General features: G+C 34.9%; 2 protein-coding genes and 1 long non-coding RNA gene across 4 annotated transcripts in view; 2 read left to right on the forward strand and 1 right to left on the reverse strand.

Moving 5' to 3' along the window:
* The first annotated feature begins 122,158 nt into the window (after positions 1 to 122,158).
* Positions 122,159 to 203,724, forward strand: LOC102695281 (A disintegrin and metalloproteinase with thrombospondin motifs 16). Its single transcript, XM_006635930.3, has 23 exons — positions 122,159 to 122,792; positions 122,903 to 123,014; positions 128,271 to 128,596; positions 146,263 to 146,536; positions 148,046 to 148,248; positions 149,591 to 149,674; positions 150,908 to 151,067; positions 155,702 to 155,807; positions 156,997 to 157,134; positions 161,489 to 161,642; positions 170,393 to 170,488; positions 171,809 to 171,957; positions 173,297 to 173,469; positions 173,771 to 173,901; positions 174,605 to 174,728; positions 175,201 to 175,445; positions 178,414 to 178,552; positions 179,814 to 179,940; positions 196,533 to 196,737; positions 198,307 to 198,501; positions 200,758 to 200,982; positions 201,410 to 201,557; positions 201,777 to 203,724. The coding sequence occupies exons 1-23, from the start codon at positions 122,703 to 122,705 to the stop codon at positions 201,890 to 201,892; spliced, it is 3,720 nt and encodes a 1,239-aa protein (XP_006635993.2). The 5' UTR covers positions 122,159 to 122,702; the 3' UTR covers positions 201,893 to 203,724.
* A 9,819-nt stretch (positions 203,725 to 213,543) lies between these two features.
* Positions 213,544 to 236,291, forward strand: ice1 (KIAA0947-like (H. sapiens)). Of its 2 annotated transcripts, none has more exons than XM_015357711.2 (22): positions 213,544 to 213,784; positions 217,016 to 217,074; positions 217,984 to 218,018; positions 218,326 to 218,344; positions 218,651 to 218,762; positions 219,022 to 219,098; positions 219,181 to 219,218; positions 220,606 to 220,688; positions 220,779 to 220,855; positions 220,941 to 220,978; positions 221,561 to 221,643; positions 222,236 to 222,275; positions 222,356 to 222,418; positions 225,185 to 225,280; positions 225,500 to 225,963; positions 226,257 to 229,832; positions 230,839 to 231,007; positions 232,619 to 232,779; positions 233,171 to 233,361; positions 234,112 to 234,209; positions 234,704 to 234,802; positions 235,617 to 236,291. In XM_015357711.2, exons 1-22 carry the CDS (start codon positions 213,695 to 213,697, stop codon positions 235,793 to 235,795), a joined length of 5,847 nt encoding a protein of 1,948 aa, XP_015213197.2. In that variant the 5' UTR covers positions 213,544 to 213,694; the 3' UTR covers positions 235,796 to 236,291. The 2 variants fall into 2 exon arrangements, with proteins under 2 accessions (XP_015213197.2, XP_015213198.2); XM_015357712.2 differs by having other exon boundaries at positions 234,115 to 234,209.
* A 51,955-nt stretch (positions 236,292 to 288,246) lies between these two features.
* Positions 288,247 to 288,358, reverse strand: part of LOC138241434 (uncharacterized) — a 942-nt gene continuing 830 nt past the window's right edge. The window contains exon 2 of the long non-coding RNA XR_011190657.1: positions 288,247 to 288,358. This exon is cut by the window's right edge and continues 34 nt beyond it. This is a non-coding gene — a long non-coding RNA (uncharacterized lncRNA).

Raw genomic sequence — 288,358 nt, forward strand, 5'->3', positions numbered from 1 at the left:
TGTATTACTTATATAAAATGTGCTTTTCAGAATACATCTATGAAAAAAAAATGATTTTGCGTCTTGAGAAAGTATGAAAGACCTTTAAAAACTGGATGACCTTGAAATCCATGACTACTCTTGTGTTCGTGGTTGATGAGGTTTCTCAAAAATTAAACAGGATTATGTACAGTCAGAAATGTTTGAAATATCTTACAACAACCAAGCCCTTTTATACATGTTAAAAGAACATGACGATACAAGTTTGAATTTGATGAGTGCACTACTACAAGTTCATGATGGTGACCTACGGGGCATTTGATCCCTTGACATCAAGTTTATTTTTCTAAAGCCACAGCTTGATATTCCAGCACTTAATTTAAGAGTGCAGTTAAATCACAGAAGCCATAATATGTCAAGTGATCCCACTTGTGGGGAGGGGGTGGGGGGGGGAACAGTAAGTAATGAAAAAGCTATGATTGCTTTTCTGTCCCTCCAAATGACAGTTATCACCTCAATGACCTGCTCCGGGCAGACCCATCTAGAAATGACACGCTAAGGGATAACGTCATCTAACAGGGTAGTTACAAAAATCAATACAAAACCCATTTCAAAGATACTCAGTGTGTAAGAGGGCCTGGTGTAACGTTCATTTATTGAATAGGCCTGAGGAGAAAAAACTACTTTTCTGATATACACATTACCTCTCAAGCAAAGGAATTTGTAGGTAAGCAATAATTGTATTTTCAATCTATTACTTTGGCTCTCCACAGCTCACTTCAGAATCTAATATCTGGATTTCTGCCATAACTTAATTATTAACCCTCACTGAGTCCAGATGCTCTTAAGTAAACTGAGTATTGCATACAAAAGCTTGATTTCTGATAATTGTGTGGCACTACTTCCTGTCAAGTTCTCTTCTGAAGAAGATCAATACATGGTTTGGTGTCATCCAAAATGAACACATGTATACAAGAATATACTAGTGAGGCATACTGTAGGTCTATCTAGTCTTGTAAGGCTCACAAAAACATCCTAGTTGTACTCCCTTTGATTTGTTGTCAATGCCCACAGTACAGCAAGTCAGATGTAGAAAGCACAAAGACACCGAAGAGAGTGATACAAAATTATCTGGAGAGACATTTATTTACGAGGGAATGTCACCTTTCCCACTGAAACATATGTGGATGAAATATATGGATTGAAGCATTTGAAACAACATTTTGGTTTCATCAATGTCCACGTTAGTCTAATCTCTATTGTTTACATTTTAATCAATTATTAAAGAAAATATCACTGTAATTGTCACACATATGTCCCGCAAACACATGCGGTATATAGTTTAATATACACCAAGAAGCATTCTGTCAGTGTAAAGGTTTTGTCATATTGTCAGAATTCAGATTGCTCAGTGTAAGGTCTTAGGTCAGGTTTGTGATCTGCAAATTATGATGATGATGATGTTGATGACAACAGCAACAATAGAAAATTAATTGATAACCAACTTACATATTTTTAACGCTGGTAAAGACTTTTTACTACATATTCTTCTTTTTAAATTACTACTCCCTGATTATGAGACTTTGATGTGGGGGAATTCTGAAGGGCCAATAGTTATAGTAAACCCATGGATGGGAAGTACATGGAAACACCAACATTTTGCCCACAACTAATCCCTAGACTAGAAAGGAATCATTATTCTAGACTTAAATCTTCTGCAAGTGTGTGTAAAGGACATACAAGATGAAAGAGTTTGTTAGGATCCTAATACTGTGCTTCATCTGTAGTGTTGCATTTTTCTTGAAGCACTCTGTTTCGAGATCCAACTGTAATTCAAAGTAATCAAGGGAGTGCGTTACAAAAGAAATTTTGAGGCAACATGCCGTTCAAACAGAATACCAATCAGTGGATTTAATGCATTTTTGATGTACATTTAAGGCTTTGACATTGGGCCACAGATGTACATGTGTTGTGTTTTTATATTGCAAAAGATATGGCTTGAGATAACCTATTACAGCATATCATTGGCCTCAACTTCCTAACCTCAGATAGGAAAAATTCCATCACACGTTGACTCCGAAGATGTAATATAGAAACAAATTATGGCTGGAATTGAAAAGTCACAGGCTTATTCCGTCTTAATAAATCCCTGCCAAAAGGCTAAGTGTGGAAGTAGAGATACTCCCCAAATGCTGTTACTGTATTATCATCTTTGACATCTACAGAGGTTTTGGGTGGATCAGTTTTATTCTTTTCTTAAGCTGTTTTTATATATATATAAAAAACGCAGATTACAGTCATACTTTGATGGCATGAAAACTGGAGTTGGGAGACCACCAAATAATAGTAATATAAAAAGAAATTGCAAATGTACTGTATGTTCACTGCAAGATTTACAGTGATCCTAGGCAGGTTTCAGGGGATGTGATTCAAATAATATTAAAGGATGAGGTTTATTCACCTGTGGTCTTTGTTTGTGGTGAATATACTGCATCATTCTTTCCTTACAACAATTCCTTACAACAGAAATGTACCATACTTCAGTTGTACTATTGTAACCGGTAGTGATATTTTAGACAGTCCTTAAAAAATGTCATTTTTACCTACACCTTTTTAAACTGATGCCTTGTAAACAGTCTAAGTGCTTCTTGCATTTACAATTCACAGCAATTTATTTTTATTTTATGACTGAGCACTGATACAAAAGCAGGACCTTCACGATATACAAAGATGGACTTCAAGGTTAACTGTAGTTTTTGTGCTTCATAAAACATTTTCTTTCACCTAAAGCTTTCTTGAAGTAATAGATTGTTCACAGACAACATCTTCTTCATCTACAATAGTGTGGTCAGAAAACGGATAAAATCATCAAAAAGGAGAAATATAGTGCACATTACAGTTAGAATAGCAAAAGTAATTGTAGTATGACCTAGGTTACAACCACAGGCCACAGCATTACACCACTTATTGATCTCATCACTGGGAAAGTAGGCAAACAGCCATTTTTCTGTACTGCATAACTTCATTTTTGTCCAGCTTCAAACTAAAAGTATTTGTGCACAGACAGGTAATACATCTTATAAGAAATAAATATAATTGCTAGTTTCTACAAAGAAGAAATATTTTCTACAGTGCATATTTGTACCATACATCACAAAGTACAAAAACATGTTCACATGCTTTCCTATGCTTACAAATTCTCTGTATCTGTTCCTGTTTTGTGGCCCTTAGTATTAATAAGGCACATTGCAAGATATTTATAAAATAAACTGAAATAAAATGAGAACATTACTCCGCTCTGTGAAAGAAATGCTCACCTAATTTTCAATGCTAGAAAGACAGAAGTTGAGTTCAGATACAGTATTAATGTGTGCCGTTGAATGGGCTAGTCTACAGTCAGTTTGGACCAATTAAAATGTATTCAATTCCTGGCTGAAAAATGTATAACAATTTAATTTTTTGGATCATACTATTATTTTGTCTTATTTGTTATATATTCTTTGAGATGGGTTTGATATTAATTCTTAGACTGTCATTCCCAAGGCTAGGTTTCCAGCACAATTAGTCTATAGAAATCCTTTACAATGGAGGTGAGTGAGACAGAAAAGTATTGTAAAGTAAAGGCAACAAAGAAAACACTCCTCTCTTCTCTTCTTCCTTGGAGGGTCTTTTTTTAATATTTAGTCTGTATGAAATCTAAGCAGAAAATAAAAGGTAATACCAATAGTTACAGTCAAAGCATCTGCATATTGAATGCTATGCTTCGTGTTGTGACTGTATCATTTCATGACTGTGCCTAAGATTCCCCAAGCAGGAGTGTGCACAACTGGTTAATGTGGCTAGAGGGGGACAGGCTTGAATTACCCAAAGTATCCTCGGTTCCCACACAGTAGCAACTCCCATCATATTGATGAGAGCTGGAACTGTACAACTGTTTCTTTCATTGTCACCATGTGCTCATTGTGTGAATATCAGCAGATGGCCTGAGAAATGCATACCTCGTGTTTACAGTCTTCATCTCAAGCAGTGTAAGAAAACCAAAATCAACATGAATTAAAACATCTACTCTCCTGACACCATTGGCATCATGGATAATTTAAGATCCTAATTAATTAAATGTGATATTAATGATTGATTGGAGCAATCCTTATGTTTTCACAATGTTGTATCTTCTGTATTACCGGTGGAATTTCCTAGTCCTGTTTTCATCAGCTGGAGTACTGGACAAGTATAAAGGTTTTTGAAGTTACCTGAAGGTACTTTTTTTTTATTTTCATTTGGACACACTAGTTTGGCTTGCTTAGTAAAAGATTAATATTATTTTATCAAATTACTCTTAATTCAAATATCATAATTATTCAGACATTTATATGTTTAATCCCATTTATTACATTCATTTTTCTTTATATTTATAAATCCATTAAATAGTCAACTAAACTTTCTAGGGAAGAATATGCAGTAATCCCTCATGGTATGAACATACTGTAATTTATTCCTCAATGAAATTGAAATGAAATGAAATGAAATTCCAATTACTCTTGTGTTATAATCTCCAATTTGTTCCAGAACTCAAAAATGCTCCTCCAAACACCCCAAATTCTCCTTAATACAGAACAGAATGATACAAAAGTATGAAAAAAAAACTTTTCTGATTAGTTAATAACATATCTAAAGTTAAATTTCTCATCCAAGAAAAATACTAGCTTTACAGGAGAGCTTAGCTAGTAAGAGTGTAAATCTGTTCTTTAAATGAAAAAAAAACAGATATGAATTACATCTTGTTTATCAAAAACACATATAGCAGTTGCTAGTATAGCGAGGGATTACTGTATTGACGTTTTTTGTGCATTGCCTTATGATATATCACAACTTGAGGGAATAAAAAAAGTATTGTAGTGAAATTCCTGGCTCAATAAAAAATGCAATTTTCTTTTCAACAGCACTTTAAAAAAAACAACAAATGTAAGTATTTCAAGTATAAGTTGATATTATAGTATTTTTGGTGCGGAGACTAGGCAGTTTAGATTGTAGCTAATGTGCTGTTAAAGTAGCTCTGGATAACTATATTGGATGTGACACTCTTCACAGTTATTTTAAAACCCTTATTCCCTGGTGGAAAACAGCAACTAGATGACAGGTACTGTAGCTACTGTTTTTTTTTACTCTAGGCTCCGAAGAGTATATTTTAAAAATGTATCAATGGTACACATACAGTAATGATTAGAAGAAAATGAAATTAAATATAATGTAAGGTCATAAACAAACACACATACAGTATGTGCAAATGGAAGCTTCAGGCCTTCGCTTGAATAAACAGTGTTTTAACTAGGTTCCTGTCTTGCTAACACTTCCCAAGACCTGCCATTGCTATGTGGACTAAGTGGTTCACTGTAGGTCAAGACTATCACTCACGGAAAGGCCTGAGGGCAGTCATATACTGCCTTCTTTATGGGGAAATAAAGAAAGTGAAGTGCTGAACCGTGCCTGATTAGGTCTGCTAATATGCTACTTGTGACTAATTTCTGAGCTGCTAAGTTGCAGGTGATGGCCTCTTCCAATAAATCAAAGCCTCCCCCTTCTATTCAATCCTGTGGACCTGCTGTGCATATGCAGGAGCTATTTAGGTGACAAGCAGGAAATAAAAGTAATTTATAGAGTATGAAGCCATGCAGGCAGGCCTGGCAAGTGAACCTGTTCATATTTGTGGAGCATGCACTGGTTTGTTTTCCTTTGCTTTAATAGTTATTGTAACCCAGGCTAGAAATATTGATAGTGACGTTTTACAGCCACAAAATGTGTTCTTGTTATTTTAGTTGAAAAAATCCTCTTCTCCGATAGTGATAGAACTTTAAGTAATTACTGAATGTTCCACAGTATGTAACATACATTATCTAAAGTTTTAAATAGTGGCTGATCTTTTACTTTTTTTCCTCTTGCCCAGGAAGCCTCACATTGACTTCAGGTGAAACAGGTCACTGATAAGCAGTACATTTTTGCTGGTTATGGAGCAAAATTATAATTGCAATCTAATATCTATAAGGCCACAGCAGAACTTTCTGACAAGACTGTTTTTGATCTTTTTATAATTTGTGATTTATGACAATTATAATTGGCTAATTTCAATGCTGTTTCCATAATCAAAGTTAACATAATATAAATATAGAATTTTCAAGATTTCTATGTTGTCTAAAGCATGAATGGTACATGTACAGTACTTGCCACTGGAGCTGAAATGTAGCCCCACTGACCTTCACATTAATTTGCATTTTGAATCGTTTAATCTGACTAAAAAAATATATCTTGCAACTTTTGAAAAGTCTGTGCCTTGTACCTTTTGATTGGCAGCTGATGTTAATTTTTCATGAGGACCTTCCTTTCTGTATTTACCATCCACCTTATCTCTGTATGTATGGAATTATAATGATCACCTCTGTATACTGAATGATTAATGAAGAGTTCAGTCTTGTTTAAGAGGTTTAGACAATGGGAAAATAGAAAACTATCATATGATTCTTCATAGAAAACCCAACTGAAATGGCATCTTGTAAAAATCCTAAATTAATTTTCATAATTTACTGTGATACACATCTGCATTGCATTAGGTTTTACTGTAGTTATGATATCTGCTTGTAAGCTAATATTTTCCAATCAAAAGTAAGTTTAATTTAGTTAAAATATACATTTTTTAAGTTCCATGTAAATAAAATATTTCTTAAGAATGCATAAGAAAATAAAACTCCATTTGTTCAACTGAGGTAGAGTCTGAAAGACAACGACTGTGGTCATTTTTATTCTTGTTCAAATGTGTCAAGGGTTCCCTGTTTCAACTACTATCCTATTATCCCCTCGAATGCTGTTTTCTTGACCCCCAGTTGAGTTTTGACAGGCGGACACCACAAGGTTGCCTGGTTAATTCAGACAATGTGCAGGCTTACAGAGGGGGGACTCATCTGGGAATGAAGCATGGGAGTTAACACCAGGGGCTGGAGGAGAGTGCTGTCAGGCTGTAGGACACACAGTTATTTCAGAGGTCACATTCACAGACAAAGCATGTCACCAAGGCCTGGGTTTTTTAAAGGAGAGCTGATAATACTGTTTCATTTACAAAAAGTGGAAAAAAGGTTGCAAGGAAGCATTTTCAAGATGAAAATGGTGAAGCATAGTAGCTTCCTCTTCAGCAGTGGAAAATAAAGGTTAATTATTTGATAAAGAAGTAATGGCCAGATATATACTGTACAGTACACACCTAAATGATGTCAACAAGTTCCTTAGGAAGCAGGACTTAATAATAAAGGAAATAGATATTTCATGGTGTATTTAGTGACATTAATTCAATTTTTCAGATTACTCTAAAGGGTCATGAATCCTAGATGACAGGCCTGGGAAAATTAGAACACATGGCTCATAAACTAGCTGGTTTCACACAATTAAACACTAGAGGTTAAAGAATAGTCAAAATAATAGTATGCAGGCTCCCTTTTTAGTAAATGAGTGTAAGTGCTTTTCCCCGAAGCTGAATTCTTTGTCCTTTGTAGGTCTTTTCAAATCATAGACAGTCCTTTCCCATATGGTAATGAAATGCAAAGTGGTGTTCAACTGCTGTGTCCTGCCTTCCTCCTTAGTAGAGACTTAAAAAATGCAGGTTGTATCACGTACAAAAAACAGATTTGGTTGAAACCAAATTAAAACAATTAAAACCCACGAACTGAGAGTTTGCTAATTATTACACCTAGTTGTAAGCAAGGACTACCAGAGCAACAGGCAACTGGTATTCAATGTCACTTCTTGGTGACAAATATATAAAGGTTAAAGTCCCTTCTCAATGGGAATACAGACTTAGCAGTAAATGATGTGCATCTGTGAGAAATCTATGTCCAGTCTTCTTGGTGCTTAGACTATACTGCCACCTGCTGCTTTGGAGATAGATAGATAACAGATGATACTGTACATTCAGTGTAACATAATGAAATACATCATTGTTTAATGGTAAATACAGTTTATTCATTAATGTTCCAGATTGTCACTATTTTTATCAAATATAAATCATGTTGTTTGCAAAATTAATCCATGATAATACACCGCTGGTAACACTGTAGTAAAGTAACAAGCTTACTTCACAGTGGAAGAAAATTTAAGGGTATTTTACTTGCCAGTATCCAATTTAGTCTAATGGCAGGGGAATTACAAAAATACCTAGCTGTACAATGCTTAACAGTTTTTAAGTATACCATTTACCTATGAAAGACCACAACTTAAAAGTATTTATTGAAAATTTAGGGCATTTAGAAAATGCTTCCCAAGGTTTTTTGTTATACACAGTACTTACTGTACGTTTCAATGAAAAGATGTACTATATCAATATTACTTTGTGCTTGAATGTCAAATATGTGAAAGTATTAATGCTTAGAATGGTCAGATAAATACAAAATCAGGTAGTATGATAAAATAAATTTATTTTGGACTACATATTGTTTAAATATATTGTTTAAGTGAGGATTTAAATAAATGCTTTTAACTGAATGCTTTTGGGGTTTGAAATAACCAGATTTAGTTGGCCTACATTTCTTAATCTCTCATGCCTGAAACTAAAAATAACTGGTTAGGTTTGTGGTTGTGTACAGTATGTTTGGGTGGAAGCATTGATGGAGAACATGCATCAACCGAGAAAACGTATTCCTGGTAAAGAATATGGTAACCCTGAGACTATCCCAGAATCATCTGGTACAAAGGTGGACGTAGTGCTGACATATTGATGCATGCTTTATTTCATCAGGATTACACTACTGTATTGACTTACTGTAGTACTACAAGGTCCTCAGTACCTCCAGAAGCAGCTCATGTGCTAACTAAAAACAGTCTGCATCAGCACATAATTCCCTTCCTCTGTAAATTGTACTGAGTAAATTGTAGATTTAAAGTGAACTTTAATGTTCTCCTGATCATGTACTGTATAACGCACAGAATGGTCTCTAGCTCCAGGTTATCTTAAGTTGTTATTGTATGAGTGTAGTACAATCCTTAATCTGTGATTTGCTGATTCAGGCCTTCTTATTTTGCTGAATAGGCACAATGGGCAATAGAGCCTTCTTGTGTGCAGCACCACATCTGTGGAACTCATTGCCCAAATTCATTAGAGATTTTGCAATTGTCAATAATGTTAGAATCTTTTCAATACAGCTTTCGGTGTGTGATTGAGTTCCCTTGAGTTTATTTTTGTTATCTGTGTCCTATTGTACACTATAGTGAGTACATTCTGGGAATCACATCCCAATTAAGGTTCCAATAAAAGCAGAACCTCTTAAATGGGTTGTCTTTTCAAGTACCTGCATAGAATTAATGGTGAAGGAAAAGGTGACACTATGGCATGCTGTAAGTATGCTTACTTCTAATTAACGTTTCTATAAAACTACATTACATAATTACATTACATATTAAGAATGTAATTTTCATACAAAAATAACCAGACTGTGCATAATGTAGAGATTGGCTTTTTGATCACTGTGGGTTCTATTTTGCATGCATATTTTAATGGTATGCTCTAAATGGAAGGATTTAGTGTAGAGAAGGGCCTACTGTCTTGCAACAGGAGCAGGACAGTTTTGAGTAGAGTGTAGAAGGTTACAAACGTCGTAATAACCAGTAATCTGTGTTGAGAGTAGTGTTTTCCTGTATATTGTGTGCTAACATAGTAGTGTAAATATCCTCCCACTTTGTTTCTGCACATTTTAGTTATTTTTTCTGAGAGAAAGAATCAATAAACACATTGCACTCAAATGTTGCTATCGGCACCCTGCACTGTAGTGTGACATAGATAATGTCAGTTTTGAAAGACTTAAGGTAGGAATTCACTGTAAAGATATGCCTACATTCACCAATTGGGTGACATGGTAAATACTGTAATTCAAACCAAGGATCAGGAAAGTCCAAACTGAAAAAGTTGTCTTTCAAAGGAAAACAATATTTTTGAAGGGTCTAAAGAGTATTTGCAACTCATTTGAAACATCTGGTATTTTCTAACAACACAATTATGTTACCACTAAACTATGGTTTGCTGTGAGATTGAATACAAAATGATGCAAGTGTCTTCACAAGAGTAATGATTGTTTATGCAGATGCCTCTGGTGTGTTATTGAAAGATACTGCATACTATGGTTAGTGTAAAGTACAGTATCAATCTGGAGGCTGAAGGATTTACATAGAGTATTGGCTGTGGTTCTGGTATCTTAACTGGAAGGTAGTCAGTTCAAGTCCCAACTGTAGATATACAGTAGCTGCTCTAGCTTTGAAAAACATTATAGCCCAACTGCTCTAATCCACCCAGCTGTATAAGTGGGTTTTAGTATTGCTGGCAATACCCTGTGATGGAATAGCATCCCATCAATGGTTACTCATAATGTGTTTAACATTACAGTAGGCATGATAAGCTACTGCCTGATGACTCCATACTGTTGCATATATACACTTTTGTACAAAGGTTTACAGGCAGTGGCCGGAGGATAAAAAGAAACACCAATAGGAAATACAGTTTATACCTAAAGCAGCTATTATGCCACAGGAATAGGTAACCAAAAGGATACCTCTGTCTACTTCACACTATGAAGGTCAAGAAATTAAAATTCAAAGTAAAGTACTGGGGGAAGCCAATGAAATATGCTCTATTTTCTCTTTGATTTTGTTAATGTGTTGCCAGTGAATACCATTTTTTAATTATATTAAATAAAATAGACAGATATGGCTTCCAAATAATGGCTTTAGTAAAAATCAGAATGTAAGAAATCCATAAATGATAGTACAAACTCAACACATAATATATGTTTTTAACAATAAAATGTCAAATGTTTTTAAAAAATGAGGTGCACAAAATTACCTTAATGAGCCACGATATTTGTTGAATGGCCTTTGTCTGTATGCACAAGTAGTTGTTCACATGATTTCACCATAGATGTACCTGTCTTTCTAGGGTTAGTCAGCCAGGTATTACAAGTATGGATTTAACCATGAAGAGCAGTGAGGTTTCAAAACAACTTCAACATAAACAGATGAAATGAAGTTATAGAAAAGCACTGTTCAGGAGGAAGGTATTAACAATTAAAAACAATTCTTGGATCGCTGTGAAATTGATCATTAAAAAGTGGATTTGTTTCATATCGCTTCCAACACTGTCTAGAACTAAGCTGCTGGGCAAGGAAGAAATTGTTAAGAAATGCAACTATGAGGCCAACATTGACTTTGAAAAACCTACTGAGTTCAATGCCTGAGATGGGAGAAAATCTGCATGGGTCACTAATATGGCAGAATGGAATTCCCATTTCAAACCCGCATGGAGTTTGAAACAAAGTATTTAGGTGATACTACAAATGTGGCAAAACAAATTGTGGTCAGATGGCACAAAATGGGATTGTTTCTGGCATGGTTTGCATGTTTCGAAATGCAACATACTACCTACAGTACATAGTGCATGACTAAGCCAACACTATCCTTATTATGAAGAATGGTGATGGCTGCATCGTGTTATGTTCCTGATTCTCATTGGCAGGGACTGGGAACTTGGCAAGATTGATGGGTTCACATCTAGAGCAAAATACTGACAAATCAGAGAGTAAAAACTGGTTTCAGACTTAAATCTAGGACAAAAATGTACATTTCAGCTGGAAAGTGACCCAAAGAAAGACCAAAGCTACATTGGAGTGGCTTACGAACACTAATGTGAATATCCTCGCTTGGTACAGTCAAAGTCCTGACTTGATTCTTATTGAGAATCTGTGGTAAGATTGAAAACTTGAGAAATCTTGTGTCACCCTTAGAGGTCTTTAGTTTGAGCATTCACATTCTGAATAAAATATCATGTTTAAAACATTTGTATGCATCAATTTGTAATTCCACAAAGTGGCACATCATGGGAAGATTTGTGGGACACTGCATAGCAATGGCATTTTTTTGTTGCTGCCCTCATCTAATACAGAAAACAGAAATCAGTAAACATCTAGCAGAGTTAATAATATGATCTGAGCTGTATCTGTGCTGTGTTAATAGAGGGGCATCTCTCTCTTAGGTATATTTTCTTATGAAGTGTACTGTACGTATATTTAATATTCCATGCATATAGATGGTTATACAAAACATTGTGTAATTGATGTGGAGCTTTCTAATTTGTTTTTACTCAACAGAATACAAGCAAAACTACTGTTCCACATTATTTTAGTCAGAGTTGTACTGTACCTGTAGTACAGTAGATGGCAAGATGTGGATAAACAGGATTCTAGCCCAGGTACAGTAGAGATGTTTAGTGTGATACATAACTGAAAAATAATGCAACTGTGCACAAGTTTTACTGCTGTAAATATTCTACTGTATACTGGGTCTGAGAGCAGAGGAAACAACTAGAGATGGGTGATATAATAATATTTACTGTAAGCTGAGATATTTCTCTTGGTTTTGCTCTGATGTATACTAGTCACTTTGTATGCTGCCTTCTTCATTAGGCTACTCCAATAAAAACATGAGAATGTTTATAAACAAGGGGAAGGCCATTTTGACCCATTTAGCCCATTTGGCACTACTGGCATGTTGTCCAGGTTGTATCCCATCTTGCACCCATTGCTTGTTGGGATAGTCTTCAGCTCCCCAGCGACCAGGATAAAGGGGTTAGAAAATAGGTGGACGGTACAGAATATTGTTATCTGTTTGTCGTGGCCAAGCAAGTGCAGGAGTTTGGTCCCGCATACACACATGGGACAGCACACCTCCAGGCGCTATTAGAACATGCTTTGGCAGACTTTCACAGCGGGCGGCTTATTAATCTATTATTTAATTATTCGTTCCATTTTTCTTTAAATACTTCCCTCGCCATACTCAGGGCTCTCTCATTAGCTGAGCTACTATGAGATTGTTACTTCGTAGCTTCCTTACGCCAGTGTTCTTTTTTCCCCTATACAGTACATCTCTTTGTTCTTTGCAACTACCACTCTGCAGCCCTTTGTGTTAGATTATTTTTGTGTCTTTCTTTTTCTTTTTGGCTCCCCTTTTCCCCCTTTTGTTGTGATGTTCCCCACAACCTGTTTGTGGCTTTTTCACCTGGCCGAGTCATTACAGTATTATTATACAGTACAATACTGTATATGAGGCCCTACTAGTGGAATATAATGTAATATAATATAATGTTATATAATGTTTCAAAACATTGATTTGTGCCTGTACAAGTTGACCATTTTATTGCTATTCTATATTGTCTAAAAATATGAAGGTGTGTTCATGTGAACGCCTAAGTCATTTTGATAAGTAGCATCTCCTGGCTCTGTTTCCCATTTTGTATTTATAGTTTTGTTTTTACTACCTGCCAAACCTTGCACTTGTCTAGGTTTGGCAGGTAGTCAAGGGCGGTGCAGTGACTCTGTGGCTAAGGGTCTGCGCCTGTGGCTGGAAGGTTGCTGGTTCAAATCCCATGGCTAGCAGAGGAATCCCAACTGCTCAAGGGGTGCCATATAAAGGGCTGACCCTGTGCTCTGACCCCAGACTTCTCTCTCCCTGCCTGTGTGTCTCATAGAGAGCAAGCTGGGGTATGTGAAAAGACAAATTCCTAATGCAAGAAATTGTATATGGCTAATAAAATTATCTTCACCATGCTCAAAGTCTTCTGGTCTTATAGCCAATAGTCCCCCTGATTGTAGCCAGTGTTATTCCTCTCCAAGATGAAAAAACAGCTTATTATGTCATATTAAGTTAAATGTCTTTATCACGTTTTTTACATTTGTTTAGCGTTAAATTCCCAAAGTAGGTGCTTAGACTTAAGGTCAAAAGCTCTGGTCCTTCTCTACACCACACACCCAGCTACAAACATATTACATTTGCTTGCTTTAAGTCTGCATTTGCATAAAGTAAAACATAAACTGCAAATTGGTGAACAGTTCTTTTATATACATTGGACAAGTACATGCCAAGTAAAGGAGAAACCCATGAATCAATTGAAGCTAATTCTGTCAACATGTCCCATTATTCTATTTCACAATATGCTGTTCTGTTTAAAGATCATATCCTCCAATACCCTATCATTATCATTACCTCTGTTTGGGCGTTAAAACGACAGTGATTTGGTGAAAGCAGCCTCTAATATTGTGCATGGCGGAGGTGTGGAAAGATATTTGTTAGTTTTTTTTTGACAGGCCAAATGAAGGGGTTGTCTCTTAGTGTTTGATTAAATCTATGAAAGAACAAAAACCCCAGGTATTGTAACCACAAACTATATTCTTCTTCTGGTATATAATTGTTATAATTGTGTAAGGAAAATGACAGAGAATCTCAACCTGCTTTAAAAGAGTGTAGAAAAGAATTTGATATGGTATGTGTGTGGTCCATATAAATAGACACAAGAAACACTAAAAAGGCAAGTTAAAGCAGTTCTTTTAGATGACAAAAATGGATATTAGACACAGCATCAAATTTAATAAGCCCAACCCTTTCAATCTAATTGAAAACTCGGTTTCACTAAGGTAAGCAAGCTACTGTCTTTAAGTCAGTATGTGTGATAACTGAAGATAGTTTTAATTAGTTATTATAAGATATTGTTAAAGTTGATATTGGAGTCATTGTGAAACGTGTTTTAAAGACATTTGAAGCAGAATTTAAATAATTTCAGTTTAAGACTTATGAGTTTAACTTACTGTAGAAAACATTATTGTAAGATAAGATACAAAATGTTTTGTCACCTTTAGATAAGAGATGTACAGTATATTGTCATTGTCAATCAGCGCCTGTAAAATGCCATTTTAAATGTACAGTATGTAAAACGAAATTGCAAAAAGCCCATCATTTGAACAGATTTTTGATGGACTAGGGAAACACTGAACTGGATACCAAAATGACCAAACTGAAGACTCACTGCAAGATGGTACCATGAAATCAGTATGGTATCAGGAAGTAGTTGCCTGAGAATAGCTGAAGACATTTAAGACGAAAAGGATGAAGTACAGTATATACAGTACAGGCAGGGTATTTTCTATCACTGGACTCCAGCAATTTTATGTATTACACGGAATCAACAAAGACTAGGTGAACCACGTATAATGAGCTAGGAAGAACCACCTAAGGGATTACAGTACGTTCGTGAAACAAAGGCTACAAGGATTAAAGTCCACCTACTGCTATTTTCTGGTGTACAGGCCCCTGCCTTCACTGATATTAAAAGTTACTTTAACATTGTGTTGGGAGCATTTGGAAATCTCATTTGGAACAGTTTATAAAATTAATCATTTGAGTATAGTATATTACAAGTCATATCAAATAAAGAATAAGTATTAAAAACAACAAACAATGTAATGTAAAAGGTGTTTGATTCTGTTTTTTGATCCATAATGGACTTCAAAAGGTTTAAAAAGTTTTCTAATATTTTTTTAGAAGTAACATCCTTTGTTTCAATATTGTCACTTATCACAGAAATTAACAGAGACTTAGAGGAGAAAATTGTAATACATATTCAGTGCTGGGTGTTGTTCAGTTATCTAGCTTGGAGGATTAAGCAATCAACTGGATACATTAAAAAGACTTTCTAATGAAGTGAAACTCTTTACAGGGATTAGCTCACCACCTGTGAGGTACCACCTGCTCAACAACTGTAATTGGCACAAACTATCAGATAAGAGAAACCAAAGGACAGAGGGACTGGACTGTCGAATTGTAGAATTATTGCAAAGGAGGAGACAATTTGTGTTTCTGTCCAGAAACCCTCTAATGATATAAAGTATCTATGCTCACTGTTGCCAGTCTTACACACCAAGACCTTGACACTCCTCCACATTCTATTCTCCAGCTGTTCGAATCTGCCTGTCTGCTAATGAATATGGTTATTATGAATTTGGGTCATAACAGGATTTTTTTAAGTCTTTTTAATCTGAAATCTGGATAAACATTTTATCCTTTTTTCCACAAAAATGACTCCAGATTCATTAAAAATACAAACATACAGTACTACATTTTTTTTTATTTTATCTAGTATATACAGTATATCTATACTTGGATTACAAAAACTAAAACCTATTAATCGTGAAGTAAGTTAAACATACATTTTTCTAACTTGGGGTTTTGGAAAATCAACCAAAGGTTTCATTGAAGTTTTCACGAAGAGGGAGTTTTACTACTGTAAATAACCCTGTAAGACCTATTTTTGTACATGAAGCTTTATCCACAAGTTTCCCATGGTCACATGGAAACTTCTTTAAGAAGCTTAACTATCATAAATATTTAAACATAATATTTTTTATTGTACTTTAAAGCTATTGAAGTATCTCAATATCTAAAGACAATGACCAGCATCCAGCTGTTTTCAGGGTGTGCAGTTTGCAGTTCTCAGGGTTTCAAAGTAAAAACAATGTACAGTATATACAGTACTGTGTAAGTGCTGAGTTGTAGGCAGTCTGATTGACTAAAAGGAAACAACTGGTTTAGTTTAGTTACAGTAATTACAGTAAGTTTTTGGCAAATCATTAAGAGTCATCAACAGTCCAGGAATGCATGATAAAAAGATAGGTGGAGGACAGAGAAAGACAGCAGAGAAACATGGACAGAGACAAAAGCAGAAAAAAAGGGAACTACAGACAGAGATAGAAGGAGAGGGGAACTACAAGGAGAGAGGAGAAAGTGCTTGCCAGGAAAGATACTGTATCCTTGTTCAGATCAACCTTTAAGGCCAGAATGTGGTTAAGTATTTGAACCTTGTTAAAAAATCTTCCCATTCTGTTTTAGGATACTCTGGTTTTCTTTGTAAAGAATCCCTAGGTTAAAAAAGCTCTCTTCTGATTAATTTATGCTGATTAATTTTCAGAATAGGGAGATACTTCTGAGCATCTTGATTTATGGGAAAAGAGATCTAACTGCAGGTCAAATTCTGTTTTATTTAGAAGGCGGATTTACATTCTGGGGTTTTTCTGGTTGACCGGGATTTAGGCCCTTGAGTAACGTTGTTTATAAATAGAGTAAGTTGTATGTTGTATTTGGTGTTGTGTGTTTAATTTGTTTAACCCAGTTTTCCTTGGATTTATTACTCCTGTGCTAAAACTGTACCAGAGAACAAAGATCTCAAACGCATCTGAATATATCAACCACCTGGGTATATGCTTGGCCAATATTTTACAATTTGAGGATTATAATTATTTATTTTACTTATTGATTATTCCACTCTATAGTTTTTGTAATTTTCTATTTTCTTAACCCACCATATTTGTAACAGTAATTTATATGATTATGAAGCTCAGCTGTGGATGACGTATACATGTGCAAATGAGCATCTATATACTGTATGAGCAGCATAGTTTTGCAGCATGGTTCATATTACATCAGATGCTGGTAAATGTATACTGGCGTTTCCTTCTTGACATTTGGTAGTTTCCACCCATAGTAGACCTGACAGGCACAAAACGTATCAGGTGACAAGCTTCACACACCCTTTTTTGACAGATGGGATTCTTAGACAAGTTATGAATAACAAAAAGAGTTGACAGCAAGGTTCAGACAAGTAATAACATTGTTTTTTTTTAACTTAGGATCAGGCATATGGGAGCACTTATTTTGACATTTCTAACACATAAGTGCAATTCTCTATTGTGCTCCTTAAGTCATTCATTCCTCATTTTAAGATAACAGAACCTCAAAAGAGATATGAAGATCTGGCAGAATTTGCAGGTTAAATTCCATAAATGAACTTTCTGAATGCAGCAGCAAAGTTTCATTATCCAAAGATTGCTTCAGTTTACCTTTAGGAAATGCTATACATTCTATAAAAGCCCTGACTGTGTTTAAAGACAAATGGAAGACATTCCTGAAAGGCTTAGACTCATTAACACCTTAGTAAAAATGAACAGCCGTGCCTGTAATGCTACCTTTTAAACATTTAGGGAAGCTAGAATCAAACCTAATCCTAGACCTAATCCTTTCTGATGAAATACAGTATATGAGCAGATTTATAGAAAAGTGTAAATCTGGTAAATCAGCAGGGAGCTCTTATGCACAAAGATAAAATATCTTTGATGACTCTTCTGATGCAGAGAGAGACTGTTTAATTTCTCACCTTTATGAACAATTTAGCTTGAAAGACCAATCTGCGTTCACCTAGCATATGTACTGAAATCATAGTGTGAAGTTTTGCACTTTGATTAGCTACAAGTATACATTTTATAAAAGACATTTCAAAATAATACTTCATGTTTCAATGTAAATCAGCCATAAAAGGCATCTGTATTGATTGCAGATGCTGTGTTTTTGTTTGAGAGTTACTGTAAGTGAATGTAAGTGAATGGTTAAATGGAAAGTTAGTTAGTTGATTTACACCAGTGCTGGAAGAGCATTTAATCTGTACAATCTCATGAAAAGGATATATTTGTTCAAATAACTGTTTCACAGCCTCCCTTCAGTGAACATTCTCTGTACACTCTGCCTGAGCTAACCTCATAACCAGAATATAAATTATGTTCTGTTACTGCCCAGAGGTGACAAAGATGAGATGGAACTGAGCAAAAGTTACACGTCTGGCCAAGGCCTCTCAACTTTATCCAGAGATCATACACTATTCATCTTCTTTGGAGTACAATGAATTACTGTAGTTGACCAGTAGGTAATGTACTTCACTGGTCTACAGGAAATCCCCACTGTCCTTTAATTTAGAGGTCACAAATTATGAATGACTTTCAGACCCTCCAGCTGGAGAAGCTGCACAAACAAATGTGTTGTAAGCAGAACAACCTGTGTCTAAATTAATATGATAAAATCCCTTGTTGCCATTTTTAAGCAAGTGCTACTTGTTTCTTATATACTCACACAACAATGTTAAAAATACAATAAACAGGATTCATACAAGAAAGGTATGCTGTTATGAAAGGCTTAGTGTGACTTTCAAATACCCAAACTGCTGCGGATCAACTTTGGAGTTGATAGGCTCACTGTCTCTACAGGTTGTTTTTTTTTGCTTGTTTGTACCTTGTATATATTATTGAACTATCTAGTAATAAATATGAAGAATTTCTGAATTTTTCAGCAAATTTAATATTACTAAACAAACACGTAACAATGTTTGGTTAAATTATTATACAGCAGGGCATTTTCTTTTCAGATCTAATGAGTGAGCCAAGAAACATACAGTATCCTTGAGAAAGAAATATATCCTATGGAAGAAAAAATGTCACAACATTTAAGCTATTATTAAGGAGTCTGAAACAAGCATTAGAAAACACATTTTTTTAGACAAAGGATTCAAATTGAAATTCTCAGTTAAATAGTGAAGGTGAACAATCAACTTTGAATGCATTTTATCTAGAGACAACAATATGGTAATAAATACAGTACATCTGAATTGCTCACTCAGTAGTTGAAATTTGTAGAATAACCAAAAAATGCCTAACTGTGTGGAAATTTTAAAATTAACATTTTAAAACAAGAATCTTGGAGCGTCAGTTCTTTTCAGTGCAGGCTTCAATGTATCACAAAGGTCTACAAAGGCTTCTGTCAGAGAGACTTCTATGGCTACCTATAGGGTATTTGTTTTGATCTACGATTATAACCCCTGTGTTCTTTGGTAAGGTAAACCTTCTGTCTACCTCTTTGGCAAATCCCACAGTATGAAGAACTGCTCCAGGGTCTATTCACCATTATAACCCCATAGCCCCAAATGGAAGACAAAGACTGCTGCTGTTATGAAAGCCCATAGGATCTCATCATGCAAAATCCTAGACTCCTGAGAGGACAACAAGTGAGTTAGACAGAGAAAAAAAAATGAAAAAAAGGAAGAAATTCAGTATTAATTAGGCCAAAATAAAACTGTAATCTTGAAACATGTATTCTACTTCTTTTTTGTTCCCACCCATAATTAATGTTAACAGGCTGAGGCTGCCACAGGGCATTCCTCCACTTCAGTACTACCTGCCTTAACAGTGCTTTCTGTGCCTGGTGCCAGACATACCTGGGAAATTATCTACTAATTATCTACTAAAGATGTTTGTTCATGTCTAAAGAACAGCTTACTTAATTGCAAGTGCTATTTCCATTTTTTCTCCAAGGGGGAGCTTAGCTGTGGGCTTATCTCAAAGAGCTCATTATATTAATGCCAGTAATTATGTGTTTTGCTTACTTTTGATGTGCCTGTGTTCAAATGGGGACTTAATAAGAGGATGACTGCAAATATGTCAGAGGACCTTTATGCCTTTTTTATGTTGGAAATCCAGAAAGCACCAGTGCTCACAAGAATGGTATTACACTGAGGTTATGAGAGCTTAGGATCAAGTCTTCACTTCTTTTCTTGTATTATTCATTTGTGCTCCCTACAGTGCCAGTCCCCCAGGCCTTCAGATCAGAAAAGGGTGGAGCTTTAAGAGATGGGAAGCTTCTTTTCTACATTCCACAGTGAGACTGTTCATGCCAAAAAAGACCTCAGCTTCTGCTTCCCCGAGGATAATATTGGAACAGTAAAAGTACTGCGCTACATAAATATACAGGAAAAATAGGAAATCTATTAGGAAACGGCTATCCCAAGAAAAAAGAAACAGGTTCAATTTTTTTTTAAACTGCAACTTAGGATGGTTTTTGATAGGTTCAAATTTAGAATCACAAATAGTTTTTTTTTATTATAAAACCACCCCATTTGGATTTGTCAATTGTAGCTTTACAAACATATCTTCTCAAATTGACAGCCCCAATATGGAGAGAATGGGGAAATGCAGCAGAATCTTAGAACTTGCCCACCTGCCAAGCCACTCATCATTTGACTACAAATTAAACTACAAGCTTTGTGTACAGATGATTCTGCAGCAATTGGAGGAGAGACATGTTCCTCACTAACATTGCCACAAACCTGCAGATGCCTGAGAAATTACAGGGTTTCTTGTTTTTTTGTGGGAGACAAGAGAGCTGTACAGTACAACTACTGTAATACCAACTCTGACTCCCATGGTTCAGCCAGTTGTATACAGTACAATCGCTTGGGCAGCTAATGACATGACCCAAGTTTAATTGTAAGTATTGCTATTTAAACACTGGATTAGACTTTGATGTAACCACAAAATTTAACTCCATATTAACAAGTCTTTATTATTGGAATGGAGACTTTTTCCATATTAAGTACACCCTTACATCCTTTTGATAAGGGCTTTAAGTATTCATTTGTAACATCAAACAGATACGAAGAAATACGAGATTGAAAAAAGATAAGGATGTAGATTATAATCTGAAGTAGTTATAATTCTGATTGTAAAAAAATAATAATGACAATAAGATCAGTGCAATGGACTGGTGTCCTATCCAGGCTGTATTACGCCTTGCACCAGTAGCTTGTTGGGATACCCTATTTTCTGCTACCCTGCTACCTAATTCCCACCAACTTGAACTGGAAGATGTGGTTAAAAAATGGATGGATCGACAATAAGATTACATCGATAGTGAAACAGTCTGTTACTTATTCATTAGATATCCATAAATAAACTTGTTGCTGTCTCCCTAAACAAGTAACATAACAGTGCCACATGTGCTCACAAATCTGGACAAGATATTGTCCACAGATGAAAGTGAAACACAATTACCCAAGTTCTCAATACTTTTTCAGATTGACACATTGCATATCAAAATAAAAAGAGTAAAAGGAAACCTGGGCATAAGCACTAATCTTTTATCTATACTGTAGATATATAGATAAATCCTGAGACCTAAGCAATCAAGACCCCCTGGCACTGTGTGTTTGGCAAAGGGTAACTTGTGTTTTATGGTCCTTACAGTATATCTATAGTCTTTAGTTAATGCCTGAAAACCACACACCCTGTGTTCCACAATATGTAATTGTTAACATAATATATTATCTTTATACATTATGTTATTCACTGCATCTAGCAGTACAGTAGTTATATGCAACATGAAAGAGAAATGTCTGTTATAGTTTATGTGCAAACAGAATAGATTTCCACAACAATTAAAGTTGTTAATTTTTACATTAGGAAAAACTAGTATCATTGATTTTTTTCAACTATTGTGATTTACCTGATTACCACTGATTTTGCAATTTTATAAGCTTTGAGTAGAAAGCTGTATTTCCTTATTTGCTATATTTAAAACCATGTACAAAATAAAGCATGACAGCAAATTGTACATTATAAATATTTACATTTTTTTGTGCAGTGAATAATAACAAACTCACTTGCCAGTGTTTTTGAAAATACTTTAAAATACATATTTTTTTGTTAATATCTACCTAAAGCATTTGTGTTCTATTTGATGCTGTATGGTATTTTCATATCAGTTACTGTTTTTCCAACCTTCGCATATTTTGTTTTTCTAATTCCTATTGAATGGTAGTGCAACACATTCTGGTATATTAGCATTAATCATTAATTTATTATATTTTTTTTATTGTTACAGTTTCACATTTAGATTACTAACCATCTTCTCTACATTTGTTTTTTTTTTATTTTAAACATTCCTGAATTCAAATATATTCTATACTTACTACTTTAAAATAATGTAGTTTACCTGTATTGTCAGTGCATCTCCATTATATCTTTGGTTGAATTCAAGCTTTACACCTTTACTTGACAGAATATGGCATTTAAAGCTTATACTTGCCAAGAATAAACAAAAAAGATAAGTCTAATTATCTGTTTCAGAAACATTGAGCTTAAAAACTTGATGACAACTTCAAAAGGACTTCTTTGTCATGAGGGACAGCTATCCATTATCCCTGCATGTTACATATAGCCATTCATCCAAGTATAATGAATATGGTACAGTTTCTGCTTTTCACTTTCACAAGTGCAAAATAAACAATGTTAACACTTCAATATCCCATTTTCTGTAAAACTATTGAATTTTTTTAGAATTGTGTTTTTTCTGAGTTTTAAAGATGTGACACTTAAGTGACCTGTCCTGATTTGATGATTTTTAGCATTTAAATCCTGGAATCCTACTTCACACATGAAAAAGTTTAGATGGGCTGGAAAATGTTTGCACAGCTCATTTTTACTGTAATTTGAGACTTTCTAGTCTTGAGAAGTATTTGTTTTAATCCTGTGTCTTATCCTACAGTGTTATTCCTATGGCCCCCTGGCACTGTTTGATTGGCAAAGGGTAACGTGTGTTTTAAGGTCCTTCATTTTAGTGTCTTAGCCTTTGAGATGACAGAGGTGTCAGAGGATTCAGGTCAGAGCATAGTGAGGTTCTGCATTCCACAGTAGTTGTGACAACGTATTTCTCAGGAACCTGTGATGTGGTTTCAAGCTTTCTTGTTTTCCACTTCTTATGAAAGAGCTCTCTTTAGTGAAAAGACATACAATGCTCCTTGAGAGGATTATAGATAGAATAAACATAATCTCAAGTGTCAGACGTTGATAGTCAAAGGGAAAAGTCAAAGCAAGTGCGTCTCAAAAGGTTCTGCCCAAGATTCAAAAAATATTTTTCACAAAGTACATACTTGTAACTAAGCTTGAACAGTTACAGCTAAAGAAGAAGGAGATGCTCAAAAGTAATTCCCCAAATCATTGTTTTATACAGATAATTATCATTTCAGAACCAACTAAATTTCAGATGTAAAAGAATGATAACAAAATCAGATTATATCGTTTGTTAGTATTTTCGGGGTTTAAAATAGAAATCAACATAAAATGTCAAGAATCAAATCTGTTACTTATAAATCAATATATTTTGATTTATTGTATTTTTTGTTTGTTTTTTCTACTGCTGTTTACCTACAACAGAATGACTACAATAGACGCAAAAATGTGTTTTTGTATGTAGTTTGTGTGACAAAGTTGAAATTTTCTTTTTAAAACACTATGGAAATGAACTTTTTGAATATATTGTATTATACCTGTTTTTTAATAAGTACATCCTCTCTCTAAATTCTCTGCTCTTTATAGTATTTTTGCATGAAAGAAGTCATTTTAAAAATAGACAGTATTTTGAACAGCATGATATAGATCATACACATAACACCTATGTAGCGTAATTCCAGTTATGTAGCGTTATGTTATCTACTGTATTTTGACATTAAAAAAGCCTATGAGGATATTGGATTGTGTGGAGAAAACTTCAAAAATGTGAAAAATAAACAATTTCAAAGCCTTTAATACATCACAAAAGCTATGAAATAAATTCTATTTCCATAAGGTGTTGAAGAAAAAGTGGAAATTAAAAATATTTTAATCGAAAAATACTCCTTGTCAACATATCATAAAATGTGGTCCAAACACAAAATAAGTAAAGCAATTTAAATGTTTCCTCCCTCATTTCTGTATTGTTCTCTGTGCTTCAGAAACATGGAGAATAAAACAGTGTTATGACTTTTCATTGTATGATAAATTACAATGGTCAAAAAATATTATTTAATAATTTGTTGGTTCTAAAGAAGAACCCAATGAAATCAAATTAACATCTATAGTTATGTTTATTTCAAAAGAAAACTGGGTCTGATGTTTTACCAAAAATTTCTATCACAGTACCACAATTTCACAAAAATGTCAAACATACAATAAATCCTAACGAAAATACTGCAGCTTTGATCTAAAACTTGATTTTTTTGTTTTAATCCACATAAGAAATTACTGTAAAGTTTGAGAGTTGTGCACTTTTAAGTGAAAGAAAGTTCATATTCATTAGAAAAGATTCTTTAAATAATGTGCACTTACTGTAGGATTTTATATCTAGTAACATCATATCTCTGAATAGATTTATTCATACTGTATGTATCATGCATGTAAGGTAATCCAAATGATAGAAGGAGATGGAAACAAAAATTCATGCATTTTACTGTCTGTCCTCAGTTTTTTGTCCTCTGTTTTTGGTATTATATCTTCTCACTTAAATCACAGAAGAAGATGAAGACCTCTAACTAGTCATTATTTTATTTTCTCAGCTTTTTAAATCTGCTGTGTATAATTGGTACTCCCTAGTAATATTTAAGGAAATGACAAATGCTAAGCAATTTGCTTTGTCTTGCAAGTTATGTTACAGGAGGCTAATTACTAATTACTTAACCATGTTAAGCAAGCCTCTTGAGGTTCTTTATTATATGTGTCATATGAAAACCACATAATAGAGCAACATTTCCACTTATTTGATTATCAATGATTATATACATTAGAGTGAACAGCTGAATAAGTGTGCAAACTGCAAACTGATAAGAAGAGGTTAATCTGGCACTGAAAACTAAAAAGACAGACAAAAACAGAACATTGTAGCTATAGAGCCTTCTTTATAAAAATATAGTTTATCTAGTGAACATCATGCAGAGCAAAAATCTCATTGAATTGTATAGATACAATAATGTATGTACTGTAGCATGCCTTTAAATGTAATATAAACATGTGGAAAGGATGTGCTTCTCAATAGTTTTTCCCATTATTAATCACTGTGATTTTAATTGCCAAGTATGAAAACAGATAGACAATAAAAAAATAATTATAAATCAAATTCCTGATGTTTTTACTTAAAAGTCTCCCAATTTAGAATCAACATGACAAATTTACCAGCACTGTGGTAACGAGAGCTGTGAATGCTCTCCTCTGACATGTCCATTGTACAGACACTCACCATATGACACACTACAAGCTTCAAAGGGCCTCATGGTAGAGTTTGTACCAACTGGAGACGTGACACATCTCTCACTTAAAAGTTCACACGTACCTGGCAAACCAATATACACTGGCTTACTCAATCAATGCATGCGATATAGTTGGCTTTAAATAGTGTACAGTATATTCTGGGATCGTGATGTAACATGAAGTCTAAACCTTATCTCCTGTCTAAATTGAATGAGGCATTTAGGAGATGCTCATAATGTATGTATTTTAATATCTACATTTTTCTTTTTGAATTAGAATTAGAATTATGAGAACAGGATTTTGTGCAACATGGTGGTGTAGTGGATAGCATGGGCCCTGGGATCATTTCCAGACCTAAGGTGCTATCTGTGTAGAGTTCATACAGTTCTCCCTGTGTTTATGTGGGTTTCTTCCTAGTGCTACAGTCAAAAGACATACTAACATAGTTAGTTTTATTGGTTTCTGGGAAATTGGTTCTAGTGTGAGGGTGTCCGTGTTTGTGTCTGTGTGTGCCTGTGATGCACTGATGCACACCCATCCAGGGTGTATCCTGCTTTGTGCCCATTGCTTGCTGGGATGGACTCTGGTTCCCCCATGACCCTATATTGAATAAAGTGAAGAAAAATTGATAGATGGATGGAAGAACAGAATTTAGAAATACAGTAACAGTACATGTACTATATAATTATACAATCTAGAATGGAAATATGCTATCCGAGACTATTGAAATTGAATTAAAAGAAAGTAACAAAACTGATGTTAAAAGATTGCAAATGAAGGCAAAATCTAATTGTGTTGTCTGCTGCTTCCTTTAACATATATACTTTCGTTCTCCTTCACTTCTTCAAGTGACTGACTATTGGGAGCTGACTGGATGGTAATTTTCATCTTAAGACTTGGTAGACAGTGAAAACTCAGGTGCCAGCTCAAGAGGTCTTCAAAATCCTATCCTTAGGACACAGTCAAGCATATACAGTATTACCTACCTATACAGGATACTCAGTAGGTCAATCAAACCGTAATTAAGGCGGAGAAGAGGTGTGATTTGAATTGTTAGCTTTATTAGGGTAACTTGCCTGGCTAGGAAGAACAACAGCCCATCTGCAAGGAGGGAGCTGTCAGAACCTCCCCCATTTAACGAGGGATGAACTAGCAAGGTGCTGTAAGGGTGAAGATGAGGTGGATGGGATGCAAAAACAAAATGCACAAATGAGTAAGGAAGAATTGTCATATCTATTTATTTAGGTAGGCAGAAGTGACCTTGTAGGAATCATTATGACTTAGAAGCATTGCTTTATAATGTGACAGATGGTAAGTTCACACTACTGGCTCCTATTCCAAGCACAAATACTGTACTAAATGTTTGGTCCTGGTTTCAAAATTAGCAGGATTACTATTGCAAAAACAGCACTCATCACCACATCATCAGTAGGTGAATTAGTAGGTACAGCATCCATCACTTGGTGGCTTCACAATGATAGAAAGTGCTGTTATTAGGTTTTGATCCCCTCAAACCATTTTAAAGCTCCATTTATAAATATATTACATTTTTTTAAAAGATATATTACAAAAAATATTTAGTAAGATACAACCCTAGATATTACTGGGCATGGTTTAAAAAAGATCTTAAAATAATCTCCTTTAGGTCACCTTGTTTAAAACAAATTAATCATTCTATATGATTTGTACAAACTTGTTTTATAAGAGTGAACATCACCAATCAATACGTGCATTACAACTTAATACCATTTCCTTCAACCTGTGCCTAATTTTTAAATATTCAAATTTCACAAAAGGTTTAGTACAAGCTAAGAAGAATTAAAAAAAAAAACACTTGAAAACCTGAGTGGAGTACCGAGTAGGAGAAAAACTAATCATAATGGTATAAGTTTTGTTCCAAAGAAGGGTAGTGCGATTTTTTTGCTTCTTCCTTCTGATTGTGAAAAGAGACATGCAAGGAGGTCAGGGGTCAAGCCAAGAGGAGACAGCATTGTGTAGAAACTGTCACGCATCGCCACCTATTTTGACATGCACAGGGCCGTTTGTTGTCTGTCGAACATGCAAATTATGGGCCTGCTGTCATAAGCCAGCAGATAGCTGTGAGTGGAAAATGAGACCACCTGTAACCACTGAATAGTGTGATGGACAAGCATTCAGCGCTCGTCATTTCCAAACCGCCATTCATACCACCTTCCGTTTCACATATGACATGTAAAAATCTATTCTTAATATTCACAAGCAGGAAGTATAGGGAATTATGGAAAAACCTCAAACTGATGCATCTAATGGGTTCCTCCAAGGAGACAGCTGTGAGTCGGCTTCATAATTAGGTGCCCCCAAAAAATAATACACACATGCACATATATAGAGAAAAAGAAGGCAATAATTGAATACTTTTATAGCACATATGTTAAACAAAAAATATTGAGACCACTGAGATGATTCCATCATTAACTTTTTTGTAGCTTTATTCATAATCAAGTAGTCAAGACATTTAGTAATAGTAGAACACTTTTGCGTTGATTGGAGCTCAATTGAGCACATTTCTTTAATATATATATAAATAAGCATTGATACATAATATTGGAAACTAGAGTATTTTAAAATTATAGTATTATAAAGAAAATGCATACAGTAAAAACCTTTTCCTGGCAGTTAACTCTATCACAAAAAAACATCTATCAACAGTTTCTTTCAAAGAAAGAAAAATCACAAAGGCAAACTCGATCTTGAAACTATACTAATTATTTTGGTTAAATGTATTCTAAATCTGATGAGTTTCACATTGTATGTGATTATTGATAAAACTGAATTCTGTCTGAGGAAATCATTATCTAAAAATACATTTAAAACTATGTATATTCAACTAGGGTTTGCTCTCTGCTTATAAAGTTTCTATAGTGAATGAAAGTAAATTACATTGATCTGTTAAGGTACAGTATATGATTTTTAGATCAGTCTTACTGGAACAAATTACAAGCCTTTCCGCCAATTTATCTAATTTCTTAAGTAAAAGATAATTGATAATTAACCAGCCATATTTATTGTATTTTACAGAATTTTAGACTCAAATTAAATTATTCAGTTATCTAAACCAGCAAACCTGGAATCCTTTGAGCTTGGTATCCAAATGAATATGAATACTGTGTCTATTCTAGTAGAAAATGCTAGCTTAACAAACTTGTTTAAATGTTTCAAGATTAAAAGACATATTGCAAAAACTATAATCATGTATATACACATAAAATTATTCTTTCAAGATGTGAGAGAACTGACAAGAAATTAAGAAGTCAGGAACTTAAGATATCAAAGGAGAGCATAAGTTTAATTTAATTTTAAAATGGCAGTTCAAAGTAGCTCAAATTTTAAATGAAAAGAGTAGTTATACGGAGTTGAAAGCACTAAAGGCAGGTCATATTGGTTAAGAAAATAAAATCGAGCAGTGCATAGTTTCCTAAAAAGAACTTTGATTCATGTGAAATAGTAAATTGGTTTGATTCTCCAACTGATAACCCAAATGGTATATTATTAAGAGAGTTTTATAGAGGGCTACTCTTTCAGTGTGCAGTGGCATGTTATTTGTGGTTAAAATATATTTATGTGCTCAAAAAGGAAAACAAAAGAACAGACTTTAATTTATACACAAACCCAATGTATGAGCATAAACAGTACTGTATACAGTATATGCAAATTCAAACCCAGATGATACAAATATTAAAATAAAAGGCAAAAATAGAAAAACAACAATAATGTACTTCCAAGGCATTTACTGTATGTTACATTGAGTTTTTACTGGTGTTATTTTCCATTTGTGAATACCAGGAAAGACTGGGTTCTTTTTTGTGTGTGTGTTTTGCAATTTGTTGTTTGTCTCCAAGTTATGTGCTGTATCCTTTACCTACACCTGGCATTTGGTTAGCTTGGACCACACTTGTTTGATCCTTATAGAGTTGCAATCTGCTGGCTCAGTTCACTGTTAGGTTCACTGATTTTGTGCAGCATGCTGCCACTGGTCCTGGGTTGACTGTTACCACCATTATTGGATCCTCGTCCTACTTCTACAAGCCTCTTTGCTAGAGTAATTTACCCTGAAAAGAGACTGCTGCTTCTGCAGTCTGTGTTGCTACTCTTGACAGCTTTCGTGGCCTTTTGTAGACCTCATTATCCCAGAGGTCCTCCCTGCAGTCTCTGGATGACTTAGACAGGTATTGCATTAGCTCTGGACTGGTTGCGCATATTGCAATCACCATTTGGTAGTTTTTACTAGTGTATTTTAAATACTATAATCTGTTTTAATTATCATGATCTCTCTTGTCTAGTCTCAAACTCCCATTTCCTCTGTTCCTGTGATGTTTGCAGCTCTACTCTTGCCATGTTTTAATCATACAGAGATACAGAGAGTTTTAAGTATACAGTGCACCACTCAATAGACACCAGAAGACTCTACTACACCAAAACGACTGGGTCTTCTGCTGCAGGAGAGTTCTATATTATTTAGTTTTAAAGAGGGTATGTAAACCTTCCGACAAACAGGCTTTTGCATACCAAACTGCTACATTCCAAAACTGGTTAAGTTGTATGATCACTGCTGTAGTTAGGAGATTCTGCACAAATGTCTGTAAAAAAAGCTGTGGTTGCAGTTTCATCATACAAAAATACCTTTAACTGAAACATTAGTGCTATCTAGATCATTCCACATTTAGCATTCCCTAAAGAGTCGTGGAATTGATCATGAATGAAATTTCAACCTGTGCTTTCTATTAAATATAAGATCTTTTGTAGGGATTTCTACTATATCTGTAGTAGAATGACTCTCTTCAATACTTAGTTGTTAAAAAACAAGGAACTCTTGTAGATATTTCTATCTAATTAAAACATGCCACCTACTGAATGACCGTATCCTATTTAATGACTATGCTTGAAGATTATTTACAATGAGACTCTAACACAAGATATTGATCTGCAAAATCTCTTCTAGATTGTGTTGTACAATTTTACCCTGGTACACAAATGTTCCCAGGGTTTTGTGGGAAATCGATCACGATGTCTGATCTGGTCGCTTTACACGTGTCACTTTTCTGACCCACTCCTGCAAACGAGATGTCGTCTTCAGTGCTTCAAACAAATGAGTTTGTTTTTTTGTTTAGAGGAAGACTAGGCTCATCCACAGTCCTATGAACAATATTGTCTGTCCTACTGTACAGAGATACAGAGATAGTCATATACAGCCAGATTCTGTATATTTTATGATGGAAATATTTTTCATCAAAATAAACTACTGTCAAGTTTTACTAACTGGAATGTCTGCTAAAGAATGAAACATCTTTCTACATGTCCAGACTTTTGAGGCTCACCTTGTAATTAACACTACTCAGCATCAGCATGTACTGTATCTATTGTCCTATATACAGTAAATTGCACAGACTTTGAATGAAATTTAAAGTGGACTTTAATGAATGCAGAACATTGGTCCTAATACAAATCACTGGAGTCCTCTTCTAATTCACACCAATTGGATCTCGAAGAGATGTTGTAGATTTTCTTTAGATCATCACCCTTTCTATTCTATTTTGAATGTTTTTTAATTTCTCTATAAGGCCATTGCCTGCAGGTGATTGGTGCTTATTTTATTCACACATAATCCATTGTGTCTGTATAGATATGGCAATTTGTCCCAATGTAAGCAAGAACAATTACAACCTTCACCTGTCTTTACATCCAGACCTCTTTTTGGATGATGTTAGATACCTCAGTTTTAGGGAAACAGCACATTGTCATTGGGTTTTCTGATGCATATTTTATTTGCAATGTTTCTTACTAAGACTCTAGTAACCACCACTTCTGTTTTTTGTTGTGGTTCTAGTATCACTTGCACATATTGTAGATATCCTGACAGATGTCGGAACTTCAGTGTCTGTGATCAGGCTGTCCAGGGAGCTGCTGCCTTGATCTCACAAGTGTTGTCTGTCTGTTTCCAAGTCCAGGAGTGGAACAAGCTTGTTAGGCAATGTGATGGTGGTTGTAAAAATAGGCTGCTTTAATTTTCTTATTTGGACAACCAAGGACAATATACTGTATGTTTATTTTGAATCCAAATACTTCTGTGGTAAGACTACTATTTTTTAAATTTTGTCTAGTACCGATATGTTTTTGAACTAAAACCTTTTTTTACTTACATTCTCATTCTGGTCCTAAGTAAGCTGAAGACAGTATAAGATTACAGTATAAGGTTTCTTGGAGTGAAACCTAAAATAAGTAATCAAGAGAATAGAGTTTAAGTCAGAGAACATTATAATAACATTATAAAAATACACTTCTTTAAATCATTTTGAATATTGATTACAATTCATAAAAAGATATGGCTGCCCCGGAAAGAACTGAAAGAGCAGCAGCTAGGCTAATTCCCTGTGTGGAGGTTTTGTCACACTCCTTGAGGTTAAGAGATTTTTGTGTCTTCAGTCTCAAACAGAGAAAACAGTTAGAAGAAGTATTGCAAGTATTTAACATGCAAGGATTCTGTCATTACAGTATGACTGAGATTAGGAAGCACTTGTTTTTATAAAGGGCAGCCCATTTCTAGAACAAAAACTGTGTGAGATTCATGGATATATAAGCAACTAATAAAGAAGAAAAATGCAAAAATCTTTTTTATCTTTCTTATGTTCTAATGTAGGACAAAATATGTGTTTTTTGAATAGGCTTCTCAATCAATTAAAAACAATAAATCAGATGTGATATTAAGGGAATACTGTAGGTTAAAACGCTGAAGAATTAGTTGGAAGAAAATAATGTGTGGAATATTAGAAGAAGAATGAAAAGGCCTTAAAATAGTATATATGTACTGTTTTTTTAAAATAAACCCAAAAAATAACTGAAAATAATGTTTTCCAAATCCATTCTAAACAATTGGAAAAAAAGGACTTTACATGAATATATTGACATAGACATGTATTCCTTGACACAGAAAAAGAAAAGCTCACAAAACATAAGTAAAGTCTGAACATGTGGTTTTGACCAACCTAGACCTTTTCAGAGGAATGAGATGGCATTGCTACTTTAAGAATAGATGTAAGAATGTGTTTAGTGTGTATAAATTAATTTAACTGAAATGAAGGTCAACAGCAGAATTAAATGTATATAAATGCTAAATATTCTGTTGTGAGAAAGATCTAAGTACAGTATGTGCATTAAGTTGACAGCCCACCATTTTCAGGAGCATTAATTTGAATCTGTAAAAAGAATAGAAAAAAATCATAAAAAAGCCTGAACCACTAGATAAGTGCTGCAAAGTTCTGACAACTAAATAATATTATAATAGTGTTATCTGTCATTTTAAAAAGGAACCTTTGCCTTCCACCTCTGCCAGTTGACTGGTTCAGTAGCTAATTAATTATAAACTTAAGAAAATGCCCCTAAGATCTATAATTGCTTGTGACATGGGGTGATATATAATTCATGGAAGTTTATAACAAAAAAGTCAAAGAAATATTTTATCATTCTAGACACCTCTGAACTGAAATATCATTCAAAGTTCCAGAACAAAGGAAAAAAAGCAGCATGTAAACCTTCCATTCCAACTCTATTAAAGCTGTACATCCATGTCGACACTAGCTCAATAGTGTCTTACGTTGTCAGTTCATGAGGCATCAATTTTACAGAATGATACGTATATTAAAATTATGGATTAGGCTTACTGTTATAATGATAGTGGTAGAAGTCAACCTCATTTTATAATTCCATAATTAGTTCTATAAGAATATGTATTTATGTGGTGGCTTTATTGCCTGAAAGTACTTAACATAAATTAAATAAATCTACATGATATTCAGTATTTCAGAATTAAGCATTTCATAGCTTTAATGTCTTTGATGTGCTGTAGTCTATATTTGTAAAACTGATTTTCATGTTGCATAAATCATTTTTGCATTATGATTATGAAAGTATTGATGAAGGAAAAAACAATAAAATAGGCATAACTATATTTAAATTAATTGAGTGCCAATTAACACTTATATAACAAGCTAGTTTTCATTAGTAGTTTCTTGATGGTTTGTAGAAACAGAGTATTAGCATACATTGACTTTCAACTGTACCTTATACAAACATACTTAATTTCAGAAGAGGTTTGAGATAATAGTTTCATATGTCATTTATGAATGAGAATTTCTACTATGCACATACAGTATCTAAGCAGCCGTAAGATGTCTTTGTATTTAAAACTCTTTTATATTTTGTAAGATGTCTTTATATTCAAGACACCTTGTCTCTTGGTTTCTTTGACTAAGCGAGGGCTAACGCATTGTTAAAAATAAAAAAAATCAGCAATTCCTGCTGTATTATGAAAAGTATAAGGGAGGCACATTGAAAACAATGCAATTATTCTCATGACCATCACATGAAACAAAAAGTCTGACAATATCACTTTCACTGTCACTAGTTAATTAAACACTATTCATTTTTATAATCTATTAAATTATATGAGTAGCAATAAGAAACAACCTAGATATTACTAAAACAAGTCTTTAATAGTCAGGCATTAGACACCCATCCTCAGCATTGCAGTCTAGTCTTATTGACAATCTATGTGTCAGCACACAGATAAACACACATGTACAGTAAGTTAACTTCCATCGGAATCTAGAAACATAGTAGCATCACAATAACCTGAAAATTCAAAACAATGACACACAAGCCTACTGTAATATACATACTGTATATTCAACATCAAAGAAATGTATCACTTGTTGAACTGTTGCAATTAGGAAACTGACAAACTTTTTTATTGTAAGTGTGCTGAATTTGTACATGCTGATTTTGTCAACAACATGGTTGGTCAACAGAGGATGTAGTGAGAAAATGAAAGGAGAGTTCCATGTGTTGCAGATACAGTTTTAGGGGTTTTAGTCACAGTCTTCTAGTAGAATCTGGATATGCATGTGTGTGCTGACATGTAGCCCTTGATGTTACATGTCATCGCAGCTCATCTCACAAATGTCACAGTTGTGTGGCGAAATCTAGGGCGTCCACTGCATGACAGTCATACAGTATCTCATAAGATATGCAGTATAACTAATCTTTCTAAAAAGGTACAAGTTTTTAAAGCTCAGTATATACAGGTATTTTACATTTTGCCATAAATTACAATTTGTATTATTATAGAAGTTGTTTAAAATTATGTGCTGTTGCTGCTTAGTTGAACCTTTTTTGCATTATGCAAATATTTCATTGTTAACTGGCATGTTCATCTCTTTTGATAAGTAGCTTTGTTTCACAAGTCCTAGGTTTTCACATTTTAGCCAATTAGAAAGAGTCATCATGATGTTTTTGAGGAGCTATTCTTTAGTATTCTATATGTATAGAATAGAATTATGGCTGTTCTTTGATATTTTGATGGAGAAAACTGATGTGAAATTTAAAGTAATATGATATTTATATTACCTTACAAAGAAATCTTCAAACAGCTTAAATACATTTGCTGCTTACAATTATGTTGACTGTCATTCAAGAGTAACCAGACAGCTACCAAAAACAATCTTTGGCCACTATCAAAACTTTTAAAGAGTGTTATTATTAAAATAATAAAATAATAATAAAAATGCAAAGAAAGTTTCACCTTGAGGAACAAGTAAATTAACATCTTAACAGATACACAGTGGTCTGATGCATCAGCCCCATTTAGTTTTTCATGGCCAAAAGTATATATGAAGTACTGCATACAGTAGATCCATATTAGAAAAAACATTATAGTGCCACAGAATGAATTACTGTATATACCGATAGAAATCATACAAGAACAAAGCAAACAAACTCATCACAAAAATTTTAAACACAGTTTAATGGACAAGCATCAGGACATCTGTTATTTCTGAAGCGGTAGGTGGAAAAATATATATTTTTATAAGACATTTAAAGCTTATGTTCATGTGCATTTCATTATTGTTTTTATGATTATTACTCCAGTCCCACAAAGGAAACCACAGATATGTTGTTAATTATGCCTATAAATCAAACACTTGACCAGAATAAACACAACCTTGGACACAGAGAGGGGGTCAACAGCTCCCTCCACTCTCACAAACCAAAATACCAGTGAATGGTTCCAATGAAAAGAATAACAGTTGACATTAAAATTTGTTCTCAAGGTGTCAGAGGTCACTCACCCAAGCTTTAAATGAATTACTCTGAACAGCTGAGAGTTCTTCTATACATCATATAAACTGAGGGTTGTCACTCACATTTACTGCTTGTTTTGATGGTTTTGGCTTGAGGGAGTCACTATAAAAGAAGAAAACCTCTTTTACAGCGTCATTACTGTGGAGTTTATACAGAACTGGGCTATTTGTCATGCATGATTACTGGTGAGGTTGGAAAAAGAAACTATTAAATGGTACAATTGTAGTGTGTTCTCATACAAAGCTGACATTTGACTTTTAAGGATTACATGATACTGCTTTTGCTATTGAAAGTCATGGTCTCAAATATGTAAAAAAACTAAATTTATTACATACTTACACATTTCATTACTTATTACATGCAAAGAATTTCTCTCTGGTGCAGTTCTAATCAAATAAATGAGCAAGAATTTGTAGTATACTGTTTGTGCCAATCTGGTATATTTTTCCACTTGTTAAACTGACACTTTGGGAGGTAAACAATATTGTGCAGAATATGAAAAGAGCTAAAAGTTATAGAATATCTATCAGCAGAATGCACAGTATTATTCAGCCATGCACACATCAACAAAGTTGTTTTATTTTACTGGTGGCTTCTATAAGTACATTTATGATTAATTTGTGAAACATACATAAAACCTCATCTATAAAATGTCCCTGTTCTTCTGTAATTACAAGAGAACCTAAAACTATGCTTTCTTGAAACCTAACCTAAGCAAGAAAGGTCTGGGTAGGGAACCTGCATGGAAAATGCAGTTTCTTCTAGACATTTTGTTGTTAGGTATAAGGTAGGTGTAACACTTTGCTGTAGTATTTGACATCCTACCTATGGAACAGACATCAAGTTGAGCTCTTCGTTTCTTGTTAAACATGGCGTGTAACTCTTTGTGGGAATAAGGGTATTGTCACCACTGTCCAGGGTTATTTTCAGTTGAATCTTGTTCAATCTATAGTTCTAAAATTTACCAAAATTTACCCATCAGTTCAATTGATTAGGATATTTCTTGCCTCTACACCTTATCTGTATTGAGTTAATGGCATAGAATGCCTTCTGAGCATTTCGAGGGAGGTGCCATACTTCAGAGTAAGTCTGCAGAAATACAGAAATTAGGATGAAATAAGGACTAAAAACACAAGACTAACTGACATGAAGCTATATTTTTATACTACAGTTCAATATAATTTGAAAGCATTGTTCTTTTAAAAGAAAGCTGTGATTTAACATATATCATATCCTTTCTTCAAACAAATTTCAAAAACATAACATTCATTATGGTTGTTAATTAGATAGCACAGGACTTGAGCTCCCTTTCAGAGATTAAAAGGAATGTGATAATTTTGACCTCATGAAAAACAAATGTGCTTGAGTTGCTTACTTCATGATTGCTGTTAGACTTTTTATTTCACGAAAGCAAATAGAGAATGTAAATTAAAGACAATCAAAATGAACCTAAGCAAACACAATTCAGTTCATCACAATGGGATATGTCCATATAAAAAATGGAGTTACCACCTTTATGCGAATTCATTTAACCTATGAACTGCAAGGTTATTTTAGTAGCTCTGCCTTGTCTAATGGTACAGAAGATGATTTATGTCGGAGAATCTGGCTTCATCATCTTGGCACCCACCTTTGTCTCCATCAGCGTTAATTAAAGGAAGGTCAGTGTCACCTTATGCACTTCCCCTCTTTTACATAATAAATCATGAGCTTATGTGAAGAAAGCCTTTTGTAGTAAACAGAACCTAACGAACAAACACTAAAGCATAATCCATCCTTTTCACAGTTGTACACAGAAAACATTCCTTGAAATACAAGTTATTAAAAACTGAAGGCATACTTTGTTGAAGGGTGATATGATTAATGCTGCAAGTTATATAATGTAATGAGTATGGTCTATATGGAGCATATAGACGTATCAATTATGATTCTTAATGTTTTTCTTTTAACTTATATCGGGGGTGGGTGGCAATAGCTGGAGTGTAGCACTGGCATGGGACTACAAACTGAAAAAAATATACTGAAGTGGTTTTATTAATTTTGTCAATGATTATTTTCAGAAGGAAATGGCTGCTATTTTTGAAAATTTGGAACTTTGAATAAGCTCATTAAATGATATTATGTAAACTTGACTCATTCTTCGATCACAGTAACTTAATGTACACTTATTCTTAAAGTCATACATATGACCTATTTAGGCATTTCCAATCTTTTGAACTAAAGAAATATTTTTTTAACAAAAAGCTTTTAAACTCAGCCTTATAGTAAGCTACCTGGCTAAAAACAATATACTGTGTGCATTTAATTTTGTTTTTGACTTGATTACTTTGTACTGTTTTCTTTAGTTTTGAGAAAATATTGGGTAATTAATTTTAAAAATGAAAGTAAAATATATACTGTAAATAATGTGAAATTACTTGGTTTGGTTTATCATTGATAAATGCAGAGAAAACAGTCTACACTAGTAGTGACTTAACAAATGTCACGAAAACCTTCATAAGTCTAAAGCTTTGACCAACAAAGCTTCAAACATATAAGAGAGGTGTCTGATGACACCTGTAGTTGAGGAGGATGCAGTTGGACATGAAGATCTCAGCCTACAAGTTGGTTCATTTGGATTAATGTGGAGTGATGAAGAAGTAAATCATTGTGTGAGAAAGTAATTCCTATATACTGTAAATTTAGCTATAAGGTGGCAGCAATCTCTCGTTGCAAAACGAGAAATTCGCATCCACCAGGGTACACTGATTAGCATTCACCAGGGTACACTAACAGTGGCAGGGGAACTGATTGCAAAACATTGTCCACATAATATTGGGCAGTGCGAATAACCTGAATGACAAGTTCTGATTAAAAATAAGAATTAATTGTATTGTATGCCATCACTTCTCCACCAAATTCATACTGCTCAATACAGTTCTATGTTTTGTAGACACACATGGAGTCAATTAATCAAGAAAAATCCATAACATACTGTAATATGACACTGTCCCATTTTCTTGGACCTACAGTATTTGCATTGCTGTGCAAATTTGTTGATGATGTTGACTACACATATTTGACCATTAAACGTCTTACAGTACCATCTTCAGTTCTGTCACTTATTTATCATTGGAGTAGAAGTGACAGCATATTCTGTACCTTTACCCAGTTGAAACCATTTGCAAAGTAGTTGACTTGACTGCTGCTCTAGTCCTGTCTTGCTGTAGTAACCTGTAGAGTACCAGGATGATGCTGATCACTAACATTACCAATCAATCTAACATACTGTAGTCTAAGATTAAACATATTTACTATTTGGTTGATAAAACAACATAAAACCAACTGTTGCTAAATTCCAGCATTCACTATCCCAAGTGCCTCATTCCTCTCTGCAGGCATCAGCTGTAACCCTGTATATTGCACATGAACAGTAGAATTTACAAAAGAATCACAAATATTTATACAACTTGGAAGTGCTTAATGAATTTCAAAGTTAGTTTATTGTATGGATTGACGTTTTTCTAAATTCATGAACATTTGCATTTGTTGTGTACCTGACACTAATTCATAAAAATAGCAATACTGTTCTTTTCCACCCACCAGTAATTTACATGTTTTAATTCAGATTTGTGATTAACATTACCTGATGATTTATCATGTGCTTCTTATCTTTCTATCATTGATTTTCCACTGTTAATTCCTAATCAGCTCCATCCATCCATTTTCTTACTGCTTTATCCTATACAGGGTCACAGAGGAGCCAGAGCCTATCCCAGCAAGCAACAGGCACAAGGCAGTCTTGACAGGATACCAGTCCATTGTGGTGCACACACAGACATAAACATGCACACACTCACACCAGGGTGATTTTTCCCAGAAGCCAGTTTATGTATTAGTATGTCTTTGGATTATGGAAGGAAACCAGAGCGCCTGGAGGAAAACCATCCAAAGATGGGGAGAACATACAAATTTCACACAGGCAACATCCCAGGAATCAAACTCAGGGCCCTGGCACTGCAAGGCAGCAATGCTACCACTGCTACACTTGTTCCAGCCTAATCATCTCTCAAAGGTATTGCATGCTATGGCACGGTAACTAAACCACCTTGCTATAAGTCAAGCGACGGTCATAGAAGATTATGGTGCACTTACTGTACAACCTGATCTAAACTGACTGCTACACCACAAGTGCAAAGTTAAGTACCTTAAGCTCCTGGCTCATAAAGTTGATTCAGCATCTGAATTCTGACCCAAACTCAAAAAATACAAGAACAAAATACAATACTCAATTAGTGAGAAAGTAATATATATAAATAGATTATGTGTACACAATAGGTGTGTATGGCAGAGCGGTGATCAGAGGATCTGCGCCTGTGGCTGGAAGGTTGCCGGTTCAAATGTTGGGCCCCTGAGCAAGACCCTTAACCCCAACTGCTCCAGGGGTGCCATATAAAGGGCTGACCCTGTGCTCTGACCCCAGGCTTCTCTCTCCCTGCCTGTGTGTCTCATGGAGAGCAACCTGGAGTATGTAAAAAGACAAATTCCTAATGCAAGAAATTGTATATGGATAATAAAGTCTTATCTTATGTATAGGTGAGATATACCTCATAGGAGGTCATGCAACAAAGGCATTAAACAGCCTTCTTTTTCACTGTCCTATTAACAGTCCTTTCAATGACGTCAGCACATGAATTTCAAAGCTTTTTTTCTCTTGTGAGTGGTTTTGGTTTGCTTTAGCTGTGTGTTTCAGGGTTATAACCATTCTTTAAAACAGATTCTTCAAAAACCCGATATAACCTAAACCAAACTGTTAGCAATTTCATTTTATACAATTATAATACAGTACATGTCTGTGCTATGGGACCGAACTTTAAAACAATGCTTTAGATCAGGCTTACGTCTTTGATGGATTTAGAAGGTTGACATAATGTGGTCATACATTTACAGTGCTAAGATTTAAATGGATGGGAAGTTTCCATCTCCTCCACAAGACCTAGAAGCAATCAAGCTTGCAACTGTAAATGATGGGTTTATGCATACAGTACAGTACATGTGCCAATTTTCCAGGTGTAGGTTTTTTCACTTGTTGCAACGAAGTTAATGAGAGCAGATCTGTGACCAAAATAAACTTCTTACAGCACAGAAAAGGTAAATTACATTTACACAAGAATTTTATGGGAAAAATATGGAATCATTACCCACTTCTTCATGAAAACACCAGTTGAACATGAAAGTATTTCTGACCATTTTCATAAATCATATGATTATAAAAGTTGCAAGAGGAACATTTGAGTTACAAAATTTTGATCCTAAACTGCCCTCTTTCTTTATTTAATGCATTGGAATTAAATAATTAGGTATATAACGTTGATTCTTCTGTGCCCAAACAACTCCAGTACTCTATGAGATGCATTCAAACACTTCAGGAAAGATAATTATACTTTATGTCCCACGCAATGTTATGCCGTCCTAGGAAAGGGATGTTTCCTGTTCACATATACTGTAGTGTTCTCGCTGGATGTCTCTAATCTGGCTGTTCACAGTAACATAATTTGATGGCTGATCTAATTGCACCTAAAATTTTGTTCACTCTGGATTGAAAGCCTCCTTTGTACTGTACTTCTTTATACTTTAGATAAGATAAAATCACTTTATTGGCCATATACAATTTCTTGTATTAGGAATTTGTCTTTTCACATACCCCAGCTTGCTCTCCATGAAGGGATTTAGGGATCCTTAAAAAAAAAAAGTAAGGAAATTTGTTTTTTTTTGTATTGTGTTTTGTTTGTAGGAACATTTCTTTGCAAAACAAAGATTGATTATATTTGAATTATCACAATATTAACTTTGAATGTTTTTCTTCTGAATGCATATGTATTTTCATTTGATTAGTCCATCCATCCATTTGCTAACCCCTTTATCCAATACTGGGTCATGGGAGAACCAGAGCCTATTCCAACAAGCAATGGGTGCAAGGCAGGATACACCCTGGATGGGACACCAGTACATCGTAGGGTTAACATAGACACAAACACAGACACACACTCACACCAGGCTCATTTTTCCCAAGTGCCAGTTAAACTACCAGTATGTTTTTGGACTGTGGAAGGAAACTGGAGCACCCTGTGGAAGGAAACTGGAGAAACTTCAAGTGAACACAGAGAGAACATACAAACTGCAGATAGCACCCCAGGCCCAGAATTTACCAGGGCTCCAGCACTGCAAAGCAGCAATATTTACCACTGCACTACTATAATAATAATTTAAAATTAATCAGGAAATAAAAAGCTTAGGAAATTTAGAGACAGGTCTGGCACTAGTAGGTGGAAAGTGGTCAGTACAAAACATCACTTAGAGGTAGGCAAGCTCACTTACAGTACGTGATTTCAAGCCTCTGTGGAGGGGGCTCATTCTCAATGAATTTGTACAGGTACCAGAAGAGGAAGGATGAGCTGTACAGCCACCCTGTGTTTTACAATATACTGTAGCTCATGGGGGAAGAGTGTGGCAGGGCAGACACCTGACCCATCTTTGAGGGATCAATGATATCAACTGTGCAGAGCAAATTAATTTATTTGGTCATTTAACTGTTATGTCATACTTGAACAATGAGCAAATAATACAAAAGGCAAACAGAATGTTAGAATATAGGGTTAAAAGTATAAAATGCAAATCCAGCTGTTACATTGCACAATAGACATTTTCATTTACATCATGAACATTTTTTTTCAGAGTTATCAGATACAGATTTAGAAGGACATGCTAAAAAGATGGATATTTTTAGTCTTGAACAGAGTGTGAGGGGAACAGATTCAAGTATTCACATTTCTCAAAGACATTATCAAAGTCAAGTCAATGCACTACTTCAGAATCAATAGAGAAACACGAACCAGAGGACACAAATGGAAATCAGGACACTTTTTCAAACAAAGTGGTGTGCAAATCTGCAACTAGCTACAAACCAGCTTATTGACCTTATTCAAGAAATGATTGGATCACTTAGCCACTAACAACCAAAGAAGGTACTGTAGGCCAAAAGGTTCTGTGGTAAATTTCTTTTTTTTTTAAACATAGTTTCCCTCTTAAAAATACACAATTTTAATTACATAGCTGTGAACAAAAACTATTTTTAAAGTACCTGAATTTAAATATTTGATCTGAAGGAGCTGTTGAAGGCATATTGAAAATGAATGCTTTAATAAACTGTATGCTCCTGAAGAGCTCAGTTTTTGCAACTAATTTAAACAATACTCAATTGATTTGTACCGCAATCAGTGCTGCATATATATATATTGAGTTGATTGTATTTAATTTAAAAATGTAATAAGCATACCTGCACTCAAAACATTCAATCACGAGTTATATTTTTGACATTTTAAGAATTCAAAGGGTCAGGTGGTCAAAGCCTCTTAAAAGAGGCAATTACTTTAATTTTACACTGCAGACTCAAGCATACCTAATTTTTAGCGTCCAACAGCATAGACTTAAGGATTGCTGTTACAATACAAGCTTATCGCGGGGTAGCATGCATACTCCCTTAGGAGCCACCAGAGTCATTGGGCCATTGATATAATTGAACTGGGCCTAAGCTGTCAGACATTGCAATGGCATGGCTCAATAGCATATGCACTGAGCACTCAGGACAATGAAACTTTAGAAGACTGTTGCATTGTCGATAGATTTCAATTCCACTAATTGCCCAGAATTCATTAGCTGTACTAGAAAAATTCAGGCCCAACAGACCAAAAATAAACAATAATCACATAGGGAAGGCTATTTTTTCTTTACATGGCTTAAACAAGATTTTACAAGCACAACCAATTTAAAAGAGTCTGTTTTACATTTCTTTGTTTCTGTCCCTAAACAAAATATAAAATAAATCAATTTCATTACTTGTCCTTTGGGGACACTTCTTTGTGAATGCATTTTGTATTATGTGGGAGGGTAATATGTTCAGTGAAGTAATGAAATTTCTTCTAAAATGATATGCTATATGCTAATGTATTTGGAAACAATTGCCATAATAAAATAAATGTCCATCTCTAACTCTTTGCATTCATTGCATTCAGATTATTTAAGAAAAAACATATTTTATATTTTATATATGTATTAAATTACTTCTTAGAGGTTTAAAATGTTCTTGAATACAGTGTGTTCAAGCATATCAGTCTGTCAAAAGCATATCTGAAGTTTTCATGTTAAAATGATTAAACAATATTTAAGTGGTCCTACTGTATTTGTTAAATGTTTTTTTGTTGTTGTTTCTTAGTAGTACAGAAGAGCTGGCTTATAAACTTCTGATTTATAGAATATTAAAGCATGATATGATTTAAACAGAAAAGGGAGATCCTCATAATTCCCAAACTGAACAGGCCTTTCTTTGTTCTGATAAGTGTCTAAATTGTACTGAAAACAATATCTTTAAAAATTGATTAAAAGGAATTGAGCCTCATTTGTAATTAACAAGTCTTCAGCAAGACCTTTCAAGTTATCATAATTTTCATTTTACTTTCTGGCACAACAAGCTTCTTGAATAATTTATTAATCAAGTATGGCATGTCATAAAACAGAGAGCTATATGAGATTCCTGTGCTGGAATAAAACTTTATACCTAGTATTTGAATAACTTTGGTTACTCTTTTCAAAAGACAAAACTAGAAAAGCACTGAAACTGGGAGAATTATTTTAGTACTTATAACATCACTGGTAAAAGGCTAAAAGGTCTATATTACATACTGTAAAATGAACTATTGATATTCACTAGGAAATTTATAAAGCCTTCTTAGAAAGTATTTGTATCTATCACCTGTTTCACACATTTTTATGTTTGTATAATACAGATGTTAATGACATAATAGTTTTGCAAAACATGGATTAACTTGAAAAAAAACATCAGTTCTCTAAAAGGTATGTTTGGCTAATGTTGTCACAATGATTTGCTGTAATTGGAAATATTTTGTGTGCAGGTTATACAAAACAAAAGAGGTGATTCTTCTATTTCTCGAACATATTAAAGCCTTGCTACATTTGGGTGTAGATAAACACCTCCAGTCATAGATGAATTTCAGAGGTTTTTCTGGAGCATCTGTTAGCAATGAGCATCCAAACAGATGGTACAAGATGGGATGTTTTAGAAGAGAACAGTAAATAACTATCTGGATGTCTTTTTATCCAAGGACAAAAATATTTTATAATAACAGACTTACTTGGTGATTTCTGGACACAGGTAAATGTGTATTTCACTCAGTATAAAGACCAAATGTTAACATTTTAATATTTACCTGTAGATTTTCAGTAAAATGCTTTTTCCACTGAAGTGTGAGTTCATCACATATAAAACATTGGGATGGTTATCCTTTATGTCACAGATAGGATACAAGATAGGCATTACCAGGAAATTCACATTCAGTAGTTTCGATAAGGGCTTTAAGTTAGATAAAAATTCCAAACTATAAAATATATTTAAACACATATTATATTGGGTTGGATTCACCAATTTATCTGAATATAGATAAAGAGTATGTCTGGTGCACAGAATAAATCAATTAGCATAGAACTGTCACTCTTTAAAATAGGATATCAATTTCCTAAAAAGCCAGTACCTGTTATTTTTGACAAGTATCTGATATTTGAACAATAATGAAAATAATCAAAACCCTTCATTGTTTAAATTGAATGGAACTGGTTTTACAATCAGTTTATTTAATTTTTACCTTTGAAATAGAGGGTTATTCCAGTGTTTTTTTTCCCTACAGAAAATCTCTTTTGTAGAAGAACAACACTGTACTGCCCTCATCTGTCCAATATAAATAATTGCAACAGTCTGCTTTCCTTAGGGACACATCTGTAATTAAGAACCAGTCAGACAGATACACTCAATTCATTTCCCCCTTTGCAATGATAACTGTGAAATTTACCCAGCTCACAAAAGAAGAAAAATAATTTCAGTAATAGCCTTAATGGGTTTAAGTGTCTTTGGAAAGCAGCCAAGAGAGACTTAGACATGGCTGTGTGGGCAGAGTGAATAAGCAATACCTACTGCAAGCCTTTGTTGTCAGATAAGATTTTTAAAGAAAAAAAAAACATTTTAATTGAACTTCTCTGCAATGATATTGAAGCTGATAGCTCTTATTTGACACAATAAGAATCTAAATAGTAATTAATTTAATTGATAAAAAAACAACTGCATGGTGTGCTAGCAGAAAGATTACATTTTTGCAATTATTACCATACAGTGACTTTAACAAAAAGAGAAAATGCTGCCAGATATATTTATAAACTGCTTATTCAGAGCCCCACTGACTTCCATATTCATTGTGATTTTAGAATATTCTTCACACTTATGGTGGTCTAATGCATTCAAATGGATTAAGAAGATATCTCCCGTTTTCTTCTTAAAATGTACAGTTCAACCTTGGCATCAGAGTTCGTATATTGCAATAAAAAACAAATGACAAATGTTAACACCTTTGTTATCATAAACTACAGTTGTAAAAATATAGGACTATATTTCCATTTGATACACTGAGAAATGTATACTAATACTAAAACAGGAACTGAAATGCAATTAAATACAGTACTTGTAGTTTAATCAATGCATATAGATTTTATAAAGAAACACAGAGAAGTGTGAGTATTTTAAACAATAACAGATACAGGTTAAATGACATTACATTGTTTTTCTGTTATTCCTAGCATTGCTGTACTTTTGTTCTTCTTAAGATGTGATTATTAATGATTATGCAAATTCTATATCATACTGCTACTGCAGAAAGCATTTTCTTTTTAGCAATTCATTTATTCTTACAGTTTATTGGCCTTGACATTCAGGATAGATAATTAAAACATTTCCTTTGTATCAAAAATATCTAGGCCAATCAAATGAAACACTGGAGATCATTAATTGTTATAGAGCTACCTGATAGAAGTATTGTAACTCTCACAGGAGTGCTCTTTTGATAGAACATTTGTCAGCAAGGGCAAGAATAAACCAGCTTATTGGCACAAGATATCACATCTTACAACACTTATTCACACAACAGGAATGATGGTTTAGGCACAAGTTTAAAAAAACAACATATTTCACAGTTTAAAAGAATCCTATGTAATTTTGTCTAACCCCTTAGTCTATTAAATTATAAAAGTCAAGTGAAAATATAAATTCTCAACAGCAAATCACATAAATTGTTGTGAAATAAATGACAGTAGAAATATATAACCATGTGGTTGAAACCTCTGACAACTGCTAGAAAAAAACATCAATCACAGGTCCTTCCACAACATCAGAATTTGGAAAAAGTTATTTCTCTACCAGCCTCAAGTTTACATCAAATAGACTGCTGCCTCAAGGGCACACCCTTTTCTGAACCTGAAAACATTGTTATATACAGTAGAATCTATTTTTTAGAACCTTGCTAATAATGTTTTTTGATTCAGAATATTGCATAAAAATGTTTACGTAGATAAATTAATAACAGACAACAAATAATAGAATTTAGGTTTGTTATTTATTCAGTCAAGTAATTTTCACCGTTACTGTATATTCATGGGTCCTTGAAATGGTCTTGTGTCTGTGGGTTTAAAGTCTGCTGCTATCACACTCAGGTCAAAAAACCTTGCCAGGACCCCGAAGTACTTAACAGCCACTGCTCTATTTCCAATTTCCCTTTTTTTTTGCAAGAATTCTGGAACAGGTGGTGGCAGCTCAATTACAATCTCATCTTGCATCTAATGAGCTCTTCGAACCTTTTCACTCAGGGTTTAGACAGAAACCCAGCATTGAATCAGCTCTTGTTAAGGTAGTTAACGGTTTGCTGATGGCTTCTTACTCTGGGTCACTTAATAACCTTTTACTTCAGGATTTAAGTATAGCTTTTGATACTGTCAATCACAACACCCTACCGGACTACATGAAAACTTACCCTGGGATAAAATTACCTAAGAACATCGCTTTGTTGGTTTGGCTCCTAATTGCCAGAAGCCAGTCACTAAATCTTTTTCAAATCTGATGTTTCAATTTCCGAGGGTGTTCTGCAGGGTTCTGTGCTGGGACTTTTACTTTTTTATGTATTTTCATATTCTATTTTGTCCTGATTTTTCACCATCATTGGGTTTCACTGTTATGTTGTTGACATATGTATTTGCAGACCAAACCTGATTCATCTGTTGCAGTTTCTGCACTTTCCTTTTTTTTCTCTGATGATATGAAGGTTATGCTAATAGGCATTGAAAATCAGCTTCAGTTACTGACTTCAGTGTTATTTTGACTGTGACAACAATAAAAACCTTTAGCGGAAGTTATACATTTTTAACACTTTGCTATCAACTGAAGTGCATGTTAGATAAATTTCTTCCATGGATGTAACATTGCTTGTTAAAGAACTTTGCTTCATTTGTCTGATGTTGAAATATTGATGCATGCATTAATTTCACATTTAGACTACTGTAACACCATACTTACTGGGATATTTTCTGTGGTACTAAATATCTTTAATATGTCTAGAGTTCAGAGGGACACACCACTAAACGTTCTCTGGATCAGCACATAATTCCAGTCTACTGTAAATGGCACCTTGTTAAATTTAAAGTGGACTTTAAGGTCCTCTAGGTCATAAGGCACTTAAAAGGTTTAGCTCTGGTTTATTTTAAGGACTTACTGCTTGTCCTACAAATGGCTAGATGAGATCATTGGATCAGTTAACTTCTAACTACCGAACAAGCTATATGAGTCAAGTGGCCTCTCTTTTGTAACAGGCCTTATGTTTTTTTATTTTCTAGCTCATAACCTTAGATTTGCTAACTTTGACCTTCTTATTCTGCCTTATACCAGGCTCAATGGCATAATGGATGATAGAACTTTGTCATGTGCAGAATCTCATTTGTGCATTTTGCCCACATTCATTATGGAGTCTACAACTGTCTGCTTTATTTAAAAATCAATTTAAGGCTTGTCTTTTTACTAAATATTTAATGTGTAATTTGGTTTTACTCTTGGATTCTATGAGTTAAGTTTTGTAATAGTTTTTTTCACTTTCTTTTTGCATTTGTTATGTTGTGTTGCTATTGTAAAGTGCTTTGACATTCTTGAAAAGTGCTTAGAAATAAAATTGTGTCATTATGTCATACTCATTATAATTATAAAAAAGAATAACTGGAACCTGTTAAGAGCAGCTCCATTAGAAACAGAAATATGAATGTGATACCACCCCCTGGCATTTTTGACTTTAGTATTGAATGTATAAACACTTAAGCGTTTTTGCCAAGTCTTATGGTGGATTCTCATAAGGTTATCTTTGGAGGTCTCATGAGGTTTTCATCATGCAACACAGAAACCTCACGGGAGTCTCTGTATGAGGACTGCATGATACGATACCTCATGAAAACCTAATGAAGTTTCAGAAAATTCCATAAAAATCTCATGAGGTCTCTTGATACCTCAAGAAATTAAACTCATAAGCCCTCCAGAGATATGTGTAAAAGGCATAAAGTATATCCAAGCTGCACAATCACTATATATACAGTATATATCTCAATATCCATGTATTTACTGTAGGCTTAACGTGACATACTGTACTTGCAAACAATTACTAATAATAACTAGTATTATTTTTTATTAAGACATTCAAGCACTTAATATGATGCACTCTCTTAAAATAAAGGAAAAAAATATTATTACTAATAGGTAACCCAGGTAAAAAGCACATTATTCAGCTTTGGTGAACATATTTAGTACTTCACTATTTTTAAATACCAAAAAGTACAATTGTATTTCACCACGACAAAACTGTCAAAGCCATTTACAGTTCAAACTAATTAAAACATTCCACCATCTTGTTGACAGAAATCTGTATTCTTTAACAGTGAACTTCAGCCATTGTACAGTACAATATTGGATTAGGAAAGGGTTTTTAAAGATGTATATAAAATATTAATAGACTAAAGAGAACTTTACAGTAATCAAACATATCCTTATAAATTATAGCTTGGGTTTTCATATTTTAGATAACTCATGCTATTCTGCATGTTCCAGGAGAATTCCCCATTTAAGAATTAATTTTTTAACTCAGATGAAGCCTGCAGATTTAATCGTATAGCACCTTAGTCTGCTTGGATATACAGTAGGAAAAAGATATACATCAATTTTAGAATGACGCTTAAACTGCATTTACTGTATATTATTATTTGCATTTTTGCAGGTATGTTACAGTATATGTTAGAATGAGGCCATTTTGCCCATTTAGTTTGTTTGGGTGCTAGTACTGTACAGTAGCTCAACAACAACCTCTTGAAAGAAATTATGTTAATAAATTCCGTATATGGACTGGATGTTTTGTTCCAGAATCCCACAACCCTTTGTGTAAAGAAATGTCCTTTAAAATGCATTTCGATGTAATACATAGAATCATCTTTCTTTGTCCTCTTTTCCAACTGAGTCATAAGGCTCTCCTGAATATAACTTTCAGTCTTTAGAGATACAGTACATTTATCTGAAGAATGTTTTTTCAAATAAACATTGTAAAGTCTGGTGAACATTGAATGCAGAGTGGGAGAAATAAAAGCTTAGAAGAAAAGTAATACTGTAAGTATGAATGCACTCATTATAGCACTGCAAATATGTATGTATATATAAAATATTTAGTAATGTTATACTAAATATAAATTAAGTACAGTGTTGCATCTCTTTTTGTTTTTTTGGCATGTTAATTTATTACTTTCTTGGCTAAAATAAGTTACATAAAAGAGATCTAGTAACCATTATAATGCTCATCCATGGCACTCAGTAAAAGAAAAGCTGTGCTTCAAAAAGCTACAAATTCACTGACCCACTAGGGAAATACTTTCTATAGTTTTTGGTTCTGTTCTGATTTATTGTTTGAAGTAAATTCATTTTTCTTAGGTACTGACAATTTTGTTGATGGTGGGGGAAGAGTGTTTTTGAGGAGCCAAGCACAATCCCAAAAATGCTCTAGGCTCTACTCTGTACAACTGACAGCTAACAAATCCAGGTGCCATGGTCCAGAGAGATTTTAAAACAAGATAGTTTTGATAGAAGCCTTGGGGAAAATGTTAAATATGAAGTTCTGAAGCTTTATTTTTTCCATGTCAGACACAGATTTCATTTTATTGAACACCTTTAAGTGAATCAGTGATTTTATTTACATAGTATGTACTACTATTTACTTAATACGCTAATTAATCAACTATGCTTCCATACCAGATAGTTAAACTGTGTTCTAACAGTGAATAGATAATTTTACATTGTATGGGGAACAACCAATATTTTAATATTGCACTACAACTGATCCGAATATGAGACTACTTTTAATTTGTATGGAACTGTATATTTAGTTTGTACATTATATTATTTGTCCTGCAATGCTAATTTCCAAGAGTCATTTTGGTAAAAAAAGCAAATATACACCACAAAGACATTGTCTTTCATTCTATAAAAATTAGTCAAATGATCATTTTAATAAATTAAAGATCTATAAAGAGAAAGCCAAAGGTATACACCTAAGCTTACGTTGTATTGTTTTAAACTTATTTTAATAGTTGTTTAAAATGAAATGAGAAACATTTTAAGCAATTTAATATGAGTACTTTAAGAATAGAAATGCTTCTTTGTGTCGGTTAATTTTATTGCAATCATGTGTTTTCCTGAATTTGCATACCTTACAAGTACTGCAGTTGCTAAGATTAAAAATCTTTTTACCGTTATGAAAAAATGACGCAGGCAGCGTGGAGGCACAAGGAGTACCACAGTGCTGGTGCCCTGGGTTCTATTCCAGTCTGGGGTGCTATCTGTGTAGAGTATGTATGTTCTACCTATGTTTGAATGGGCTTCCTCACACAGTCCCAAGGCATACTGATAGGTTAACTGTTGGGGGGGGGGGGGTGTTTGGTGCTGATGTGAATGTGTGTTTGCCCCAGGGATAGGCTCCGGCTCCCCCGCAACCCTGTATAGGATGAAGTATCCATGGATGGATGGAAAAAATGAAGCTGCACTAATACACAGTGCCATGGATCATTTCCTTTTTGATTAAATGTTCTTATAATCCTTGCTGTTATTATTTTTTCTGAAAAAAAGTGTGTTTGCAGGGACAATAAGGGCTTTTCCTTTTGGTTGCTCAAGATGTAAGAATGGCCTAGTGGGAATTCTGGGTTTACAGAACATTGCAAAGCAGTTTTATTTTCTTTCTGTTGAATTTAAGAGCCTTGTAGATAATCAGCTCCTCATATTTCAACGACTAGGTTGCAAACTCTGTAAGAGACTTTCAGGGATGTGTATGGGATGGAACATGTGAGTGTGCATATTGTTAAGACCGGTAGTATACGGTTTATGAATTGGTTAGTTTATCAAATAATTTAAACTGCTGCTTAGTCATTGACTTATATAAACTACCCTGTTATTAAAGTGTTATTTTTTCTAAAATTATCATTTTAAAATCCTAAACAGTTGTCAAGGTATACTAAACATCCTACTAATAATCTATGATGCAGTGGAATCCAAAAAGAAGGAATAACAATTTAAATGTTTAATTTCTCACACAGCTGGTAACCATGATGCAGTATTACACCTCGTGTAATTCTTAAACAGTATTATACCTTCTAGTTTTGTTAAGTCCTTATTTATGTTTTTCCTAAACTCATAACAATTGGGTCAAGTACAGTATGTTAGATAAGACACAAAAGAATGTTATCTGTACAAAATTATTTTAAAAATATTATTACAGGATAAAAATAAACTACAGTGCCTACAGTACAGTATAGGATCTTATATACAACCCAGAATTTAAATATGTTTAAAATGTTGTGATTTGTGGATTCTAAGAGATTTTTTGGCCAGAATTAGAGCCGTACAAAGCCACAATCAGGCCTCTTATTCCACTCAACAATTCCAGCTTGTCAAATTATTTTCAAGGATAAACAGACTTATAGACATACACTCCCACAGTTGTGTATAGGGCATAGAAAGAATCCAAAAAAGAGAGCATGATTTTAGCTTTATTACTTCCAAACTATCCCTAGCAGAGTTATGTTAAAACAGTCACTTCACCTAAATTAGCTAAAACGTAACAGTGAATCCATGTGCTGTCAACAAACATCACTTACAGCTCCCTACATTTCCAAGCCTTTTCACTTCACTTGCTCTAGGCTGGCATTTTCTGCCAGGATTGCCATCCTGTCTGCTGGGAACTGAACAGCAGTTTTGCAGGTTCTCGGGCACTAACTCAATTATACAATGATTTCAGGATGCCTCAGAAAAAGAGGAAAGAATTATTAAAAATAATCAATATGTAACTTGAAATAATTCAGACATTTGGTCAAATGAGAAAAAAACTCTGAAAAAGATGCAGTTTAAATCTATTACATCAATATATGTAATTATTGACAAGACTTACTGTAGGCTGCTGTACAGTATATAGTCCCATTTACTGCCATCTGCATAGAAACTGGGAGAACACAGTCTGAAAGCTCTCATGATTATATTGTTTCTGGTGTTTAAATTTACAGAAAAATACAGTATTTACATAGACTTGCAGTCAGGGGCAGAATAAATTATCAATTACTGTGAAAAGACATGCAAATTATATTAGTCAAATGGATATAAATGCAGAGGAGTATTTATAAAGAAAACACCCATCAATTGTTGAAATTAAAAATAAGGAAAATACTTTAATTCTGAGCCTACATCAATGACTAAATTATTAAAATGGTGATCTTATGTGATCTAATAATATGTATATATACTGTATATATAATATAAAAAAATCTGTGAGTGAATTTTGTGATATAAAACTAAGAAGCCTTACCTTCACAATCACAATCTGTGTAACTCTGATAACAACTGAAAAATGTTGGAGGCAATCTGCTCTGCTTCTGTAAGACCTTTCCGATTTTGCCAGTTCATTAGGAAGTCACTAATCTCTCCACTCGAAGAGACTGATAAGGCTTTTTGCTAATGCACACAGAGTCAAAGTTCAAACACTATTCGATGTTTTGATGCTTAACTTACTAAAGTTCCTGTATGTTCATTAGACAGTTTTATCAGCGAATTCCTTTCTTACATTCCCCAATACTCATCAAGATGGGGAAGCTGAAGTGTAGTGGTTCACTGTAGATAACAAATTCCCTTGTCAGGACAGAGCTGACCATCTCAGCCAGCTCTATAAAGATCTTCTTTTTTAGAGCTTTACAGCTTACTACTCCGTGTGGCTAAGCTCATGTAGGGTGAGCAGACTTCAAGTTTCTCTGATTCAAAGAAGTATGAAAGCTCCAAACTGAAGTGCCTTTAATTGTGACTTTCCTTGATGTCCTTATGCAGTCACATTTCAGACTGCATGACAACAGAGGGCCCTGGAGTCATCAATTTTGCATTGCTATTTAAAAAGCCTATCACAAGTTTCACATCATATTTCATTGGCCCATAGCATACATAAAAAGGAACTATTTATACAAATCCCCTTTCTTGAAATTGTTTTTCAAAGGGAAGATATTCCTTTTTCTTATTCATGTACACTACTAGTATCATAGGCTCAGCACACCAGAGGAAAACACAAATTAATTAAAATAACACAAGGCTTTGAAGGCAGCTAAAGGGACATTTTATATCTGCTAAACTGTTTGAAATATTGTAATGCTCCTATTTCCATTCTCTAAGCTATACGTTTACTCTTTAAATGGTACAATATCCTAACAGAACAATGCAGAAACAAAAAGGATAGTGAAGTACTTTACTTCTTTCACATAATAGATATTACAATGTGTGAACAGTCAAACAATACTACTGTATGTGTATTTTGCTAAATTAAATTAGTTAAAAATATACTAAAGACAGTATAAAGCAAGATGATGATTATACAAATGTTTCTATATTTTTAGGTGATGTAATGTTGCTAAATCATAAATTAGAAATTGTAATTCTTGTTTTTTTCTCATTGTATTTTTTCTGTTTTACTCCACAAGTGTCTTAGCATCAGTACGCTGAAAACTATTGACTTCATATACCGACATCTTCAGATTCATTTTTCTGAAACTATACAAGACAGTTAAATAATGACAATGGGAGTTCCATTACTATCAAAAGTCATTACTCAGCAGCAGAGTAATGTTATCAGTCAGAATTGAACAGATTAGATTCGGCTGTTTTGAATAATGAGTGAAGTAAGCAACCCTTATCAGGTAACTTGTGTTCAATGTTAAGTTAGTTTCTCCAGCTTTAGCTTTATTATTTGTTTGAAAACATGTTTATTTACAGATATTTCTTTCAAATAACAAATATAGGTACAGTATGAATGAATATGCCATGTGGCCCACACACTCAAATACAAATAATCCCGTAATTCTAAATTTAAGTGAAGAATAAGAATTTGAGTGGTTATACCCTGAATATATGTGTAATCCTAAAACCAAAGCCCTGTTGCACTGGTGTTCAATGTGCGGCCAGTTCAATATCTAAGCAAAATGAAATGCCTCTTTCTCTCACGTCTCGTTTAATGAGAAAAATGACAAATACTGCTGATGAAATTCATTTATTATACCAAGCATTTTGTTTCTCTGATGTGTAATCCTATTTGTTGCATGAAACCGAAATTCCTTTTATTTGAAAGTCTGGGGAAAAACACCTATAGGACCATTTCGGTACTGTTTGTCATTGTGTTTATTTGAATTTGAAATAGAATAACAAACCTTACACAACAGTGTACTGTACCTTCATCAGTTTTACATAATAAACAATGACTGATCAAAAAGCATTGCATCTTTTTTTTTGTTCAGATAATCCTTTCTATATCTATAATACTTTTTGCAATCCTCTTTTCTTGATTTGGAGTTTCTTTTCATTTTTGCAACACTGGTATTTTCAGGATGGACATTATATTATAATTTGCTTTTTAACACAATTATTGGAAATGTCACTATTGCTGTGCATCCATCAATGCAGCAAACCACTTTGATAAAGGAATGATACAGGTCCAGTAGAACTATTTGGCAAAATGTTATGCTTGAAAACAGGACATCAGGAATATCCCTGGATGGGATGCCATAGACTGGCATCCCATTTAGAGTGTACTCTGCCTTGTGCGCATTGCTTGCCAGGATAGGCTCCAGTTCCCATGTGTTCCTGAATGGGATTAAGCAGGTAAAAAATGGGTGTATGGATACTTTTAATAGTATTTTACCCTCTAATCTGTGTAGTAAAATCTATCCATTAACTAACTGCTTTACCCAACTGTTTACAAGGTCACGTTGAATGCCAGAGCCTAATCTGGCAAGCAAGAGGCACAAGGCAGGATACACCCTGGACAGCATGCCAGTCCATCAGACAGTACGCATAGACACAAACAGGCACACCATGACTCATTTCTCAGAAGCCAATTAATCCTATCAGTATTTTTTTGGACTGTGGAAGTACCCAGTGAAATCTCAGATGAACACAGACAGAACATACAAATCCCACACAGACAGCAAAACAGGTCCAGGATTGAACCCAAGTCAGTAATACTAACCACTACACCACGGTACCACTCTGTTGACTTTTCAAACATACAATAGGTTAGAAACATACTGTATACTACCATCAACATTACCTCACCAATGCACTCATGCTCAAGCTCATGTAATAGTGCAAATGCAGTCTGAAAGGAGAAAACAGGTGTCTTTATTATTTTAGCACTATTAAACTGAGAAATGTATTTTACAAAAATAAGATCTGCAGTACATCTCATTAATCATTGTGTAAAACAAAGACATCAAGTACATTGCAGAGGACATTGTAACTAGATGGACGGAAGTAAAACAAATACAAAATAAGAAATACAACAATTTATTGCATTAATTTTAAGAAATATATTGTATAGGATGGTCTGGGTACCTCTGTTGTATTTTTAGATGAGATCATGAATCTACAAAATCTCCCATGTATTTTCTTTATATCCGTCATCTTGAATTAGCTGTAATTACTTCTACAATTACAAAATATATTAAATGTTTCACTGCAAAAATACTGTTAAAAAACAAATAATTATATTTTTCAACAACTGTTTGATTTTTATTTTCATTGAAATGTGAATACTTCATGAATGAGTGAAGATGTATGTTACTTCATTGACTTTGGGATCTTTCCACTGTCTATGAAACATGCTTTCCAACTGCTCCTTGATTTATCACACCCTGTTTTTTTTTTTGGAAGTGAATTAAAAAAGACTGGATACAGACAGGGCCCAGATATTTAAATGAGATGAAAACTACCTAAGTTCCACAAGGTCCTCCAATAAATCACTTTAACCAGCCACCTGTTTTTCTAACATCTTTTTTCATATTTGGTGTGAAGCATTTCTTTATGACAGATTTATTAATAGATGATGATTTCAGGTATTCCAGTTGTATATTAACCTTGCAAAATTTGTTTTGCTATTTTCTCTGTGTTGTCAATGGCAATACAGTTTGCAAGCTCAAGGGCATGCTTGCCTGGAATGAACAGACGAAAGGGTACATTTCAAGAATTAATGTTCCAATTAAACTGATACTTGAAGACAAAGTTAAGTGATGGATGACAAAAAATGACATGATGCCTCACAACTGACTCAGAGAGGTCTGAGAAATGAGAATATTCTTGTATGGATGTCCTACTGCTAGAAAATGGTATCATGTGTCTGTCACAGTAAGGGCACCTCTACCAGATGTCACACATCATTGATGGACAGTCCGACTGTCATGACGGGGTGATTTGGATGCATAAATCAATGACGCCATTCTTCATGATGTGAAACTTTTAGATCGTATAGCGTTCCCTGTCAGGTGATGGATTATATGATGGGTTATTCAGATATTAATCCCTCAGCACCACCAAACACCATATGTGTTAATGTTGCCTTTTTATACCCTGTTAAAATATCAGGATTTCAATGAAGAGGAGAATCAGGAATTAAGTACATATGTTTCTGTAGATACATTTCGATTTACTTTCCATTGTGACCGTAGACCTATTGTAACACATCATTCCAGAGGCTAAAGATCTCACAGGCCAGTGAACTAATGATGCACACTTAAATAACACCATTCTTAAGACATTACATTCCTCTGTGTGTCGTATGTACACACAATGTATACCAAATTATTTATACAAATTATATAAATAATTATATATATTATTATAATATTATTTATATTATGTATACCGAAACATTATTTAATATTCTGGAGGCAAGGACGGGCAATGAATTACATTACAAATTGTAATGGTTATTTTATGTGATGTATTAGATTTCATGCACAGGAGAAATAATGAAGTTTCTAATTATACATATTATATTAATCTATAATATAACAAATGGAAAATATATATTTTGTTTCCATAGTTTGAGTGACATTCTAGCACTAATATTAATGAGGATTTGACCTCAAAGGTCTTTGATAATTCTGGGATTTACAAATACTGTATAGGGTTCCAGGCTTCTCTTTCTTTTTGTAATTACGTCCCTGTTGTGCAATAAGTGTCAACAAAGGTGCTAAAATAAAGCCTCCAGCAAATGTAAGTAAAAGTTCTTCCATAATTCCAACCCTATCCCTAATCTAGGCATATTCATTACCCTAGACATACAGTACTGTAGGTTACATAGATAAGGCTTCACAATTTCCCTGCCAATATCTTCATCTGTTCCGCCTGAAAATGAATCATGATTCAAATATTTCGCATTTCAGCGAGCAGTTTTTGATACAGTATGTTAAAAAGAGGCTAATGTTAGGCTTGGATTTCCATTATTTATTTGATGCTGTAACTCTATTTTCTTGGGAATTCTATTTTCTTTGATCATATCAATCTACAGTATATGTAGTTGGATTGCCTAGTTTTATTCGAAACCTCTAGGTTACAAATGCACTTTTCTTTAATTCAATAGGCCAGAGCCAACCCACCAACAACATTGGAAAGACAATTTGAGCAGACACAAAAAGTTTAAAGCAATCAGAAAATTTTCAATTAATAGATGTATTTCATCATCCTCAAATAAGTTGTGAACTAATTCAATATGATTTTTCATATATGATTCTGTCATATACAGTACAGTACATATTATGTGTCATCAAAACCACATATTCCAAAGAAACAGCATGAGAACTTTACCAATGGTTAATTTGTTCATTAGATCCTTCCTTTCCCTTTTCAGTGTTGTTTTGTGGAATGAGGTCATTTTTCACCAGGCATAGCAACATTTTGCATTTGTATTGTAACGCAACGGGGGCTCAGGCGGGCGCCCTTGCCGCATTAGGTCGGCCCCCCACCGTCGGGGGCTCGAACCCGGGACTCCCGCGTCTCTCTGCAGTGACCTAGCCCCGTGAGCTAAAGAGAGATCTCTCTACAGCCCAGTAGCTGTAGTCCTGCTATCACAGGGAAGGGCGATGACGTCACCTGCTCTGGTACGCCAGCTCTTACACAGTGCCTGTCGGCCGTAAGCGTTACAGTATTAAGCAGCTTGTCAGCGGGAAAAGCTTTGAGATGGATATACAGTAGGTGTTCCTCTCATTGGAGGATCTTCACACCTCAACAAGGAATGTTGCTGGGCCACTGTTACTGTAGAGCATCAGCGCAGTGACTTATTTGGAACATTCGCAAGACCGAGACCATTCTAGTCTACATATTCCAAATTTCATTCTCATTTTTCTCATTTTTTGTATGTTTCTTAAAACTCCAATATGGTGGCTAAACCATGAAATCAATCCACCTTTCCTGGGCAAATCTAAATCTTGAACATGAGATGTGTTTGTGTGCTTCACTACAGATCAATACTTCAATTTTTTTCTAGAATGTTTTTCTATTTCCATTTCCATTTTTTTAAAATGTTCTGGTTAGTCTCTAGATTGCTGCATCTATTAACAATAATAATAACATAAAAATAAAATGCTTTCTGAGAACACACAGATGGAATTTCTCACACCACACGTGGCTTCTTTTCTTTAATTACTTGAAATTTCACAAGGAATCCTTTGGGAGTTTCATTGTCACCTAACTTCATAAGACACCGTACTACAAAAGCTGCGTATCTGCTTCTTAGCATTGTCATGAGGTGCCTTGCCCTCCATAACTATTGGTGAAGTCTAAGCTTTTCCCTACAAACCTGAATAGTACTTTAATGATAAATACAAGTCTTAATACAACTGCTAAGTATGTAATTTATACAAAAGTAAAGCTAGATCTGTCCAATTAAGTACTATATCAATGGAGGTTGACCCACTATTTTGAAGGAGAAAGCAAATATACTGGAGCAGTTGACTGTCTCTTGGTGCAATTGGTGTTTCTTGTTGGTCAGGTAGTCCGTTATTGTGTGATGAGGTGCTTATAAGTGAGTGAATAGGGTTTGGTAACTTTTCTATTAGAGAAAAGTAGAGCTTCAAAAGAACTGTTGATGTTGAAAGAAAAGAAAAAATGAAATAGAACCACAGCACAGAACGTAGGCATATTAAATATGAAGAAAAAGCAGCCAAAACGTTCAATGGGAGAAAATTGGGAAAAATGGAAATTTTTACACTGGCCAGGTCATCTCCACTTCCAAATTCAATTGGACATGCACTTCTCCAGCAAAAGAACAAACTATATTCAGAACACCGCAACGTAGGCAAGAACGTTAAGTGACAAAGCAAAGTGTTGCTGCAGAGCATTTCAAATGAGTATACAGAGAGCTTAGTGTGATCAATGGGTCACAGACATCAGGCAGATGCACTATTGCCATGGTGCAAAGGAATACAAAATCAAATACTGATACATATATACAGTACATACCCCTGTAATTTAACCAAAGTGATATAAATATAAATTGAAATATAATATTATTTTTAGCTAATAAACAAAGATTTTAATTTCATATAAATATGTACTGTAATTTGTAACCACCAATGAGTCAAAAATATGAATGTATATTTCAGCAAATTATTATAGTAAGGATTTACCTAAGTAATTGACAACTGATTTTCTCTCATTGTCATGTCTAAGACATTAGGCATTACAGTTTCTAGAAAGTGCCTTGAAAAGGTATTCAGTCCCTTGCAGTGTTTTCACATTTTGTTCCTTTAAAGCATGCAGTCTTGACATTTTATAGCAGCAATTAATACTCATTATATACACAGCCTACTGTGTACAAACTAAAAAAAAAAAAGAAATAAGAAAATGTATTATTTGAAAGAGAATAAGGAAAAGTTATAATTAAAAATGTTTTCAGACATCATGCTGTGGCAAACCTAAATTAATGTAAATGCTTAAAATTACATTAACAAGCTATACAATTAATTGAGTTCAGAATAACAGAATAACACCTTTTTTACCTGTCTCTGTAAGGTCTCTCAGTTAGTGATTTTCAAGCAAAGACTCAAACATGAAGTGCACAGAGATTTCTTAACAACTCAGGGATAAAGTTGTATAAAGGCAGAGATCAGTAGAAGGGTATAAAAACATTTCAAAGACCTTTAATATATCTTTGAGCAGTGTGAAGGTGATCGTTAGGAAGTGCAAGGCACCCCAGACACAACCTAGATCAGACTGTCTCTCCGAACGTAGCAGCTGGGTAAGGAGGAAACTGGTTATACATACAGTAGTCACAACTTTCAAAAGAGTTCAGTGGCTGAGATGGAAGAAAATGTCCATAGGTCAACATTATCCCATTCAGTCCACAAAGGAGGCTTGTATGGATTTAAAAAAATAATCTCAGATCTTGGACTAGGATTTGTAACAAAATATATGAGTGATCCTGCTAACATGTGGCAAAAGGTTTTGTGGTCAGACAAGAACAAATTGTAACTTTTTGGTCTTGTCTGGAACCCAACCGAATGCATCACAGTACATCACAGTCAACACCATTTCTACTGTCCTGGATAGTGGATGCAGCGTTACATTATTTCTGCTTCCCATCAGCACAGTCCTGGAAGCTTGTCACGACTGATGCAATAAGATCTTTCGTGCACAAATACTAACTAGATAGGAATTACCAAACTTTGCATCACCCTGATAGCCTGGTAGCAAGATGTTTTAGCAACAAAAATAACACTAAATATTTCATTAAGACAATTCTAACTTCCTACAAAGTACCTAGAAGTTTGTTTTTATCTAGGTTATACTTTTTGTTTGATCACCACTGCTGCTTTCAACTAAACAAAACAGAAGTTTTCCAAAACAACAGCTAATTAATATATTAATAACTCCATGCATATCACAAAATGTTATTTTAATCATTTATCTTACATAAAAGTTACAATACATTCAGATTAGTAAGTAAATCATGTGTCATTTGAATTATTGCAGCAGGAAAACAAGATATGACAGCTTTTGATTTAGATAATCTGTTTCATGTTCATAATCCAGCCATGACTGTAATTGGAATTCTGACTGGTTTGTAATGTATTGTGCATTAACAACAACAATAATAGCGCATGTGTGAGTGTCTCAAATTGTTTACATACTGTATGAATTTTTAAAACCTGCTACAAAGCAATATAATTTTAATTTTAAAATCAAAGAAGTGTCTTTAGAGTATTTACTAACACATGTTGAAAGACTGTGGTAATATTGTGAAAAGTCAACTTCTCCCAAGAACGTGTATGTTAGGAATGGGTGTTTATTTGATAGCAAACTTGATCCATATTCAATAAATCAAAAATGAATGTTGTATCTTTTTGATGAAACCAATTACCCTGCACAGTAATTCATATTACTGGTGATTCGTAACTAAATAATGTGATGATATTGGGATCTCTTATGCTCTAATTTTCCAGTTTTTCATAGTTTCAGTAAAGAAAATGGGTACACTTCAAAAGTATTAAGGAACAGAAAGCCATAATTCAATCACTTTCACATCTGAAGCAGACACTGGCAAAACAAGGAACGCGCTGCCTTCAGGCTCTGTACATTACCAGGTAGTAGTGTATGCCGACATAGCAGCCTGAATCGATCAAGGCAGTCATCAAAAGTTCCTGAGTTGCCCATCCACCTTTACTTTATACTGTTTACAGAATTAGTGACTTTCAGTATAGGAAGGTCAACGAAAAGGGAGAGAACAGCTTACGTGCAAAGCCTTCCTCCTTCTTTTGCAAGCAGCTGAGACTGCCATCCTCCAAATCATAGCACTGCTCAATCTTCAGAAGTTCTCTTAATCAAAGTGCAGTGCTCAAGCTAATCAAAGAACCTAAATAACTAGAGCTCCCAACACAGGCCACGGGAGGATTAAAAATCCAGTAGCCAGAACTAGGTTCTTCGATCCAGGCTTCTGCGCCTAATGAGAACTCCCTAAAGCCTGAGATCACAGCAAAGTCCTGGCCTACTGTTGAGCAGAGTGGAAGGCCTCTTTAATTCCTTAGGAGATCCTATCTGGCTAGATGAAAATAGATATTGGCCTCTGTGTGTTGGATGATTAAAAGAATGGAAGAGGATTAGTGAAGTTGGTACTGAAGGCTTGAAGTGTCTCATTTACATGGTATTAGTGCTGACAGATAAGTGTTAACAGAACAGAGTAACCTTAAGGCAATGTTATGTGTGAATTAAAGCCAACATTTATTTACTTAGATCTTAAAGGGATTAAGCCTTGTTTACTTTACTGCCGATTATAATGTTTTGTCTAATAAGCTCTTGATGACACAATTATACTGCAAGACACACTGTTATAAATTTCATTTTTTTAGTTTTAATGGGATAAACATTTTTTTTTAAAGTACTGTATAAATATTCATTTCTAAATGAATTTTCAGACATTTTCACTACTTTTGCTACTAAGTCTGTTCATGGCAAAGATCGTGTGAGCTGCTTTGGTAAGACATATTAATAATCTCCCAAAACAAATTGAAATTCCTTTAAGACAAATTATATTTAGATTTATTTTAAGTGGTGTTGACTTAACCCAGCTTATAAATTGCATAACCCTAAAACTGAGTGGATAGCTCAAGCTGATTACACAATTAAGTTAAATTGTTGCTTAAACAAGAAAGCCTTCAGCGTACTAAATCCCTACACTGTAAGTAATACAAAAATAAAATAATACACATAAATTGAGTTGAAATTTGCAAAGAAAATAATTGATTAGGAGCTTAAAAGTATGTGTACTAATGCTGCAGTCACAAATAACCTAAGTGCAGTACATACAGTATATGTATCAATATTAATGCAAACAAAAATTAGTAATGTGACAATTAGTCACTCTTTTTTGCTTTTTTTTACCTTTCAAGAGACATGCAAGGTAAGAAAAAGTAGTTTAACTGGATTCTAATGTAGATCTGACAAGCTGGGTTTCTGTCATGCTGCAGCCTTCTAACTTTAACATTTTCATGTCTGCTTGGCAGGCTATTAAAATAAATGAGGGTGCTTTGGACTGCCATGGCACTTTTCCCTAATGGGAGATGAGGAATCTGCAAGCCAATACCCGTAAATTGACTGATCGTGAAGGCTGAAAGGAACTGGCTAAAGTGGACAATTAGGATGAATATTTTGCACAGCTGAATGAAATATTCCTTGTTATTTTAATAATGCAGGCACCGGCTAATTTTCAGAGCCTGATTTTGTCAAGATAATGTGCCTCTTGCTTGTCCACTTGTCACTTTTAACTCAATCCCCAGTATTCCAGTGGCGACCCGGCTTACAAAGAGGAAAATTGCTCACTGGAGAATTTCTTTGTGCAAGGAAAATGAATAAAAATGTTGTTTTTAGATTTCCCTTTTTATTTTCATGCCAGTTGTGCACTGGAGAAGTAGGGTAGTGGTGCAATAAATAAGGGACTTTTTGACTGGACTGATTCATTTTGAATAAGAAAAGCACCCTTGCATGTAGGGCATTGCAGAACTAATTGATGTAATTCTGTGTGAAATATAAGGAGGCTCAAGTTATTAGTGGGTTATTGGAAATCTTTCAGGCATTTGGTTTAATAGTACAGTACTGTATTGTATTGGAGATAAATATACAGTATATTTGCTTATACCTGTTTTGAAACATAATTAAACAAGTAAGGTACACTATTGCTATTTTGTATTTTTAAATAGTATTATTTTCTTCTATGGAATGAGTACATTATGGAAAGCAGTGTAAATAAGCCTACTGTATGTGTTGAGTGTTGCTAATACATTGCTAATATTTGACCCATTTTTATTTCTAAACATTTTTTACAATAAACAACATTATAAACTTCAGTACTACTACAGACTACTGCATTATACTTAAAATTTTAAGAATTCACTGTTCTTAAAATAACAGCACCTGTCAGTTTTGTAACACAGACGGGTGCACCTGTCTAGGTTTCACACACTGTAGATGTTAATAACAACAAATTAATAACAACAACTATCACAAGAAGAGATTCTTCCAGAAATCCAAATGCTATGGCTGCCCAGGCTAAATGGCAGAATCTCTACATTCAAAACTTTGCTTTGAATACAGTATGTGTCATGTTATAAAGTATGCCTAGGCTTGTTAACGTAATTGAAAACACCAGTTGAACAATGCTTGTTCTCTCTTCTAATGCTGGCACAACAGAAATGAACTTGTTGAAACTCCTGTTTTCTTGAGAGCAAAAGTGACGTAATTCTTGGCTGATTTGATAAGGCCACGACGACTCATCATTAGCCTTCCAAATTCTCAGTTCAGAACTGAAAATTGGAAGTAGATGAATAGATTATCAAAACTAACCTTTTATGGGTACATTTGTCAAATGTAAATGCCATGGAAAAAGGAGGAAATAAAACCTGGGTAAAATTTAAATGGTTCTACTACATTTTACAAAATTAAATGGGACCGAAAACATTAAAATATGTTAGTGCATGCATAAAGCATGTTTTGATAATCTCTTGAGTTATTTACAGTATTGTTTCAAAGTATAGTATTTAACTAAACAAAGGTACTGTCGTTTCTAACAGTAAAAATTATTAATGCTATTTAAACCACTGAATCTGATTAATTAGCGTTTTCATTGTATAAGATTTTGTACTGTTAGCTGACCTTTTTTGCAGTCTGAAAATCACAGTAGATATTTCTTTGGATCCCCAAGCCTAGTAGCTCAATACGTATCCCCTTCATTTCCGAAAGAGTGTACACATGCTCACAGATACTGTACTGTGCCTACTGTATACAGTAGCTACGCATTGCAATCTGACAGACATGTCTGATTTTTGTACGTTAAGGTTAAAATTCTCCTCAGATCAGCAAGGAGTAAATCTATAAACTACCTCCAACCGAGGACATTTCTTATGCTCATACTTACAGTTCTTCCATTCCTGGCTCTCAATGTCAGAAGCTTTTTCATACTCCCAGGAAATCTAATGTAATGTTCTGGAAAATAGATATTATATGCTATTTTAATAGGGTCAGTTTACTCCTCAAATATTATTCATATGTTGAAAAGAGCTTCAGTCTTTGTTTTGTCTATTATATATGCATTTTTACAGGTTTATGAATTTAAGACAGATCCATATTATTTTAAATTATGTTCTTACTTCATCTTTTCCACAGAGATGGCAGTTTTGAACAGCATACTGTAATATTTTGGGGGCAGGTGAAACAAATGAGCAGGTGAAACATGGCAAAATCCTGATTTAATACTTAAAAATCAAAGTAAAATCAAACACTTTGCATACTTTTTTTTCCAGTATATTATATTTTTGTATAATTCAGTTGTGTAAGTGCAATTATATTGCTGTTATTAAGCATGATTATGTTCACTGTTCAACAGAAAGAGCTTCCAAAAATATTAATTCATTTTGTGAAATTAGAGTAAATTTCAGTAAAAGAAGAGAAAAACTGAAGTATGTAGCATTAATAGGTGGAAGCACCTTTGCTAGCAATCACAATCTAATGTCTTTTTGGGGCTCTACTACAGTAGCTTTGCACACTGTCTTAGTGCAATTTTGTCCATTCTCTTGGTAGATTTGCAACCAGTCTTGGACAACATATGTCAAGTCTTCCCCTTTACTTTCTTACTCTTAAATCACTCCCGTTTAGCTTTGGCCTTGTGTTTTGGGTCAGTTGTCTGCTGAAAGCTGAATTATTTTCCTATTTTTAGGTTTGAAACAGGCTTAGATTTGAGGTTTCCCCCAAAATTTGAACATAATTTTTTAACAATTTGTAAAATGTGAAATAATACATGTAATGTATACAATTGTCATACATAATCTTATGGAGATTATTTTTTTATTCACAGATTTTCTCCTTACAAAATTTGTAAATAGAAAACTACAATAGTTTTCATTTTATTTTGTGTATTACAAAAGCACTACAATATGACAATAGCATTGTCATATACTAACTATTAAAGCCTTGTTAATATAACAGACCACTATCCATACCATCCATATCCATATCCAAATGTTTACTTTGTACAGTAGTTATGGTTTTTAAAGTAGTAAAAAACTTACTAAACATACAATACGTGTAATGGTTTCTTTAATAAAACCTTACTTATTAAGTTAAAACATAAATTAAAGGGAATTACATAAATTCAATAAAGAAAAAATTAAAGCATGCAGGTGTCTTTATTAAGTGTTGAATTAAGGTTTTATTAAAGTTTTATTGAACACTCACCAGAACACTAACACCAGTAAGCAGGAGGAAAGCTCACTATGGCAAAAACAGGTTTGTATTTCATAAAATACACAGTATATAAATTTGCATGTAACATTGAAGCAAAATTCTGAATACAAACATGTCGATGATGTAGGCCTACAGTATGCTTTGTAGGCCTTTGCTATGCAAGCTAATAAAGTTTATTAAGCTGCCTACAATACGATGCCCAGCAGCAAAGGAATTTTGTTTGTCTTAATAAAAATGTTCATATTTTGAAAAATGGGTTTAATGCTTGCACACTTCATTGTAGCGAGGATTCACAAATTGGTTCTTCATAAATCTAGAGATACTTAGCTCAATCTACTGTATGTTCTCATCAGACCTGACAGGCTTTTCAGTCCTAGCTGATGAGCAGAGGATCTATAACATAATGCTGCTACCAACATGCTAAACAGTAAAGATGGTGTTAACTGAGTGATGCATTATTAGTTTTGACTAAACTACTGTATTTAGCTCTTTCAAATGTACAGTGATTGGGCTTACAGTTGCATCCTTTCCTTTTTGCCTGGCTATTCAGTTTCTCCTAATCTGTTCCTTTATACAAATTCTACAAAAAGTTATTTTGAAAGCTCCTTGGTCTCCATAGTTAAATCTTTGCATGGAATTCACTACCTGTAAGGTCTAGGGAACCTTACAGAAACAGGTGGATATTTTATGAAATCACATGAACCTCTATTCACCACTATTATTGCTCACAGAGTCAACTTGAATAATTGTGTATCTCATTAAGGCAATTGCTACTTTTTAAATTATGTTGGGTTTGTGAAGTGTTTGAAAACTTTTGAAATCATGACTTTTCCAGTTTACTTTCATATTTCCTATACATTAGTGTATTTACTTCTTTCTGTTTTCTGCTTTGAATCTGTGGAGTTGGTTGAGTATAAAACAAATATACATTTTTACTTTAATAAGAATTTATTCTTTAAACTGTCATGTCTGCAAGCTTGAAAGCAACAAAATATCTAAACTATACAATGGTAAGAAAACTTTTGCGAGGCACTGGCTGGAGAGCTTAAGGTTAGGCAGTACAGTATGTGACTTGAACGTACTGTTTTGTTCAAAATCTGGTATGGAAATAACTATGGTTTGAGAATGTAGCAGCTAATAGTCCCCACTGCTGCAGATTTTATGGTCTTTAAGCTTATTATCTAATTGCTTGCCAGGACTTTCTACCTAGATAGCTTGACATTAAGCAAGTCTCTGTACCATTTTCTTTAAACCAGTCGCATATTTAATTATTTGCTCTGACTCTTGTAATTCCTGTCCTCCTAGCTTGTTAATGTCATTACAGGGTTGAAATAAAGTGATTACTTTAAATAAGTATTTATCCACTCGGCAGTACAGCCTCTGGGCAGTTGACGTTGGGTATCATTATTAACATCACACCCATTCCCCACCCGTCAGAATGACAACAAAACATATTGGAAAGAAGTGAAATATTGTCAGGCAGTGGGGGAAGAGGGGGAGAGCAACCTCCCTTGCGCATTTTTAAGATAATGACCGCCATTTCTTCTCCCCAGTCTGTGATGACAGCTTGAACTAACCGATAATGGCATGCCTGCAGTTGAGCAGCCCACTTATGTTATTTCTCCTGACAAGGCTCAGGGGAAGGCCTAATTTTTTTGACATTTGACCATGCAAATTTGAATCCTGCTACATTATTCTACATTTACATCCTCTCAAGCTTGCTGCTTAAAATGTGGTACAAGCACCAGGAGCTTGGCTAATAAAGGCCAGGAATGAAGGAAAGTTAAATATGAATGTAAAAGGTGATCTAAATGAAGGGCCCCAGCTTGTACATCTCACAGCTGAGCTTTTCATAAAGAATAAGCAGGTCGAACGGAAATCTGTTTAATGCAAAGGATGGGCAAAAAACCTTAAAATAATTTATTATAGAAAATTTTCAATTCAGTGTTTGTTCGTTAATATGAAATGTGCACAAAATATTACATTGCAGGCTTTCAGGGAAAATTGTTCCCCATTTGCCAGGTTGATTACAAGATTTATTGAACAGGTAAAAATATGTCACATCAAATGAAAGATAGAACTGTCAGGAGTGATCAGAACCTGCTTTGCTACTATATTGAAAGTGCAGTACTGTTTATCTGAAATTTACAGAGGGTATGGAGGCTTCTGTGCATAGTCTCCTTATTCCTTTATTAATACTATAACCCTTTATGTCTTGTATGTATTTATTTATTAATAATAATATAAGTTAACAGCCCGTTAATTTATTAATGCTGTGTCTTCGATGCTTATGTCCAAGTGCAGCTGTCTTGCTTAGTGTACATTAGAGAACTGAATCTGTCTAAGGACCAATTGGATAGGTCTGTAAGGGTCAGCACACCTGCTGTTCATACAGGCAGTCTAGGGTCGCTAATGTTCACCAGGGTGACAGGGCTGTAGCTTTAGGCCTCATTTTCGTCCTAACAGTTAATATTGTGCCATGCTGTGTGTGGAACTGGGAATCATTCTTCAGGTCACCATCCTTGCTGCCTTCAGTTTTACAATGCATTTTGTGCACAATGCTTTCATGCACGGACAGTTTGCAGTGTGTCATGAAACTGTTTTGCAAATAGACATATCACTGACAGTTCAGTAAAAATGGCTCTAGTCCATAAGACCTGTAAACAATTCAACCAAACCTACATACTGTACTGTAGGTATAACAAGGCAAGTCCTATAATTTAGACAGAGCAGCTGACTGAGGTATTTTAAGAAAAGGTTTTATAGACAGTTTGAATTTTAAGCAGTTCCAGAAGAGGGGAGCAGAATAAATCAGCCTTATTTTTTTTTTGAAGTTCCAGTATCATTAGTGTTTCATTTAAGTTAATTTCACTAATAATCTTTTATCATTTGCCAAACCAATTTTGGAAATGTAATTTTATAAAACTCTGCTTTGCATCTGCCATTCCTGTCCTGCATGGGGACCATGGAGACTTGCAGACGAGTTCCGCCAACATGCCCACTTTTCAGAGCCATTAACACTTTTGTACACTGCAGTCACCACAGTACCTTTCCAGAGAGTTAACACTGGTAGGAGGAGTAACACATCTGTGATTGATGATGGTGCAAGCTTGATGGCTCCAGCAAGTCAAGGGAGATAGCTCCTTTGACTTACTTCATTGAAAACTGAGAAGGTTCTGACTGAGTAATGCCCATTCTACCCTGAGAACTCAGTCAGCCATGTTCCACTTATTGGGGATTCCACTTGCACTGTTTTTAGTGTTTCTTGCTTGTGTGCAATTCCTTCTAAATGTTTGATTCCATGATAGTGTGCTTTAGTTTCAATTTGAATTACAGGAATAAAAACAGAAAACTGCATACCAGAAAAAACAAAGCTTATGGTAATGACCAGTTGTATGCCAGACAAACATAAATATACTACTATACTGTATATCTAATGTTTTCCAAAAGTTGAGGAAAATAAAAAAGAAATTTTGATGTCCTGAGATCTGATGATGTTTTTTTTCAAATATATATATTTAATTCTAGTATTTTCACATACTGTATATGCATATGTCCTTTGTTCAGGAAAGTGCAGTGCTGACTGTTGATGCAAAGACAATCAAGATGTTCTGTTCATTAATTTAAATGCTTAATTCTTATCATTATTATCATAATCTATCAAAGAAAAAGTCACCTCTCCTCCATTGTTATTGGCAATATAGTAGTTTCTCAAGAAAACGATCGTACCTCTCCAAATTTCCTTTATAATAAAGTACAGTTTTGAAGGAAAGCTTTTATTCTTTCCTGACAATGTCTGACATAATTTTAACTAATAGGCGATTAGAAAGTCTGTGCATCCATTTATAATAGTTCTGAATTTGTGATATTTTATTTACATGTACCAAGATACGTGTGCCTCCATGGTTTAGTCCTTGTAAGTGGATGGGTTTACTGTATGACAGTGATAATTATATTAAGAGGCTGATGTATTAAGAACATGATCCCTTTCATTTGTCGGATCATTTCATTATTAGAATGTGAACAAGCATCACCATATCTTTAATTATCCAAGACACTACCTTTGTTCTTCTTCAGCAAATAAATAGCAATAGCATCTCAAGCTTCTAAACTTATGAAACAAATAGCAAAAGCGCAAATGTAGAAGAGGAATATCAATTTATTGATTATTACAAGTAAATATTGCTTTAAATTAGAATAATTTAATTGAGAATTGAGAATAAGCTCTTGGTAATATACTTCATTGCTCCCATTTTTAAATGTGTGTCTTGTTTAGTCCCTTAAGTAAAAATATCCAGAGATATTATTTTAAATCTGGGACTGCATAAAACTGTGATTAGAATTGGATTTTATCCCATACATCTGTGGTTAAAATGAGAATTTAAAGGGGGACAAAGTCTTCATCAGCTACATGGTCCATCTAGTCCTCTTGGTAGCATTGGTACAGTACCTCTTAGTACCTCTCATATACCCATCTTGGTAGCAGTTAATTGATCCAAGTATCTGATCCAACCATTTCTTGAAAAAAGCTTGGGTATTGGCTTTCAAAATCTGATTTAGGTTCAAATCCCTGGTAGGATACTGCTGTGGTACTTTTGACCTAAGTACAGTACTTCACTCATACTGTATTTCTCCAGTAAACACAGTGCTGTATATATTGGTGTTCAGGCTGTCTACAGTATGTAATTGAAAATGTGTTCTCAATTGGCTTACCTGGTGCAATAAATATTTATTGAAAATTACAGTATGTGTCTTCACAGAAAAGTGCTTTTCTTTTTTTTTTATTCTTGAAGCTCTTTTTCTTTTAATTCTAGTTTATGTTTTATGCATACTCTAACTATCATACACTCTGCACTTGTGTAAATTAATTGTCATCTTCCAAGTGTTTGCCTAGTACAGACATTAGTTGGCTACCTATTCAAGAATCTAGATCATTGATAAAATTAAGAAATGCTGGTGTCTTAATATACTGTAGACTTGCATGGTACTCCTCCAATTATACAGTATCACTCATGTTTGAGCATTGATCCCATATCTATACTTTCTGGCCGGTACTTAATGCAAAGATGTACATTGTTTTGAATGCTTACGTCTTGCAATTTAAGCATTCATATTTTATAAAGAACTTAATCACATTCTGTTATCCATTACTGCTGTTGCTTATTGAAAGTAATCTAACAAGTTAGTTAACTCTAACAGATGAAGAGGTTTTCTAAATCTAAGCCAATTGTATTGTGAAATATTGTCAAGAAGAATAAGCTTTTAACAGATGGTGAATTTGTCAACTCAGTTTCTAAATCATTGATGCCGGCTTAGATATTCTAGATATGAACAATGCCTGTGCAAAGACAGATATCAAAGAACCCTTTTAGCTGTAGGATATAGAAAATTACATTAATATAACATTAAAAGTAGGTGGCACTGTGGCACATCAGAACAACAAACTGTATCTGTGTGGACTTTGTATGTTCATCTAATGTTTGTGTGGGTTCCTTCCACAATCCATACTGGTTGGTTAATTGTTTTATGGGAAAACTGGTCATGTTCTGAGTTTGAGTGTGTCTGTGCTTGTGACTGTGTCTGTGTGTACCCCATGATGGACTGGTGTCCCATCTAGGGTGAGCCCCGCCTCGCACCTGATATTTGCCAGCTCCCCCTTAACCCTAATTTGGATGAAGTGGTTAGAAAATTAATGGATGGAGCATCAAAATAAGGGATAAATAACAAACTGAGTATTTTAAAGTAACACAGGTTACTAAATACTGTCATGGAAATATACCTATCAAGGAAGCCACGAGAGAGTTCTCACCTGAGTAAGGTCTTTATTTCAATACTGCAATACTGGGAGCCCTGCTATCACTCTGCAGAGTGCATCAGTGACTCGACTTACTACAGCATGTAGGCAGGCTGGGAGGCCTCTGGCTACAGAGGTAACCTATACAGTAACTATAGAAAAGATGTTGCATTCTTTATTATGCAATGCTGCATACAGTATAATGTTCTAAACAGTTAATAAGTTAACTACTAGTACATATTTGTTTCTTATGGGTTATTTAAGAAGTTAAATGGTAAAAGACATTTCCAATAACTTCACAGAGTTAAACAAAAACCTACTGTAGGCCTAAAACAAGAGGGAAAGCTGGCCAAGACATTTGTCCCATTTTGCCATGCAGATGTTCATTAACCAGGTGTCTGGGGCTGTCACGTGGACAGAGGTCCTGGGATAAACTCTCTAACCCCCCACTGAGTTGCAAAATCCACGCAAAACTTTATTTTTATTATTTTAATAAATGTATATTATAAAACAGATAATTTATTTTACAGCTGTATTTTTTATACACGTAAACCCAAAAATGTTTTACTGCTACTGGAAAAGGTCTACTGGAATCTGCAATAAAATACAGTTCATACTAAAATTCTTTTTGCTTTTTCAGCATTTTATCAGCCTTCAAGATGAACAGGAGAGTAAAATAAAATCATATACATTTTTAGTTCATTAAACAAAACACACAATGTGGCAGACTTAATGTTTTGATATTAGATTTAAATCCCTCACTTTAAATTTTAAAATCTCTGCATCCCATGTGTTTTAAATAATGTAGCATCAAAGGTAAGGAATACACAAATAAAAAAAGGTAGAACCAAAAAATGTTTTAGACAAATCACACATCTCCTTAAATACTTCTGCTTGAGATGCTTATAGTTTGACCTATAAAATCAGGAAAAATATTTTTGTTACATTGAAATAAATATAATTAGGTCTATTATTTGTCCAAACTTGTAATTGTTTTTATTTTGTCCTTTTACGCTTTACTCTTACATTACATAAAGCAGTCAGAATGCACATTTTCTTGCGTATAATTCATGGTTATACTCAGTGTTAGCTGCAGGCCTCAGTTTGAAAATAAATATTTCTTTTTTATAGCACATTTGTCTACGGTGTATCACTGGCATTTACACTGTGTGAAAACAGTTTACTGTGTTGTTGAAATTGCTATCACCTCCCAGTAAATTGTTGCAGTAGTTTAGATAGCCACTAAATGCTTTGTAGTGACTGCAAAACAGTTTCATTTTAAATCTTCTCCCTCACATTGGATAAATGGTGCTACTATTGCAGGAGAATCTTAGAGAGACAGCTTGGCCTCAAGGTATGTGAAATATTAAAGCAACTTCACTGGTGCACCAAACTCCTAAATCTGACAGAGACTTTCCTGAAATGGCAACCATTTTCTGCATTGTATATAGCAAATAAGGTAGATTTACAGAATAGTGTAAGCTCACTAGAGCAGAATTAAATGAAAAACAAGACAATGGCACAATTGCAATCTAGCAAAAAGATCAAACATCAAACAATTTATTCTGTTTAAAAGATCAAAACATATAATAGGAGGATGGATTCGAAGCACCTCTACATTAATGGTGAATTCTATGAGGAGTGAGACATTTTAAATGTCTCTATTTATTTTGAAAAGAATGCATCGGTTGAGCCTTGCAGTGAATTTGATTTTAAGCTAGTATAAGTCAGACACACTTACCATCATTTCCAGACAGAAAACTATTTGGAAACTGCTGATTTGTTTTATTTATTAAAGATAAGTGGAGAGTGATTATGATGTGCTGAAATAATTAAATGCAAAGATTGAATTAACTGAAATACTACACTCACAATTTAATCTGTGTTGTTTACGCAATTATGTTTACGCATTTCCCGGGTTCCTGAAAAAAAAAGGTATCAGAACTGATCAAATTAATTTTAAGTTTTCAGAAACACAAACATGGTGGTTATGTCAAATGATGTTTACCATTTAAAGAATGAAGCAGAGCCCAGACATAAGGAGCAAAATGTATGAGCAGAACTGTTAAAAACAACTACTGTATATGCTTATTAAATATCTTTAGCCTTTTATTATGGCTTAATTTACTAATGTACTGCAGTTAATTATAGTTTAAACTGTATTTGAAAAAAAAAGTAATTTTAAGACAATAGTACTTTTCTGGATTGTATATACAGTAATTACTAATTTGAGTAAGAGCAGAATAAATCACAAAATGTTCCATCCTCAGAATTTACTGATACAAACTTTTTGTTCTGTCAAAGAACAAAGCACAAATATGTTATTGTAAAGAAACAGCTGTTTGCTTCCTTGAAAATGCAGCAGAAGTGTGTTGGCACACTGTTTTTAATCAAGACTGTTTTTGCACATTATAGAACAGAAGATAAACATGTCACCCACTAGAGGGACAACTTTACTCACACATAATCTAGAAAGATCAAAGCTTTGTCTGGTGCAGGCAGACTTCATCAGGATATTCTCTAAAGGCTGCTTCTACATTATAACACACATTGAGTCTCCGATGTATTCAATGAGAAAATAAAGCTGTCTTGCAGTTTATTTAAAAATCAACTCATGTTCACAGCTTTCAGGTTTAAATTACGTGCTGGTCTTCAGTTCATGTGCAATACATGTGCAAGTAATACAGTTAGACTGCAACAGAGGAATGTACATTATAAATACTGTACTAAATATTTTACTGTACGAAGCATACTGTACATGAAAAACAGTACAGAAACTAAATTGACTACAAAAACATACTGTATGCGTGTGAAATAAAATGCAATCCAGGTGATCTAGTTAAGACAGGTATTTTGCTCTTCTAAATTTACTATTTTTTTATAACTTATGATAATATTTTAAAAGATATATTCAGTTTAGACTGTAACTGAACATATCAAACAATGTATTTTATACCATTTATCCATACATTGAAAGAGGTTTCTAGAATTCCACTTGTTAAAAATTATTCCAGTTTCCTTCAAAAAAATATTGTGCCTTTATCAAGCCGGAAACTCAGGAACGGTATAAAGAAAAAAACATACAAGTGAAAAGCTAGCTTCTATGCAGCTACCGAAATTTCTTGAAAATTTAATGGAAATTACTTTTTCTCAAATCTTGTATCTGTTTTCAGCACTGTCTTCTTATATCAGCATTTCCCAATATGGCACACATACAGTATATAATAGTAAATTAATCCATTACAATTTTTATCCCCATCTCAATCTACTCAAACCACGGTGTGAACTGTTGTTATACTGTACACACACAAAAAAACTATTATTATTATTATTATTATTATTATTATTATTATTATTATTATTATATAGAATATAAATTTACTGATACCCTGTAGAATACTCTAGATAAATAAATGCCTATCTTTAATTTTGAATTGTGTTCAAATCTTAGGAAGGAAAAAATAAATTAAAAAAAGATTGTTTCCATTTAATTTTCCATTGTCAAGTATGTAAATCAGCACCAAAACTCTACTTTGTAAATTTTTGCAACTACTTAGGTACTGTTCCAGTAATGAAGATTCCAGAAGACTATGATGGTAGCAGGGGGAGTTTCTATTGTGTTAGTGACTGGGAGTCAAACACTGTTTCTTTATCATAATAAGAAAACCCAGAAAAACTTCCTAAGGAATAAATTCCAAATCAGAAATCATAGAGGAAATAAAAATGTGAACATTTAGAAATTTCTTTTTTTATCATGTTTCTTGTGCTTCTATAGCTTGAGATAAGACAATAATGCCCTCATGTGGTCAGATTAAACCAAAAATCTTTGTCCTCTCTACAATTCAATTGTAGTTAGCCTTGTTTTCTTCTTTCAGAGCAAAACAGACTAGTGACATTCTGTCTCCATATACTGTATAAAATGATCATTCATTACAAGCGTTTAGGGATTACTGCATATACTGTAGTACATATATTCAACATAAACAGAATAATTCCTAAAAGACACTGGTTTTCATGACAATGCTTTCCTCCACTTTCCTTGCAGATTGCGGGATCTTTTGTTTTACATGCTCACCAAATGTTTAATATTTCATAATTGGAAATAAATGATTCCTTACTTAAAAATATACTCGAAGTAAAACTGTGATCAGTTTTCATCTTGGTGTGGAAGAAAAAGCATGTCAAAACAAAAGATGTTTACTTCTGCTGGAATTTACACGATGGTGAAAAGAAAGCAATGTTTCCCATATGTGGGGTACAGTACATTTTAGATATGATTTGAGTCTATTTGTACAAATCAAGTTGAATGAGAATCTCCAAATAAAATATTTCCTTAATGCTTTCAATAAAGTTTCTATTGATTTCCACATCTCAAAGCATTTTTGCATTAAATAAACCCCAAACTAGTATATTTAGCCTAGAAGGATAACAGCCGTGACCTTTACACTTCAAATGTGCTGGCTTGGCTCATTAATATTTCCGTTGCAGATGCCTAGGGCAGACATAAACTGGTGATAAATAATGTCTGAATCATTTATAGAGAGTATTCGTTCCTCACACAATATGTTAGATGACATGTGCCCATCTCTTCTGTTCTGCCCTTGGAGATTTTAATGCTAAATGTATGTGCATATTTTTTCATAGCAAGTGATATTAGAATTTCAGTCCATTCCCACACGGAACATGAAAGACTTCAGAGTGCATAATGCTGGCAGAATTATAAAATCCCTCTGTGGCCTGAGGTATCAGGGGCCATAATAATGAGTGTGCTTAAGTGGTTTATGTAGTTTTTTTCCCCTAATTTTAATGTTCTGCCTTAATGTTTTTCACAGACAGCTTTATCAGGCTGTAAAGACTCCTTTGGCTTTATTGCATCAGACAGAAATATATTTATTTTACATTTTTTAAGAGGGTCGGTAAGTGGAAAAAAATCAACTGCTAATGCTAAAGATAAATGTAAACATTAATTCATTTCTTCCTTTATACGTTAAATATCTTCACTTTTCCTTTCAGCCTTCTGTTCAAGATCAAAGCTCTACCTTGTTAAGGGATTATAATGTGTCTGTGGCTCGTCTGAATTTTCATTGCTCTGACGCTTTGTCCTAAAAGTGCTGTAACCCTTCTGTCACTCTCTCTAACAACATATTTTATTTCCTCTCATTGATATTGATCTCTAGCAATTGAGATAGGAAGAAAACTGATCCTGAAACTTTAGTGAGTCCCAGCAGGGCTACTAAGAGAGTCAATGGTGATCTTAAATACATGTTTTCACCACAGGGGACCCCACTTTCCAATTCCACTTCTGTCAAAAGTAATAGACTGCCTCTTCTCTTGTTTGCTTCACAGAGCGAGACAGTTTCAGTGTAAGCATGACAGATTTTGCTTCAGAAAATTCTAGACTGAATAAGAATAGTTAGAAGTGTATCAAACCTTATTGCAAAAATGGTGGTAGCATAGTTTAAAAACAGTGTAATATACAGTTGTATTGTGTGTATACCACAGTTACAAATATAGTTTTCTTTGACGTGTGATAGAAAGACTTCTAAAACATAAATAAAACAAACAACCACATATTTTAGTTTTGTCATATTTCAGACATTTTTCAGAGTACTTCAGTTTTAGTTTGATAGTCTAACAACAATTAATAAGGAAACAAATAATGTAAGAAAAAGTGTTCTTAATTTTTGTTAATTGAACTACTGATGATGCTGCAGTCATTATTAAATGTGTGAAATTGATTATAGTATTTATGATAGTATTTGGAGTAAAATAAGTGCTCTGAAATATTAATAAATAAATAAGAGTTAACTGCTGTTTTTTTTGTAACAGTTCACAGTGAATATCTTATAATAACATCACACACTCTTACTCCTACGTATTTTTCAGTACTGACCTACAGTATGGTGAAATCAACCAATGTCCTCCAGATGGCAGTACAAATAAACTAACGCCAAATTCCCAAGTTAAACTGAGTAATAAATAGTGTAGTGTAGCCATTTTAACTCCACTGCAACGTGGATGGGACTAACCTAGTTTTGCTAGAACTGTAGTTCCTATTACGTACTACAAAGAATTAAAAATACATCCTGTACATTACTGTAGTTAGCTGTACTGTAGTTTAGGAAATAATTCATTGCATGAATTCTTATTCCAGTCATTCATTATTTAAGGAGAAGTTCTTCTAAGGCCAAATGTTGCGTACTTGTAAACATATCAAATAAGGTTTGAACTTTATGAAATGGTTAGCATTTCTTATGGGAATCTTTGTATTGTTCCTTGCTTTAAGAATGGTGTGCAAATAAGAAATGAGATAATAGTATATGTTTAAAAGAAAAGAGCATACTGTACAGTACACAACAGAAATAATTAATCCCAATACAGTCATATTTGATAAACGAAATATTATTATTTAAATTATGTTGAATCATTATTTAATTGCTGATAGTATTAAGAAATGGTAGGCTCTACCCTTCATCAGTAATACGTTTATTAGTTGTATGGATGCCAGTAAGATACAAAAGTAGTGAAACATACAGGTCTCTGCTACATTTGTTAAAGGTACATCGACCTTAGATTGTTTTCTTTGTGATTGTCCATTGCTGTGATCAATGTTTTTTCAAATTGCCTTTGTTATCTGATTTACAGTATGTTTGATGAAAACCCACCTAGCAAAAGGAAAGTTTTGATCATCATAGTGTACATAACATCTACAGTACGATAAGGCTAACAATCCTAAAAATATAAAACATCTGTTAATCGTGTTTTTTATGTATTATTAAATTAAGAAAAATAAATATACCGTATGATGCCTTTTTCGGAATTAAAAATATATAATAATCCTGTCCTCTTCACATGATTCTTCTAACAGGAGCACTGTTAATAAAGCAGTAATAAAGCAGTAAAATAAATGCAATTTAATAAATAGGTTAGCTCAAAAACGTTTCTTACCTCTAGATGTCACTATTGAGTTAATTTTAAGATATTCAGGTTGCAACAGGGGACCCCATCAGTGTTCACAACAATTTTACAGCTATTTCACAGAGCAGTTTTCAATTGCATAAATTATTTGTTTACAGGGTGATTTTTACTTAATATGTCAGTGACAACAAGAAAAAGGGCATTTAATAGTATCCAGAAAGATGTGAAATACACAGCTTGTTGATGTGAAGGACAGTGGGACCATGTTCCTGTGACTATTACAGTAGCTGTGAAGGCCTGGCAAGGACCATGAAAAAAACTATAAATAGGGTCAATCGCAAAGTTGCAAGGGTACAGTCAGTTCAGTAGTAAGATTTGCTTATGAGAAAGCAACACAGTAATGAGAATATCAGTAATGTGACCTCTAGGAACAACAAAGTGGTATATCAGGTGTAGAATGTATGATTCCTGATGGCCAAAGCTGCTAGGATTGATTGTTGAAATGTAAGATCTATGTACGAGACAAGGAAAATAGCTCAAATTACTGGAGAGCTTGAGATTAGAGGACATATGATTAGTGGATTGGTAATAAGAGAGAGCTGATGAGTAGAAAACAGCAAGGTAACCCAAAGCATTAGGGTGACAGTTTTATACTCAGGTAGGAGTGACAACCTGCATCAGGGAGAGGTTACAGTTACACTGGACAAGCCAATGGAAAAGGGTCTTCTTACAATGAAACCAGTGAGTGACAGAATATTAGCAATGCACTGTTGTTCCAAAGACACGTTCAGGTTTTTCTCACAATAATGTAGAAAAAAAAACAGAGCACAATTTTAAAAGCATCAGCAAACAACTGTACAATAATCCCAAAGCATGATATACTAGTAATTATGGGAAATTTAAAGTCAAAGTGGGAGGAAAGTTGGAGGAAACTGCACTGGTAGAGCAACATATTCTGGGAAACCGTGGCATGAAAGAGATTAATGAGAATGATGAACTTCTGCAGGTTGAACAACTTAGTCATAGGAGTCAACATCCCCCCACACGAGGAAATTTATAGGCAAACATCGCTTTCACCAGACAGGAAACCCAAAAAGCATAGGCTTCACATTCCAATTAATTGCAAGCAAAGATGGTCATTGGTCAACACCAAGCTCACCAAGCTGTTGAGACAGGGAGTGATCATGTTTTAGTAGTTGCTAAGATACAGATTAAGTTGTGCAAATACACAAAAGGCACAATGAGGAAGAAGTCTGGAGTGGAATGCTACTCAGATCAAAAGGTCATGACATATTTCTCACTAAACCTGAAGACTAGATTCCAGACTGTAACACTGGTACTGTGGACTAGCAATTAAAAGAAACATGGATGGAGTGCTTGTAGGTGTCAGAGACATTGGGGGGAAAAAATAACTTGTTGCTCCATGCCTTTATCTACAGAGTGGATCCCCATCCACCAAGGTTTAGAAGAATGTGTAATGGTCACCAAGATTTCAAGTAAAGAAGAAAGACACAACAGGGACACATCATTGTGGGGATCGTTTAAAATGGCTGTGGACAGATCACGTGTTAAGGAAAGAGATGGATAGCATCACAAATGAAGCTCTATTCTGGACTTCAGAGGAAAAAGGGAGAAGATTGATTGATACCAAACTGCAATCCAAAGGAAAGCTTACATGGGGACAGGCCAAATTAATGACTTCAGACAGAGTGCATGAGAACATGTGGTGATCTTACGCATTAGTTGGTATGAAGAAGATTAAACCTAAAATTGAAGCCCATATGCAGTAATATTAAGGTAGCACAACATACTGTATACAGTATATTTCAGAATTGAGGCAAATACTTTATACACTTAGAAAAACAGATACCAGATACCTGGACATTGTATTGCAAAATATGTTCTTCCAAGAATTCATAATAGTTGAAAAATACCTGGGTATCAGCTTCAACTACATAACTACTGTAGGTACTGTAACTTATTTTACTCCCACAATTCTTGAGGTAAAGAAGTGCCTCCTGTTCATGGTTTGCAAATGCATTTCCACATTATTTTTTCTTCAGTCCTCAGGTTTGTGACGCACTGTTCATTCTGTAGAAGTCCACTTGGTTGATTTTGTCACTTTTGTGGAGGACATTTTGAATACATGTATCAGGTGCCTTTGTATTCTCTGTTCCAAAACATTTAGTTCTTGTATCTTAATGATGATTCCAGAGCAGTAATATATTTTTCTAAATCACAGTGACTAAAATTGTACACAATATTTTAAATAAGGCTTCAGTCTGGTATTGCACAATTTTAAAATAACTTCCCATTGCTTAAATTATATACATTTAATGTTTTGTTTCTCTTTTTTAATAGCATCCTCAAATATCCAGAAGATGTAAATAATGAACCGACATGTAAGACTTTTTCATAGCATCTTTTACATGGGTTTCCCATTTTGTTATTTTTAATTTATGTTTTTGCCACCAGCCTGGAAAACCTTTACTTGTCTATATTAAATATCAATTGCCAGATAATTTCCCAGTCTTAAATATTGTCTAAATCTTTTCTAAATTACATTAGCTTTTTTCAACATTTGTAATCTTCCTATTTCTCACTGAATCAGCTCCTGGAAGCAAGTTGGCATTTCTGGGCACAGTCATGGTTAAATAAGAGAGACACACAAAACAACTCTTTTAAAAGTTCAAAATCTCACTTTGCATTTTTCAAAAATATTCACAGTGAGGAAAAATGTATTTCTCTATTACAGGCATACCAGGGGATTGTGTGGGAGTAAATAGTGACCAGCAAAATTATAAATGGACTGCAAAAACCTGTTAATATGTATTACTGCTCTTGAGGATTTAGAAAATAATGAATGGATAGTGTGAACGAATTAGAGTATGTCACATTGATAAAAAGCATGAACTAGAAGGATACATTTTCTAGATTGTTAGAAATACAATGCCACAATATTTCCCAGAAGACTGTTATACCTTTAATAATCAGTTTGTTAAAATAAATATACAGTACAGTATATTGGCTGGTTATCAATTCAAAAAAACAAATGAATAAATATAGTTTATCTATCTATTGATCAATTTTTTAACTCCTTTGTCCAATACAGAGTGATAAAAGAGCGAGAGCCTAACCCGGCAAGCAATACTGTAAGCATTTGAAATGCACCTGCAGTGTATCAGCTTTAAAACTCAAGTAATTATTTCTTTTGTAACCTGCTGATGAAATGACAGAATATAAGCATGTTTTGTGCCTTTAACAGGTTAGGATAAAAAAAATACAACTGAGATTGGGTTAGATTTGTCATTATATTTGGAACAAAATGCAAAAAGCGGGTGATTTTAGCATGTAGAGAGAGTCTTTTCAAACTTTTGATTTCTCACCATTTTGGACAGGTGCGCTCCTTCTCAACAAACTTGCAAAATTTGGCCAATTTTTTTTTCTTGAGGAAATAACAAAGAAACGCTTTTCCTGCTTTTCAACTACATCCTAGAGCAAAGTGAATGCGTTGTGAGGTGTCTCAGCGGTGTTGAAACCCTAGCCCTAACCCTAGCTCGGGCTCTTCTAGAACATACATTTATACCAAACATCGTGCCTGAAAGACCCACGATCAAAAAGTCACCCAAATGACTCCAAATTGGGCAGAAACATTTTAAGTAACAGTTTTAAGTATTTAAAATGCATCTTCAGTGTATCTGCTTTAAAACTCAAGTTAATATTTTATTTGTAACCCGCTGCTGATATGGCATAGAAAATGATCATTTTTTGTGCCTTTGACAGATTAGGATTAAAAATACAGTTGAGGTTGGATTAAATTTGTCATTTTATATTGAATCAAATGCAAAAAGCAGTATATTTTACCATGAAGAGAGAGTCTTTTCAAAAATGTTGATTTTTGACCATTTTAGACATGTGCTCAGCCTCACAACAAAACTGCAAAATTGGCCTTTTTTTTTCATAAGGAAACAAGAAAAAAAAAGCTTTTCCTGCTTTTCAATTACATCAAAAGCACAGCAAATGCGTCGTGAAATGTCTCGGTGGTGTTGATACTTTACCCTAACCCTAGCTCGGGCTCTACTAGAACAGATACTGTAGGTATACCAAAAACCGTGCCTAAAACACCTTCGTTCAAAAGTTGCCCAAATGACTCCAAATTTGGCATAGACATACTTATAAAGTTACAGTTTAAAATATTTGAAATGCCTCTGCAGTGTATCTGCTTTAAAACGTAATTATTTCTTTTGTAATCCGCTGCTGATGTGGCTTAGAAAATAATCATGTTTTGTGCCTTTGACAGGTTAGGATTAAAAATACAACTGAGATTGGGTTAGATTTGTCATTATATTTGGAATGAAATGCAAAAAGCAGATGAATTTAGCATGAAGAGAGAGTCTTTTCAAAATTTTGATTTTTGACCATTTTGGACAGGTGCCTGGTAACCCTAACCATAGCTCAGGCTCTTCTGGACCAAATACCATAAACCTTGGCTTAAACCCCCACGTGCAAAATGTCACCCATTGATTCTAAATTAGGCAGAAATATTTAAAGTATTTATTGTAGGTGCCAGGCAGGATACACCCTTTACAGGACACCAGTCCATCACAGTTAATCGCAGACTTTAAATTTATTCATACTGTTGATGAAGGCCAAAGTTTGTTTTACTGAAAAAACTAAGTGTCTGTTTAATAGTGCGTTAAAATTGTTTTCTTAAGCAATTCCTCTGGGATAATCACAAAGTTTTATGTAAAAAGTGTCAATTTTTTAATTATTATTATTATTATTATTATTATTATTATTATTATTGTTGTTGTCCAAAATGATAATGCTAAATGTTGTCCAAAAATAATATGTGCTTGCATGTGTCCGATTTATTAGAGCATTTGAGGTAAACAGCTGGTATATACTGTATTATGATTCATCAAGTAAAATAAAAAAGTGTACAACAACACAAGTTAGCCTGAGCTTACTTTTATATTGTTAAATATTGAAGGACTCTTTTGTGTGGGTTCTCCATCAGTACCCATTTACTTGAGCCTATGCAGGGCCCCATTTCAGGTAGGTGTAGAACAGCACATTCCCAATAAGATAGGTACAGGAAGCTTCCACCCAAAACCAACACAAAGACCACCCAGCCCTAAACCAACTGTGTCCCACATGTCAATCCCATGGGACATGACCACTGCAAAATATTGCAACTGTGAGCACAGAAATACTTGAAAAAAATCATTTTGTCAGTAATAAAATGTATGTCATAAAAAATTTTGACAATTTTTTTGTAAAATTAACTGTACAGTATTTGTTAGTATGTAAACCATAATCCAAACTATCTTTTTAAGGGATTAAGACTTGAATCCCTTGACTTGAAGGGATTTTGTAAGACTGGACCTTTTGTAAGACTGTACAATAATTAAAGTTTTCATTTCAGACTGTTAAAATAGTTTTTGTACAAGTGGGTTAATAACAAGGCTGAAAGTATCAATAATTCACTGTACTGTATGGATCAAATCTTGTTATTTTTTATCTCAGTAATCTCCAAGTTGTCACACAAATATTTGGAATAAATTTCACTTTCCACAGAGTTTTGAGTACAACAGTAGAAGGGTTACAGAGATTTTACATATTACAGCATATGCTTCTTTTCAAAGAAAGGACAAAACAACAAAGGAATATTGAAACATATGCAAAACTTATAAATTGCTTGTGTTTGATAGAGTAGCTATATATATATTATGTACTGTATATTCTGTATATTTATAAAACTGATATTGTTTTTGCAAATACAGTACAATGCCTTCTAAAGCATTTGGACAGCAAAGGTCAGAAGTGTTATTTTTTGCTTACATTCACACAAATTGTATTTGTGATCATGAGAGCAAGCTAATACATTCAAATTAAATGTACATTTTAGTTTTGAGTAAGTGCATATTGAAGACGTCCATAATTTGTGTTCAAACCAGCGATCTCTAGTGACCATAAGTATTGGGGCACATTTATTTAATCTAAATGTCAGGGTGCAAAAGTCACTATTTGGTTGCATATCCAGGTAATAACTGTATGATGTCTGTGACTCATTAAGATCAGCAAACTCTCTGTGTAATCATTCGAGACACTTTACCAAGCCTTTGCTTCAGCCACCTTGAGTTTTTGCCTATTCTTGTCATGTACATCCAGAGGAAAAAAAAAGAAATCTCAGACAAGACGTTTCTGTGGTGCTCTCCAAATTTCTTTGGTTTGGTATTTTTTACACCTGGGCACCAGAGAAATGTATTTCTTTACTGTACCATTTGCACATTTGTTCAGCATGAAAGAAAACATACAATTAAATGGGCAATCTCCTTTCTCAATCAGGTAGGCAGTAATGGGATACAGCATGGAATATTCTTTTTCTTCTTTTTCTATCCTTTTTGTCAGATTTTGTTGAATCATTTATGTTGTAGATCTGGAGCTATGATACTCACCTTTCATTCTGTTGCTCAGTCCCAGCTACTATGTAATACCTAGTGTACCGTACACACTATATGCCCATCTGTTAATACTGGAAAAAACTTAGCTGGTTAGTCACTATACTTTATTATCTAGAATTTAAAGGCTTTTAGTAACCTTGTAAAACATAATATGGTGGTATATCACGTACTGTACAGTCCCTTAAAGTGGTTATTGTGTTTTTACAATAAACTTACCTTCAAATAACAGATTATTTTAAATTGAGCAGGAAACCAGTGGACCAGATGTTCAATTCCAATCTTCACAACATAGCCAGAGAGGCACACATTTTGATACATAATAGAATGTTACTTTTTTTTATTACATAAATGCAGACTCCAATGGTTGTCATAACACAGTTGTTCTTGATATAAAAACGGACAGTATTCACCATTGTTGCTTATGAGAACTTTTCAATGGACATGAATGTAACATTAATTTAATATTAATTGAAATTGAACATTAGGAACAAATGAGAGCTACTGTACAGTAGAATACCTTGAGTTTTAGAAGTACAGTATTTTCTACGTTCCTGTGAGCTTCTCTTGGCATTTTAGTTCACCTTTGCTTTCAGGCAAAAGTACTGTTCAACTTCTTTTCAAATAACATTTTTTTTAAACCGGCACCACCCCAGCATCTTCTTTACTACTTTATGAGAAATTTAAAGGGGCCAAATAATTTCTTACTCTGTACTGTTTGACACCCAATGATTAAGATTATTGTTTAAACTTAGAGTTTAGATTTTAAAAATAGAGCAATGTACTAACACCCCCACCTCTGATCTCTACAAAATACAGCTGGCCCTTGAAACATTTTTGATTTATTGTGCACTAAAAATCTGAGCAGCTTCTCCTTAAATCATATCGTACTGTACATGAACATGAGACAAGACTCATGGGAACTCTGTCAGAAGGAAGTGTCCAACTTTATTACAGAAATGTATACTAAATCAGACTTACCAGCAATTAAACAGCAGGAAATCCATGATGAATTTAAAACTATCAAAATGTCTGGTAATCTAATTCAATTTTTTTTTTATCAAACTGGTTATGCCCATGCTCCACCCAAAACCAAAACAGAATTACTGTAGATGAGCACCTGACACTTTAGGAAGAAATACAGCAATAAATTCTAATCAGAAAGAAAAATTACCATGACTGAAAGGTTCCTCATAATCTTCTAAACATTTTTCCCATTTGATAATAGCTGTGTTTACTGAGTTATTAATCTGTTGCTTCCTAAGACCCTTTTTCAGGCATTCCTGCTTTCTACAAAATAATTAAAAATAAGTTCCACTTCATTAAGAAATTCACAGCTGTATCTCTGTGTCACTGAATGTGTACTCATCACCTTGAGAATAAACTGTCTAGTCAATTTATTGGGTCAGACGGGGTTTGTAAGAAAAGTTAAAAAGAACATTCTCTGCCTATGCACTGTAAATTGTACTTAAACTCTTAATTTCCAAATGTTCTTTCTTTACATGATAAACCATTCAATCGGGTTGTTTTCAAGATTTCTAATTATTTTTCCTGTCATTGTAATATAATGTGTCCCTCAACCCTTATCTTCATTACAGCTACTCAGCCACTATTTCCTTGCAAGAAAATAAAGAAATCTGTGATATGGCACAGTTATGAGCATAAGGTTTCTCTATATGCAGATAACCTTTTGTTACTGTATATACAGTATTTTTAATCCTACACTATATCTCTTATTCATGCACTGCTAACAAATTGCACAACATTATTACATGCAAAACAGATTTTGAGTGCTGCTTGGATGATTATCCCTTTTCAGTTTTGAATAAATTCTTTGGTTATAGGAAGGAATGATTATCACTTGGTCTTTAAACAGTTTTTCTGTTCTGTTAAAACATGCTCAGCAGTACTTCACTTGTTGGTCTTGACAAGTCATGGGTGAGGTGAAAAAAATCTGTAAAAATGAACTTTCTCCCTAGATATTTATATCTTTTTCAATAAATTCCATTTTTATAGCTAAGTCTGCTTTAACTCTCTCAATGTTTTTCTCATTCATTTTGAGCATGAAACAGTATGAAGGTGAAAAGATACTGCCACAATCCTTTACTCTTGTGGGTGGACCTACACTACCTAATAATATTTGCATTTATATGGTACTTAGCATTCTAAAGGATCTCAAATGACTTCACATATTATTGGGAGCACAAAATAGGAATCAACCGCTGCATTACAAAGCAGATCAAATGTAAAAGTGAGAAATTACTTCACCAGTTCAATTTTATTGGCAGTAGTCATATGCATTATACTCCACTGCCACATTGTTAACATTTAAGCAGATTCATGCCTTTCCTCTTCTATAGTAGTTCTTCTATATCCTTCTCTTCCACTGCTTCTGAATTTAATGCTACCTAATCAACATTAACTGCAGATATGACCACAATGAAGTCATTACTTCAGTGCACAATCTATTATTAATAGCTTCTGCCAATAAATTCAAACTTTCAGTTCCATCCTCTTTAATGTGTTAATATCACTATGATACTACATGCTCAGAGTCCACTGCATTAATAAGGTTTTTGTTTAATTTGTTTAGCTCTCAAAAAATGTGGTCTGTCATGTGCTCATTTCCGACATTACATAGAGGTTACTAAATTCAAATGCATTGAGCAAAGAATCTTGTATTTAACCTTAGAATCAGAGATTATTTTAGGACTTGCAAGGATATTAATACTTCAGTGGGATATATTTAAGATTCGGGTGTCTCATCTCTGAATCTCATCATTTGCCCAATTAAAGCAGGTCTTGTGACGGTTGGGATAGGACTCAATCCCCCCTGTCCAACCCCTCTACCCTATCACTTCATATTCTGTATCATCCACATGGTGATTCAGACAACTTGATCTATTTTTGGCATTAGTTAATAATTGTTCTTTTGGGGCTGTTAACAATTTAAATGTGAGATAAACTAATTGGAAACAGATTTTGTCCTGTATCTCTCAAATCTACTTCATGTTATACAGTGATCAGAAGTTTCCTCTGTTTGTTTAATATAACATTTGAAGTAAAAACAGTGTTAATTCTGTACATAGTTTACAGTGCCACGCAGATGTATTCACCCACTTCCAATTTCACTAGAATGCTCAAACAAAGCACTTTTTGGGTGAAAGAGGTTAAATGTCAGCAATTGCACAAGTATTCAATGCCTTTGCAGGATTTTTACAGGATGCCTCTAAACTCTAGTCCTATTTTCTAAAGTATATAGTTTAGATGAGCTGTCCCTCAGAAGTGACACAATGTCCAAGATTGAAAATTGGCCTGGACAGCAGAGTAGCAAGAAGGAAACCATTACTATACAAAATTCACTACTTCCTTCATTGAGTTTGCAAAAAAACATTTGATTCGCAGCAAGTAATACTGCAGACATACTGTATAGCATTTTTTATTATCAGATTAGACAATGTTGGAATTTTTGGTCTAAATGCTTCAGGGTCCATCACCCCGAAGTTAACACTATCCCTATTGTTAATCACAGTGTTGGCAGCCTTGTGTTATGGGGATTCTTCTCATCAACGGGGACTGGGAAGCTTATCAAGATGGAAGAGGAATGACTAAAACAAAGAACAATGATCCAAAAGCACAAGGTCAAAGCTACACTGGAATAGTTTCAGAAAAGGTGAATTTTGATTTGCCAAGACAAAGTCCTGATTTTACCCAATAAAAACCTGTTATCCAGACTTGAAAAGTGTTAGCTATTACCTATTCACAACCAATCAAATGAGAGGAAATTACACCTCCCCAATATGCAAAGCTGATAGAGAGTTATTCATAAAGACTTAAACTGTTGCTACCAAATGTGTAGTGACTCAGGGGGTTGATACTTCTGCAATCTTTTGCTGACATTTACTGTGTTCTCTTTCACCCATAAAAAAGTTTCATTTTGAACATTTGAGTTTTAATTAAAAATATATATGCTTTCAAAACTAAATCTTTATAATTAAACTATTTTTATTTAAACAAAATGAGACATCATAGGAAGGGGGTTAATACATTTGTAAGTTTGTATACAGTATATAATGGATCAATCTACAAATATACAGCATATGCTTCTTTTCAAAGACAGGACAAAACATTTCATCATTATTTATTGATGTGCTAATAAATGTAGAGTCTTCCACTCCACAGAACTTTAAATGTGGTTTTCTCATTTCACGTTTAAGTGCTTTCAAACTGGACAATCATGTTTTTGCCCTAATATAGGTGAAACCACTTAACAAGTCTCGAGTTTGATAAAGGTGGAGATAATGTCAAGGGATAACGTTCAAAACAAAGGTCAGCTTAACATTTTTGGAAGAAAGGACTGAACTCAAAATGACCCAATATCAAGCTGAAATATGGAAAGATAGCTGATTAAAGGTGATTCTTTCAATGTTGCAGACAGTGGTTGACACTATGATGACACACAAATCAACACAAAAAATTGTTCTTACTGTACAGAAAACAACTCTCATCATTCTCATCATTCTTTGAGTGAATATCTTATCACAACACTGAATAATTTATTTGAGATCTATTTGAGAATTTATTTTTTTATAAAAATACTTATAAAAATGTGTATACTGTACTTCCAAAACTTAAGTGCCCAGCAGGAAGCCAATTTATATAACCATTTCTCAATTTATAATGCTAACAAAACATGGGATTATCACAGTGGGAAGGATAGATTCAGGATGTATTACTCTCACTTGTGAAATCAAATTCTAAAAGAACTAAAAAATAAAACGTACATAAAACCATTAGTATTTCTACAATTAAGGCAGTCTAGTCAATTAGAAAAGATTGTATCCTATCCAGAAACAAGACCTGAAATTCTTAGAAAAGAGTTACTAAAATCAGAACCTCTTGCAAAAACCCTCAGATGTGTTCAGTCATTTTAAGCTTGTAAATATTAATGTTATTTCTAATTACTTTTTACAAGTACTGATATGAATCATGGCATGAAAAATCTAATGCATTTTGGCTCTCCTGAACAATCATTTACATATATCAATCTGTTTGGCAGCAGTTTATTAGGAATACTGAACTCATCATTATTACAGTTTTGCTCCACAGGCTCCTTAAGTGACAAGTTTATGACAGAAGAGGTGTAATGCTTAGATTATAAAGCCATTTTTTTAAGTTTGTGGGTAATTTTAAATGCCTTTCCTGTACAGTAATATCCAGATGAATATGGTGTCATGTGGTCATCCTTAAGAAAAAGTTTTTCTTACAGTCTATTGAGAGCTGGTAAAATCTGGTGAAATTAGCCACAAGTTGCACAATAATTCTTTAATGTTAGGACTATAATAATGGTAAATTGAAATAATTTTAAAAAGGTTTACCTTTTATTGTGATCTGTACTTTCCTAATTTAATCTGTAATGAAGTATAGCTTTTTTATGATAAGCATTATATTTTAGTTGTATAAAATGCTACTGTTGAGATATTCACAAGTATATGACACCTTTACGTGAAGTCAGAATTTAAATTATTGAAAGAGGGTGTTATGTTTAGTATAGTTGTCATGTCATCTAGCTATCATATCATGTTGATTTGAAATATGGAGAATTTTCTTTAGTCTAAGATTACTTTCATTTGGGGTACTATTTCAACTCTCTTCCAACATGAAAAAGTGTCCTTTTAAGAACAGAGAGTTACATTTAACATCTAATTAGATTAGTTGAAAAAGTATTTAAGTACATTATTCCAGAATTAATATTTAATATTCTGTAAAATTTCAAATGAAAAAGAAAGAAAAAGAAAAGACACAAACTATTGAAGAAAAAAATAGTCTTCTTTAAATCAGCCTCATTTCCTAGTTATTTCTTAAATCTTTTAGTTATGAAGTTTATCGACAATTGATGTTTAAAGAACATTTGTTCAAATTATTTCAGTAAATTAGAGATTTTGTTTTAGCTGCAGGATGTATTGCAGAACTTCATATGGCACATATAATATGAATTGCATTTGGTCAGCTTTCACGTATTTGAGTTTTGTTAATATACAGTATTTGTACTTGGTACATTTTTTGTCTCTTAGTTACAATGATAAATATGGTTTGCTCAATTAAAAAACTATTTTGACAGATTCCTTGTACAAGTAAGTCTTTGTAGCTCAGATGAAGTCACAGGGAATTTTGTCAAACTGGCACATCAAGCCATTTTGTGAATGTCTTTAGAAGGGAATAAATATACTGTAACTGCCCTCAGAGAGTTTGCGAATATTGGGTGTTCTTGTTTTCGTTAACAACTATTGAAACATTTGGTCCATCTAATAGAAAACTTATCTACAATCTTGATAGCCACATCTGCTGTTACTTGGAAAGATCTGCACTTCAGTACGCCGCCAGCAAAGACAATGGGTACAGTTTCAGATGTGAGGAATTATAATACAATCAGGCAGTTGTCATGAACAGGAAAAGGCAGCCACCTCAAAGTTAATTTGCTGAACAAACATCTTGACAGAATTCCTTCCGAAACCATTCAATTTGCTGGCATTTTTAGATGTTACTATAGCAGACCTAATTAGCGGCACCTTATGTGAATAAATTGATGTGAATTCAGCTGGAAAACAGATATTTGTAGCACAGTTTAATGAAAGTATTTGTGTCTTGGGGCAGATTGTACTGTTGTTATTTTTAATTAAAGAAAAAATTTTGTTCATGAATAGGGAAGGGTGTAGAGTTTTTAAATTATTGATCTTTACTCCAGGTGTGCCTTACTGTTGATTCTGTAGTTGCTAATGGAAACCCCTGAATCAAGACTGTTTAAAAATAAAATGATCCTGATTTCTTTTTGCATTCCTGGTGAAGCACAAGAATGTTTTAATTTTTTTTTTCTTTTGACATTCTTTTGAGGTTGTGAAGTATGTTTCCATGTCTTAAAAGCTTTAAAGCATCTAAGTGACACATTTTCAGAATCTGTTATAATACATGTGCACAGTTTACACACTTCTCAGAGAAATTTTAAACCAGTCATTTATGCAAAAAAAAGTATTAAAACAGAAATATTTTCTTTTTCCTGAAATGCATTGATCATAAGCAATCAAACACCAACCTGGGTGTTTCATAACTGTAATGAGTAAAACAGATTGACATTGTAAAGTCTTCAGCTTATTGAAAGCAGAGCTTCTTAGATTAACTAGAATCGCTGAGGAGTTTGATGTGAATAAGCAATTAAACATTTGTCCATGTTTCACAAAAGACAAATCCACAATGCCATATTGCAAACGATCAGACAGACAGTAATTGCAGTAGAATTATTTATGTTGCTCTAAATATAATATCTCTATACATTTCTTCCATTCAGGGATTTTAAAAGACTCTGACAACAGTTCATTGTCGGTGGGAAATGTTAAGGGACACTGTATGTCTAAGAATCTGAGCTGCATCCTATGTTTCAATGGAGGATTTCATTCTCTATAATTTGTCATGGAACAGAACACAGGGAGTAATTGTTACATTTTTTCAGAATTTTAAAGGTCTCTCTTTTTCTTCTTCTCCAGTTGCTGATTCTACAAGGTCTTTTGTAGAACTTCCCCATCAGACCTTAATGCCAAGAGACTAATGGTTTGCCATTTTAGATAATGGGGGTTTAGTTGCCTCTGCTATTTAGACAGTGTCACAACGTCTCTGGAACTGCCCACACAAGAATGTAAGCCTTTCAGATAGAGAGGCTTTGGTCCCAAGATCCAGCCAACTCGTCTTGTATACAACAAGGGTGAAAGAGCTTCAAAGTTTTCAATACAGAGCCTGAGAAGCGAAAGGATGAATCTGCAGTTCGATGGCGAGCAGCTCAAGTACACAGATCTTCATTCTCACTGTGGTGACAGTTTGAGCTGTTTTTCAGCTAAAGATAAGAGAAGAAACAGTGTGTTTATTCTCTTACACTACTGTATGTTCAACACATGGCACAAGTGTTTTTTTTTTTTTGGTGCAATAAAAATACCTACTAAAATTGCTAGAGATCTATCTGCTTCAAGATATTCTCTTCAAGAGTTTAACCAGATCTTCCTGACGAAAAATCCTTTTGAACAGTCTGTATTGTTGGGAAATTGTCATGGCTATGCGTGTTTATGAGGTTTTAGGAAGACATTTGCCCTGCAAAAATGTAAATATTCTGCAGTGTATTCTTGACTTGAACTAGAATTTCCTTACAAACACCTTTTCTCAGAAATAATGCCATGATATTTTGCCAGACTTGTATTTGAAAATAAATTACTACCACACATACTGTACACATTATTCCTGTGTAATAAATTCACTGTCAAAGCATAAATAAAACGTTCATATTAAAACAATTAGTTTTTGGTTTGTTTTGTTTCGACAGGTATTTTTACAGTTTAAAACACAAATAAGGTATTTCTTATGCTTGCAATAAACCGTCTGTTTGTTTTAAGAGTGAATAAGACATATTGCACTTAAGACTTGCATGTAAATTTGCATTTCTAAAATGCATAGTAAATGAAGACTATCAGCTAAAAATGTATCCATTCAGTTAGATTGTGTTTGTACATAACATATTATGAAATATTATATTACAGTTTTTCAAACACACAACTTAAGAGGAAAATCTCATTTGTATTCCTGTAGTCTAAAATGAAGCAATCTTTTAGTGGACTCATTTTTGTGGAAACTGTGGGCCTAAAGCCTTTGTTCCTGACAGCACAGCAGAGAACAAGTCCATTGTGTAAAGCAGTCAATGCAACCCTGCTGAACGTTGAAAGATTGGTTTAGGAATTGGTATGATGTCATCTTGTAGAACATTCATCCAAACAAAAAAGAGGAGCGCTGTTTTTAAAAATAAGCCATTAAAGCTCCCTATTCCAACGTGGTTAAAAGCCTTCTTGCTTTTGTAACAATCACATTAAAGAAAGAAAACCGGTATTAGTAGAAATGGAAGTTGAAACACAGCTATGAAAATGTTGTAAATTAGAGAAAAAAAATCTGCACGTTGTGGTATTTTTTAACGGATGTACTGTAACTATAGATACACTGTATGTATGATAACAAAATACTTAATTTCAGGGATATTAATCATTAAAACTAAATATACGAGTTTAAGTTTGAGATGGAAATAAGATAGAAAAAAGTCTTAATGCATCATTTAAACATTCCAGTATATATTTTTCTAATTATTTCCAATTCAAAAAATGTTCTCAGATTGTCATCAACTTTACACTGAATATTAGAATTCGTGCACAGATCCTTTACCACCAATAAAAAAGAATTATTGAGTACCTGCCTTTGTAACTTTGTACATTGTTATACCATTAAAAACTTCTCCCTGGATGCCAAGCCATTGCTCCTAAAAAACAGGTGCTTGGCACAATGCAGGAATTTCTTCATGGCTGTGAAATAGCTGACTACATACCAGCTGTGACTTGTCTGACTCAGAGATAGGTTTGCTAAATACTTTATCTTTTCATTTTTCTGAATTTATTCCAATTATTGTGTAGAGAGTACATCCTTCCAAAGGGGGTTCAGCTTTAGCTCTGACTAAATTAAACATTGACACAACCATTATGGCGATACAACCATATCTTATTGATTTTATTCTTTGATTTGATGATTTCATAATAGTTCAATTTGTTTTATTTATAAACACCATAATAAATTAAAAGCTGCAACTCTCCAAATCTTTAATATCAAATCCTATACACTTAACACTAAATGTAACCTCATTGAGATAGTGGGTATGTTTTGGCAATCAAGACTGGTGATAAAATTTACATACCAGCAACAGTTCCAGATTTTCTACAGAAGTTTCTTTTAAAATAAAACTTCAGCCAAAGTTATTTTTTAGAGAACTCTACAAAACATAGCTTTTATTTCCAGTTTTTTCTTTTCCTGTTACGGCACTATAACGAGGACGCACAAACTTAAAAGACAAATATTTCTTTACAACTATAAAACATACACATACTGTAAGCACAAAAACTGCTAACTACTTTAATGTAATCAAAGTGTCAGGACTGTGATAAACTTTAAGTTGGCAAAAACTGTCTTAGAGCACAAATCTATAAAACACAGCATACACTATGTACTATTATTATATTGTTGTTCTTGTTGTATGTCAGGTAGTGTAGTACGTTCAGTTTAAAAAAGTTAGTTTGTAAATTTGTCAGAGAAAATTACTTTTTTATTACACCAACTTAACATGTTTATGGGGGAAAATAATGACAGGTAAGCTGTTAGAACAAAAATGATGTAAGCAGTACTTTTATTACAATATACAATAAATACTTATGTGTGTGAAAAGACTACACAGCAGAAAGATGTAGCCCCCATAGTTACTACGCAGAAACAAAGGGGTATGCATTTTACATAAACTACATAAAAATAAACTTTTCATAGTAAACTTAGCCAAGAGGTATTTTCCCTCTCACTTACTGTACAGCCAGGAATAGCTGAAATGAAAACCTTTAAAGAAGTACAGTGCCTTAAAAAACTATTCATACATGATGTCCTATGATGTCCCATTTTGTGAATTACAAAATGATGCATGTACAGTGCAAAAAACTAGAAAATGTATGTTGTACTGTACAGGTAATCTTTGAATCCAGTAATTTATGGAAGAATCTTTCAAAGCATTGACAGTTGCACTTTTTTGGGGTCTCTATTAAGTTTGTACACTAGCCATTCTTTTCGGCAGATTTGCTCATGCTCCTTCAAGTTGCTTAGGGGCCTGTTATGGGCAGCTGTCAGGTTTTTCCACAGATTAACAGTGCGGTTCAAGTCAAGACTTTGACTGAGCCTTTCAGGCTCGTTCACTTTTTTTATTCTTCAGCTACTCCTGTGTAGTTTTGGCTAGTGCTGTGGATCATTGTCCTTTTGGAAGGTTCATTTTTGTCCAACTTTTAGGTCTGAAGCAGGTTTTCCTCTACGATTTGCCAGTAATTTACTCCACCTACAGTATGTTCTAATCAGTCTTGACAAGCTTCCCAGTCCCTGCTGATGACAAGAAGAACTATAATAACATAATGCTGCTACCACCATGCTTGACAGTAGAGATGGTGTTGACTAAGTGCTGTACTCTGTTGGGATTGTGTCAGATGTACTGTAGCACTTTGCATTTAGATCTGAAAGTTCCAATTTTGTCTAGTCTGACCACAAATAGTTTGTCACGCAGGATCACATACTGTAGGTGCTTTGATGCAAACACCTTTATTCAATTTCAGATTTTTTTTAAACTTCAATACAAGCTCCCTTTGTTGAGTGGATTTTAATTATATTCTTGTTTTCTTTTGCTTTGAGAGTACAGTTTGTTTGTAACAAATATCAATTACTCTTTCAAAATGACTGCAAGCTTTAAAGCAACAAAATGTGAAAACCATGCACGTGTCTGAATACTATTCCAAGGCACTGTATGTTCTGTTCTCAACATTGCTAAATTTAGCTATTAAAAATCCAATGCAAACAGATTGAGTCAGACCTGTTGTAGATGATGGAAGTTTTATTTAAGTGGAAGAATCTTCAGAAGAAAAAGGGAAAAGAAGAAAATATCAAAAATATCTCTACGACAGCAAGTCTCTGGCAGTTATGGACAGCAACTGTACACTGGAAATTTTAAATCAGTAGGCAAACATTTATTGAATTGTGTAATGCAGTCAAATTACAAGTACTTTTCGGCCTCAAAATTTTCTAATGAACTAAGATGTTAAAGAAAATCCTTTCTCACAATCATGCATCTTAGATCTATTTACAGTAGGAAGAACACTATGATCTAAATTTATAGATTTACTGTACATGTATATGTTAATGTTTATGTTTGGATACACGGTATAGTTTTAATAAGCAGTTGTGCTGAAATAATTTAGAACTTATGCATAAAGTAGCGTACATAATGAGACATAATGAATAACTAGCTCTGTTATTGAAGGAGGTATTTGGATGTGGGTTTTTTTTTCAGTGTTTGGGTTGAAGTGTCAGTGCATTCAACACAATCCTCAGAAGATTTACAGCCCATCTACTTAAAATCCAATGGTATTAAAATCCAGGAGGATTTAATGCTCCCTATATCTCCCTTAAGGTGTCCCATTTCTTCAATTTATAATTTGTCAGCTTGATACTCCCTCCACGAAAGTCCGATGCAATAAAAGCAGTGTAGCACCTGGGTTATGTATTAGGCGAGAGGACAGATGCACCAATATCAATGATCTCTCGCATAAAGGCAGCACAAGTTTTGAAGAACAATGAACATACACTATAAACTCTGTTGAGATGATCATGTCATTTCGATATCAGACTTCAGGCTCCCAAAGAAGTGCTCTTCTCTGTTTAACATGGTAATCACACCCAGAAGGGGTTACAAGAAGCATTATAGAGATACTGTAAATGCAAACATGAAGAAATGCAACATCAGTATCAGATTATGGGAGATTATACTGTTGCCATAATCTGTGAAGGAAGAATTTTTAAAAACATTTAATTGTCAGCAACTACTGCTGCACTCTGTATTGTTGTGTATTTGATAAATAAACTTTGATTGAATGATTGATTGATTGATTGATTGATTGATTGATTGATTGATTGATTGATTGATTGATTGATTGATTGATTGATTGAAAAAAGGAACTCTGTACATTGAGATCCAAATGTGTTAGAACAAAGAAGCAAAATAAGAGTTTCTTAGTAAATTTACATTACTGGATTGTGCAGTACATAACCAGATACTGTATACCCCAGGACAATACCTTCTCAAACTACTGTTCCAGAGAAAGTAAATATCCTGTATTGACCTTGTCAGTCACGTTCAGGTTCATAGAAGACAATCATCAGCAAAAGAGATATTCAAGGAGGTGCTTAAGTAAAATTACTTTTATTTTTCAGGCAACTCTGCTTCTACCACAAAAAAAAAAGAAAAATGTGGGGCATCTTAACAGTCTCAGAGGACCTTATTAGTGTTGTACCATAACATTTTGCACATGGACAAAATGTCATTGATGTGATAGCATTGCTGCTCTCTACAGTATTCTAGAAATCGTTTCACAAACTGATTTTATCACTTAGTTACAATAAGCATGGCACAGTTTTTACATAACAACAGAGAATCAAATGCCTACTAGAAAACATGTAACAGGTAATAAATAGATTGGTATAATATGTCTCTTGAAATAATTAGTCATTTAGCAGTTTTATTGCCAGAAGATGAACATCTTTAACCTGTTTTAATTAAGACAGATGAAAGGAAATTTAAAAATCAATTTCCTGTACATTCTGTTTAAAGAATATGACTTAAGTAAAAGTCTCACATTTTTGCCATTTTGTTACTTTATGGCTTGTGAAATAATATGCACTCATTTTGTTCACATTGTAGTGTTGAGATTTAAAACAGCTGGTGGGTGTAAATCATAAGTATTCCTGCGACTATATGAGAAGGAATGGGAATACCTTTACTGATTGAGCAAACTTTAGTTTTTGTGTGTGTGTGGGGGGGGGGGGGGGGGGTAGTACATTTATGAGTTAGCTTATAAAATGTTAACAAGGTCAAGTTTGAAATCTTATTCAACAGCTATAGTTTTACACATAAAAAATTATGATTTTATAGCAATGACATCATCATTGCAGTCATGGAAAGTCTCTTTGCAGAAATGTGATTCTCTCTACTGGTTACTGTCCCAGGTTGAGCTCCTTGTTTCTCTCTCTGGTTTATGGGTTTTTTTTTTCTCTTCGAATTTTCCTCTTTGTCTAACTTCATAATACATGATTTTCAGACTTTGATGTATTTATTTTCAGCTATTTTCCTTTAATGTTCAAGTGGTTTCATACTGTATCTGTCTCATTTTATATGTATTACTGTGTGTTCACAAATGGGTGGCATGGTGGCACAGTGCTTAGGATTGCTGTCTTGCAGAGCTGGTGCCCTGGCTTCAGTTTTGGATCTGGGGTGTACCTTTTGTTTTCCAGAATAGGCTCTGGCTCCCTGGGACCCTGAATTGGATGAAACAACAAAAATACTGTTTGCATTATTTTAAAAAAAGGCATTGCTATACTTCTGGTAACTGTAGATTTCTCTTCCTGTTACAAAATGAAAAAAATATATAAATTTTTACATTAATTGAAAATGGCTTTCTATCTACAAGGAGAGCATCTCAAAATTAACTAGAAGTTAACTAGCAAAGTACAGTCCGTAATTTCAATTCCACTGCAGAAATAAAGTTTATTTATAACACAGATAATATAGAGTATAATTGTTAAAGGGCCATGCAATGTTTGTATGTTCTTTATAGAATCATTTTTATAAAAGCTTATAAAGACATCAGATGTAGTAGGGTGCTTAAAGCGCAGGTTCTGGTTCTTAAATGCTATTGTTCATATATATATTTTATTGATGAAGATATCAATAAAGAATTTAAACAACAGCAGCATAAAAACTAATGGATAACAATGCCTTTTTTCTGATGTTCACATCTCATACTTTAAGCTCCTTTTTATGACATTGTGAAACCTTTCTGATGTTGCTCTTTCTTGTTGAGTGCTGATACCGTATATTACAATAAACCCACAACCTTTGGAGATGGATTAAATACTCATTAGCATAATACTATTTGGCTTGTCTGCACTTTGTGATATTTAATCGTACTAAATGAAAATAGAGAGCGTGACCGATGCAGTGATAGAACACAAGTTTAAACAGTGGCTTAGGGTTAGGTTTTGATACTCCTAACACAGAAGTCAGTACATCAGGCAGAGTTAATTAAAACACAGGATATAAACTTCAAACGCAGAGTGCTATGGATGGTATGTGAAGAGAGAAAGACCTGACCTTCTTATAGTTTGTTCTTATTTCAAGACAGCAGAAAGCTGGGAAAATGCACAACTGCCCAATCAAGGCTTTTCTGAAGGACTTTCTTATGTCCACAGGATTTCTGGATGCAGACATACACTGTACACTATTCCATAATGACTGCATATGTGCCTGCTTCATACAGTAAACCCAATCTAATGCAATTATATTTTGTTTAATCTTTCATTTATTTAATCACTGGCGTTCACCACATGGAACTTTGAATACACTGTAGCAAGAGAAAAGGTGATGGGACTATTAGAGGTTAGAATTAGAACTATTCTTCGGCATCTTTCCAACCGTACCAGAATTTACTTTTATACCTTTTAATAAACTGACAGCAAAGGTCATACAATTGCCCTGTTAAAAGTCTGTTCTGTTCTTGACAATTCTCACACTGCTTAAAATAAATAAAGTTATATTTTATTTAAGCATGCTTAAATGAATATTGTGTATGACATTCTCTTTAGTCATGAATGGAATTTTTGTATTTATTGTTTCTAACAAAGTTTGTGCTTTATATGCCAATCTGAGGTTCACACACTCATTCTTTATGTGGGAATAAAGTCAGTATTTTCTGTCTTGTGAAGACAGTTTAAGGTTTGTAAAATCATACAGTAGGTCAACCAAATTGAAAGCCTTATTAGACCTTCAGACCTTGTTTGGGTAACTTTCAAATTCAAATTCAATCATGCCACACTTTGCTTTTTAACAAAATACATTGTAGTTACAAATGTTCTATCAACTTGACGCAAAACTGTAAGCAGTAAGCAATTGAACAGTGTACAGTAAATACACAGTAAATACACAAATACACAAATTATATTTCTATCAGCTGATCGAGTATAGGAAACAGCTTTTTCTTTTTTAAGCCCTGTCATACTGCAGGATTCAAATGCCATTTTTATGCTACCAGTGGTAATTTCACTAAACTTGCTGGGAACACTTTGTTTAGTTTCTCAATTCAACTCACTTTCTAGCAAAAGACAAAAAAATGGTCATTTACACCACAAAATTGAAGAAGTTATTAAAAATGGGCTGCATACACAATATAAGGGTTACAACCTTTCACAGAAATGTCCTCCTGCAGAGTGTCATAAGACTAGCCACATTATGTTTACTTTGCTTTCATTTCACCTCCTATGAAAGCTCTTTATGCCCCATTGGGCACAGAGACATGACGTAAGATAATTAGAGCAACGCTTCAATACACATTTAAACGTGTGCTTAGAGAACAACGGTTAGCAAAGAATAAAAACTGTTGCAAATACTGTACCTATGTTCTCTATACCTATGTGGAATTGTTATATAATTGTAAATATTTTACATTATAAATAAAAGGTAGGCTGGTGGCCTTAAAACTTAACTTATGATAAGGACAAAACCAAAGACTAAGAGAACACAAACATGAAAGGAAAACACAGTAACAGGAACATTTGAAGTAATAATTTTGTTTTTACATGAAAAGTTAGTATATTGATCAAAATGTCAATATCATCAATAAGCCGTATATTGTTATTGAAAGTTGTGTTTAGTGTTTGTGGGAAATACAGTAACACCCTCAACCTTACACCATCATTACCCCTGTCAAATTAAAGTGAATCCTTGCAGATATTTCTTAGATGAGAAAGCCTTTACATATAAAGCAAACTGTATACAGTACAATACTTTATTATTCCACTTGACCTACGGTTATACAAACTTTCTATGGCAGATTAAGCTTTATACATCTTCAGTGCAAATCTTGCCAGCGTGACACCTTCCTCAGACAATGTAATGATTCGAAAGCAAGCCTGCACCCCCTGTGAGTAATTAAATACCTGATTTGCTTCATGCAAATACAAAGATCTAAATTTCATAAAGAAAAAGCTGACACACATTTTTCTTAGATCAAGCAAGTAGTGACATGTCTCTGTAGGAAAACCCTAACAGATGTTATAATCGCAGATATCATTCTTGGGAGGAAAAACTGAGATTCTGAACAAAAATAAATCATTGTTGGCTGCCAAAAATAAATCAGGCATTAATTCAGGGTGCAATTCCACCATGCTGAGGTTGGCAGACATAGAGATAGCACATTTCAAGCAGCAGACTGGAACTAAATTCAAAGATGTAGACGGAGTGCCAGTGCATTTCATTATCAGGGCTGCCTTCACACGACTTTTCTATTAATTCTTTGTATGTCTACAAAGTATGGGTTTCATATTATATAAGGATTTTTGCAAGGTAAGATTTCTGTTGTGTATGAAATGTTTAACCCAAAGATTTAAAAACGAGTTGGAAGTACTTTTCAAAAGCCACCCTGTAAACATGTGTGAATGGCATCGGTATCTTAAAGGAATATAATTTCAGCAAGTTACAGATGCATTTTTTTTTTACATTTTTTGTGTACATGCCAGTGATATTTTTCCTTGCCAAATCAGATTTCACAGCAATAAATTCAGTATATACAAGTGGTCCTCAGAGAGAATATAATGTATTGCGCATAACAAAGCAGGTAAGGAAACAGGCAAGGCTGGAATACTCTTTTTCTGGATATTTCTTTTTTTATGAAGGCATTTAAGTATTCGAACATTAAAATAAAAACATATAATCAGAAAGATATGCAAATTCCTCAGAAGGCATCATGAATAAGAAGGCAAATCAATTATCCTACTACACAAGCAGAGTAGTTAAGTGGTTAAACGCATTTGAAGTGGATGTTAACAATGATGCTGAATTGTTGCCTTATATTAACGTGATTTGTGTCATATTCTTTGATAGCTGTCATACTGAGTGCATTGGTGTTGTATTTTCCTTATATTAGCCCATTCTTTTTCATAAGAAACACATACAGAATTAAAAAGTAAAATATCCTCTTCATCACAGAAGTTTACCTTCTACTCTATATACTGTATCAAAGTTCTTCAAAATGAATTTCAAACTATATCAGTAGTCACCTTTAAAAACTGTTTTTTTTAGATTTAGATGCATACCTGTCTTAAAATATCCTATGCAAGCCAAATGTGTCAAATATTTCTCAATTTAGTTATCATTAGGCAGAATGTTCATTTTAAAATAAAATGTTGTACTTTTTATTTATCCCCTTTCATTTTAGGAATATTGAGTCAGAACACAGTAGCTGCAAAACATACAAGTGGTTGCATGCAAACAGGGATACAAAATATATTATTCCCCAATATGCGGTCAGTTTCCGTCTGTCTCTTTCATGTTATGAGGAGATCTCAATTCAAAGAAGAATTATATGGCTGAGGTCAGTCCGCCTCTGGTGGCTGGATGCCACAAAGAAGTCTGTCCGATCTGAAATTCTCAGACAGCTAATTAAACTGGACCACTGACTGAAAACCATCCAGATTATTACACAGAGACTTAATTGTGCCTGGATTTTGAGGCTGCCAGGTTTAACCCTATAACTATGTGGAAGAACATGAAATGACATTATGTTTAATTCAGAAAGTGATACCATTTTAAAATTCTTAGTATTTTAAAGGTATTCCATGGTACTATTTTCTATTAAAGTTATTACTCTTCTATTATTTTTTATTAAGATTTATTTTTCTAATAACAACAATTCTCAGTTATTTTGTTTCACCCTTTTTTTAAATGTAGTAAATATTACGCTAAGTTTATATATGAAATAGAAAATTTGATTCATTGTAATTGTTTGGATTGGTCATAATATGTTTAGGGATGCATACAGCCAAGTACTGTAGAAATGAAATTTTTTAGAAAACCCAACAACTGCCAAATAAAAAACAGTACCTGATAGCAGCTTTTTGATGGACAGAAGTCTGTTTTTTCTACCTATGGAAACCTACCATTGAGTCTTGGACTTGTAATTTCCAGTTGACATTCTGATTTAATCCAGACCTCAGTCTTGTGAAATTATAGGTTGTAATAGCAGTATGGTAGCATTTAACACCATTTGGGAAACTAAACATTTCCTTTAAAAGTAGATATATAATTCAATAATTTGAATAGAAATGATCAGTGCTATTAAAATTACTAACTGGCTTTCATCATCTTAAGAAACTGCATCATTTAAATATGTAGTTAAATTAACAATTCTCTGTACAAACAACTCAAATACAATCATGAATACAAAACATTTTATACATAAAATTAAGTATAACAAATTATAACATAAATGTTTTATAGATCAAAAAAGCTATGATGGATCAAAAGCCTTTTTTTAAAAAGGGAGTAGTTTTAGTCATTTTTTAAAAGCTGTCACATACTGTATTATGAAAGACAGATGTTTTGGGAAATGGTGCTTCACACCTAAAGCCAGAAAATTGCATTTTAACTGCAAAACACAAAATAATTTTGGCAAGACAATGCCAAATGCAATAAAATGTTTAAGTATTATTTTCTTTAAAATTATGTCACATTCCGCAAAACTTCAAAGAAAAAGTCTGGCATCTTAAAATACATATAACCTCTTTTATTAGTTGTAGCAGGGGTATGACATTTCATGCAGTATATACCTTTTTACAACTTCCATATTTAAAATCTTAGAACTAAAATGATACATCAAATATAAACTAATTAATCCTTGTTTATGCCTTGGTCTGGACTAATTAAGTATTAATTTAATTTAGTAATTGATGATTATTTAACAAACAAAAACAATAGGTATACTGTGTATCAGGCCATTCCATTGTGAGTTTTGCAAGGTGATTATCTTTCTGAATGGATTCCTTGTGAGTTTATTGACCATCCTGAGTCCAAGACCTACAGACTTGAGGCCCACCTGCAATACAGGGTCAACAGAGTTGCAGGAACTTGTTGAGAATTCACAATAGAGAGACTGTGTGCATGCTAAGAGCAGGAGGGCATGAGGCCTTAGACCAGAGATGCTGAAATAATTAGGTGTATTCTGTAGACCCCTTCACACAAACATGGGTGCATGTAGCTCACTTTAAGATGAGAGCTGGAAGTTATGCATATAGAAAAGCTAAAAGGTTACTGGCTAGATTTCAACTTGCAGCACATAAATCTGGATATTGTAAAGGCAATTTGTAAAGGTAATAACTAAGGAAGGTATTCTTCTTGACCTAATATTTTCAAACATCAGAATATTATTCAATAAACAGACTTGACAGAACCACTGGGAAAGTGTGACCATAATATGCGATATTTGACATTTGTTTTAAATAACTAAATCTTGAGTCAAAAGAAGGGTTTGTCATTTTATAAAAGCAGACTATGAAGTAATGAGGCAGAGCTTTTGAGTGATGAACCGGGGACAGATGAATACAGAAGCAATAGAAAAAGGATGGTCATATTTCAAAACCAATGTTAAAGTCTCAACTTGAGTTAATTCCTAAAACAATTAATTCCAAATGTAAGAAAACATGGCAAAGATGGCTTAATGGAGAAACTGAGAAAAAAAAATCAAAATAAGAAAGCACCCCACCGACTATGTAAAAGGGCCCATGATTCAGATGAAAAGAGCATAAACTGGACAACAGGTGCAGATGAAAAAAGACATTGGTATTGCCAGAGAGAGTCGGAAAGTAATATTTCAAATAATAAAGATAATAAAAAAGCTACATTTTACAACAATTAAAGAACTACAAAGGACAGAGTAAACATAAAGGATTAAAGGGGATTAATAATAAAACATGATAAATACATTTGAAACATGCTAAATAAATATGCCACTGAAGTTTTTACAGTAGAAAAACTCATAATATTTCACATTTAATTAAACAAGCTCCAGAAGTGCTGGATAAATTCAGCCTAACTAAAATTAATAGGATGGTGAAAAAGAAAGAAATCATCAATGCCTGATGGTATTTTATCTCTCACTTAAGTAAACTGTATTATTATACTATGATATTGTAATGCTCACTTAAAATGGGACCTACTGTATATCTACAAATTAGAAAACTGCAAATTTAACACCAATTCTCAAGAGACACAATTCAAAGTATAGTTAAGCAGAGTATACAGTAGTTACTTACTAATTCATTTGACACTAATTAATGGACTAATTAATTTTGTCCCTTTTAACAGGCGGGCATTTTACTGGAGTAATCGTGGTGAAGTTTTACTCTAGGTTATAACAGTATCCTACTGCACCTGAGATTTGAATTCAAAAGCTTATAGACATGACTCTAAAACTCTAACAACTACTCTACAGAGCTCTAATCAGTCTTACTTCTGTTACTACTATAGTGATGTAAACCAATGTTAAAGCTAAAGTAGAGCAATGTTAACAAAACAGTGATCAAGAAAAGGAAGATCCTGTTGAATTTGCTTCTTACGAAACTTCTCCAACGTCAATAAGGACAGTACTGTGACTTAAGTGTATGACGTGATAGATTTACATTTTCAAAAAAATGTAATGTCTCTTTACATTAGGGTGCTTTAATCTAAAAATCTGATTCTCAAATCCAAAGCCATAGTAGGACATTAAGATAATGTAGGCACATAGATTGAGAACTGGTTAAAAAACAGTGCATTATTTTAAGGAGTATAACTTTCTATTGGGCTGATTTAAGTAGAGATCGTTCTGAAACCAATTGCTCTTCCAGATCTATATTATAGATTTAGAATTCTGATTGAGATTCTGTGCACTATAGTTTAATTTGTAGGTGATACAAACAAGGGAATTACAAAACAAGATAGATAAAATAATGGATTGGTCAGACCCTTTCTTAACAATGTTAGGTACAAAGCAATCCACAGGTAATAGGAACATATACTATACATATGTAATTAAAACACAGTATATCAATGTTGGGGGTGATTGTGAGCTGCTAGAACCTACACACAAAGGAGTTCTTTGTTTATATAGATTAATCTATGTCCTCATCAAGACAATATGGGGAAATAAACATAACATGTAGCATATATTAAATTAGGAAAGTGTTAAATGTAAATAACAGAGAGAATCACAATGGGAAATTAATTTATTAATTAATTAATTTAGGATGAAGAACAGGAAATGACAAAAACTGGTCTGGTAAAGGTTTCCCAGCCAGGTGGTGGAGCACCAGAGCTTGGGACTGTTAAGAAATGCCCAGATTTTAGTTTTGCTTTGCTACTTTTGCCCCATCTCCAACTTACCCTTTCTCTCTAAAATTCTAGAACGTGCTGTCACACTTCAGTTACATAACCACCTCATGACAAACAACCTTTTCGAACCCCTCCAATCTGGCTTCCGCCAACTTCACAGCACAGAATCCGCCCTAGTCAAAGTCACCAACGATCTCCTAATAGCTTCTGATTCTGGTTCTCTTTCCATACTCATCCTTCTTGATCTCAGTGCTGCCTTTGGTGGATTCTATTTATCACCATCAGTCATTTAGGACAACATTGGATCATTCAGAGATCCTCGCTGAACTTCTGGAGTGAGTTTGCTGCACTGAAAGTAAAGGGGCCAAATAATTTTGCACGCCCCACTTTTCATTTTTTTATTAGTTAAAAAAGTTTCAAAAATCCAATAGATTTCGTTCCACTTCACAATTGTGTCCCACTTGTTGGTGATTCTTCACATAAAATAAAAAATTTATATCTTTATGTTTGAAGCCTGAAATGTGGCAAAAGGTTGAAAAGTTCAAGGGGGCCGAATACTTTCGCAAGGCACTGTACATCCATACCAAACCCGACACTGATGTGGCTGTCTCTATTCTATCTAATTGTATCTGTGACATAAAAATTTGGATGACTCAAAACTTCCTTCATCTTAACTGTGACAAGACTGAAGTCATGCTTATTGGTACCCCCCATCAACTTCGTAAAGCCAGTCCTGTAACCCTGTCTGTAGATGGCTCTGTACTTGAGCTTCAATCAAAATTGAAAAACCTTGGGGTTATATTCGATTCTGGCTTAACTTTCTCAGTCAAAGCCTTCTTCAATGTATTGCTTTCAATTACTCAGCATGTGGACTCCAGAGGCTGTCGTGGAAGTTTCATTACTGTCTACAACTGGTTAAAATTGACAAGCTATGTTTCCTGATTATAGTGTAGAATAATTAGTGAATAATGTATCCTTATTTTATGTTTTACACTTCTCCCATGGAACACTAAGGCTGACCAATCTGTACTCACCACCTAGGCTATATGGACTGCCAAACTGTTTTTTTCCAATGGACTCCCTTCTCATTCCTGGAGGAAGAGGCAAGCAATGTGATGAAGAGTCATTGCACCCCACCCCCACCCCCCTCCATCAAATGAGCCCATGTATTCATTATCTACTTATCATTTTCATCTTTGTCATTCTAAGAAATGTAAAAAAAAGACATTACATGTTTTATTTATATTTTACTTATTAAATAATCATTGTAAATGCACTTATGTGTATTTGTTGTTGTTTGTATTTTTCTAATCTGATGTTGATCCAAAGAGTTCTCCTTGTCTCCTCTCTGTTCCATCATTATGTGTCGGGTTACAGACCCTGACTAACCTCTGGTTGTAAAGAAGGCTTATCTGCCCATCAAGAGGATCTGGAGGTAGGGCGTAGGGTATTTAACCTTTAACCTGGCACTAATGGTCTAACAGTGAATCTTCTCTTAGTGTGTTCTTCTCTCTAATAGCAGGCCAGTTACATTACAAACTGTTAATGGAAAGTTCCCTGGAGAAACTGCAGTTTATTATCTTTGTTGAGTGTTTTGGCTTTTCTCTTTTGTAAATATTTTTCTCTTGAACTTAAGCACCATGTAAACAGGCACATTTTGCATTTTATTTTTGTGTCTGGACAAAATTTTCATGACTTTAGTGACCTCCCCTAGATTTATGGACAGGTGGTTTAGTCATAATGAAAAACTAACAAAACGTTTTACCAAGAAAATTACTTGCATTAGTTGTTTGTTATTTCCTGAGATTAGCCACAGTTTGTGTTTAAATGTAAAATGCTGAAAAATAAGCTAACATGTTATAGTTAAGCATAGAAGTGCTAAAACAGGCTTTTAGATAAAGGATGTTGTTAGGAGGTGTGAAGAAGGTTCCGGGCTGTACCCTCAGGAACGGCAATAACAATATAAACTATGTTGATGAACAAACACAACAGGAAGGTACATGGTTTTCACTACAGTTTGACATTAATACCACTGAAATGTTATATTATGAGATTGATATAACAGCAAAAATATGTTCTTGGAGATTATGAAATTGAACAGACAGCTCCAGGTGCAATGGTAACTTTTGAGGCACCAAACCTCAAGTGGGTACAGTCATGAGCATTAATGGGTACTGTATATATAACGGGAATTTTTTTCTGTGAAAATGACATCAAAAACATAACCTGCGCAAATGGTGGCAGTAGTAGATGGTAGAAAAGAAGATCACAAGTGCTAGCTATAGTGTTGAAAATAAGCAGATTGTAACAGTGATATCTGGTCTTGAGGTAGAGGCTGATTGTAAAGTATCTGCCTCTGACTACCAAACAGCACATCCAAGCACACTGGCAGATACAGGATCACACAATCATGTCAGGGTCCAGTACCCCGCTGTTGAAAATCTACCATTCAAGGGATACTAGGCACAGAATACACCAATCTGAAACAGAATACAAAACAATTAGCAACTATCTTCTTCCTGAAAGCACCTACCATTTATCAAAATATGTCTTGAAAAGTCTGGTCTGGAAGAGGACAGGGCATTGTAATCACTAACAGACAGTTCTTCATCTTATTTGTTCTAATTTTCAATCCATCCATTTTCTAACTCTTTGTTCCTATTCAGGGTCACAGGGGATATGGAGCCTATCCTGGCAAAGAAAGGGTACAAGGCAGGATGCACACTGAATTGGATACCAGTCCATTGCAGGGTACACACACATATAAGCACGCTCATGTCTAAGGCCAATTTCCCTAGAAACAAACTGACCTACAGTACCAGCACATTTTCTTTTGGTGAAAATGAGAAAACCTGGAGGAAACCCACCTGAGCATGGGCAGAACATAAAAACTGCACACAGATAGCACCCAGAGGGTGTTTTATCTTTGTGGTAGGTCTTGAATTGAACCCAGGGCCCCAGTGCCACGAGGCTGCAAAACTAAATACTGCTCCACTGTGCCACCCTCATTCTTATTTTGTCAACTCATATTGTCACTGATAATTGTATGTTAAGGTGGAATTGTGACAAACCTAGAGAGAATTTTCATGGGTAATGAAATTATAGCACTGCTAATAATGGACTGTTTTTAGACTATTTTGAGTTGAGTACACACATAGGTAATTGAGGGGTTTTAGTTGCATAGGTTTGTTTTGAAAATTCAAAGAAATAATTATGGTACATGTCATGCACCTTCTAATTTTTTTTCTAAGAATTTGTTTGTTTACCTTGCTGTTGCATACAAAAAGCCCTTGAAAAACAGTAAGGAGCAATGTGGAACATATTGAAAATTATTTTACAGGATGGGTCAACAGCCCATAGAATTCTCCAATGTCATTCTACAGCCTTTAACAGCAATACAACTGAAGTGTAAGTGTAGCAGCATTACACATTCCTACCATGGAATAACTGACATATTTTGCTTTGAAGCATTTGGCAATAATAATTTGAATGTCAGAAGTCCACAGTGTTAGCTTGACTGAATCACACATATTCTGGAGCTCTGAAGTATTTTCATAAGTTACAGTATGCCAAGCTGGAAAATAGTGACAACATAGAGTACATTTTTTACAAATGTAAAAACTGCAATGAAGCATGACATAATTGTATATTTTCAGGGAAAAGTTTTTGAAAGACATTTGGAATTTTAAATGTCAATAATTATTGCCATGTTTCTGACTGACTTATTGGTACATCCAGTATTTATAATGATATTATGCATCACTTTAAGGCTCAACACTTCTACATTTGTTTTATTTTTGATGTAGGTGTGATTGTCAGCTCTTGTCAAGGAATTAACAAATAGAGAGTACATCTCATATTACTGTATGCTTAAAAAATAGTCAAATGGAAACATGGCAATAGACTGCAAAAGAAAAATGTTAATTAACCGTTCACTACTATTCTCAGCAGGTGAGTTAACAGGAAACAAATTGTGACCATTAAATTCATGAGATTCCATTTATAACTGATAGAGCTTGTATATAGAACATGAAAAAGAAAAGAGTTAAATATGAAAAGAGTATGAGACATAAGTAGCCGTGATTGTGTAAATGTCGCATGGCTGAAATTAATTTCCATCAATAACTTTCTATTTTTTCCACTAAATGTATTTACAGCATTTAACTGGGACTATCCAGATTAGAGCCAGAGCTATGAATTATGTTTCAAGAAGATACATCTAAATTAAAAGGGAGGGTTTTAATTCAAGGGTGTTAAAAGTCCCAGTGTAAAAGCAGGCATACCTTGACTGCAGGAGCCGAGAAGAGTGTTAAACTGTGAGGACAGTGAATTACTGGGTGTATGGCAACAAGCACTGTGGAGATGACCAAGATTAAGAACTGTCAGAGTACAGTAAGTTCTGACACTGACTGCTATTCCTCCTGCCTTTAATTAAAATTTCATTGACCGTTGACTTGAGAAGAAAATCTAATTAGCTGTAACAGGTGGGCAAAAGGAGAACGATTTCGCTTTCACATGTGTTCTCATTTGGAACAATATAAACATCTTCATCTAACAAATCCCTAACAAACCTGAAAAATGACTGGCTGTATGTCTGCTTTTCAAGTATGACATTAAACCAACAGCCAGTGTTAAAAAATGCATTCCTAATTCTTTCAACAAACGTACTCTGATATCTTTTAAAAGAAACATCCGTCAAATGTCAAACCAAAACCACCTAATAGTTTAAAGTCAGAATGTATACTGTACATCATATCACCAATGGAACTTTTGCATACCTAGGTTACTGTTGAATATCTCTTTATGTTTGTGAGAGGGGCAAAATGAGTGTGCAAAAATCAGCCAAAAGCATTTATTTCTGTAAACCAAACAGGTTAATTTCCCTTAAGACATTACTTTCAACTGTGATAGACTCTCTCTCCAGACAGAAAACTACAAAGGATTTTTTATATGAAATATTTTGTTTCAGGAGGTTTTATACAAAAGACCTAATACAGATATTTAGAAAGCTATGTACAGTATCACAGTGCAATAAACTTGTTGTTGTGTAGGACATCTGTGGAAGACGTCATCTTGATGTTAGAATAGAATGTTCACCCCAAGATGCTCCAGAAACGCAAGTTTGAAGATAAGTTCTCAATCCTTTTGTTTAAAGGAACTTTGGCCCATAACTAACTCATTCCACTTAAGGTGCAGTGTCATTACTGTTACTAAACGTCTGGCATCTGGAAATGAAGCAGCACCAGTTAAGATTCTTCATATATGTTCCACAAAGCTGTCAGCTAATTGTCTTTTTGTTTCTCCAATACACACTAGCCATGGAGGTTTGGTGTATGCAAATGGGAGGCAGGGATGCACAATCCCAGTCCTGCAGGGGCAGAAGTTTGTGGGTTTTTTCCAAGCGTTCATAGTGACATTGCTTTTCGATCCTTTGATGTTGGCTCTTCCTATCATTGTGAAGTAGAATTTGCAAAGCATTGAATTGTTCACCCACTTATAGGAAATGTGAGCTGGGTTTTACCCTACCGATGATGTGTTGTTGTAATAGTTACACTGAACGCTTAATTACATAATTGAACTAACTACAGAATTTTACTTAAATTGCCAAATAAAGCCTTTCCTGGTTCCTAAGAAGCTGGAGATTTAAAGAGATCTGTAAAACTTGCTGGACAGCAGCCCTTGAGGACTGGAGTTGGGCACCCCTGATTTAGGGCCTCTGATCTCTCTGCTGGGAATGATGTACTGTATATGCAGGTCATAAATCTTGGTCCAAAGCATGGAAATGTGCCTTTTAAAATCAAATAGCGATTAATCTCTCTGTGCAAAGCATACACATTTAACTATATATCTTCTATATTAAAGTATTGGTGGTATTTTAGAAATTGGTGCTAGATTGATGGACAGAAAGGCAGTCAGGAAGGTAGCTAAAAAAGAGCAAAGATTATATATCTTCATTTATTTTTTAATTAAATTATACAGAAAACATTTAAACTACAGTGACTGATCCTTTAGAGAAGTCAGTTTATGGTTGAAAGGTTTGTAAAGAGTTTTGTGATCCTTCTCAGCAACAGGTAATAATGGGCCTCCTTCTGTGACAGACTGCTGCAGTGGTTTCAGTTACTGCTATTCATTGTGTGACTAAGGATCCTTCTCTCCTTCAGTCTTGCAGAACCTAACATAAAGACAGACAAAACAGTCCTCCAGGGGAGAGTCTTTATGCTGCATAGAGAAGCAGGAGATCGCCAGGTCAAAGGGAACATACTTTATCTGGTCAGCAAACTTTACAGTACAAGATGTGAAAGGGATACCTCAAAAATCTACAGTATATTATTTAATTGAAACATTACAACGTATAGATCGTACTGCACTTTATTTAACATCATTATAAAGTGCTTTAGAATTTTAAAAAAAAGAGACAGGTATGTTTAATTCAATACAGCAAATTAAATGCAATTAAAAGGTTGAGTATAAAATTTAGTTTTAAGACCATATTTGAAAGTGCTGATGTATTTGCAGATACTTCCATAGCCTTCCTAGTCACCTTTGATACTAGGTTATATAGTGGGAATACATTTTCCCTTTTTATTACGTATAAGCTATACCATAACCATTATACTGTACATGCATAAGATATTCTGCATTATATTGGGATAGATACAGTATGTATGGATACATGGAATGTTATGAAGATGAAAAAAATACACCTTCACAACATTGCAAACATGAACTTTAGGTCAAAAATGACATGATTCCTTGTACTGATTCTAGCACCACCAATGGTCAAAATGTGACACACTTGTGGAACTAATAATAATAACTGACATAATTTCAGCCTTGTCAGTGTTCAGATGATAAACTTTTGCTGTATAACTTTTTTAAATATATTCTAAGCTAAGACCTGTAACATGGAATATCTTTGCTTTATTAAAATCAGTTTTTATACCATTGACATATAAAAGAAAGATGGTGCTATGCCTACAAATAGGTTGTCTATTGCAGGCCTTGCACATTTGTAGAAGAAGGGTTTTCTGTTGATTACATATGCTTTAATCCACAACAAAATAATTCTGGTAAAACCTCTCAAATCTATTCAGCAGAATGTTATGATCAAGGCAAAAATGAATAAAATCACCAATTAATAACTAATGCTAATAATTAGTCACCAACTAATTAAAACATTAATAACTCTAACAAGAGCTACTTCTGTAATAGATATTTTGCAGAAATGTGTTGAGATGATATGCACTGCGATCTAAAGCTAGCCTCAAAAATGCTAATATATCTTCAATACATCAAGCTATTACAGCAGATAAGTGAGCTTGCAACTGAATAACAGCAACCCATTCAAGAATCTTTGCCAAAAATGCTAAGTAAGAAAATGAACAATAATTGCTGATCAGGCTGGAGTCTAAATTCTGCTTTTTCAACACAAGGATCATAACTGCAAGTTTAAGGGCCAGAGGAAATATTCTCCTGTTTAATGATTCATCATGGATAAGTGTGACAATGAGAAAGAGAATTGCAACATTTGAACACAGCTGGGCAGTGAGAATAATCACAGATCTAAGAAAGATATGGTGTTTTCATTTTAGTGATCATTGCAAATAAACACAGAGGAGAAACTACATAACTTCCAGAAAGTGACAGATGCAATAATCTTAAGAGTATGTAAATTATTCTCAGATGTTAATTCCAACTGATGTTGTCAGTTTGTGATAGAAAAATTAAACCTGAGAAAAATAATTGCATTGGATTGTACTGTATACTCTTCTAGAATACTGTTCTTACCTGGATTTAAGAATAAAGAAAATAACACAGAATAGTACAGTATGTGTCTTTTGTAATGAGTGGGCATATTCATATGCTGAGTAAATACAAAGCAAAACAACTTCCTAAAAAGAACAGTATTTGAGAGTTAATTTGAGTAATGGCATTTTCTAAAATTACAGTTCTTACTGTATGAAATCCGGCACCAGGAATGACAAAAAAAAACCAAAGCTGTTAACACAGATTTTTTTCTTGGGTTGTTTGTATAAAAATGAATTGCAAGAGACGAATAAGAGGCAAGCCTTACTGCCAAGCATTCCAAAGTTTTAAAAACTGATACAGGTAATGGTTTTGGAGCTTGTACAGATATAAATCAATGTATAACTTCCAGCTCATCCCCTGGCAGAATTCTAATAGAATTGGTACTTGATATATTTTCAGACTCATTTAGAGGGGAGGAATGTCATACACAGATTGTCTTACTTTGCAATGCTATATCCACATTTTGTCTGTTAACATAATTATAATACAGCTAAATTGTAAAACTCGGTAACAAAAGCACAATTTATTCTTAAATCTATTCTCATAAAAGAGATAACTATTAATTCCCTTTACATACACAATTTTCATAAAAAATGAAATGAAAGTTTGACTTTTATGGAACAAAACTGGAACAGCAAGCATACTCTTAAACAAAAAAAAAATTCTGATACAGTTGTTTAACAATATTGAATGAACACTAGTAAAACGGTACATAAATGAAGCAAAAATAGTACATTCTGTCAAGGGTACCGTCTGTAGAGCTTGTGTTCATTCATATAGCCAAAAGACCTTGGCATGGCTGCTGTTAAGAGGTTAAGAAATATGGCAGCTGAAGTTTAAAAGTGAAATGGTTGGGGAATCCCTTGATTACAGGCAGATGTCAGGAGCTCTCTTAATCAAGTTCATCAATGGATAAATCCAAAACTGGCAGTGAAAGCCAGGAAGCTGGAATAGCACCAAGTGTCTGAAAGGGCTGTCTGCACCAAGACTGAACATCCCACAGGTGTTCAACATTCCACATACTAAAGCAAGACATAATCTCTACTGGATCTTTGCAAGTGTGCCAGCTATGTAAAGAAAATCAATTTCCAAAAATGTCAGTTTACAATGGAGTGCACGAGGTTCAACATCTCTTGTGAATTTTCAAGTATTACAAAAAGTAATGTTTTCATTCTACCGAGCAGAGCTTTATTTTAATAGAATATTTTTCCATTTCAAATGACAGGATTTCACTTGACTTTCAAATCACAAACTTCACACGCTATATATTTCTATGGACATAGGTGTATTTACCTCCAAAAGTGGAAATATGCATCACAAACGTCCTCATGTGGTATTTTTAAATCTGAATTATTGTACTTACTTAGTAACTGTATGGTCAATCCCATGCATAATTAGTGGTATATGCAGATAGATTAAAGTCATATTTTAAAATACATTATATTTGCTCTTTCCCATAAAAGCAGAACAGAACTTTAAAAAGAGATGCATTACAGTTGGACACTTTAAAGTGCTTGACTGCCTAAATGAATGTTTTTGGTCCAAAGTTCTATCACTGTACCAGATACTATAACTTATCATCACGCCATGATGCTATTTTATCTCACATGGTACAACACCAGCACTGACGGCCTCCTCTGTAAGAATCATCTGGATTGATTTTTAGTGATAAAATGGTCACTTATATAAATTGAGCCATCTTATACTGAATTTGAGCAATTATTAATGGCTATAAAAGTGACAAAGCAACTTAAAAGGCTTAAAGATAAATACAGATGGAAAAATAATAAATCCCTAGATTTTACAAGGCATAATGTTACGCTGAGTATTCAAAATAATCTAAAAGGAGTTAAGACATTTGATTCTGGCTCGAATGCTAACAATTTTAGTATTTGTATTTTATAGATAATGTAAGGTTGATAAGATGTTTATTTCCTAAATTAATCTTGACTTCAGATAAATGTATTAAGTAACAGTTATCATATGGGAGACATCAATAAAGCCATTATATTGAAATGTTACACTTGGGTGACTTGATGATTCTTAAGTGATATTTACTGTACTGTATATTGCTAGTTTTACTGGCAGTGTTACTTCATTGTACATTATAGACTGCCATGCAATTTGTACATGGTTATAACATACTGTACATGTCATGGGCATTAAGGATTCACTCACTCTCCTTTAATGATTTATGCATAGAGTATAATATCTTTGACTGATATCAATACAGCTTAGTTTGATAGAGAAGAAACCCAGCTTTTCATTTTGCAATTTTTAATTCACATTCATTAGAATTTTGGAAAACATGGTTAAACCTCAAGGTAAATTATACCTGTATAGTATATGAACAGCTAGTATGATGTGTTGTCAACGATTACGCCTCACATTTACTAATGGTATCAAAAAAAAAAGATTATTTCTTTTGGCACTACGAAATACACACCATTATAAACTGTTCACTTGAAATTGTTAAATTCAGTAAAATAACATCATTTATGTATGTTTGTGTACAAAAAAAGGAAAACCTGAATGAAAAGAGCAGAACAATACAGAATGTCTAAAACTAACAATACAGAATGTCTAAAACTTTTGCACAGCAGCAAAGTTGTTTTCTTTTTTTGATATTTTTAAGTTTACCACATTGCATTATTGTAACACACTTCACTATTTTCTTCACTTCTGCTTTATCATTTGGCTTCTGCAAGACTCCTGCAGCTAGAAGTACTGTTAGCCATTGTCATTATCATTTAGCATTGCACGACAAACTCCCAGTAAATGTAGAATAAAAAGGATGAAAAAATCCTGAACATACAGTATGAAGCTTTGCAATGTATGTCTTAATGCCAGTACAGCAAATAGGCTTAGTGTTACATTGTCAAGTTATGCTTTTTGAATGCATAATGTTTTAATTGATTTTATATGTAATAACTGTTTCACAAATGTGAGTACCTTGTTTTTTATATTGCAGTTGCAAAATTGTATTTCAGAAAACTATTATGTGCAGACATCATTGTGTGAGGGAGGACTCTTATAGCAGATATCACAGTAGCTAACATAATTAAAAAACATAAACTTTAAATTTCAAGAGTGAAGTAGTGTCTATTTGTCAGATGTGATGGAAAAGTACACCTTATGATTCCTGTGAAAGTCTGATCAACTCACCTGGGAGGAATTTGGGCCCACTCTTCTTGACAATACTGCTTCTGAGATGTTGGAGGGCTTACCTGTATGCTTACTGTAGTTCTTTTTAGTTCCTACCACAGCATTTCTATAGGGTTTAGGTCAGGACTTTGATTTGGCCATTCCAAAATCCCAAATTTCTTTGTTTTTAAGCTATTCTGTCATAGATTTGCTTGTGAGTTTTGGATCATTGTCCTGTTGCATGATCCACTTTCAATTCAGGTTTAGCTGTCAGACAGATGGCGCTTAATAGTTGATATAAGGTTCTTCTGGTCAAAGGCAGTGTTTGATTTCTGCCAAACATGATGTTTCGCATTATGCCCAAACAGCTCCACTTTTGACTCATCTGTTCAGAGCAGATTTATTCAAGTCTTGTTTTTCATTCTCAAGTGCTGCTTTGCAGGTAAAAGCAATGCAGCAATGTTCGTCTTGGAGAACAGGAGTTTCCTCCTGTTCATCCTTCAATGAAAGCCACTCTTATTCAATCTTTTCCTGATGGTGGACTCATGCACTCTGACATACTGTATACTACAGAGGAAGAGGCCTGTAGATCCAGGGACATAACCTTGGGCTGCTTTGAGACTTCTAGCTGCTTCTAGCTAGATTGGCCCCGGTCTTGAATTTTCTCCATTTACAGTATATATGATCTTTCTTAATGTGGAATGATGGACGTCATATAGACTGATAAGCAACAATTCTGTCTCAGATTTCTTTTGATCTGGGCATAATCTTTTACCACAAACCTGAGTTCTTGAGACCAAACTTACCAAACGTACAAAGTTTCTGATTTTATATAGGTGGAAACCACTTCCTGATGATCAACTAATCATTGGCACATGTTTAGGTTCCCCTGATTTTACTTATCTTCTTAACTGAGATGGTAAAACTCAGGGTGAACTTACTTTTTCCACACAAAGATGTTGAATACGGGCTAATTAAAAAAATATATAATGACAAAGTTAAACTTGTGTGTATTATATGTCAAATTAGTTTAATTTTATCTACTTTTAGGACAAGGTGAGGACTACAGTAGCTTAAGGTCAAATATATCTAAATATGTTCAGGTGGGTAGCTGCGTCAGCATGCGTAGGCTGCAAAGGAACAAGTAATAGGTTTATTCCATGCTGAAAAAAAGAAGAAAGAGTTTAATTAGTTAAATTAGTTAAACTAATTTAACACACCTGAAGAAGGCTCCACGGCCGAAACGTTGTGTTCTCTTTCTTCTTTTTTTCAGCATGGAATAAACCTATTACTTGTTCCTTATATCTAAATATGTCATCTAAGAAATCTAAAATGCCATCAAGGGTGGAACTGTAAAGTGCAGTGTAGGAGACTGACGGTCACTAGCAGGAAAATTAATCCAAGGTCGGGGAAAAAAATCGGAATTAATAGATCTAATACTGTAAACCAGTATAATATTCTTATGCGAGTATATACCAAAACCTCAAAATAAAAATAAATGGCCAAATGATCCAAAATATCCAATTCAAGGACATGTGGGTTACTAACAGCTAGACTAAAGATCATAACAAGGAAAAGTATGCATCAAAATCAATACATCTTAAGAAATGTACTTGGTAGTTCACCACACTACACTGTACATTGCATACCTGCACATCTTTTTTTATTTCAAACCATTGTTGAATCATCTACCATCTATTTATTGCAAATTAAAAAATTATGTAAGCATGCTTTGGACCTGATACAGTGTCATTCCATAAGAAGGACCCTGAGTATTGGAGCAAAACGTTTCTAGCAAGCAAAAGAGCAGATGGCCTCTTTTTGTTTATAATAATAATAATAATAATAATAATAATAATAATAATAATAATAATAATTGCTTACACTCATATAGCATTTTTCTGGACACTCCACTCAAAGCGCTTTACAGGTAATGGGGACTCCCCTCCACCACCACCAATGTGCAGCATCCACCTGGATGATGCGACGGCAACCATAGTGCGCCAGAACGCTCACCACACATCAGCTATCAGTGGGGAGGAGAGCAGAGGAATGTAGCCAATTCACAGAGGGGGATTATTAGGAGGCCATGATTAGTAAGGGCCAATTGGAAATTTGGCCAGGACACCGGGGTTACACCCCTACTCTTTTCGAGAAGCGCCCTGGGATTTTTAATGACCACAGAGAGTCAGGACCTCGGTTTTACGTCTCATCCGAAGGACGGCGCCTGTTTACAGTATAGTGTCCCCGTCACTATACTGGGGCATTAGGACCCACATGGACCGCAGGGGTTTATCTCTTTCTTATGCTCCTATATTTCAATTCTAGATACTGTATGATTAGCACACGACAATTTTTTTTTTTATTTTCTGTATTTATTCATTTTAGTCACAGTTGCATTATAATACATAGTCTGTGGATGGAATAGTAACCACGAGAGGGAGCCAACAGGTGCTTAATCTGCAGACCCGATCTCATTTTCCTATGCTGAAAAAGGGAACGTCCATAGCAGGAAAGCATTATTAGATTCACTTAATAAAAAAAATGTAATGTCATGCTCATTTAAATACACTGCTATAATACCCAAGCTAAAGAAATTAGAAAACATGGATTTATGATGTGCCAGTAGACCATTTTACAAGCCGCTATTACTGTACATGCAATATAGACAACCCTTTCCGTATTTTATGAAATGTTTTATGCAGTAATTTAGATTGACAATTTACAGTAATCAAGCTTATTGCAAAACATTTGATTTTTGAACATAACTGTAGAAAAGACACCGTACTCGAAAGGGTTACGGGAAAGCAATACACTTCTGAATAGCCTGTGAAGTCAACTATAGCTTCACATGTTAACGCCTCCCAGATAGCTCTGATACAGGTGATGCAGCTGTTGATTGGTTGAGTGGAGCAGTCCTACTTCGAAAGCCTGCAGGACGCGAGATTAGACAGTGCGGTAAACTCCAGAAGAGAAATACAAGTTTGCATGGGCCAGAAGTAAACGGCGCAATCAGATATTAATAATTAACAGTCCACACCAGAGGATTAATCAATGTTTACGTTCTATTATACGGTGTTAGAAGCATGTGCGGTAATATAAATGATTGGGAAGTTGAAGGGTTAGGAAAATTATAAACCTAAGGAGAAAAAAATGAAGTAAGACAATCCGATTCTTGGATATAAAAAAAAAAACATTTCTGGAAACAACGAAAATTACCTGGAAAAGACTGTCAGGCTCTCTTGACTCACTCACAGAAAGGCGCTTCTGTTATAACCGAAACTAGAAACAGTAAAACGGTTTGCTCCAATGATGCCAGACTGGAAGTGACATTACATGCTTTGAAAGAGTACCGTACCTGAAACATTAACTCCTGATGTTTCCTTTTCCCCTGCCAAGCTTGCATTTGGGTATGTTTCCTTAAATTGCCGTGGCAAAACTACCGTGGTTGCTTGAACAGAATTTGAATGAAACGGACTGCTCAAGAGAAATGGCTCTCTTGCAAATTCTGGCAAAGGCAACGAGTCTGAGAGCATCATTTCTTATAGTTCAGATTATTTTTATTTTAAAACTTCATACGGTAAGTTCTGCCTGGCTATACATTTTCAAATCCCGTTATATTGTATAAGCAGCAAAAACGCAACCTCTCCGTTTAGATGAATATTTTACATGCTGGATTTTTTCCCCTAGAGTATACAACAGGGTGCTGATAGTAAATCGGAGTTATCTGCAAATGGAAACAGTAAAGATACCCCAAGGATATCTGCTCTTCTAGAATCGTTGGAGCTGCTGCAGACCACAGGTGAGTAGTGATCATCGCGTCAGGGATGTTTCTGATGATGACAAGATGTATTACATTTACATTATTTTACAGTTACATCGTATTACCTTGAAGTTACCGATGTGCTTTTTAAAACTAACTGCCCGGTATCATATAGTTCAATCTAGTGAGAACCGGCACGCATTTAGCACTTGGCAAAAGTACAGACGAGCTTGTTAATTCCGGGCCGAAATAGATCAGGTTATCTAAAATTATTACATGGGGTTAAAAGCAATTACGAAAAGGTATATGTTTATTTAAGTGCATAATAAATTCTACTACACTTATTTAGGTTCAGTCCCTATTATAATTATCTTTTTGCTTAAATAACGACGATTTTTGTATAAAACCTGCCGTAAGAGCTTTATATGGGTAATATACTGTATGGGTAACGAAAAGTTTTCCCCTTTGAATCAGCCATGTAAATTGGTCATGCGCTAGGGGGTGCCCTTTTACTGGATTAATGGACGAGTGGACAAACCATAAAATATTTAAATCCTGATAATTTTGTTTTCTATGTATCTATTTTTGTAAACTAGAGTCTGTTTATTACAGTACATAAAAATGGTTTTGCACAAGCATTATTTCAAGTATTTTATGTAATAAAAGGTGAAAAGGACAGAGAGCTAATTTGATCATAATCTGACATTCATGTTTTTTCTTTCTTTCCTGCATGAACATCACATATCATATGTATTTGTTACATCGTCGTTTACTGCTTTTTTTTCTCCTAATGCTTCTCCATTCTATCTGACATGTTCATATTGTAATGAAGTTATTTAATCTGTCAAATTGATTTGTATTAAACTAGAAAGCCGCTAAGAGGCAATTCCAAATTATTTACAGTGCTTTACAGTAGTTTTTCTTCTTGCTGCAAAGAACAGCATGAGTATGAGCTAATGGACTGTTGAGTACCATGCTGAGATATTCAAAGAGACATTGCCATGTACAGGTGGCACTGTGGCACAGTGGTTAGCATTGCTGTCCTGCAGCACTTGGGCTCTGGGTTCACTTCTTGTCCTGGGGTACTATCTGTGTGGAGTTTGTATGTTCTCCCGAGTTCCCGTGGAATTCATTCAAGTGATCTTCTTTCTGCCTACAGTCCAAAGACGTGCTGGTGGGTTAAAACTGGCCCTACTGTAGGTGTGATTGTGTGGGGGTCTATGTTTGTGTCTGCCCTGCAATAGACTGGCATCCCATTCAATGTACCTGCCCTGCTTTGCACCTGTTGCTTTCTGGAATAGGCTCCAGCTCCCACATAACCTAAAAATGGAAGAATCTGTTAGACAATGTGTGTGGATAGCTACTGTTTGTAGTATGTGCAACCAAAATGGCAAAGGGGCATTTATGCGTAGGTGGGGTGGCTGTTTTCCCATTCAGTATATACATTTTCTTGTTATAATTGTGGTAACAAATGTTACTGGACAAGTAAAAATGTATAATTTTGGATCATGACGTTCTTTTAGAACCATTTGATACAGTATATTATAAATTTAACTTTTGCTGTTGTATTCCATAATCTTCTTGAATGGTTTATCTTTGAAAACAGGAAAATACAAAATTAGTACCACCTGTTTCCAGGTGCCTTTGTATCACACTGTTCATAGCTTTCTAGGATTGAATGAGTGTGCTTATTGTAAACATATAAAGTGGAATATTTAGTTGCAATAACAATATCTGTTCAAGCTAAGAATACATATGCATTTTTATTTTTGTCAAAGAAACATTTGAAAGGTTCAACCTTTTGCTAATGTGACAGTGTTATCAATGCTAATCTTTTTATGATTCCTTAAGGACATGCCATCACTCTTAAGTCTTAGAACTAACCTCTTTTTCGGTAGAAACCCCATTCAGATGAGGTGAATCCTTGAAATAATGAATCACATGAGTTTTTGTAAGCCATTAGCTGGTTACCTGTTGAGAGTTACTAAAGGCAGCTTATGGAATTTATAGCTATTTAACCAGTTTGAAGTTTGAGATTAATTCCTCAAGATTCTTCTATGGTGCTTAAACAAACAATTGTATTTTTTTCCATTTTTCTTCCAAGCTAGATGTGGTTTGGTTTCAAGTGCTTAACCCACATTAACCAAATATTCTTACTGATTACTTACTGGCTTACTGTGGTTAAATTGAAGGCATGGTGTGTGCAATCATATGGTCATACATAGTTATTGGTTGATAATTGTGATATTTAATACTCCTATAATGCAGAGGACATATAACTTCAAAGTACAAATTCAGTGTGAATCAGAAAATGAAAACAACTCAACATTATTGCCAGGTATTTTAATGTTCAGACTTATACCCGTAATTACACATGTTCATCTAATTGAATGAATTTAGTTTATTGATACACTTATAGTATGAAGAGCTGACTGTATTGTCTAATATTAGATGCATAACTGTGAATAGACAACAACATTTCTTGTTTTGTTCATGTAACTCAAAAGTGAGGTTGATGAGAGTCTGTTTTTGCTTGACAGTCTTTATTATTTTAAGTAGCTGGTAGTGTTTTACATTTATATACAGAACATATTTTAATTTGAAAAAATATAGTCATGAACATATTTTTTGACTATTCACTTAACATGTGCTGCCTCAAGACCAAATGAACCTTTGATGAAACCAGTTCACCACATTAATTACTGTACTGTATGTATAAATGTGACAGAATCCAGACCAATTCCTAAATAGCTGTGTGTAATATTGGTTTGCAGTGCATGGGCTGAGTGTCTGTAGCTTTTCACAAATGTCTTCAGTAGAATGACTTCACTTGCTTGTCCATCTTATGAATTTAGTAGCATCCTGATCATAAAACCATTGATTATTTTTGTTCAGGTATTGTCTTCAATCACTTTTTGGACAGAAGGTCAGCGTTTATAGTTAACAGTTTTTAAGCTTTTTTCCTGGATGAAATGGAACTCCATCTTCCCCTATACATGTGAAAGATTTCCCCACATGTCTATCACATTTGTCTACCATATGTCATGTCCATCACGACATTTTACCTGTTACATCTGGGCCTTGAGTAAGGTCATTAATAATAATAATTGCTTACACTTATATAGCGCTTTTTCTGGACACTCCACTCAAAGCGCTTTACAGGTAAAGGGGACTCCCCTCCACCACCACCAATGTGCAGCATCCACCTGGTTACAGCATTACCTGTTACATCTGGGCCTTGAGTAAGGTACTGTAGTCTTCTTTAGTTACTGAAGAGGAGGGACATCTAGGCATTAAGGATTCATCTGATACGATCCTTAGTCCAATATTTTGAATATTTATTCTCAATATTGTGGGATATCGCAGGTACTGCCACCTAAGTTCTGTTACTTTTTGAAGACTGTTTCATTTTAGAAGCATTCATAAAAGGTTACTGACATGACATAATTTGAATATGCAGTGCATACCTATAGGGACCATGACACAGTGTCTTTTGACATTGCCAAGTAGCAGACTTCACTTTGTTCCTTAGCTGAGCAATATGAAGTTGATTTTTCCCGTTTTCAAGTTTTTCAAAGCATGTTTCATGTCTTTTTTTTATTTAACAATTGCCTCATTTATTTTTTGTTATTATATAAAAATCCAAGACAGTACTGAGTCATGCTCTCTCACATGCACAAAATGTGTGTGGATCTGCCACTCAGCTTTTAAAACTTAAATCAGGGGTTATGGTACTTACTGTATATGCTCCATACATGCATGGAGTTTGTACAAAAACACAAAGTGTATAATTTAGGGCTGACTAGTGAAAATATTTTATTAGTCACAGAGAGGTTTTAATTAAGATTGCAATAGTGCTACTTATAAAATATTGGTCAAGCTGTTAGAACCTTAGAAGATTATCTTAGAAGATAATATGGAACCCAAAGTGCTTTACAACAAAGTGCCAGCTAAACAAACATGTGAAAGATAAGAGTGTAAGGCATTAAGCAGACTTTAACCTGGATTATGAGTTTCTTTTCCACCTTTTGATACTTGAATATGGGACGGAGGTTAACACCTTTACTTTTCTGTGCAGTGCTACATAATCTTTAAGTCTCCCATACAGACAGTATATTTAGTGTCTCCCATGAAATATAGCAACTTAAACCATAGTATTTAGTATTTGAGATCTCTTAAGGTCAGGTTTTAGGGCTGTTTAGTTGATTGAGTTTCCTTTAGAAATTATTTAGTGTATATATATATACAGTTGTATACATACTGTATATATATCCACACCTCCAATCACATCTGATTGATTTGAACACCTGCCTCCAATTAGCTTTTGGAGAAGTCATTAGCCTAGAGTTTCACATACTTTTTCCAGCCCGGACTGTGAATGTTTAAACGATGTGTTCAATATTGACAAGAAGAAGTACAATTGTTTATCTGTTATTAGTTTAAGCAGATTGTGTTTGTCTATTATTGTGACTTAGTTGAAGATCAGACCACATTTTTGTGAGTAATGAATGCAGAAATATAGGTAATTCCAAAGGGTTCACAAACTTTTTCTTGCAACTGTATATACTGTACCTATCATTACTTCCCCTGTATGTCACGTATGAGTATTTTGTAATCATAATTAGGTTTTGTGAAGATAAACCTTTCGAACCTTTATACCATGTGACAACTGTGGTCAGGATGTTCACCTCCATTAGATACAGTGCTGTTGTGGTTGGGTGAGTGAAGTCACTTGAGGGCTTCTCATCTTCTTCCACCCATCAACCTCTGTTGCTAACTCTGCTTCTTGTATTCCCTGCTTCCTCTTTGAAAAGAATCAAAAGATTTGAGAATGCACTGTTGTGAAAGGTGATATTTTATCTTTGTCACTCCTGTGAAGATGTTGGGGTTTTAAAAGCTGGTTTGGATCACAATTGGCAGTTCCAGTCTATTACAAATCAGTTGGTGTACTGTATAAAGGGAAACAAAGTGCTTTAAATGAACATTTTAAATGTGAAAACTATAAATGAAATTAGATTTGGAACTTAAGACATACATCTTAAATATATGTGATAGAATTGGATTCTGAATTAGATACTCCTTCTTTAAAAAATGAGTTGTACAGAATCTTAGCAAACTGAGACTGGCATTTGTCCTCATTTATAAGAAATTGTGTCATGTCACAATTAGTGTATGCTAAAGGTGTGTAAATCAGTTGTTTGTCACTGACCTACATGCTATGCCCAGTTGTGTTTTTAACACTGTTTAACACAAATTATATATGTAATCTAATTGAATGTTCCTCACTATCCACAGAATATGAAGTTGTATCTCCATATGAAGTAGATCACAATGGGAAGTATATTTCACATGAAGTTGCCCACCACCACAGAAGGAAGCGATCGGCTGGGAGCTGGGTGGAAGAAACTGTTCACTTCAGACTCCATGGCTTCGGGCAAGACTTTCATTTGGAACTCCAGTCTTCAGGTGGCCTGTTAGCACCTGGTTTTATAATACAAACCCTGGGGAAAAATGGCACTACAGTTCTGGAGACATATCAGCAAGGGGACCTTTGCTTTTATCAGGGGTCATTAAGATCAAATACCAACTCTTCAGTAGCACTTTCTACATGTAACGGCATGGTGAGTAAATCTGGTAAAAGCACCTTAAATATAATTGAGAATACACATCCACAATACTTTGGTAAGTTCAAACATTTAATTTTGAGGATCCCAAAAACTGTAGGCATGCTGTGTGCTGACATTTTACCTACTGAGCAAAAGATCCTAAAGTTTATCCATTTGTTAAAGAAATAGGGTTTGTAAACATTTCTAAGTGCTTAGTATCAATAAAAGCTTTGGTATTTTTTAGGTTTCCTAGTTCTGATAATTAAAATGGTATAACTTGTTTATTTACTGTATGCAAGGCTGTAGTTCAAAAATGGTATCATATAAAAAAGTAGTTTAATAAAAAATAATATGGCTGAACATTAATATGTACGAGAGCGATAAGATCTCCCTATGTTTTAGTACCCCAAAATTAAATATCTTTATAGCACATTTTTCACATGAAGCACGTACTCTAGATGCCTGACCAAGACTTCAGCAGTATTAGTCATACTGTACATAACAACTGCAATAGTAATTGAAAAATACATTATGAATTCATATAATTTGTTTCAGTCTAATACTTTTTTTTTGTGTTCAACTTAAAAAATGTTTCATTGGTTTGTAGCCATCTGATCTGCTTAAAATGAAGCAAATAAGTATTGATTTAACATAGAATTCCATTTAATGGGGAGTTGCTACACTTTTGGACAGATTGATTTTGTACTTTCATATTTCTGTGGTGTGATATTTCGTTTTTCTTATGTTGTTGTATAAAATGAGAATTTAAACTCTTAAACATAGTATCTCTAGGGATGTTTTGTGGCCTGTCTAAAAAAAACAGTTGTCTCTCAGAGCAAGTCATTACCCATGGGGTTGGGGAGTTCACAGAGACAGGAGATTGGAAACTAAATTCACATGAGTATGTGTCTGCAATGGGCTGTTTGCTGTAGTTCTAAGCGTTTTATTTCCAGACTAATAAATTCAAGCCAAAGAACTATAGTCTTGCAAAAAAATCTTGCAAGGACTTATTCCTGCATTAATGTAAAAAATGAAGATGTCTTTTCTATTACAAATTACAATACAGTATGTATATGTTTTCATATCCATTTTACTGTTTTATTATACTTTAAGCAGCATATAACTGAAAACAAACTTGTTTTGTACCTTAGTATATTAATGTTCCCTATAAATCAGGAATCCTCCATCGTGGTCCTGCTGTGTCAGTGTGTCTACAGGTTTTCATTCCACTTGGGGCTCATAAAGTCCTCAATCAGCTCATTATTAGCTTAATAGTACCAGCTTCACAGCGTCTTCCAGCTCTACAAATGCTGCTTAAGAGACTTAGAAAACCTGCAAATACACTGCCCCCCCAGGACCAGGGTTGGATACTCTTACTATAAGTAGTTTCTTATAAAAGATCTATTGAGTTGATGGTTACTTCTTTCATTTTGGCTGTGACATAATTTTATCATTTGTAAAAATCTTTCCAACAAAGTTCAAAAGTCACATGTGGTATGTGTTTCATGGGGCTTTCAAGTCAAGTGCTATTACTGTACATCAGTCATTAGTACCCAATGTGTGCATGATGTGTGCTCATACTGTATACAACCATGCAAACACCATAGCTTAGACTTGCAAACATATTTTACATGGATCTCTGTCCCTTCATTTAGGCCAGAAAGGGAGTGACAGATCAGAAAAATGATTTGGTAGTGGTTGATATTGAAGTGCAGTATGAGTTGATCCAACCACAGGCGCTCGATTGGGTTAAGATCTGACAATACAGCAGTCCTTTGTGTGATATTGAAGCTACAGTGTAACTCTTGTTCTGTGGGAGCAGCATTATCATGTGGAAGCTTTAAGGAATTACCAGTGAATGTTGGCATTGTTACCATGTATAGTTGGAAAACAGGACTGAAGATTTTGTGAGCATAACACTAGTGAGTAGTGAGATTACCATTAACAACAAAAATCTGACTACTAAAGCTGGCATTTATGGCCTCATAACAAAATTTATACTGCTGCCAGATGGATAGACATACTGTGATAGACTTACAGTGGAGTGATATGATCAACCAGATCCATCATTTTCATGTACAGAGTATTTGTCAATACCAGAGGATTTAGAATTTGTCCAGTTTGTAATATGGCATCTGAATATGTTTGTTTACATAAGTGTAGGAATAGTAATTGTGTTCTGTATCTGTATGGTGTTTTTGGTTTTCGTATTGGAATTATTAACGTGTTACTTACTGCACGTTTGTAACATAACAGCGGTACAATTTATTATTTAAAGTAAAGACTACATGTTTAAATCATTTTTGACTGGTGATGCTGGGTCATGATGCCAGCATTGTAGTGGTTCTTTTCTGTTAATAGTGCTGCAGTGGTGGATGAATAGAGCTTTATGTTGTGATACACCTGCTATTCTGTTGCCAGAACTTCTCCTTTTTTCTAATCTATGACATTGCTACAGTGTGATTAAAAAACAACCAAGTCTGCAAATGTTACCTGTGCATTACAAGCTCCAAAGCATTCATTTTGTACCACATTTGTCATTTCATACTGTACATGGGAGTAAACGAGGAATGTCAGTTGCAAACCTGTAATCTTGCATCTCACAAGAGTCATATTACCGCATTTCAGAATATCATACTCAAACAAATTTAACTGAATTTGGTATAATTTGTGGTGAAAATCCATGCTGAATTTAAGAATGCATTATACATTAGTGGCAAAACAGTGGCAGGATGGATAGTTGCTGCCCCACAGCTCTTGGCTCCTGCATTCATGTTCCCATGTGATTTCTACAGTTGCTCCGCTTTCCTCTCAACTTCGAAAGCCATGCTGAGTAAATTAAGTAGTGTCTCTACATTTTGTGCCTACGAGTGTGTGCCCTTCAATATTTGCTACAACCCCTCCCAGGAAATAAGTGGCTTTCTGCTAATGAATGGATTTAATGCATTTGCGTGATTAACCTAAACATTATCGTCCTGCAAATATTTAAACATCTACTAAGTCTATTGAATATTTCCTTTATTTGCTGAATATTAAGCAGAAATAAATGTTATTGACACATTACAGAATGTCAAACAGTATGTAAAGCATTCAAATATTTTTAGTGAACTCAGATATTCTCATATTGTGGGGGTGTATACTGTTAAGACATTAGCCAAATAGCCTTTAGTTCCAACTGCTTCTCAATTGAAAACTACTATCATCCACTGCTGTATAGTGTCTTAGTCTTTGTTTTCCCTTCTCCACTATAATTTTGTCATGATCTCTTATTTTTGCATACTTCTAATTTGCTTGATCACAAGTACTGCTTATGCCTCAGTGTACAGCATTAATTCAATTAAAGTTAATGAACCCAATGTCAATTAACAATGTACTGTAGTACTCGCCCCAATTTGTCAGGTTAACCAGTTTACCAACTGTTTAGATTATTGCAACTCTCCGTTTGAAATGAAATCTTAAATTTTTTACTGAAAACTGAATGTATCAAATTACTCCTTGGATTTCCATTGCTGCTGTTACTCAAAGAAATGTGATAAGTTAAAGATCTGTCTAATCTACAGTATATTCATTCAAGGTATCAATACTAGGACTATATCATACTTACAGTATACTGCCTATACACAATCTTCAAGTTTAACACAATGTTTAAACATAGTAATAATAATAACTGACATTTATTTTCTAATATACCTGGGTACTCAATTCAAATACTGTTTTTGGCTTTACTCTTTAGCAAAATACCCCAAACTAAAGGAATTTTGGACACTAGATATATTTTTTTTATATCACAGCAAGAATAAAGAGGCTGGCTAGTATCTAGAAATGTATATTTACCAGTGAGACAGAAACCTAGATATACACAGATCTATACTGTATTGAGACTTCTATATCATTATGTCAATTTGAGTATTTGAAAACTGGCTTTAACAAAGTACAGGCATGAATCCTTAAACAAAACTTCCAAGGTCTGCCAACTGATGACTAAGGCCCACCCTTGAAACACTTAACTTTAAATGTTTAATGTTTACAGAATGACTTCTTCTGGTGTGGAATTTTCTTAAAAATTTAAGTAAATAATTTTCTGAAAGCTCCATGCAGGTGCACATATTTTTTTGAAAAGCAAAAAATCATCGTACTCAGAACCACACTTTACTTATGGCAAGAAATAGCTCCTTCATTCAACAGAAACCAGACACATTAAGATCAAAGGTTTTTTTATTTGTATATTTTAACATGATTGTGTGCATATGATACAAGGTTGATGATTACTAAAGGCATCTATATGTTGTTTATCTCTGGGCATTTGTTACTTGTTAACTTGAGCAGGGAGAAGTTTATTCAACCTTTTTTTTTAATTTTCAGGCACTTAAAAAATTGGACAGCTGAATTTACATATATTTGCCTATATTCATTCTAGTTCATGCATTGCTTAGAGCTCAAATTATATTTGTTCTTTATTTGTAAAAGACAAGACTAGAAGAGTCCGCGTGCCTGACCGGCTAAAGAAAATTGTAGGTACACTAATTTTATGCAGCAGTTTACTGTCAAATTCTGACTATGAATAATGACATGCTGTGCTAAAATGTTGTTATATCTTTATCATTTGCAAGCAAATTCATACATATTTTAATTCAATTGACATGTCATCCTTGTTTGACAATTTCCTGACACAACAAAGTCAGGTTAAGAAGTGCAGACACGTATCAACCCTTACAGAAATGTTTAATCAACTCATTAATCTAATTGGATTTTAAATATGAACTTGGAGTATGACACTCCATGGCCCGATGAGTCTCTACTCAAGCAAAGTCATCAATAACGGCTCAGAGGTGGTTAAATCCCTTGATGTGTTTGAGGAAAGCCCATTAACCACATGAATATATCTTGGAACATGACACAGTTGTTCAGGAGGTTGTATGGATTTGTGGTTTGTGTGCATCTTGGATCAGAACTTCTGCTAATCCTGCAATGTATAGGAATGGTTTAAGAATATTTAAACAATGCTTTGAGGGCTGTGGTTGAGAGAACTGATTGAAAACTGATTGAGGTGAAAGTACATATAATTCGTCTGTAATGTTAAAAAATTGTGCATGTTGCCTGACCATTTTCTTCTAATGTAAGTTCCCACTTAGATGAGCTCATGAACTACCTTATTTGAAAGATGTTTTTAATTGCTTTTGAGCTTAAAAAAACATCTCTCTGTGGGTTCTTCTAATGCTTTAATTGTTTCCCATAAGTAATTAAATGTTTTGCTTTATCTGTATCCTAGTTATTCTTTTTATATTAATCCATAAACAATCTGTTAATCAGAGCCAATAGTACAGATGTGTAGCAACAGACATTTTAAGACTTATGTTGATCAGGGAAAAAGTATACTTCTCAATTTTTGTTAGAAGGCAAATGCTTTGACATGGAACTTTCATAGTGTGAAACATATTGAATGTCTGATTCACTTATTTTAACAATTGAAAATGGATGATAATCAATATATTGTCAAATTTAGCACAGTAGTTGAATACATTATGGTCTATTAATGTTGTCTTTCTTGAAAACCTGAATTACCAGAGTAATATACTTTATGAAACAAATCATTTTTTAAACAGAAAGGAATATTGAAGTGATTTGTTAGCTAGTCATATCATTAATTCTCTTCATGTCAATTTTACCATTGAGATGAAACACAACATGGTACTCATTTTGAGTTTCACATCATCGGATGCTTTTTAAGTTCAAGCTACAGTATGCTTGGCTTCTTACTAAGAGGGGTTGAACCATTCCAGCTGGCATTCCAAGTTATCACAGGTAGTATTTCACTCTGTCAACTAAGTTTTTATGACTGCTATTTGCACTTCATTGCATACAGTATGTAATTTGATGACATTAGGGATGTAAAAGTTGGATTATCGTTCCATTTAATTTTTACTAAAGAAAACAAAATTATAAAGGCAAGTACTACAAGCTAGACATAAAACGTTTTTGGTGTTGTTTTCTGGGATGTACAAGACCTTTATATTGAAATGAACCATTTTAAATGCTCTTAGTGGATCCTCAACATGACAACATCCACAATCTTATTCCTAAGGTAATAAGATTCAATTCTCAGCCACACTGAGCATTTTATTTTAGTCATTTATTTGTTATCTAAATTTTATGGTCATATATTTCCTGTGTACTTGATATATTTTAGATACACAGAACAATACTAAGATATTTTTTGATTAATGACATACAGTATTGTGCAAACTGTGCTTAATACGAAACTACTCATGTTCAGCAATTGAATATTGACAGCAGGTTATTTTCTTGTAGATCTCAGAACTTAAATATTTCATATGACAAACAGGAAACCCAAAAATTAGAAGCCTTGTAAACCCACTTCGCCACTTCTGGAATGGAACTGCATAAATCCTCAGCTGGCTAAATTGGGCAATATCTCTGAAATATTGTTGTTCCTCTATAACACCTGGTGTGAACACTTAAAGCTCAACAACAAATGTAGTTCCTTCATCTAAAACGAAAAACCTGGTTTTTGTTGGTGGCAAAAGTTCTTCCAAGCTGTTGTCCTTTATTCTAATGACTACCAAGAGTCAGCATCAAAAGAAGAAGAAACAGATGTGAACATTATCAAAACCCCCTGTTAGCCCACTGTAATGCACCACACTAAAGCATATGCATATTGGAAGACAGTGTAACAGAGGAAATCGTGGCATATGTCAGTGGAGTGCATGTGCTTTTAATCACTAAAAAAAGTTCCAAACTCAGGTCACCCAGAAAGAGAAAGTCTAGGCCTGGCATTGTCACAGGATTTTGCTTCCAGGGATCTTTTCATGTGGTAATTGACTGTCTGTTGTCTGTGCCTATTGAAAAACTCAAGCCAAACACTGAAGTTTATAACATTGTTTGACTGCTTAGCCGTGAGAGTGAAGATTTAAATCCAAAATTATTCTTACATGTTTATTATTAACATTAACAATTTTACATAGTCTTTGGATTAAATAAGGAATTGTTCAGGTAATTCAAAAGTTATTAAAACTCCTGTTCAAGAAGCAGGGTTTCTTTAGTTATGAGAATGTACAATTTACAAACAAGAGGAGGTCATTCAGTCCATCTGGCTCATATAATCACCCATCTATCTTGTTTGGTGTGTTACAAAGAATACGTTAATGTCTTTATTCTAGCATAATAAGAACCAAGGGAATGTTTGAATCTCTCAGTCAGAAATCGACTTGATTTTAGGTTTAATTGGAAAGAATTTGCAGCCATTCAACATGTGTGAAAACTAGACTTCTGTATCACTCAAAGTTGAATAACCCGATTGTGTACAAAAGTGTAGCAATGCTGCTGACATGACAAAATCCAATTGTTGTGCATAAGGTTCTTATGTGACATTTTTAAACAGCAGATCAGAGTTTCCCTCAAGAAAAAAGCTTAGGCCACGTAGTAATCTCCAACCCATCCACCTATCTTTCTGGATTACTAAAATAGCTTGTGAACTAACTAGCTATCTTATTATTATAACTAAACAATATTATTCTGAATAAGTTATTTTTGACAACAACAAACTAGTTGGATTATATAGGATTCATCAAAGATGTAGTCTACCAATGATGCTGCCCAAGGAAGAGATTTCTGCTTGAAACATGTTGTTTGGTGCCTTCTGCATGCATCAAGCCATCATTGTGTTCTTTTTGTTATTGAGGTGTTATTATTTTGTGCTCACTGAGGCAATAATTGTTTTTCAAAGTGGAAAATTAAGAGACTTCCACTCCCTTTATTATTAATTGGAAGTGATGTTTCTCACCAAATTTAACATGCGAACAAAAGGACACAGTTTGTGTCTGTGATCCAGTGATTCAGATGGGATGAAACCTGTGTTTTTGTTTCTACGTCTTACTAACATACTGTAGCTCTCAAGGGTCCAAACCTCAAATGAGAAAACTGCAATTGTCAGATCCCACTGCCACTGTGGCAAAGGCAGGGGTTGTTTTCATAAGGTGAACCAAAGTGCTGGGAGAGAAAATAAAAGCACAAGAGGAGCTCTGGCAGGCTCCGAGCATGGAAAAGGCAAAACACAGTCCAGAGTAATGTTGCGGGGTATGTAGCCAGGTATCAGGTAAACAAGCAGATGTACAGGGAAACACAGTCTAGAGAATTAAACCCGAAATGTAGAAGGGTTCGAAGCCAAGTAACTCAGTACAAAGCACCAAGGATAATCCAAGAGATGATATTGAGACAAATCTGGGTCAAGGATCCACAGCACCCTAGGGAACTAGGGTTTGCGAGAACTCTGAACTTAAACAGAGCTTGACTCTATGCTGATGCAATGTCAGAGCAGTCCTTAAATCTTCTGCACCACCTGAAACAGTTGTGGATGAAAATTGCTTGCAGGTGAGGCAGATTTCCTGTCAAAACACATTTCCACAGTAACCAGCACCAAGTGACAGGTGAGTGACCGACTACCATGAAAAATGCTAGCTTGCTCGCTTCGCAGCTTTGCCAAAGGGCTGACCCTGATAGCGATTGCATGCTACAGTATTTGTATCGATAGTTTCTTTTAGTCATGTACAAAAAACACGTATAGTATGTTAAGTTACTCAATCCTGAGTCTGTACAACAATTTTAGAATTTTACATTGATTACTTCATTTTTTTTAATCAATATAGACTTGATGCAAACACATAAGATCTTGAGAACAAGATGTGAGATCGTGAGATGTGGTCTTCATGTGCAATATGTCGAAGCTATGCGATTTTGTATCATCTAGGTTGCCAGCTGGTAAATGATCTTGTGGTGTATTACTATGAAACTGTATTTCAAAATGAAATTTTGTTAATGTTCACGTGTTTCTTTGGCAGGACGGTGCCAATTTTCGGTCAGGTAACCCGAATGGCCTGTATACAGTTGTGGGAAACCACAGATTACAAGAACTTTCAGAACTAAAACATGTTTGCACATAGAAATCTTTATTTAAGATCCACAAGTTATGCCCATATTTAATTAATATGATTTAACACATAAGACTAATATTAAAATTAAGTTAAAACTGTATTTAATTTTTAGTCGACTAAAAAGACTTTGCTGAAATAATGGCTATCACATGATGCAGGAGAAAAGTGCAGTTTGGTTAATGTTTAAGCTTCACACCTTGCAAAAAATCTATTAAAAATATTTTTCCTTAAAGGATGTGAAGAAATAACCACTATGTGCCTCCAGACCTGTGGCTCAGCAGATCGAAATGATCAAAAGCACCCCATCGTAGGTGGGAAGGATAACACTGGGGCAGATCCTATCATATACTACAACATATTATAGATTACATGTCTTAATATCCAAAGCTAATTATGGCAATCTGCAACTTTTTTTTTTCCAGCTGTGGAATGTGGATAAGAACTGATAATAGCTAGGTGCCATATTGCATGCTTAACCATCCATAAGATTGTAAAGACTATACAAGTCACTGTGGGGATTGTCATATTGAAGTGAAAGACTGCACTGGAGTAAGCAAAATTTAAACCATAGAAGCATCTGATGGAACAGTGGGTTTAGTTTGGAGGTGGCTGTGTGATGGTCTGAGCATGTTTCTTGTGGCTTAACTACTGAAGTAATAATGTCATTAATAATCCACTTTACTTACTGTATAAACATGCTGTACTCATGTAAATCCTGTCAAATGTGAAGAGTATGTTGATAAAATAGTCGAAGATAGGTATTGCTTTTCACTGCTAAGGATGATTACTGCTAAGGATGTTTTTGCAGCTTAGGATTCCTCTTTGATTCCCTATTAATGGATCTCATAATAAGCTTTATGGGACTTTTGCAGCTGTTTTTAAACTGTTCATATAAAACTAACCAGACAATATAAGGAAACAGCACATCAGAAATTGGAAATGAGATGTTCACATTTCATTCTAGTGATAACCTTTAATTTCCATAGGTTGATGTATTTACATTATTTATTAATGAGATTTATTAGCAGGTTTCTATTTAACTTCCTTTCTGAATACTATTTTTTGTGCCTGTGTAGTCCCACCTATATGTAGTGCTTTGCAAAAGAATTCAGACTCCCCCTGTGGTGTCCCATTTTGTGGAATTACACAATGATGTATACACAAGTTTTTCAACTTTAAATTTAATTTAAAAGCTGACTGACTGATCCATGTTAGGTTTGCATGAGATGTAACACTTTGTATTTAGACCAGCAATTTCCAATTTTGTATTGTCTGACCACAAAACCTTTGGCCACATGTTCACAGTATACTGTTGTGCTTTGTTGCTAACTCCATGCGGAATTTGAGATGTGTTTTCCACTTTGCTATACAGGCCAGCTTTGTGGAGTGACTAGGAGATATTTGACTCATGCACATTTTCTCTCATCTCAGCAACTGAACTCTTTAACTCTTTCACATTTACAGTACAGTCATTGGTTTCACAGTTGCATCCCTAACGTTGCTTGCCCGGATGTTAGGTTTGGAGGGACAGCCTGGTCTAAGGCAGTCCCTGGGTACCTTGCACTTCTTAATGAACAAATTCACCTTGCACAAAGGGATAATAAGGGTGATTGAAATGATTTTATATCCTTCTCTTGATCTGTGCCTTTTCACAACGTAATCAGAGTTGTTTTGAAATGGCTGAAGTTTTGCTTGAATTTCTCTACCTCACCAAATGACCTTACACACATACTGTAGGAGGATTTATTCTGAAATCATTTGAGCTACTATTACTGCACAAAGACAGAAGCCAAACAGCTAATTGTGCAGCCTGATAAGATAGTTTTGTGTTCCAAAGTTAATTTAGATTTGCCACAGAAAATGTTTGAATGCAGTTAGGACTTTTCCATTTTTCTTTCATATTATCTATTTAATTCTTTCATTTTGGTTTTTGCATTGAATGTGTGAAGCAGTTAGTGTAACAACTTAATTTACATTTATGTATATACCAAATATGAATTGCTATTTCAAAGTGTCAGTGTTAAGTGTTTTAAAACAACAGAATGTGAAAACTAAGAGTCTACTTTTGCAAAGTAGTGTACAGTATATAACTTTAATTTACAAGTCCACAAAGCGGCATGGAAAATAAGCAGGATTGATGCAATCCAAGTTTCAAGTCTAGAAACGTGTATAACTATTGATAGCCTAATACCTTACTATGTGTAACATTTATGCAATATAGCTAAAAATATAGCAAAGAGAAGTTTTTGTCTTGTACTTGTTTAGAGATGTTGAGTTAAAAAATTATACATGCACATATGCAAAATGCAACATAAAATGTACAATTTGCCAATTGAATAACTTAAAAATGCATTTCTGCATGATCTGTCTGAATCTCCAACAGCTGAAGAACTATAGATTTAGCTGTTTGTAATATAAGATAGATGCCAAGCATCTTTGCCAGAACTTACTGTTAAGGATTCGAACATATCCTAATTCAGTTCAAATCCAAGACAGAAAGTATTTTGGAAATTTGATTTAACCAAAAGAATTTTATTATTTTTATGGTTGTGAAAATTAAATGCAATTTTGAAATCATATTTCTCAGAATTTAAGAAGGAGGTTTCTTGGTCTCTGAAATCCTATATTATTGTTTTACTTAGGAGATAAAAATAATTACAAATGCATTCAAACTCATTTGCTGCTCACTGGATAATACACCTTATTTTTGTTGAAAAATGATAGAAATGAAAAGAAACATTAATACTTTTTTAAATTAAAAACTAAGATAAATGATACGTTTAAAATACAGTTAATTCACAGTAACATGTTGCTTAAACAAAAATGTAACACTACTTTTACTTTTAACAAGCTGAGAAACTATGTTCTATTCTGTACTATATCCAATAAAAATATGTTTGTAGCATAGAAATGTGTACAACAGTTAACTTTCAATGTTCACACACAAGTAAAACAAAACTGACATTGTATATAGATGTTTCAGCTGTTGCTGTGGAATAGCACTTTAGTTTAGTCCAAAATTTAAGACATTTATAATGGCACATATTATTTTATGCAATGACACATTATTCAATTCTAATCCCACTACAGTTGTACTTTCTGTGAGTTTGTTTTGAGTAAAATATTGTATTCAACTTGATGTCTTGAATCTTTTATCTTGAAATATGCGCTCTGCAAATAAATAGTAAGTATAATATATGGATGTTTTATCTTTCCTAAGGTACGTCACAGTTGACATTAGTGCAAAAGAGTTTAGTAAGATACTACACATACAGTACAACTGAAATCTGCTAAAGACAAATGTCATATTTTGGAATCTAACCTCAAGAAATATTGATTAGATAATGGTAAATTGTACTTCTGTGATATCAGCATTTTATTAAATTTGGCAAATGGAATTAAAATACTTCACTCAAGGGTCAGTGTCAGCAACAGGGAGTTGGGCCCACAACCTGTCAATTAGAAGCTCCAAGACTTAGCCATTATACTACCCTGCCCTTTGGGGCTAATGGAGGGTTTTACTAATGCATTTCAAATTGTTCTTAAAAGGTGAAGTTATATACAAGCTCAAAACTACAGAATACCTTCAGTGAAAACTGAAACAAATGTACAGACATTCCTCTCAGATAAAACATACATGTTACAAGTGAGCTGCTTGTAACATTTTGTAGAACTGAATCCTATTGTGCTTAACCAACATATTGTATTAAAACCTCCCATTAACATTGATAACACTGTTGAAAAGAAACACTACTTTCCTGCAGGCTTTTTTTCAGAACTTTTTGCTCTGGTAGCGACAGATTAAATTTAATTATTTTCTTTTTGTCTTGTCCAGGTCACCCATGGTTGAAAATTATGTTGTAAGTCCAGATATTAATTAGACTCTTTTTGCAAGATGGCATTTTCACCCAACACATAATACATAGATTGTGTGCACCTCAGGTGATGTTTTTGTAATGTACATGCATAGTTTTAATGCTGATTGATTTAAACTGATCAAATCAATACATGGAAAAATAACTAATGTTATTACAGCATTTTATCTATCTAAAAAAGATGGGTAACTAAAATAGGCATTACTAAAACATAGAAGCTGATTGCTTAGTTACATGTACTATATAGTCCTCAACTGCAGGAACCACAATAAAATGCTAAACTATAAGTCCTTAAATTAAGTTTTGAAGACAGAGAAAAAGATCACATTTATAGCAGAAGACTGTTTCATAAGAACACAAAAAACCTTACAAACAAGATGAGACCTTTCTGTCCGTCTGTCTCATTGGGTAGCTAATTGATCTGAAGATTTTCTTCAGCCATTTTGTGAAGGAACCACTGGCTTCAGCTTCCATTCCAGTTTTGTAACCAGCAATTACAGTGACAACTACAATAGGCACCAAACCATAACTTAAAAATCACTAAAAACACAAAAGAGGAATAGCCAAGTGCTGTAGATCAATTTCAAAGTTAATTCCAAGTTTCCAAGGGAAATGATATGATAAAAAAGAGGTAAGAGATTAGCAGATTGCATTATTGTACATGGTCTACAGAAGAAGATGATGGTGGAAAAAATAAAACTAATACAAAGAATAGTTCCACTGCATTCTTTGTCAGTTGATATCCACAAGAGTAGTAACTTGTGGATGAAATTATTCTTCAATACAATAATAACATTAAGCATACCCAGGCTGAATCTAAACTCTTTGCATCAAAAAGAACAACAGGTTTTCAAAACAGGCTTCATACTGTAAGTTGCCTTTCATTCGTAGCTTTTAATCATTATGGGGAAAAATGTGATAGAAATTGCCTGAAACTAACACAGATGCTATATGAAAGATAATTGCTGTGAATGAACTAAACATAAACATATTATGATACTCTGCTAAATTTCAGTGACAAAAGGCCAGGGGTATGTGCATCTGCATGTACTGAAGATGAGTTATTTTGATCAAAAACATTTGCATGAAGATGCTAAAAAAACATAGCTTCTGATGCTCTTTCATTTCTGCATGATATTAATTTCATTTCCAAGTGTTTCTGCAATCTACGTACGTGTACATGTTTTGTATTCAACAATGTATTCAACAGTCATAATAAATTAGAATGTATTCGAATACAGACAATAGTCAGTAAACATAAATTATATATAGATTTTTTTAAACATATTTACAGACTGTTTAGTGCATCATTCATTATTAAAGTGTCTTTATTAAATACTGGTTCAGGCTGACAGGTCTATGTATACCATCTCTGGTGTTGAAATGTGGAAAATAAATACAGTAACTCATTAACATCACATCAAAAGCTGCCACTTTGGCTTTCTGTCTGTGCTCTGTGACAAAGCAGCACACAAATTAAATTGGAACTTGATAGATGTTTTTTAATTAAGAACATATCACCATCAGAAGATTGTTACTTCAATGGCCCAGTTTTCCAACAGTCTTAAGTCTTCAAAACATGCCATGCCACAAACATGGATGTTGATAGTTATCTACCGTTGGGTGCACTTTTTGCCAATTATTCACCATTTTCAGCTTTGTACATTCATTTTTCACATTTCGTTTTGCTTTGTTTTTCATCAAATTCCTCTCAAGATATAGAGTACAGATATCTTTTACCGGTATCTACTATAAGAACTTTTAAAAATGCAGGGACGCTTGTAACAATTTTCAGAGCATATGTTCTGTTTCTTTGAATATAGTTTGCTTTTACAGCATAAAGTAATGTTGTAGTTCAGGTGGGTAGCTGCGTCAGCATGCGTAGGCTGCAAAGGAACGAGTAATAGGTTTATTCCATGCTGAAAAAAAGAAGAAAGAGAACACAACGTTTCGGCCGTGGAGCCTTCTTCAGGTTGCTCACACCTGAAGAAGGCTCCACGGCCGAAACGTTGTGTTCTCTTTCTTCTTTTTTTCAGCATGGAATAAACCTATTGCTTGTTCCATAAAGTAATGTTGATTGGTAGTTATTGCTGCTGCCTCATAGTCCTTGAGTTCCGGGTTTAATTCCATACTTTCGTGCCTTCTTTGCAGAGTTTGCCTGTTCTTCTTGTGTATACATGGGTTTTTGCCAGATACTCTGGTTTCTTACCATCTCCCAAAGAAATGGTGGTTTAAAAGGTTAATTGGTGTCTCAAAATTGTATGTGTCCTTGAATGAACCAGTGGAAAGCTGTATTTAGCATAAACAAAATGTAAGAAAGCAAACAACATGCATTCAAAAGAATGAATAATGTACATCTTATCAACTCCTATAGTTTCTTCATTCTGTTGTCGAATAATTTTACAATATCTGTTGACACAATGCTTTTGAAAGATTTAAAAATAAATATATATATATTTCTTATTGTAATAGTAGGTCTGATTCTTTTTTTAAGTAGATCAGGTATGTATCCATATTTAAGTAGAAAACTACTTCAAATTTTCATTTTTGGGGGGATTTAAAAGATAAAATCCCAAATATCTACTAATTACCAAATACAAAATTGTGCTTAAACAAAACTCAAGTTCAAAAGATGACCTTACTTGATACTTGGCTTACTTTCTTTTAAGCTTTGAGAACTCCAGATTCCATGGGAGGAGGTTTTATTTGTTACCAATTGTTTCCAAAAAGGAAAATAATTGGCACTTTGTTTCTAAAGATGAATTTCATGCATGCAGAACATGGTATAAAGAGCCTCTCTGCAGGATTTCAGTCTCTCAAAATCCCTAGTATTTTTCAGTGAAGGATTAAACTTTGTTCCTTTGTTCACATTGTTGGGATTGTAAAACAAAAACACCGAAACTCATCAGAGATCATGCTTTCATATTGTTTTCTATCCTCCCTTCTTTCCATCCACGATCATTCCAAATTCTATGCTGTCTGTTTAAGCTAAGAGTTCTTCAAGCAACTGAAAGTTTAAATACACCATGTGTCTTGCATTTCATCTGGTTTGTGCTGAATACAGATTGTATAATTTCTTATAAGACATGACTTTAATACTCCTTTTCTTACATCAATTCAAAGGCGATAGCATTTTTAAATTGCACTCTCGGGAAATGGTGTTGTCTCTTAACATTTGTAATTTGCCTATGATTAATTATTTCAATTATTAAGTTATCGTGCAACCAAAATAATCCGATTATTGATGGACAATTACAAATAATTTAACTTTCTCTGAATTAAAACCAGGTTGAGACACAACAGACACACAATAAACTATATGTGAAAGTAAGAAGCATACCTTTCATTGAAATTAAAGAAGTTCAGTCAAGAAACTGACTTAAAGAAAACTATGTGGAAATTCTTATTTAGCACAGTCCTAGTTTTTTAGCAAGCTGGAAGAAACAATGTTATTGTTAATTGCTGTGTTTTATGGTCCTCATTCTAGAACTAATAATTGAAAAATCTATTAAGATAACAGCCAGCTCAGCATAACACTTTTTCAGCTCATTAAGTTACTTTCCAAAAATTAAAATGCTTAATAACTTTCCGAGTTCTTGATGTTACTTATGTAAAATATTTTGTCTAACAGATTTGTGTATATTTGACTGTGTTAACAGATATAATCTATTTCTGGAAATAAAGGCCTTCAGTTAAATATCTTTGTGGGATAAGACTGGAATTAAACTTTCCATGCATGAGCAGCAGATGCCAGCAGGAATTTCCCATGACTTTTTGTTTTGTTTAATTTGTGTTGTTTTTGTTTTGCCAATTACATGATAGCGATTCGTATTTGTATGCATATATCTCTGCTCACAGAACTATTAAAGAGAAGTCATTTTATAGTATTTTTTATAATTTAGTTTTAAAGTTGTAATCACTAGTGTCTAGTCTAAAAATGTTAAATGTGTGTGTTAAAGCCTCCAGTGGTGTATGCAGTATTTGTATTGTAATGCATGGACCTCCATCATATTTTCAGTCTGAATTATCCATATACTGTTTACAGTAGGAGCATTCTGGGGTGAATTGCTTTTTTCAATCAGTAAATATTATCAGAAAAGAAAAGAGATAAAAACATCAACCAAAATTCTTATAGTCCCAGAAATGCACTAATTTAGGAGAAGAGACAAGTACTGCATTTAGGAGGAAAAAATGGTATTTAAATGAACTATTAGTACAATAATAATTCACCAGCATATGAGTCATCTTTCTGTAATATGCAAAATTGTGTCAATTACTATTGGTCAATTACTTAAACTGGGTCAAATAAATTGTAGAATAATAAAATGGACAGCATGGTGCTGCAGTAGTTAACATTGCTGCCTTGCAACACTGGGCCCCCTCTGGTGCTAACTTCTTGGAGTTTGTACTGTATGTTCTCCCTTTGTTCTCATGGGTTTCCTCTGGGTGTTCTAGTTTCCTCCCACTGTCCAAAGACATACTGTTAGGTGAACTGGCTTCTGGGAAAATTAGACCTGGTGTGAGTGAGTGCATGCCTGTGTCTGTGTGTGTTCTTCGATGGACTGGCATCCTATCCAGGATGTATCCTACTTTGCAACTGTTGCTTGCTGGGATAGGCTGTGGCTTCCCCGCAACTCTGTATTGGATAACTCAGTTAGATGATGGGTAGATGGGTGGAATAATAACATGAAAGTAAGTGAGATACTGTACTAAAGAACATAGAATTTGCAATAGTGCAGAGGGCATTTGGCCCTCAAGCTCATTTCATAAAACAATACTATCATTGCCAATACTGGAAAAAAGTACTCAAGAACAATTACTTTTGCCATATGGAGTTAATACACTTTTTTTTTTCTAGTCAGGTTTGATCAGGACACAGAATACGGACTATTTCTTGAAGCCTCTACCTCAGCATCTTGCCTTGAATGAAAACTACACTGCCTCTGCCAGCCATCAGCCTCATATCCTTTACAAGAGGTCTGTAGAGACCAACAAGCACGCAGCAGACAATGAAGTCATAATGGTTGATAGACCTCAAGGCCACAGCAGAGAACATCACCATCACCATCTTCATAATGACTACAAGCATGGGAGAAGGCAAAAGCAGCATTACTGTGGAAGGCGCAAGAAATGTATGTAAGGGCCTTCCTCTTATTCCCAAGACGTCTCTTTATTTGCTCGCATTGCTTGTCAGTAGTGTTAATGAATGAACTTAGTTTTATGACACACAGATTCATGCAGACGACAGTGGCCAGGTTTGGTTTGAATTACACATTTTCTCTCATCTTTAATGTATAACGAGCATCAAAATAAACCTATAACAGTAACAAATTTGCAAACTGGTTCAAAAATCATCAGGAAAATTTGAATTGATTGAATGTGGCAGGTAAATTAATCATGCAGATTAACATTTGTCAACAACAAGTCTAATCAACAGGTCTTATAGTCTTAAAGTCACAGACAATTGTTTGATTGCTATTGGAAGCAATACAATGCATATAGTACTGTATATCTGTAACGCATGCTTAGCATCATGTTGCAGATGTCGTCTTGTGGAATTTTGTACCATTCTTTTCCTGAATCCTGGAAAAGCCCATGTCTCTTCATACACCACTTGGTGGTCTCTGGGCCCTAGATACCAAAACATCGCAGATAATCCATGTTCACAAGTGGATCACCAAAGGCAAACTGGTTACATTCCTATCTCGCAATAATTCCAGGAATCCCATTAAGAAGTCCTGGGAAGTCTACCTGAAGTATGGCTCTAACATACAGTACCAGTTGCACAAAGGCATTGGTTCCCTTGATAAGCAGCACATATTGATTAATTTCTATATCTATAGGTTTGACATAACCTGTTTCAAGGTTTGACTCCTCTAAACTGGTTAGGATTTTCTTTAAAACATTTTCAAAAATGACAATAAACAATGAACTCTTGAAGTAGTGCATTAAGTATACAAAATAATTTTGTGCATAGGTGGACGTGATTTCCATTTCCATTCAGTTTTGTTTGTAAATGTAATTTCTTCCAACTGTTCTGTTTTTATTAAAGATGTATTATATATTTTCATTACATTTTAATTTGAAAAAATAATACAAAACTAATAAGTCTGGAATATCATAATGTTTATACCATGCCAACCCCCACATGTATTGTTATTTGTTTTTTTATTTTATATTCTATAAACTGCTAAACTTTTTACATGCCTCCTCTTGTGTTTTGAGGGATTTGGTCAAGGCATTGTTTTGTCTGGGAAACTAAACCCATTGGGCTAAATTCCAGTTAAACTCTCTTCTTATCATGAAAATCAATGAAGCAGGGTCACAAAAAAGAGCACTCTTTGAAGGGAGGAATTAAGCTAACAAAGGCTGATCCGGAGAGCTGTCTATACTGCAGTGCTGTAATCCATCTAAAGGAAAATAAGCAATGCTCATTTTTAATTTTATGTTTTTCAAATATATTCAACTACCTAAGTATTATTATTCAAAAAGCATTCCCTCATTGGGTTTCCAAATTTTCTGCTACATATTTTATTTGTTTACTTGCCAAGAATTTCTTAGACAGATATTGGTATTTACGATGAAATTCTTATTTTCCCTGTGCTTCTTAACAGGTTGAATTATTTGTTTCTATTAAACAGACATGCCCAAGCCTCCAGAGCAGGACATATACATCTTGCCAGATGAATATAAATATATAACTAGGCACAAACGGGCTGTTATGTTCAAGTCTCAGGGATCTCAGAAGATGAATGTTGAGACCCTGGTGGTAGTGGACAAAAAGATGATGGAAAATCATGGAAGGGAAAATATCACTACTTATGTACTGACGATACTGAATATGGTAAGATAACTGTTTTTTATTATTATTTCAAATTGTGCCTTGGTTTCATACTGTATGTATCTCGTATGTTTAAGTGTTCAAGTTCAAGTTTATGTGTGGACTCTATTTGATACAGACTGTAGTTGTTATACATTATTAGTATTAACTAACATAAACATATGTCAATCTCGTCAATTTAGTTACTAAATGTGTAAAACTACTAGACTACCTTTAAACATCATTCTGAATATTACACAGTTCAAATCAAAAGAAGCATATTCACAGCATTAACAATTGTGTGGGATTACAAGGTTGGACATGCAGTTGGAAAGTGGTCCTCTTAAAAAATTCTGAAATACCCTGAGGAATCTCTAAGGAAGTGTGTGGGCCATTTAATATGTCAGAGTAACTTTGCTGAGTTATGTACTGGTGCAAATAATAGTGAAGGATTATGAAGTACTATATGTACTCATTTCACATCACAGTATTTTACAGACATTTGGGCAAATGAGTGACAAATTATTTTACTTTGATTCAAATCAAGTCATTAGGTGTACAAACAGAACTGAAAACCAGAAGACATTGTGGTCCTCCAGGACCAGCAGTGCCTATCAGTGCTCTAAACTATGGAAGTCAGGGAGTTCTAAGAGGAATTAATATCTGGGGTATTTGAGTATAACCTAGTATAACAATATACTTATACTTATACCAATATACCATTCAACCCAAAACCTAAGTGATTGATTTAAAGTAAGGCAATTATTTATTTTAATTAATTTAATCATGCAATCCTAATACAGTATATGTGTGCCCAGGTGGTGTTTTATCAAACTGAAAATGAAAGGTCTCAAATTGCACAAATTCGCATGTATTTTTACACTTTGTGTTTTTTATCATTCACAAAAAACATATTTGTATTGAACACTGCTTGTCAGAGCATAGTTTGAATCCATTTTGTTAAAAAAAATGATGTGGGTGTTTCTGTGTAGCTGTGAGTTTTAGGTAGCTGTGCCATTCGGAGAACACTGTGGACTTTCTGCTCATAAAGACGTTGGAGTTAATGCTGCCTTTGCAATGAAAAAGTCCCATCGTATGCTAATTTTGAAAGCATTCCATGCACTGACCTTGTTCTTCACTGTACAGTATATGTACTTATACATACTGTATGTACTATATTTTTGCTGTCATACAGCACATACTGTATGCATATAGGGGTGAAATACATTAGTGAAGGGATATGCTCATTTGGTCTAATTCACAATGATAGACTTCTCTCTAACTTCTCTCTGTTTGAGGTCTATTTTAATATTTTTCTATGTTAGGCAAAAATGTTTTTACTTTTTTACTTTCTTGTGTCTCCAAGGTGTCTGCCCTGTTCAAAGATGGAACAATAGGAGGAAACATTAACATTGTAATAGTAGGCCTAATTCTTCTTGAAGAGGATCAGGTATGTACTCTATCTGTATTTTGACAGAAAAGTACTTCAAATTTTCATTTTATTACATTTATCTTTGTTCCCAAGGCAAACACATTCTAATAAATAGGCTTATATACCTCATCTGTCCAGTTATTTGTCAGATTTATTTTAAAATAATGTATATTAAGATATGTACAGTATATAATGAAACATATATGTATATAATCAAATACCAAACTGATGTGGTAGGCTTCTATTCATGTAAAGGTATACCTTAAGAAGTCCCATGGTAAATAAAAACAAACATGACAACAAGAGCTGGTTTTGTAATTTTCAGTTGTGCTTGTACGGACGTTTTTTAATCTGATCTCTGTTTAAAATAATAATTACTGTTTTTCAAATGCCTATATATTGTATTCTCTTATTGAACATTGTGTTTCAAAGCTGTCGTATGAGGTATACATTTTGTATTTGAAACACGGTGATACTGTTTTTTTAAAGGTTTTATTAATTCACAAACAAGACTTTAATAGTTAATGTATCGCTACTGTGAGTCATACACATCTAAATTATTTGTGTTTGCTGCCAATTCATGCCAAATTTAATTAAACAGGATGTTGTAGTGTATAAGCACTTGATCTTTATATATTAAATCATTTAAAAATATGTTTGCCATTTTTTTATTATTTAATGAAGTTTGGTTACAAGGGAAAGTTTCATTTGAAACCAAATGTGCTAGACTCTTAGTTCTGAGGTGCTAGCTGAATATCTCCATGTACTTCAAGTGACACTTCAAATCACTCAGTATGGAACCTTGTTTAATCACTGGTGTATAGTTGGCTTGAATCCTTCCAGGCAATTTAGAGTTCAGGAATAATTGAATGGGAGTTGGTAGTGGGTGTGGAGAAAATTTTATGTTTGTTTTTTGTACACCTTGGCTAATTTTAATTTAATTTTCTAAGAGAACCATTGAGTGTGGAATGTGAAAAATGTACTACTTTATTTTTGTCCCAATTGGTTGGTTCTTGGTTTTAATTATATTTAGTGCAAATGAATGCTTAATGTTCCATGCCCTCACTTATCTTTATGATTGTGCTAAGTACCATTTGATGTCTTAAGGCAAAACGTGCCGTGGGTCACAACCTGCCATGTTTGTTTCTGCGTCTCTTATAAGGTCAAATAAGGAAAAGTCTTTGAAATGTCTCCAATCTCTTCCTTTTCTTGTTTCTGATTTCCTGCTCCTGGTGGTCGGGGATATGTTAGACTGGACTGGTCATCAATCACCATGCCGACCACACTTTGAACAGCTTCTGTCAGTGGCAGTCTGGTGTCAGTGGGAAGGAAGGCAAACGCCATGATCATGCCATCTTACTGACTGGACTTGACATCTGCTCTTGGAAGAATGAGCCTTGTGATACTCTAGGTAAACCTACAGGATTTGAGAAATTAAGTCTCACTATGTATTTTACCGGTCTCCACCACATTCAACCCGATTTTCTTATATTTAAGGAATATTTTTAGAGAGTCTGAAATTTGGCGCTTCTTTTTTGTTCAAAACATCCATCAGATTGTTAAGACTGAAAAAGAGGATAACTAAAAACCATTTGCTTCAGGATATTTGCATACAACAATTCTTCAGATGTATAGAAAATGAACAAATTTGTTGTTCATAAACTCTTCCCATCTCTTTTCTAGTCTTCAATTTTGTACACTAAATTTACACCATCTCTAAAACCTGAAAAGTTAGACATTTAAATTGCAGGGTTCCGTGTGTATATTCAGAGACATCAGAATACATCTACAGTACAATATGTACAGTATAGTGTCTTCCAAAAGTATTCATACTCTTCCTATCCCATTTTGTGCAATTACAAAATGATGCACCCACATTTAATGTTTAAAACACTCAAACTGAAGACTTTTAAGGGTAAGATAAGTTATATTAAATGTCAGCAAAGACTATAGAGAAAAAAAGAATAAGTATTCAAACCATCAAACTCAATATTTGGTGGAAGCACCTTTGGCAGCAGTTACAGCCACAGGTCCTTTTGGTTAGATCTGTACCACTTTCTACATTGACTTGATGCAGTCTTTGCCCATTCTTATTTGCAGATTTGTTCAAGCTCACTCAGGTTGCCTGGGAATCACTCATGGACAGCAGTTTTCAAGTCTTTCCGCAAATTGTCAATGTAAAGTCATGACTTTGACTGCTCACACAGAGACATTTACCTCTTAAGTCACTTAAGTGCTGTTTTAGAGCATTATTCTATTGAAAGGTGATTTTTTTGCCCCAGTTTAGCAGAGTAAAACAGATTTTCCCCTAGCTTTTGCCTGCACATTCTTCAATCAATTTTCCTTCAAATTGGCACTTTTGTCCCTAGTGAGGAGAAACATCCCCTTAGCATGATGCTGCTAACACTGTGTTTGAGTGCAGGGATGGTGTTGACTGGGAGATGTGCTGTGTTGGGCCAGCATCAAATGTAATGTACACATTAAATCTCAAGTGATCATAACACTGTTTCCCACAGTTTTGCAGGATCACAAAGCCTGAAGACTCCATGAGGGCTTTGAGATGGTGTATTTTGTAGTGATGGGTTGCTTTGTGCACTCTGCCATACAGGCTAGTTTTGTTAAGTGTTCTGAGTATTGTTGACTGATTCCATCTCCACTGATCCAAACAACTCTTTCAAAGTTGTTGTTGGCCTCACAGTGGTATCCCTCACCTGTTTCCTTCTTTCCTTATTGTTCAGTTTGGAGAGTTGGGTTTGATATGATTTACAGTATCTTCTATTTCTTGATAGTTAACTAGACTGTACTCACACAATATTCAAAGACATCTGTATTTTTGTACCCTTCTCCTGATCCATGCTTTATTTATATCTTACTTGCTTTGAAAGATCTCCTCATTCTTCATAGTTAAGTCTGTGCTTGAAATAAGGACATGAAAAGGTACTTGCTTTATTCTTTATTGAAAATCAGTGATAGTTGCAAAGAAACTTATCAATACTAGAAGAGAGCATCTCCTGGAATACTATGTGGAGTAATCAGAATTTTGCATGAAACCCTGGACCAGTTAATCTCATTGAACTTAATTCAGAGAACCTATTTTACCCCTCAGAAATAACTTCTAATTCATTTTACTGACTCCCTGAAGTAAAGGCTGTGTTCCCAGGACCTACAGGAACATTTTTCCATATGGTCTAGGAATGCACAGATGTTCTGGTGGAAGAAGGGCATGTGTGATATTTTGTATAGTATTGAAGTGGAGTATTCTTTTCTACCCTTTCGTCCTGCTGCTGAATAATGACGGCTATATAGATTTATCTTTTTCATAGAAATATGTGTGGTTGGCTGGCATTACTGCCACCAAAGGAATGATTGTATACCCTTGGCAGCCACCACACTTTTTTCCCTTGTGCCAGTGGGCCCTGACCTTGTCTAATGTTGCTCAATTTGAACCGTCTGCTGCTTGGGTCCTTGACACCACAGAAGGAATCCTATGGCTCTGGGAGAAATCTATAGAACAATAATAACATTGATGATCTTTTTGCCATCTTCTAATTACTGAGTTAGTTTTGATGAATCCCTGTAACTAGCCTTCTGTGACAGGTGGATCCCAAAAGAATTATCTTAAATTATCACGAAGCAACATAGCTGAGTTGCTTTTCACATGACTGTTGAAGCTGATCCCCTGGCTTCTTTCAAGAAAAAGCTGGATGAGACCTTGGGTCAAGTTACTTCTCTTGACCTAACAGGCTAGATGGTCCGCATGGCCTCCTCTCATTTGTAATCTTTTTTACATTCTTCGTCATCTCTTTGATCACTTATGATCATTTTTTGGGCTCCACCCTTGTCACAGAAGGCCAGTGACAGGGATTTGGCTCATTAAGGTAATTTTGTGCAATTCACTGTACTGTATATTTACCATAGGTTTGAAACTTATGCAATCCTGGCTTTTCCATTTTTCATTCATATTAGTTACCTACTTATTTCTTTTTCATTGTTTTTGCTTTGAATGGGTAGAGTAAAGCTTGTATACAATGAATATTAATTTCTTTGTGGATGCAAGTGTTAAAGCAGAACAATGTGAAAACTGTGCAAGGGTCTGAATACTTATCCAAGGTACTGTATATGAAGCCATAGATGTAAACATTAGTACTTCACAAAAACATTTTAAATACCACTTAGTAGTCTGAATGAATGTTTAATAAATATGTAAAAACATCACTTGGTTTACAAAGGTAATTCGTTCCTGACAAACTTACATATAAAAGCTTTCAACTCAAGCCCAAAGTCTAGAAAATTTCCCAATATTTCTCATTATTTCTTTAATCATACTGAATTGTCAAAATCAGAACAGTACTGAATATTTTTGATAATTATCTCATTTAGCACGTGTACTGTACATTAGTTGATACCATAAATATAATCTGTAAAAACTGTTAACAGTTGAACATCTAAGTTCAAGGCGATGCAAATTTTTTTTGACTCCCTGCCTTTTTTGGTTCTTGCTATCACTTCAAGTTTAATAGCCAAGGGAAATAGTTTCTTTATTTTCTTTGCTTTTGTAGTGACTGGAGCAGTGCAACATATTGTGCTGATACGGGGTTAAAAATAATGATCATATCCCATAATAAAAAATAATAAGCAACATCACAATGGAAAAGCTAGTGAAAATGGCTTTGTACAGTGAAAAACAGGTAGTGAAATAAGCACTTTGTAATAGCAAAAGTTAATACATCCCTTGTAGAGTGATGGATGAGTGTATACAGTAAGTGCCTTATTAAAAATCTTTGGAAAAGAACAAAGGATATTCTCAATTGCACTGATGCAGATTACGAAGTCCTGAGCCAAATTTAGGATTTACAGTTTTAATGATTTGCCAGAACGTCATAAACAATACATATTCACAATTTGTAGTTTAATGTTTCAGGCTCTGCTATGGTATAAAAACTAGGAAATGCGTCACCTATTGAGACCAGAGTAAGGCATGTGTTGTGTAAGCTGCAGATGTGTTAAGGATGGGGAGTAATAAGGATTTCACCAGTGGAGGTCCTGTCCTTCAGATAAGATTAAAGACTAATGTTCATCTGCTCTGAGGATACTTAAGCTATCTGAGCACTTGTTAGAAAACAGCGGTGCTGTTCAGTTCTTTACCCAGGCCAAGTTCTCAGGCGGCTTTTCTGTCCCAGTCTGAGCATGTGTTCTTGAAAGGTTCTGTTGTTTTAAAGTCTTTAATCCATTAACATTGGGCTTTGCAGCTGACTAAAAGTACAGGTGTTCTGAATTGCTGCTGTTTTGTCCATCTAATGAAAGCAAGCTGTGGGATTTTCAGAAATGGGTAAAGTCAGAAAAAAGCATCTTTTGGCACTTGCTTAAAATCACTATTATCCTTTATAGACAATTTTTATACAATACAAAGAAAAGCTTCATATGATGTATTCAAGAAACTGGAACAATACCAGTAAAGTATATTTATTTTAAAGAAAGATTTCAAAGGTTAAATAAAAGCTAAAGATTTTTTACCAAGACCTTGTATTGAATCTTTAGTAAGTGCAAAAAGTGAAACAATGTTCTTTGTTCTTGTCTAGAATCTAGTCTAATATCTACTCAGCATTTGTATAATATGTGGGAATTTTTGTGTATCCCATAGACTGAAGTCTGTAACAGGTTTACAGGGAAACATTTGTACTGTTCAGGTTAGTTTGTACAGGCATTTCAATGTTAATATTACATTTTTTAGGCCCTTAAGATACTGTATGACTACAAATAGCATAATACATTGTATAGATGTTGGAAGCATCTAGTGTCCCCAAATGATGTTCACATTATGTGATGTCTTGCATAGTTTAGTTAGAGTTTATTTATACTGTAGTTGTGTCCCTACCTGTTGTATTATAATTTTATGAACAAATACATTTAAAACATAAAGGATAGAATCTAGAACTGATGCACAATATACTCTGGAATTAAAACAGAAATCTTTTAGATATTTATGCTACATGCTACATGTTTCAAAACCCATCAAAGTGAATTATTTTATCTAATGTTTTTCAGGTTTTGCACCAATCAGTGGGATGTGTAGTAAATACCGCAGCTGTACCATCAATGAGGATACTGGACTTGGGCTGGCCTTCACTATTGCACATGAATCAGGACATAAGTAATTCATATTTTAATTTCCCTAATAATATTTGCAGAAAAGGAAACACAAATCATTCAATACTTCATAGAAGCTTGAAGGAAATACTGTAAATTTTTTTGCAGAACAGTTACACTGTATTTTTTTGGGTTAAAGCATCTCACAAAGGCTATTTGTTGGCAGAGACTCTGTGGTGATAAGGGTTTAATATTTTGTGAACAAGTTGTTGAATCCCCTTGAAGAAAGATTCCATTTAGTAGTTTATATCATCTGGTATTTTCCTCTAATTTCGTCTTTATAAAATTTATGAATTTTCTTTAGCACAGTTCACTACACTGTTGTGACTCTTAAGCTGGTTAGTCCCCTTTCTGACTAGAATAAAGATAGCTAAAAATTGAGAATATTATTGCTAGTAAGCATAGTTGTAGAACTTTAGACAGGATATACTGTATTACACATGTGGCTGTGTTCATTCTTAAATCATGCGAACCACTATTTTTGCACAAAGACAGAGGCCTCTCAGCTAATTGTGTGACTTGGCAATGTAATGTTGTGCACTCAAACTGATTTAGTTTTGTGGTAGCAAAAGGGTGAATGCTTATGAAATCAACATACAGTACATGGGGTTTTGCTTTTTCTTTACGGTTTTTGTTATGTTATTTGATTAAACAAATTGACTTAAAAATGTTTAGATACCATTTGCATTTCAACAAAATGTACCAACAAAATGGTACATCATTGGAAGGGAGCAAATAATTTCTCAAGGCACCGTGTGTATCTGTGCTGTGGTTGTATCTACAGTATGTATTTATATCATGATCTCTTTAGACTTCAATAGCTCCTTCCTACAGATGCCATTGCTCTTACAATCCCTCTGCCTTTCTCCTGCATTTTGCACTTTTAAATACAATATACAGTATACTATATTGAAAACTCTTGGAAATATGCAATTGTTCCACTGCAGTTCGTTTTACACTCTGTTCAATATAGTCACCTCCGAGATCCAATTTTCCCTGTTAAGAAAGATACAGTCCTAAAAAACAGCAGATCAATCATGAGCAAGCCTGTGTTCTGTCACAGGACTTCCTAGTAAATCACATTTTAGAGAGAAGCAATGATAGCCAATGTAATAGGATACGAGTAAGAAATTAAAAACAAGCAAAATCTATGCACCTCAGTATGTAACATCATAATACCTTGTATTTTACAGTTTTGGGATGATTCATGATGGTGAAGGAAATGTGTGCAAGAAATCTGAAGGTAACATCATGTCCCCAACATTGGCTGGGCACAATGGAATCTTCTCCTGGTCTGACTGCAGTCGACAATATCTCAATAGATTTCTAAGGTACTTCACTTCTTTCTGTTTTTCAAACTCTGTACCAGTTTTGTGAATACCCATTGTTGACCATGTTTTAAAACATACAGTTTTATTGGTCATTTATCCAAGAAACATTCTCTTGCACAAGTGTGTAAACAACTCAATTATTCAGGCAAAGTACCAAGTGTTGTTTAAAATTGGTGATTGCATTTTTTTTAATTCTCCCTTGCTGATGGAGTTTGTAATGACCACAATGCAGTGAAGTATTTTCTTTTGTTTCTTCCAAGAACTCAAAGGCTGTCATATGTATCATGCTTTACTCCTCCAATAGATAACAGTGGCACTCTGTATTGCTGACTTACTGTATAGGAAAATTATAGAAAAAAATTTAATTGAAGGAAACTGAGAGTGCCTTCTGTAGATTAATTATTTACAGCATGTAGACGTAGCAAAAGCCAAGCCCAAATATTATTTGGTCACAAACCTGTCCCTTTGGTTAACTCAGTAAAGGTCCAGACATTAGACTCATCTTTAAAAGCAGATAATATGCAGTACAGTTTTATATAGGTGGCACTGGGGAACATTCAGCTGTCATGCTTTCTATACTTCTCCAGTTTGTCTTGTATTACAGCCAGTGTCTGAATGACTGTCTGTGTAATAAGATAGGCTTCCTAAACCACTAAATTTACCAATGTGTTATATTAACTGTGAAGTATCCTATCGCTAGCTTGTGGCGACACATTAATTCCTCAAGTAAGTTATTAATGGGCCATGACTTCATAGTAATTACCCTTCCCAGATTCTTCTTATTTACTAGTTTATGTTATGATACCATATTTGTGGTTTTAAATAGGGTCCCGTTTGCCAAGTTTTTTGCTTTATCTGCTTTATTGCCTATACAGTATGTCTTATTGCCTATATTAATGTATATACTGTATTATTTATTAAATATACCTGTATATGATAATAAATATATGATCGTAGAGTAGAGGTTAGGATGAATATTGTAATGAGGCTCCACAAAAATAAAAATCATAATCATGTCAATGTTTTGTTACTTCTGTTTAGGGTGGAAAACATGGGTTAAGATGATTTATCCATAAACTACAGTACTTCAAAAGTATTTTGTTTCGTAATTCTAGCTGTCTGTACTACTTTTTAAGTTATTTAAGATAAGTATATGCTGTGTATATTCTCAAACTACTTTTGAAAATCATTCACAAAGCTCAAAGACAGCTGTGTCATGTTTAATAATATTTAGTACAACATAAAACGATTGTTCAATACACTTGTACCTGTTCACTCTGCATAAACTGAGCTTTTTTGGAATATAAAAGTTATAAAAGGAAAACAAAAATTAAAGTTAAAACAACAGTGTATTACTCATAACTAATATAGTAGTAAAATAAATAAGTAAAATAAAACTGAACTACTGTGCATTCTCAAGTAATTATTTCTTGGAGTTAACTAATCTAAAGCAGTAAAAGTAATGGAGCAGTTGATTTTTCTACTTCTGTAATGTGAATCAGGCTATTATAATCTTTTGCAACAATAATGGAATCCTGTATTAATCAAAAGGACTTTTAAATTAATCAAAAAAAAATTCCTGTGGAAACTATGTGTCTCCAGGCATGAATAATAAAAGTTCTATGGAGTTGGGTAGCTTGGAAATTAATAGAATACACAATAGATTAAAGCCCAATTGTATTCATTTAGCATTTGCACTTTAAACAGAATGCAAACTCTAATATTGGATTTTTTTGCCTAAGGATAGCCAACAATGGTGTCTCAATTACAAATACTGTGTAGAATATGTTTATTTCCAATATTCATTTGGAAGTTGCAACATATGCACTTTCCAGATTGCAATGGGTTGTTTTCCCTAATCATATTCAGTGCAGGTTAATTATTTTTTTCTGGTGCTTCTGTCAAACTAAATCAAATTTAAGTTAATTCCATCATTTAATGTGGCTTTTATGGAACGTGTTTATGATGTTAAATCACTTTGCCTTTAATTAAAATGTTGTGCACAGTATTTCAGCATAAAATGAAATTGCACAGCCCAAAATTAGCAATTAGTCTTTCTTTTCAAAAATCCAAATTATTTGCAGACAGCAGAGCAAGCTTTATAATACTGCAAGCAGGATTCAAAATGTGGTTGTCTAATGACTAGGCAGACATGCTGTCTGTGTAACTAAGGCTCCATTAAAACACATAATTTGCTTAATAGACCTTTTTATTCAGGACAAACACAGTGTTTTCAAACGTATTGGAATATCATGTTGGATATCGTATTAGAATAAAATCAAAACTTCAACCCATTGATTTCAAGTGACTGTAAGTATTTGGTCACGTTCACTTTCATTGTTAATTTCACTGAATAAAAATATCATAGAAGTATTTTCTTCTACAAATGCAGACAAAATGTTTCTGTAAACGTCATAATTCATTCTGCTGCCATCATTACCTATAAAATCAGTACAGGCAAGAAAGTCAGTTCCACAAGTAGCTTCCACAATGCTATACAGATAAAGTAGTATTGTTTAGAGTACTGTATCTGTAGTTCCTTTTCTTCACTTTACATTAACCCTTTACTCACTTTGTTAAAGGTTTATCTCAGGTTTATCTGTCCATAAAATGTTTGTGTTATATTTGTACTTCCATGCAAATCCTGAAGCATGTTAATGGTAATGTCATGTAGAAGAAAAATAGTTCCATATTTATTGGGCAGCACTTCACCGTGCAGCATGACAATGACCCAATGCATATGACCAATTCAAAACAAGATGTTCATCAGGAGAAAAAGTGTAATCTTAGACTGGCCAAGTCAATTTTTAGATTTAAATCCTGAGCATGCATTTTACATACCAAAGAAGTTGGAACACCCCAAGAATAGGCAAGAACTCAAAGTGGCTGAAGCAAAGGCTTGGCAAAGTGTCTCGAATGATTACACAGAGAGTTTGGTGAGCTCAGTGGGTTGTAGACTTCATGCAGTTATTACCTCAAATGGGATGTGCAGCCAAATACTGACTTTTACACTCTGAAATGTCCTTAAAGTGAATGTGCCCCAATACATATGGTCACTTGAAATCACTGGGTTGAACTCTCAGATTGTTTTTCTTGTAATATGACTTACAAGAGTTTACTATATAAACTTATGTATGGAATTAATCAAAAATAAAACAAAATGTATTTTTATATTGTGTCTGTATTAATTTGTCATTTGTATTAATCTAATGCTCAGAAATTCAAATTGCTTGATTGTAAAGCAAAAATAACAATTTTATTTTGCTTTCCCAATAATTAGTGAACACAGTATTTGGTCTTACATATTACTTAGCTATTAGGGAATTCATTACAAAGTGCATTCAAGTAACGATAGTTTAAATTCATTTGAAATGATGTATACTTGTCTACCTTTTGAATCTCTCCAACCTGTATTTCATTTTTAGTTATTTCCCTTTTATCTTTAAATATCTTTAAACTATACATTTCAATCCAGAATTCACTTAAACTCTTAATGTTAAATTTGAGACTCAATTCTGAGACAAATGGCTTAGAAGCAGATTTGGCCATTTCTTCCATATTGTTTTATAAGAGGTTTTTAACACTGATTAAAAGCAACACTGATTAAAAGTAAAGCTTTTAGATTATTGTTTTATGCAAACATTTTCTACTCTTTGAATATTCCTAAAAGAGACCTCAATAAAGGACTACATAAGAACATGCTGTAGTCTGTAGTCTCAGACCTTGGATACTATTCCTCAGTAACCGATTTCTACAAGTGGATACCAGATGCGCTTTCATATTGTGAACGTAGATGTATTTTCAGGATAATTGAAACCAGACTGGATGTATGAAACTATAAATCATTACAGTCTTCCTGTAGTATGTAGCAAAATTAATACTGCCAGGGCATCTCATAAATAAACTTAACAAAAAAAGAAGGCGATGTACAGAAAAATGATGGTACAATCAACTTTGTGATTGCTTAAATTGCTATTATACATGAATAAGGAAATAATCTAAATTAATCATGGATTTTTTTTTATTAATTTTGATTCTACACTTTTTAGGTACTTTTCTCCACTTAGAGTTAAAGTTATTTACTGGTCAGTTAAGTAAATAAGAGTTTACATTGCCGTTACAAACCAGTAGTAGTGGAAGAACATACAATAGCATCTGAATATTCCTCCTTTCTAAATACACGAGGAGTCTGCATGGGAGCTGAATTGCATTTTAAATCCAAATGGTTCTATGGATAGTAATGACATATAATATGTATGCAGAAACAATCACTTTATTTAAGATACAATGAAAAAAGAATTTAAAGATCAGGATTTCAGAGTCACTGTGATGAACATTTTTCCTGTTGTTTCAGCTCTGCCCAGGCCACCTGTCTTGCAGATGAGCCAAAATCGGTGAAGGAGTATAAGTATCCAGAGAAGCTGCCAGGAGAGCTGTATGATGCTGACACACAGTGCAAGTGGCAGTTTGGAGAGAAAGCCAAGCTCTGCAAATTGGAGTTCAAAAAGGCAAGTAGACAACCATGAGTCTAACAAATCTGTTAGAGGTGCTAGGAGGCCTTGTGATTTGAACAAATTATTGACGGTTCTAATTAAATGCCAGGGGAGCACAAGGAATAAGTTCAAATATGAAAGATGTCTTTCAATGCCATCTAAATGAAAATGATCATTCTCGGGGAATTATTTGTTGATTGGCTGTAATTTAGCCATAGTAATTTCTGAAATTGTATTGTATTAAGGTCTGATGAATCGACTACTTTTTGGTTTCCTTTCTTGGCTGAATTTCCCACTTGCAACCTGTCTCCTCTCTTTTGTGTGAGGGCTTTCATACCTAGTTTCTTAGGAGAGCAGAATTCAAATCAGAGTTCAGTTGGACCCCCAAAATGGTTTGATTTGACAGGTATAAAACCAAAAAGGTTGTCTTAGCTCAATTGAGAGGGAGCTGATGGTGCTGATCTCCCTTGGAGTCAAGCAGTTTGAAAGCAATTGGACTAGAGTTCTTGGCAAAAAAAACCTGTCTACCTGTTGAATTTCTGCTTATGTCTTTTTCACCTTTAAATACTGTAGCTAGTATGCGCTGACAACAAAAATCAAAAGTTTTAATCTCTTAAATTTAACAAAAAATACAAACAAATCTAAAAAGTACAAATAAATCATTAGGTTGAAGTGTACAATAAGGATAGAAATAGAAAATAAAAACAGATTTCAAGCCAAAAATTATGGATGAACATTTTGTACTGAAACAGCTAGTGGTTCTTGCATATGAATAATCCAGGATGTGTAATCAATCTTTCTTTTATGCACTTTTGCTGCACCTTTTTTTAGAGACAAAAGAGGCATTTTCTAGGATGGAAGAACTGCTATTAAAGGAGCTGCTAACAACTTCAACTTTAAAAAGGATAGTCCCACAAAAAAAGTAGTTTCAAAAACTAATATCATATTTTGTTTAGTTACATGTTTGTGCTTGTAGTATTTTATTTCTCCTGAGATGGCTGATAATGTAGAGAATGTTTGCTATTTATGCTATTCTATAAGTACTGTCCTAAACACTGGAAAATTACTATAGAATTGCAGAAGGCCTTTGGGGTAACTATACCAAATAGAAATTGAATACTTGCCAATGGGAAACTCAGCTGGAACAGTTTCCATTGCCCACATCTAAGTTGTTTTAAACAATGGAGAATTACTGTATCTTTATTACATAATAAATAAGAAGAAGGCTCATGATTCTTAATTCTTGATTCTTAGTGTCTTATTTCTTGATTCTTAGTGCAAGTGAGGGAAAAAATGATTCCCTACAATCACATTCAATAAATAATTAATTATAAATTAAAAAAGTTCTTTAGGTGTTTTATTGCTCTTTAAAATCAAATCATGTTGAGTAGATTTTCCCCTTTTCTTTCTTGTTGCACCCTGAGTTATCTCATCCCATCAACTCACTCAAGAATGTTACATCTTTGCTCAAACTCTATTGGTATTTAGCAGTACTGTTAGTTAAAAGGAGAAAATTAGGAGCAGTGTATAATTTTTTTCTCTTCACGACTTAGCATTAAGTAAGTTTCATTAAGTTCTGAGCCAGTGTGGTTACATGCTTGAGTTGACAGGTAATAACCCTTATGTGTGTTCTGTGTGTTTCACTACTTCTGATTATATAATGATTGCTTAAGATTTTTCTTTAAACAAATTACATTGGGAATTTTGTTTTGGAAGAGCTTAAGAAGCAACCCACAACACTTTGAAGCAGATTTGTGATTGCGTGTGTAATGCTGATTAATGTCCCTAATTCAGTTCCTCATTTAAGAAATGTCATGTTGAAGAGTCAGTTTTGCAGGAATAATCAGTGAGCATGACAAAAACATAAAGTCATGATCAAGTAGGTTAAAAGAGATTAAAGAAAATTATATTAACTCATCTTTGTAAAGCTTAATGTGATTATTAAACCAGTCCTTCTCCTCATTTTTTTAGTAACAGATATGTGATACTAGGTTTTAGACAGACTCATAACCTTTAGTATAGTTGGGTCGTCTAGGTGTCTGACTGCTAATTTTAAACTTGATTTCCTCTCACACTCATAAGTTTAGACCTTTAAGTATAACTATGACTAAACTTAGAACTCTTCATGGACTTCAGTTTGTACTTGTCTTGTTCAGTTTACAAGATTATATCTTGTTACATTAGTACAAGTAGAGGTTGATTGTACAGTAAGTTGAAAAGCAGAAAAAAAAAGCCTCAATACTTAAAAATGCTTCATAGCTGAAACATTATTTTGTTCTTTCCATTTAGCAGTGTAGATTTGACCTGTACATATTCCTTTGAAGCCTACATGCTGAAACAGCTCTCAACTCAAACCTCACATTAAATTGCCCAATGTATCTAGCTGTGCTCAAATGTAACTTGTACATTACCAAATCTACACATTCCTTTTTATCTGTCCTGAAGTTCAGAATAAACAGCATATTCCTTTCCTCCACCTTCAAGAAAAAAGCTTACATATGAAAGAGAAGACTGTAAGGAGGCACTGGTGTGTTACTCAACAAGCTTAACTTAATTTTAGTGACAGTAAATGGTAATAGAGCCAAGACTGTCCAGTGACAAGATGGGCATGCTGTCAATGTAGCTATAAATACAAGAGCTCAATCAGCTGCCAATGCAGAAATGGCCTTCAGAACCAAAAATTAATTAAGGCAGCTCACAGTGAAGACAGTTACTGAACTGTAAAATTTGCAATGTATTAATTCCAGTTTGCACTGAGTAGTGTAAGAATTCTTATATTGCAGCACAATACACTATCAATACATCTAACCACATTTGACCATATTGTAATTTAATAAAGACAAAAATATGTTAAACTAAGCTAAGTGCATTTTACTCACATTTCGTTAACTATGGGTACAGAAAATCATTGTATGTAATCAGATAGACACAATTCCACAATATGTGTGAGGTCAATGTAGTTGTAAGTGTCCTGCCATTCAAGATTTACCAGACGAAGTCAAGGACTCTGTTCAAGGCACCTATACAGAATCTAGCTGTGTATTTCATTGTGTCACGCCCCACACTCTCCCTCGCAAACGACGTTACATTCCCGGAACCTCTGCTTCCCAATCTCATCCCTGATTGAACCCAGCACATTCTCACATGCATCAGATTCCTCAAATTCTCACTCCCTAACCAATCATCCAATCACACCCCTTTCCTTTCAGTATTTAAACCCCCTTCGCACACCTTCCCACGCTCACTATTGAGAAGCCTATCTTAGTATTCTCCAGTGCGTGTTTCCTAACCTTTTTGACTGATCTCCTGTTACGAATCTTCTGCTTCTGCCTCTTGACCTCGCCTTCTGGATTTTGCCTTTGAATTGTTTGACTATCTCTTGTTACCGGACCCTTTGCCTCCCTTATCGACCCTGCCTTTGGATTTTGTCTTTTGGATTGTCCCTTTGCTACTCTGTGTCCTGTGGGATTCCGGTCACGCATAAGGATCCTCCTATTCCACGTATTGGTTCCCTGACAGAATAGTGAGCCTTATTAAAATGGATCCAGCGGACCAGAGTCAACTTTCTATTCTCCTTGAACACTCCCGGAATCTGGACCTGCTAACTACTGCAGTCCAGCAACTAGCTGACCACTTTGCACTTCCGCCGTCTCCCCCACCTGCAGCTCCTGCCCCTGCACCCCCGCTTCAAACACAAACTAATCTTCTACCCCCTCCCCTCCCGGAAAAATTTGATGGCGACTCCTCCAGTTGTCAGGGCTTTGTGACTCAATGTCAGATGGCTTTCCACATCCGTCCAGACTGCTTCCCCACCGATGGAGAAAGAATTGCTTTTATGGTATCTTGCCTCTCTGGACGAGCTCTGGAATGGGCTGGACATCTCCTCTCTCGAAACGCTCCTGAGACTGCTAACTTCCACCTTTTTCAGACAGCTCTACAATCTGCCTTTGGGCAGTTGCACTCTCGCCACCTCATGGTTGCACGCCTCACTTCCCTTACTCAAGGATCTCGCTCTTTTCAGGACTACTCTTCCGAATTCCGTTTTCTGGCTGCTCAACTCGCTTGGGATCACAATGCCCTGATTCACTACTTCCGCCTTGGATTATCTGATGAACTCAAGGATCACGTTGTGCACCTGCCCCTGGACTTCCCATCACTTGACTCCTTCATTTCTCGAGTTTTTGAACTAGAGCTCAGGCTGCAACAGCGAAGGTCGGACAATCGGACCCCTCCCACACCCTCCCAACTGCCTTCCTTCCATAGACTGACCTCCGAGGAAAGAGATTGCCGACGTCGTGAGGGGCGTTGCCTTTACTGCGGTTCCCCTGATCACCTCCGAGCTGCCTGCCCCAGTCGCCCTCCTTGCTCCTATCCACCTGCTGTTATGGCCAGTGTCACTTCTTCCTCTCCCAGATCTGGACTCTTTCTCCCAGCCACCCTGTCATGGACTACTGGACAGACCTCTCTCTCTGCTTTTGTTGATTCGGGCTCCGAAGAGAACTTCCTGGACTCTGGACTTGCTTCGTCCTGGAATATTCCCCGGTTGCCAGTCACCCAGCCCATTCGGCTCCTCACTCTTGATGGCTCCCCCCTCTCCCCTGGTCTGGTGAAGTGGCAGACCCCTCCCCTCACTCTTCGCATCGGCGCCACCCACCAGGAGGTCATTCGGTTCTTTCTCATTCAATCCCCTTCTCACCCATTGGTTCTTGGTTTCCCGTGGTTACGGATTCACAACCCACACATCTCCTGGTCACAAGGGGAACTCACAGCCTGGGGTTCCCATTGCCTTTCGCATTGTTGTCAGCTTCCTCAGAAAGTTTCCGTCTCCTGCATATCTCAAGATAACCTCCCCAATATCCCTTCCCAGTACTCGGATCTACACCTAGCCTTCAGTAAACAGAAGGCCCTATCCCTCCCGCCTCATCGCCCATCTGACTGTCCTATAGACCTAATTCCAGGGGTCCTACCCCCTAAGGGCCATGTCTATTCACTCTCCAACGAAGAGACTCAGGCTATGGAAGATTATATCCAGGAGTCCTTGGAATCTGGTTTCATCCGCCCCTCTTCCTCACCTGCCTGCGCCGGTTTCTTCTTTGTTAAAAAGAAAGACGGCTCTCTCAGACCCTGCATTGATTATCGCGGTCTGAATAACATAACTATCAAGAACAGTTATCCCCTCCCTCTGATTTCATCGGCTTTGGAATCACTCCGGGGCGCCACTATTTTTTCTAAACTGGATCTCCGCGGTGCGTATAATTTGATCCGCATTCGGGAGGGTGACGAATGGAAGACGGCATTCATTACTACCCACGGTCATTATGAATACCAAGTAATGCCGTTTGGACTGATTAATGCTCCTGCTGTCTTTCAGGGGTTCATGAATGACATCTTTAGGGATATCTTGCACAAATATGTCCTGGTATACCTGGATGATATTCTGATCTCTTCCCAAAGTCCCCAGGAACATGTCTCTCATGTGCGTGAGGTTCTTCATCGTTTGATTCAGAACAAACTCTACGCCAAATTGGAAAAGTGTACTTTCCATGTTACCAGAATCCACTTCCTTGGCTACATCCTCTCACCCCTGGGCATTGAAATTGACCCTGCCAAGACTGAATCCATACAAAACTGGCCAACCCCCCAGAATTTAAAACAAATTCAACGTTTCCTAGGATTTTCCAATTTTTACCGCCGTTTTATTAGGAATTTCAGCTCTGTCGTCTCCCCCATTACAGCCCTGACCCGAAAAGGTCATGATCAAGGGAAATGGACTCCTGAGGCGGACCAAGCTTTCCTTCATCTCAAGAGACTGTTCACCACAGCCCCCCTCCTCCGTCACCCAGACCCCAACCTTCCATTCATTCTTGAGGTGGATGCCTCAGCCAACAGAGTCGGTGCCATATTATCTCAACGTCATGGAGAGAAGGGTATCCTCCACCCCTGCGCCTTTTTCTCCAAAAAATTGTCCCGGGCCGAGACTAATTATGATGTTGGAGACCGAGAACTACTGGCTATCAAGCTCGCCCTGGAGGAATGGAGACACTGGTTGGAGGGGGCCCTACACCCTTTTACTATTCTTACAGATCATAAGAATCTCTCTTACCTACAAACTGCCAAACGTTTGAATCCACGCCAGGCCCGCTGGTCACTTTTCTTTTCTAGGTTCCATTTTTTTATTACTTATACACCGGGATCCAAGAACATAAAGGCTGACGCCCTATCTCGCCTCCATGATCCTCCTGGCTTTTTGGACCCTCCTGAACCCATTATACCCCCTGAGAGAATTGTGGCTGCTATTAGATGGGACCTGGAGAACCAAATCAAACGTGCACTTCACAACCAAACCGTTCCCCCTCAGTGTCCTCCAGACAGACTCTTTGTTCCGGATACCTTACGCTCCACTGTTCTTCGCTGGGGTCATGACTCACTATTTGCAGGTCACCCCGGTGTCAAACGTTCCTTGGAATTCATCTCTAGACATTTCTGGTGGCCTTCTATGAGGACTGATGTTACTGGGTTCGTGCAGGCCTGTCCCATCTGTGCCATGTCCAAATCCTCCCGTCTCAAGAAGCCCGGTTTACTCCAACCACTCCCAACCCCTAGAAGACCTTGGTCCCACATCTCAGTGGATTTTCTTACAGATCTTCCTGAGAGTCAAGGCAAAACTACCATTATGGTCGTGGTAGATAGATTCTCGAAGTCAGCTCATTTCATTCCTCTTCCTGCCCTCCCATCTGCTCAAGACATGGCTGACCTCTTCATTCTTCATGTCTTCAGACTTCACGGCATTCCTGAGGATATCGTATCAGATCGAGGACCTCAATTCATTTCAAGATTCTGGAGAACTTTTTGCAAATCTCTCGGGACTTCCACATCTCTCACGTCTGGCTATCATCCTGAATCCAATGGACTGACGGAAAGAACCAACCAGGACCTTCTTACTTACCTTCGATCTTACGTCTCTGCTTCTCAAGATGACTGGGTCTCTCTCCTCCCCTGGGCTGAGTATGCTCATAACTCTCTCTCTTCCTCCACCACTGGGATGTCTCCCTTCTATTGCTCCCTGGGATACCAACCCTCTCTTCTCCCGGACTCTATCCCTGATTCGGATATTCCCTGCCTCCAGACGCGCCTCACTTTCCTCAAGAGGATTTGGAGACAAGCCAGATCCGCCCTCCTGAAGACCTCCTTGCGGCAGAAGACCACCGCTGACCGTCATCGACGACCTGTGCCCAGACTACGACGAGGACAGTTTGTCTGGCTGTCTACTAAAAACTTGCCCCTTAGACAGCCTTCACATAAGTTGGGACCCCGTTTTATTGGACCTTTTCGCATCCTCTCCCAGCTCACCCCTGTAACCTATCGTCTTGCTCTTCCTCCAACTCTCAGGGTGCACCCCTCCTTCCACGTCTCTCTCCTGAAACCCTACCACAGATCCCCCCTCTCCCGGCCTCGGCCACCTCCACCCCCACCACGACTCATTGATGGTCTGCCTTCCTACACGGTCAATAAGATCTTGGATGCCCGCTGGCTCCGAGGTCGCCAACAATTTCTAGTCGACTGGGAGGGCTATGGTCCTGAGGAACGTTCCTGGGTCTGGGAGAAAGATATTTTGGATCGCAGCCTCATTGATGACTTTGTTCGTACTCGCTCTCTGAGGTCGTCAGGAGCCGACCCTAAAGGGGGGGGTACTGTCACGCCCCACACTCTCCCTCGCAAACGACGTTACATTCCCGGAACCTCTGCTTCCCAATCTCATCCCTGATTGAACCCAGCACATTCTCACATGCATCAGATTCCTCAAATTCTCACTCCCTAACCAATCATCCAATCACACCCCTTTCCTTTCAGTATTTAAACCCCCTTCGCACACCTTCCCACGCTCACCATTGAGAAGCCTATCTTAGTATTCTCCAGTGCGTGTTTCCTAACCTTTTTGACTGATCTCCTGTTACGAATCTTCTGCTTCTGCCTCTTGACCTCGCCTTCTGGATTTTGCCTTTGAATTGTTTGACTATCTCTTGTTACCGGACCCTTTGCCTCCCTTATCGACCCTGCCTTTGGATTTTGTCTTTTGGATTGTCCCTTTGCTACTCTGTGTCCTGTGGGATTCCGGTCACGCATAAGGATCCTCCTATTCCACGTATTGGTTCCCTGACACATTGTAAAAGTCAGAGACAAACGTTTATAACAATAAGATTAAGAAAAAAATGTTGTCACTACTATGGCCCAGAAACTGATTCAATTAGTTTATGTCTTTACAAGGTTGGCCTGAAGAAAGGCAGTTTTTATTGCCACTTAGTTTTAGGCCTGCAGCGGTACTGTAAGTGCATGATGGTCTGTATGATCAGCACATTTATAAGCTTCAGCACAAATACTTTTTGGTGCCATTTCAGACATTTGCTCACAGTAAGACAAAAGTATAACTGGTAGTTGAATTGCTGTTTAAACCATCCATTCGTGCAACCAGTACAGGCAAACACACAAACAGGTACACCAAAAGGCAGAATCAACACCAGGACACTGAAGCTGCAAGGCAAAAGCACTAATGACCATGTTCTCCCACGCTGTTTAATAATTCTATAATGACGTGTTTTAATATACATCCACAGAAGTAATTATGTTTGTTTGTTTGTTTGTTTGTTTGTTTGTTTGTTTGTTTGTTTGTTTGTTTGTTTGTTTGTTTGTTTGTTTGTTTGTTTGTTTGTTTGTTTGTTTGTTTGTTTGTTTGTTTGTTTGTTTGTTTGTTTGTTTTAATTGTGCAGGATATTTGTAAAGCTTTGTGGTGCCATCGGATTGGCAGGAAATGTGAGACCAAGTTCATGCCTGCAGCTGAAGGCACAGCCTGTGGGCCTGAGCTGGTGAGAGGAAATTTTTGGACATCCTGAAGATAAACTTAATTTCAAGCTCTTGTTTGTTCTTATAGTCATTTATTTTGCTTTTGGTTAAAGGAATGATTAAAAGCTCTAATTATACTGATTGTACTATAGTGTACTTCTCAGTACAATGGAGAGGATCATGTACTGTACATCATAAAGATCATTGAGATCTATATGTCTGTATTATTATTACTATTATAATATATATTAATGTTACTGCCTTTTCATTACACTAGACAGAATGTTTTATATACAATAGATAGCAAAATATGATTGTAATATACTGCAAATTTCTATGTGTTCTGTCTGTGGTTTTTTGCTGTTTGCATTTTTATTACCAAAACTAGAACTATAGGAAAACAGCTACTGAAAATGCTTTTTAATTTTAAATGAAAGGAAAGAACAAAGTGAACTAAAGTATTCCATTGTTACACCTGGTTAAGTTTTCAGAAATCAGCTTTCTTTCCACGTTTGGGTCTCAAAATGCAAGATGACTGTTTGACGCAATGTTTGATATCTGACTCCTAGCTTAATCCTTCCTGACCCCAGTTCAACCCAAAGTGCTTAAGTAATGACATACCCTTACAGAAATTACCAACAACCTGTTTTCAGGCAAAGTAAATTAAGTACAGTAGTACAACATGCACTTAATTATATTATAGCATGTTCTGCTATAACATGATATTTGCTTTTTAAGGAAATTTCACAATACAGAAATGTTTTATAAAAAACTGTTTAGAGTGCTAATAACATTCATTAAGTGAATAAACAACGAAAAATAAAAACAATGCCTTAACATGATGTAGCCATATGTGTTTGTCTTGTTAAGAAAGAGAACATATACTGTATGGCAGTGGAGGATTAAGAAGTGGAAAATAACATTCTGTTTATTATGTGTAAAGGTCACAACAAAAGTATTTTAACCATCTCATTATCTGATTGTTTACATCTGTATAACAGGATGTTAAAGAAAATTATTTGCCAAAAATCATTTTTTATCAATTACTGTACATACTAGAAAAATAGAATTTTATATAACGTTAAAAGGTGGAGAGGAGAATCATCAGAAAGACACTCAGCATTTCCGGAAATATTATAAATAATAATAAAATACAACAGTTTTGCCTTAAATGAAAAAGACTTTAAAGTATTAATTATATTCTGTCTACTTCCTTGTAGTTTTCCTTGTGTAGTCAGCCCAGTTAGTAGAACATTAATGTATACTGTGCTGAATTTTTCAGTGTTATGATGTTATGTATAAGAGTCCAGTTTAAATCATGTAAGATACTATTTTATTTTTAGTGGTGTCGCCGTGGCCAGTGTGTGAAGTATGGAGATGAAGGCCCCCAGCCTGTGCATGGTCTTTGGTCAGACTGGTCACCTTGGTCTGGGTGCTCTAGAAGCTGTGGAATAGGAGTCACCTATCGGGAGAGACAGTGCACAAATCCAAGGTAACACCTTTCTTCCAGCAAGCAATGGGCACAGGCAAGACGCACACTGGACAGGAGGCCAGTCTATTGCAGGGCACACATGACACAAACATGCACACACTCACACCAGAGCCACTTTTCCCAGAAACTAATACTGGTATGGCTCTAGACTGTGGGAGGAGGTCCATGAAACCCATAGACACTCCATGTAGATACTGTAGCAGTCCAGGTCTGGAATTAAACCCAGGATCCCAGTGCTTCAAGGCACCAATGCACCACCACTCCGTCTCATGACATTATATGCAATTTTACTTTTATAATGGCAAACCTTTTTAAATATTGTTCATATGATATTTGAAGTACAAAACTTTAAACTAAATGTGATGGCTAAATGTGACTGACTGACGTTGTTTTGTTTTTTTTAACATGGACTTTGAGACACCTAAGATGCTTTCTTATGCATCAAATTCAAAATAGAATACAATATTTTGGTTTTGCTGTTGTTCATTGTATTCCTGGCCTGTGATGCCAAGATCTTGTCAAACATCACATTAAATTAGTTACAAATGGAACCCAGCAGGAGGTTAATTTGTGTCTTATTAGAGGGATTGAAATTGGCCTTGCAAGGGATTTAGAGCTCGAGTGCCTCAGGATACACACCTGCAGAAGTTTCTTCCTACCCAACAATTAACTGTGAAAGCACAATAGCCATTTGGATGTCAAAAACCTGGGAAACAAGCATTTCCTTTATGTCAGATGTACCATAGATGGTCACTAAATGCCTAGTGATAATAAATAAAGATTGAGCAATGAGTTAAGATATTGATGTTTTTTTCTGAATGCTAAATTAAGCCTAATTCCTGCAACCAAAAACATTTACTTCAGGTTATCCATACCCTTTGCATAAATTATATTTGTTAACTGTTGATTGTAATTTCTGTGGTACTTTCTTTCCTTCACTTTTACGGTAGTCCTTACAGAAGCTCCAACAGGAAATCTCAAATCCAAGACATAATGGTTGTTTTATATTGGATAGGCAGTGAACACAAGAGGCCGCTGGGAAATAATAAAATAATTGACACAACTAGAATCTTTGACTGATGAATAGAAACCTTAATTTTCATCTCTGCCTTGTCGTGTGAAGCATCACTATTTCAGACAATTATGAGAGGGCAAGTGTACTTTTTGGATTACAGAGTAAGCGTTGTGATGTTTAATGGGTGACCTGACTCACAACTGATCTTGCAGCATGAGGATCAATATCCTTAAATGGTGAGGACCAACCTGGAACACCACTTCGACATGATTTCGAAAAAACCTTCAGAGCAGTGTTTTTGATTGTTCTTACTCTTTCAACCAGGCCAATGTATGGAGGAAAGTTCTGTGAAGGTTCTTCTCGTGCATACAAGCTTTGCAACACTCACCCCTGCCCTCCAGGTAGTGTTGACTTCCGAGCCCAACAGTGTGCCGAGTACAACAGCCAGCAGTTCAGAGGCTGGTACTACAAGTGGAAACCGTATGCTCGTGTTGAAGGTAGGTCTTCTTTCCTAATGGTGAAATGAAACAAAAGCAAACTGTCACCATAATTAAAAAAACAACTTTAATGTAGAGATTTATTTATGTACAAATTATAGATACTGTATATTGTTATGTCTTTCAAATGGATTAAGGGTTTTTGCTTGAAATGTTTTATTCTAGGAGCATCATCATAGCATAGGACAATAAATTGTTTCAAGCAATGTTTTGTTAACATTTTATTCTTCTAAGATCCTTTGTTACTTTGTATGATATACTAAACAGCATGCTTATTGTTTATTTCTTTTGTTAACCACAGAACATGATATATGCAAACTGTACTGCTATGCAGAGGGATTTGACTTCTTCTTTGCCCTCTCCAGTAAAGTTAAAGATGGAACTTTGTGCTCACAGGACAGTTCCAATGTGTGCATTGATGGAATTTGTGAGGTAAGATATCATATTGTATATAATTGAAATTCAATATTATCCACACTCCATTTGTATTTCATTAGCATCTGTGGAAACTCCCATGTTGTAAAAGATAAGATTTGGGTGTTGGGATGTAATTTTGTTTAGCAAGAATTTTTAAGATGTTTTGGGGTGGAATATACTGTATAGTTTATACCTAAACTATGTAATAAATTAATGCTGTGAATGGTAATAAAAAGTAAGAATTAAGTAATAGTGAAGAACCACATGGTATAGTGCTCTAAAAAGCTCATATAGAGTAATCTATAACTACAGGACTTTACATTTCAGACACAAAATATATAAAAAGCTGTCAGTAAACACTGTATCGAAGTATACACTCTGTTTTATGTCTAGGGGAAATATTAGCAAACGATGGTAAATACATTTCTTCATCTGCTTCTTAACTGTTTTAATTGACTCCAGTTATTTCTGTAAATTTCTAACTTCAATGTAATTTTTTTTTACTAAACCATATAATAAGGCAGTGTATGTTAACTTTATTTGTAAGTGACAATTTCTGCTTAAATGAAGTGTAGACTCATTCCATAGCATGACCGCAGGAGGGAATATATCTGTTTCTGACCTCCAAAAGGTGTTCTTTTAAAGAAAAGTGATTTTTTTGTCATGATACCTTTAATATGATGAATACTGTATATGGCTAATTTTATTTTCCTTTTAGCGAGTTGGATGTGACCAGGTATTGGGTTCTTCTGCAGTTGCAGATGCTTGTGGGATTTGTAAAGGGAATAACTCAACTTGCAAAATCTACAAAGGCCAATACAACAAACAGCACTATACGAATCGTATGTATCCAGGGTTAGATTATGTCTCTTTCTTTGTATTATTCTGCCAATAAGATGTGAATTTGAACTTGGAATTTCAGAACTTTACATAATAAATCCATTTTATGTTTTGGTTACCTTACCTTTACTATTATTTTATTTTTTTTAATTTTAGCAACTTAGTCAGCTTTTCAATATCTACATGGAGAATGTTCTCTGCATCATGTCAGTCAAGAAAAGCAACCTGCAATATTACTCAGTGTTTTTAATATCTATGTTGCTAAGTTCTAGGTTAAAATGAAAGGAGTACTATACTAATTGAACTGTGCTGTTCAGTCTTTACCAGACATCTTCGGAATGATAAATTAATGAAGGGCTGATTTCTTGATAATTACTTTGCAATATCTAATATTATTATGTTTTGACAAATATAACATTAGATAAACTGATGAATTTGCTAACATTTTGTCATGTTTTGTACTTGCTTCAACAGAGTATTACAGTGTTGTAGTTATTCCAGCTGGTGCCCGGAGTATTCGTGTGCATGAGTTAAACAGCTCCAATTCCTACCTAGCAGTTAGAAACTCTAATCGGAAATACTACCTCAATGGACACTGGACTGTTGACTGGCCTGGCAGGCACTCATTTGCCGGCACAATGTTTGATTACAAAAGGCCCTATAATCGCCCGGAGAGCCTCACTGCTACAGGACCCACAAATGAGACATTAGTAATTGAGGTAACTTTTATTTAAATTTAAAAATTTACTGACAATCAAGACAAAACAGAAATATGCCTTTAATTTTTATTTTAACAAGGACTTTAAATGAGAACATAATGTTTGGTTGTATTAGATACTGTATCTCAGAAATGTAACTACAAATTGATTATCCTTTTCAAAAATAATCAATAACAAACTCCATGCAATCATAGTTTCCCAAAGTAGAAATCATTGAAAAGCTGGAAAATGTCAAGTGACCGTTTCCTTTTATACTTCATCATTTTTAATTTTCTTCAGTTTATAATGTAATACATTTCACTCTTTTAATGGTAACCATTTGTAGAAGCAAGATCTGCTTAGTATCGAGGTAATCTTTTATGCATCTTGTGTAATATTAAAATATTACTCAGTCCTTATCACATAACTTGGCTACCTCCAAAAATAATAATAATGGAAACATTTGTAAAAGACACGAGACTCTGCAGAGCTAGCTCAGTAATCAGGAATTTATCAAAAACAGCCCTCTGCTTAACACACATAAAGTTTGCCCTATGTGAAATTTGAATTGCATGAGCTTTGTTCATTTCTCTGAGAAGTCTCTTGATATTAATTAAGGTGATTGAAACTCAAACTTGCATCATCTCCAAATTTAAAGCTACAACCTAATAAAGTTTAGGAAGATTGTTTCTTTTTTACATGTTTTCCCCCAAAGCATGTTTAATATCTGTGTTACACCAACATTTACATGTTGTCTGTAATTTCCTTAAAATTTAGCAAAAAAGACAATGGACATTTAGTAGAGAATATCATTTTTCTCATTTATTCCTTTAGGTTAATACATTTTCTGTTTTTTTTCGTTGTTTGATTTTTTTTAAATTTGCATAATACTAAATTCTTCTTGCATTCCAAACTGCTGTTGATTGTACACAGCTTATGGTGTGTGATCAGCATTTTAACTTGCACTGTTATCACAGTAGAAACCAATATATTCTTAACTGAGGATTTTAGGACAACAATATCCAACCAAAGAAATATTTAACTAAAGTTATTCTATTTCCATTGTCTGTTTTATTGTAATTTACATTCTATCCTCTGTAGTGCAATCATATTATCTGCTACAGATGTTAACAGTAATTAACTTTATGTATATGAAACTGTCAGTTTTTCAGGATACTTTTGATTGCACTTTAGTGATGAAAAAGGTTCCCCCAAAAACAGGATGAGATTTTTTTAATCTCTATGATGTTTTATTTCACATATCCTGTTTTTTAGTAATCTATTAAAGTAAGTAATGAGAGATACTCTAGAGACTACAGTATTTTAAATATTGTGAGTTAAAATAATCAACTTTCAAGTACGTGGTTAACTCGGCTAATATTTCTTGCTATTACATTTGAACCTATTATCTGTTTCGTCGCTCACCAATGTCTACATGAGGAGGAATGCTTGTTTTTGTGAGCTTACACTTCAGAATTACGAAATACAGTATCTGATTTATAGCCTTGAAACATGCTTGAAGACATGTGTTGTGTTTCATTCTTTTCCTGACTAGAAAAATGTCGCCAACACCATTGTGATCACTGATGATATTTAGCAGATCAAGATTCAGGAGGTCTGTATGCAATACATAATAGTGATTAAAAGCTAAGCATGTTTTGGAATTTTGCCAAAATCATTAAATGATGTAATTGATGTATTCATACAAACTAATAACATACTGTAAAAGAACTTAAAACAATGTCTTATGTTGCCAAGCTGAAGGAACTGAACCATTTTAATCCTGCATAGAGAAGACAACAAGTTGACCTGAAACAAGTTTTCAAAATTCTCAAAGGCATTGACACAGCCAACGCACTGGATGTCTTCAGAATCAACAGTGAAACACAAAGCATACTGTATTTAGGACACAAGTGGAAACTACATTAACACCCATTTAAAAATGAAAACAGGAGTATGGAAAGCAACAGGTTGAGGGTGTGTACCACATGCTACCCAAACATGTTGTTTAAATACTCTGACTTCGTTCCAGAAACATATCTATGAGATCTTTAGATCAATAAGCTATTAACTATTAAATGGACTGAATGCCCTCCTCTCTTTGGTAACCATTCTTATGACCTTATATTATCTTTTACACTTTTGCAACAATGTTGTTGTTGTTTTTTTACTTTATTTTGCCTGAGACTGAGTCAGGACTCAGTACTTCTATGCTCTTCATAAATCTTGTGGAATACTGTGACCTCTGACAGGGCATGCATTTCAGAGACCCTCCGCCCCAACAAAGGCTCCCTTTAGACAGTAGAAAATGGCAGAATTTAAAATAGAATATGCTAATTGCAAACTTAGATTTACTGTGTTTGCACCAGAAATAATGAGTCTTACCAATTTTGATAAAATTTCTTCCATTTTATTTAAATGACTGTTTACAATTTATGATTATTTGTTCATCTAACAGTACACTTTCATTTAACAAATGAAGAAGTTATATTATGAATGCAATGGAGTGTAATTTGTGACAATGGAATAGTGCAGTCCACAACAGAGAAAAAGAACCATAGAGTATATGGTTCTCTAAGAAACAGGGAAAAGGAATTCACTACTTTGGGGAATGCAGTTAACTTTGTTGTTTAATGCAAATATCTCAAGCCATATCTTTACATTTGCAAAAAACTGAAGCCTTCAAGTTCTTTAAGTTACACGTAAATGAAATATATTTATGTAACACCTGCAAAAAAGCAAATGTGTTGGTGGTAAATTCTGATGTTAGAGTGATATCATTTTGTTTACAAAGCTGCTGGCAGTTTGAAAATGTCACTTTACTTTTTCAGTGTAACAGAGGTTTATCTAGTATCGGTATCATATCCCCAAGGGTTTATTTAATTAATAATTCAGCTTTTGTATCATGTAAAGAAACACTGTAATTGATGCTGAAAGTACATTTGAAAGAACCTCTTAAATTGAAAAAACTGAATCTTTTCTTTTCCAGATCCTCCTTCAAGGCAGAAATCCTGGTGTACACTGGGAATACACACTTAGAAAACCAGATCTTGACAAGAAGATGGCTGCGAAACACAATTATACCTGGGCCATCATTCGTTCCCAGTGCACAGTATCCTGTGGAGGAGGTAGCCTATTTGACTTAAACATGAAAATACATTTGCAGTTGCTGTTATAGTTCTGCTGATCAAAGATTACAGAAAAAAGTTTTTCTCTGAAAATTGACTATAGTGGGTTTAACCTGCACATCTCATCTGAAAGAAACTCTGCAGATCATCTTCAGAAATAAGACTAAAGCTGAAATGTCAGTACAACTAAACAGGCTGAAATTATAGGTTAAATTCAAGATTTATGGAATGTGTACTCTCTTTTGAACCCTTTGTCAAACCTAAAGAGGCAAGGAGTTGCAAAAAAATTGTAAATGGAAATGATCTGTAATTAGTGTAGTATTCTGTTGTTCATAAGTGTAAAGTGAAAAAGTTCCCATCGTTACCTGTTAAAATAGACTTTGACCTCTTTTTCTTTCTACACAGAAGGCTATAATTAGGGTTCCTTAGGAATATTTTAAGTTGCCTGAGGTAAAACAGCACAGCTTGAACAAAGCTGATTTTGTCAAATGCTTTTGGCCTGCAGGTCATAGACTTCCAGACAACCCAGCTTGTAGACAACACCTTGTAGACCAAACTTTTGCTTAGATAAAGTATTTATTGCTTTTAAAATAATGAAGAAAGTGAGCCATTTCCATCATGTGCTTAGGCACCTTAGGCACATCCAGAATATTTGACCTACTGTATAAATAGAGTGTTTTAGAGGAACAGCACAGAAATATATATATAATATATTCTGAACCCATGTTTTCCTCTCAACCCGCAGAGGAACCCTTATCCTTATGAATCCGGTAGTAGTAGACTTATTCTAACATTCAGAGAAACTTATAACATTATATTATTGTACCTTACAAGGTACAGTATATTTGATCAAACTAGGAATGATAGATGAAGGGACTGGAAGTAAATACTGTACTTACAATCTGGTTTTGGTCACAGGTCTCATGGCCTAGTATGTTTAATATATATTAACTAATAGCTAGTTAGCAAGCTGATAATGTAATGAAGGAACATTTCCTGCTTCTTCTGATCTACTGTATATGTTAGAAAATAGATTCTATTTTTGTTAATTTATTCTACAATGTTACTGTACATGTTTCTTTTGGGGAATTTTCCTGTAGTCAAATTGTAAACATAAATTTTGTAGCTCAGATAAACTGCTCGAAACACTCATTTGAAGGTAAAACTATAATCCAGTATGACATGTATTTATTAACTACTCTTCCATGTGGAGCCTGCATTGATGTTTTTTCTTCATGTTGTCTTTTGTTGTTCTTTGCAGGTCAAATGACCACAAAATCAGCATGTTACAGGGATCTACATATCCAAGTGAACAGCTCCTTCTGCAATTCCAGGTCTCGACCCTTCACAGGACTCGTTTCCTGTAATACTCAAGCCTGCCCCCCCAGGTAAGGAGGTAGTATGTTAAACCGTGTCTACCTATTGAAAAGTGGAACTCTTTGTATTGAACCCTTAGAAACAGATATAATTTCTTTCATGTATTTTAATTGGGGTCCAAGGCATAGCAACATTTCTTGGTTATGGTTTGTATGCATTAAATATTTTATGTGTACCTCTAGATATAGCAAAATAAATAATAGTTTATTAATAGTTTAATATTATAATAGTTTAACCCTCCTCTAAATCCTAAGCCATGAAATACAATTATTATTTTATTATATTACTGTTTGTTTTAGTCAAAATTTGAGTCATTGAATAATCTCAGTTAACATCTGTGCTCTGTCTCTTTAATTTCTCTTGAGCATGGACTTGGAAAAATCAGGCAGCATGCATTTCTGAATATGGAATGTATGATGGAGTGGGTAGTCTGTTACTGAAGACAGATAAAATACTACTTTTGTAGTATTTCAAAACCACATTAAAGACCTAATTAATGCCTCCACAAAGTTATAAAAGAAATAAGAAAATGAATGTCATAAAAAATCAAATTTCTGTTTGTAATTTTAAAAACCTAAATACCATGAGTCTGTAGCATTTTTTTTCTGAACTGAGATTTTAAAGCTGCTTGGATTCAGCAGACATAAGCACTCTAGAGTCTCTCCCATAACCTGTCTGTTTTGAATAGATCTAAATTTTCCTGGCACAAATAATAATTGTATTCATATTATGGGTATTTACAGATTGCTAGGTAGACTGGAAACAATGAAAAAGATACAAGTTAACCATGGAAATTAAACTTGTGACTTTTAATGCAATCAAGGATATTGAATGAGAATAAGCAAGAAGATTAATAAACCTATAGGTTTCTGACTGTCTGAAGACCTCATAAGTGCTGTGTTCTTGGTTCTGCTGTGACATGAGCTAGGGCAGTCCATCAACGGTCCAAGTGCATGAGATGAAATTCTGTATTTATAGATTTATAGAACACTGTAGGTGTTGAATTACTGTTTGAAATTAAGGTCTTCAGATTAACCAAATCCCTCCAGGCACCAAATCTCAGCAGGGCATCAGAATGTACTGGAGTTTTGGTGTCTCTCAAAGCCAGTTATTAAAAAATAATCTCTCTCTATCCCAGTCACCCTGTTTTATAGATTTCCCTGTGTGCAGTAATAAAAGGTGACATGGGGAGATATTAAAGCAAAGTCAAAGTCTTGATTTCTACAGATAAGAACCTCCAACACCATCTTCTACATGTTAGTGCCTATATCACCTGCCCAGCCCTAGTATCCTTGTGTCCCACACATCCTGGATTGGGCACACAATTATTACAGTACATGTTTTGGTAACAAAGGCTTTATCAGGGGTTCTGCAAGGGTTGCTTTTATTGTCTTTACATCCTGCAACACTTCTTCCAGACTGGATCAGTGATGTGATAGTTACGTGACCAACATACATTAGTTTTAGTTCTCTGCAGAAGGATGCAAGAGCCATCTCCCCCCCTTGATAGCACTGACACAGCTGGGTGACTTCTTTTGATCAGGCAGTGAAGGACAGAGTCAGAATCTGACAGAGAAGTCAGATTGTCTTTTTCAAACCACCTGCTGTTTGCAAGCTTTTGTTCTTGGCAGATAGGGAGTTCTGCATTGCCAAAGTGACACAAGGTGGTGCCACACGCGACCTTGAATAACACTGTTTCATTGTTTATATCCAGCAGCATGTGCAGTGCCAGGCCTCACATTGACTCTGCCAGCCACATACCTTTCTTCCTGTTACTCCACTATCACTCCAGCCATTCAGTCCCACCACCATCTGGACCAGATACACTCCCCACAGTGGAGTTCCATTTGGTGGTGAGCTGGATCTCTGCTGTTGGGTTCTGGTGGCACAGGGTGGGATACTGGGGGAAGCGGAATGCATCTGTGTTGCAGAGGCTAGGAATGTGTTGCTAGCAAGTTGAGAGGCCACTCTTTGCCTCACTGCTTAAGGCCAGGGTCTCATACTGCTGAATTTGTTATATGTACCTAATGCCACAACTGGGAACAGTACAATAACATCTCACTAGGGCATTCAGGTCTCATAAATCTACCATAGACCAGATTCCAGCAGTACTACCCATATTACCCAGTACTACACATTCTACCCAGTACTACCTGATGAATGACTTGTGCACAACTGACGCTATGGAGCTTAATGCAAAATGGTATCATGAAGAACCCATAAACACAATTGCACTTGTCAAGGGTCGCTTTAGTTGTTGTAGTTGGCTGCATACTTGTGCATCTACATTATGTGAATCCCTGCAAATATTTGTAAAGGATGATTAATTTCTTATAAATGCATTTGTTGATGACAAAGCAAGGTAAACTATAAAAGGTTTAATGAGATCTGTGTAAGGACACATTATTGTTTTGGGTAGCAGCAACATAGTCAGCTTTTGTATGATCGCTAATACAGTATGAATTGATTTAGTAAAGCTTAATTTATGTAGAGCCTAGTATCTGAGACAGCATAGGAATGGGACCCTGAAGGACACAGGAGGAGGCCTGATACTATTTCAGTTAATAGGTTCCCTGGGCAATACAGGCTGGCTTCGCAGTCACATGATATCAAAATAAAATATGTTATGACTAATATCACTTCAGCAACAAAAATATTAAGTATTACACTGTTTGTATTTTTAAAGCAATACTTTATAAGATCTTTTCATATTTATTTTTATTGTTATTAAATCAGCATTCTCTCATTTCTTATCTTTCTTTATCGAAACTTTTGAGACTGATTCTGGATAGCTTTAAAGATAATCCCCATGTCCAGAGATTCAGGAATGTAACAAGAATGTACTAATCACAGTTGTGTCCACAAGTGCTTTGCTTGGTAATTTGATGTCTGTTAGGAACAACTATAAACAAACTTCAGAATGTTTGTACCCTCTGGGTGAAGTGAAACAGAGGTTAAAACTCATCTCTCATGGACTCTGGCGGTGGTAAGATGCTTTTATTCGTGACTGTGTTTGCAAATTCTTTCATGTATTTTTAAGCAATAAGACAAAACAGTGTGACAACAGGTTATCGTACTGGTGACAAATGTAAATGCATCTTACCTCTAGACCACCTTAGGTTTATCTTATTTTTCTTGTCTAACTTTCAAAGTCTGCCTTTTGAAACTATAACCTAACTTTTGAAACTATAAACTTTCCACCATCACAGTGCACAGCGCAAAACATGGGCAGAAGGACTTTGGGGTTTTGGTGCATTTAGTTGAATTAATCTAATGGAAATATAACCTGTACAATCATGACTAAATACAGCATGTTCTTTAGTTCTAGCAAAGATACTGTTGCGGGGGTGCAAAAGGGTCATGCTGAGTGTGAGAACATTCCACAAACTCAATCACATGAGTCCAAAAGGCCAAAGTACAGTACAATATATTTTACAGTGATGTTGTATATTGCAGAAGATGTATAGTATCTTGAAGATTAATTTGTAGCTGCTGCTTTTACATAAAACACAGAAATACATAATTATTCGCCATGTTCAGCACAAATGAATTACAAGTTAGTGTTTTATGTTATTTGAATAAAAAACATGAATTTAACACTGGCAAATAAAAGCACACAGAAAGTATATTTTGCAAAGCTGTTTGAAAAATCATCTTGACTCACCGGCATAGGGATCCTTTAAGAAATGAATGGATCCAGTGGTTAGATATGGGACACAACTAATTTCTGATATTTTAGGCTGGAAGCCCAATGCATTTCCTTACTTCTGTTTTGTTTCCAAGCTGTAGCAGAACTGGCACAACAAAATTGTGGTCAATACGACTCAAAATGTTATTTTCTTCAGTATTTACTTTTATGGACCTCAAAGGTTTGCACATGTTTAGAGATTTATGTTTCATTTCTTTGTGTAGTGTAATGTGTAGAGGTCTGTATCTAAGTTTAATGTTTTAAGAGCAGTATTAAATTAACATAAAGGTGGTGGAATGTAATTGCTATTATGACATTATTAACTTAGAAACTTTCCTTACATATAATTTCTCATGCAAATGTTATATTTAACAAAAGATAAATCTATAATCTACTGAACACAGTTTGGCAGTTCGATCATTTTGGTGCAGTATCTAGAGGCATCAAGCATTGAAAAATCATTACATCATGGAAATAGGTACTACATCATATATAGATCCTTAAATCATTCATTTGCCAGTTTGTATAATAATAATAATAATAATTGCTTACACTTATATAGCGCTTTTCTGGACACTCCATTCAAAGCGCTTTACAGGTAATGGGGACTCCCCTCCACCACCACCAATGTGCAGCATCCACCTGGATGATGCGACGGCAGCCATAGTGCGCCAGAACGCTCACCACACATCAGCTATCAGTGGGGAGGAGAGCAGAGTAATGTAGCCAATTCATAGAGGGGGATTATTAGGAGGCCATGATTAGTAAGGGCCAATTGGAAATTTGGCCAGGACACCGGGGTTACACCCCTACTCTTTTCGAGAAGCGCCCTGGGATTTTTAATGACCACAGAGAGTCAGGACCTCGGTTTTACGTCTCATCCGAAGGACGGACGTATGATCAGAGAAAGACATTAAAGTACTACCCTAACCATCCAGACGGCAACTGGGCCATAAGCTGTATTTGATACGCTTGGTGGCGTTCCAGCATACTCTGTGATGTTTGGCAGCTCCTAAACATTAAATCAGTTAAAGGGTATAAGGTGTCCTTCCTTCCTTTCACATTTATATAGGTTCTATATTTACTGTAATGAGTAACTTACATATTTTGTTTTATTATCATGTCCAGACCAAATAGGCTAATTATTTTTTTTTCATATTAAAGGTTTGCTACGCTAGTGTTTGTTTCCTTGTAGCACTTTGTTTCCTGCTGCACACTTGACAAAGTTATTATTATGGTCACTACAATAATGCCATTGGTATTGGTCTAGGTGACTTTGCATTACATCAGCAGTCATCTTGACTCTATTTGATTAAATTCAATTTAGGTTTACCCTTTTTTATGTATTCTAGATCTGTGTGAATGACCATACCTTTCTTTCATGAACAAATTATGTTTTGAGCTTGTATTGTCATTTATATTGTTTGTATGTACAGTACAATTTTAAATGCCTGAGTTTCTTGTGTTTTAATACGATTAGATCTAAAACTGTAAATAACGTGATACAGCCAGATTTCAGGTCTCCAGCAGTCTGGTCAGCTCATGCTTTCTACTGTATTGTACAAAAAGGACTTGGTAATTAAGTAGTTAAAGCATTTTGGGTAAATGAGTAAATAATTTAAAGTCATAGACACAATTTTTGCATGTGCTACAATCCTACACTGATTAAACACATATGGAAAGTACTATAACATTTGGGAAAGTTTGTGGAACAAATAAATAATGGGCCAGCAGCAGCAAAAAGATTGATTTTCCTATTAAATATACTTTTTCTAGCATCTATGTCCATATTTCATATCCAGAGCTTTTTCATTTATTGCAGTAAATCTTAGATATGGTGAGCCTAAATATTTTTCTCTGCGTTCCCTGGGAAATGGGTACATTTTTTGACCGTCTTCTAACTCAAAGAGGCAATGATATAGTGATTGTTCATCGTTAAGTAGACTGGAAAAGATCTGCTTATGATTTAGAGGCTTGTTCATTATTTAACTATGATTACTAACCCATAAAGCTAACCTTCAATGCTAAAACTGGCATTCAAAATATTTTATAGCTCACTATCTACATTATTTAATATTAATACAGACACCAGTAATAATAATGGGTGAACAAATATGTTGTCTTTGAAGAAAACCCTGTTCTTCATTTAGGGTAATCATTGGAATTAAATATTTTTAATGGCTGTACTATAAATGATTACATAGTGATACACATAACAGCAAGAATTTGTCATCAATAAATACTGGTTAGTTAAACTGTACTCAATAAGAACATAGGAATTATTCTAAATGACAAATGAGAAGAGCCCATTTGTCCCATTTAGCTTACTAGCCCATTTAGGTAGTGGCTAATTGATTCAAGAATTTCATCCAGCAGTTTCTTGGAAGAGGCCAAGATATTAGCTTTAACAGCTTGGCTGGGTTGCTGGTTATGCTTTTTTGTGAACCTTTTTTTTTTTGCTAATTTTAAATTTTAAATAAACACAAAAAATCCACATCTCTCTAAACCCTTCACTTACTCCTCACTGCATTATTTCCTGTCTATGAATTCCTACCAAAGGGTTCCTAAACTGAAGTTAGACATAGAAGTAAGCAACAAAAAGGATTGGAGATCCTTATACTCTACATAAGCTCTAGATAGGACAGAGTCCTGTGAAACAAAGGGAGGTAATTAAGAGTCTCCTAGCACACTGCCACCATTTATTTTGCTATAGGGAGCCAACCAGCCAGCCAACCAGATACATTTCTCCTGCTGCAAGACATCAAGACTGGACTTATAATTTAACAAAGGATACTAGGTGAGAGTACTGAATAAAAATAAAAATAGTGGGCTAATAAGAGGAAACCTGTTTTTAAAACATAATTATATATGGACTCTACCAAAATATTCAAAAAGGTGCATATATTGCCCCATGAACAGAGCATACACAGATTAGGGACAATCATATGAAGGTCATATGAGTGATCAAGTACACTGTGAAGAAAATATACTGTAAGACATTTGATTATTTGGATTTTTCAAAGCTTAATGTATTTGATTCCAAACACTGTTTCAATTTGTAACATTCAAATCCATTTACCAAATAATGAATTCCTTGAATTTATACGCTGTACCACTGTTATTCATCACCAAAGGGCAGCTCTGAGCTGGGTGATATGCGGCAGCCATTACATACCAGAATCTGTGCCATAGGATCCATAATGAGTGAGTAGTCAGGTCCTTTGTTTAACCTGTCATCTGAAGGACAGCATCTTCATACTGGTCACCATACTAGGTTGTTGGTTTGGAACTTCTGATCCATATGGGAAGAAGTACTAAGTCAAACCCTCCTGCCCTTAGCTACAGAAAATGTTGATATGATATTATCCATGTCCAAAGATTGGTAGACTTGGTTCTCAGTGGAAGTCTGCACCAGTCCTGTCAATGCCTCTGTGACATTATTGATCTAAAAAGAATTTTTATGGGCTTTAAGTGGGAAACACTCTTTCAACTGAGGCAATAGAGATGGGGAGGAGGAGTCACAGGGCAATAGTCAAGTTGGCATAAAGGTTCAGCACATTCCCTCTATTTTATTTTAGTGGTATATACACAATGATTTTAGATATTTTTCCCCCAAATAAGCTCACTCATGACCGGATCAAACTTGGTTATAAGTTTGACATGCTCAAGGAAGTTTTCACTATGCAATTCTTTGAGTTTTTCTGAATGCCCAGAGAAGAGAGGAGGCTTGATTGCATTCAACCAAATGACTTGCATTAGCAACAAAACAGACTTCCAGTATCTTTGTTCAAGTGATAACATTTCCTAGCCTTATATTATCAATTGCTGTGCCTGTAGTTAGGTAATCAATCTAACCTGTAGCTGGTGTCAGCTATCCATGTTTGTTATGTGTACTCTGTAACCTTTGTGGTCATTTAAGAGATGATAAAGGTGTCTCCGCATACAAAAGTCTTCCCTGGACAAACTGTTCTCTCTTACCCAAAATCTCTACAGCAAAAACATACTTAATCAGTAGATTAAGAATAAACTATCCATGTCCAAGTGATTTTCTCGCCCTTTTTGATTGTCATTTTATAATGGTCTCTGGTGAATCTCAGTAGACACTCTCAGTAGTGGTAGGATCATTATTTTGAGGGAAACCCATGTCTGTTATCTGGACTGGCCCTCGTCTTACAATGTCACGATCTGCGTTGCCTATGTCTTGAAGCCAAAGTGCCAGGTTGCCTGAGAATACCTGAACATGTGATTGAGTAGATTCAGATATGCTCACTGTTGCAGCAGTGCCACCCACATCTGGAGGTACAAGGCCATCTAAAAAGATTGTTTGCGTCACAGGAGTTGCTTTCTCTGTAGTAACAGTTTTGTTGCTGGTAGGTTCAGACAATGCTTCTGCCGCAGCATTATACTCAATAGGAACAGTGAAGCAGTATGGCGATGATGTTTTTTATTCTCCCTCTATGGCTGCAATAGGCCTAACGTTACTGCTGCTTCTCTCAGTGGTTTCAACCACTTGCTGTACACCTGCCAGCACTGCTGCTTCATTCTTGTAATAACAGTAATCATAATAATAATAATTCTTAGAACCTCTGAATATGGTATTGTATGAGCAAATACTGAAGGAGAATGTCAGAAAATTCATTTGTCAGCTTAAGCTGAGCCACAGGTAGGTCATGAGGCAAACAGTTCTACAACAGAATAGCTGAAGAAAATTAATTTTCACATTTTGGATTGGCCAAGTCAAAGTCCGGATCTAAACCCTATTGAAATGGTGTGGCAGGACCCGAAATGAGTTGTTTATACACTGAAATGTCACCAATAATCAGTTGCAGGAATTCAAACATATTTCATGTGTTATGAGGTTATTAAATTTTCCTTTATTAATCATATTATCTCCATCTTTTACGAAGACTTTCCTGATGATCTAATTACATTTTAGGTCTAAAATATGCAAGAATGTGAACCAAGCTTTTTCTTGGCACATACTTGCGTCTAGCACAGTGGTCTCGGCAGGAGAAAGACAATGTAACTGAAGGTATTGGAAAAACCTCACACAATCTTTTCTATTAGTTTAGATATCTGAACTGTACAATGTAGAATAAAAAGGGAAATTTGGAATTTATCTGCACAGAATACGACATTAAATCCTGTGCTGTTTTTATAGAAAGAACATCGGCAAGATGTTTAGCAACGTTGTTAAAGAGGCTCGGGGTTATGTGAGCTGCTATTAAGCTATAAATTCTGACGTAAAGAATTAGCCTTAGAAAAACAGTCTTGTTGAGCTTGTACTGAAAAAGCCAACATGATTTCTGATTCAGTCATTTTCTTAAGATTAGGTTCATTCATTTGTTACACAATAAGACTATGAGGCAAATACTGTGAACTCTTGACTGAATCCCTTGGAAATGTGAGGTTGATTGTTTAACTCATGGTTAAACTCCGAAACCTCTCCAATTTAGCCTGAAAGTTTTTTTCACAACATTTAAGTTTGTGATTCTGTTGTACTAAAACATCAGAAGGTGGCATGAAGATACAGTACGTCAGTATGTCAGTACATACAGTACTGTATCTGCAGACACTGAAAGCCACACAGTATTGTCTTCCATAAAAGAGGACAAGGAGACAAAATATACAAAATTGCATTATGGTTTATACTGTTGGTAGGTAGGTCCCTTTTCAGGCCAAAAAGGCCCATGGGAAATGGGGGGCGAGAGCCACCATTTTTCTTGACCATCCGACACTGGAAGTGGAGGTGATGTGGTCAGCATCACACTCCAGCCAGCCTGTTACCCCCGGAAGGATTAATCCCTGGTACTCATTTGGAAAGCAGGCTGAGTGGACCTGGGAGCCATCTGGAAGGAATTAAAGCAAACTACATCGTTTGCCCCTGCCTGGGATTGAATCCAAGACCTTCGGGTCAGGAGCTAGACACCCTTGCCTTCTGTGCTACCATGGCTCCATTTATTATGGTTTATGCCTACCCAAAAAATGTTAGTTGGTCAGGTAAGTAAAAACGTGCTATTGAACTATCATACCACATAAAGTATACAGTTTCCCACTGGACAGAGATTGGTCTTTCCTCTCCTTTGATTTCAATTTGTCAAGTTTGTATTATGAGAGTCTTCATGTCCTCACCCAGAAACACATCAGGGTGATCTCACTGAGTTTCACCGCCAATTTGGTAAAGAAATTAAATAAATATTTGTTTTTAAATATGATAGTCTCCCTAGTTTGTTACCTACCTTACCTGAGTATACAAATTTGGAACTCCCTTTTGTATACAATTAAAGCCTCTTTTATTTTGTTCTTTGCAGAAGGAAAGGCTACTGCAAACTGTAGTAATACTTACGAGCAAATCAACAAATATATGTTGTTAAGGTTGAGACTCTGGTATCATGGCAACATCTATTTTTTTCTTAGGAAATCTAAACAGCTAGCACACTAGGTATGTGAATTCTGCATGCATGCATGCATTCCAGGACAAAATAGAAATATTAGTCATGGATATCAGAAACCAAACTGAGTGTCAAAAGGGAATAAATAATGTCTTGAGTGAATAAAGAATACATACTGTAGCAGCTGCTAAATGAAAATGGAGTGACACTATAACAGATTCAGAAATGACATCCTTAACCTTGGACTTTCACATGCATGGTGGGTAGCAGAAGGTATTGGGGTACCACACAACCAGTTTCAAAACTCAAAAATGTACTCAGCTAAATACTGTTGTTAAGTATGTTTCCAAACAGTGCAGGATTTAATTAAGAATGTAAACATGCATACATGTTTTTTGTTGTGTCAGTAACATAATAAGTATTCTGCTCCTCCAGCTATTCCTGCTACTGCAATAACAAGTTGTATAATACAATGAAGTACCATCTATAGTGGCCCCGCACCTCTTTCTGAAATTTGAAACTCTTTAACAATCTGGCAATTGAACGACAATACTTGTCCGAGTTGTCAGTGGAGCACCTGTACTGACACCCTAGCCAAGTAAACAATTAGAATTGAACTGCTTTTTGCCTTAGTCAATAGCCATCAGAAAAAAACAAAATCAAAAGCATGGCATGTTAAAACTGCATTTCTAAACAATTTAAGAAGATATACAAGAGAGTCAAGTGTCACTTTGTTAGGAATAACACATTTTGAAGAGTATTAAAATAGGTAAGATCTTACTTCACAATGATAACTACCATTCTACAAAACCTCTGAGTTGACACCATTCTGAAAGTTATTCATAATAGGGAAATGCTGCAAAAAAGAAAAAAAATACAGTATGTGTGATCTTGCTTATAAACACAGTTAAAACAAGGAAATGCAGTGGAGAACATTAATGTTTTTAATCAATATAATGAACTTCCCGTTTTTCTTCACTGAGGTAAACAGCAAACACTACTCCCCAGGAAGGACCAAGAACCATGGGGTGCAACAAATATGCCAGCCTCTCTCCATAATTTCCTCGGTCATAAAAATACGTCTCATTCGGGAAATCACTGGGATGTAATCTGGGTAAAACTGCAGCACATAACCCTCACCCTTTCTTTCTAAAGCGGTTGTTTGTCAGTGTATCAGAGAAAAGTGAAAATAAACACTTCAGGTTTGTCAGCAATTCCAGAGAAGTCATAGACACTGTGTGAAGTCCCCAATGACCACTACTGTTCCATCAAAGCTGAAGACCACACAAGCATTGTTTTTCTCAAAGATCCCACTCCACCATCTTCCTCGGGTCTCTCTAGTAGACACCCGGTGTGAGTGTTGTGTTGATGGGTGTGGTCTTGCAGCTTAGTAAACTTGCATTCCAAACTGTATGGACTGTGTGAGTATTCATTGTCTTTTTCTGTTCCCAAAAACAAAGTCCATTTTCAGGATCAACTGCTGAACAGTTGATGTGTGAAAGTTTTCACAAGGAGAGCTCTCGAGTGTGTGAGCAAAATGGCCTTTTTAGCTAATTCATGAGTCAAATTAGAATTCTTTCAAATTAATGATGCCTTACTAGTGCATTGTACAATTGTATACATGCATTGAAATTGTCAACATAAAGACCTTAGTCTTTTTCACAGGTCATTGTGTTCCATCTTTGTATAATGGACATACAGTACACCATTATTGAACTGTTATTAAACCTAGCAAGTAATAATTAGAATTTCTAGCAAATTAACTTATTCAAAATGCCTATTTCTGTGACTCTTGTCTATATTGTACAAAATTCCCTTGCCAACAATTATAAACTGTTGTGCTGTGATGAGTAGCAGCCAGATTACAACAGTGATGCTTAATGTATGTCCTATTCTGCTAAATAAAAAAACGAATACCTTGCAAAAAGAAATTAAAGAGGGGAATGAGACTACATGAAATACCACCAACTCTGCATTTAGACCAATGAAGAGCCTTGAGAACAGACCGAACATATTTTTTCTAGTTTTAGCGTTACAGACGATTGATGCCCTACTGTAAATAACTGTGAAGTTTATGTTCTGTAAAAGTGCTGATAGGCATGCTTTGGTTGTCAGAGTGGGAGAAGAAACAGGGGAAGGTTGGATTTACAGTATGAGGATCCTTTATTTGAACTATTTTCAGTAGCACAGGCCAGCTAGCTGTCATCAACCTGCTCAAGCTCTGATCTCCAGCGCTAGACCTGGAGTCAGCCTCCATGCCTGTTGATTGCCAACAGTATCAGGAACCCGGGGCCAGAAGTCTGTACTAAAAGCATTCATCAGACAGCAAAGAAACGTGATCATTAGGTCAGCATCCCTTTAGTTAGTCTGTTTACAAGTTTTCTAATAATACATCATGTATTTCCTATCCTGGAAGACAGTGACATGATTAAATAATGGTTAGGTAACAGATATGCTTACTTACTATTTATTAGTGCCAGTGTACTATTATAGTACTGATTTAGGTGAATGTGGCTCTGGAAAGACACATGCAGTGCCTCATGTTTGTTTTGACCTACTACTGTCCATACTGTACATGTCTTTACTTTCATCCTGTTACTTTCACGTTAAAGAGTAGGAATATATTGGTTGAGTTTATCTAGATACACAAAAAAGTGTTCAATTAAGCACTGTAATGTTTCAAACATAATGCACACACTGGGTGAAATGATTCAGCCACAAACGGGTAAAGGCATTTTTCTTGGATTATTTTCATCCAATGCACATCCATCCCCTGAATTTGGCATTTTACAGCTCTAATAAATGTAACTGAATATGGATTTCTAAACTAAATCCATAATTCCATTGTATAACTGCTTCTAAAGTTAATTCAGGGTTACAAGGCAAGGTAGGGTAAACCCCGGATGGGACACCAGTCCATAGCAGGCCAGACACACACACTCACAACTATAGCCAATTTTCCCAGAACCCAATGAACCTACCTGTACGTTTTTGGACCGTGGGAGGTAACCCACATAAACAGAGAGAGAACATACAAACTCCACAAAGACAGCACCCCATGTCCAGGATTGAACCCAGGGCCCCAGCAGTGCTAATCACTGTGCCAATGTGCTCCCCTTCTAAACTAAATTCCATATTAAGTAGAGTTGCACATACATTATGTTGATATTCAAGTAGTATACAGTGGTGTGAAAAACTGTTTGCCCCCTTCCTGATTTCTTATTTTTTTGCATGTTTGTCACACTGAAATGTTTCAGATCATCAAACCAATTGAAATATTAGACAAAGATAACACAAGTAAACACAAAATGCAGTTTTTAAATGAAGGTTTTTATTATAAAGGGAAAAAAAAATCCAAACCTACATGGCCCTGTGTGAAAAAGTGATTGCCCCCCCTGTTAAAACATAAATCAGCTGTGGTTTATCACATCTTTGGAAAGCGGAGTTCAATTTCCCTAGCCACACCCAAGCCTGATTACTGCCACACCTGTTCTCAATCAAGAAATCACTTAAATAGGACCTGCCTGACAAAGTGAAGTAGACCAAAAGATCCTCAAAAGCTAGACATCATGCTGTGATCCAAAGAAATTCAGGAACAAATAAGAAACAGAGTAATTGAGATTTATCAGTCTGGAAAATGTTATAAAGCCATTTCTAAAGCTTTGGGACTCCAGCGAACCACAGTGAGAGCCATTATCCACAAATGGCGAAAACATGGAACAGTGGTGAACCTTCCCAGGAGTGGCCGGCCGACCAAAATTACCCCAAGAGCGCAGCGACGACTCATTCAAGAGGTCAGAAAAAAACCCACGACAACATCCAAAGAACTGCAGGCTTCACTTGCCTTAGTTAAGGTCAGTGTTCATGACTCCACCATAAGAAAGAGACTGGGCAAAAATGGCCTGCATGGCAGAGTTCCAAGACGAAAACCACTGCTGAGCAAAAAGAACATAAAGGCTCGTCTCAGTTTTGCCAGAAAACATCTTGATGATCCCCAAGACTTTTAGGAAAATACTCTGTGGACTAACAAGACAAAAGTTGAACTATTTGGAAGGTGTGTGTCCCATTACATCTGACGTAAAAGTAACACAGCATTTCAGAAAAGGAACATCATACCAACAGTTAAATATGGTGGTGGTAGTGTGATGGTCTGGGGCTGTTTTGCTGCTTCAGGACCTGGAAGACTTGCTGTGGTAAATGGAACCATGAATTCTGATGTCAAAAAATCCTGAAGGAGAATGTCCGGCCATCTGTTCGTGACCTCAAGCTGAAGCGCACTTGGGTTCTGCAGCAGGACAATGATCGAAAACACACCAGCAAGTCCAACTCTGAATGGCTTAAGAAAAACAAAATGAAGACTTTGGAGTGGCCAAGTCAAAGTCCTGACCTGAATCCGATTGAGATGTTGTGGCATGACCTTAAAAAAGTGGTTAAGGCTCGAAAACCCTCCAATGTGGCTAAATTACAACAATTCTGCAAAGATGAGTGGGCCAAAATTCCTCCACAGCGCTGTAAAAGACTCATTGCCAGTTATCGCAAACGCTTGATTGCAGTTGTTGCTGTTAAGGGTGGCCCAACCAGTTATTAGGTTTAGGGGGCAATCACTTTTTCACACAGGGCCATGTAGGTTTGGATTTTTTTTTTCCCTTAATAATAAAAACCTTCATTTAAAAACTGCATTTTGTGTTTACTTGTGTTATCTTTGTCTAATATTTCAGATTGATTGATGATCTGAAACATTTCAGTGTGACAAACATGCAAAAAAATAAGAAATCAGGAAGGGGGCACTTTTTCACACCACTGTATGTAGCAGCTATTTGGAATGTATTTCAGCATCTTATTGTAACACAGTAGTATTGCTGAATGTTAGTGTCAGGTGGGAAAGCATGTTGTCTTGCACAAAAAGTGCAGTTGTGTGTTATAGAGTACAAAGAAATTAACTTGTTAACCCAATACATATTTTCACAGGTTACAAGACAAAATGAGACGATCATACATTGTCATAGTTCTATTTTATAGTGTTGTATTCTATATGTTCAAGAACAAAAGGCACAAAAAACTCACATTTTTAGTCAGAGACATTGAAACCTTGGATACATTGCAAAGCTTGGATAACTTCATATTTTTAGAATGAAATGCTAAAGACCTAGCAGTTGAAAAAATATTCAGTAAATATATCAACATTTACTGAAGAAGTTTTTTTTTTTAATCAAACGGATAAGTAGTATTTAATTAAATTTCATACCAGTGCTATTTCTAAGGTTTGCTTTAGGCTTTTCACATGGTTTATATTATTCTGGTGATTTTTTTTTAACTTGGTTTAACTTGGTTGTTTTAGGTAGATAACATAGGGAAATATCTTTGCTGGACTAAAACTGACCACCATCCCAGTTTCTGTTTTGTTAACCCTCTTTTTATCTATTTAAAGTTCCTTTTTCAGTCAGACATTTGGTAAATGATTTAAATAAAATAAGGATAATTATTTAAGAAAATAATTTATCAGATTTGTCTTCTAAATAGAAATTCAGCAGTACACTTCTACTGTAACTACACATATCTTTGTTTTGCAATTTCTATTCCCAGTATTTAATTTGCCTTTTAAAAGCAAATAATTTAAATGAAATCTAGCCAATATTTCAGGGTCCCAAGAGATGTTAGAAATGTGTAGAAAAGGTTCTTTATCCTATACTCCATACAAGTACTAAACACAAGTTGTTAATGATATTTTGTTTGTACCCTGTATTTGTATTATGATCAGTTTGAATGTCTGCTTTTATGTCTGATGTGTCTGTCTTTAAAGTTGGTTGATGAATTGAATGTTGTGTATTTCAATTAATTGTATTGTTAGTAATAGGGCAAACCTAAGACAAACTTCCACTTTTAGTGGACAATAAAGTTCATCTTATCTAATGTGTTTTATGAGATTATTTAACGATGATGACCTGGAGCGTGTCCACTTATACAGTAGGGAACAATTAAAGACAAATTCCTTGATCAAGTGTAATAACAGCACATCAGACATAAAAGCATACTGTACATTGACAGATCATCAGTCAGGAGTCAAGAGTCCCAACCACTACTCCACACTCTCATTTAATGCCAGTACATTTTTATAGCACTGGAGCCTTCAGCATGTGAAATGCCTAATGACTATGGCTGGCTGGTGTATTGAAGGTGCATGTCTGCAAGCTATCTTTCTCGTATTTCATAGAACTTGAGCTGCTAATGAAAATCGCAAATGTGATGTTACAACAATGAAAAGAATTGTCCATTTTAAATTTTAAAAATATTGCTATGCTCTGAGTAAAATAGGAATAATTCCTTAGTAAATTTTCTTTGCAAGATTTACTTTTTATTGTCATTACTAGTTTATTTTTTTTATGTGACCACTTTAAAATCTATGAAATATGCATCAATAGTTCCGTCATGAAAAAATCCAACAGATTTGGTCTGTCTAATGGAAAACGTGTTTTCTTTTCGGATTTGTAATGCTTAAATGAGTTTCTTTTACCTCTTCCCACAGCTGGAGTGTTGGAGAATGGGGTGCTTGCAATCGCAGCTGTGGAATTGGTGAGCAAATTCGTCAGGTGCGCTGCTTACAGAGGATTACTAGCAAGCAGATGGAGGCTGTAGCGGATTCCAAGTGTCCCCTTCCAGTTCCAGTACGCAGACAAACCTGTAATATCCACGCTTGTCCTCCTGCCTGGAGCACAGGTCCATGGTCTGAGGTAAACATGTCATTTTATGTTTTGGTGTCATTTCTCATCACAGGCTGAAAATGACAGTTAATGAAGGGTGAGGGATGTACTGTAGGTGGGCTTAGGAGGCTCCACAGGAAAGGGCTATTTGAAAGGTTTGTTTTTTTGTTTGGTATAAAACAGTGATTGTTGGAATACAAATACTAACTCAAAGAATACAAGGCAAACTGAGGGAAAGACAAAATGATTTGGGAAAAAAAGGGTCACATTTTTAAAAGCAAATACAACATGTTTGTGTCCATTTTTGTTCTATAAAGGAATTGGTAGTTTGGCTGTATCACAGAACTGGAGAAGACTATACAAAGTCTTGGAAAATGCATACTGTACCATTTCTATGTAATTACATAGAAATAAGTTAAATCCTTCACACAGATTTAAAGGCTATCTTCAAAAGTAAACTGTGAACCCGACAGTATACAGTATAAGTGGTATTTCTAAACAAAAGCTGTGCCTGTTTTGGAAATGCAGCAAATGTAAAACTGATTACCAAAATTAGGTCAATATAAATATAGAGATAACAGAATTTTAGATTTTGTTTCTTACAAATATGCATTAAAAATACCTAATTTCTTTAGTTCAGTTTTGGAAACATTTTCTATGAACAGTTCCATTTATTAAACAGATTTTCTTTCTTCGCAATGAAGTTCAAGAAAATAATCTCTAAAAATATTAGCTTTAAGTTTTAAATGTCAAACTGCTTTTAGCTCAATGTACATTAGTCATCTGGATTTAACATTGTGAAGTATAATGTTGGGAATTTTCTACCAAAGGTGTCTGCAGAAAACTAGAGCAAGGTTATTTACATGATTTCTTTTATTTTTAGACATACATGGAATTGGAGGGGAATGTATAAGAAACTAAAAATGTTCAACTCTATTACCTTTAGTTGTACATAAATGAATATGAAGTGGTATGATGTAACCATTAACCTCATGCAGAGCTATAACATTTTCCAGCTTTCCCTAAAAGGTCCCTGTTGCCAGTGTACAATAGCACTTTCACACACAATAAAGTGAAGTAGCCTTGCTGCGGTTCTTTTAACTTGAACGAAGGTGTTACGATGAATAATAGGTTCACTAGTATTTCCACTGTTTGGACAGAAGACTTAATTATCCCTAAGGGACACTTTAAGGAGGTTCACTCTAAAAAATTCAAAGCAGAATCTGAGGTCAAAAAGTGGTAGTTTATTACAGATGTTAATTTAATCTAGTGCTGAAAATGTGTTAGCTACATTATGGCTACACTAATCTAAAAATAGACATTTATTTCAACAGTGAAATTCCATTAAAAAAACTAAGGGGATACCAGAAAACTGTAAATATTAATATTTTGTCAGGTTACATTTTCACGTTTCGTATTTTCCATTTTAGAGTATAATACCATTAGTCTACAGTTCAGTTTTCAAAGACGGCTTTATTTTTTTATTTATAATTTACATCATTAAGACTATGCATATGTCCCATTTAATTTTCTAAAAAAAGCAGGCAATCTAAACTGTGTTATTAAATCAGTAGTAAGGTGATAATTGCCATTTTTCAGTGTTCACGCAAATGTGGAAAAGGAACAAAGAAGAGGACAGTGGTGTGTAAGAGCACTAACCCAACCACAAGGTCTCAGATCCTTCCAGGCGGCTCTTGCATGGCTGTTCCCAAACCCAAGACTCAAGAAACCTGTTTTCTTAAACGCTGCCAGAAACACCGTAATTCTCAATGGTTTGTCTCCACATGGCAGGAGGTATGTAAAACAGAAATAAAAATTATGCAACATGTACAGTACATAACTTATATTTAATGCTAATAATGAAGAGATGTTAAATTCATTATGGGGTATAGCAAGAAGAGTTAAAGATTGATTTTCAAAAAGACAAGTAATGGGGACCAACAAAGTGGTTTGCTGTAACTACACATTCAAATAAGGTGGTCTACTTTCACACTGGGAATGATGGCACCCAGGGGTGATGCAGGGATAAGAGTAGGCTGTGGACTTGCATTAAAATTTGTTTAATTGTCATTGTCAAGTTTCAAACCTTTTCTATTAACCAATTAGCAGAAGGGTGGTAACGTGTTGATGCAACAAACTGTAAGCTGTTCAACTGCAGGAAAGTCCTGAAAGGTGAATTCACAAATAAAATATGAATTGTGGCCCATTATCATCCAATCATTAAGCAATCATCTACACATACCATGAGCGTGTTCCTACCAAATGGTCTTGTAAAATACACATAAATGCACTGCATTGGATTTTCGGAACAATGCAAAGGATATAAAGGTATCAGCTGGGAACATTTCTCATGCTTTGAAATGCAGAACAAGTTTCTGTGATCCTTTGAATATCAACATCTAATTCAAGAAACAGAATAAGCTCTGTGCAATTTCCTTCATACGCACCATTGGATGTTACCCACATCGTCAAGAAGATATATGATTTGACAACATGGAAAAATAAGAATTTAATTTTTATACGTAGCCTGCTCTATCTCAGTGTTTCCCATTTTGTTTCCCATTCATACTTCGTTTTTGCTACCTACATGTAATATTGTGCACTAGTCTACATTAAACATCATCTACCAAGTGTTTGCCCGGGCTGTAATTTTATGTAAATCTTTCTTAATTTAATTTGCTGTTTCTGCAGTACTTGCCAATCCTGATAAGGTAGTATGACCTAAAGACTTACCTAGTTAATTAACATACCAAAATCTAGATCACTGTCAATTAAGGGTAGCAATGGTCCTAGTACAGATCCCTACTACATTTCTCCTTTTTTCTTGTTTTGTGTAACGTCCAAATTTTTAACAAATGTTGAGGTGCTTAATTTTGCCCGAATGCAAATGACTGTGAAACAGTAATGTTGTTTTAATGTAATTATGAAAAAAAATAATAGCTTAGGAATTACTGTGCCACACAGTCTTTATTCATTAGCTAGGCTTTTAGCTTGTTGAAAAGTGGGAAATTCATTTTTAATTCTCTTAATTGTCAAATAATGCATTGAAGGTGGCATGGGCTGCATAGTCATTTGTTTTCCTGATGGATTATCTTTTTCATTTAAATGATTTCTTGTCTTTGCGTGGGGGATTCCTTAAGGCATTTTATTAATTTACATAACTTGATTATGCATTGGTTATTTCCTCAGCAGCTTTAACATTTCTTAATAGATTGCTCTCTATATTTCATGTGTCTTATGCATGGAAGAAATTTAATTAACTGCTAGGTTAGGCATAAAAAAATCCCATAATCCATTTGCATTCTTTAAAACCCTCTTAAATTATTCATTAGTAATGCTCTGTGAATCTCTTTTATTTCCTCGCCTGATGTGTTTTAAGTTCATGTACTTATCTATATGCACATTATTCTTTGAATAACAGCTAACATATGCATCATAGATTCCTTTAGGCATTTTACTATACTGATACCAGTATCTGTTTGATGATGCATATGGGACATCTTTCATTTTCAATGGAAATGAACAGTGAAAAGTGTGGTGTTTTTTTCAACAAATTAATTCTACATACATTATGCTATTTAAAAGATTTCACATGTACTGTATCTTTAAGAAGAATACAGATTGAAAAATCCATCTCAGATAAACACTTAATTTAAACTGTTACACAGAACTTTTAAATTATTTTTATACAGGTAAAAGAAAGTTTATCATATTTTCATTACAAATGTTAACTTCATTATGTGAACATACTTTCAAAAAAGACTGGGTTTATGAATTTCTAACCAAATCTGAAACAGAATTAAGATCATTTATAGTAACACACCCTTCTGCAGTAATAGTGCTACTGTGTTGTATACAGTAACTATTACAATATTTTGTAAATATAAAAATATTTACACAATGTTTTACGTTTAAAGAAATACATCATGTGGCTACATGTGGCTTTAACTAAAAGTCCCATCAACCATATCTGCATTTGATTGTAGTGTACATAAAAAGTGTTTCTTCTGCATTTAACTGCAGAGCATATTTTTGTCCATTCATCTCCAGTGTTCGGTAACTTGTGGCGGAGGGATTCAGAGGCGATTTATAAAGTGTGCAGAGAAGGATACTGCAGGAAAATACAAAGAGCTGGTGGCAAAGAAGTGTCACCACCTGCCCAAGCCTGCAGTTGAGTTGCAGAGGGAGTGCACTCTGGCTGCCTGCCCCAGTACTGTCACTCGTACTCAGTCTACTGCTGGCAGGGCTGTCTGGTACTCCTCTCCCTGGTCTCAGGTACACGCTTCAATTGTTGTGAGATTGGACCCACTTGTGTTTTTAAACTTGGCTCTTTCAAAACTCATTCAAGTATTGGTGCAATGATTATGTGTGTATAATTATAGTGAGAATCAAGCAGTTATTTATGTTATATAGTTATTTATAGTTACATGAAATTATAACGAATCATTTCTGTGTTGCAGTGCAGATAGCTTTAAACAAAATTAAACCCTTTGTATGCCTTTCTCAGAAAGCAAAGGTGTGTTACTTTTGAGAATCCACATCAGGAAATAATTTTCAATGAAATGCAGCTTCAGCTAGATCTAGATCATTTGATGCTTTGAGTATGTCTACATCATTTTAGACGGATGTCAGTTTCAGTATCTGCTATTAAAATGTGACTCTCAATGTAATACATTTGGTAAAGTTATGTCTTCATTTGCAGTGCACTGTGACGTGTGGAGGAGGGGTTCAGGGACGCGTAGTGCAATGCTTAGCACAAGGAAAGCCTTCCTCTGGGTGTTCCCTTCATTTAAAACCCATCATGATTCAGGCCTGTAACACTAATTTTTGCCCTGAACCTAAAAAGAAAGGTAAGTGTTTGTGTTTTTCCCTTCATTTTGTGAAAACCTTTTTTTATTATTGTTCTCCTAGTTCATGTTCAAATGGAGAATATACATTTATTTTCTTTTAAGATTCTTTTTTAATATAACTTACTTTTCATCTCCAGCAAATATGTTTCATTGCACAATTACAATTATTTCTTTATTTTACTTAATAAACAAGCATATCTTTCTCTTGTTTTTTCTCAGATGTGGCATGCAAGGATTACTACAGTTGGTGTTACATGGTGCCCCAGCATGGAGTATGTAACAGCAAGTTCTATGGCAAACAATGCTGCAAATCTTGCACTCATTCAAATTTATGAATTTGTGGAAAAAATGCACAATTATGAAACCGGAATGACAGATTAACCAAAAAGGCATCTGTACATGTAGGTGTAGGTTATACCAAACAAAGGAATGAATCAAATGACATTTTCTAGAGCATGAGCATGGACTGAAACAAAAAAGACATTTTGATATGCCTGGAAAAAGAGAGCCTTATTAAACTTCTAAAGTACTGCCAACAAAGGAGGTCTGAAAATAGGCATGGAGGATAATAGAAGTCTTAATAAAATGGCACTGCCCAAGGCTCATGAAAACTTTTTTCACAATGGGAAAATGGTATGACATCAATAACATCATTGCTTACAGCACTCTGAAAGAATAACTTTTAAGTTCTCCAAGAAGATGTAGTAGCTTTTACTGACCTAACCAACACTGGATAATGGATTTTACCCACCACTGAAATTGAAACCTGAATTCCACTCTTATGGGAATCTTGTTCCCATGTGTTCTGAAGCAGCCATAGAAAAAAAGTTTTTTTCCCTTAAGAACACAAATCAAGTATTCACACTGTGTTTATTTTAAGTGTTACGTTTGATATGGACTTTTCTGTGGGAGAAAGAGCCAAGAGGTCACTGACCAGTAAGTACACAGCTGTGTGAAAGGAACCATGAAGCGGCTTTCAAAGACAATGGAAATGACAAATCTCTGTCTACAAAGAGAAAAAAAAAATCCAATTTAAGCATTTCTTTCTCTTCTATCCTACAGCATTCACCACTGAAAAGAACAAGCATTACTTAGCAGAGACTATTTGTTTGCAGGGGGTTTCTGAACATGACCTGGAGAATACTTTTTTAAGGTGCTATTATCTTAAATAACTACAAATAGTTAAATGAGTGAAAAATACAGCCTTTCGCACAAATTTCAAAGAACCACTGAAAAGCATGTTATTGTTCTAAATCAAAGGTACTTTTATTTATTAACATTACTTCAGTAGCTTAAAAGTTTGGAAACAAGTTTGTGTCTACTCAATGCTACTGCTTCATGTATAGTACAGTACACCAAGTTTCATTGTGACATGCAGAGCAGTCATAATATAACAGTAGAGAAGCTTTTTGTTATTTTTACTTGTTGCTCACCTATTCATATACACAAGCTCCTACCATATATGATAACATTCTTAGAAGTATTCTTCGTAAAAAATATCTTCTTGTGGTCAAAGCACTGACACACTAGAAGTAGTAAAACAAACTGAACACATTAAAACATTTTTTTCAAGATTCATGGATGGTGCTTTAGTCTTTTAAGGGACATTGTGGTATTAAACATTTCTCAAATATTTATGTTTTCTCAAATTTTATAATAAATTTTTATTGAAATCGCCAAATTAGTTGTAATATGTTCATTTTGTTTAAACACTGCATACCGCAAAATGGAAATTAAATGAAAATGTATATTTTACCTTAACGTGGTAATGTAAAAAGTAGTATTCACTCATGTTTACTCTAATTTTGCTGAGAGACCCCTTGGACATTTTCATTCTTTGGATACCCTGTGACACTATGAAAAGTGTATTTAAACTAATGTACATTTCCTTTTTTACTTCAAGAAACATTTCTTTCAGCCACCACCATCTCAGTTTAATTTCCTAGGCTTATAGGAATTGGAAATAGCAGCCACGTCATCATACCAATGTGCTGTGAATGCTGACTCACAAGTTTTACTCATAAGCTCCTTAGAAACTATTGTTTCCAGATGGTGTCTGACTACTGGATAAAGTTCAACATGGATATATATATATTTATGATTTTCTTTGATTATCGTTTAATATCCCACATGTTCTTTTTTGGTTTAATAAAACACATACAATTTACAAACAAATTCTATTTGTTGGGTTGTATGTAGATGTGAGGAAAAACATTTTTAAATTAAAAAATATTATGAGGTTTTCATATATATGTTTAATTACATTGCGTGCATTAAGTGTAAAACACCAAATTTCACCACATTTGCAATTGGTCACATAGGGTGAAAGTCTGATAAGTGTTTACACTAAAATGTCATGATATATCTGTTGCATTTTCTTTTGAGACACATTTTTCATGCCATATTTTTCAATCAATACTTTTGCTGATTTTCCAAATATATGTGCAGTAAATTTTCCTGATGTTCCCATAATTGACTGTTTAGAATTCAACTGGCACATTATTTTAAATACTTTTGTCTTGCTGTCATACAGAGCAGTGAAAACATAGAAAAACAGAATGTTATTACTATTATTCTTGGCAAGATTTTCCCTTATATAAATGTTTTAACAGCATCTAAAACCCTTCATTAGATCATTCGGGTTTATGAAGTGCTACTTTGCTCCCTCGAGGTCACTTTCAATTAGTGATGCTCTTTAAGACAATTAACACTTCTGACCTGCCAGTGTTTTCCAGACTGTCACTCAAAAAGGGGAAAAGTTCTTGTGCAAAAAAACAGACTTTAAAATAAACATTGACTTTGGTGCTGAACACTAGGCTCAGAAAGTCCTGACAGTTAAGGTAAAGACAGACTTCTGACCAAAGAGACTGTTAAATTGATTTATGGCTGGTCAGTAGAGGCTTTGCAGGTCAAAATTGCTTGTATAATTATTTGTTCCCACATCAATGACTCACTTACCCCAGATGAGTCGGAGCTGAACTAGTGCTGATATCAGCAGTTCCAGACATGATGTATGCTCTTATGATTTCTACCCCACATTCAGCTCTCAAGATGATACTGCCATCAGTGATTTTCAGGCAATTGAGTGACATTCTCACTCCTTTTAATAATATACCATATATATAACTTTTTTGTCTTTTTAAAGTGACACTTGTGAACTAGATTTCCACTGATTTAGAGGTAAAATTGGATGTACTCTGAAGAACAAAGGCAAATCTGCTATTAACGGTACACATGATAACCTTACCAGAATGGTAAAGCATGTACTTTTTAAATAGTCACATTTACTTTTGAACAATACGCTGCACAGTACACACACACCGAAAGGATTGCACTGATCATGTGTTGAAGAGTTTCCAGAACTTGAAAAGTTGAATCTATCAATAGTTCCAACTACACCTTGTCCTCTAAAGATTTAAATTTTACAGTAGGTACAATTTAGTCGGTTTTACTGGACACTATGGAGTAACACTATTATTAACAAAAATATAGATACCTTTCCTACAGGTTGTCCTTTGGTTATATATAACCTGGAGTCTCCACCTGTACAGCAGGGACTATGTTCATTCTCATTGCCACTACTGAAACATGAATAATCAAGACCCTTGTACCAAACCACTGCTGCTCCCTAGGGAGGGGTGATTGAAATGAAAATAGGCTTCCAATAAAAAAAGACCTCCTGTTTTGGAAGATATTTATATTTTCACAGGAAGGTTCAAGAGTTGCCTGAGAACTCTTTCTCTCGACCTTTTATTACTCACTATTAATTTTTAAACTATATTTTGGTGAACAATTGGTTATTCTTCCCAGAAAAAGTTCCCATGATTATTGTTTTTGTTGATTTAAAAGTTTTTTTTTTTGACTGGAGTGTTTAAAAAAAACACTGCAGAAAATCCTTTATTAAGGGTCAGCATACATATTATAAATTCGCAAATCAAATTCCAGCAGTGGTATCAGCCAACTCTAGTCATAGGTTTCTAAGAAGTTGAAAAGACAAAAGTACTTAAGAATATACTGTTAAAAAGATTAGAAACAGGAAGAAGTCACTTGGTCCTTTTGGCCTGTTTGATAGTACGTAATGGATACAAGGCCCTCATCCAGCTATTTCTTAAAAGAAATCAACAACATGACTGAGTAGTTTGCTCCATACTCCCACAATCCTAACGCAGGTGTTCCGTAAATCTTATACAGTACATAAAGGTGTTATGAGGTTACCTAATCCTCTCCAGTGGATGGCTCTACAGCCATTTAGTACTGGGTAACCTAAGCTGTGTTTGATCTCTTATAGGCATACAGCGGCTCTGGTGCTCCATTTCAAGAAGCAATGTAACAGGAGGTCACCTACGGTACCTCATAACACCTTTAAGTAAAAGACTGAGAAACATGCATTTAAGTATTTCTGTTTTAACAGTTGTAGCAATTATTAATGTATATAACTGTTATTTCCATATACCTGTAATAGAAGCAGTTTCACCATGGCTGTAAATCCTTTGCTTTTAAACTATGAAACTCACTGCCATTTAAAACAATATCGTAAGTGCTTGAATTGCATGGAATGACCATCACACGAGTTTGTCAACTTTAGGAATAGGACCTTAGGATCCAGAAACCTAGGACCCAGCTGACCAAAACCTTAATCTGTGTTTATCTCCAACTTAAAAATATTACTGCCGCTCATCCAAGACAGTTTTCAGCAACACATATAACATGTGAAATTATACTTGGTTTATAATACCATGTATATTATAAACCAATAATGGTATAAGGTATATACAGTTTAGTCAAATGCTGTGATGTGATCTGAAGCAGGTCGTTCAAGCAAGACATCCCAAAAATATACATGAACTCAGTTTTGTATACAGGAAGTGGCCAAAATACCTCTTAACAACAGCACAGGTCTGATCAGCAGCTACAGAAAGCATTTGGTTGAGTTTATTGCCAATAAAGGAGGTTCCACTAGTTACTAAATATAAGGGTTCACATACCTTTTCTACCAATGACCTTGTTTAAACTATTTGTTCAATAAAGACATGACAATGTAAAATATTGTGTGTGTTGTTTGTTAAAGAAGACTATTTATTTATTATTATGACTTAGATGAAGATCAGATCACATTTCAGGAGCCATTCATGCAGAAATCCAGATAATTCCAAAGGGTTCACAAACATTTTCTTACAACAGTACCTTATACCATGCAAAGATCTCTGCAAATAGGACAATGTTTTACAGCAGTGAAGACTACTTTAGAGACAAAAAAACATTAATCCAGACCTGTCAACCCATATGAAATTTGATGACCTATTCTGCCTGCTAGAATTTTGATTTCGATGGTGAGCAAGGATATATATATATACATTAAATAATCAGAAAATTGAAAATTAAAGTTATAAAGGATGCTTACTTCCCATCTCTAGGAAGAAGAAACAGCTGGAAGACTGGGCTTGATCCTTGCACTGTATGCGTATGTGGAATGTAGGTTTGACGAAGCCCTTCAGTAAGTTCCTACCGCTTCTCTACAATTAAACAAACACCTAAGTATTTAAAAGCAAGTTTGCCAATGCCTTGGTGCTTTCACCTTAGCTTTTCCCAACTTCCTAGTCATAAAATATTCCAAGGCTTCTTATTTGTTTGGCACCATTTACACAGGCACAACCCTAAGCAGGTGTGAGCCTGGTCAGTACCTGGATGGGAGACCTCCTGGAAAAAACTAAGGTTGCTGCTGGAAGAGGTGTTAGTGGGGCCAGCAGGGGGCACTCACCCTGCAGTCCATGTGGGTCCTAATGCCCCAGTATAGTGATGGGGACACTATACTGTAAACAAGCGCCGTCCTTTGGATGAGACGTAAAACCGAGGTCCTGACCCTTTGTGATCATTAAAAATCCCAGGGTGTTTCTCGAAAAGAGTGTCCTGGCCACATTTCCCATTGGCCCTTACCAATCATGGCCTCAAAATAATCCCCATCTACAGTATGAATTGGCTTCATCACTCTGCTCTCCTCCCCACTGATGGCTGATGTGTGGTGAGCGTTCTGGCGCACTATGGCTGCCGTCACATCATCCAGGTGGATGCTGCACATTGGTGGTGGTGGAGGGGAGTCCCCATTACCTGTAAAGTTTGAGTGGAGTGTCCAGAAAAGTGCTATATAAGTCTAAGCTATTATTAGCTATTATTATTACATGTTGCTGAACTATCTGAATCTCCGATGCTTCTATTTTTTGCATTCAAAATTTGCATGCATAAAACATTCATTGTAATCTTGGACAACATTTCACAAACATACCACTACCACCGAATCTGTAAGTTAGAACGTACTGTATATACACACATATTAAAAAGCACAACCAGTTCATTTACTCCTACATGCCTAAAGACCTCCTCATGTTTGCTTCCTCTGTCTTTTTAAAAGATTTGCACAAGACAACAGCAATTGTCATGACAACCACAGGAGTTTTAATAAACAAAACTACACTATTCATTTCACATACTCCTTAGCAGTGTTCAACTGTCAGGATTCATTTATTAGGTATTTGAATCATGAAGATGTGATAGGAAAAAATTACCCACATAGTAGATGGTGAAAATGACAAGAAAATCTGATTACCCCAGTACTCCTGTTACTAATGACATACCGAATTAACTTTACAAAAGTATTAAATACATGTTTGTGGTGCACAAAACATCACTACTTTCCAAGGGCAGAGCATAAAACTGAAATATATTATCCATCTGCACAATTTTTACTTGACTGAGTCCCTACAACCTTCTGTAAAACAGCAAACAAAAATTCCTGTTGATCTCAAACCATTGGCTTGGCTTTTTGAAACATCTGTCATGGGTTATTGAAATTTAAAATTGTAAAGTTAAGCTAATGCTGAAATAAACCCTAGAAATGAGTTAACATGTGACAGATAACTGCTTTGGAACAAGGATATTCTGGGTACATCAGATCACAATGTCTATAACCACTCAACACTTGATTGCCAATTTTTATTAAGAATTTAAATAATTATGGTTTCAAAAATTCAGTTATGTCCTCAATATAGATATCAATGATAAAGAGACAAAAGTAATCTATTCAGAAAAAGGAACTGCAAAAATGTGTAAGTATGAGGATCTTCAAAGGACTGTTCTTCAACTTATACAACAGCGTACACTATCCGGGGACTAAATCAGCAATGCTGCAGTGCAACACATCTTACCTTTCCAGGCACATCTGTAATAATAATTTACAGATTTATTATTTTTTTAATAATAATTTGGATGTCATTTATTAGTATTAGTTCTGTGCACACGTACTTAAAGTGGGCTTTGTCCTGGGACACAAACAGAGCCTGTGGGCCCCCCAGTCACAGATTCTACAGATTCCCAAATTAAACCTTAGGTGAAAACGATTTTGGTCATTCAAACTGTCTGTGCCCAACATAAAAGAAATTAAGAGTAAAGATACCAAAGGTCTTAAAGTAAAATACTTGGAACAGAACTTTCTCAAGTTTAACAGCCACTATTATTGCAGCACTGCACATAAACACGTCTCGATTTCTCACGTCACTTGCTTTATGTCACTTCAGAGTGCGGGCACGAGAATGGAAAGTCTTCTAGTTGACTCTGTGCTAATTGCTAGCGAGCTTTCAACCTTGAACGTGCCAAGGAAAAAAGTGTCTGGAGCCCAATGCCGTAAACTTAAAAAAGGAAAAAACGTAGGGCCAGAGAAAACTGACTGAATTGTTAACACATTCCTCTATAAAAATATCTCTGATGGAGGTGACAGCACCTGCAGCAGCAAGCAGGGGGTTTTCAGCGAGGCCAAGGGAGATGCAATCATAATATGGTGGATTTGGCTTGTGAGCGAAGCCCAGGGACAACTGCCACCAGTGAAGCGAGGGAGGTCATGCACAGCAGGAGGTCAACCTCAAGTGAGGAAAGCAAGGAGGTAGTGTGAGGACAAAGTAATTAGTCTTACACTGTCTCTGTGAGCAGTACTAAAAAATGACATTGACAGATCCATCAAACGGACCTTCCCCGGTTGCATTACTAAAACGTTTAATCTCCCAATGACAGAGCTGGGTGTTGTAAAATGTCCTGATGGATCATTTCCCAGAAAAGGGAAATCGACATTTTCCCCAAAGCGTACGATTTCAGAGGGCTACGGGAAAGAAATCAAATGTAAAATGTTTGTGTATCCTTACAGAAAATGAATAAAGTATTATACTGTTAATGTACACTATGTTGTTTGGGGGAGTGACTGTACATCAATTTAGTGAAGAGATACAAAAGCTGGCTTTTTTTTCAGCTGTACCTCAACGACACAAACCCGGGACCAATCTCAAGCCTTACCTTGCCTGGAAAGAAAGTAAACTATAAAATTATATCACAGCAGCAAGAGATAGGATTAGAGTCTAACTACAGGACTTTTTTTTTGTTCCTTGTGGAGAGGAATTTAGCATTTAGAGGTATACAAATTTGGGGAAAAATTAAAGGCCTATTAAACCTCTATCTTTAGTCAGTAAGATAGTGTGATTGCTGAACGTCTCCAAAAAAATAGGGTGACACAGGTTATGACATCATATTTGAGTTTTTATAAACAAAATTAATTTCTCAAATCCATCTTTTAAGGATTGTGTAATTCACAAAGATTGCAAACTGGCCAAATCGCCAACAACAATGTGTTGGAAAGAGACCACTCCCAGCTTTTCAAAGGGGAGCAGGCATCAATAAGATATTACATAAATACTGATAACAACAAACAGACAGATGCTGAGGAATACATTTTTGCAGACAAATTTCCACAGCAATGGACAATAAAGTATCTATCAACTTACACGTGTTAGTAATACAATAGGAAAATGACAAGCAGCAGGACTAAGACTCTGCACAGACTAGAGTTCAATATGGCAAATAATGACAATGCCCAAGTTAAGACAGTGACTAAAGAACGCAATGAGTTATAATGTACATCCACTCTTCTTAGTAGTTGTTACCATAAGAATGCTCAGACATAACAAACCCAACTGACAACTTAACCATTAGGATATTGTGAAAAAAATATTGAGTGTTTGCTATAGAGAGGTTATTTGGAGCTGGAATTTAGCAGAAGCTACCCTTCATGTCAGATTAAAATAAAGTTGATATGTATACTGTGTATATACTTGTCTACGCGTGCACAAAAGTGAGGCAGCAAGAGAGGGGAGGCTTATTACGGTGGAAAATACAATTCCTCTTCTGTAAATAAGTTAAGAGCGCCCTCTGCTGTTGAATATAGAGTAGTGTTTTACCATTTCGAAACTAGTTTTTGCGGCAAGGTGCAACAAAACCAGATTAATAATAATAATAATTGCTTACACTTATATAGCGCTTTTCTGGACACTCCACTCAAAGCGCTTTACAGGTAATGGGGACTCCCCTCCACCACCACCAATGTGCAGCATCCACCTGGATGATGCGACGGCAGCCATAGTGCGCCAGAACGCTCACCACACATCAGCTATCAGTGGGGAGGAGAGCAGAGGAATGTAGCCAATTCATAGATGGGGATTATTAGGAGGCCATGATTAGTAAGGGCCAATTGGAAATTTGGCCAGGACACCGGGGTTACACCCCTACTCTTTTCGAGAAGCGCCCTGGGATTTTTAATGACCACAGAGAGTCAGGACCTCGGTTTTACGTCTCATCCGAAGGACGGCGCCTGTTTACAGTATAGTGTCCCCGTCACTATACTGGGGCATTAAGACCCACATGGACCGCAGGGTGAGCGCCCCCCGCTGGCCCCACTAACACCTCTTCCAGCAGCAACCTTAGTTTTTTTTCCCAGGAGGTCTCACATCCAGGTACTGACCAGGCTCACACCTGCTTAGCTTCAGTGGGTTGCCAGTTGTGAGTTGCAGGGTGATATGGCTGCTGGCTAGATTGACTAGGCGTCTGTGACATTTATGAATGTACAACAACACAAGTAATGCCATTGCATTACTTAAGTTATTACGATTAAATTGTAATCAATACAAAATACAAGAAATGTCATCAAAATGATCAATCTTGTATCACTAATCATTTTTTTAGATAAAAAACATTGAATGAATTAATAAAATCCAACTTTATGGAAAAATCAGGTATTTCGATGCTGAAGCATATAAATTGTTAAGTTCTGAATAATTAAAATGCAATGTTAAACCAGAAAAGCACAAACTAACACAACAAACATGTTTTCTACAGGTGTAAAACAAAAATGTAGTTACAACATACAATCCCCCTTAATAAAAGTGAATATAAAAGTGTTGACATACAACACGTTCTAAACTGACACGATTTTAATGAAGTGGTTACCCTTTTGAAGTAGACATAGATGTATTGAGTGAAGCTTAATAGTGCCCAAGTTTTGTTTTTTTAATGGAACCCATGTTCATTGGCTGTATTGTGCCAAGTCTCCAATGAGTGAACCACCCATCCAAAGGCTGCTTCTTTCATGCTCTGCCACCAGATTATTGTAAACCATACCAAGCAGTTACTGCAGGACATGCTTGAATACCATACCTGACCGAAACCCAACACAAGCTCAGTCTGTATTCTATGAAGTTTTCTTAGATTTTGATTTTCACACATGATCATGTGTTATCAGCTACAATGTCCTAGATCTTATTTCAACTAAAATTTACAGTAAGATTCAGGTTAGGTAATTTACAAGTGTCACCTCCTTTTCTTAAAATATTACCTTATAACATTTAAGTCTTCTTAGGATTTCTACACCAAAAGTGTATGGGTGGTGTGATACTAGAACAGTTGTTTATAGTACTGAGATCCAAAATCTGAAAACATAAATATGACAGTATGTGAAAAGGCTAGCCCTAATTTATCAGTTCTTTGTTTAATATGCTGGATTGTATTAAGCATCAGTTCAACAGCTGGTTTAAATTCTGTGCTTGGGTGGGGAAAGTACCTTGGGCAATACTTTCTACTGTGATTGCAAGCGGTTACACTACTACTTCCAAGTGAAAAAAAAAGAACATTATACATTTGGAAGCGACAATGTATCTCAAACGTATACTCTTTATAAGGAAAGTAACATTACTCGTCTAATCTAGCCGCTTTTTACTGAGTGTGCAATTCCTTTAACGTCTTGTGAGATTCTTGGGGCAGCACACGGATCATTTCTAGCTATTTCAATGCTTTGGCTCTATTACAGACAGAGGTCTATGTGACTACACATAACTGGAAACATCTGGACCCAACACTGTACACATGCATATAATTATGTTGAAAGATGTATTTTTCCCGTTATTTTGGCGATTCGAAACCTGCACATTTAACTCTTTTCACTTCAAAATGCAGCCGCGAAGGAAAGCGTCCCCACTTGTCAATGTAATAGTTAACCATATACAGTATCTCCATATTTTTTAAAATGTTTGCACGTACCATGGAAATAAAAAAGGCGTTCACACCGTACCGAAGCAGCACAGAAATAACTTCTAGGCCTTAATTAAGAATATTTCATTCGGACGCAGTTTTAATTTACTAATCATATATTAGCTGTTTCACTAACCACTCTCAGGTGAAACATATCTTGAGGAAAGAATTCTTTAAGAGAATTGCCTTTCGGTAGCGATCTATCTCATACGCATACTTCCACTCTAGTCCATGGCTGTTACCATCAGAATACTTTAACCTATATAAAAGTGGATCATATCGACTGGGTTTAAAGATGCGGACACGAAATAAAAACTACGCACCTACCAAAGCGGTAACTCCCACAATTCTACTGCTGCCACTCCTCTATGCAGCACGTGCTTTTTCACAAACCTTGCCTCTCTCTTAGGGCCCCATAATATTGCCTGTTATTTTACTTTTAGATCGCATGCAATATGTGCAGTTTGAAATAGGTTTGTGCGTCCTTTTCTTTTCTAATTAAGTTTTAAGAAGTCTGAATATTCAGAACTTATTAAATGAAATATTCTTCATTGTGGGAAGCGGTTTTGAATCTGGCATTTTTGTGAACGGCCCGGTGTGTGGGGTCCTGAGTCAATGTGGTGTGCTTCAGCTTCTTACGTTTGTGTGTTTAGGATGGAAGGGCTGTAGTTTGTTTTGATCGTGTTTCATTTCAAATCTTAGTTTTCTGATACGTTTTTTGTGTCTTCTTTGCGTTTGTTACCATGATGCCCGGGGAGAATCACTCTCAAGCAGCAGGAATTGCTTCAGATGCAACAGCAGGAACTTGTCAGAACTGTAACGCTTTGCAGCAGGTAGGTAAATGGTATTTGTAGAATAGTAAATCTGCGGTGGTGTTATTTAAGCTTCTAATTGTACGTTTTATCAAAACTTTACCTTTGTTAATATAATCATATCAGCACAGATAACAAAATATTTTATTTATATAGCTAAATTATATTGGACCTCAAGTATTTTTAAATTAATGTTCATCTTGAACTATCAAATGTATCAAGTGTTCATTCGAAATTTGATAACTCGTAACATTTTTCCCGTAAATTGGTTTTATTCTGTCAAGAGTGAATACCGAGATCATTTTTGCATTTACGGTTGCAGATATACTAAGCACCTAAGAAGATCTTGTCTTTGAAGTGTGATGATGCTAAGACATCTGTGGTCGTCCCAACTTATTGATAAAGAACTGGATGCACATTAAAAAGTGCTAAATACGAACTTCCACAAATATGTGAACTCCTTTTGCTATATTTTTACAAAGGAACTACCACACTGAATCAGGAGAATTTGTTGATCAGATGTGAGAAGCAGGAGTGTTGTTCAAATTGTTATCTAAAATATACGTTTTAGGTAAAAAAAAACATTCTTTAAAAGTTATGGGTGACCAATTTTCTTATCGCCGATTCGTTATATTTGTTGTTATAATAAATGAAACGATTTGTCATTGTGTGTGTGTGATCTAAGGATGACTGATCAGTGTTGCCTCTAAATCGGGTGTGTCAATCACGATTCGCGGCCAGGTCCCTGGGGAGGTTGCTGTCTTGACAAGCCTGCGTAGCACACACAAAGAAGGGACCCTTGGTGATGATGCTACAACTGTCTCGCACACACATCGCTCTCTGCAGGGTCCCTGCGTCTGGCCTATCAACGCGTTCTTGTTTGAAGACAAGGGCATGTCTTTGCATTAAATTGGTGGAAAAATTGATACGGCGAGACCTGTACACACATCCTGCAGACGTTGGGGCATCCTCAGTCACTAAACCACCATTGGCCTATCAGGAACTCAACGGGAGGGTTTTTATGATCTCAAAACGATATTTTGTGGTTGTATAGTGGTCTTGTAATCAGTGCAATGATGGTCTTGTCATCATGTTTTCCTAAAAAAAAAGAAAAATGTTAATTCTAATAATCCCCCTCTATGAATTGGCTTCATTACTCTGCTCTCCTCCCCACTGATAGCTGATGTGTGGTGAGCGTTCTGGCGCACTATGGCTGCCGTCACATCATCCAGGTGGATGCTGCACCTTGGTGGTGGTGGTGGTGGTGGAGGGGAGTCCCCATTACCTGTAAAGCGCTTTGAGTGGATTGTCCAGAAAAGTGCTATATAAGTGTAAGCAATTCATTAAATTAATTTGATTCCAGAGAAGTGAGGCTACTTATTTCTTCATAGAAGTGAAAGGAAAACTAACAGCTTTAATTTATAGAGTAGGGAGCTTTTGTCAAAGACCGGTAGCAATAATAATAGTGTATTTATTGCTCTTTGTGTATCACTGATATTTAGCAAATCGTATTTCACATTTTCTGTATTCCTTTTGTCATTCATTTCTTTAACTTTGCCTTTTGCTGTTTTTTTTTCTTAGTTGTAAACGCTAAACTGCAAACTGCTTTTTATTTAATACAGGGGCAGAGGGTCTTTACCAACGACACATATACTGTATATATACTCATCCTTTGAACTGTAATGCAAAATTTTGTTTAGAACAGTGAAATTCCCATTACTTTACATGTAACTTTCAGCCTGTTTCCAAAGTCTATAAAATAGCAATATTACTGTTACCTTAAGCAAACTGAATTGTCAAAAATAAGAACATGGTTGTGTGTTAAGATAATCAGCCTATTTATTTCAGTAGAGTAGTTAAGAGTGAATGTGAAAAATTGCAAACTGTTGAGCATTAGCACAGTGATATTAAGTTCACGGCAGTGCTAATGATTTTTAACTGCTCACTATTTTTAATCATTTGTAATACTTCAAGGTTTGAAGCAAGAGTTTTGTTTACAGTTGTGCATTTACTGCTGCTGGTTGCTGAACAAAATATCCCCATAATATTCCTTACCAAAGAACAGAGATTTGTGCAGTGTGCTGTGATCACAACTATGATATTTCAAGAAACTGCGGCTATTAATGCTGAAAAAAGATTTTGTACTAGGAGGATGCATGTTTAATTACCTTACTTGGGGGGTAAGGTTACATTAGCATTTTTGAAATGGCGGCGATATATCCTTGTAAAATGAACTCCAAAAATGAGAATCAGTACCAGTATGTAATACTATGTCGTGGCTTTTGGTAACTTATGGAATTGGTTGCTTGAAGAACATTTAAATCAAATATTGATCGCCATGAGAAATGAGTTTGACACCCTGGAGTGCTAGAAACTACATTTTATAACCAAGGAAATGTTTGGTTGCATTATAACCCTTAGTTATGGGTGATGTATTTTGGAATTAAGTATTTGCACTTGCATAGGTTCTTCAACATGTACTGCTAATACCCAGTCCAGTGGGTCACCATTGAGGAAAAACAAGCATGCAAGGTCTAAAGAAGGAACTTTTTCACATTGGCACAACTGGGCATGTAAAGAATAACCCAGAAAGGACACCATCCCTGCACCTACAGTTGTTGGCAATTTTATAGCAATGTGGATAAAATGTAGGCAGTTAATTCACAAACAGGGCCTACTTATACCACATTGAACTGGACATTTTAAAATGCATGTTGCTGTGTAATGGGGAACAATTTACAGGGTCTTCTAGTCTTTGTCATCAATGCTCCATATTCATTATACTTATTTTAAATATAATAATTAAGCTGGATAATGTATATAATTAGCATTATATAATACAAAGCACTCTATTATTATGTCCCATGTCCCCTTTACACCGAAGAAGAGCATTATGATTCTTGCTAGGTTGTCCCAGAAGAGCTAGTGCAGACTGGTAAAGGTCATTCAACAGAGTCATTTATATAGATTGGCTGCCTTGTAACTGTAAATTCTTCAGGGTTTATACATATGAAATAAACTAAGTAAAATGGGAGAGAATTTTGTGTTCAGTTTAGGTTTTAATAGAATTTTTAAACTATCCAAAATGGCAAAACCATTTCCCTTTTTAACTACAGGACTTCAGTCTAAGACATACCTGTAAATCAGTTGCTTGTATGGGTCAGGAAGAAGCATTAAATGTAACTTCAATGTCTACAAGTTCGAATATTATACTTGCAACAATTTAATATTTTGTTTGATCTCTTGTTCCAGAATCTGAATGAATATGTGGCAACACTGCTGGCTTTGAAGCAAAAGATAATTGACACTGAGTAAGCAAGTTTTTTTTTCATTTTTTCTTAATATCGGTTTGATTTTATATTTGTGTCTTTACTGTAATACAATATGGTGAAAGAAGTAAACCTTTAATGAACAAGGACATAAAAACTGTATCAAAGACGCTTTTGTACAGATCCCATTATAACTGCTTGTAGTATAAAATATGCTTGTCACAATTCAAATATGCTTATCATTTTTCTTCATTGATGGTGTACTGAAAAGTGCTGCAACAGTGGACTGCCTGATTTGGCTTCAGATGTCAGACAGTTGTTTGGGCTATGCAACATTCAGTGCCAAAAGATGTGCCTGTGCTCTCAGTGTGCTGCAATGTAGAGTACATTCTTTTCAGAGAGATTCAACATGCCTTAGTTCCAATTACACCCTCTTCTCTGAACAGCAGGAAAATCTTGTTTTTATTATTCCATTGAAAGAAGAATCACATTGCACGACAGTGTAACCTGTTTCTAATGCCAAAACTGATGTACTGATGAAGAATAATAAATTACTTCATTCTGAATACATTTTTTTGCTCAAGATAGTATTGCGTTGCTATCATTGTATTTCTGTAAGAATGATTCTTCACTTCTTTTTCATCTGTGTCTTTTCTTTTTTATATCCTGTGTTTCCAATAAACCTAACCCACTGTTACAGAGTCTTCTGAAAGGTATTGCAAGGCTTTCTGCCCTCCCAATACAAGAGTCTCTGTCTCACAAAACATTTAATGATTCTAGCTGCAGTACATTAGGACTCTTTATTTCAAACAATTTAGAACAACTCTTTTGTCTGATAACAATTTCTGAATTCTAGTACTATGTTGGAAACTTCAGTGACATTGAGAATGTAAATGTAAAAATACCATCATATATAACATTTTAAATTTGTTTCTCAATTTTCTTTTCCAGTCATCTGCTTATGGAATATCAAGAAAAATGTGATGATATCCTTTTCTGAATTTCAGTTGATCTTGAATGACTGTTGTTTTAACATGTTTAAAATAAAAATAAAACAGAATGTAAGTTCAGCAGAGAAGTCTTTTTCTAAAAACAGAGACTACAATGCAAATGGGAATAAATACTATTCTCACATTTGACTCATAATGTTTCTGTTTGAATTGCAAAATCATAAGGTAAGGTATTGTGCTACTGTGCTGTAAGAGATGAGAAAGTTTCTCATCTCTTGAAGATGACAGAATTCTTTTTGAAAATGTTTCCATCTTTGTCGGATTTTCTTTAATAACTTAGTACAGCTCCAGAAAGCTCAAAGGTAAGTTCAGAAGCTGTTAAAATTGTTTGCCCTTGTTTAATATCTGTATTATATCTGTTGATATTTTAATATTTTGCATACATTTTTATAAGTGGTCTGTATTTCAAATAGTTCTGCACTAATTTATGAAGCTGAGTAAATATTGAGTATTTTTGTCAGTGGTTCTGCTTCTTCAGAGTTTACTAAAAGTGTATTGTATAAAAATAGCTGAGATGTTCTAGAAAAGTAACTTTAGAAATATGCTGTCAATGTTTACACACCCTGTGTTTTTTGACCTAACATTTTGATTTTATGGTTTTTCTTTAGGGAGACTAGCTCTCTCCATCATCAACTAGATGAATTGTTCTTGAAATTGACACCACTGGAAAAGCAAAATGAGGAATTTGAGGCAATGAAGTCTGAATTAGAAGAGAAGAGGGTATGTATCACACACAAATGGTCTTATAGCATTTTATTGGATATTTCATCGATGACCTGAATTATTAAATCATGATCTAAAGTCAAAAGAAAATTTTACTCTGTAGTAGATCATTATCAAATTAATACTGAAGTTTAAACACTTCTAAAGTTGCATGAATTTCCTTAATTGGATCTCACATTACAATCTCTTGTTAGAGCTAAAATTTTATGTATGGAACTAAATTTTTTTTCCTATATAACCTCTCTTGTCATTACAGAGCTCCCTAAAACTCTGTCAGCAAACGCTCCTGGAATCTGAAAGCCTGAAAGAAGAGATCCGTAAAACAGAATCTGTGTAAGAATTCATTCTTACTTCAAATTGAAGCACTTTTTTCCACTTTTGCTTTACAAATAATTACTTTCTCTTCTAATTTTAGAAAGAAGCAACTTGAAGATAAAGTGAAGAAACTTGAAGGTAAATAACCAGCTGTTCCTTATGTAATCCATTGATTTTTATCATGTGTTCAAGCATTTGCTAAAACTGTTACACCTTGGCAGGCTCAGTCATTCTGAACCAAACACTGAATGCATAATTTCATAAGCAGTCTCAGGTTTATTAGACTTTTATTAAAACAATCAACTATAATACCGTTTTGAGAGGTAGGGTGCTTTTAAGAGGTAGGTGGTCAAAATTAGTTATCATCTAAATGGTTTTCTTATTCATCTGTTTCGGAGTCTGATTAATGCTTATATTGTTCCAAAATTATTAAAAAACCTCAACAGTAATACCTGTGTCTAATGTTTTTGGAGCAACACGTTTTTACAAGATTTTAGCCCAGTTGCAATCACTCCAATTTTGGCTTAGTTCATGGAAAGCATGGTTAGCAACCACCTTGCATCTATAAGGGACCAGCTTGATCCCTTACAGTTTGCGTATAGGGCACTGAGAATGCTGCTCTCACTCTAGTTCATGAAATAACAAGGTGGCTTCAAAAGCCAAATGCCTTTGTTTGCACTCTTTTTATTGATTTCGGCTCAGCTTTTAACACAAATTTACATTCTTTTAGGAAGACCTCTTATGCTTAATGTGAATGCCAGGGTTATTCTTTGAATTAAAGATTTTCTTACGGATCATCCTCAGAGGGTCTTGTTAAATGGAAACTGCTCAGATGAATTGGTTTTATGTACAGGGGCAGCTCATGGCAGTGTCTTGTCATTGTTGCTTTTTTTAGTCTATAAAAATGAGGGGACTCTTTATAGTGCAAATGTTAAACTGATTAAAAAATGGCTCTCTTTGGCCTTCTGGTGAAAGATAATCCCTCAAATAAGAATGTATATTTCAATCAGTGCAGACGTTTTCTTGAATAGTAAGGGAAGGTGAAAAGCCACAAAAACAGCTGGGGGACATTTTTTATAGTGAGGTGAATAGAATGGCAAAAAGTTAAAGATGCCTCCCATCCCCTCAATTCTCATTTAGAGATGTTTCCATCTGGCCAACATTTCAGGTTCTCTAGAGCTGTTCGAAATGTGCATAAAAGGTTCTTTAACCCATACTCCAAACAAGTACCGAATGCAAGTTGTTAATGATATTTTCTTTGTTTGTGCCGGGTATTTACATTGTGATCAGTTTGATTTTACCTTTAAATATATGCTTTTCCATGTGTGATATGTTGTTCTGTTGTTGTGTATTTTAATTAATTGTATTATTTGTAATGGGGGAAACCTAAGAAATGTCCACGTTTAGTGGACAATAAAGTTAATCTAAATTAAGAATCTGTTTCGTACTGAAAAACAAACAAGCAAACAGTGTTTTGTTTCCAGAGCTCACTAGCACTGGTATTAACTTTTTCTTCTTCTCAAAGATGCAGGAGAGAAACAGGGACAAGAGTTAAAGCAGCTAAAGATGGAAAAGAACATGCTGGAGAAAGAGTTGGACAAGACTCAGGTTAGAGTTAGACTAATGATGAAACTGTATTTGTTCTGAATGTATCCAGTATATACATGTTTAATTGTGGAATATAATATTTTGTTACAGAGCTCTCTAAAGCTCTGTCAGCAGATGCGTCTGGACTATGAAAACCAGAAAGAAGAGATCAGTAAAACGGAGTCTGTGTAAGAATTCATTTGTATTTCAAATTTAAGTACCTTTTTCCCCCCCTTCCACTTTACAAGTAAGTACTTCCTCTTCTAATTTCAGAAAGAAGCAACTTGAAGATAAAGTGAAGAAACTTGAAGGTCAGTACCCATTTTTTTTCCTTATGTCGTGCATTGATATCATGGTTTTGAGCATTTGCTGAAAATATTCCAACCCTGGGATGCTAGGTTATTCTGGAATGCAAATTGTCGTAATTACATTAATTAAGTTAGTATAGAGTTAAAAGAATTAAAAGGACAAAATAGAGGGTGCCATAGTGGTGCAGTGTTTAGCAGTGCTGCCTTGCAGCACTGGGGCCTAGGTTCAAGTCCTAGGCTGACATCTTATGTAGTCTCCAAATTTCCACATGTCCATTTGGGTTTTCTCCCACAGTTCGAAGACATACTAGTACTGTAGGTTAATGGCTTTTGGGATTTTAGGCTTTGTCTGCGTGTACCCAACGATGGACTGGCGTCCTGTCCAGGGTGTATCCTGCTTTGTGCTTGTTTTTTGCCAGGATAGTCTCTGGCTCCCCTGTGATACTGCATTCGATAAAGCAGTTCGAAAATGGATGAATGGAATAAAACAGAACCTAAGAATCCTTTTCTTACTTACAGAAGAACAATCAAAACATGATTTGTTTGCAAGGTCCGCTAACACTGGTGTTTTCTTACCCTTCAAAGAAACAAGAGCGAGTCAGAGCCAAGAGATAAAGCAGCTGAAAATGGAAAAGAACATGTTGGAGAAAGATTTGCAGAAGACTCAGGTCAGGGTCTAACTAACATTCTACGTATGTAATTACCTTTTGAATGCATTCAGTAAATGAATATTAAATTGCAAGAAGTATTATTTACTTTTTTACATCATGTAGATGATATTCTTAGTTCAGAGGCTATATAGAAGAGTCTTAGGAAGTAAGTTTTCTTTCTTGCTGCAGTGATCAGGTGAGGCGAAAACAGCAGTGACAGCTCTCAGCATACGGCAGTATGAGATGATGCAGTGTGTCCTGTAATATTAAAAATACATTTCATAGTCACTTTGATAAAGGTCATAAAGGTATTGTGTATTGTAGTTCTAAGGGCAGTACCAGGTATACCACTGCTAGGGATAGTAAAGTGGATCCCAGCGGACTTCATTGGATAAATCATTGGGTATGGGGACAGTTTAGACTTACCAGTCAAAACTGGGGCATCTGGCAAAAGCCCAAACACAGGAAGAGATGCAAACAAACCTACTGGCAAATCCTGTCCCAAATCCTGGAACTGAACAGTGAAGAAACAGTACTTACCACCATGCCTCCATATTTTTCAGTAATTGCATGATTTATTTAATTAATGCCATTTTTCTTTGCTTTACAGTTTAATCTTGAAAAACTGGAGGAAGAAAATAGGCAAAAAGGTATTTTAAGTTTTTTTTTCATGCTTTAATGAACTGCAAAATTGTGTTTACTTTAAGTTTAATCTTCTTTCTTTCCACAGATGTAAGGAGTGCATCAGTTCAAACAAATACACCAGAGGAAACGGGAGTAAAAATTGACCAAAGTAAGCAATGCTTATCGTTTTTGAAATTTGGAATAGACGTCTATAAAAATAGTTGGCAGAGATCTTTAAATTGCTAAGAAGTTCTTGAATTTCACCTAATGAAATTGTGAAGGGTTCTTTAAAGCCCTGGGAAATACTTCGTTTCTAACAAAGTAATTGCTAACACCTTTCAGAATCATGTTAATTAAAAGCTTGCCATCATAATTATTATTAATTAATAATTGCCTACACTTATATAGCGCTTTTCTGGACACTCCACTCAAAGCCCTTTACAGGTAATGGGGATCTCTTCCACCACCACCAATAAACATCATAAACAAACTTAGCAAAAGTATTCAGATCTTTGCACTGTTTGTATATTTTGGTACTTCAATGTTTTCAGTCATAACACTTTGAATTAACAATTAATATTTGCAATGCAGCCTACTCCACATAGTCAAAGCAAAAAAGGGAAGGTGTAAATAATTACTGTGAATGGGAAAAAATGGAAATGTCATGATCGCATAGTTTTCAGACCCTGTGCTGTTGTAAACTTAATTTACAACCCTTAAGTCACTTATTTATTTCAGTGTCTCCTGTTATTATTCTGAAATCATAAGAGCAGTGATATCTTTCATGACCTCTCTCTGTATTTTTCTCATGATCATGTCTACACCATCTATGCTGTCAAGCATTGGGATAACATTATGCTATGGGGCTGGTCCTCACCATCAGGGACTGAAAAGCTTGTTGTAGTGAGATGAAAATGGATGGAGCATAGTAGAGGCAAATACTAGAGGAAAACCTGTTTCAGTCTGCTGAAAAGGGAAAACTGAGGTGAAAATTCACCTTTCGGCATTTTGTCCAGAGTACAAGGCCGAAGCTTGTTGTTTGCACATCTAATTCCTGGATAGACTCGCACACAAGGCTTGACTGATTATGTGGATTCAGCTTGCATAGTTCATGGCACAGAAGCAGCTTCTTTTCCATTTCATAGCGTCGACTGTAAATTTTAACTTGGATAACCTTCTCCAAATATCAAATATCAATGGCTAGAACAAATGTTAACCACATATTCTGTGAAGGTTACACAGGTGGTGTAGTGGTTAGAGATAAAGGGCTTGTGAATATAGGGCTGTACACTTTATACAATATGCAGTACACCTTCTAAGCTTAACACCACCAGTTTGGACATAGGAAGAAGCATATTACTTTCTGCAGGTCTGCAGACTAGATATAACAAAAGTGCAAGAACAAGGAAGGAAGGACCATGTGAGCAAGAAATTGTGGTTTTGCAATCAATGAATGCGACGATTTCTGGAGAAAGTTATTACCCTTAGCTGTTGCTGTTGTCTGAGTTCGCCCATAAGATGTGTAAGACACAAAAATTTAACTTAAGCTTTAAACTTAAATAAGCTAAGCTAGGAAACAGTGTGCAAGATAAGAAAATAAATAAAAGAAAACTGTTTGAGGAAGGCTGCAAAGCAGATTGAAAATGGGTGATGCACAACTACAAAAATTTAAAATGGACGTTTTTCAGAAAATCTCCAAAGGAAACTAGCAAAATAGATGACAAAACAACTTGGACAGTTTCAGAAAGTGTTTCTGTGAAAAATTAAAGCATAAAAATACCCCATCCTTTAATCCTATGCTACGTATTAAACAAATTATGAAAGAGCATAGTTAACCGTTACAAAATACTAAATGTTATGGAGGGTTGTTTCACAGCTTTTAGCTTTAGGAAGCAAGCTTTAATTAAAATTAATGTCCTTGAAAACTACATTTTGGTCCATGGAAAAAATCCTGTTTATTACAATAACACTAGAAATTTACTCCCAATAAATTAAATATTACTTCATTGAATCATGAGGCATTTGTCAGTGTATCATAAAATCTGCTGCAAACCACCTCTTAACATTTCCTTGGGTTCTTTAGAGTCCAGACATGGGTGTTGAGTGCTTTTAATGCGACAGCTGTGATTCACACATCCTCATTCCATTAATGACCCCGTAACAGTTATAATACCGTCCCTTGGTCTTAAATGGAGCTTGGCATTTTTTTCAAACCCATCTTTCCCATTCACACTAATGATTTAAAACGGCACCATTGCTGGTACTAATGCTTTCATTTTCATGATTAAATGGGGCTTATGTGTAAATGATTTATTTTCCCTTTTAAACTTCTCCTTATTATTTCTGAATCTCCACTTCAAATCATTTAACGCTGTCAAGTATCACTTAAAATGAGCACCAACATATTAAGATCTGTTAAGTTCCAGATGAAATATTTTTTTTAAATGAATTTTCTTCAGTTTAGGCTTCATAACTGTCACCAACAGCAACCCATTTTATCATAGTTTGAAATGAAGAATACGAAATAGTGCCCATTTTACATGTTTTATCTGTGTCATGCTAAGTTTTACTACAGGCACTGTGTTGCATTAGTAAATAATAACGTGTCAAAGGATTTTGTAAGCACATACAGCTACTCTGATGTCCTGTATATTTCATATATATATATATGCAATTGTGGATGAAGTTCAAGATAATTCTAACAGTCAACTTCTACACGTGAAGACAAATGAAGCTTATTATCTATATGAACCAAACATCTGAAAATGTATATTTTTTTATTTCTTTGCATATAATTATGGAGCACCATAAACAAAAATAAACCTTTCTTCATGTAAATATTAAAACTCAGTAAATATGACTTACATTACTTAACAATTAAAAGTGAAAAATGTTATGTTTAATCCATAATGTAATCTTTTTTTATGTGTTTCAGCCAAAGTCAGGATGCTTTTACAAGAACTCTGGATGTGTTTAGAACCTTCCTCTCAGATATCACAATCTACAGACAGACAACATTTTCCATTTAAAGGTAATTTATTTTGAATGTATAAACAGCAAATGTTGACATGCTGCTTGATTGAGTTACCAGTTCCTTGACGTTTAGATTTAACATTCTTTTCAGCATGCTTTTTTTGCAATAGAATGAAACAAATGAATCCTTGGCCTCCTAGCTACTATATATATTATTAAGTTTGGAAAGGAGTTATGTGGTGCGAAAATTACTAAGTCGTTTTTTGGTTTGTTGCAGAGACAGGCTTACACAGGAGAACCAGCAATCCACATCCTTGTGTCCAGCCAACCTTGTCTAAAAGTCCTTTGAAGCATCAAAATCAGAACAACCAGCCACTCTTTCACAGAAGCCCATCAGAAGACCTTCAGTGTTATGAGCCAATTAGATTTCAAAGTAATAGTTCAAAGTCTCCTGTGTTACCTGTGCCTGAATCTGCAGGCACAATGCACAAAAAAGGAAAGCGTAAAAGAAAAAGGTACAGTGGGAAGTCAGAAGAGGATGTTCACATAGAGGCTGTTGTAAGTGAGGAATCTAAGGAACTAACTGTAAATGACAATGTGAATGAACAGCTTAAGTTTCTCTCAAATGAGGAAAAAGAACGTAGTCCACTAATCCGAGGTGATATTGAAGAAGTACTGGAGTGTTTCAAGCCTCTACCCCCAGTGCTATCTCCATTGAACCTTTCACTGCCTAATAGTGAGGTAAGGATATATTGGAAGCTATACTTCTTTATTTGCACTGCAAATGTTAATTTAGTTTAAAAAAAACATCATACCCAGACTGCCTAAGGACATATGATGTGAAAGAAAAGGAATGTTCACAATTTCATGTTTTGGACTTGAAACAGTATGTTCTTTCTCATAGATCCTACACTTGTATGATGGTCAGAAAAATAATTGATGATTGCAAAATGAAATGTTTCTGGTGTATATGAATATATATATGAATTTGTGTGTATTTTGTAGATGTCTGACTTTTTTATACTTTCTTGCAGGATTCCCTATTTGGATATATGTCCGATTCAAGCGATGAAGAGAAGGGAGTTCGATTTTGTGATGTAACTAAAGAGAAAGATAAAACACTTTCTGAGAAATCTGATCCCAGTTGTATAAAAGAATATTATGAGGGTGAGATACCTTCCAGTTTACCCAAATCTGGGCATGAGCACCCGACCCAGAATGCAGGCTTGTCTTTAGGAAATAACCTGACCGTCTCTCCTACTGTTCCTCAAATTTCTGATGAAACTGTACCTTGTGGTTCGTTGGACATATGTAATGAATATCACACATCAGGACATAAGGACAATGGCAGCAACTTGCTTTCCCCCGAGTGTCAGCAAATTAATACAGAAAACCTTACTTTCTCAGTCCCAACTGAAGAGACAAGATATCCAGAGGTTCCCTCACATAAAGAGGCATCTCAGTGCAGTGTCTTAGAAAATGAGGAGCCAAAACAAAACAATGGAAAATTAAACTCCTTGCAGTGTGAGAAAGATATTGTGGACGAATGCCCTGTGTCTCTTCCTGATTGTCTTGTTAAAGACTCTTTATCTGAAGAACATCTTAGCCCAAATGACACTGAAAACTCAAATACAGAATACATGGAGATAGAGCAAAGCAAACAAGAAGTAAGTGAAATGGATACAGAATGTTCTCTTGCTGGAGAGACAGAAATACATAAGAAACAGCCTTCTAGTCCATTGTGTACAGCTGAAAGAAAACTACAAGAAACGGATAAAACAGACATTGTTTGCTCAATCAGAGACGATAGGGAGGTATGCAGTGCACAAGATATGCTTTTCCAGACTGCTCCTGCAAATGCTGACTGCAAAGAAAAAGAAAGCACGGGATCCTGTTCAAGGGTTTCTGTAAAACTGCAAGAACATAGTGAAACAGAGGAACAGTTTACAAAATACAACACGACTGAACAGGAGCCTGAAAGTGAAACTGAACAAACAGTGTTAAAGGATTCAGCTGATGGGTCTTTACCAAAACATGAGAGCTTAGGAGAGCTGAATAGCTGTGAGGAAAGTTGTAAAAAAGTGAATTCAGAACATACTGAGGAGGAAAGGTTTGTAGACTATCTTAAAGTTCAAACTAGTGCATCAGATTCAACTAAAAACATAATATCCCCACAAAATAACTCAAGTTTATCTGACGATGAAATGGAACAAACCAAAAGAAAAATCACTGTTGATGTGATGGAGAACTGCCATGTCTTGCAAAAACGTGAAACGACAGAACCTTCTGTGAAACAAAATATTGACACATTAATAGAAAGTGCGCCATCATCTGACATTACGCAATGTGTGAAAGGTGAAATGATGTCTACAGACAAGGGAACTGTAGAAGGACCATTATGTGGCTTACCAGTAGATTCAGATAAAGGGCTTTGTGAATTTCAAGAAACTGAGTCAGAGAAAATTAGTGAATTGGACAGTAGTAAGCCTGAGTCACTTCAGCATGATGCTGAGTGCCCAAGAGGAACAGACAGAGGAGTACCTTTGGGAAGTGATTTGTCCATTTTGGATGAACATAGTTCAGCACAAAATCTTTTTAAAGATGCTGACAATGCAGATAAAGAGGCAATAAATCAAACTTGCAGTAATGGAAACCCTAATGTGAGTAAAAATGACATGTCTTCCGTGGAACAGAAAGTCAAAGATGAAAAAATAATGAAAGAAAGTAGATTAAATGATTCTTTGGAAGAGACAGATTCATCAGATGATCAAGAAGGTTGCATACTTCAAAGGAAAGTTAAGACAAGCCAGCGTGCTGAAAGCCATGATTCTAATGAAAAGGCAAACACTGTGCTTCATTCACATCAAGATTTCACAAAATTAGAGGATCCTCTTCCAGAAGATGTGAAAGTAACTTCTAATGAGTCTGAATCTCAGAGCATCTCTGTCATGTCCAAAAATACATTTCCCTCCTTAGGCGATAATTTTGACATTCAACAGTGTGTGTCAACTGGTGGAATAAACACAGATGTTCCCAAAGGAAACGAACAAGTAGATGAGAGTGAGCCAGAGTCCACTTTAAAAATATCTGGTAAATGCTTATTTGATAATGATATTAAAACTTCAAATGATTGTGAGGTGACAGGGGATGAAAAGGACTTGAATGAAAGCAAAGGTGGTCTTGCTAACATTTTACTTGAATCAAGGAATATTACGGAAGAAAATAATCTGAGTTCTGGAATTCCCAAACTTCCCTCACAATCAGTATTAGAAAGTGAATCGGATACCCATCACGGATACGAGAAATGTAATGAAAGTGCTTTGTGTAAAGTGACTGAAGCAGTGTTTGTTAATGCACCTGAGTGTATTAACAGAAATGGAGAAATTGCAAAACCTGAAGTATGTCCTCTGAGTGCTGTTAAGACTGTGACTTCTAATGATTCAGCAGTTCCTGATTGTACACGACCACAGCCTTTTTCTGCAGAAGATGGAGTAAAAAGAAAAATAATCCATGCAGATCCTCCAGCACAGGCTACTGCAGATACCCCTCTCTCACCAAAGCCTTCCCCAGAATCTATAAAGAAAGTTCGCTCCAAAATGGGCCCGCCTCTCCCTCCACTTCTGCAGCCACTACCTGCAACGCCTCCAGCATCCCGGAAACGTCTTTCCCCTTCAAAGTCCTCATCTAGCAGGTTGTTTTGTCCTTCACCAGTGGATGAACAGGTTTCTTCCGTGAAAGAAAAACCAGCAACTTCAATTACGTCGCCACTTTCAAATGAGCCAAATAACTCCCCATTCTGGGCTACGCCGTCCCCCTCAGATGTTTGTAAAAGCAGGGTGGTTTCCTCTCCATTGCAATTCTGCGCAACTACCCCAAAACATGCTCTTCCAGTGCCTGGCAGACTTCCTCCTTCAGCATTAGCATCTTCCACCTCCTCTAACTTGCCTCAGGAGAACTCTGTGAGAATCCTGGATTCTATGTATCCAGAACTCTCGGCCCGTGCAATAACTCTTAATATTCTGCGAGGGAATGTTTGTCTTAACAGAGGTATGCCTGGAACTGGAAATGCTGCACCCAGATCTGCCAATCAGATCTCTGGCTTTAAATCCATTAATTCATCAACAACTGCTTTTACCAAAACAGGAAAGGCTTGTGAATCGGAAGGCAGCAGTTTCCAGCACCCATCAGATAATTCCGAAATCTGTGATTCAGGTTTATTAGGTAAGCCTAAACAAGCAGGAAAAAGAGTTAGCGTACTTTTGCCAAGAAGTGCCAAAAGACTTCGGTTAGATAATGATTCACCAGTTCCTGAAAAGACTATTTTGCCTTTTCCATCTTGTGAGAATTCTACAGAGCTTCTTGATGGAGAGTCTAGATTACGTAACCAAGGTCAAAATTTACAGTCTGTTGAAAAGGAAGCAGATGTCAAAAAAATCCCATCACATAATCCACCCGAGGCAATATTAAATGCATTGAAGAAAATTGAAAACACCTGTTTTGATTTGCTACCTGTAATTAGAAGTCATATACACGTTGGAAAAATTCCTCAGGTACCAGTGCTGAGAGATGAAGAGCGTGAGGTCATTCACGGATTTTGTGTAGTGAACAAGGTCAGTATTTTTTATTATTTTTTAAACAGAACCCTGGAGCTTTGATTTAATATGACTCCACATCCTATGACACATAGGAGTATTGGTATACTCTGCAATATCGTGAAATATACTACTGTGTTAAGCATAGTCAGGGGTAAAAGCTATAAAAAGAAATACAGTGGTTCATTGCACAGAGTGTACGTCCTGTAAAAAGGAAGATAATTGATTCTTGTAATACAGGAACCAGTGTCCTATTTCATTGAGACCTCTTAAGCTTGATTATCTTCATGTTTTTAAATAAGACTAAATTTAAATGCTTTTGGAAGTACATCTGTGTTTGGAAATACAGCACCTGCAGTGCTGGGGAATGTAACAGTAATAAACTGTTACAAAGATTAGATTATATTTTACAAAGAAAACAAAATTGTCTGTTTACTGATAACAGGACAAAATAAACTTGTACATTAAAAATTGAATTGGTGAATGAGTGTAGAATTAAATGAAAGTAAGAAAAATATCTGCATGATTTTAATTTAACATACAGTACCTTTGTTGATTAACAAAATGGAAATTCAGTTTGTGTCTGTTTAATAATCTTTTATTTTGCCGCTCTAAACAGTTTCTAATACTTGGGTCATGTACTGATCTAGGTATAACTATATAAATTGCAGACCTTTGTATTCATAGTAAGAGGACACTTTACATTTACCAACAAATGTTTTATTCTGATTTTTCTCTTTTTTCAAAGCTTTCAGGATTCAAAAATGGAATATTTTGATTATATGGAAATATATTAGTTCTGAGCAATTAATATGTATTTTTATGTGTAATGTCCCCAAGAAAAAAAAACGTTTTTTGAATAGAAACCCTGAACTCAGCTTGAGAGGTTATCTTCAAGTTTTGAATCCCAAAAAGATTAAAATATTTCATGTAGATATTTATATTATTCTTTTCTAGTTTGTCTAGATTGTGTTAAAATTTAGATGTTTAGAAAAATAACTTATTTTCAAAATTTTAATTGAAGCACTTGGCAGAAGATTTGCTGTCCAGCATTCTTACGAAGATGAAATCTGAGAAGAACACTTTGGAGAGTAACCATCTTCAGGCCCTTTGTAGAGTTTATGTTGGAATTTGTCGGCAGCAGGGAGACTTGGAAAGAGCCCGTGTGTTTGCATACAGCATATTGAAAGAAGGTGAAATTTTGCTTTATAGACAAAATAACTGCAGAAGTTATTGGTAATGTAATTTCTGTATTTCATCTATAGGTACAATAAATAACCTGATGCTTAAATTGTACTCTCATTATATAAAACTTAACTAAGAGTTTATTCTGAGCTTTTATTATGTTAATCCTTCACATACTACAAAGTCTTGCACATCAAAAATGAGTTCCTTCAAGAATAGTTTAGCTTCCTGAAAAAATTCTGTCCAGTGTTCTCTGCATCAAGTGAAATGCCGTACTATAGCTATAGCATGTTATTGTCATGTTACCACATGTTCTGGTAAGGAAGTGGATTAACTCCGTTTACATATGAGATTTAAGAAAAAACAGACACATCCTCTTACCTTTTAAAGCAATACCTGTTGTTTGCTTACTCACTTTTCTTACCAACTTTACTTATTTACCTTATTGTATATACTTGCTTACTGACTTTACTTGTGTTGCTTGCTTTACTTTCTTAACTTACTGACTGAATTAAATTAGCTTACTTCCCCTTACTGTACTTGCTTACATTTCTTACTTTTTTTTACTTGACTCACTGGCTTACTTTAGTTCACTTGCTTACTTATTTTGCTTGCTTTCTTTACTTACCTTACGTACTTTACCGGCTTTACTTGCTTTACCTATTCGCTTGCTTACTTACTAACTTACTGAATACCTGACTGACTAACTATACTGAATTTTCTTTACTTGCTTGCTTTCTTTACTTTGATTACTTATTTTATTCACTTAACTTATTCTTACTTCACCTACCTTATTTACTTTGCCTACTGTACTTAATTTACTTATTCTTTACTTAGTGCATTTACTTGCTTAATTTCTTCACTTGCTTTCTTTACTTAACTAAACTTGCCGTATGACTGAATTACTATACTTAATTTGCTTTACTTATCTTAATTACTTTGCTTGCTTGTTTAACTTTTACTTACTTAACCTACTTTCTTCACTTGCTTAGCTTTCTTAACTTAACTATTTACTTAGTTTGATCACTGTACTTACCTCTACTTACTAATGTACGTACTGAATGACTAACGTACTGTACTAAATTTACTTTCCTTACTTAGCTTACTTGCTTACTTTACTAACCTCACTTTAACTGACTGACTTTACTTGCTTAGCTTACTATTAAGAGCTGATTGGGGAAATACAATGACGTTTGAAGATTTTTTTTAATGTGTTCAAACAGTACATTTTCTTTTAATTAACTTTGGGTAGTAGTATGGAAGGGTTTGTTGACAGAGTTTATATATTCAGTCCTTTCAAGCAGAGACATCACATCTGCTGTTCCCCAATCCAGGCAGCTGTGGGAGCATGAAGGGCATCTTGAAAGACAAGTACAAATCTGATATTCTCCATCAGTACATGTGGCATTTTTAAATCTCTCTCTCCTTATTTTTCCCTTTATTTACTTGAAGATGTGAAAATGTGTTCTTAAAATTGCAGTTTTTTTGTTCAGTAATCAACAGGCTTTAATGTCATAGTATTACATTATGAGTATAGTAGTATGTTATGAGGGTGAGCAGATTTTTGTATTTTTTTGGCATTACTTTACATTTTGATGTCAAACTGTTTTTACATGTAGATTTTCCAGATTCAGCCAAAATGATCTTGTTCATCACTGCAACCTGGAGCAATATCTTCTCCTTCCCGGGATTAATTAATAAATCAATACAGGCCCTGGCGAAGCAAAGAGCAGAAGGAGAAGTCCTACAGTGTTTAACAGCTTACCTGGGTTGGGAGAAGGTATGAAATTACTTCAATATATCCATTAGCTAATTTTTCCAAATGTCTTAATGAAGAATATTTATGTATTCTAGTCATATTTATGTGTCCGGTACCTCTAGTGAGAACTGAACAGTAGAGGGCGATATCACCAAAGAAATAAATTTACATTGTTGCAGGGCACGGTCAACTGAGAACAGTATATGCAGTCGTTATTAACATGAGGTTTGACTGTAGAGAATTTTATTATTTGAATGCAAAGAAATGTTTAGCCTTATTAATCTGATATTTATTTTTATTTGACATACGCCATCATTTTATTTATTTGTTTCTTTGGTAACTGCATTCACCAATTTTTAATCTGAATGTCACATTAATGTTATTTGTATATACTTTTATCACTTTTTTTTAGAGTCCTCCATGTGATATAATAAAGTTACTCTCAAGTACACTTATTGTTCTTCAAATGGGAGTCAATATGAAATTCCAGGATAACGAGCGACATGGGGAAGACTTGAGTCCTTGTGTTTGGGAGTATGTATTTGCACTTGAGTTGTTGTGCTCCCACCAAAACTGGACCTGGATACATGACATTTTTTTAAGGTGAATATGCATTTCAACCTGTTCTCCATTTTATTTCATCATTGTTATTTGTGTGTATATAAAATGTATAAAAATAGGGTAGAATTTTATATGTTTATATTTCAGAGTGAGGTGATCTTACTTCTGCACTAAGCCCTGTGTACCTGTGGAGGTACAAAGTCATCACTTCAGCTCCCATCTTGCCTAGATACAACTGCAGTCCCTGTTCAGTGATGGTCTTTTTACTGTAGTAATGCCACAGGATGGGTATTCTTATTTGAAAGGTTAATGTGTTCAGTGGTCTCTTCCATTACTGGAATACTGGCAGATGTGCTTTATCTATTACACATTCAAATGGATCATTAATAAATTGCATTGCTCCAGGGGGCACAGTTTTCATGATGCAGTTTGAATAAACCAGCTGAGCTCCCTGTATGTTTATATGAATACACACAAGTGCCTCCCGTCAGTGCATACAAAGGAGGCCTATTCTTTTAATGATTTACAGTGAAAATTTGTTATAAATCTATTTTAAATATAATGTTTTAGTTTTGTCTTGTGCTTGGTGTGCTTTCTTGCTTTTTTTCTGGATGTTCAGTCCAGTATATTTTTAAATGCAACCATGTGTTAACTTCAATTTAGAAAATAACTAAAATTAGTTATCAAAGGAAAGAAAGCACCCTGGGCCAATTTTCTTAGGAGCCATGATATGTGTGTATATCTAAATACGTTGTGGTTTGCTTTTTATTTATTTCATATACTTTCGTTCAGCAGGGAACTTTGGCCAATAATGGACAAATGGGTGAAACAAGGACCAGTAGTAAAACACATCCATGATATTACAGTAGCTGCTGTTCTGAGACTTATAGGTGAGTTTCCTTCTTATACAGTATCTACCTGTAGTTCCTGTAGTGAACATTTACACTGAATTTGGGTAGTATTTTCATTATTTCAGGGCATTTGGCCACTCGACTGAATTTGACTCCATTCCAAGATATAGTTGGGAGATGAAGCCTTAAAGGCAAGACATATAAAGTATGAGTTAATTATTTGATGGTGCATACAAGTAAATAAAATAAAATTCAATTCTTAATACTATGAGTTTTCTATATAATCAAGGAAAACGTAATTAGAGAATACTTCTGAGTTATGAATATGACTTCATCTTGTTGGATACTTTTAACTTTGAACAGGGTGATCCCTGTCATACTGGATTAGTCCACACATCAAGAAATAATGTTTCTTTGGCTCAGATGCTGCTTTTTTCATAGGGACGATGAAATAATTTCATACTTTTCAAAATAACCCTAAAGTGTGACATCAGTTGTAAAGTCCTGAAATAATAACAAGATTTCTTTTTCAGGTCGAGTGGGACAAATGGGCTTGAGACAGAGAGCTGTGGTTTCTGTAAAGAATGTTGCAAAAGTGATTAACACATTTTGCAGACATGCTAATGCAGAAGGTGAGAGTTTTATCCTTGTGATGGTTACTTGGAAAGTGTATAGACTAATAAAATCATGACGCAGATCAGATGCCATAACTGTCCTCCCTAGAGGATTTTTGTGCTTGTTTCTTCTGAAGATATTTGACAGTACTGTGAGGAAGGGACTGCTTATCAAGTCAGCAAGATAAACGTTTAAATGTCCACTTCATTTTGCTACTGTACATGAAGAATGTTTTTATAGTACTAACATACAGAAGGTAGAAGATCCTTTGTGGTTTGCTGCTGAAAATGTGGGTTTTATCATTTAACTTTGAGGGCAACACTTTGAACTTCAGATCATGAAATTGGCTATTGTAAATGGAGTCAAGGGAACACAAAAATTAGTATAAAACCTGGTAGGAGAGCTAAATCAGCCTTAAGTCTGCTCTAAGCTTGTGAGAGAAAATTGTTAGGTGTTGAATTTCCTCATGGTGCCAAAGTCACTCATGCTGAGCAGGACCTGGTGAAGACAGATGGAGACGATTTAGGATGAACTGCATCCTCTTCGGTTCAGTAACTCATCACACTTTTTTAAGTCTCAAGTTAAAATGTGAAACGTAAAACTAGAACTGAAGATGTGTTGCTTTTCAGCTGTGCGTGCTGAATGGCGTTCCCCTAAGAACCTGACTTGAATTGTTAAAGAGTTTGACACCTCGGATCCTATGTTTTACACCAGTACAGTTGATCAGACAATTTTGCTGTCACCATACATAAATCAGTGTGCTATGGTGGCTGTGCTGCAGTAATAAGAAATTAATATCTCTGGGTGTGTATTGATTGTGCTTGAACACAGGTGTTCCCTGGGGAGTGCAGTTGGCAGCAGTGTATGCTATTTATGACTTGGCTCCAAGCAATCCCAAAGAAGCCTTGGAAGCACTCGCCGCATGGAGAGAGGCAACCACTCGACCTGTCCCTCCTGCAGTTACCAGCTGTATTATGCAAATTGGCTTTATGTTGCGGCAGATGAAATAAAAGATGCTGTTTAATCACACTTGTGTAATGGACTAAGGCATCAGGCTTTGAATTTCTACAGTCATGCTGCAGATATGGGTTGAGTTTTTGGAAAGTAACAAAGCAAAGACAAGTTTTAAAGTTTAAATCTGTTGCATCTTTAAATATGCATTTAGTCTTTGTGCTTGGAACTGAGCCAGAATTATATGCTATACCAGTTTTACTGATTTTAGTGGAATTTATTTTTTTGTATGCCAGTCCTTTGTTTTCAGAAATGTTTTTATTTCATTTAAAAGTTTTATAAGTACTGTTAATGTTGATATTCACTAAAGCCATATTGTACATAAGTCAGTCATTGCTTCTTGTATATTAGACTAATTCATTTATATAGAAAGGAATTTCTTTGTGTAAACAATTCCTTTTATAATCCTCTAAAATGAAACGTCAGTAAATATTGTAAATGTTTGATAATGATATTCTAAAAAGACTTTGTACTTTTTTTGTATTAAAATGAAAAACGATGAATGTTTTTTTTCTTAATTCTGATTGACGTACTTATGGCATTCGTGACGTGCATTCAGAAATATTCTTTTTATGATCAACCATTGAAAAGCATTTACTGGTTAAAATGATCTAAAGAAAATAGCATAATTAATGTAATGAAAAACTAAATGCACACATGAAATGGAAAGGGATGTGCAGAAATTACTAAGAATACACAGCTTTCTTAAAATGGATAGATGTATGTAGTTTACATGTAGTATCCAGTGTGTTGTATACTTGTGTGTTTGTTACCATCTGTCCAGCTTTTACCAGTAGAGGGCAAAAATGTCATAATCATGAAGAAACAAGGAAGGAGGTTGATCTTCATTAGTTTATTTGGTTTAGAGGTATTGGAATTTTTTTTTGAATTATTTGTTGCAGATATTTTATGAAAACTCAGAATTACACAAAAGAAACGTTTGTTTTTCAGATACTGTCATGGATAATTCAAATATTCAAGGATTTGCAGCTACGATATAATTTACTTGATTTTTCCTGTTCTGTCTTAAGACCTGTAAGTATCATTGGGAATAGAGTTACTGAGACATCTACTACACATCATACACTGAACAGCTGAAGATTGTTAATACTAAGGGACTGCATCAAATTTGCAAAGGTCTCAGGAGTGTTTTTATAACGGGTACACTGACATTTTCTTTAATAGGCATAGGTTAAATTAATTAAGCTGAGGCCATGTTTTCAACAGGAGCTCTACTCTGTGAATCACATGCTAGTAGCATGCGTGGCCACTTCTGGAAGCAATACAAGCAGCACCAGATACTGTCTTGCAGGATTCTGTCCCAGTGCTCTGTTCACCACACGTCATCCCGGCTCATCCCACAAACATTCAACGTGGCTTGTGCCTGGCGAGTAGGGTATCCATGACATGTCTTTTGTATTCTCATTGCGAGATGAATCTGTTCTTTCACAGGCAGTACTGGAGGTGTATTGACCTTGTATCACACTAGGATAAAGCCACAGCGCTGCAGCTCCACTGCAGGCAGTCTTCCTGAGAAACTACAGTACAACATGCTGATGGCTCAAAGGGGGTGTTCTGTTGATACGTGGGACATATTGGTTCCTTCTTGTAAGTTTTCTTTCCTGATTTTTTGCAGTCTTGGCATTCAACGGGTTAAACTTACTCATCGCTTGTGCCCAACTAATGAAGTGCTTTAGTGGTTATGCAGCAGTCACTCAAGTGTATCACACAGTACACCTGTTGATCTATCCACCTTGTTGGTGGTAAAATGGTATTAGCATAATGAATTTACCTGTCATGTCTGATCAATAAAATGTCAGTGTGCCTGCTACAGAAAAAAGCCATTTTCCTGATAGCTTTGTGAATTTTGTTGCAGTTATAACAAATGTTTTTTCTAATGTTCAGTGTATTTCTGATTAGCTATGAAAGGTTTGTACAATTGACGAAGGCAGAGTTTTAACCCGTCACAGCTATTTCTATTCACTAAACTGTAACACCACTGAAGATTGGCTCCTGATTTATTTTGCATCAAAACCACTGAATCAATGCTGCTATTGCTACATGTTTCTTGATTTGAAAGAATATACTGTAAGCTGGTAAAAGTGGCAGTAAGGAAAAAAGTATTATATTTCATAAGCATGGCATATACACAAGTCAACCTTTGGAAGAAAAAAATATAATAGGAATCACCTCTTTGAGATGGGTGTACAGCCTTTGAGCTGGCTGTGCTGGCAGGGTATAATCAATTATTCAGAAGGCAGAGAATACATTGTTTTGGCCTCTTCAGCAATTACAACCCTCCTGAGAGTTGTGGGCTAAGGGGAAAAAAGCATGTAGCACACTCAGCATAATCATTTCTGGAGTGACAGCATGGCACAGCAATTACTGGGAAAATCCTTGTAAATACTAAAACACATGATATAACCATTACCTTTGCCTCTAATGCAAAATTAATGCAGTATTTAACACGATATATACTGTACATACAGACATATTGCCCTTCTAAAAATCAGTGAATGTCCCTAAAGAAATATTTTACTTATGGTAATTCTGAGTATTCATCTTTTTATACATATTGTAGCTTCAAGATATCAATTAAATGGAGAGGACCCTACTGAAGAATTTGATTAATTTCCTGGTTACTTGCTCCTGATTAATTTCTTGACTTCTAATTTATTGCAATGTATTAGTTATTTTTAGTAGCAGTCACTGAATGAGAAAAGCACCTTGTGGTAACCAGAAGCTGCTATACATGTTTGATAAATGCACTGATTTGTACAGGTATGTTAACTAAAGTTTTTCACAAGTGAACTAAAGCGCCACATATAAACAACGAGCAACTAAATTACCCATTAAAAATGCGCTATTGATTCATACAATTCAATCTTAATGCGCTTTTCCCCACAGTCCTTTTTAGGTAATCAAAGAGCAAATTGAAAAATAAAGAGCAAGAACCTTAATAAATTATCATTATTAATAGTTTCTGTGTTACTTTAATTGTAAATTTTCCATGTTACTTTAATTGTAAATAAACTTTAATTTAATTGTAAATTAAAATTAATTACAGGGGGTAAAATTAGAAAAGTTCCCTTAAATTAGCTGCCCCTTTCTGTACAACTGAACAAATGTCAGTGAAGCACAAAGAATCAGCATAAAATATTTAAAATTTATATACTGTCAAGTTGTTGTGGGATACACTTGAGTTTGCCTCACCACACAGCTCAGTTGTCATTTATTAAAATGTATCACTTCTGTGAGCAGTCAGCTTGTTTTTCAACACATGCATTTACAGTAAATGACTCATAAGATTCTTTATACCATCCTGCAGAAGATTTGTGGATTGCTGTATAAAGCACCTATTCATGACCTGTTGTGATCACTGACAAATCTTTGACAGCGTAGACCACCTTTCAGAAGTCCAAAGTAGTAAAAAAGCAAGGTAAAATCTGGGATGTATGATGGATTTGGTCCAGTTTCAAAGAACAGTATGTTGGAGGTGTTGATGAACTCCCAGGGAGCAGTTCTTGCCATTTTCATGCAGTGTGAAGCTATAATCAACAGAGTAACATACTGCACAATGTGCTATGGAGCTATCTTAAGCAAGTTCTCCAACAAAATGTCACAGAAGCCTGACAAAAGGTGTTCTATCACGCTACGATCATATAAAATAGTACTTGGGTAAGCACTGACCATTACATCAAATCACCATTACTTTTTTGTTACCAAGAGTGGAACATTCTAACATTAGAAGGCCAAATCGGTCAAGAGTTTCACATTTAACTTTCATATCATAATACAGTTGTTCCTATTTCTTACAGCAGCATTAATATACATTTGTGAGTACAGTGTTTAATACTCAGGAAAAAGATGATGTCCTAGAAATATATCTTAGACATTGTTCACTGTTCTGATAAGTGCTGTCAATAAGAGAATCAGTTGGCTAGGAACCTGGACTATTAACCTGGTGGTTTGTATTGCTCAGAGATTTCTGGTTATTGTTATTAGTTAGCAGAATTATCGCCTTCTATTCTTGTTCTTGTAATATCTCAGAAGTTAAGCTTCTGAGCACAGGGCCTGGAACAGCAAAGTGAAACTTACTTTTGTCTTACAGTCAAGCAATTTGTATTTGTGATCATGAGATTAATAAGATTTTATGTATGAAATTACCCAAAAATAAAAGGTATATTATAGTGTACATAGAATTCATATTCAAGCAAAAACATATTTGGCATTCAACCTAGTGTTTTTAATTAATCAGGTAAATTGCAGAGTGTAAATGTCATTTGGTTGTACATCCAATAATTACATAACTGAATGAAGTCTGTGACCACGTAAGCTTACCAAAATTTCTGTGTGTTCATTTGAGATGTCTTTGGTGCAGACAGTTTGAGTCCTTGCTTATTTGGGTATTGTGACTTTTTTCTTTACCATGTAAAATAATTGCACAATTGAGTTTAAACCTGGAGATTACCTTGGCCAGGCACTGGCAGTGGTAGCAATCTATTCTTAAGGATAGAATTAATTAAAAGAACTCAATTCTAGATTTCTTCATAAAACCAATTACAGACATCATTCAGTAACCTTTAATTCATTTTGCATGAAGAAATGGGACATAAAAACACACCAATGCTTTTGTCAAAGTGAAGTGCTATCAGCATATCACACATAGTTGTTTAACTTGTTAATTTTTCAAGCAGAACTAATTTTATTACATTTTCTTAAATTGATCAGTGTGTGTCTTTATTTGATTAAGTGCTAGGAGATTCTCAGCTTCAAAAAGAGGTGAACTTATTATTGTTGCATTAAAGCATCCTTTGCGTAGTTGCATTTCTCAGGCCCAATTAATTAAAATGTATGTAATAACATTAAGAGCTTAATTAACAATAAAACACTGTTTTCATAAGCTAAGCAAAAGTGTTTAAATCAAAATGTCCTTTATGTTGATATTTAAAAGTTCTGGTGGCTATACACCTTTCATTTGTGCTACTTAATATATATGGGGGGGAGATGAAGAGGATAAATATATAAACATTTAAGTTATATTTGACCTTCAGTGTATAGAGACATCAGTGTTTTTTATGATTGATTTTTAGTCATTAGATGATGTTCAGTAGTGGCAGACTTTAGGATAATATAATGATCCGAGGACAAAGATATGGATTATAATTGAAAGTGTATGGGTGAGGTGCATTTTATTAAAATCTATAATCTTCCAGAGAGCTGCAGAGTGGTAATTTTTATAAAGATGTCACCATGACTACCTTGTCATGAATATAAATTATAATTTATTTTTAAAAAGTCAATAATAATTGTCACTCAATTCACTTATTGTACACTGCATTTTACTAAGCAAAATACTTCAGTACACTATACACTAAAGTATTTTTTTTAATTCTCCAGATATTATTGGTGTTAATTAACAGACATTTGGGTGAAGATCAAATTATAATACATCACTTCTGCTTCTCTCCATTCTGGTTAAGTGCCCAACCCATAGCACTTACAGCCCTAGCGAATCTGTTGTTTTGTCTCTTCCCTTTCTCCATTCTTCTTTTCGCTGTCCCCTCAGGAGGCTCCAGTTTCTCACTCCCACTACATCCTGCAGTAGCCCTCGAGCTGAGGTTGTTAGAGCAATGAGTCCCCACCTCCCCATTTACCCCCTGCACAGTTGGTGTCCAACTGGTACAGTGTCAGCCCTTGACTCTTCCCCCTCCCAAAGCTTCAAGTAGCAGAAATAGTTGATATTTTTTCTTTTAAAGGTTCAGCTTGGAATACATTCTCATCCATTCTGTCTAGAAAACTTCAGCAAGTTTTAACTCTCTTCTAGGTTGCCACAACATCTCCCTCTTTCTGCCACCGAGTACTAATCTCAAATTATTCCTGCCAGGTCCTGCTAGTGCTGCTAGCTGTTAGTGCAGCCACCTGTTCACTGACTTGTGTCCTGTCACCCACATCATGTACTTCTCATGCACTACATGTACACATCTACTCTACTGAAACAAGCCTTTTACATGCATGTTTTTCATTCATTCCATGTTACGGATACATTTCTTTCAGTTCTGGGAAAACTGCAGTCAAACCAACTTAGTTTTAGTTCAGTGATCAAAATCTGTATTGGGTGCTTTGAGGATTCTTCTGGGGAAATCTGAAAATGTTGATCTCCAACCAGTACTATTTCTTAGCCAAGCAAGTTAGGGCCAAAGTGCAAAAGTATTAATTAAGTATTTAGTTTATCCCTTCATATTTGTCCGTTTGTTTCATCAGTATTAAAATGTAACTGAGTTAAAAGGTATGTCAAGACATTTCATTCCACTACAGGCGTACTTTTTTATACAGGATCAGTGTAACGAACTAGGTTTGTTTTGGATATTTTGTGACATTTTGTAACTAAAATAGTAGGTACAGTGGAAAGGAGATGTTTAGAAAGTATCCATAACTACTGTACCTAATTTTCCTAGATTTGTATTGTAGTAAATTAATACAATTAAAGAGTGAGAACTAACAAACGCTATAACAGCTTTTATGAAGCCAACTACTAAGATATGGAAATATCTTAGACAAAAGGGAAATAAAGACACCATAAATATTTCATTTAGTACTAATTCAATCAAACAAATAAGCAACCAAGTATAGAAAAATTATATAGTGGAAGACGTTGCTTGTAGATTTATTCAGAACTGCTCACAACATTAGTAGCCATTTATTAAATTTAATTATAGTATAATGATTCTGTATTAAAAATGAAAATATGCATTTGTCTGTTAATTTGAGTTCTCAAAGCCAAACACAAAGGAAGTGCTTTATTATATCGGTTATATCACTGTACTGTAAAAAGTGCTTTCTTTCAGATTAGACATAGAAATGAAATCTGTCTAAATGAGGTAGTTAAAGGACTACAAAGTACTATTAAAAAAAAACTAAATATTAACACTCATACAACTCTATTAACATTTATATTCTGTGCTTCCCATTTTCTTCAATATGGTGTGGAGCTCATTTACATACAATAATGTTTGGCATCTTCATACATGTCTACATGCATTTTTAAGCACTCAATCTTATAGCAAGTCTGCTGACATTTGTTTCTGACCTATGGACTCAGATATAGAAAATGTTTATTATATTCTCAGATGGGATTTTTACCAGAAGTCCAATATATCATCCTCATTCTTTTTCAATCCGCTGCTGAATAACTCTTCTCCTAGAGGTCTTCCTCTAGACTATTTTTCTCTTGGGATCCACTCCAGTATTTCTTTGTGTGAGGAATAATCACTTCTTCTTGTAATTTGCATTGCCCATTGCCATTTTAACCATTCTCGCAATGATATCAAATCTCTAATATGATGTAATAATAATTTATATTGATCAGGGCACAGAGCGTTTAAGCAATTGCAATAGCATTCCAGCAAATAACTTTAGTGATGTAACACTGACTATTTTTCTGCTCAATATCCTCAGTGTCAGATGTACAGTGTACTGATTATGGTTGCCCAGTTTTTTTTTGTTAATTTCTGTCAAGCTTTTACCTTATGATTTTGATAGTTAAGATACGAGTAATATTGAGTCCAGTCCATTTCACAACCCGATGTTTTTGTTTTTCATGTTAGAAATTTGGGACTTGACTGACTATTTATTAAGGGCCGTCATCTTCATAAATTACAGGCTATTCACCCACAAGTTGCCAGCATGAGAGTATTACACTGACTGTATTCCATTATTATGGATTCTAGTAGCATGGAAAAATGCCATGACATATGATTTTCTTAAGCTGTTTAAATTGTCTGAAATGTATTCAATTGAAAGTAGTTGAGCAACAAGCTGGGGCAAGGCAGGAAGTAATACTATTGACTAAATAATGGGTCTCATCATTTGCTATGCAAAATGGCTCATTAGTTTCCTGAAGTAGAAATCAAAACAATAGATATTTAATGTTTAATGTCACTAAATAACTCTTACCTTATTAAAAAAACATTCAATTACAAATCAAGAATACATTTTCATATTATAACATTTGGAAAAGGCTTTGAGATACTTCATAAAACTAAAATTATTAATGTGCAGGCATTTACAAAGTTCTCGATGTGTTGTTGATTACACGTCAGCAATGCATATCATTTCTACTTTTCTAGTTTATTAACAACTGCTTAACTGTTATTCATATATTTTATTTTAATTCTCTCAGTGTAGAATAAAAAGCTGATAGTCCATCTGTCAAGACTTCTTTAGATAAGCCCCAACTATAAATGGGCCACACTGGACCTTCAAAGCACTAGCATGTAACATATTACAACTGTGTACTAAGTAAGATTGTATGTGATCTCTGAAAGGGCTAAGACACGCAAATGTACAATTATTTAACAATCCTTTATAGGTAGTAAAAATTGAGGCTGCAAAAAGAGAAAAGAATATACACACTGTTGTCTGAGACTATCCTGGTGGTTGCCTTGGCAACACTGGTGAAGTTGTTTTGTTACTGCAGCATCTTCAGAAACCAACGCCTACATGGATAAGTGGAAGCCTTTTACATTTAAGTTACTTACTTGTGCTGAATGCAAAAAAATAAAATGTATATATTCATTCCGAAAGCAATATTAAATTTGTCTACACATCTACATTTACATGTATGTCAACGTCTGTCTAAATTTGTCTACTCATCATTCGACTTAGGTTCAAATAATAATGACACTGTATATTATTGCTAGACAATAGCTATTTGTAAGGAGTATATGATTGCACCCATAAGTATACACCTATGTAAAATTTATTTTACATACATTTTACCTATGCATCATATTTGAGTTCTGTACCACAAATTAAAAAAAAAGATAATGTCTCTGTGATAAGTCAGAGACAATTGTTACATTTTTTATATCTTGCGATGTATTTATTGACAAAAATAATTATTTAAGAACTACTATTTTACTTCAACAGAGACCTTCATGTAAGTTTCTTTGTGCAAATGTTCACAGTTTCTTTTTCCTCCACTGTAGTTGCATTCCTTTCTAACCACTTCAAGAAGAAATGTAGTCTAAAACATTCTGAAATCAATTATGTTTATTGTCAATCACTTACTGTAAGTATTGTGTATAATATAAAAGTCCTTTAGTTGTTATCTATGTAATCTAATTAAATGAAGCTGAAAATGATTCAATCTTGACTTATTGCATCTTTAAGTCAAGGCTCTATAATTGCGACTCCCAATACACAGGTAATATTGTACGTTAGAGTTAAAAATCGATTGTAATGGACTGATTGGACTGAAAACCATTCACCTGACAAGCCTCTTGAGATCCATTTTGCAAGCTAACAAACTCGCACAGAAATGTGAGAGAGCAATGAGGCAAGTCTAGCCATTCCCCAATTCATCTTACAGCTTCTGACAACAGATCAATAGCGTTTGTCATTAAAGAAAATGGGATACATACACATCTTGTTGATTCTCTTCTTTTTTTACAACTATAGAGACATATAATACTGTAGATGTACAGAATTATTCTCATTTTACTAAAAACTTTATTTCATAGATTTATTATTATTATTATTATTATTATTATTATTATTATTATTATTATTATTATTATTGTTGTTGTTGTTGTTGTTGTTACATGCTTCAGAATCAAGGAAGGCTGGACCCGATCAATATTAGGATAGGAGACCTCATGGGTTGCTGCTCTAGGGTGTGTTGGTTAACACCCATTCTGAAACAGAATTACCAAATCAATGCCCTAGTACTTTCACCTAGGACACTGTGCTGTAGGAGACTGCTACCCTTTGGATGAAATATTTGACCAAATACCCTGACTAGTGATGGACCTACAGTAAATCTAAAGCCAAAGTTCCTGGTGAAATAGTTTTTCACTTCTCCATCTGATTTTCTGTGTAATGGGGATGTAGGCACATAATGGCTATCGCAAATCACCGAGTTAGGCATTGTAATTCACTGATGCTGTAATAGTGGTGAATGAAGTGTCTGAGGTCTTTCACAATCTTTATTCCATTACCTGTTTTATTCTGGAACATTGGAAAAGAAAGTACATTTTATTATGCAATATTAACTTCAATCATTGTTATAATTAATAATAATGGATAATGTATTTGATGTGTTAGTTATCTGTATTTGTGTCTTATCTGTTGTGAATCCACAGTGTTGTACTTGTTTGTATTTACAATTATTCCATTGGCAGGCACTTTAATCAAAGTTGATTTAGAATTGCAGGTAGTACATACAAGAGTAGAACAGAACAAAATACAACTACAAAAAGCAGTAAGTGGAGTGTTAATTAAATGCTGTGATGTTGTACCGTGCTAAGGAGTTTCAGTGCTGTTTGACAGACTGGAAGTAGTAACACAAAGGCATAGTCAGTAAGTTGGGGTTAGTCATGGTTCTTCTGGGGTTAGGTTTATTCTGAAGGAATGAGCTTTCAGTTTCTTCCAGAGAATAGCACATACTTCAATGGTTCTGATTGTGTTTGGTATTGTTGTAACAGAAGAAATAAGGTTCTTGATCCCGAGATGAAGTAAAACAGATGAGTTTATTGCATGCAAGGAACAATAAAGCCGAAGTCTTGTTTCCCGCAAGAAACAACAAAACCGAAGTATTGTTCACCGTATTGTTACAAACTTTTGGGTTATATACAGTTTTCTTCTCCGTTTCTGACGTCACTCGGTCTGATGGTAAAGAGGGGGGTTCATGGTATTTGGCCAGTTTATGATGTTCTGGGCAAATGGTCAGTTTAACATTACACCCAGGGGGGTTCCTAGCTGGCATCTGCAATCCTTATCAGTTAACCCCCTTTCCTGCCATAAACCCCTGCTTGTGACTTGGAAGTCTAAACCCCCTACAGAAAAGATTAAATTCAAACCCCCGTCTTCACATCTTTCTTCAGTATGTCATACCACTGTTTGGAGACCAAATAGTGAACAGTTAGGCCTGGGACCTCAGTTAGGTGACCCTTCAGTGATGGCAATGTAATAGGGCCTGACAATGATTTGAAGGTACTGTATGCTCGTAAAGTCCCCTTGGAAACCCTGAAGGCTAGCACCACGGTTATGATTCTGATGCAGGCTATGACCAGAAACCAAAGGAGAGAGTGTTTCATGAGGTTAAAGACTAAGAAGGCTGTAGTATTCTGTAGGAGATGGAGTGTTTCCTGGCTGTTCTGCCATTTTGCGACAAGTAAATGGAGTCTTAACTGTCCATCAGCTTTAGCTGGAGGTGGAGATAAGGGAATTAATCTTATGGTGCAGCAATCAGTCTTCTCTTAGTCATTCTTAATCAGGTTAGTGTAAACTGGTTTGTGTACTGTATCAGATTTGGGTTTGTATTAGTTCTGGGCAATTCCTATTGGGGAATTAATTAGAAAATAGCAGATAGCAATACTTTTTGCTGAATATTTTATCTGTTTCTTTTGTTAATATTTCCCTTGCATAAGACCATCACAGTAAATAAGTACTGTTTTTTTTTGCATTTAATGTTTCTGTCCTGCCTATTTTTATGACTACCACCCCTATACGTACTGCCAGTCAAGAATAGTCACAATACTATACTATGTTTCATTCACAAATCACAGACACAAAGAATTTACATCTAAAAACAAAGCTTACAAATTAAGTTAAACATGAACCAGAACCCCTAAATGGAAACTAAGGGGAAGTGCACTTAAAACTTAGGATAGCACGTTTTTTGCACAAAGGCTTTTGGGTGACTGGAAAAGGGCAAGAAATAGCTCTATTCAATCCTGAAATCATTTATCCACTAGGAACCAAAACAGCTAAATGTTCCAAATAGCTTTCTCTCACTTGCAGCCTTGCTTATGCTTTTAGGTACCATTAGCTACAGATTGCCTATACATACGAAACAACATGGTTTAAACGTAAAAGCATTCTAGTGAGCTAATACTTCATAGGACAACTTAAGTGTGAACAATCTTCAATGTTACACACTCTGCATACATTGTATGGTCTACAGACAAATGCATTGTAAAAATAACACCAATATAGTAGTCCTTAGTCATCATCATTATTTAATTAATATATCTAAATCTCTGTACCTGTACCCCATAAAAATATATTTTCTACAAAAAAAATAAATAAAATTTTACTATAAAAATAGTAAAATATCTAGATGAGCAAAATTTTGAATTCTTATTCCATCCAGACAGGTCAATAAGTCCTAGACAGCTAAAAAAACCCAAGGGTTTCTGCTTTCATAAGGCAGCAGATGTGGAATTAAATTCAATTAACAGCTTATCTTACACCAAATGACATCAGGGAATATGGGGTCTTTTTACAAGGTCCCAGTGGTGGCAGTGAGGACCTGCAGTGTGCAACCATTTTCTGGCAGTCATTTTACACAAGTGTGTAATGTGTCCATATTAATACAATCGACTTATTTAAAATATGTAGTGTGTCAGGACATTTTCTCTAATAATCATCAACTTTATATACTATATACAACATGTAAGAGTCTATGTGTACATGCAATATTTAAGAATATTATAAAAAATATATTTTCTATTTGATGTTGACATTTAACAGATAACTATCTAATGTGAGACAGTTTACAAGAATATTGAAAGAAGTTCATTCTAATGACTTTCAAATACTAGAAAAATCATATAGGTAGGAAGTTACATGTTTAAATAAATTCTGCTTTCATGTCATGCCCGCAGGTTCTATTGAAATGTGCTTTTTAAAAATAAAAACTGTTAGGCAAAGCTCATTCTTTTTGTTCTTGATTTTCATGATTTTGGTTGTGATCTTTTATGTTTTATGTATTGGCTGTGGACATTAAGGTTGTATAATCACAGGTTATGGCATTGTTGGGTTATTTCCTACAGGACATTTGTAATGTAGCAGTTAATGAAGACCTTACATTGGATAATTTCATTGTTATTCTTTCTAAATTTTCCTCATAAAATGTATTTTAACCTATTTACTCATCTAAAATATACAATTCTACAAAATGCTGGTAATTTACAGTAAAAAGTATAGAAGAAAGAGGTTAAATGACTACAATGATAGTATCTACAGTGGTAAAAAAATGCAGAAGGCCTATGCACAGCACCAACTGATTGGGCTTTACTAGATTCAAGTTTCATATTGTATGTCAGCATGCACGTGCTCATTTCGTCTCATACACTACTTGTAAATGGCATACACTGCACTTGTTTGAGAATAATATATATGCAGAACATGGATTGTGAATTGCCACTCCTTCCAAAAACCAAAATTGTCTGATGAGAATTTTAATGCAATAGGTAGCAAACTGTTTTTTAATTGGTTATTGGATATTTAAAATCTGGCACATTTTTTTTTCCTTTTCTGTGCAAACATGTTTTACTTTCATTAAGAAAACACATCTGTTACCTCCATTGTGTGGTATTTCTCTCTAAATCAGCAATACTGCGTGTCCTTGAGATCCTCAGCCTTGCAGGATTTAAAAAGATCATAAAATCCTCAATGACAGAAAACCCTGAACCAGTGTAATGTAGACCAATTAGTTTCCTCTACTAAATAAGGAATATCTTGGTTTTAATAAATACGAAGACCCTGTTGCCCTCTAGGATCACAACTGAAAATCAGTGTTTCACATACAGTATCTCTGTTACATTAAATCTGATGTTTAAAGAAAAACTTTTTAATGTACTGTATTTTTGAATGATGTAAAAATATCTGCAGTCTTCACTGTAGATATCTACATTTTTATTTTTTATTACATATTATTGTGGTGTACCACATAATTTCAATTTCCCTGTTTTTAAAACGAATTTACTAAATCTACAGAAAATGCTGTGCAATAAACGTATGTCAGAAAATATTTTAAAGTAAAATTGCCAGAAACAATATTTCACTACAATTCCAAAAGTATATGGGGTTTTTCTTCTCAAAGGCTAAACCTCTATTAAGGTACTTTACTCATTAGGCTTATATTTATCATACATTAGGGTCCATCCCCTGATAGAATTGACTGTGATTTACATTTATGACATAACATGTTGAAGCAGGTAAGTCATACCCTAGACAATAAAAAGATTGCCATGGTGACAAAAGCTGACTAATCTAATTCAGGCCATCTGTCAGAGAGTAATTAAGAGCCCTTTTATACTGCATGTCTGCATAGTTAATATACTGCAGTATGTCAAGAGCCAAGCTCCATGAGAATATGAAGAAAACATAAATGAGTTCCAGGAATATTTATCTGTGCTGTGGAAAGAACACCACAATCTTATACAGACCAAAACATACACAAGGTCAGTAGGTACTTGCCTGTGCTTTCTGCACCCGCAGTACAGCTGTAATGGGATTACAGAGCTTATTTTCAGACTGACAGTCTGATCCTCAATTCTCCATTGAGTAATTAGATCATATGCACTTGTTTAACTTGAAAAAAATTAGAATAGTTGCAATGAAGGATTTAGCATCAAATATCCACAACTGGTTTTATCAAGATCCATCCGCCCATCATTCATCCATCCATTTCCTAACCACTTTATCCAATACAGGGTTGTGAGGGAGCTGGAGCCTATCCCGGCAAACCACAGGCACAAACAGGGATACATCCTGGACGGGATACCCATCCATTGCAGGGCACACATAGACAGACAGAAAATACCGCACACACAAGTGGTGGTATTATTAATTTGACATTCTCCTAAACATCTGTTTTAAAGCACACAGATATCAGTAGTTTGGTCAAATGCTAAGTAATGCGAAGGAGAGATAAAAAATTGAAATATATTAAAAGTTTATTTGGCATAACCCTCCAGGCTGAGGGAATGACAGCTTGCCCATGAGGACAAGGTTGACAGGATGCCCCAAAACATTAAAGGAACCGCATCACCTTTTTTCAGAATTTTTCAGTAACAAAACCTGTGGTGCATGACATTTAGATATCTGAAAGCCTTCAGAGGAACATCAATCTAGGGTTTAATGGAAGAGATTGGAATTGCTTGAATGGGCTGCAGAAAACACATTGCTGACCTGGAAAGTGTATCAACACTGAGGTAGCCTGACATTAATGTTTGTGCAGGAACCATTAGAGAATAACCACCTCTATACTGTAGCTGACTAAGAAATCGAAAGGAGTAATAAGAATAAGGGAGTTATAGGACTAATATAGGAATTGGGCGTGAAAAACTAAATGTTTGTGCCTGGTCTGACTAGCTGTTTTGCTATGGCTGACCAAATAATGATGACTTCCAGGTAGAACGCCCTAAAAAAAAAGTTGCCACTAAAGTTAAGGTCCTTGAGAGGACTTTGAGAGTCTCCATTGTGGAGACTGGTGGGGGCGACAGAGAGGCTGACACCACACTGGTTGGACGCCAGTGGAGTATGGGCACCCGGGGAGATGAGGATGGTGAACAAGGAGCTCAGGCTCAATGCAAAGTGATATTGTATGCTCACCCCCATGGGGTGGAGTGAATGTTAGCGGATGAGGACGTCCTACAGGGACAATGGGAAATGGGAGGATTGGGCAAGGGGAAAAGATCAAATACAGACTGGGCCAACAGTGCTTGTTTTTGGATCTCTGAAGATAAAATGGAGCAGAGGAAGGAATGAGAAGGAGGACGCATACACGTCTATAAAGCAAGTCATTGTTTTGCCCTATCGTTAATTTTGTAACCATACTCATTCTACTTAAAAAATAAAAATAACACTAAATGGTTGGCTTTATCAAAAGCTTACTTATACTGTAGCTGACTCTATACAGCTCTGAAAAATATAATTAGCTTGAATATTCATATTTGATATCCATTTCTCTACAAGATTCTGACTTGTGACTTGTAATTCAGGTCCATACTGGTTAATAGTATGTTAATAGTATACTGGTTATAGTATGAAAAAATAAATTCAATTTACACAACGTTTGTGCTTTTCTGTGTCGTGGACAGATTGATATTGTTCAAAGTATTACTTATTATTTGGAACATTCCCAAAAATATGGTAAAGTTGTTTATTGTTATTATTATTGTTTGGTACTCAGCCTATGGTTTCAAAAACACTTGTTCCAAAATCATCAGCATTAAGGCATTTATGCACTTTCTCATTAAGTTGTTTATTAAGGGTCACTCCCTTATTTCTATCTAAACAGTTTTTAATTGGTGATCAGTTCATAATGAACCAGACACAGGTGGAAATGAGCTTTTTTTTATTTCTTCAGCAGTTGGTTACATTTTATGTACCTGAATTTAATGTTATATAGGTTGTTGAATGCATCACATATAGGGGTTATTTATGCCAAATAAGTCATGTCGATGATGATGCTTACATTACCTTAACACAGTGACAAAGGCAAATGATCAGTGACAGTTGCTATGATGAGCAATTGGTTCCATTTTAGCACCACTCACGGGCTTGTCTGAGAAACTAAAAAGGCTTCACAGTTTCTTTTATCTGTATTACTGTTCTCACTTTCTGTGACGTTGTTTGATACCTATGGTAAAAATATCTGATAATAACCCAGAGTTTCACATGTCTTTTTTTTTCACAGGTCACTAGCATATTTATTTCATACAATGTGTACATTTATATCAGTGTTTTTTTGAGTGGCATAGTCACGTGGTGGTTAGCATTACTGTACTCTTGAGTCCTTGGTTTGATCCTATACTGGGATTTCTGTATATATACACGGCATGTTTGTGTGGGTTTTCCTCAGGTTTTCTAGTTTCCTACCAAATTCTAAAGACATGCTGTATAATTTTGACTAACGATTCTACTTTATCTTTCTCTCTCTGGTGTTGCAAAGGACTTGCAGCCCATTCAGGACAAGTGCTCTCTGTCCCGTTTTGCTCCTAATTAGGTCCCAGGTTGCTATATTGCCAGGACAAGCAGCTTTCTGAAATTGCACGGATCAGTGCCTTTTGACAAAGCTGATGCAATCTAAAATGAAGCAGGCTGTAAGCGGGCTATGTTAGTTATAGAGACTGAATTTAGAAATAAGTTCTTAATTCCAGTTATTTTTGTCTCTTGTCTAACTATTTTATGGTAGCTGTTAATCTATTTTTGCCAATTATATTTTCAATGGGTTATGGGAAATCAATAAGAAAACAAGAAAAATATTTACATTTTGTCTAAAAACAATAATGCCTTCTTTGGATTCTTGTGATCGTAAGCTAGACATGTTTGTGCAATCCATATCACATGGCATTTCATCATAGCAAAGCATTAGCTTACAACTCTGATAGTATATCCCAGTTTAGTACTATCTGCCACTGGCATTCAGCCACTGCAAATAGTATTGGCTTAAGTTAAATAATGCTTGTCACCACCATATCTTTTTTATTGTGAGACTGATGAAAGACAGCCTTGTGTTAGTATTTGTATCACTTAATATGATCATATATAGAAGTGTGTCTGTGTTTGTGTCTGTATTTGGTATAGTTCACTGGCTTTCTGGAAATAATCTGTTGAGCTGTACAATTCAAAGAGCCAATCTTTTCATTTTAATACCATCCCCTGCTTTACTCTTGCTGTGCTTTGCAGTATGATATACAGTTACCTGCATACAAGCTCACAGCCTGTGCAAATCGTTCTAGCATTTTACAAGAAAGGTGGTTACTGGTTTGTTTGTACTTAAGCAGTGTTATGTGTAATTTTCTGGCAGCCAGTGTGCCTGCTGGATGTTACAGCATATAATTAAAGGGGTTTATCCTGTTCTGAACTTGAAAAAGAGGCATCTAAGGTAGTGATGCAGAATTGACAGTTAGGGACAGGACTGTTGATAGTACAGAGATGATTTGAGTTCACGACACATGGTTAATCTTACTGTTTTATTTCTAGACTTGAACAACTATTAATAGGAGACTATTTACTACTAAACCTACAATTGACTTACAAGAGAATCAACAATAAATAACTGCTAAAAAAGAAGAAGCTAAAGCATTGGGTTAAGTGGTTATTCTGTCAGTTGTGACATTGAGTACAAAATACCATGAAACGTAAAATCTTTAAGCTTTAAAAGTTATAAGCTCCTGAACAAATTCCTATTCTTGTTTTCTTGATTTTATTCCTGAGGAAAAGAAAGCTTATCTAGCTTGATTTTATATGATGAGGAATGAACATGTCAAAAACACATTTCAAGATTTTATTTCACTGATATAGAGATTTGTTTCACTCAGAAAGACTGAGATATTTTGTTGTCTCCATCCCTCATTTGAAAGACAGTGTTGATACTACTGTCTCAAAAGAGTCAAACAAGTTCATGATGCATAATAACAGGACACGTTAACAGAGCTGTGTGAAAATGCAGGCAGTTATCACTATATTAATGCTTTGACAAATTTTGCATATGCATTATGTTAGAGTGGCATGTCCTCTCGTATTATATTAATTGTGAGTGAAGGGTTTTTAATTGCATGAGCTCCATAATGTCGACAAGATTAATAGAAGCAAAACCAACTGATAAAAATGAAAATATCAATTTATGTATAATTAGCCTGTTAGCAGGATTATGAATGTGTGCATACTAATATTTTTTTGTATTTAGGTTAATTTGGTTTACTGTTTTTTATTATCTTAGAAAAGGGATTATTTTTACAAAACTACCGTGTCTCTTGTTCGGAAGATACTTTCTTGTTCTAGCTTTTGTTTTAAATTGTATTCAATTTCAGAATAAAATTCTATGTAATTACAAAATTCTTTTTTTTTTTGCTGTATGTTTATATCCTAAGTACTTAGAACTGAGCTGAACTTTGGCACTGAGAAAGTATTATTTGAAATTCATATCATAGACTTAATTTTCTGAGATAGTATGAGTATTGGGATAGATCACATTGTAAATGTATTAAATGTAAAATAACTGTTTTTTTTTTTCATTTTTTGCCAAGAATTGTCCATTCTGCAGCATAAAAAATGTTCAGGGGCTTAGTTCTGTTTTAAATTTGAAGTTTATTTCCTGGACTTCAACTGACGTAGGTTTGGTTTTTCCATATAAACCTCAAAATATATTGTATACTAGTGATACCCTTAGTCATCTAGATTGCATTTTGGATCCATAATCATGCAGTTAATAAAAACTTAACAACCGGTGGAGATTCACGAAATCTCAGAACACATTACATTCTTATGCTGTCCTTTTCCATAAATATAAACTCTTCAGGACATATTTTATTATTCAAAATTAATCACAAAAAATATTTGCATCTATTTATTTAATCTAAATTACCATCAAATGCTTATTAAAAGGTTATTTTTACCTCATAATACCAAGGCTGTTCCATTTCCTTATGCCATTATTGCAATGGGCTTTTGTTGTTTTAATATTATCACAATTCACATTGCTGTCTCCAAGAGTGAAAAGAAATTATTTCCTGATAATGCATAGTAAGAGGCCACAGCATGTTTATCATAATCTGTGATTAATTCTTCTGAGTAACTGCCTCACATTTAAAGTAAAAGCTGCACTTCTCATTAATAGTCCCCATAACCTTGTTTTTTAGTGGTAAATGCACTGTAGTAACTTTACAGTAAGTAAAAAAAAAACACAGTAATTCCAACAAGATATGAGTATTAAAAACACAACACAAGGGCAAAGCTAGGGATGCAGTACAGTATAACATCTGTGAACTTCTCAGTTGTATACTAATAGCTCTTGTTAATTAACAACTGTTTTTTATTTCTCACAGAAACAATACTTTTTGTCACCAGTGTATGAGACAGAAGTTTAATCCTATGATCCTACTACCAACTGATAATAATGAGCATTTCAGAGTTATTTCTTGCAATACTTGTAGTTAAGGCTGCTTTTCTATTAGTGTCTGATCAAAAGAGAATGCTGATACGATTGGGCGGTTTTATTTTGTATACAGATACAGAACCATTATCCAGGAGATAATACATCTATAAATGTGTATGTAAAGAGTATTACAAGTCTTAATGCAAGGAACAATTGTGCAAGGACTATACGACACATGACACAAATGCAAAGAAAATGAAATAATAATAATTAAAACAGTAAATAGAAAATGTGGCTACAAAGTAATGCAGATATGCATACCTTGTTTAACGGGAGAAAGTACAATTAAAACTTACATTAGTAGATGAGAAGTACTGTAAAAACAATAGTGGAATATAGTGTAAGAGTTACTGACGGATGTAGTTGAGAGCTGAGAGAGCTCAGGTGCTGTCTAACCAGATGACTCTTAAACTCCTGGCTCTTGACTCTTGAAGCAGGTGTCAAAGGTGCTCAGGGACTGAGCAGCTAAGGACTAGATCTTGTGGTCGTCCTCTGTAAAACAGTCTTTTCTAATTACTAATCTAATCTTTGCTGGCAAAATACACATCTGATTATATTCAACATTGCCCAATCCTGAAAGATTCTTTACAACTGTTGTAAACAAAATAGAAAAATAAAAAATATTAATAGATTGACACAGAAAATTAAATGAAGAGCTAATTGAGGCATCCTCAACAATTATGACTTCTTTTAAATGATTAGGGTATGTGTCAGCTTTTGACACGATTCCTTGGTACATTATGGAGTTTATAACAGGAGTTCAGGAGGAAGATCAAAATCTCACATTCTTCTGTTCCCCTATGTACAGTATATAAGTCTTGCACCCAGATCATCCCTTTCAAATCCCTCTTGTACCCTCCCCACACCTTCCCATCTCAAGCCTTGCAGCACACACCCTAGCTCCATCCTTGCAATAGTGTGGGTGTTTTGGATAGGCTGTCATTACCTCAGCTACAGTAGATGAGGCACGCCAAATACTACTGTATATGCATATTTCATCCTCTATTGCATCCATTTGGATCTAACCAAAACAGCCGTATTGTTTAAGGTTATTCACATTCTGAGGCTTGCACTTGTCTTACCAAAGAATTCTATTTGGATTTAAGATCAAGATTGTGCTGATACCATTCCAGAACTTTGATTTTATAAGTCTTCAGCTTTTCTGAAGTAGAGTACGATGGTTATCGAGTTGGAGTGTTGCAGCAGCAATTCAGGAATTGCGCATGAATAATGAATATTTGTAGAAGTCTGTTTTTGCAATATTTTTCCTCACCCAGAAAAAGCATGCACTAAACCTTATTTTTTATGTATTTAATTTAAAGATATTAAAACCACACTTTCAGTGAGCTAGGCAATAAAAAATAAACATGACAGACTATATTTTGTTTTAATAATAAGGCTGAACTTGCATATTAAAATTTCAATGAAACTGAAAAGAGTTTTGTATTTACAGTATGATATGACCTGCCAAATGTTTGACCTTGCTTTTGTGAAATATGACGAAGTTCAGTAAATCACATTGTTTTAATGTTAAATTTGTAAGCAACTTTTTTATTTTAAGATTTTCCTCCATATTTATCTTCAAACAATTGACTCACAATTTGGTATTACATTACAAATGTTCACCAACTGCAATTAGAGGCGTTATACTCCCATTAGCACTAATGTCTATTTAGAGCACATAGACAGAATGTCAATGTGACTTGGTGAGAAATGACAGCTCTACACCCCTGGATAGGATCTGCTACTGGTGGACAGGCTGTCACCACAGGCCTGAAAGCCTTTATTCTTGAGGAAAGACATAGACAAAGGCCCCAGAGGAACCTTTGGCCTTTTATAGACAAGTCGTAAAATCAAAGCTGTGACTCCTTTGAGTCCGCAGACTACTGACTCAGCTATCATCAAAGCTATATCAAACCAGCTGTCACCCACTGAAGGACATTTGCAAGGGTGGGGTAGAGATACTAAACCAGTGAGGCTGTGAATGGTCCTTTTTTCAAAGGGACCATTGAGTATTTTATTTTGCTTTAATTCTTCATTATGTGCAGCTTCATTCAACTCTCATTGTGTCCTTCACAATAAAGATGGTTTCATGATATCAAACAATTGAGAGATATTAGTCTACATACTTAATATGTAATTAAGAATACAGCACAAAAAATATTGACTTTAAATTTTAAATAAAATATTGTTTCGCTTGTTACATGACTAAATGTGTCTATCATTTTATTAATAAGTCATTCATAACAGCAAAGCACTTGATCATTCACTATATAGAATATCACAAAACACCATCAGTAACCCAGGTATACAGTCTTATTAAAGACCAAAGGTTTAAAAAGCACACACTTTTGGAGTGATCAGTAATATTTTTTTACCTTTAATTAGTTATACTTAAATTCTTCTGTACCAACAAAAACACTTAGGTATGTAGTAAACCTGACGAAGATCAGAAAAATGTTGGTTTTAAAACCGATATGATCATATTACCAATCTTCCAATATTACTTCCCCACTACTAGGCCTCTCCAAAAAGTCAAGAAGGCCTTGAAATGAAGGAAAAATGCATCATAAACAGGTATTCACATATAACTGCTGGAATACTAATTGGGAAAAAATAAAAGTGAAGAAAAAGTGTTATCGTGTGAATATGTGTCATATGATACTCAGAAAACATGTCTTGAGTCACATTTTCTTTTTAGAAGTTTAAAAATTAATGTTTTTTAAAAAACATTTGTATATCGTAAACAAGTCATGGTGTTAGTTTATGGTAATTATAGACACAACTATGAATTTAGTGATCTATCAGGCAGTATGTTAATTTTAAGCAATGTTTCATGTTAATCGTTTCTTTTTTACTCATGCAGAAACATTTTGTGAGTGTGATGATTTCCAGACTAAAGCCTCTCGGAAAAAACAAAAGAAAGGCTTGCCTTTATTTGGTGTGGATATTTAAATTGGATGTTGATAGCCTGACCAATGTACTGTGAATTCTTTTTTCCACACAATAAAACAAATCAGACCATTAATTTTATATTACATACGCCAGTAAAACTACAAGACAAATGTGTTTTGACATGATAGCATTTTGTAACATATTAAATGTACTTTTATTCCCAGGAAAGGATTGTGATAAGCTTAGGTTTCATAGTCTGCTGATGGTATCTTTGCAAGTGTAATGAAAATGATACCGAATAAATGCCACACAACAGTATAATAACCCCACTGTACAAAAATGATAAGGTATATTTTTTTCTGCAAAAAAACAATACTACCTGCATTTACTGACACATTATGTACATGATAATATTAAGTTGGATGTCTATTTGTATGTAAACATACCTATTATTGAATGTTACCTTTTTATTAACTTATCTTTCCTTAATTAAACTGGCAATGGTCTGTTATGTATTGATTGCAGTAATTGCTGGGAAAGGAAGAGAGGGAGGTCCTGTTTGTTATTAATATTATTCCATTATCTTTCCACTTCATTGTTTTTTGTGAGTTATTTGGTGTAAAAATGAAAAATCCTTCAAATCCTTTCAAATCCTTAAAGTTAAAAAAGCAATACTAGGGAACTGAATCAAACTAGTTCCCTCCTATTGCATCTTCAGAAAAGATTATAACGCAGTTATTGTGGTTCTCAGCATACTACTGTGCACTGAAACAGAATAAACAGTAGTGTTAATGAAGCATATTCTCATTTAAAAAATAGTATAGCATGACTAGATTTAATGAAGTACTGTAGCAAAATCATATCTTATTTTTCCATAAAAGTAACACGGTTTTGCAATATTTTTAACATATATCAATGAAGCTTAACTTCAAAGATTGGGCCTAGCACAAAACTTAACATTCACATGAAAATCTAGTTTTAAATAGACTATTCACTTGAATACTTGAACATCTTATCTGTACTGAACAGGCAAGACCTTCCAGTCTAAATGTGTTTTGATGGGGTGTTCCTCTGGTTATGACTGATGGTCTTTAAGAGATTAGAATGTGTTAGCATAAAAATACTAACACAATCTTTTCAAAAACAAACAATAAAAAGACAAAAGACAGATCAGCTACAATAATAAATTTGACTGTACATGGGAATCGAGCTATTTCCGTTATTTCTTATTTGAGGAGAAAGCAGGAAAAGAGTTCTGGTTATTATGGGTCTCAGCCATCTCAGATGAAATTAATTAATTAATTTGCTGTTAAGGATAATTAACAAAAGCAAAAAAAAGAAAAGGCTGCCATTTTAATTCTCCGGTCATGTGATTTCAGCCACCACTACTGCTTTTTGAACCCAGATTCTACGTGTCCAAATGTGTCCTGGATATTGTGTCAGAAAATGCGTGAAGGCAACAGGGATGTCCTTACTGGACAATTTCCTGTTTCTAAAATCAGTTTTTGTTGTGCTACGTAATATGAAAAGTCTCTGAAGTACGGCTTAGGAGTTTTAAATAAACGTTCGGAAGGAGGTCCTGAATAAAAATATGCCTCTTTTTGCCCAGCCTTTTCTCACTCCTCTCTCTGCCCCATCTTTGCCCTGCAGCTGCTCCCTGGCTCATCTCTCCCTGGGAGGTGGGGGAGGGGGAGTTTCGACAGACCCATCCATTGTCGTTGTCCTCAGGCTGCGAGTTATCCCAGTAAAGTTCTCTATTTGGATCTCACCTCTTCTCTGTTTTAATTAGGGCGTGACCAAGTGGCTGTAACGACAGAGAGATGGATGGACAGAAAGATAACCCTTTGCGTTTCACTATGCTGAAAAGCAGAACCATCTAAATGAATGCCTGTTTGTGCTAAATCGAAGTTAGCAGCCACCATGGAGCATAGCTACTGTAACACAGAACAGTGAAATAGTCATGTATACTGTATGTGTACTACTAGGCTTATGATCTGCTTTAAAAGCAGTAACTATAAATTATGGGAATGTTCATATTAATAAGAACTTCCCATTTTATACCACTGAAAAGCATCAGAATCTAAGATACTTCTCATTCCACTTCACTGTTATCTGTGTCCTACTGAGGAGCCATAATAAAGACAAAACAGCTGCCCATGGCTGACAGTTTTATGTATATATACAGAAAATGGAAATAAATATAGAACATTCTGCTTTCAGCATTGGGAAACAGCAAGAGATCATTTTCATATTCCTGTTAATAATTGACAGATTTAAAGTGACTTTATCTTTCATTCTACCTCCTCAATAGTCATTACTTTGCATATCTAATTATTGAAGCTTGTGGGATGAATTATCGTTGAATGTTTAGATGGAATATGATTCATATGAATGGGAATACAGCATCTACAAAAATGAGTACCTGCCTGCAGTAGTAGTTAAAAGGGAGAAGAAATGGACTAGAATTATGGTAGGAGCAATTCTATTCCATGGGCCTCAGTGATATACAAAAGTAGGTCAGGGTGATGCTTTGTGTTTGTTCCCGATTACCAAGGTAATGGAAAACTACAGAACCGCAGAACTGTGGCTTGTGTGATTTCTATTTATTTGAGGAGACCCTTAGTTGAGCTGAATTAAAAGAATGATGTTTTTGGTCTCTATACCTTGTGCTTGAAAAATCAATCTGAGATCTGTATTGCATCCAGTGAATGTAATCTACTTCACAAAAAAGTGAATCAAAAGATTAAAGAAAAATCTAAAATGAACTATTAAAGGTATATTAAATATTTTCTTTTAACAGTCTGAACACAGTGAGTCATTTATAAAGGTCCTGAGGGTATTTTTTATCCTTGTTATGTCACTGTGCTGTTTCAATGGAAAATACAGTGCAAAAATATTTTAAAACGGAAGAATTTAGGGAAGAACAGCTGAGTACAATCCACAGTTTTTTTGTGGATAAGGTACGGACACAACCAATAAATGCTGTTAATCATTAAGGTTTATTCACTATTTAACTTACTAAAAATGTCCTTAAACAATTATCCTGTTATTGTCTTTTTATTCACAAGTAGTTAACATTAATAACTGGCTATTTCATAGATGTTATGTGTAATTATTTAAATATGGTAGTAGTTCAGGTGGGTAGCTGCGTCAGCATGCGTAGGCTGCAAAGGAACAAGTAATAGGTTTATTCCATGCTGAAAAAAAGAAGAAAGAGAACACAACGTTTCGGCCGTGGAGCCTTCTTCAGGTGTGAGCACCTGAAGAAGGCTCACACCTGAAGAAGGCTCCACGGCCGAAACGTTGTGTTCTCTTTCTTCTTTTTTTCAGCATGGAATAAACCTATTACTTGATTATTTAAATATGGTCTTTCTTGTTCCCCCTTCACAATCTTTGCGAAGTTGCTTGCTTTAAACATTGCAGGATGTTTATCTAGGCAAGCATGTGAAGGACCATCACTAATCATCAACTGCACCCTACTGCTTTAAGGATTTCCTCTCAGGTAGACTTTATCAGTGAATACAGTATGTCGTTTTTAAGCCCATAACAAAATATTTGCGCAATAAAGCTATATATTTCCAGGACACTGATCCTGTTATTTCTCTCCCTCCATCTCTCTGTTTTTCTCTGGTATGGGAATTATAGAAGTCCATACTGTACTGTCATGATTGAGGTGGTACTTGGCTTTTAACAATCCTGAAAAAAAAGAAGGTATGAAACAAACACTATTCTCCATATACAGTAGATATTGCTGGTGGGACCTGACAGCATTGTATTATATCAGTATTAAAATGTTTTTTTTTTCAGACAGCAGATAAAGAATAGGAGAAGAACAACACAGAGACAAAATAAAATTAGGAATTGATGGTTTATGTCACATATCAGTTGGATGTTTGCTGTTTGTCAGACCAATATGTTCTACCTGAAATGCAAATTGCATTTTTTAAGATGACATATATTAGAATCTCATTACAGCTTCTTAGAATAAAAATGAATACCTTGTATAGGAGTTATTTTTTTTGTATAGTCAGATCATATAAATTGTTAAGATTTAAATTACTATTTGTGTATTCAGCATAAATAAGCACTCTTTGATAAAGTACATAATAGTTCTGCATTATTGTTAATATTTGTTTATGAGAAAAAGTATGGTTCTTCTCCATACAATACAAATACACAATGTTAATGGTTTACAAAGACTGCAAATAAAGTTGTGACTATGTGTAGGTTAATCCTTTTAATAATAAAAAGTATATAAAAATATAAATAAATATACCTCATAAATAAATATAGCCAGGAATATGAAGGCCATAATATAAGCCCCATATAATATTACAATTAATAACCAATTTTCTGTACTAGTACTGTAAGCTATTATAAAAATGTTCAAAATGTACATTTCTTAATTTGTAAAATCCCTTGGGAGTATCCATCTATCAGTATGAATGAGCTATGCAACTCCTCTTGATAATTGGAACATATAATTTTTTTTCATACTGTACACTTGACTGATTTACATTGATAGGAAGAAAGATAAAACATAGTTACTGTAAATGTATATATATATATTATTATTATTTTCCTCCTGTTATGGGTGATACAACAATACACTCAAATAATTAAGACTGTACCACTGTAAGAAAATATATATTTGTATTTGGACAAACTATTGGAGCCCAATAGAGGTATTACTGAAATCCCAGTAGAAAACTGGGATTTATAATAAACTGCTGATAAGTATGAAAATATACTAACAATCTCTAGAGAAAATATGATACAACAGATGATCTGTCTCAGCTAAATGATATTCTAGAAGCTCCCCATGGGCACTAATAGACCAGAGAAGAACAGATGAAAGGTGTTCGCTGACAGTTATGAGTAGTGATGTGCTTTTATTCTCCCTTGAAAAAGATAACGTTTCTACATTTTGTAAATCCTTCACATGTGCCACATACAGCACAATATTTTTTATGCAATCAATATGGAAAATAAAAAAACACTTTGAAATGTCTGTGGTGCTTTCAGTAAACATACAGATGCCTTAAATAGGTCAAACAAACTAACAAACGTCTTTCCTGTCCTTACAGCATTTAATACCATGTAGTCATGTCTCTTCAGATCTCAGAAACAAAGCATGGTTAGACCTGGTCAGCAACAGAATGGGAAACTATGTTTAAAGAAAATGCTGCTGTAGGTGAGGTTAGTAGACCCATAGTGACATAGATGCCTCTCTTCCCCGAGGACCAGCATTTCCAAACCAGTGGCCTGATATGATAATAACAAACACGAACAGAAGCACAATTTGTACATAGTACAGTCAGGCTTTCTAGTTCACTCTAATCCCAGAACAAAACACAATCTCTAATAAAGCTCTATCTATCTGCTCTTTTAACATTTGTTATAAGGTGGGTTGACCAACTTTCTAAAATCCTGAAGTGTGCATTTTGGATTTGTGTACTTCAGGTTTGGATTCAAGGAAGACAATCAAAATTCTAATATGCAGTTCAATCAATATTTTGTTTTGGTTAAAGCACCGCAAAAATAGTTTCCACATTTCAGGAAAAGAAACATTCAGCTTTCGGTCTTTAAAATGACATAGAGAAAATCCCCTCAGAAACGTGTCTGTTTTAGTGAACATTTGTTTCTTGTTTCCAGCCATGTATTAAGAATTATGATATACGTTAATGAAGAAGTTAAAATGCTTGTTACATTTTGTAGTGTTTACAAATATTTTAGACAAGTGAAGGGCAGAAAATAAACAATTGCAGATGGTTGAGACTTGACATTTAGAGTGGCATTTACCACAAAACCGCATGTATTTCAACACCGAAAAATAAACATTTTAATGAGGTTTACATTTTCCTAAAATATTTTAAAGGTTAATTAACTTGAATGCTAGTATCTGTGAGTATATCTCATGCATGGACAAAGTATACTATATTGTTTATTGTTTATATTATATTGTTTGTATTGTATTTTCCATTCGTGTCCCCTGGTTCGTGTTTCACTGCTCATTTTGAAGAAGTATGCTAGTTTGACTTTGTCAATGCCTTTGAGGATTTCAAAAACTTGTACCAGGTCAACTTGTAGTAAACTTAAATGGTTCAGTTCTTTCCACTTGTCGTTGTAGGACATTCCTTTATGTCCTTTAAGACTTTTGTCTATGTTCTTAGTAATTATGAATATGCCTTAACCTCAATCATATAATTTCATGAAGTTATACACAGAAAATATTTTAATTATATATGAATTCATTATGTTTTAAAGTTTCTTTCAAAGTAATTATCGATTTACTTCTTTCCTTTTACTTTCTGCTTTCACTATGTGGAGAAGGTTGTGTATATAACAAACACAGTTTACAAACATACTGTAATATTAACTGATATTTCAAAGTGTCATGACTGCGTGATTTAAAGCAATAAATGTGAAAACTTTGCATAGGTACTGAATATGTAAAGTTTGTCTCCTGTGGGCACTTTTATCCTGGAGGAAGCAATACTTTGCAATTTGGTGTCTTGTTTCATGACTATAAAAAGCATATGTTACTTAGAGATTCCCCTTATCAACTGTCTGCACATTACACCTAATTCTGGTTTCCTATTTATTTAATTAACAGCTCTCTCACTTCTTTTACACTCATTTAATGTTGCAATCTGTAATTGATTGTAATTGATTTTTTGGCATCTTAGCTTTGCCTTACTACTGATAGTCGACATAAAAGTAGCATGTATTGAGTATCAGTTTGTATCTTACTCAGTAACCAGTATAGATCTGTTTCTATATCTGGTTGAATACTAGGATGCTCGATCAACAGATTCACAGAGAGACAGATCTGCTTGGAACACAGTCTCCTAAATTTTCATTCTCATAAAGCCAGTAGATCAAACCTTTTTTTAACATCTTAGTCTGTACTACAAAGATATATCTTCAATCAAATTGAAAAATACAACTCTGGAGTTCTGCACTTAATTCTTGTGTTTCCCCCATACGTTTTGAAGCACTTAATGAAAGCCAGAGTAGTACTATACTGTTCATATACAGGTAACTACAAAACTAAAGGCAACACTAAATGAGGGATACAAAGTTTTTTTTAAACCAAGTGCTTCCACATAGGTGGGGCACATTTGGCAGGAGCATCAGTGATGAAAAATGCTCAACTAGCTGGTGTTTCATGAGAACTGTGGCTAAGATCACATTGGCATGGAAGTCAGGGAGAAAGACATCATCAGCTCAGGTAACCTGTGGACAAAGAGCATATTCCTTGTCAGTGATGTCTCTGCATTGGTTTGAGGTATAAGGTAAAACATATGAGCAACTATGAATTTAGTTGATTGCAAAAGTCAATCTCAGGTGTGACCAAGCAGTTTCATCAAAGTAGTACATCAAGTACATCAAGAACAGAACTTCTCAGAGAGGGATTCTATGGTTAGGTTGCAGTGCATAAAACACTATGACACCTAAAAGTGTACTTATGTAAGTTATGTGATCCAATGAACACAGGCAATAGTCTACTGAGCAGTGGAAAAAAGTCATATGGTCAGATGAGTCATCCTTCACTTTGTTCTTAACAATCAGATGAGTACATGTGTGGTACATGCTAAAAGAAACCTATAGGCTCAAGTGCTTGCTTCCCACTGTGAGGGTCCTTGTGGCTCTGATATGGTATGGGCTGCATGGTTTACAGTAGGTCCACTTAACCCTTTAGAGGGCTAGATAAATGTCAATAAATACAAAGCTATTCTGAGCGATCACATTCATCCTATGGTGAAACATTTCTATCCTGGTGGGAGTGGAATCTTGTAGCATCACAATGCCCTCGTCCACAGGCATTAGTGGTCACTGAATGTGGTTGTACAGTTTTACACTCTCAATAAAAAGGAAGCGGCATGAATCCCAACAATAGTTGTAAAAAGTAAAAAGCTCCATCATGGAACACTTACAGTACACTTACTCAGAATGTACTCTTTTTTCATCAAGAGAGGATACCCCACCCGAAATATTGATAGGGCCCTCACCCGAGCCAAAAACAGCCTTTTGACCATCAACTCCTGGACTAACGACCTCATTCCTTGGGTGCTTTCCTTCCAACCTAACACATTATCTATCCCCAGGACAATTAACGACAACTTTTCCATCCTACAGGATGATTCCTCTATTGGGGCCCTCTTTCCTCACCACCCTATCATCTCATATCGCCAACCACCTAATCTGCATAACCTTCTTGTTCACAGAACCCTTGACCGCCCTCAGCAACCACCCACACCAGGCACTTTCCCCTGCAACAGAGCTCGCTGTTTCACCTGCCAGTACACATCTAACACCACACTCATTCAAGGCCCCTCAGGACACTTCCGGATCGCCCAGATGATATCTTGTACCTCCAGCAACCTTATTTACTGTTTCTATTGCAGTAAATGCCCAGCCATCTACATTGGGGAAACAGGAAGGAGACTCGGAGACCACTTCAGAGAACATGTTAGGGCTGTGAAGATTAAAGATTTATCCAAGCCCATAGTTTCTCATTTCACCTCAGATGGCCATGATCACACTGATCTCTCCGTCTGCATTCTCAAACAAGGGTTTCTTAACTCATATAGCAGAAAGATATCAGAAACTGAAATTATCCTGAAACTTGATTCACACTCTCCCCCTTCTCTCATCGACAGACTTGTTTTCTTCTAATCTTCTCTATTTATTTGTAAGTTTCGACTTCACACCTCTCTTCACCTCTCTCGACTTCACACCACCTGAGTGGCCACTCTGCCTCTCCCCTGCCCCTGCATCCTCCACTCTCCTGGCTTTTGTTTTCCTATGCTATACTGTATAATCGTTTCTGTCTGCCCTGTCTTTCTCACATCCAAAGAAGGCTTCACAGCCAAAACGTTGTTTTTCCTTTCTTCTCTTTTCAGCATGGAATAAAACTATTACTTGTTCACTAACAATACGTACAGGGGCAGTCCAAATGTATCCATACTCTTGGATATTTTCATTTTTCCTGTACTGTCTGTATTTTTTAGTTTTAGGTTTTATGAAATATTTACATTTGTGCTTCTCAAATTCATTAATAAATCAAGAACTGCCAAAGAACATTTGGATGCAATCGGGAAATGATAAGTGCATCAGAGGTAAGAAGAGTTAATTACTGATGGATATAAGTCAGTCACTTCTGAGGATGAACTTCTGAAGAAACAGACTTCAAATTAAAATATTCATGATTATTTTGTAAAAAATAGAAAAGACTGAAGTTAGGCTTTCTGCCTAAGTTAAGAAATAATCAGAAAAGGCTAAAATATGCACAGAATATTCCACAGGTGTCTTTAATTGCTTAATTGAGCAAAATATTATTTTTACATTAATGATTTAATTTCAAGCCAACAGTGGAAAGTGAAGTGGAAATTAATCCATAATAAGAAATCAACACAACAATAGATAATTAATGTCTTTCTATTGGCAATATGCCCTTGCATCCTAAATGTACAGAATTCTGAGGACACAGACATTAAAAAATCAGAAATTGTATCAAAGTATGTGAAAAGGCAAATACATTAAAATCTTGCATAATATTACATTTTGAGGGCCAAAAAGAAGCATTTGTTTTAAATTAAAAATAATATAGTTTTCATAGTCTGTAATAGCTATATTCTTGTCATTTGTGCCAATCACAACTGCATTTTACTTTTTTAACAAAGATTTTGCTATTGTAATTAACTATTCTATTGATACCTTTTATGTTTTGTCCATGCCATTAGTTCATTTCTTGTAGGTATAATCATTGCTGTAGTGAAAATAAATTAAAACTATAACAGCATGTGCTGACCTGGGGTTGAATGCTTATGTGTTTCACAGTTAAATTCCTAGTGTCTATTGTGTAAGGTATGTGTAAGGTATATTATTTTTCCTCTCTTTATGAAATCTCATCATCCCAGCACCAGCTTAAAGAGCACTGGTCTGTAAGATTTACAATGGAAAACAGCCATTGTAAACATCTCACACTCTAATAGAAAATTGCACTTGTTGGATGGATGTGTTGAGCTGGATGGTATTTTTATTTCAGAAAAAAACGACATTAGTACAAACTGCTATAAATACAGAAATAGCAAAAGTTAAACTTCTGAAGTGCAGATTATTCTAAGATTCCATCCTCTATATGATTAGTCTACAAGGCCAAAAATGTTCGTACAAATCCACTTTTACTACTTTTGAATTAATTTCTCCTTCCACATTGGTACTTCATCTCAGAAAATTGTGTTAAATTTCTTTGATGTGCTAATATTCTTTTAAGTCTGGAAAAAATACTGTTGTAGTATAGTTACGCTATCCTAACTGTGTTTGATTTCTGTTAAAGGTTTTAAAAATGTATAAAGCTTTGCAGCTTTCTCAGGGATTTAATGACCTCATAGTATCCTAATACCTTAATGTGTATACACGGTGTTGCTTGTTAGAGATAAAAGAGAATATACAAAACCTGGTATTCTGAAGTACAAAAGTACTACGTTGTGTATAGGGACTGCTTCAAATAGATTTACTCATCATTATGATGAAAGCAAAATTTTAAAAGCTCTGTCACATATTTTATTTATTTTAGGCAAATAAAAATGCAGCAATTTCTTATACTGTTTGTCTTGTGTCCCTCATGGCAGAGTTGTAAAGGAATAGTGAATGTCGAGTAAAAATCCAAACCTTGGTTAAAAAAGTGATTTCTATGATGAAATTCTAATGTTAATACTTTACAGTGAATATTATTATTATAATAATATAATAATATTTTACTCACCAGGATGTTTTTCCAACCAAGCCCAAGCAATAGCCTTTCAGAACAATTTGATTCTGATTAAAAAGATTAATTATCCCAGAAAGTAAAATCTCTGTGGATAAAATTATTTCTAGATAGATACTTTATTGATCCCGTGAGGGAAATTGCAGTGCAACAGCAGCTTAACACACACAACACAGCCACAGTGTAACGAATTATATACTAATAGTACAATATATACAATACAATACAATACAAGAGTTACTCACAGTCCGGAATAACTCTTGTATTGTATTGTATATATTGTACTATTAGTATATAATTCTAGGCTTTCAGGAAAATATCAGCAATTTAAGAAATTACTTAAATTACTCAGTACATTTTCTTTTTTCTATATGAGAAGTTCATTATTATTTTATTTTTATAGTGTACATAAAGTGAGAAAACACTGTACAAAAAGTTACTATGAGGTGCCAACTGAGTGATTAATTAGAAGAAGTTAGCTGCATATGCTTAACGCCGATTACACTATCCAGTGCATTTCTAAATATAGAAAATGCAAATGTGACATTTTTCAAGATGAATTTGGTTCCTTCTGCACAGCATCTATTCATCTTCTTATACAGTATATCAGTTTCAAATTATGGCTGGAAATATCTATTTAATACATTGTCAAATTATCATTCAATTCAAATGATCTATACTACATATTAGAGTAAATGATAAATATGTGATGAATACATCATAACTTTAGTTGATTAAGGAGTTTAATATTTTATTTTAAGGTATGGCTTGCGTTCAGTTTATACTTTACATAAATTGCTTTTTTTATGAAACCAAAGCACATTTTCCAAACAAAAGGTGTTTTCTTGGGAGAGATGGTCATTTTTAATTACCCAGGAACCAGAACACATGAAGCAAGATGGGAATTTTTTTGGTTTTTTAACTGTCAGAAGAGAAATATTCTATTTATTCAAATAAAAGTGTACGTTGTTCATTTATCATGAGGAGATTTATAAAACTATCATTCCAAAGTGATTTGGTTTAAGAAATATGAGCAATACAAAAACTTTCTTTCTAATAGATCTCGTGTAAGTCCAAGCCCATCTTGGGCAAATCCAAGGTGTGCCAAGCCTAAGAAACAGCACGTTCCCCAATTTTTTACAAACACAAAGCAAAATACGGAAAAGGTGTGCAAGTTTAATATAAATAATGATATGTACATAGAGCAGAGTTAGCAAACAAAGAAGAAGCTAAGGAGTGCTGTAAATTACTTAACATGACAGCAAGGAGAAAAATTACTAATTTTGCTGAAGACAAAATATAATGAAAATGCTCCAGAGGTGCTGCTTTTTCTTTCAGCAAGATCTTCAGAACAAAGAATGTACACTTGCAGCCACCCATCTATAAAGCAAGAGAGTATGACTCCTGCAACTCTAATTGCTTGAACATCATCCAGAAAGCTCCTGGGAGCCTACTTCAAAAGGAACTGAAATTATTAATTATTTTTACTTTTCACAAAGGTGGGTCATGAATTAAAAAATATAATAGAAAAATGCTGGTTCATGGAGATTTCTGAAAAGGAAATTGCTGTTTGCATATGGAGGAACACTCAAATGAAACACCAATGCTACCATATTGTTCCTTTTACTGTGCTTAAATTGTTAAGACTTTTCAGTTCATTTCTTAGTGACAGCAATATAGTAAGTGTATAATAATGGTAAATGTTTAAAGTAATATCTTAGAATCTAGACAGCAATGCAAAGTTAGGTGTAATTTGATTGATTGATTTGATTGATTGAATTTGATATCATAAACATTCATTTTGAGAAATGTGATGTATGAACTGAAGAAAGGATATACAGTAAATAGGACAAGAAAGTGTGATCAATCAAACTTGTTGGTTGTTAGTAACTCATTTGTGGATTTCATCGTCTTTTGCAGCATAACAGGGCACCAACTGTAAATGCTACATTCAAAATTCATTCTTTATAAACTGTATATATCTCAAAATCTGTTAAAAATAATTACATTTTAAACAATATAACATTAGCATATTTATTACAATGAGTTTTTTTATTGATTTTGTAAGGCCTCTTTTATCATCAGTATCAACTTTTCATGGACTCATTTATTAATTTGGAGTAAATGTGCTACACAAAATGCAATCACGTCTTATTAAAATAAAGTATTTAGTGGGAATTTTTTTATTTGTATTCCTGTGAGGATACTTAACTTCATTCTGCTCTATTACACAACACAAAATGTTATGGTGATAGCAGGAATGTATAAAAAATCTAGCAAATTACCAGAGTTTCTAAATGCAATGGATAGTGCTTTTAAAGTGGTCCCCTGCCATTTGTCTTGTATTTGATTTACATAAATTTTGCAAAGAGGCCCATTAACAGGGAAACTGGACACACTTCTTTGTTGTAGACAGGAGGGAAAAACAGAAAAGAACAGTGAGACTCAAGGTACACAGTATCAAATTCAATGACACTTTGTAAAAATGAAACACAAAATACTCTTGCTCTTCATCATATTCAAGACACAAACAAGAAAATCATGAATTAATACATTAACAGCCCATGAACATGATTGTGTCTTGATTAATTTGTTCAAGATAGACCTTTTTCAAATTCCTAAGATATTGTATTTGAAAAAATAAAAAATCTAATCTGATAATTTCTATATAAAAATGTCTACTGTATGTATCCAAATCACAAAAATTGAATGAATACATTGTGGAATTATTATTATTATTATTATTATTATTATTATTATTATTATTATTATTATTATTATTATTATTATTATTATTATTATCCCTGACCCTTACAAAATTCAGTAAAAACAAGCATTATTCATTTTTAAGTGTAATATTGCCAGCGTGCTACTTTACCTGCAATTTAACAAATCCAGATTTCACCTAAGAAGAGGTCATTTCTTAACCCCTAACCCCATCACTCGTTAGCTGTGATTAGATAATGTTAGGCTCTTTTGATGTTTTTGTTGTAATGCCAGACCATTTTTGGCCCTTGTTGATGTTACATAATAGAGCATTTTTTTCAATGGTCACTCCTCCAGACAATCAGATCCAAACTTATTAGCACAATATGGGATTAAGGTGCTTAAGGTGCCAAATATACACATTTCTACTGTACATATACTGTAGGTACTTAGAGGAGAGTCATTGAAATTGGTTTGACATACAGTATATAAAAACTGGATGTAAGAAATAAAGACAAGACATTTCATGACACTCATTTCATTTCATGACTAGATTTAGAAATCATTAGTTAGCCTTAAAAGGTATTAGACTCTTACCCAGGGGATATACCAATAGTTGTCTGTATGTTACCAGTCTGACCTCAGAGGGCTTATTTTGGTCTGGATAACAGCAATGAAGGATTTACCTGTACAATGCAGGTGATGCCAGCTTCACATAGGTTGAAACATCAGATCTGTAGATTATTTAACAGTTCAAAGAGGTGTTTTTTTTCTCCAGTTCAATTCCATGGAAATGTTCCATGGTTTCCCTTTATTTTAAACTTCCAGGAATGTAATTGAGTTAATGAATGGCAGCTCCTGAGCTGTGCCAGAATGTTAAGGCTATGGAATGCGAATGGAAAAACAAGAGTAAATGTTACTGTGTTAGAGGAAAAATAAAAAGACTAAGGTATTACTAAAAATAGATATCCAGTGACCTTAATTTTCACCTTTATACTAAATATGGAAGTAAACTGTCACTACTTTGTGAGCATGCATAATTTGCATGATGCAGTGGCTTACAGTATGTCTGAGTGCATTCCAAATGGAAAAATGGTTTGCAGACTTTAACATTTATGGACAAAAAGGGTGTGTTAGAGACAGGCAAGCAAGCAACGACAGAATCCCTTTCAGCTGTACATAGGAAGCAGTATTAAGCTTCTTTGGGTTATTTCTGTCTGCAACACACAGAGTGTCACTGGACTTACTGTATGGGGAATAGTTATGCAACACTGTTTAAAACAGAAACTGGTATTGAAAGAATGAGCTGTCAGTAGCCAAGGTCAATTCAAATTTCTGATCAACAAAATGCAGTATTTGTTTTCATTTTAACTTTAAATGCTGCAATATATTTTAGCACCTAATTTGGCCCTAATTTGGATATGTAAAGAGACAGATACTATCAGAATCAAATTAATTGAAATAAGCTTCAGTTTTACCAGATTTTTGATGGGAGATATAAGCATGAAGTGAACAGAAGGAAACTTTTCTGGATAATAATATCTATAATAATAATAATAATAATAATAATAATAATAATAATAATAATATCTAAGTATTATTTCGTAATGCACATTAATCAAATGATTTATGACACCAACCTAGATATGTACCTATACAGTACCTATAAATGTGGCAACAGCCACTGAAATCATTAAAAAATGCTTCTATACATAAAGTGAAAATTGCAATTTCCACATTTTTGAAGTGCTGTGAAATGCTTTTTATCATATCATTGCAGACCGAAAATACACATTAGTTCCTTCTGTCCAGTACCATTTTTATTTTGAGAAAAATAGGAATGATTAATTAAATACTTGACATTTGTACTGTTTATATTGCAGTGGATTTCCCATTGTTTGGAATGTTTTGAAGGAAGCTACAGGAGGCCAATTTTGACTGGAAGGAGACTTTGAATTCTTGTCAAAAGACACAGCCAGAAAGGTCAGTGTAATAAAAAATACTCATTGTAATCTCAGAAGTAGGTTTATTTAGCAACTTTCAACAGCCATTGATGCTTTGAACCATGGTTAATCTGATACTGAGGTTGGAAATTGTATAGACTGGCTCCCTGTCTTGTTTTAGTCTCTCCTAATACATTTAGCTTTCCCAGCTTTGTTTTCTTTCTCATTTGATTGAACAAATTCAGGTTTGAATGCTATGAGAGTAAGTGGCAGATAATCAATGTGTAATTTCTGACCCTGCTGACTAAACAGATCTTCTTTTGATCCATTGAACTTAATCAAACTGTCCAGATTTACCTTCTGCTGTAAAGAGCTCTTGAAGGTTGAGAATTCACTCTGTTGCCACCCCTGGATTTTGGGCAGTTGTCTGAACGGAATTCAGATTCACTTTAAAAAAAGTAAGACCTATTTCATTTAGGATTTAGCTTTGTGAGAACTAAAACTGAAAGCTGTGTCATTTGCAAACACAGTCATGCGTCTTCACAAAACACAATAAATTAAATATATGAAGAAGCCTAGATTTTAATCTTATCACTGCAACAAAATAGCTGCCACAACAGTCACTTTTCTAAGCAGAAGACATTAATTAGTGTCCCACTGCTCAGAATAACTACAAGTGTTATTTTGAGTGTGTGCTTTTATGGCACTATCCTTTTTCTGCTTAATACTGATTATAATGGTTTCTTGTTAGCAAGTGGTTGATATATCAAAAATGAAAGGGACAAATTCTAACTCAGACACAATACTGTAGTTTTTTGTGAACATAAAATTTCTAAATAATAAATGTTAACTACATTAAAATCAATATGATATCCAGGTGAAGAAAATACAATGTTTCTAAAGCTTTGTCCAAAAATAATATTAAAGCTGTACCAAAATTGTTGATGGACTAAAGGCCTGTACAGGATATATCCTGCCTTGCACCCACTGCTTTCTAGATAGGTTTTGGTTACCTTGTAACCCTGAATAGAAAATGAATGGAAGGACAGTAATTAGTAGAATAGTTCAGCTTTCTGAGTTTCCTCTGAAATATTAAAAACCCTTTACATTAAATACCAAACATGCAGGAATTCTAAACTGTAAAAGTATTTAACCCAAAGCAAAGTTTTCACAATGTGTTGCAATTATGGTTCTTCCAAATATTAATTTATATTTAGAATCCCTGCTGATAAATCTGAAATATAATATACAGTAAGATCTGTTAAGAAATTTGGAAGATTCTCAATAGCTTATTTTGATCCCCTTAATGTAACAGGTGCAAAAGAATAGTGTGAAAGGTCACAAAGTTAGTGTTAAAATCTCTGTAATCAAAATGGTCAAACCTGACTTCAAGGTGAATACTTCTGTCTAAGTTCCCTCAGGTAGATATTGAATTTCAAGTCACACTTTATATTATGGTGCAATCCACTTGCTATGGATGCCACTATAAACCTTAGAGTGACTTTTAGTAACTGTGCAATGTTTTATTGTCTGAGATGAGAGCCACAGTTCATACAGTACATCAACAGTATCCCAGTCCTTACAGAAAGCTGGTCTATATGGATGAGTCGTAAGACTTACTGAAAAAGACTTAGGATACTCTCCCATGAGATACATTGCAGACATGTAGTAAAGGGTTATGTAGTTATGGTCAACTGAGACAAAAATTTAACATTTTTGGTCTAATTGCAAAGTGTTTAATCTAGCTCAAACGAAACACAACATATCACCCAGGCAGGACCAAACCTAGCTGTCAAGCATGTTGGTGGTAGCATCATGTTATTGGGATGATTCTTATCGACAAGGACTTAGAAGCTTGTCAGGGTTGAGAGAAAAATCAATGGTGCAGAGTGCAGACAAATTCTAGAGGTAATCCTGCTTCAGACACCATAGAACCAAACAGTTGGTCAAAAATTCACATTCACTACAATGACTTGAACCACAAAGCCAAAGACAGACTGAACTGGTCTCTGAAGAGGGCAAATTATTCAGATTAATTTAATTTCATTTACTTTAAGTAAATACAGTTACAATTCAGTTTCACTACTGTTTCTGTTTTCTGTGCCACTACTTAAATGTAAATGACTCATCTCTCCTAAATATAGTTTTCAAGTTAATAAATCAGCTGGAAAAAAAACACTGAAGCTTGTAAATACATATTCCCTTTAACTACCTCATAAACGCAATTAGAAGTTTGATTTTTATTTCCAAAAATTAGTGAGCTACTGGAGTGAGCTCATCTGTGTTATAAAACCTGAAAACTCTGTACTGTATGTGTACTACCTCTGCCATATCTGTTATGCTTGATGCTCTAAAACTTTCAAAACTGGTCTTTTTTAAGCTCCGTGAAGTTGCCCCCCTACAAACAGCACAAACGATGAAACCCATCTCATTCAATAGTGCTGCGTTTGTGCTGGTTTGTACCATTGAAGTAGCATTTGTAACGACTGTGGGGTTCGGCATGGAATGGAGCAGGCATAGAAAAGGGGTTAAACAATTCATTTATTAACCAGAACTGGGGAAAGGTACACACACACAGAGACATGGATTACAACTCTGCATCCACACTAACACAGACACAGGGCACACCTGAAGACAGTTATGAGTGCCTTTGTTAGATCATCATATTTTGCCCAGGTGAAGTTTTGCAGTATGTAATGTAATGACCCAATAACCAGCACAAACGACGAAACCCATCGCATTCGTTAGTGCTGTGTTTGTTTCCGAGATATAGCTCCTTGTGTTTTTGGGGTAATCACGTGTCTATCTACAAGGACGTTTACAGGTACCAACATACTCGGTACATTAACTCCTGACTGATGAAAACAATGGGTGCAATTTGTTTTCTGAGTCTGTCTGGTTGGGTGGGGGGGTAGGCATTTCAATATATTTCAACATAGCACCTCCTTTTTCTGGCTGTGACGTCACTCTGTGACGGACAAAAACAGTAAGGTCACGACCACCAGATCTTTCAATTGTGATCTTATAATCAGTTGACCTCATCTTATTTATTTGTTGAGATAAGTACAATTAAGGAAGTGGAATGAGCTCTAATTCTTTCTGTAAATTGATGATCCTGTCATATGTATTTTAAATTACAGCATAACAAATGGTAGCCCTAAAGGAGAAAAGTGTACTTTATCTAATATACATATTACGTGTCTGTGGGACGTTTAACGAATCCATACAACTAGAGAGGCCTGCTTTGATGGAGATTGTTAAGCAAATTTAACCAAAATAAATCTAATTTTTGTGATTAAAATTGTTATGTAGAAGACAGGGGAATTTTAGAACATCTGTTTTTGCAGTGGTGGATGAACTTTGTGTACATCCCCAGTAAACCAACCAGCTTTCTGCTTTGTTCTCAAACAGTATGACTAAAAGGTCACAGTGGTCTACTGTAATTGAATATCTTGTGTACCTCTGTAAAATTTCTAATTTAGCATCCTATTTAATTATTGTGTGCTACAGTTAAGGTAAATGTTAGGTAAAAGCTTAAAGTGAAGTATATAAGTGCTATTGCACTAAATGAGTCTATTTGTCTCTAACACTGCACTGAACCAGTTCATACTTAATCTAATTTCCTTTTGTAAAAGATTAACTGAACCAAGACATTTAAAAAAACTGTGTGTTTAGTTTTACCAAGAACAGCCAATGACCAAAAAGGTTCCAAGCATGGAATGTCTTTAAAAGCTAACCTCCCTACAGGAGCTCTTTCTAATGTAATAGACTCTGCAGGAAGTACTGAGTGCATAAAATAATTTAGGACATGAGTAGCTCATTATGTATGCTTTTCACTTTAATGTTTCTGGGAATATTTTATTAGTAGGAAAGGTAGACCTGAGTGGTAAAATTGTTCATATATTAAGATAATGACTTTTCATTTTATCTATAATTAGGAAGATAAAAATAGTCCACATTGTAAATGCACCAGCGTACATTTATGCCAGGTTCCTTAAAGAATGTTTTTTTTCCTGAAGACATGTGACTAGTTTATGCCGAATGCATAAAGGTTCCTTAGTTAATCAATCACCAATCACTTTTGAATTAGGTGAAGTATCATCACTTGATGTAATTGATGTAATCTTAAGCAACTGAAAGTGCTGGTTATCATTTAAGGAAGAAAGTCAGAGTTATTGATGGTTGGAGTGATATTTTTACTAACAGTAGCTAGTTTCCTAGCAACAGTTTCACAGTCTCCTAAATTCAGCATTTCAGAGAATGGTTTTCTGTGGTACTTCCAGAAATAGTATTCAATATACATGTAAAGTAATGTAAGAATTTCATGTGCCGATCACTTCATTTCAAGATCCCTGAGGCCAAGGCTACACATGAACCTGTGACCAACTGCTTCTACATCCAGTACCTTTACTCCTATATCACATCGGTTTGACATTTTACATTATACTTTAACAGTGTTAATACCTTTTACTCCTTTGAATTGGCTTCATTACTCTGCTCTCCTCCTCACTGATGAGCGTTCTGGCGCACTATGGCTGCCGTTGCATCATCCAGGTGGATGCTGCACATTGGTGTGGTGGAGGGGAGTCCCCATTACCTGTAAACCACTTTGAGTGGATTGTCCAGAAAAGTGCTATATAAGTGTAAGCAATTATTATTAGCATGTAGCCATCAAAGACTTGGTTATTCTTAGGAGTGCTGCACAACTGGGGATGTTCTTGTGCCATCTAATCTTTTCACCTCTGCAATCGTTTGTCATAGAAACCGGAATTGATAGAGGCAGCTAGTGTAGAGACTAACTCAGGTTCTTCACCATCTCATGAATACTTCAGGAATATTTCAGTTTCCATGACAGCAGTGTTACCATCCTGGATCACTTCTGGATCTCTTTAGATCACAGAAGATAAATGAGTCTCTGTCTGATCAAAACTGGGATGGGAGACCTACAATTTACAGTAAAGCCAGGCTGCAACTGTAAGTAGCAAGAGGTGGAATTGGTGCTTAAACACTATATCATTTGAACCTTTCAACGAATAATGAAAGACAACCATACTAGGTTACATTACAATCAATAACTGTGTGGATGAGATTTATTTTAAGGAAGTTCTAAATCAGGTCTAAAGTACTGTAGCAGTACACTGGAGAGTAATTTTGTCTGTGTACAAATAACAAGCTTATGGTCCTCCCACACAGTACCTAATCCATGTGAGTCCTTTGATATACATTTGAGAAAGCTGCTACTTCTTCAGATAGCTGGCAGCATTGCTGTTCTTTCTGGCAAGGTACACATCAAAGAATGCAAATGAAAATGTGACTCTACTGCCACTTTGTACAATATTTTCAAGCTTAATGCTCTGAGAAACTAGGCTTACTCAGACACATGCACTGTTGAATGTATACTGGCATTTACACTTAATATTTTTCAGATGGATGTTATTATCTGACTAAGAATTTTATATAAAATGTAGTTATTTCAATTTCTTTCCTAATTTCTTCATTTGTCAGTAATATCCTATTTTTAACATTACATTAGCATCATAAAGTTGCAGAAACTACAGATTCACAGTATGCCATTATTGTAGCACTGCAGAATGTACAATGAATTTAGGTTTGATAGTGTTTATACTGTATACTTTGTTCAATATCGTAATTCAGTCATTTTCTAAACACTTCACCTAGGACAGGACGCCAGTTCATCGCAGAGCAGACGTAAACACCTAGGGCGAGTTTTCCCAGAAATTAGTTAGCTTACCAATGTGTCGTTGAACTGTGTGAGGAAACAGGAGCACTAGGAGGAAACCCATGCCAACGCAGGAAGAATATACAACCTCACTCACATATATCCCAGGTCCAAAGCTGAACCTGAATCCTGGGCCCCAGCGATGCAAAGCAGCAAAGCTAACCATTGCACCACTGTGCCACCCAAATATTGAAATTTGATCATGTAAAAGCAATAGTTGATTTTGACATGGTGTATTCAAAGGTGAGCATTTCAATTTAGGCAACTACTTGTTTTTAATATACTGTATATTATGTGTTTAAGGAAATAAATTGCTATCAAAATGATTGTAAATGGGTCTTCCTGGATTCAATGAATTCAATGTTTTTATTGTTTAGAGTCACTATTACCATACTGTATGACTTGCAAGATATGGTTAGATTTAAATGTCTGTTAATGTGAACAAAAATACGTCCATAAGCATTTGAATTTCAACTTCATACAACATCTTGAAGAACAATAGTACTGCAATAGTACTGCAAATGTATGTTCTTATGCATAAATTTTACCTAATAAATTAATACCATCTTTTTATGTATTTACAGTGTCATTTACAATCCCTAAATTAATGTTTTGTCTTTTAATGTTGTCATAGACCATTTTTCTTATATGTTCCATGTCACTGCTGTACAATAAAGAAACCAGTCATTCCTTAGAAAGCCAGTCATTGTATAAGTGATTTTTCTGACTCCTCTGCATTTTGTAATGCAGAAAGCTGACTATCAGCTTTTTCTCGGAAGAGCCAGAGAACACTTCAATAGATGGTCTAGTGCTTTCAGAAAATAATGTTTCAGACTCATCTTTATAAAACTAGGCACCATTCGGGTACACAAAAAACAATTAATTATAAGGGGTTAGTGTTCTGCGTTTTTTTTTCGAAATGCAAAACTCTAAAAATCATTAAGTTGCTACATACAATGCAAAAGGCTATGTTTTAAAACAGAGACACCTGCAAAAAGCAGTAATTGATACAGAGACAGAGATTGCAGGATTGTATTCAAATGCTGAAACTCTTATTAAAAAAATATGTTGTCTTAGGTATCCCAACAGTTTTCCTAAGTTAGTTGTTCAATAGGTAATTTGAAAGAATATAACTTGGTTTCTAACCAAATCCTGAAGGGAAGCTTCCTCTTCAAAGAAAGCAGTAATTCAATCATTTAGCAGGTCTATATAGGATTCCCAGTGGAGCTCTCGTACATGATTGTGTTAGAAAGAGAAAATCTATATATTCTCAGCTATAACACCACCACAGTTGGATCTGCCACCACCTGTTCATTTTTGCTGTGCTGTACTAGTTTATTTATACACCTAATTTCTTTTAAAAAGTGCATAGTTCTGTCAAAAACACTAATCAAAACTCTCATTTGCAGAAGCCCAAATCTACTGCAGAAATATTTTAAAGATGAACAGACAAAATTTTCAAAGAATTCAAACACCTATTTTTACCTTTATTTTGAAATGAATACATTCATTTTGATCTACTCGCTCTTTAATTTTGCAAATAGAAATTTTACTTTGTCTTCAAAACACAAAACACATTACATCAATTACAAGTAAGTGAAGAACTCCAAATACAATTGTGTATAATCATGATAATTATCTCTAATCTTTTCATAACAACTACTGGATGGTTGTTTCACGAAGGTTTATTTCCACAAATAAAGGTATTTTGAGCCATCCTTCATAGCCATCATAAACCCAAACCTACTGTAAATTAATTTAATTGCACAAAATTACCTTAATGAGCCAGAAAAGTATATAAGCCACACTGTTTGTGCACAATAATACTGCTTCCCATTATTACAGAATAAAAACATTCCTATCAGTGATGTTCTATGACACCCAGACATAGCCTAAATCAGACTGTCCCTCCAAAATGAGCTGCCAGAAAATGAGAAAACATGAGAGGGATGCTATTGTGAGGCCCACAACAAGTTTGAAAGAGATACAGAGTCCAGTGGCTGAGATGGAAAACAATGTCCATCAGTCAGCAATATCCCGGTCACTCCACAAAACTGACCTGTACTGTATATAGTACACAAGAAAGGATCCTATAAAAAGTGGCAAAAGGTGATGTTGTCAGATGAGATAGGACGTCAAATAGGACGTTTGTGGGTTAATTGCTGGAAGTCAAGCATGGTGGTGGTGATGTCATGTTATGGAGATGCTTCTTTTTAACAGGTCAACTTGCTGTGATTAAAAGTAAAATAGACAAAACAAAGTGCAAACAATTATTAGAGAAAATTAGCAGAATTAAATATTAGTTTCAGTCTGCTAAAGACTTAAAGCTGGAAATAAAATCCACCTTTCAACAGGATAATAATCCAATGTACAAGGCCAAATATGCAAATACAGAGTGCCTTAAGAATATGAAAATGAATATTTTGGAGGGGCCCAAAGTCCTGACTTGAATCATGTTGGGAATGTGTGGAAAGGCTTGAAAACTGGCATCCTTAAGTGATCCCCAAGCAACATGAGAGAACTTGAACAAATCAACCAAGAAGAATGGGAACAAATTGTGCCAGACCAGTGGGCAAAGGTGGTAGAGACTTACCCAAAAAGCCTCTTTCATTAATTGCTCCCAAAGGTGCTTCCACAAAATATTTAGTTCACTGTATCTGAATGCTTATGTTATCATCATACTGCATTTTTTTTCTCTTCAGTTTTTCCTGACTTTTACTTTATTGTCTTATCTTACCATTAGAAGTCTTCAGTTTGAGCTTTCAAATTTTAAGTCAAATATACATAAAAAAAAAATTCACATCATTTTGTTGTTTCGGATGATGTGGAAGCACTTGAATAATTTTGCAAGACACTGTACTTTGTTTCTAGTGTTCTTTAGAACCAAAACATTTTTCAGGTGTGCATGCAGAGTGACTGGCATAAAGAAAGAGAAAATATACTGTAAATAATTCCTCCACAAGTGAACACTGATCCATCAGTGAGACAGTGTAAGTTCACATATTTGGACAGGTATTGCTGTGTCATTTACAAAAGCTCTGACATGAAATATACATTTACCTTCCTTGTTTTCTTGCACCTATTTACTTTAGAAAACAAACCTTTAATTAAGATTCCACTGGAACTAAATACTATTCTATTTATCATTGTTCTCAACAATGATTAAGGATCATACAAATTAATCATAAAGGTAGTAATGGGCATACACGTTTTTTTTTTTAATGTGTAATATAGAAATATAGTCCTATATTTGAAATATAGTTCCAATCAAAGTAGTACTTTTTAGGAGGTTGTTCCTATTGAAACCTGCAGCTCAATTAAAGAGTCACACCACACTTGCTCTCATGAAGCTCTGTTCAAGGGGGAGTCCTTAAATGAATCAGCATTTTTGGCTGCCTATAACCACTGCCTCTGGAAACAAAAGATGTTCATCGCAATGCAGTCCCTGTCTGTTGACAAATTGCCTCTTCAGTAGGTCAATTGCTCACTTAACATGACTAGCAGCACAATATAGATTTTGATAATAGCAGTTACATTTCTTTTTAAAATGAACTCCTAAGCTTTTAAACGTTCAAATTCACATCCTGTCTCATGCTAACAAATGTTTACTAAAATAAAATATTAATTAGCCAATGGCACCACATGGAAAATCAGTGTCAGAACTTGGAAACATTTGTGCAATTAAACATGCTGTTTCTTTGTTACTGTACCTGAGGTAGGTTAAATTTGGACACTCTTTGGTTAGTTTTACGATGTCATTACAAACAAACAAAAGCCATTTTCAAAAAGATTAAAAAAAAAGGTTTTTGGTTGAAGGATCACTCAGAGGAACTCCTCGACACAATGGACACGTAGTGAGAAGCACCAGAAATCTCTGGTGAGATTTGATCTACTACTGTTGCTGGATGCACTATGGCAGCTTCCTTCACACTGGTAAGGCTGAAAGGGATTTGCCCAGAGATGTTAAAAGTGCTAAGTCAAGTAACAGGGGAGCATCGTCCTTCAGTGGAGGAGTTCTTGTTTACAAGGGATGACTAGAGTAAGCAGGAGGCAGTGAGGAGGTTTGGTGAGCCCTCAGTTTGCCGGTTGTGGTGAAGAGGAAGCTGAAATATCAGACATAGGTTAAGATTTTTACAATCTTACATTTATACAATCGCTTGCATTATTGCATTCTAATATCAGTTCTTAAATTTCACTTGGAACAATACTGCTTAATTACACCATTATACAAGAATATGTTAATTGTTTATGGATTGAGGATACCGAGGTTAAATATTACATAAAGAACAAAGGAAATCTAGAAAATACAGAACAAACAAATGATTTCAAAACACAATTAAAACAGATATAAGGATCCTTGAGTGGTAGCATTTATTACTGTTATTATTTTCCTGCCTTGTCTTGTGACGGGCTAGAAACCCATCTATAGTACAGTCCTGCCTAGCACCCTAGGTTTCTGGGACAGCCTCTGGATTGTCATGGCAATTACCAGGAATAAGCAGCTTTTGGATAATGAACAGATGGAAGATTTTACAGTTATTATTATTGGACATTAATAGTGATAGCATAGCACTACTACTACTAAAAAAAAGCCTAATTTTACTTCTTTATCTTCTAAACAATAATGTACACATGAAAAAAGCTTAAACAGGCACTATATCTGATTTTAATAGATAAGTGTTTTTAAGGTGATGTATCATTGTTATTGCATTCTTTTCTGTTGGCAGCCCTACAGGCATATTTTTGGACTCAACCAGGTTAGACAAACTGTTATGTAATGTTATGTAACTATCCTTAAACAAAAGCAGTAACCTCTCTCTGGTCAGACCTGTCAATTACATTCATTGGACTTAGTCTGTCAGTTCTAAATGTAAGAGATTTAAAAATGCTGGAAGCAAAGCAGAGCCAATCTGAATGTTAAGTCTGTACATCCCATTAGATGTCTTGTGTTGTCTTTGTCCTTGGCTTGTCCACATTTCTGAATCATTTCTTCAGCAAGAGAGCACACACTACCCCCACTCAGCCTATGCATTCTGACAATGGTGCAGAATCATTTGCAAATGCAGTGCATTTGCAGCAAACCAATCATATATTTTTCTCCCTTTGAAACAAAAATAAGTGTAATATAGAGATAAAATGTTTGTCGTTACACAATGATATTGGAAGTGGATTGGAAAGATAATTGTTTTTCAATTCAATTCAGTGTAACGTAGGGACTTGATAATAATAGTACGTTTTGGGAGATGTTAGCAGTATCAAGCTGGACAAATTCTTTCTTTCATGCAGGATAAAGGAACAGTATAACAGTATAAGTATGTCTCTATTTGTTATACCTTGCTAGTCCATCAAATAGCTTACCAGAAATGAAACACTTCAGACATTCTTTTAGTGCAGCTGGGAATATTCAATATAAAGTGATATCTTAATGGAATCTTTCCAGATAACAAAATCTATACTAATTATAAAGATTGAGGTAAAAGTTATCCTCAGTAATTAACAGTGTTGCCATGAAAACTCTTTGCTAGTGAATTATACTGTTAGACGGGTTCCATTGAGCCTTATAAAAGACAAAAAGTGATGATCACATATGTTTAAAAGGTGTTTTAAAGATTGTTTGCCTTCACATCACACTTCCAGTATACCACAGAGAGAAATTCATTATTCATTTGAAGGACAATATGCAAAAAAAGAAGACTTTAAACCCTATGACAATAAGAACATAGAACTGTGGAACTGTTCTGCATTAAAAAATCGAAAACCAGAAAGAAGGGATGCATTGGTGTCAAAAGAATTTGCACATTATCAGATTGATATCACTGGGCTCTGTGTGATGTGAGTTGAGTGAAGATATTCTACAACTGGAAAGACAATAGATGTGAGCCAGACTTTGCCTCTGCAATCAAGTCTGGTCATGAAAATCCCATAGAAATATCAGACAAGATCATAATTTATTTATGCAAATGCATTTATTAGTGCATATGTCCCAAATATGATAAAGGAGAATATTATGTATAATATATATTTCTGTGTGTATATTATATAGAGAAAAATATTCACATATGCATATTTGCATATGCTTTCATATCAGTATGGTATATTATATGATTCTAAGTAACAAGAGCGCAAAAATAAATGAGTTTTTCCCATTATGCAGTCAAATTTTATGAAAAGATTTTCTATTAAATGTTAATTTAAAAACATAAAAGGCAGTTAACCTCTGTATTGCGTAATGATTTTTTAATGTAAAATAGAAACTGGATTATGAAATCAGTTGCAATTGCACTTCTGTTATGTACTTTTGTAGTACACACACAGAAACTAACTCCAATTATTGTTTTTGGTGCCTGTGGCAGAAAGTAATGAATTATGTAAAAATGGTTCTGACAAACTTGGCATCTGGTATGAAATGCACAGCATGGGCCACTAACAATAAGAACATACAATACAATTAGTCTGGAGCAGTCATGTTGTTTTGATTAATGGAAAGGTTCCACGTGTCTTCCTGAACAACTGTGCAAATGTTTGGCACAATGAATACAGAACTCATTTTATTCACCTTAATGACCCAAGAGAGGGAGAGTCTGATGATGTTGCCATTGAGGGAAACAAGCAGAAGGGAGAAGAAGCAAATGGCAAAACAAAGGTTATATTCAGGGGCAAGGTCTTGGGATTTCAGAAATAGGGAGCGTGCGTCCTATTGTTTTTAGAATAAAAGATTACAATTGAACAACAACATCACACCTCTTCCTTGACAATGCGCAACTATTCAGAAGATGTATTGACATTTTATTCAGCTATTTCGCATGCTAATGTTTAACCTTATGTTCAACTAAATTTCCGGTTTGCGATTTGCAGATGCTTTTGACGTGAGATTCTAAGCAGAAGGCCAATTAACTCTGTAAGACCCTTCTTATCTTAAATCAAAGAGCATATAAGAGATGGTATGAATAAAAGCAGTTTGCCCCAAGAAAAATGTTTTATAACATAAAATTAAACACTGTAAAAATAAATAACATAGTTGCACTATGGAAAACAAATTCCTACCATATTCTGATGTCATATCCCAGAATAGCAGAGTTTTTTGCACACCTTTTGCAATAATTATTGATAATTTATTTAACACATTTATCATTAATATGTTGTTAAAAACTTTATTAACATACAAGGTATCAACCACAAACAAAATAAGTTGCTGAGATGCAGAGCGGCCACAAGAAAAACCTTACACCTAGGCTCACAATGCAATTTTATTTTAATTATTAAGTTGCTGCATCTTATGACACAAATCCCTTAACAGTTAAAGAGCAGATTCAATTAAAATGGTTAAAAAGTATCCCACACCAGAAGTTAAAACGTGATTCCTATTGATGTCTAGAAATCCCTTCTCAGGCTAAAAAAAGTTTCAAAAAAATTGAAAAAATTGAAAATCATAACCCTCACATATAGAAAATACACCTACCGATAACTGAAATGATCACAAATACTGCATTACAAAAAAGGCAGCACCTCTAACCCAGTGAAACCAAACTAGCAATGAAACAGGAAGAAGTAGTTTTATTCCATGTAGTAAAAGAACAGAAAAGAAACACTTCTCCTGTGGATGAACAGCACTTCTTCAGGTGGATGAACAACAATGAAACAGGTTGCCTGTTATGGGTTACTGTGACGTGAGGGTATATTTTCTACTTGTGAATGCTATGATTTTTAAAAAATAATTAGCTTTATGGAATGTGAAACATTATACGTTCTTTTTCCTTGTTTTGTTACTTCATTTGAATTAGGTTAGCTAAGGTGATTCCTACTGTCATCTTCATGCTGGGAGATTGTTCAGGAAACAGCTCAGTTGTAATCATGTGGTTATATCACTAGTCAAGAAAATTTATCTCAAATACCACCAATTACAAGTTAATAACAAATCGTAATTTGAATGAGCATTTACAGTTTAAAAGACTGTACTGAAAACCCCAAAATATGGATTTAAAAGACTTGTTTTTACAAGAACTACTTTTCTTACTAAAATAATAGCCCTTTAGATACAAATTAGCTAAATTTAAGTTTTCTTGAATTAAAGATGTCTGTGATGGACTGGCATCTTGTCCAGGGTACAGTATATCCTGCCTTGTCCCCATTGCTCGAAAAGGCTCCTGCTCTGCGACTCTGTATTAAATGAAGCAGTTAGAAAATGGATGAATGACACAGAAAATTAAATGAATGAGACACCTTCAACAGTCAGAACGTCTTTTAAAGGATTAGGGTATGTGTTAGAGAGCTTTTGCCATGATTCCTTAGTGCCATATTGAGTTTATAACAGACGTTCAGGAGGAAGTTCTGGATAAAGCATCCGAGAATGGATCAATGTGTGAATGACAGGATGGATGACATGAATACATTGTTTAGAATAAGACTATTCTAAATTATTATTTCAGTTTTGTTAAATTAATAAAAGTTGGCAAAAATGTGTACTTCAAATTAACACTTCACTAGTATCAAAATTCTGATTCTGTTTACATATTTGCCTTGGCAGAACCATGGATGCCATGCATGGTTTAACTCCCCTCTCACACATCTGCATCCAAGTGAGATGGAACATGAAGTCTGTGGTTTGTGCACATTGTCAACAAACAGGTAACTAAACCTTCAGGACCACAAACACATTTTTCCATTTTTTTTTATTTTAAATTCATTGCATTCTAAATAAATACAGCATTTCTGTATGCTTCATTGTTAGTAGAGCATGGTGTAAAATTCATCTGTGCGGCGTTGGAT

Source organism: Lepisosteus oculatus, chromosome 10 (assembly GCF_040954835.1).
Source record: "Lepisosteus oculatus isolate fLepOcu1 chromosome 10, fLepOcu1.hap2, whole genome shotgun sequence".
Lineage (NCBI taxonomy): Eukaryota > Metazoa > Chordata > Actinopteri > Semionotiformes > Lepisosteidae > Lepisosteus > Lepisosteus oculatus.

Excerpts from the sequence above, each read along its gene's own strand:
- ice1 (XM_015357711.2), top strand. The coding sequence starts at position 213,695 with ATGATGCCCGGGGAGAATCACTCTCAAGCAGCAGGAATTGCTTCAGAT. Across the intron at positions 222,276-222,355 it reads GGAAGAAAATAGGCAAAAAG|ATGTAAGGAGTGCATCAGTT; the intron begins GTATTTTAAGTT and ends TTCTTTCCACAG. Across the intron at positions 225,281-225,499 it reads ACAACATTTTCCATTTAAAG|AGACAGGCTTACACAGGAGA; the intron begins GTAATTTATTTT and ends GGTTTGTTGCAG.
- LOC102695281 (XM_006635930.3), top strand. The coding sequence starts at position 122,703 with ATGGCTCTCTTGCAAATTCTGGCAAAGGCAACGAGTCTGAGAGCATCA. Across the intron at positions 155,808-156,996 it reads GCACATGAATCAGGACATAA|TTTTGGGATGATTCATGATG; the intron begins GTAATTCATATT and ends TGTATTTTACAG. Across the intron at positions 178,553-179,813 it reads CACAGTATCCTGTGGAGGAG|GTCAAATGACCACAAAATCA; the intron begins GTAGCCTATTTG and ends TGTTCTTTGCAG.